This window comes from Raphanus sativus, chromosome 9 (genome assembly GCF_000801105.2).
Source record: "Raphanus sativus cultivar WK10039 chromosome 9, ASM80110v3, whole genome shotgun sequence".
Lineage (NCBI taxonomy): Eukaryota > Viridiplantae > Streptophyta > Magnoliopsida > Brassicales > Brassicaceae > Raphanus > Raphanus sativus.
In genome coordinates this window covers 31,397,681-31,656,518 of record NC_079519.1, presented here as the reverse complement: position 1 = coordinate 31,656,518, position 258,838 = coordinate 31,397,681, and the positions used below count along the sequence as shown (strand labels likewise).

Here is a 258,838-nt window from a genome sequence, read left to right as displayed (position 1 = left end):
TCCCACTTGTCCCAAGACAGTGACGACGCTTCTTCTTTCCATCAAAAAGTATCTGTAACAATCTCAACATCAGCATCATCACCACTTTCAATGCCTTTGCCAGGCCATCTCTTTGATTAGCTTCCCTCCTGTGTGTGAGAGAGAGAGGAGCGAAACGAAACGATGAAACACAGTATAATCAAAGCATTCGAGCGAATCAGAAGGGTTATCAGTTAGGTGTTAGAACCGAGTTCGGTCGAAACTAGTAAAGAGAAGACGAAGAACTCGTCTGTGGGTTTAACAAAGACGTTTTATAGATGAAGTTATCAGGACCAGGTTACAGTGGGAATGTAAAGAAGAAGACAAGACGGAGCTCGAAGAGCTGGCTGGAAAACAATACAAGATAACGGATAGAGATGAGAGAAAACCCTAGATCTAGCCGTCTTGTGAGTGTGTAAAAGTGTCGATCCCCTCTCTCTAGCACCTCCTCCTTCCTTTTATAGATGACTCTGCCAGTTCGCCCTAGGATTCGCTGTCCCGTATGGGCTTTAGTCGATAGGTCGGTTAAATGGGCCGTTGCCCTTTGGTCGCCAGGTCGACTAGAAGTCCTCTTAGTGGGCTGTCTTTTAGGCCTGTCTTCTGTGGATCGACAGGTGATGTGTCATCGTTCGCCGGGCCTTTGGAGGGATACAATCTCCCCTCTACAGTAAGTCCCCCCAGTTCGTCTGTAGTTAACGATAGCATTACTCTGACGGACTGTTTGTAAGAGAGGTTTTGGTGAATCGATGATCATTTGCCTGTCCGGTGTCTCGGTACTGCCCCGTATGCGGGCATTTGGTCGCTGACTTCAGAGCTGACTATAGGCAGACTTACTCGGGGGTTTTGTCGCGATGTCCCCCACGAGGCCTTCAAAAGGCGGTTTTACTCGCGTGTTTTGGGGCTTGGTTTGTCGCGGCGTCCCAGTAAGGCCTCCGAAAGTGAATTTAATCGCGTGTTGCGGGCTTGGTTTGTCGCGGCGTCCTAGCAAGGCCCCGAAAAGTAAATTTACTCGCTGGCTTGCTTGGTTGGTCGCGGTTTTGGTTTGATTCGTCGTGATGCTCCTGCGGGTCCCCGAGTGCGAGTTTACTCGCTGGTACGTCGTTTTGCCGTGAGGGACAGCACTCGCGTTTATCCAACGCTAGCGATCATAAGTAAGTAGACGAAAGATCCATCTGTCGCGGGGTTTATGAGAGACCTTCAGAGATGATTTTACTCGCAGGTATGTCTGTTTGGTCGCGAAGAGCAGCGAGACACTTCAGCAGCCGGATTCGGAGCTTGCGCAAAGGCAAAGCCGTAGTGAATCGGTAGCAGGCTATGTTATCTGGCGCGACTCGCGAGCTTGGTTCCACACATCGTGTTATGCCTCTGTGATTCCGAATCAAATTTTACTCGCTTCCTTTTCCTCCTTCAGTCGCGTTGTCTCCCTGCTGTTTCGAAGCGCGGTTTTACTCGCTGATGATACGCGTTAACCCGCGTGGTGCTTGGAGGCTTCTGTCTGCTTTAGACGCGAATTTACTCGCCGCTTTCTCTCTCTTCCTTTGTCGAAACGGCTGGTTTATACCGGTTTGGTTCCGGTTTGACCAGTTCCCCAATCCTTGTCCTAATTCCGGTCTGATCGGTTCTTAATCTCCGGTTCGATTTGTTAATCAAACCTTTGCGAGTCGAGAAAAGGGGGATTGCGGGCCTAATTAAAGCCCATTTAGGCCTTGTTAGACCTAATGATGGCACTTTGGGAACCGTGCTCCTTCCTTTGCTATAAATAGGTGGCTTTGCTTCACTTTCGTCATTCTTCTCTGCAGTCTCAGGTATCCTTCTTTGCTCTCCCTTCTCTCTAGATTTTCGATTGTTTCTCTCTCTAAGTCCTGTTGGTAAGGCTTGTCGTCTGCGAATCGCTATGCCATCGGGGAGGCGATTGTCACGAGAAGAAAAGGGAAAGGCGGTTGCGGGTTCTGCTGCTCCGGTTGAGGTTAGGGCGCCGACGAACGCGGCTTCGGAAAGGGATCCGCCGGTTGTTGATTCGCAGAGGGGAGATGAAGCTGAGAAAGACGCGGGTTCTTCTCGCGAAGGCGATGGGAACGAGGAGCTTGAAGCGCAGGCACGATCTTATAGGGTTCCGATGAAGCGACTCAGAAGAGAGAGTGTGGAGCCTCCGGAATACAGGCCTACGCGCTATCATTCTGGCGACCGTTTCGAAGTGCTCCCGGGTATTCCTCGAGACACTTTACGCGATCCTGGGATCGAGGGTTATCGCTGGAGAAACGTGTTTCCGAGTTACTCTACTCATAGCAGCGTGAAACATCTATTGAAGAGTTGCGGTGCTGTCGGAGTTACCTATCTTGTTCCGTCTGTTAGGCAAAGGCCTTGGTCGCCACCTGTAGGGTTCCAATGCGTCTACGAGTCTTATTTCGGCGTGGATACGAAACTGTGGTTTCCTATTCCTCGCTTGATCACGGAATACGTTCGTCGTCGGGGCGTGGCGATTACCCAGTTCTTGAACGGATCGTTTAGGATTGCTGTCGCCTTAATGGTTATGGCTACTGCGGCGGACATCCCGATGAGCGTGAGGACTTTCGAGGAGCTGACCTTCCTGAGACCGATGCCTCACGGTTTGCATTCGATAAAGATGCGACCATCTTACAACGTTCTTACCGGTTACCCGAACAAGACGAAAGACTGGCAACGATACTACTTCTACATTAAGTCGGACGAGCACGCGTTTGATGAGCCGCCGAGAGATGACTTCCCGGTCCTTTGGGATCGTGAAATCGGTAGATCGTAGTTATCCTCGAGTTTCTTGATTTCTGAAGTATTAACCCGTTGACTTTCTTTTATGTTTTTTGCAGTTCGCCATCCGAATACGATCGCATATCCGGAGAACTTCTTTGAACACGCTCAAGCCATTGCAACGCTTAGTCATCGTCGGTGGCCTGATCTTAGTGCCGATTGGATACGTCGCTGTCAGGATCGCGTAGCGAGAGGTACTCGGTCTTCCTCCTTCCTCATTGATTAATCACAACTTTCCTGTCCTGATGATTTGCCTTATTATTACTCTTATGGTTACAGAGGTTTGGCGGTCCAGGTTGCCTTGCGTGATTATTCCCGGGAAAAAGCGTTTGTCGTTGTTTACGAGGAAGCAGCAAAAGCTAGTCAATAAGGCGAAAAAGATGAGGCAGACTCCTGACTTAAGCGCTATCCTGAAGGGGCAGTTAAAATCGCTCAGTAAGAAGAAATCTGTTTCCGCAGCTGAGAGTGAATCGGCGGGAGCGGTGCGCGGTGATCCTCCTCCGGTCGTGATTCCGGGCGGAAACGAAGATAACTCCGCAGTTACTGGGACCGAAACGAAAGAAGAGGGGAAAAGTAGTCCCCTTAAGGATCAGCAGGAATCCACTCTCCCTGAAGATGAGCCTCTCGAGGCGCCCGAAGATGCAATGCAGCAGAAGTCAAAGAAAAAGAAGGGGAAGAAGAGATCCCGCGAAGCTTCTTCCAAAAAGGAGACCGAAGACTCGAACGCAAGTCGCGAAGATCTTGTTGAATCTTCTGCGAAGGACCCCTTGGAAGAGCGACCAAAGAAACTGAAGAAGCAGCGGACTGAGGTTGAACAGAGCTCCTCTCGCGGAGAGGATCTTCCAGTTGAAGAAGTTACTCCCGACGACCCTGCAGACAACTTTGTTCGCGACGAGAGAGAGAATCAGGGGTTTACCCCCGCATCTGACTCTTCTATCTTAAAGCAAAAGAAGGTTCCTGGAAAGAAAGCCGTCGTTTCGCGAAGTGCTCCTGCTCTGAGCGAAGGCGCTGTTGGAGACTCCGCTACTACCAAGGGACTCCAGATGAACTTTCCCGATTTAGTGAGCTTCTCATACAACGAGAACACTCTCTTGATCTCCAACCCGGTAAAATGCGCTGAATTGACTCGGCAAGTGAGGGGAGGCCCTGTTGCTCTTCCACCGGTGGAAAATCTCCTTTTCAAAGATGAGTACATAGAGGCTGCTCATGCTAGAAAACTGGTAACTCTTTTATCAAAGTCTATTTCGGTTTGTTACTTCGGTTTCCTTCGTTACTTAAGTTGTTTTTCCTCTTGTTTCCACATTACAGAGCGATGGGATTATGAACCGCATGGTGGAGAGGTATGAGACTGAGCTGAGGCGAACTCAGGCGCAGTTGGGTGTCGCCGAAAATTCGGCTCGCGTTGCGGAAGCAGAGGTTGCTCGCGTCCGCAGGATGCATGAGGTCGCGGCAGCCAAAGCCGCTGAGGATAAACGGGTCCTTCGTGTGAAATTCGACGATTTGAAGACGAAGTTGCTGAATTCCCGATCTGCTGTCAAAATTCTTACTCGCGAGAAGGCTTCGTTGGAGATAGAGAAGGAAGGTCTGGTGAAAGAGCGGGATGCTGTAGTTAATAAGCTTATCTCGGAAAGGAAGAGGCTTAGGGATTCTCGAGTGTATGAGGTAACTCTCGAAAGAGCTAGGGTCGAGACGGCGATGACTGTGAAGGCTAATCGTCGCTTCGATAACATTCGGGATTACTCCGTTCGTCGCGATAATTTCGAAATGGCACATAACCTGTTTGGGCAGGCGTCTGGAACACGAAAATGCCTTGAGCTAGCGATAGAGGAAGGCTATGATGTTGCTGAGGAGCTACTCGGTATGTTCAAGACGCAAGAGGAGTTGTACGAGGTGGAGAAAGATAAGCTCATGGTTGGAGATATCCCCGAGGAGGACCTTAGACTCTCCCCACTTGTCTTACCTTCTCCATTCGTGAATGAAGAGATCCTCGCGGGAGTCGACAAGTACGGAACAAACGACAACTTTCTCGATCCGGGAAATTTGTCGAGGATGCAGTCGCCCGATGACTCCTTTGACACCATGGCGAAGAAACTGAATGAGGGCTCCAAGGTTGTGGATCAGGAGCCGGTTGAGAAGAAGATCGATGACGAGGCCGAAGATAGCGGGAAGGATGGAGGAAACACGGGTCTTCCGGGAAGCCGGTGGTGACGACACTGCCTTCAGCTGTCGAGGATCGGGAGGATCCGGCGAACTAGATCGCCATGTTGTTGTAGAATTAATACTTAGTAGTTTTTTTATCTGCCTTGGGACTCTTTTCCTTTTTGAAGTCTTGCAGGGCCTTTGTTGTTGTGTTGTTCCAGTTCTTTGCTTGTCACTTTAACGGATATCCAGTTATGAATGCCTTTTCTTTTTATCGAACTCGGACTGAACCGGATAACAATATTCTCTTTTTTTTTATTGGTGCCTTGGGCTCTTTTGCTTTGCTATTTTATCTGCTGATTTTGCTCGCCAAGTCGCCGACTTCACGGCTCCCAAAAGCAGGTTTGCTCGTTGGTTCGGCTCGTGGGGTCGCGACATGTTTGCGGACAACTCTGATCGTTGGCTTTGCTTGGACGACTCTAATCGTTGGTTCGGCTCGCTGGTTTTGCTTGCCGAGTCGCGATGTTCTCCCCCCCACGCTGGCGTTGTCTCAACTTCTTGTCGCTCTCCCGTTTCTGACTTAGCGTCTTCATCAAATCTCGCATTATAGCCTATTTTGCCTCAGTGGTCTTCAGAACTTCTGGAATGAACGGGTTACTCGCGGCGTGTTGTTGTTGGCTATTGTGACCCGCGTATTTTGTGATTGCAGGTTCGCGGGAAGTGGCAGTAGGGCGAATCTCTTTGTCGCTCGTTGAAGAACATTCAGCGGCTAAGTCACCCATGTACCAGAAGGTGGTTCTGGTCGCTGGCTTTTAGCTGCTCCAAAATCAATTTTAGTCGCCGGCTTAGTTTACCAGATCGCGACATTTCTCCCCTCCTTCTAGCGCCACCGGGCTTTTTGTTTCGAGTCGCGGTGAGTGGCATCGAGGCGCGCATCTGCGGACCCTTTTTCCGCGTCGTGAGACACAAGTATATTTATTATTTATTTTTTTTTTTTTTGGTTTTGTTATAGCTGCACCGGTTAAGGCTGCCTACGTACCTGTAAAAAGGATCAAGCCATCCGTAGTTCGTTTGGGGTCGAGTAAGAGTGACGCAGAGGGTGCACTTACTCGATGTGTATTGGTTATAGCTGCACCGGTTAAGGCTGCCTACGTATCTCCAAAGAGAATCAAGCCATTCGTAGTTCGTTGGAGTCGAGTAAGAGTGACGCGGAGGGTGCACTTACTCGGCTCTCTTTTTTTTTTTTTTTTTTTTTTTTTTTTTACAATAGGGCAGGAGTGGCTCGTGAAGCGCACTTGCACGATTGTTTGGTAAACGAAGCGTGTTCGTCGCCTGCTGGATCGCAACGGAGCTAGGCGGAATAACGCTTAAGATGCATGGAATTCCATGCGCGAGGGACAGCTTCACCGGTTGATGTCTCGAGACGGTAAACCCCAGGTTTGATTACTTGTGTGATTCTGTATGGCCCCTCCCAATTAGTTCCAAGCTTGCCGGCCTTCCACTCCTTAGTATTCTCAAAGACTTTTCGAAGGACGAGATCACCTTGTTCAAGAGGGCGCGACTTGACCTTTTTGTTATAGTAGCGCTCAATCTGATGTTGGTAATTCTGGATTCGGAGTAGGGCTTGATCGCGGTGTTCTTCGATCGCGTCAAGTGCGTCGAGGAGCATACTTTGATTGAGCTCAGCGTGCTGAGGCATTCGTGATCTTCGGAGGCTGGTTACATTAACTTCGGCGGGAGCCATCGCTTCAACGCCGTAGGCCATGGAGAATGGGGTGCACTTAGTCGCGGAACGAGGCGTGGTGCGGTGAGACCAAAGGACACCGTCTAGCTCGTCGGCCCAGCAGCCTTTTTTCAAGTCTAGACGTTTTTTTAAGCCGTCGATGATCGTACGGTTGGACGACTCTGCCTGGCCGTTACTCTGCGGGTACCGCGGCGTTGCGGTGTTCAAACGGATTCTCCATTTGTCGCAGAAATCACGAAACTGATGCGAGATGAACTGTGACCCGTTGTCTGTCACAATCTCGTAAGGAAGACCGTGACGACAAAGGATATTGCGCCAGACAAACTTCTGAACTTCCTTGTCGGTGATGTTAGCGAAGGCTTCCGCTTCGATCCATTTGGTGAAGTAATCAGTCAGGACAAGGACGAAACGCTTTCCTCGTGAATTCGGCATGGGTCCGATGATGTCCATTGCCCAACGCATAAACGGATATGGTGCCGTAAGAGTGCGCAATTGCTCGGTGGGGCAGTGGATCGTGGGTGCGTGTCTTTGGCATTTATCACAGCGTTTGGCGTAGGATTCGCAGTCTGTGTTTAGAGTAGGCCAGTAGAAGCCTTGACTTCGGACTTTAAGTGCTAGGGCTCGTCCTCCAGAGTGATTGCCTGCCGCGCCTTCGTGATTTTCAGCCATGACTAGCCGCGTTTCATCGCCTGATATGCATTTCAGGAGGACCTTGTTGGCGTTCCAACGGTGTAGTTCGCCGTCGATGACGACGTAATGGGCACTGCGTGCTTTCAGTCTTCGCGCTAGCCACTTATCATCTGGGAGGGTGCCGTGTGCTAAATAGTTGATCAGATCGGTACGCCAGTCGGGGATTTCGTCTGATGAGGAATCGATGTCCATTTCGGCCGCAACAGCTACTGCAGAGACAGAGGAGGTACTCGCACCTTGTGCCGTGATGCTGGGGTTTTCGATCCGATGAATGGGAATTGTCCGCTTGATCTGATCGTGGAGCTTGCTCCCAAGGGCTGCCAGAGCATCAGCGCAGACGTTCTCTCCTCTGGGGACTTTGGTGAGTTCGAAAAATTCGAAGTCTTTCGTGAGGTCCTGAACAAGCTTGAGGTAGGCGTCCATTCTTGCATTATGAGCATCGTACTCGCCGTTGTACTGACTGGCGACGAGCTGGGAGTCGCAGTAAGCACTGAGGCGTTTGGCTCTGACGGCTTTGGCGAGGCGTAACCCTGCAAGTAGGGACTCGTACTCAGCCTCGTTGTTGGAAGCGGGAAAGCCGAAGCTAAAAGACTGTCTTATCAGTTCGCCGGTTGGGGATTGGAGCTGAACGCCGGCGCCAGACCCTTTATTGGTCGAGGAGCCGTCGACATGCAGGATCCAATTGCGAGACGACACGGCAAGATCCTGCTCGAGTTCGGGTGTGAGTTCGATCAGGAAGTCAGCGAGGACCTGGGACTTGGCTGCTGTCCGGTTCTTGTATATGATGTCGTGCTCGCTGAGCTCCATTGCCCACTTTGTTAGTCGCCGAGAGTGGTTGGCGTTCTGCATGACTGTTCGGAGGGGTTGATTGGAGAGAACTTCAACCGTGTGAGACTGAAAATACGGGCGGAGTTTTCTCGCTGAATGTACCACCGCAAGCGCCATTTTCTCGAGTGTGGGATAGCGGGTTTCGGCTTCTGTCATGCGCTTGCTCGTGTAGAAGATCGGTTTCTGTTCCCCCCGATCTTCGCGTATGAGGACGCTGCTGACGGCGATAGGCGTGACGGCGATATAGAGGGTGAGAATGTCACCCGCTTCCGGTTTCGAGAGGACAGGAGGGGTAGTCAAATATTGCTTCAGCTGGCCAAAGGCTTCCTCACACTTGTCGTCCCAAATGAATCGTTTGTTTCCCCGCAACAGTTCGAAGAAAGGAAGGCACTTGTCGGTAGATCGCGAGATGAACCTGTTGAGCGCTGCTATGCGGCCGGTGAGACGTTGCACTTCTCGGCTGTTCTTGGGGCTTGGGAGATCGAGGATCGCCGATATCTGTTTAGGATTAGCCTCAATTCCTCTCTGGGTGACGATGTATCCGAGAAACTCGCCGGACATAACGCCGAACGTGCATTTAGCCGGGTTCAGTTTCATACCGTACTCGTTGAGCGTTGTGAAGCAGTCTTTGAGGTGCGAGAGATGATCCTCGGCTCGGAGCGACTTGACTAGCATGTCGTCGATGTAGACTTCCATAGTGGAGCCCAGTTTGTCGGCGAACATGCGGTTGACAAGGCGTTGGTAGGTGGCTCCCGCGTTTTTAAGCCCGAAGGGCATTACCTTGTAGCAGTATGTACCTCTGTCTGTTATGAACGCCGTCTTCTCGCGGTCATCAGGATGCATCATTATCTGGTTGTACCCGGAAAATGCGTCCATGAACGTCAATAGGGCGTTACCAGCAGTCGACTCGACCAAACGGTCGATGTGTGGGAGAGGAAAACTGTCTTTTGGACAAGCCTTGTTCAGATCAGTAAAATCGACGCAGACTCGCCACTTTCCGTTCTTCTTTTTGACGACGACGGGATTAGCAAGCCAGTCGGGGTATTTGACTTCCATGATGGAGTCGGCGGCGAGTAAGCGGTCCACCTCGTCGTTAACTGCCTTTGATCGTTCAGGTCCTAGCTTTCGGCGCTTCTGGCGGATAGGCTTAAAGGTCGGATCAACGTTGAGCTCATGGGAGGTGATTGCTGGGTCGATCCCTTTCATATCGGAAGTAGTCCAGGCGAAGGTAGAGACGTTCTGGCGGAGAAACTCGGCGAGTTGCTGCTGCATATCGTCCGGTAGGGATGCGCCGATGCGGATCACCTTGCTAGGATCGGTATCATCGATCGGTATCTCTAGCACCTCTTCTTGCTGGGGAAACACCTTCTGCAGAGGGTGTGCAACGGTGTTGACATGCGACGTCTGTCGCTGTAACTTTATAGTCGCGATTAATAGATCTCTAGCAGCCTGCTGATCGCCTCGTAGTGTTCGGATCTTTCCGTCTTCTCCCGGAAACTTCACGCATTGGTGGTAAGTTGATGGGATTGCTCGCATTGAATGCAGCCAAGGGGTGCCGAGGATCGCGTTGTAGGGGGCTTTAGAATCGACGACCGAGAACTTAACGGTCCGGGTCGTGCCACATACGTACACTGGAAGGCGAATGGTGCCGATCAGGGCTTCGGATGAGCCGTTGAAACCTGTGAGGGAGCGGGACGATGGCTTCATACTTCCAGTGTCGACGCCCATCTTGTCGAGTGTGGCTCGGAAGATCAAATCGACCGAGCTGCCGGTGTCGACGAGAATTTTGGTGACTTGGCAATCACCGATTCCGAGTTCGACGAGGAGAGGGTCGTTATGCGGCATGTGGATGCCGAGGGCGTCGTCGGGCGAGAAGGTGATTTGATGATCGTTCTCGGGTTTTGTCGGCCATTTACGCGAGGATGTTGCCTGACGACGGTAGTCTTTGATGGACCTGACGGAGTCACCGCAGGGCGGGGATCCACCCATGATGACGTTGATGACGTTGTCTTTGTCTTGGTTGGAGTTCGGAGTTCTCGAAGCTTCGAGCTTTTGTCGGAGATCGGAGTACAGAGGACGATCGAGCTGACTTCGCAAATCTGGTTTCCTAGAATTGAGCTTTTCTCGCAAGTCTACAGGGCGGGGCTTCATGGGACTTGGGTTGTTCAACCGGCGAGTCTTGGAGGAGTTGATCCTCTCGCGCAGATCAGGGGTGTGATCGACCGTGACTGCTGCTGCTTTCTCCTTTCGCTTGAGGACGTTCCGTAAGTCGCTCGATGATGGGCGGCTTAGCTGAGTGCGCAGGTCTTGAGGAGAAACTTGTTCAGGCTCGTCGACCGAAGATCCCAGTTGCGTTAAGACGACGTTGATACGTCTTCTCGCTCTTGAGGGTTCGTGATCGCCAGTGTGCTTGGGGGACCTTCTGAAAACAGTCTCGACGCGGCGCCGGTTTCTTGGTGATTCCTCGTCGCTGGACGAGTTCCCCTTTTCCGGTGATGCTGGAGTTGCTTCTTCAGGTGTTGCTCGCCTCTCTTGCTGAGGAGCTTTACCTTGCGACTTGCTAGTTTTTCTATCCTTGTTCTTGCTCCAGCTCGTAGGTCCCCGGGCCCTAGGTTTCGGAGGTTCGATTTCGAGTTTCCCGTTCGCGACAGAAGTGAGAAATTGTTCGAAGAGCGTTTTACATTCTCTGGTGTCATGCGACTTAGCGTTGTGGTAGTCGCACCATTTCTCGGCTCCCGGAGGCCGAGAACTAACTGCTGCGGAGGAATCCGGCGGTTTTCCGTCGGTTTCGCGGTTGTAGACGTTCCAGCCTTTCTCTCGCACGACAGTTGTTGACGCTGGGGAGCCCTCTTCGTCGACAGCATAGACGAAATTCCTCTTTTGAGTTGCTTTATCGCCTGACGAGTGCTGTCGCGGTTCATGTCGACTATCCGCGTTTTTTACGACGGCTTTGTCGGACGCCGCGGCTTTAGATGCGTTCAGCTTGCCAATAAGGGCTTTCGTATCCTCTTCCATGCGGATAAAGTTGTGAGAACGGGCTATGGCGTCGGAAAGAGACGTTGTAGGGTTCCTGTAGAGGTCATCACGGAAAACGGAGTGGACATACAACGTGTTCTTAAGCGCAGCGACCGCGACGCTGTCCGGCAAGACGACCTTCGAAACTATGGCCTTGAACTTTTCCATGAAGCTGCGCAAGCTTTGGTCTTTTCCTTGGGTAAGGTTGAATAGATCGGATACTGTCGCGTCTTCCTGAGTGAACATGATGTAGTTCTTGAGGAAGGCGGACGACAGGTCGTGAAAGTCTTTGATAGAGTTCTCGGCGAGGCCGGTGAACCAAGTAAGAGCTGGCCCTTTCAAGCTTTCAACGAAAAGTTGACAGTAGCCGGCATCACGTTCTTCGTCGGAGAAATTCGCGCGGCGTACGGCGATGTTGAAAGACGTGATGTGAGTCGTTGGGTCAGTCAAGCCTTCGTACGTCGGCAATCGGAGCTTCTCGATGTGTCGTAGTCTGACGCCGGTTATCGCGGGTGAGAACGGTGTTCGGAGGGTGTTCGCCAGAACGCGCTCTATCTGCGGGGCAGAGGTGGTGACGCAGTGTATCTTGGAGTTGATGTCCAGGAGCGACTGTTTGAGCGCTGCAACTTCGCGAACCATCTGTAGATCTGGGTTCGTAGGGGTGAAAGGCGCGGCGTCTGGGTTGAGAGTGCTGGGAGGAGCGCCTTGGTTCGTCGGGTTAGCAGCTATGTCGCTGGCAAACAGTTGTCTGCGAATGGTATCAGTGGCTGCGTCTGGAGCGCCGGCGAGAGGAGCGAGCAGCGCGGCGATTGCGGCGATTTGCTCGGTAGCTGCCTTTTGAGCGGCGTCTTGTCGGGCGAAACGCTCCATGATGGTATCGACAAAAGCAGGGGCTATCGGGATAGCCGTGACAGGGGTTGGGTTCGGCGCGTCGTGTTCGTCGCCGGAAGTGGAACCTTCGGGGTTCTGACTCATCTTTGCTAACGTTACTTTGCTAGCCCCACGGTGGGCGCCAACTGTTAGAACCGAGTTCGGTCGAAACTAGTAAAGAGAAGACGAAGAACTCGTCTGTGGGTTTAACAAAGACGTTTTATAGATGAAGTTATCAGGACCAGGTTACAGTGGGAATGTAAAGAAGAAGACAAGACGGAGCTCGAAGAGCTGGCTGGAAAACAATACAAGATAACGGATAGAGATGAGAGAAAACCCTAGATCTAGCCGTCTTGTGAGTGTGTAAAAGTGTCGATCCCCTCTCTCTAGCACCTCCTCCTTCCTTTTATAGATGACTCTGCCAGTTCGCCCTAGGATTCGCTGTCCCGTATGGGCTTTAGTCGATAGGTCGGTTAAATGGGCCGTTGCCCTTTGGTCGCCAGGTCGACTAGAAGTCCTCTTAGTGGGCTGTCTTTTAGGCCTGTCTTCTGTGGATCGACAGGTGATGTGTCATCGTTCGCCGGGCCTTTGGAGGGATACAATCTCCCCTCTACATTAGGGTTCATCAAACAAACGCACGCAAAACAAAGAGCCTCGGAGAGAGCTAATTAACGAAACTACTAGAAGCTTTTCGAATCTTCGATTACTACGAGTCAAAAAAAAGTCCAAGTCATCGGGGGAGATTGTGAAACTCTAGTTTCGATTCTTCTAAAGGGAAAGAGCGTGTTACCGGAAGGGATAGATAGGGATCGCGCGAAGACCTAATTGGAAGCGATTTCGATCTCGTCGTCATGATCTCTTCTCATCAGTGTCTCTCGCTTCTTCCCCCCCCCCCCCCCTGGGAATTTCGAAATTGAATATCGTCTAATGATGATGAACAGTGTGCGTTTGTGTGTATTATCTAGATTTTATAGGTGTTGAAAAGGAGAAGCGTAGTGAGGAAGATGGGGTTTTTTTTAAATTGTCAGCGTTGGACGTTAAAAAAAAAAAAAAAAAACTGTCAGCGTTGGGAAATGTTAATGAGCCTAACTTAAATTTAATTCAATTTATGCCAAAGTTTTGATTGGAATCCCACACTTCCGGACGTAGAAGTATTAATGAACCATTAGTCAAACCATTTGATTAAGAGAATTTCACACTTGCTAATCATTTATGTTTTCAATTACCGGTTTGAAACTTTAATATACAAGAAAATTAAAAAAAAAAGTATTTATAGAATAGCAAACTATCCCTGAAATTTTAGTCCATTTTTTTATTGGTTTAGGTCTCATCCACAGAATTTAGATATCCATAATCTTAAAAATTAAATCAAATACTAATGTTTAATATTTACTAAAAACCTAATAAATCACAAATACTCAAAACTTTATATTTATTTTGAAATATAAAGAATTGTGTATAATTTTTTTAATCTACTGTATAGAGTGGATTGGATATGCAGTTAAAATGCATATGTTATGCACTAAATAGCTGAATAGTGAGTAATGGCAATACTGTTGATGCGAACGGAGCTTAGTAAATCAAAAATCCGATTAAAAAGATTTGTGTATTTTACTATGGTATGTTAGTGCTAACTGCTAAGAATATCATTACTACCCCAAGAGCCGAGCCTTTGTAGCCTACTACATTCTCCTTTCTCCCCTCGGTAAACTTAGTGTGCCATTCTATCCTAGAATTATGAATTATCTAGGCTTGTGAAGACATCCTCCTGATTTGGGATTGAGTCTCAGATATTTGAGCATAACATCATATGTATCCTGACTTCGGCTTTTCTCTCATTGTCTTTTATCCCTTTATAGTTATCTCAATATTATGCTTTTGTCTGATTGTGTCCTAAAACACATCCACACATAGAGAGAGAGAGAGAGAGAGAGAGAGAGAGAGAGAGAGAGGAGAGAGAGAGAGAGAGAGAGAGAGAGAGAGAGAGAGAGAGAGAGAGAGAGAGAGAGAGAGAGAGAGAGAGAGAGCGACATTGATGGATTCAAATGCATGCAGATCTTGTGAAGAAACTAACAAGTTTATCAACCGCGGCCTGCATTCATGGCGTTTGTGTGTTCTGTCCTAAGTAAAAGCGTGATTACATTCATCTGCTCCCTAAAGAGTGACTTTTGTCATCAACAACAGGAAGACATGAAGACCAATGTCTCAATATATCCTTAACTCTGCGATACAGAAAATCAAGAATTTTGATAACCTTCAAATTTTGTTGTTTTGTCATTCACTAGAATAATCCTATCCTATTCCCATTTTTAAAATTTATCTATACAAAATAATATTTTTATTTATAAGTGTAAAAGGTGACTTTCCATTAATAGAGTTTCTAAACATTTGATTGTATAGTCCTTATAGAATTAGGATTTGCATAAGTCGGTAAGATAATGATTAAAGTATATTTAGATAAACAAAGATTAGATTAGAGTTGTTTATTATTTGTAACCTGTACATATATATATTTAGAGTGAGAGATAAGCCGATACAACACTATCAAGAGTCCAAAGCTCTTTCTTGCTTTACACGATCTCCACGGAAGATGCAGAACCATAACTCCTCTATGGATGAGATCTCTTCTCTGCCCCCTAATAACCCTTCTTCCAACGGAAGGAGATCAAGAGGTTCGTAGCTTTTCTTTCTTTTGCTTCTATTGCTAGTTATAGAAGCTTCAATACTTTTGCTTGTAATGATATTGTTATATATACAAAGTGTGTGTGGTTGTTTTCTTGGATAACTGTAAGAGTTAATGAGATAGATTGGATTAAACAGGAAGCTCCCATAGTAACGAGGGGGAGACAAGTCAGCCTACTGATGCTGGTTTCCAGATGGAAGACTCTTCTCCAACTCCAAGGATTATATCTCGAGAGGAATGCTTTACTAGTGCAGGTTATCAGCTTCTGAGTGGCCGTATGTAATCTAAACTTAGCCTTTAATCTAAACTTCCTTTACATCGATTTACCTTTTCTTTATCTGGTGAATGGATTTAACACTAGCGTGTTTGATAAGCTAATTAAGTACATACTAGAATTCATCCCTGGTCGTGTAATAAAGGAAGTTTCGATTTATGATCCTTGCAAAGTTCTAGTTTCATCCTTTGTTCTAGTAGTTGCTATGTGTGTCACATATTCAAGCACTTTATTATTATGATTGTAGGTTGGGCAGCTGCATTGCATCTATACAATGACCCTTCTGTTGATGTGTCTGGTGAGTTTAAGACTCTTTGAGATTATAGATTTTTTTGATGATTAAATTGCTTGAATCTTTCTGATTGTCTTGTATATGATCAAATAGTTTCTTCCAAGAAGTATATGATATAATTAACTATGTTCTAACTGTTAAGCTAGATGTGCTTCACATTTAAAACCAATTGGTGAATTAGTGGAGTGACCCATTACCGATGTGGGACAATTATATGTCTAATACGCCCCCTCGAGATGATGGCTCTTTGAGCGTCAATCTCGGAATGTTCGGGCAAGAATCGATGGGCCAACTTTGGGCCAGATCGATGTGGATCGGGTTGGACTGCAAGGATCAGGCTCTGATACCATGTTAAGCTAGATGGGCTTCACACTTAAAATCAATTGGTGATTAGTGGAGTGACCCATCCACCTTATATATTACTAAGGATCCCTTCCAACTACCGACGTGGGACAATATATGTCTAATACTAACTTTTCAGAAAGACCAGTGATGTATCGTGATGATGATGTGTCGAGCGAAACTAAACCATTACAGATAGAGGTTTCATCCAAGCAAGACATTACCTCCACCAAAGTTACCAAGTGATTACAGAACCGAGCTCTGTCATGGATTGGCTGATTCAAAGGTCGTCAAGCTCTAACCTGGTGCAGCATCCACGTCCATCACATACTGAACTTTGTCGTTTTGTGTTGGATTTTTGTATATTGGGCTTTCTGTGGTTCTTCCTCTCCTTCATTTGTTTTTTTTATTTGCTAGTGGTGGCTACAAGCACCCAAGAGGGTAACATTTTCCCCGTTCCACATCCACAAATCAATGAGTAGACCAAATCTTTGATTGAATTATTATATAAAGTAGATACACAAGAAATGCCTCTACATTTCTAGTTAATCTGTGGTCAGAGGATATAGGACCTGATAAGTAAAGTTTTTATTTTTATTACCGGTATTACTGTATAGTTATGTGTACTTTTGTTTCAAAGCTTATGCATCCATGCGCTCGAGTATATGACGAGCTTCTTCCTCTGTGGCAGGAACAACGCTCCGAAGCTTAAACCCATTGTTTCTAGCCTTTACCTCTGGCCGCACAGTGAACTTGAAATAGAATGTATTCGAAACCTACATCATATCCCATCAAAGATACACTCAATTAAAACTTATTGAGCTTCAAACTTTGATATGGTTAAGGATTTTACCTCGCTGGAACGAATCTCCGGGCTAGTAACATGAGCAACAACTTCGATATTGATGAGCGGACAATCCAGCTTATCCAGCTGAGTGTAAAGCACACACGATTTGAAACGTAAGAAGTCCCCAACGTCCACCTGTCATTGCAAAGTCCCATTAGTTATTAATATTATACACAGTAAGGAGAGAGAGTAATAAACAAGAAGTGAGTTCGGGTACAGACTGGTCTGAGAAAATCAACGTGATCGACTTCTAAGAAGTAAGGCACAAGACCCGCGAACGTATAAGCTGTAGAGAAGGCCAGCTCAAACGCTCTGTGCATCAGAAACCCTCCAAAGATCCTCCCGTGGATGTTCCTCTGCTGCGGCTGGCATATCAGCGAGTTCTCGAGACGTGTGTCTTTCAGGAGGATGCTGTTTCTGTCCGCGAGCGCTGGCATGTCGGAGAAGATCCTCCCTTCGGCTAACAGAGCCCCCAGCTTGTTGTTATACTCCCCGTGATCGAGATCCTTCCTCTCGCCTCCTCGTTTCTTCTTCCTCAAGTTGTTCCTAGCTTCGGCTTCCTCGAAGAGAAGCTTCTCGAGCTCGGTCTCTGGAGAGAGGCGGTTGATGGGAGCGGCTTTACCGGTTTTGGAGTCACGCGCCACGAAGATGAAGTTGGCTGTTAGCGCAACCGAATCTGGAGAAGCAGCTTCAGCATCTTCCGAAACCAAAGCAAAGTGTTGTTGTGAGTTTCAGGACATGCTTTGTAAGTTTTGAGTTTGTAAAAGTACACATACCGAGTTCAGATTGCATAACTTCGAGTTGAATCTCGATGGATGAGCGGCCAACCCAAATGACAGAAGCAACAATCTTGAGATCGATGTCGACACTAATGGGCTTCTTCAAAACAATCTTATCAACAGAAGCTGTGACCAGCAAGAGTGGCCTCGTTGTGCTATCGTCATCAGAACAGTGCTGAAACCACAACGTTAACACACACACAAAAAAAAAATATATATATATATATATTCAGATTCTTGTATAATAAAGATAGCAACTTGGATCACCACAAACAAAATCGCTAAGACCCTGTTTGTTTTGCGTGTTGCAGCAACATGCGACTAAATGTTGTAAATTTTAGTATTTTCGGTAGCTATCGAAGTGAAATACTTTGTATCTAATACCTTAGGTCCTCTCAAAATAATAGTTCTTTGAGCGTCAAAGTGTCTAATACTTATAATATGCTCGGACAAGGAATGATATACCAAATTTGAACCAGATCGATGTGGATCGTATTCTGATAACATGTTAAACTAGATAGGCCTCTCACCTAAAACCAATTGTTTATAAAAAGATTGGCCACTATGTGAAATATTTTGTGTCTAATAATTTACAAGATTAGTCAGACGACAGCAAAACAAACAACAACCTATCAATTGCGAGATGACTTGCGATCTACAACCCGATCCTGAGATTAATCAATCGCTCAACAATGTGCAACAGGTCTCGCAAGTAGTAGGTCTCGCAACATGTTACATGTCCTAACCCAAACTAAGACAATGTGATATGAAACAGAACCTAATCAACCAAACAGATAAAAACAAACAAACCAACATTGAATAAAAAAAAAATAAAAAATTGCGATCAGGAGCAAGCAATATACCTACCTTGACGGAGATAGTACCGGCCAAAGCGTCGAGATCTTCGAGCAAGATCCCGATGCGGACCTCGTTCCAGGGATCTCTGTACTGCTCGCGGAGGATGAAATCGGTGGAGAAAGGGTAGAAGATGGTGGTTCGGCTGTGGGAGGGAGTCCTGGTGAGAAGCTCGCTCTGAGGAGGCGCGTCTTTGGGTGGATCGAGGAGAGACTCGAAGATCTTGGACCTCGCTTCCCATAGAGCGATGGTGACGGGAGAGTGGTACATACCAGGCCAGAGACTCAGGGGCTTACGGGTTGTGTCTGAGGACGGTGGTGGTGTTACGTCGAAGGGTGAGGCGAAGGTGGAGACGACGGGGATGCATTTCGGTGAACTCGACTTCATTTTTTTTGTTTCTGGAATTTATAGAAGAAAAGTAAATGGAAATTGGATTTTGAAGAAGGAGAAGCTTTCTCGATTGCTGAATCAGAAGAAGGGTATTGGTTGATTTGCTCCCTTGACTTTGGAGCTTCTTCTTCTTCCTTCCTGCTTTCGTGTTTTATAAGCTTTAAACTTGAAAGAGAGAGAGTTTCATCTAAACACATTTCTTTTGCTTTTACCTTTCTTTTTTCACTCAACCTTTTATTAATTAGTTAGTTAGTTAGACTCGTGCATATAGCTGGGTTTGCGGATCAACCCATACCGTTTGATCCGTCAATCTGCGGATCGATTATGTTTTCTGATTCAAAACTTCTACTTGCTTGATCTGCAAAAAAAAATTCAAATATCCGCATCCATCCGTTCAGTTTTTTGGATAATTCGCAGGACCCACTGATAACATAAATTTTAATAAAATAATTATTTTAGTTATATTTTAATCATATATTAATTATTTTTGTAATAATATAATTAAAATCATATATTTATAATTAAATTATATAATTTTCCATTATTTTATATCTTTGACGAATTTTTTTTTTTGATTTTTTTTTTTCAGATTAACGGGTATCCGCGGTTCAAATTCGGCCAACCTGCATTCATCCCGCTTAAAATTGATTTGACTCGCATCCATATCCGTATGTTAAATTTTCCGAATTAGCGGACTCTCCCCCGACCCGACCCGCTGCAGATCAAACGAGGTCAATGTATTTTAAACCTGGATTAACCGGATCAAATCAATATTAATCGAACCACAACGAAGCTGTCATAAAATGAACCGAAAATTTATGGAGTAAGTGAGTGGTAACAAAGATAAACCAATACCTGAATCTAAGACACCATAGTTTTAAACTTTAAACACACCTAGTTGTAGAAAACATGAGTTCTCTTGCTCTTGATAAAATCAGACAATTTAAAAAAAAAAATATTTTTGACTGACTTTCCAAGATCAATGATAATATTCTGTTTTTGTTGGACTCAAGCTGCCCCAATCTTACTGGGCTTTCGATCAGTTTTACAAGCAATACTTTTGTGATAATCTTGCACTACATGCTGCTCATTGGACGGTTGCCATTAGGCCCATAACCTTCCAAGTGAGTCACTTAACAAATGCCTATCTGGACTAGTTTTCAAAGCAAAGCTTCTTTTGTAGCAGCTGACAGAAAACCTTTATGTCTATAGTGATCACACCCAAACATTTGGCTACTATATGTGTATATAATGATCTGGTCAGAAATCCTTAGACCCAACAACGCAACTATGACAGTGTAAACAAACAAACATTAAACACCATGAAGAATCCTACATATTATATAACCTACTCTTCCACCTAATATTTTTTCTACTTATTTTTTTTCTTAGCTCAATTGTAAGATTCATTGGCTGTTTTGTGTCCATTGACGAGACGGTTCTGTAATGAGGTGCGTTAGTGTTTTAGCTTACTGTGTTTCTTCTGTAGGTGTTCACGTGGAGAAAGTCCTTGGTTACTTGGAAAATGAAAAAAAGAAAAACACAGACAACATATATATCTCGTTCTAGGGATTCCAACAGACTAGATACATACAAGGGTACACTATCACACGTTGCAGACATCAGCCTTTAATGTCTCGTTTGAAACTATAAGCTCTAAATTTAGTACTATCTATTTTTAAAAAAGATTTAGACCATAAAATATAAATTTATTTTCAAAAAACTTCCAGTGTCTTCTTTTTAGATTCAGGCAATGTTCCACCGCTCCAGTTGCTCATGCTATTAGATGGCATTGCGTTTTTTGAGCTTCGTTTTGTTGGTCAACACATTAATATATAAAGTCTTGTTAGGTTTTGAGCTATTATTCATGCCTGTGATGGTTAATTTAAAGTTTCAATATTTGATTAAAATTTCTGAACAGCTCGAATGATTCTTTGAATTTATATGCTCACACGACGAATGTTACATCATTTCAACGTTAAAGATCACTTGTGAAAAAACTCTGGTTTGATTTGATTTTTGTATCAATGGAAGCAATGTCGCTGGTTCGGACAGCATTGATCGCTCTTTTTCTAATCACTTTTCTGCAAAATACTGCGGCTCAAAAAAGACCGCAAAGTATTGTTAAGCCTCGTGGTGCGGTTGCAGCTGACGATGGACGGTGTTCTGGGATCGGGATGAGTGTTCTTCAACAAGGAGGAAACGCTATTGATGCGTCGGTGGCTGCTGCTCTCTGTTTGGGCGTTGTGAGTCCAGCCTCTAGCGGAATAGGAGGTGGAGCATTTACTGTGGTTAAGATAGCTGGCGGGGAGGCTATTGCTTATGATTCTAGAGAAACAGCTCCTCTCGCCGCCACTGAGGTAATATCGTTTTATGAATTATAGACAATGTTAATGTGGGTGATAGCCTCTTATTATCATTATTTTGAACTCGCTTTGCAGCTCAAATAGCGGTTTGTAACATATCTCTTAAGCATTATTTGCCAAGTGATTTTAACACATGTCAACACCACAATCTATCTAGCAAAAAATGATGACATGGCTTATGATTAACTGTGACATGTAAAATCACATTTTATTCGAAATATTATTTATTTTTATATTTCAAAAATAGAATATTTAATCATAATATTACGAAACAAGATTATTTGCTTCTTTTGCATATCTACATATTTTAGAACTACTGTTTATTTTTATTTCTTAATAATTATATAACTTTATATCAAATTTATATTAATTTAATACAAGTTTATTTAAGATTGTAATTTTAAATATATACATATTTATTTTTAAATTTAATTTAAAATAAACAAAATTATTTATTATATCTTAATTTTTTGTTCAATTAAAATATTAATAAAACTAATAAAGTTTAGTAAATAATAAATTTATTTTAAATATAATTTAAAATTTATATTACTACACATGGTGGAAGAAAACAACTAGTATTCTTTTAAATACGCCGTTAATGCTATTTTCAGGTAAAAGTTTTCTTAAACCTTTTGTCTAATAAACAATTGTTTTGAATGGAGTCTTCAATGGCGGTTTCTTAAAATCTCTTCCTCTTGAATAAGCGTTTTGAACGCCATTTTCAGTTTAAATAGTGTCTTTTGATGTCTAAAATGTATGAAATCGTTTCTTAACATCTCTTTCCTCTAATAAAAATATGCCACTAAACGCTCTTTTGAACTTAATTAGATAGAGTTTTACTAGACGTTTATGAACCTAGACAATCTTGGTTATATGGAATAATGCAATATGGTTGCTTATTGTTTCGTCACATCCTCATTTTGGACACATACATATTAAGGTTAGATTTTCATTGACGTTTTAGAATAATAGATCACATTTTTTGGTTGTTTTCTTGTGATGTAGGGTATGTATGGAAGCAATCCTGATCTAAAGAAGAAAGGAGCCTTATCATCAGGCGTTCCAGGGGAACTCGCGGGTCTATACACAGCTTGGAAACAACACGGAAAGCTCCCATGGAAGCAGTTAGTGACTCCAGCAGAGAAACTTGCAGAAGGTGGATTTAAGATTTCAAAGTATCTCTACATGCAGCTGAACGCGACAAGAGCAGATGTCTTGGCAGACAAAGGTCTCTCTGAGCTATTTGTTTCTAATGGACAATTCAAGAAACCAGGTACCATTATCCATAACAGAAAATTGGCTTTTACACTCAAGCAAATAGCTGAGAATGGTCCAAAAGCGTTTTACAATGGCACGGTGGGTGTTAACCTAGCTAGCGATATTAGTAAAGCTGGAGGGATAATAACTTTGAAAGATCTGCAAAGTTATAGAGTTAAGGTTAGAAAACCGTTGTCCGCAAACATTCTTGGATACGAACTACTCGGTATGCCTCCTCCTTCATCCGGTGGCACTGCAATGATGCTTGTAAGTCTCATTTTATAGTGAATTAATTTTCTACATTTTATCAAACCAGGGTTTTTTTTTGCAGTGTTCTAAAAATAGGCATAGCCGATAAATAAAACAATCTTAAAAAAAAATTGGCCTAGACATTTTACAAAATCGGTCTCCCAGACCGGCTAATGATTAATAAGTCTCTTCAAGAGCCAAACTACCGCTTAGCAGCAACTTGAACATTTGTTTCTTGTGCTGCAGGTTTTGAACATTCTTTCTCAATACGGGATTCCATCAGGTGTTTCAGGCTCTCTCGGTGTTCATAGACTAATCGAAGCTTTGAAACACACTTTCGCGGTTAGGATGAACCTTGCTGATCCAGATTTTGTAGACGTTACTAAGGTTGTTTCAGATATGCTGTCTCCAGAATTTGCAAAAGACTTGAAGACGAAGATAAACGATGACAAAACCTTTGATCCAAAATATTATGGCGGCATGTAAGTTTTTTCATACCTTAAACCCGTGCGATGGTTTCTTCGTTTGTTTCTTGATTTATTAATATTGTTTTCTCCAATTCGTAGGTGGAATCAAATCAACCATCATGGAACATGCCATTTATCGGTCATCGATAGCGAGAGGAACGCTGTTTCGATGACTACTACAATAAACAATTACTTTGGGGCAGTGATTCTATCTCCAAGCACTGGAATCATTCTAAACAACCAAATGGATGATTTCACGGTCCCAGCAAAGTCCAGGGGTGACCTAAATGTGCCGCCTCCGGCACCAGCTAGCTTCATCAGACCCGGGAAACGACCATTGTCCTCAATGTCACCCACCATTGTACTCAAGGTTTAGAAAAAGAAAAAAAGAACATGTAACTTGTTTTACACGGAACTCTTAGTTAGGCTCCAGACGATAAGTTTCCATGCGCTTTGTTTACGTAGGACGGTAAAGTGAAAGCTTCGGTGGGTGCTAGCGGTGGAGCGAACATCATCGCCGCGACCACAGAAGTTTTGTTGAATCATTTTTTCCTCAACATGGATCCTCTTTCTTCTGTTTTGGCTCCAAGAATCTACCACCAGGTCTTTTGCTTCTCTTTTTCTTTTTTTCCTTATACCCCAAGAATAATCTTTCTTGTTATTGGTCTATAACTAAGAAAATGTTTTTTTTTTTGTAATTCCATTGTGCAGCTGATACCAAACAGTGTTTCGTTTGAGAATTTGACGACAGTGTTCGGTGATCATTTCGAGATACCTAAAGAGACAAGAGTTGTGTTGGAAAAGAAAGGTCATGTTGTAACGCCAATGACCGGAGCGACGATTGTTCAGTTCATAGTTCAAGAATCCGATGGAAATGCCGGCGGAATGAGTAAGCTTGTGGCAGTTAGTGATCCAAGGAAAGGAGGGTTCCCCTCTGGATATTGAGTTTGTTTATTTAGTTTTCCTGCCATTGTTAATTTATTGACGAATAAAATAAAAATAAATTTTGTATTGTTTTTTTTCTCTTTCTTTTTGCAATAAATGTTTAGCCAGATAGATATATTTCTACAATCTTAATATGGGGAATATTGGAATTTGAGGTTCCATTAAACGACCAACCTTAATGCTCATGTACGTGGGTGGGGGGGGGGGGGGGGGGGGGGGGGGGGGTTTGTGACGTGGGAGCTACATATAAGTTAAGTTCATTTCATACATAGCTAGATCACAAAGCCGATATCATATTAAACTTTGTGGTCTACCATGAAAAAAAATGACAATACGATTCGATCTACCTTGAGAATATTTCTTTGTGATGTAACATCTCGAGTGATGTCTATGAAAAAAGATACATGAATACTTTTTTGTATCTGTGATTAGTCAGACGAATTTAATGTCAAAAGCATACGAGACGAATTATAGAGCTAAGAATAATTGGAAGATTACAAATTAATCAAGTGCGTTGGTTGTGATGGACGGCAGCTAGAGTAGCATCGCTTTTTATTGTGTTGCCTTTGTCAATAGAATGAGTGAGAGCAGTGAGAGTCATGTCATGTATACGTCCTAACTTTTCGACATTTCAACATTGTAAAGGCAGACTGCAGAAAGAACTTGAGTGTGGTGGCGAACATGATAAAGTTTCGAGAGCCGAAAGCTTATTAAGATTCTTAAGTATTAGGTGCAGCCTTCAGTTCAAGAACATGTACAATGGAAAGATCAAAGAGGAGGAGGAATTGTTAACTATAGTCTTGCAATCAATTTGGTAAATTGTAACCAAGAAGTTTCATATATATTAACTAATAGGGTTTTGATGTTGACCAAGTTTGATCATAAGAGATGGTTTTACTTTTGAGATGAGATGATTTTGTATCTTTTGACTTATTCCCCCCATCCATGTATGTAGTAGGTACTTGTTGAATAGGAATTTTCTATTATACGAATAGTTTGTAATATATTCTTCTTATTTGAATATATATATAATTCTACAGAGGGAAAACAAAACACGGTATGGGGCTGGGTTGAATCGGTTATATATAAATTACAAATTTGTAAAAAGAGATAAAGTATACGTGCGTTTCTTCCCTCGCTATTGCAAACTTCTTTTTGTATCAAAATTCTAATGAAGAGGTTTTGGATTCAAAACGCATTTCTTCCTCTGCTTCTCTTCATTTGTTTGGCTTCATCTCAAAACGGCGACGTTTATGAAGGCTCTGAATCCGATCATACACGGGTTAGGATCCGGGTCGGGTTGGTTTTGGATATGGGTTCTCTGGAGGGAAAAACGGTGGGAAGCTCTGTTACAACGGCGCTTTCGGATTTCTACGCCGTTAACAGTGATTACAAAACAAGAGTCTCTCTCTCGATCAGAAACTCTCACGGAGAGCCTCTCCTGGCTCTCGCTTCTGGTAAGTGTTAACAAACTCCATTCTTCTTCTTCCTTTGTTTCCGTTCGTTCACTCAACTCGCACAATCTTTGTGTCCTCTCACAGCTGTAGATCTGCTGCAATCCGAAGGAGTGGAGGCGATCGTCACCGGCGGGAGGTCGTTGCTGGAGACGAAGCTTGTGGCGGAGATCGGGGAGAAAGCTAGGGTTCCTGTGATCTCAATCAACTCTCCGATCTCGCCGTCGCTGAGCAGATACATCCACTTGATCCAAGCCGCGCATGATTCTTCCTCCGAGGCGAAGGGGATAAGAGCTTTCATCCATGAGTACGATTGGAAGAGTGTTGCTCTTGTTTACGAGGATGATGACGACGATGACTGGAGAGAGAGTATGCAACTTCTCGTGGATCATTTTGATGAGAACGGCGTTGGTGTGGAATCCAAGGTTGGTTTAACAGTGTTGTATTCAACCGAGGAAATGGTTATGGATCGGTTAGGGAAGATGAAGGAGTTGGGGACGAGTGTGTTCGTTGTGCACATGTCTGAGGTTATTGCTACTCGTCTCTTCACATGCGCTGAGAGATTGGGGATGATGGGTGAAGGTTTCGCTTGGATCCTCACTGCTAAAACCATGAGCAGTCTCCATGGGAAAGAGGCAATGGAAGGTGTGGTTGGTTTCAAGACGTACATTCCAATGTCAAGAGAGCTTCAGAACTTCACTTTGAGACTGAGGAAATCACTAGGGAATGAAGAAGATGTTCAGTTGAGCTTGAGCATCTCTAGTGTATGGGCTCATGATGTAGCTTGGGCACTGGCGAGATCAGCGGAGATGGTGAATGCTTCGTCAACTCTCCTCGAGGCTATCACAGAGTGTAGGTTCAAGGGGTTGAGTGGTGACTTCCAAGTGAAGGATAAGATGTTCTTGTCACACAAGTTTGAGATTGTGAATTTGTTGGAATCAGGTGAGAGGAGAATAGGGTTCTGGAGTTCTAATGGTGGTTTCAGCAGTAGAAGACATCATAACAAGCTGGAAGAGACCATAATCTGGCCTGGCGGGTCTGCTCAAGCTCCGAGAGGGCGGGTTCTAGGAGAAATCAAAAGGAGAAAGCTGAGGGTTTTGGTTACATCTAGCAATAGATTCCCAAAACTGATTGAGGTGGAGACTGATTCAGCAACAAACATTACAACTGTGAAAGGGTTCTGTATAGAAGTCTTCCGGGCTGCCATTGCACCTTTCAACTGTGATTTGGAGTTCATACCTTGGCGCAATGGGAGTGACTACGACGAACTTGCATATAGACTTTCTATTCAGGTACTACTAACCATGGCTCAGTTTATGAGAGATTACAAGTTTGACTGTTTTCAACACTGATTTTTGTATTGAATCCCACACAGAAAGACAAATATGATGCAGCGGTGGGAGATATTACAATCACTGCCAATAGATCAATGTATGTTGATTTTACAATGCCATTCACCGAGATGGGTCTTGGAATAGTAGCACCAAAGGAGAGTAGTATGTGGGTGTTCTTACAGCCTCTAACACGAGACCTTTGGATAACAAGTGCAGCTTTCTTTGTCTTGACGGGCTTTATAGTTTGGTTGATAGAAAGACCTGATAACAAGGAGTTCCAAGGTTCTTGGCCGAAACAGATCGGAGTTATTTTTTGGTTTGGTTTCTCTACCCTTGTTTACGCGCATAGTAAGTACTCTTAACCTTTTTTCACACGTCTTATATTATGCTAAAAGAGAATGTAGTGATGCTTTAACTTAGCTTTTCACCTTTTTCTTCTGTCAGGGGAGAAACTACAACACAACTTATCAAGATTTGTAGTTACAGTATGGGTGTTTGCAGTGCTCATATTGACTACAAGCTATACTGCAACTTTGACATCAATGATGACGGTGCAACAGATACGATTCAACTCTAATGAAGATTCTGTGGGGCATCTTTCCGGCTCCCTCATTGCAAATATGTCCCTAACCAATTCCAGATTCCAACCAACAAACACCAAGGGTCTCAATTCTTCTAGAGAATATGCTCAAGCCTTGTTGGACAATTCCGTCTCATTTATTGTCGATGAGTTGCCATACCTCAAAATCCTCCTTGGAGAGAATCCTGCAAAGTTTGCCATGGTCAAGGCACATTATAACACCATTGGTTTCGGCTTTGTACGTTATCCCTCAACATTTTGTGCTTTACTCTCTTCATCTTCTTTATTAACTTACTGACAACAAAGATACGTTTTCAGATGTTTCAGAAGGGAGACGAACTGGTGCCTCTTGTGTCTAGGGAAATCTTGTGCCTAAGGGCGACCGATAAAATAACTGAGATGGAGAAAAGATGGTTTGAGAATCCACTTCCATACACAGCAGATGATACATCAAATCCTTTAACTCTTTACATGTTCCGCGGATTGTTTATGATCACTGGAGTTTCTTCAGCTTTGGCTCTTGCACTACTTCTCGTTCTCTGGCTCCGAGACAATTTGGACGATCTGATGAATTCAGCCAACATATTCCTCTCGCGACGACTTGCACATTTTGGGATCTTCTTCGCGAGAACTATCCATCCCTACCCCCTTGATGACGAGAATGCCGTTCAGATGGCTCAACGTGTAACTGAAGATAAGAACTGATTCAAAGATAGCAATATGATCATTACCATATATGTAAATGCAATTTTTTTAATGCAAGTGAAGTAGATGCACTTGTTTTTTGTTGTTGTTGTACCTGAGTCCTATAGCTTACACAATTGTTGTGACTTGTTACTAATTTGACCTTGAGCCTCACTGAACAAGCTTTGCCATTCTTCTTCCTCAAGTGGTCCATCAAATCTGAATCTCTGATATGACAGCTTGGAACCGAGCAGCATTGCCAGTGAGACTAGGACAGCTTCAGAGACCTCTAAAAATGGCTGAGTGTGGGTTTAGAAATCTCTAAGAAGGATTAGGGTATACTTATAGTTATAAGCCATGTTCGTTCGGTGAACGCAGCGTCAACCACTCGCGACCAGAAAAGTGTAAAAGAAGTTAATTGACAGCTCAGCAACCAATCAAATTAGAGAGTTAGAAGGTGAAATCATGTACGCCAGCGACGCCTCAACGGATGAGCGGGAGACGCTGTTATTTGCAGCGGCAAGAAAAAAATGGAAAAGACGAGTAATGACAGACGCCGGCGACAATTATATAACAACAGACAGTTAAAATTTCTCCCATTTGTTCGTTAATTTTTGGTCGCAACTTGTGACGCTGCGTCAGAAGAACGAACATGGCAATAGAGCTTGTATGGAGGATTTCTTGGCTAGTTTTCAGACCAAAGTTTCTGTTGTCAGCTGAGAGTAGAGCTGGGTTCGCGGATCAATCTGTCCCGCTTGATCCCTTAACCCAGTGGGTCAACTTCTTTTTTAATTTAAAACTAGATTATGACAAAAGGGCGAGTATATCTTTTGTTTTAATTTAATTTTCATATTTATGTTTTTGTGATATATTTGTATTTTTCTTTGTAATTATATTTGTGTATAAATTTTAATCAAAATATATTCTATTAAATAATAGCGATTTAAAAATAGATTCAGTATATTGTCGGTCGACCCGTCAACCCGCGGGTTTTAATTTTGTTTTGGTCAAAAAATATGACTCGCACAACCTGCAAACAAATAATTTGTACCGATAATTGTCCCATTTAATTTTGCGGTTATCTGCGGGTTATAAAATTTTTTTAAAATAATTATTTAATTTAATTATTATAAAATTATAAAATATATATATTTATAATAAAATTTATATATTTTAAAAAGTTTAAATTGTTTTTTAAATTACCATAGTTTTAAAAAAAGTGTTTACATTTTTTTTTAAATACTTTTCAGGTCGGGGGTACCCGTAATCCAAAATCTACTAACCCGCACCTACCCCGAATAAAAAACTCATAACCCGCATTCGTAAATCGATTTTTTCAAATAGTTAAACCAAATTTATGATCTGTCCTTAAAATGATGGATATAACTTTTGTTTTATATTTTTTAAGAAATATAATTTTTATAAAATCCATGCTGTAACCAATTATATCTATGAATATTTAATTTTTTTCTCACATTTATGAACCTATAAAATAATAGTTGGACACAACCTCATATCAACTGATCATACTTGTATTTTAATATAACAGATTTCTAAACAATTATTAATTAAATAAATATAGTTATTTGTTTTTCACTAACTGAGATATAATAACCCCTAACTTTTAATAGTAATAACATAACATCAATCAGATTAATTATATTGATTAAATGAATTGTTTGATTATTCATAGGACACTTATGTAAGGATCGTAGGAGCACCGTATTTAAGGAACAATTATAGCTGTTAAAAAAAGAGCGATTGTAGTTAATCCAACAAATAATATATGTCCACTAACCAAAATATATGTACACGAAAGTCAATTAGTGTAATATTATTAGATAAGAGTGGACTGTTAGATTAAGTGTTATAGTAGGAGCGGAAGGTTAGATAGGAGCGGTTAGATTAAGTATGAATAGTTAAAAAATTTAGAAGTGGACACAACTTTTATTAATAAAGTACACTTCAACTTTAATAGTATTGATTCTAATTCGCATAATCCACAAAAGAAATTAGTATACCACACTTGTCCCGTTGAGATTTGTTGGATAATCCATGTGATCCGTGGATAATATTAAATTTAATAAAATAATTATTTATTATATTTTAATTTACTTTTAAGAAAATACTATAAATTATATATTTTAGTTAAAAGTATATAATTTGTAAATGGTTTATGTCTTTTAACAAAAAAAAGTTACAAATTATTTTACTTTATTTTTTATTTTGCAAGTTTTTTTTTTTTTTTGTAAACCAATTATTTTGCAAGTTGACAGATATATGCGACTAATATGACCGATCCGCGCCTGCCTTCCAGCATGTTGAAGTTTTTAATCGGTCAATCTGCATCCACCCGCGACAGTTTAAACGGGGACAGAACCTGCAGATAATAACTCATAACTCAAATTCACAGTCCTAGCTGAGAGGAGTTAGATTCATTCATGTTATGGTCTACACAGTTTAACGGCTACATCAAATGATCACAACCATACATTTGGCTACTATATATGTAACGATCTGCTCAAAAAGCTTTAGTGTAAAAGACATTAAACACCATGAAGAATCTGATGTAGATAGATATTTGGAAATATTCCAAATATCTTATCATTGATTTTTTTATTATTTTAGATAATTATCTTTATTGTTTTAGGAGTTTTATGGTTTTCTTATATATAGCCGTCTAGGCTTAATTTTGTATTCAGTTTATGAGTTTTTGATTGATTAATAAAATTGAGAGTTTTCTCTTTGTTGTTCCTTGTTTTCGGTAGATCATTGGTGATCTCAACGAATTTAAGAAGACATTGATCTTAGGCATTCTTAGACTAAATAAGATCTTTGTGATTATCCTAGTTTTCCGGGTATTCTAAGAATCAACGGATCTCTAGTTCTATTCTTAAGTCTTCCGCTACATCAGTTGGTATCAGAGCCGTGTTTCTTTGGTTTTTCAATCAAAGACGATTCTGGATGTCATGGAAAATTTATTAAAGAAGGCGTGTTCCTGAGAAGCATGGAGATAGTGGAGGTTTTGTCTTCTTGTACTAATGAGCACGTGGAGGAAAACTTTCAATTCATTGTGATGTATTTAGCTGCGGTTGATTTGAAAATTAAGATGATGATGCCAATGAATTATGTTCTTTTATTTGAAGAATATTATTTATGGAAAAGACGTAAAAAGTTAACAGTTCTCGTCAAGATTTCAAGTCCGGAAAGTTTTGAATTGGAAGATCATGGTTAAGATTCGAGGACGAATCTCTCCAACCCGGAGAGAATGATGTAGATAGATATTTGGAAATATTCCAAATATCTTATCATTGATTTTTTTATTATTTTAGATAATTATCTTTATTGTTTTAGGAGTTTTATGGTTTTCTTATATATAGCCGTCTAGGCTTAATTTTGTATTCAGTTTATGAGTTTTTGATTGATTAATAAAATTGAGAGTTTTCTCTTTGTTGTTCCTTGTTTTCGGTAGATCATTGGTGATCTCAACGAATTTAAGAAGACATTGATCTTAGGCATTCTTAGACTAAATAAGATCTTTGTGATTATCCTAGTTTTCCGGGTATTCTAAGAATCAACGGATCTCTAGTTCTATTCTTAAGTCTTCCGCTACATCAGAATCCTAGATATTATACAACCTACTCTTTAAGACCCATCCACACCAACACCACAAAACAAAACTTACTCTAATTAGTATTAATAAGATCCTAAACATCTTTTTAGTTTGATTCTAGGTTGTTTCTCCAAGCAGCTAGCAAAAATAGTCTCATCTTAGATCAATTCATTCATTTCTCATGGAAGTTATGCAGTTCTTGCTAGGATAAAAAAAACTCATTGGACCGTCTTATAAGCCAATGATTGCCTTGCTGAAGTTTGCTGTCTAAAGGATGTTGACCAAGTCTGATCATAAGAGATGGTTTACTTTTGAGATGAGACGACTTCATAATTTATCCTCTACTTCTAGATCTTATATCTTTGACTAATTCCCCTCTGTATAGGTACTTGTTGAATAATTCTTCCTGACCAAAAGTTTATACCACGTTACATAACAAGTCAGGTTTATACGTCAAATACTGAAAGTACCAAAAGAAAATACATTAGTTTCTTTATAAAAAGCCTTGACAAATGTTGTGTGTGTGTGTTCTTGGTCGTTGATAAAATTTCAGTTGACAATTTCTTTGAACTAAAAAGTCCTCATTTCCCTTGCTCTTTTTTATTTGACTAAATTAATGTGACAAAAGAGTAGCCAATGTCGGAAACTCACCCTGAGTTTCCTTTCGTAATTGTAATCCAGATAAATAACTCTCTCTCTCTCTCTCTTTCCCACCCATGTCAATGCTGATTAAACCGTTGACTGATATGTTATATAATATATACTCCTAAAATCATACGGTCCTTTTAGCAAAAAAAAAAAAAAAATCATACGGTCCAATGGAGAATCTGAAACAAATGTTTTGTATTGTATTCTTCCTTGTACAGAGGAAAAACATAACACGGCAATGGGTTGCGTAGAATTGGTTATATAAATTAAAGATTAACTAGAATTATAAAAAAGTAGATAACGTGTGTCTTTTCCTTTGTATTTGGAAACTCTTTTTAAATGTCTGTGATTCAAAAACCAATACCGGTAGTATCGTTTCTTCTTGCTCTGCTTCTCTTCATTATTTGTTTTGCTTCAAGTCAAAACGATGACGTTTACGAAGGCTCCGAATCCGATCATAAACGCGTTCAAATCCGGGTCGGGTTGGTTTTGGATTCGGGCTCCGTGGAGGGAAAAATGGTGGGAAGGTCTGTTACAACGGCGCTATCCGATTTCTACGCGGTTAACAGTGACTACAAAACAAGAGTCTCTCTCTCAATCGGAAACTCTCACGGAGAGCCTCTCCTCGCTCTCGCTTCCGGTAACATACTTCTCCTTCTTCATTCTCCTACGCCTCCTCCTGTTTCACTCACAATCTATGTGTACACAGCTGTAGATCTGCTGCAATCCGAAGGAGTGGAGGCGATCGTCACCGGCGGGAGGTCGTTGCTGGAGACGAAGCTTGTGGCGGAGATCGGGGAGAAAGCTAGGGTTCCTGTGATCTCAATCAACTCTCCGATCTCACCGTCGTTGAGCAGATACAGTTATTTGATCCAAGCGACGCATGATTCTTCCTCCGAGGCGAAGGGGATAAGAGCTTTCATCCATGAGTACGATTGGAAGAGTGTTGCTCTTGTTTACGAGGATGATGACGACGATGACTGGAGAGAGAGTATGCAACTTCTCGTGGATCATTTTGATGAGAACGGTGTTGGTGTTCAATCAAAGGCTGGTTTTACAGTGTATTCAACGGAGGAAATGGTTATGGAACGGTTAGGGAAGATTAGAGATTTGGGGACGAGTGTGTTTGTTGTACACGTGTCTGAGCTTGTTGCTACTCGTCATCTCTTCACATGTGCTGAGAAGCTGGGGATGATGGGTGAAGGTTTCGCTTGGATCCTCACTTCCAGAACCATGAGCAGCTTTCATGAGAGTAGTACTAGAGGAACAGCGGCAATGGAAGGTGTGGTTGGCTTCAAGCCATACGTTCCAATGTCAAGAGAGCTTCAGAACTTTACAAGGAGATGGAGAAAATCACTAGGCAATGAAGAAGATGTTCGGCTGAGCTTGAGCATTTCTAGTGTATGGGCTCATGATGTAGCTTGGACGCTGGCGAGAGCAGCGGAAGTTGCGAGGAGGACGGAGAATGCATCATCAACTCTCCTTGAGGCTATCACTGAGTGTAGGTTCAAGGGTTTGAGTGGTGACTTCCAAGTGAAGGATAAGATGTTCTTGTCAGACAAGTTTGAGATTGTGAATCTGTTGGAATCAGGTGAGAGAAGAATAGGGTTCTGGAGTTCTAATGGTAGTTTCAGCAGTAGAAGACATCATAACAAGCTGGAGACCATAATCTGGCCTGGTGGGTCTGCTCAAGCTCCGAGAGGACGGGTTCTAGGAGAAATCAAAAGAAGAAAGCTGAGGGTTTTGGTTACATCTAGCAATAGATTCCCAAAACTGATGAATGTTGAGACTGATTCAGCAACAAATGTTACCACTGCCGAAGGGTTCTGTGTAGAAGTCTTCCGGGCCGCCATTGCACCTTTCAACTATGAACTTGAGTTCATCCCTTGGCGCAACGGAAGTAACTACAACAAACTTGCATATGCACTTTATAGTCAGGTACTACTTAACCATGGCTCAGTTTATGATTACTAAGTATCTATCCATGTTGAGTGTGTGTGGAAACTGAATCATTTCTGTGTTGCATCCCACAGAAAGACAAGTATGATGCAGCGGTGGGAGATATTACAATCACTGCCAATAGATCAACGTATGTTGATTTTACGATGCCATTCACTGAGATGGGCCTTGGAACTGTGGCAACAAAGGAGACAAGTATGTGGGTGTTCTTCCATCCTTTAAAAAGAGACCTTTGGATAACAAGTGCAGCTTTCTTTGTCTTGGCCGGTACTATAGTTTGGTTGATAGAAAGACATGATAACAAGGAGTTTCAGGGTTCTTGGCCGAAACAGATCGGAGTTATATTCTGGTTTGGCTTCTCTACCCTTGTTTATGCCCATAGTAAGTAGTGCTCTACCTTTTTTTCACATGTCTTATATGCTTTTACTTAGTTTCTCACCTTCTGCTGCTTACTATTTATGACAGGGGAGAAACTACAGCACAACTTATCAAGATTTGTAGTTACAGTTTGGGTGTTTGCAGTGCTCATATTAACTACAAGTTACACCGCAACTTTGACATCAATGATGACGGTGCAACAGATTCGATTCAACTCTAATAAAGATTTCGTGGGGCATCTTTCCGGCTCCCTCATTGCAAATATGGCCCTAACCAGTCCCAGGTTCCGACCAACGAACACCAAGGGTCTCAATACTTCTACAGATTATGCTCAAGCCTTGTTGAACCATACTGTCTCGTTTATTGTCGATGAGTTGCCATACCTCAAAGTCCTCCTTGGAGAGAATCTTGGGAAGTTTCTCATGGTCAAGGCACAATGTAACACCAATGGTTTTGGCTTTGTACGTATCCCTTATCATCCATCAGTTTCCTTACTCTTCATCTTCTTTATTAACTTACTGACAACAAAGATACGTTTTCAGATGTTTCAGAAGGGCGACGAACTGGTGCCTCTTGTGTCTAGGGAAATATTTAACCTGAGGACTAGCGATAGACTGATCGAGATGGAGAAAAGATGGTTTGAGAATCAACTTCCCTACACAGCAGATGATACATCAAATCCTATAACTCTTTACAGGTTCCGCGGATTGTTTATGATCACCGGAGTTTCTTTCGCTTTCGCTCTTGTGGTGCTTCTCATTCTCTGGCTCCGAGACAAATGGGAAGTTCTGATGAGTTCAGTCAACATATTCCTCTCGCAACGACTTGTACATTTCAGGATCCTCTTCGCAAGAACTATCCATCCCAACACCCCTGACGACGTCAATGGCGAGAATGCGGTGCAAATGGCTCAACGTAACTGAAAATAGGAACTGATTCAAGCATAGCCAATATATATTCATTTACCATTTATGCATCTTTAATACAAGTTTAGTAGATGCTCATGTTTTTTTATGTGGGAGTCTCTCTATGGCTTACACAATTGCTAGCGATGATGTTAGTTTGACCTGGAGCCAAACTTGCCCCTTCTTCCTCGAGAGGTCCTTTCGAATATGATATGATTTTTGAATCAAACAGGGTTACACTTCCTAGACCAACAAGCCTTGTTCTTAAATTGTGTAGATGTAATATATTTTCCCACTCTGATGTGGCGAGTGTCTTTCTAATTGTTTGGTTCTTATATTCTAATTGGGCTTTTTAGATTGGGCTAACAAAAGCAATCAGCCCATAACCATTTTCTGGATTAAAGAATAGATAACAAACAAACCCTAAAGATCTCTACCCTTCAACTGCCAATATAAGACACTCCTCTTTCTCTTCTTTAACAACGCCTCTCATATCTCCCTCCTTTAGCTTAATCAGTTTTGTTTTCTGAGTTTTCTCTACTGAGTTATTCCATTAAAGCAAGTTCAGCTTCTTTGGTTGGATCCAAGACTACCATGATCCAGTCAATTTATAAAAATACAACCTTGCGAGATAGAAATCGGCAGTATCACTCGCCTGGATCTGATACTCATGATTATCCTGGCCCTTAATCTACTGGCAAATTTTAGCATCTTGTGTTATTACATAACTTCTTCTTTTTTTGTCGGAGAAAAGCAAGTTCAGCTTCTTTGGTTGGGTCCAAGACTATCATGATCCAGTCAATTTATAAAAATACAACCTTGCGAAATATAAATCGGCAGTATCACTCGCTTGGATCTGATAACACTTCATGATTATCCAGGCCCTTAATCTACTGGCAAATCTATTTTCTCTTTCTGAGCTTTGTTCATGTCTTTTTGCAAACGCACTCTGTCCCAAGACCATTAATTCCATGTTTTGGTGCAATTTCTTCGTTTGCTAAATTGAGTGTCCACCAATTAAACTCGTCCTCGGAATCTTTTCAATGATTCCCTACATGGGCACATGGTTGGCTTACATGATATAACTCATTGTCTCCATACAAATATTTCACAGGAACAAGCAATGAATGGTATTCTAAGTCATTTAGACACGAAGACTGATTGTTAATGGAAGTTTTTTTAAAACACTCATCGCCTTTGTTTACAGAAAGTTATTTAAATTATAGATTTTGAGTTTCCATCATAACAAATGAAATACATTTATATATTGTTGATGCAAAAATCTACAATAAATAAATTAAGAATGTCCTTCATCACCGGTCCAATTCGACTTGTCTTTAGGACCCGTTGGACCCTCTTCACCAAGTATCTCAACAGGAATCTTGCTGGTAAGTTTATAGAAACTCTTCCGTAAAAACCACGGCAAAATCTTAGCGAAACCTTGAAGAGACTTCTCAATGTCATAACTTACTTGAGGTCCCCATTTCCTCAAATAGTTAACCCACGGTGGCTCGACCACGCCCGAGAGACCTGCAATCACTTCATACCCCAAACCACAGTCCAACACCTTGTCACTTCTTTCCATGTCGTTTCTGATTCCGTTATTGCCGTCGCCTTGCAACACAAGTCCAGGTTTTGAAAACATTGCGTGACCGTGAAGCGACGAGTATACCACTGGTTTGTTTTCACCGTCCACGTACTCTAGATCACACGCCTCCACCAACGTTCCTTTACTGTGCTCAGCAAAGTAAACGCGCCATAACATGCCGTTGAAGTTGCTGATACGTAGAGTAACGTGCTCCCAGTCTCCTATATGTTCGCCTATGTCCCCTAAAGGTAGTTTCTTGATGAATAGAAACTTGAGGTTGGCATTGCCGTTGAAAGGGCAGAATATCCATACGACAATGTCGGTGTAAGTCCCTCCAAACATTGGTTTGATGTGTAGATACACTTTCGTGCTACTCAAGTCTCCTCTCTTAACCTTTTCTTTTAGGGTTTTATCGACCGGGTAGTCTAACCAGTACAAGTCATCATTAGAACCGCCTTGTGGAAGATTTGTACCGTTCGGTTGTATTGGGACAGGGTTTGATTCGTTTCCTTTCTGGTACAACAATGCACCGTTGGTGAAGAACCAATCAACCGAGGAAGGAAGAAAATCTTCTTCTGGATGGAAGTACACCAAAGGAGAATAGGTTTGAAACAAAACCCTAGTTTGAGCTTCGCTTGGCATGCAAGACATGTTAAGTTTTGTGTTTTTTAAGGAGAATAAAGGAGGAAGAGGAGTAGAACTTAGTCCTTGGAAACTGAATGTTCCTGTGTACACACCTGTTGCTTGTGTTCCTCTGATGATTGGTCTCAAATTAAAAACACTAACTCCTTCTATCCCCCATAACAGCGCATCAGCTTCACTCTGTTCCGTAAACTCGGATCGAACACAACTTGTGTACTCTTGTGTTAGAAGAGGCTTTTGAGGATCAGCTGTGACAAACATTCCAACCGCTTGGTATCCATCGAGACATACCGGCTGCCAAACATAGGCAGGCCAGTCTTGTTTGATATTCAAGGATGTAGTGTTTCCAACTTCAATGAAATCTTCTGGTGGTCTTAAATTACTTATTGAAGATACGCTTCTTGCGACAAGAATCGAACCAAAACGCTTCTGGTTGTTTGGTTGTGCATAGAAGCCTAGTTTGAAGAAGTTGCGAGGAATATTATTTGTAAGTTCAAAGATGCTGAATCCCATGTTGTCTCGTCCTCCTTCATATGTACTCCATACTCTTTGTGCTGTTGAAATGTTGATGGGGACTTGAGCAACCTCTAGACCTCCCAAGTCTATTATCCCTTTGCCAAAACCTCCCTCATCGGGAAGAATAGTAGGCAAAGGACCGGGAAATGTAAAGACTGTTTCCACAGGTAGACCATCAGTCTGAGATTCCGCCCATGAGAACTGGTTAACAAACAGGAAAAGAACAAAAACTAGAAGTTTGAAGTATGTATCGTTGTACATTTCGATTGTATGTGTATGTGTGAGTGTGTTTCATATATTTCATTCTCTGCATGTATATAAGTACAATTTTATGTCAGAAAAGGATAAAGATAAAACCATTGATGACGTCGAATTACAGGTATGCAGATACACAATGAATGTAATATATATATATATATATTAAAACTGATAGGTCTTCTTTCAAATGTATTCGATATTGTTAGAAAAAAATCCTCTATTTTTGGGATCTATAAAGAAACATGACCAAACGTTTACGTCCATGCATTTATAATATACAAAGATTCTAGTTGGTTTTAGAAGAGACTGAGATTTGTTGCTTAATAACTCGATGTATCAGAATTTTAAATCCTATTAAATAATGAATTGTAATAGGATTTAATAAAAAAAACTAAAAATATATACCCACATGATGATAATGATTTCTATTTTCTTAAGATTTTGGTTTTAATAGCACTAACTCAATTTTTTTGTTTTAAGTTTATTTATTATTTGAATCAATATTCATTGTTTTAGTGAACAACATGCATATTATACTTATAATTAACATTTAGCCAAAATTGGCGCTATCTAGGTTATTTAAATCTTATTAGTCATTTTTGTTTAATTTTGTAATCACAAAAATAACTAAATATCTTATATATGTAACCACAAAAGTAAATAATTAAATAAACAAAGATGCTTATAGTTCCGTATGCTATTCTAATATTAAAAAAATACTATCGGGAATTTTCAAAAATTTCACTTTCAAGGTATCATTATTCATCTTTACCACCACTAAAGACACATTTTCAATAATACATTATTTATTAAAATGGTAAATACTCTTATATCTTTGTTTTTATATATTTTTCAAAATTCTAATCCCAAATTCTAATTCCTAAACCTCCAATTCTAAACCCTAAACCCAAAATCTTCAACTCTAAACCCTAAACCCTAAACTATATACCATAAATTCAATATCCTAAACCCTAAACCCTAAAATCTAAACTATAAACCCTAAATCCTTAACTCTAACCCTAAATCTTAAACTCTAAACCCTAAACTATATACCTTAAACCCTAAAACATCAAATCTAAACCCTAAATCCTAAACCTTTAAATCTAGACCCTTCATTAAAAGTACTGGTAAAAGTGGTTAGTGTAAACATGAAAAGTGGTACTATGAAAATGGTATTTTTGGCAATTTCTCAAAAACTAATCGCGTACTTTTATTGTGTTATTTTATTTTTATTTTAAATTGATGTCATTTAGTTATCTAGATTTATATCTAAAAACTTGGAATATCTTATCTTAGAATTAAATCTCATCAAATTATATTCAAACCCCTGAAATTTTATACACTTTATACCAACGCTTTTTAAATGTGTGTCAAAAAAATTTTTACATTGAGACGACAGAATAATTATGTTTCAAGTGCCATTAGTTTGATCTATTGACGATTGTATGGATAGTTTTTAGATTTTGATTCTTAATTTTTGGCTTTAAAATTTTAAGTTTTGATTTTTAGTTTTCTGATTTTGATTTTGCAGTACATTTTAGTTTTTGGAAAAACATATAAATGGTGATTTTGTTTTTAGCTTTTAGTTTTTTTCTTAAATTAGTAAAATATTTGTTTTAAATTTTTAATTTTTCTGTAGTTTTAGTTTCTAAAAAACTTCAGATGATGATTTCTTAGTTTTTAGTTTTCCTATATTTTTAAATTTGAAATAAAAATTAAAAATAAATATATTTTTACTAATACTTAAATATTACTTACAGTGAAAACAACAAATAACACAAAATATTACCACTTAAAATACATTTATTTATGTAATAAATTATTTTAAAATAAAATAATGCAATTTAAAAGAGAAAATAATGCAAACTAAATAGATTAACCAGAAATATACATAACACAATACATAATTCATGCAGTTCAGAAAGACAATACATTATTAAAATTTAAACAAAATTAAAATAGTTATATTTTAAAATCTTCTATAATTCAAATATTGTAATAAATATCAATAGTTAGATTTTCAAATTACTATATAATTTCACACATATTAAACAGTATACAAGTGACAGTTAGTTTATTATTCAAACATACTAAATCAAATTTAAATATATTTTTAGAATTTGGGGAAATTGAATAAAATTATAAATACATTTTAAATTGTAAATTTAAAATTTTATTATCTTTTTGGTTTTTTAAAAATTTATTAATGATTTTTTGGTCTGTTATTTTTATTAAAATTAACTTATAAGTTCATTTCTTGTTTCTAAAACAAAATTAAAATTAAAATAATATACCACTTAATTTAGTAGAAAGTACCAATAGTGAGAAAATGATTCTTACTAAACGTTATTTGTGTATAGTATTTATCTTCTTTATTTTTTTCTTATATAAAAGCCTAAATATAATTATTTTAGAAAAAAATGAACAACCAACGTGAGTTTAGAAAAACAATGAGAATTTGGTTTTTGGTTTTTATGTTAAGAAATCAGTTATTCCCAAAAACTAGTTTCCCTACATTTTAGGGAAACCATTTTTCAAAATCTTGATTGCAATTGGATGCAAAATAGTTTTTGGAAAAACAAAAACCAAAAACTAATCTAAAAACCCAAAACAATCAGTCTGAACTAATAACTCAAATCACACTTCAAATATACGAGCATGTTGTAGTTATGGTATTTTGATATATTATTTTGCTAATAATACAAATGTATATTTAAAACTTTGGATATATTATTTTACAAGTTAAGTTCAAGTTAGATCAGACATTTCAGATATTTTATCCACCCTATACCAACGCTTTTTAAGCTGTGCATAATTTTTTTATTTTTAGACTAAGACTTCACAAAAAAAAAATTGTTTCAAGTGCGGGTTTTTTTTTTTGAACAAAGTGCGGTTATAGTTTAATTTCAACCTTAATTTAAACGACCCTAAAATATACGACCATATGGTGCAGTTATGGTGTTTCAATTGCCCAACATGCTATTGTATCTGACAATTTAAGCATTTCTTTATTGACAATTATTTTTAAACACACACTTGGGAAGAAAATTACAAAAAAATGAAGCGAGTATTCTAAGAACAATAATCAAATAACAAACACAATCACAAGAGAATGTCAACCATCAAGTTCATTTGACTTTCTCATGGCTTTGTTTGAAAGTCACCGCACGAAGCATTGACCAAACCCAAAGAACAGCTAAATCCAAAAGCAGATCTCCCAACGTCAAACTCCAACAAAGTGTTCTCCATCTGATGCATTCCGATCACAACCGCATGCGCCGCCGCATCTCCTCCGTTGAGGAAAGCCAAGCAAGCCACGTCATCGCTGACTTTCGTCATCGAGTTTGCGGTAACAACTTTCCAAATCTTCCCATCAGCAAACTTCAGATCGATCCGAGGCACTTGGAAACGTCCCGTTGACTTAAAACAAAACTCCAAGGGTGTTGTGCTATTGACACGTGGAATATCCGACGTGGCTTTTGAAAATGCTTTAGTAAAGACTTTGTATATATCGCTACGTAACGTAGTGAAAGGGGTTACGCTGCTAAGAGTCACGCCTCCGTCACCCTTGCCGTCGAAATCAAAAGCGTTTTGTGCAAGCAAGATCTTTTCTCCGTTGACGGAAATACCCTTGAGCCCCAAGAAATAATTGTTGAGTCTTCTAGGGTTCTTGATCAGTTGGGTGTACGTGAGCATGGATCTTGCATCAGTGTTTCCGAGCTTGTACGGACCTCCACCAAAGAAAATAGCACCTTTGTTCGTATCAGAAGGCAGACACAACGCGAACTTCTTCTCGAGCCCGAGCCTTGGTGGAGTTAGCTGGTTCCATGCGGCGAGGGCCGTGGGTGCAAGCCCCGCGAGGCCCAAAACACCAGGAGGGAAGTCTATGAGAAACGGCTTGGGGATACAAAGGTACTTCACGTTGTTAAGCGTGAGCGAGGGAGATCTAGGGTTTAGAGAAGACATGGAAAAATCTCCATAGGTGTATTGGTTTGAGCTACATAGACGTTGGAACGGCTCAAAGGCTGTTGCTTGGCAAGCACATCTTCCATTGATGATTGTGTTTTGAGTAGGAGGACACTGGTGAGGGCTGACTCTACGAGTGAGAGCACAGGTGGAGGAGCCGCATGGGATGATGGGACGAGGAAGACCATCATTGCAGCTGCGAACGAGGTAGGGACCGGCGATATGGATGAAATATTCTTCGTTTGTGTTGAGTGTGAAAGTAAAGATAGGTAAGATGGCGTTCTTGGTCACGCTTGACACTAGAGTATTTTTGGATGGATAATAATGAGCCGAGACGTGACTATAAGCTGAAAACAAAAGGAGGCAGAGGAGAAGACACTTATCCATGAGAGTTTTTGTTTTTCAATTTCTGGAAAGTGTAAGGTTTAGAGATATGGATATGCCTTGAAGACGAAAAAGAAGTATATATAGGGAATTAGGGTTGACATTTTGGATTTATAGATGTTACACACGCTAATATGTAGGAAGATGTCAACTCAACGGTACGGTTATGCAACTACAACTAGATATATAAAAAGGTACCGTTATGCAACTACAACTAGATATATAAAAAGGTTTTAATGCCTGGATGCAAGACTATAACCAATTAACCAACCTTATATGTATATGAATTTGAATGCTAAATTAAAAATAATAATTGATGATATGGTCACCATGAAAGAAAACCATATAGAACTATACACTTGTGCTTCTTTTTGTGATAATAATTTCATGGTAGAGTAACCAAAAATAATTATCAATAGTTTAGGTACGGTCCTACGGAACGTGGTATTTGATAATATAAACGAGCAAATAACTTAAAAGTTCAACGGATTATATAATTTGAAAGTCTAATAGTTTTCTCATCAATGTTTAGTTCACCTACACGTTATCTAGTATGTGGATATATTGCATGTATTGTGTAGGCTGTGGCCTCTTGTCAATTTGATACTCTTAAAGAGTGGTGTATATATATAAACAGAAATTAATTAAAGTGGCTTGCTTAAACATAGCAAACTATAATCGGTTGGCTGTATAATGAAAACTGCTTTGAAAGTTAGGTTGTATAATGAAAGACTTGTTTGAAAGTTTAGCAGGATATGAAAACCATATGCTCACTTTTTTCGTCAAAATCGAATGACATACATTTGGCATATATTTGCCAAAAGGGTGGTTTACATGTTGTTGAGAAATTTTAGAGCTTAGTGCATGTACAATGCTTGAGAAAAGTCTGGTTGGGTATCGTAAACTCAACGGTATCGTAAACTCACCAAGTCTTTCCTTGACACAGTTCCCAATGCTCAACCGTTGGGCCATTCCTGGCCGTGCTTCCCACCTGAAACCATCGTCGTCTTCCTCCGGTGAAGCTCTGCTTCCTCTTCCAACCCCTCCCGACCCTCCTGACCCGAATCCTGGCCTTTCCTAAACCCTCTTCCCTCCTCTTTCCTCCACCCCCCCCCCAAACTCTCCAAATCTGCATCTCGTAGATCTCCCGTCCTTCCTCCCCAACTACTGATACTATAATGTTTCAAGCTTCTCCTCAGAATGCGGTTTCACCCTCTGTTGAGACATTGTGTCAAGTTCAATCCCAAACTGTTTCTGAATCTGAATCTACTATTCCTGCTACAGGAAACCCTAACTTTCACCATGTGCTCCCTGCATCAAAAACTACCTCTTTTATTGGAGAAGTTGTCTCAAACCAATTCAAAACCTTACCGCTCAGTTCAAATTCACCTATCCTTACTAATCCAGCCCTAAGTACTAGTCCTACCCTCAACTCTGTCCAGCTACCTCCTCTAAACTCTCCCTTGAACCTAGCATCTACCCCTGTTCCTCCTTCTCCTGCCTGTCCTCCCACTGTGAAACCTGCGTCTGTCCCTTATCCTCATAACAACCCTACACTTGCTGAAAAACTCAGAGTTAAAGGCGATAAAACGCTATCACGTTTAGCTCCAGTTCAGATATCCAACTCTGGTCGTTCCCGTGTATTAATCCCGGACTCTGTGTTCCAAAAGGGAGCTGAACTGCATAGAGACTTCATAATCTGCTACTTCAATGGGAGACCTCCACCATTCAACCAAATCCAGAGCGTTCTGAATCATATGTGGGGCAAAGGTAGAAGGCTTGAAATCCACAACAATCCCCTACAAAGATCAGCTATTGTCAGAATTCCTAGTGACTACTTGAGGGAAAAAATTCTGGACAAAAACATATGGTATGTTGGGGATTCAATGTTTCATACCGCCCAATGGACCTCAATTCATTCTGCTTCCACGCCGCCTCTTAGCTCCATCAAGATATGGGCACACTTCACGGGTATCCCCTTGGACTTGAGGCACAAACAAGGTTTGAGTCTGGTGGGAGGTCTTGTAGGTGACCCAAAGGAAACCGATGACTTCACACTGAAATTAGTGAGCCTAACTTTGTCTCACATAAAGGTGGAGGTCGATCTTACAGCTCCTGTTCCAAAGGTGGTTGAATTTGAAAGAGAGAGTGGTGAGGTGGTGGAAGTGCAGGTTGATTATCCTTGGCTCCCTCCTACATGCTCGCATTGCAAGGAGTTAGGTCATGTAGTCAGAAACTGTCTTACGTTCACTCCTCCTGCACCTGCTACACAGAAAACAAGGATACAAAAGAATTCAGAAGTGGCTACTCCTAAAAAGGCTCCTCCTAAGGCTACAAAAAACTTGCAGTATGTAGCTGTGAAGAGAAACTTAGCTTCTGCTTCTCCTTCCTCTTCCTTGCCGCCTGCTCAATCTCTTGATACTCCTTCCTTACCTCCTCCCTCGCATTCTGTTTCTTTACCCTCCAGCCCCCGAAACTCCCTAAATCCCACTAAAAATCCTCCCCCTCCTCAAATCTCTTCTGACCTATTAAACCACCAGAGTCCTTCTGACAAGCCTAAAAAACCCTCTCTTAAGCGCTGCCGTTCCTCTCCTACCTTATCTTCCCCTTCCCAAACTAAAGTAATTTATCAAGCTTCTCACCCCCCACCTATTTCTCTGTTCCCTGAAATCGGCACTCTGCGCTATCTCGCCAATTCCCCTTTTGTTCCTCCACCTTCAAATAACCCTTTTTCACCTTTGCTTTTGTCTGATTCTCTCCAGGATGCTGGGGATCCCCCCTATCTTCCTGATGAGTGCGAAACTCTTTTTTTGGAACATCCGAGGTTTAAATGATCCGGACAAACATCGGCCTTTTGCGGATTGGTTTAAAAGCCACAAACCCATTTTTGGAGCTATTTTAGAATCACATATCAAGGAACTCTCTCTTGCCCAGTTAATGTTGTCTATCTGTAGAGGTTGGCAGTATGCATCGAATCACGCTTCTGATGCTGACGGCCGTATTATCCTAATCTGGAAGGATCCAGTGAAGGTGCAGCTGATATCTCAATCACGCCAAATGCTCACTTGTGTAGTATCCCTCCCTCAATGTCCTCCCATTACCTACACCGCCATCTATGCTTCCAACTTAAGTGATGAAAGAAATGAGTTATGGGTAGAGCTGCTCAATCTCCACACCACTCTAGCCCTAGACTCTTCACCGTGGATGATTGCTGGAGACTTTAACCAGATCTTGCATAGCTATGAACACTCTTCTTTCAATCACAACAAATCTTCAAGGATGTACCAATTCAGGGATTGCTTACTTCAGATGGGTGTATTTGACCTCAGATTTCAAGGCCATCTCCATACCTGGTCAAATAAAAGGCCCATCTCCCCTGTCACTAAAAAGCTTGATAGATTCCTGGTCAACAGTGAAGTCTTAACCCTTTTCCCCCACGCCTCCTCTACCTTCCTCCCCCCTGTCCCTTCAGATCATACCCCCTGCCTAACCGACCTAGCCTTCCATCTTCCTAAAGCCGGAACTCAACCCTTTAAATTCCTAAACTACCTAACTAAACACCTGGGCTTCATCGAGGTTGTTAGCGAAGCATGGTTTCAGGCTGGAAGTCTTGCAGGAAACCTGACGTCTTTGTGTTGGAAACTGAAAAATATAAAGAGAAGTTTAAAGCAACTAAACAGTGAAAATTACTCCAATATTCAACTGAGGGTTCGAGAGACTTACAATTTGTTACAACTTGTGCAAGTACATGCTCTATCGGACCCATCGCAACAATCGTTTGAAGAGGAGCACCTTCTGAATCAAAAATGGCAATTTCTGAGGCAACTAGAAGAGTGTTTTTTCAGACAGAAGTCAAGGATTACCTGGCTCAGGGAGGGGGATCTAAACACAACTTATTTCCACAGAGTTTGCATTGCTAGGCCAGCTACAATGCCATTCGCTCCTTCCTGCTCGTAACTGGTGTTATTCTCACTGACCCTCTTGAGATGAGTGCACATGCCATTGCTCACTTCCAAGCTGTCTTAGGACCAGCTCTTCTTCCCATCTATGTGTACTCGCCTACCTAATGGTTCCGTAACCTGTCACCTTTCACCTGTAGCCAACAACATAAGGAGAAGATTTTGTTAATGCCAACAACGGAGGAGATCTCCAAGATAATGTTCTCACTTAATCCCAGTAAAGCGCCAGGACCTGATGGTCTGTCCTCAGCTTTTTACAAGGCTACTTGGTCGTTGCTGGGTCTAGAATGTGTTACTGCTATTCAGGATTTTTTCAACTCAGGTTTCCTCCCTAAGACTGCCAACTCTACAATCCTTTCTCTAGTTCCTAAATTCCCGGGAGCAACGAGGATCTCAGAGTATAGACCTATCTCATGCCTAAACACTATCTACAAGGTTATCTCAAGGTTGTTGGTGCGGAGACTAAAACCGATCCTGCAGGAACTGATACTCCCTAATCAAACAGCGTTTGTGGAGGGACGACTGCTTGTTGAGAATACTGTTCTAGCTAGTGAGCTTGTAAATGGATATCATAAGAATAGAGGTCGAAGATAATCACCATCAAAGTCTATATTGCGAAGGCATTTGACACCCTCTCTTGGGATTTCTTGTTCTCTGCTTTGGAAAGTTACGCACTGCCTGAACCTTTCCTCCGCCTCCTTCGAGCTTGTGTCTGCACAACATCATTTACGATTGGTTACAATGGAACTGTAAATGGGTTTTTTAAGGGAAAGCGTGGCTTAAGACAGGGTGACCCATTATCTCCCTATCTTTTTGTCATCGCAATGAATTGCCTTTCAATGATGTTGGATAAAGAAGCTAGGAATGGGAACCTCACTTACCATCGTCACTGCCAGCAGACAAAACTGACTCATCTTTCATTCGCAGATGACTTGCTCATCTTTATTGATGGTTCCCTTCAATCTGTGCAGAGAGTACTCCAAATTCTTCATGATTTTGAAACTCGGTCTGGTATAGCTGTGAGTCTCCAAAAATCGAGCTTCTTCGCTTCGGGTCTATCAGAGCAGGAAGTTTCTTCAATCCAGGCCTCTACGGGCATGCCTTGTGGTACTCTCCCCATGCGCTACTTAGGCGTTCCCCTGTGCACAAAGAAGCTAAATCTCGTAAACTGTGAACCCCTGATTCATCAGATCAAGGCTCGCTTCTCTTCTTGGTCGGCGAAGGCACTCTCGTTTGCTGGTAGATTGTTGTTGATAAAAACGTGTATAGCAGGAGTATCCACTTTTTGGTGCTCCAGTTTCATCCTTCCTAAATCCTGTATAAACCGCATCAACTCTTTATGTGGTTTATTTCTATGGAATGGAAAGAGTGAGGGTCATCAATCAGCAAAGGTGGCGTGGGATAAAGTTATACTTACTAAAGATCAAGGAGGCTTGGGAGTGAGAGACTTGCATACATGGAATCTGGCGTGCATCCTTAAACTAGTATGGATGCTATTCTTTCGTCCTTCTTTTGTTTGGGTCTGCTGGTTCAAAGAGGTGATTTTAAATGGTGACCTTAGCAATTATTGGACAGTCAAGACTAATGCTAGCTACTCTTGGTTAGTAAATAAAATGATAAAGGCAAGGTCTCTGCTTTACCCTCTTCTCAAGAAGCGTATAGGAAATGGGGAAGCCACAAACTTCTGGCATGACAACTGGTCTCTTTTCGGGAACCTCTCAACCTGGCTTACTGGTACCACCTCTCGTTTAGGGATCCCCTCTTCTGCAACCTTAGCTTCTCTGTTCCATGAAGGAAGTTGGAGATTGCCCCCTGCAAGAACAGACAATCAACTCGCACTTCAAATACACTTAACAACGGTCAACTTATCAGATCTGGAGGATACCTACGATTGGGAGATCAACGGAAAAACGGCGACAAAATACAGCACTGGCGATGTCTACACTTATCTCAAGGGTCCAACTCCGCTTGTCCCTTGGGCTAAGATCGTTTGGAACTCGCAAGGTATACCTAGGCACAGCTTCTTAACCTGGTTGGTGATCCTCGATCGCTGCCCTACAAAAAACAGACTGATCAGTTGGGGTATGGCAATTGATTTTCGTTGTCTCCTCTGCAATTCTGATGATGAATCTAGGAATCACTTTTACTTTGAGTGTCCTTACAGTGGAGCGCTCTGGAGAAGAATAGCAGCAAGATGTCAACTACAATTCTCGCCTTCTTGGGACTCCATCATCGACCACCTCCAAACACTGGCGCAGAGAAAGGAAGCGCGTCGACTGTCTCTCTTAGCATTCCAAACGACCATCTATTGGATTTGGCATGAGCGAAACGCCAGACTCCACTCTCACACCTTCCGATCTCAAGACTCCCTCTACCTAGATATCGACAGGCAAATTAGGAACCGAATCACAACTATCAGATCGGTGAATCCTCGATTATCTACGGCGATGATGCAGCTCTGGTTTGCGTGAAACCATTGTTTGTATCAAAAGTGATCATACGGCAACTTCAAATGTCACTACTGCTGGGCTTCTACTATCTCTCTAACTGGGCTTTGAGTTCTATTCTTATGTGGTTTCTTAAATCTATTACTGGGTCTTGCCTAACTTAAACTAGCCTTTGGGTTTGTAATGTTTTCTTCTTTTTATGTCTTTAATATGAGTGCCTTTTTACAAAAAAAAAAAAAAAAAAAAAGTCTGGTTGAAAAGCATTATTTCAATAAATTTGTTTTGAAAACTAACGTACTTGGTTTTAAAACGTTGTTGTATTTTCGTCACAGTGTTTTCTAATATAACGGGGTTGGGAAATATATACACATATATATTGGTCATCTATTGACGGGTAATTTTAAAAACATTTTTCTACCTCCACTACCTTCTAAATAATATACACAACTGCAGAGAGTGGGTTTTATTATAGTATATCCTCTAATTGAAATAATATTCATGCATAATATTACATTACTTTGATTTTCTTAAGATACGTAAACGTCATTGTGTACGGGCCGCCTTGTGGTTACCTCATTTGGTATGTTTGATTTTACTTTCAACAAAACTAGATGCAGAACCATTCAATGTGGGGGGATTAAGTAATTTTTTTTCTTTGTTTGAATTGGGAATATATCAAACTGTAGTTTATATTAAAAAAAATACTAACATTGAAATTTTAGTTTGCAAAGAGGACTATTTTTCAGAATTTCTATGAAACTTGTGGAGAAGTACACAACTACATAAACTGATTAAAAATGGTAAATATACTTCACATTTTTACCAAACAAAAAAAAAATGCTCAAGAGGATTCGATTTCTCAATCCCTTGGTAACTAAACGTAGCTGCTTCTATTTCCTCAGCAACGACTTCCTTTAACCCAAACGCTGAAATATCTACCTATATCATGGTCTCCCACCATGTCCTATACCATTTCCGCTGTTCCTAGAGGTCTTAACGATTTCAAGAAACCAGAAATCACTATCGAGTTCTTGAGAAAGGTTTTAAAACATTAGAATGAGCCCTGCCACTGATAGTACACCTCCTTAATGGCCAGCTGCCTGCAAGAACAGGTTTTGATAGACTTCTTCGGTGAAACATTTCGAGACTGACGTATTCAAAAAAATAAAAAAGACATTTCGAGACTGACTAAGAGAACTACTTCGAGACAAAACAATCTTTTCGAGAGACACACGCACATGCAGGTGAAAGAAAGATTAGAGTATCGTACGAAACTATCGTTGTTTGGATCCATTTGTCAGAATAAGCTTTCTCCTCTCTCTCAGAAAACGAGCATCTGCAATCACGCGCCTCCAGGATTAGCTAGGTACTAAATCTCTAACCAAAGCATTAGAGGCGTCGCGCTTGCTTCCCACGCGCAGTTTTCGAGCGTGTTGTATTCCTGCAACACACTTCCCATGTGACAACGGTCCACTAATTTCCAGCGTCCAGGCCCAATCATCCTTCAGACCAGACAGATCATAAATGTACACCCTCACATTCCACACAGTGTCTCATATACACGTGGCGAAATTTCATTGGACGATCTGTTTTACACAATAATTCTGATCTACTTACTCTGTTTTAAGCTGCCCATCAAATGTCTTCTTCTCCACCGTTTAAACCCTAATCTTTTTAACAAGATCAGGATAACAAAAGGGATGCATAGTCTTCTTCACCTTCTTCTCATCGCCACCGTTACGATCTCGATCCCTGTTGTTTTCGCCGAGAATGATTCGATATACGACGTCCTTCGAGCACACGCCTTACCGATGGGGCTATTACCAAAGGGCGTAGAGGAGTTCGACGTCGACGTGAAGACCGGACAGTTCTCGGTTTGGTTAAACCGATCTTGCAAGGCCAAGTACGAGAGCGAGATACATTACGAAGCCAACATCACGGGGACGATAGGCTACGGAAGCATCGGTGGTCTATCGGGTATATCGGCGCAGGATCTCTTCCTGTGGTTTCCGGTTAAAGGGATCCGCGTGGACATACCTAGCTCCGGCGTTATATACTTCGATGTCGGAGTTGTTCGCAAGCGGTACTCCATGTCTTTGTTCGAGACTCCGAAAGATTGTGTTGCTGTTGAGAAGGAAGCTGAGTTGTTTCGTGGGGATAATAAGGTATGGACTTTGATTTTACCGAGTCTGAATCTTGGCTGGAACTTGTCGGCATTGTAATAGGTTAATGTAATAGATTCGTGGAACTTGCTTGACATGTCTGTAATCTTGATCTTGTTTTACTAATGTTTTTATATCCTAATAATTGAAAAGAAAGAAAAAAACTAATGTGTATATCCATGATTTTTGTGTGCAGATTCAGTCATCTATGTTGCAATTCTATGAAGTAGATCAAAGTGTTGGAAGAGGCATTGTGTAGCCAAAAAGAGTCGATGGCTGTTGTAATGAAGATGTGTTTACATTATACAAGTTGGAAACTTTTAGCTGCTCATGGATTTTTTGAAGACACACACACACCTTCCATTTGAGGTCAGATACTCCTTTCTTCCCAAGTTGCTTTCATCACTCTGTTTGAAATGAAAATGAGAGAGAGTCATGTGAGCAAGTTAGATGGGAAGAACAAGTGTTGGTGGGTTTTGTTTGAGATGTCCAGATTCATCACAGGTGACTGAATGTTTTTGTGAATTTTTGCTTTTATGTTTTGCACTGTCATGCATCTCTATTCTCCCTGTAATATAATATACTTATAATCTATTGTATGATATGCATGTCCATTTTGTAATCATATTCTTTTATCCCAATAAGATTTTGTATAGTTTGCAATACATTTGTTTTCGAATATCATCCATTTGTTTACATTTTGTTTCAAGAGTGATTAGCTGGGAACTGGCACACTCAATTGTTGAATGTGAACACTGTGTTGTGCAAATGAACATATACAACCAGGTATCAAACACTTCTATAATACCAATATTGTTTTTTTTCCACCCAAAGAAAGCACAAGGGAATACGTTATAGCATCATGAATAAAATTTTGAAGTAAATATATAACTTCACCATGGAACAGAACATAAAGTTATTCTAAAGAAGAATCCGAGGTAGAATCGTCGAGTAGACTTCCATTGTGGCTATCGGGAGATCCGGTAGGCTTAATAAGATGAAGAGGTTCTTTGAGAGTCCAGTGCATTATACTCGCCGTCAATGTCAGAATCATCTTCTGATTCACCTGTTGTACATCATACACATGAGATATTTTGATATTGTTGTTAAGCGATTACACTATTAGTGAAAAAGAGAGGCTTCAACGTACCTCAGTTATGTCTTCGGGGAGTAAAAATATGGAGCAACCCATCTTCCTGGCTATGCTAATCACGTAAGTGGCATTCATCTTCTTCTCTTCATCTGTATATAGCAAGTGTCCCTATTAAAACAAGTATACTCAAACACGCATAAACATATAAACACTAGCAGTTAATTACCAGTTGCTCCGTTTGTAACAAGACTCCAGTTTACGGCTCTTGGCTGCACTGAGCTCAACAGCTCCAGGAAGAATATACCATCGGACAAGCTCTTGTCCTGTCATATTCAGACATCCTTTGTCACTGACACGAGTTGTCAAGTAAGATATAGGCACCTTCACTAACAAGGTAGGAGTACTTACCCTGAAACTGTACATACGGGTTTGACTTCCGTTCTTTCTCACTTTAGCATTTGCCCACTCCAATATATCAACGTCTGTTATTTCTTTGCCGTTGGAATGGGATCTCAAGTTCTTAAGGAGTTGCAGGATGTTGTATCTCATCAATTGCCATAAGTATGCTGCAAGAGTTTTATTTATTTATTAATGTTCAACATTCATCAAACACAATCATAGGATTGGGAAATGTACCTAGTATGAGTTTCTTGTTCCCTTGAACAATGTCGTTACCAGCAATGTTAACCAAAGAGAACTTGAGCTGCTTCCCTAGTTTCACAACCTGATTACAGTTTTCTACTTTCTTGAATGGCAATTTTATCGGAGGCTTGCTTGCTATTTTCCAATTAACAAGTCCTGGAGACACCTTTTCTAGTGTCTGCAACAGTATCCACCTGTTGCCAAAAACCATAACTCAGTGTTAAATATACATTCATGATCTATTTATAACACTTCTTATACTCAATGTTAGAAATGCTAACCCATCTCTTAGATCCTCAAAGACGTTGTTTATGTAGACAGAACTATCAAAGCTGTTAATCCAAAACCGGAAGGCTTTTTCTTCTCTTGATATCTGAGTGTCATCAGGCAGAAAAGATATCTGTTTCGTTTTGGTGGAAAGCCCGTTCCTGCCAAAAAGAAAAACATGTGTTTCTCATTTGTTAAACTTCACAGAAGAGTCAGAGTGTGGATATACTAAAAGGTTCTCTATGAGTTAAACTAAGTGTTTCTTTCACCTGTGCTGGAAGATATGTGCTACAAAGGCAAGATTAAGATTCGGGGAACCTTCAACAATATCTTTTGCGGTCAAGTATCTCCTGCACCCCATTCTGTCTGCATGTTCGAGAACATTTTTGGCTCTCTCAAATGGGTTCTTGGCTGCTAACTTTGAAGGATTCTTGTGCTCTGGTGCTAGGACGTTTAATAGATTAGTGTAAGCTTCAGCATCCTGCAGAAACCCATATCATAAGCCATGTGCATCTTACTATACAAGACTCTATGGAGCACTTACTAGGAAAAAGATTATATAAACCAACCAACTGGAGAACTTATATAACTTGATATTATTGGATACCTTTACATCAGAGGAGAAGTTTGTGACGGTTTTCTTATATTCAGTTTTTCTTAACTGAAAGTTCATCCATCTCAGTAAGATCTTATCAGGTGGTAAGCTCATCAACTCTTCCACATCCTGTTGATCCCAAAAGAAAGGAACAAAGTCATTAATTATAAAGAAGATGTTTGTTTTAGACAAGAGAACAACGAGAAGTATTTACCTTGCTATCATCAACCAACTCCACCAGCTGTGGAGTTTTCTTCAAGTTTAGATCTGCTAGCAATTGTATCTAAACATCACAGTCACAATAAAGATTAATCACACATCGTCTTATCAAAAAAACAAGCAAGCAGTAGCAAGCATTATAAACTCACCTTGATGATTTGAGAAATCACACCGAGCACAAGATGACGCTGAAACAGAGGAAAAAATAGTGTTAAAAGCCATAACCATTACAGAAAATGTGAAGGATACTGATAGTTACTGTTTCACATACCCTTCCTTCAATGATATCTTGAGTTCCTATATTAACAACAGTACACCCAATGGCCTTGGCAGAGTTAAGACAAAGCGTGTGGTTTTCGTTTCTCTCCCATGGATTAAGCATACTCTTAGTGTTGATAGCTCTTTCATCAATCGTCCCAGGAACCGCCACATTAATAAGTTTACTACGACCACATCAAAGATAAAACCAAAACCATTTATACCATCAAGAAAACATAACATGAAGCATAGAATCTAAGTAAGGAGGAGGTAAAGCCTTACCAAAGTAAAACACCATCTTTCACCACTTCGAATAGATCGTTAGAGGAAGGGTCGATAGGGAGGTACTTGTTTAGGAACTCATCTCCAGAGAGGTAGTTATTGATGTGAGCGACGTAAGAAGACTTCTCAGAGTCGCTGATGGTGTGCAACAAAGTGGTTGTAGCTGCCTTGAGAAACGCAGACGAGTTCTTCGCTCCGCTTCCGATTATAGCGTTCACATGCGCTTGAAGGTTCAAATAAATCTGCAAAGTTTAGGCGGCAAAATCGGTTATAAACGAAACGATTTTTTCTAATAAAAATCGGTCTAATCCGCGCCTAGGCATCGGCTAATAAATCGATTATACGCGAAAATAAATCTTTTTAAAATGATTTTTCTCACAGTTATCGTCTAACGATTTTAAGAACATTGACATGAGTATAAATCTTCCAACACAGAAGATCTGTGATACTGACCCTCAAGTAAAACTCGAAATCGACTTCATCGTTGGGGTTTGGATGGAAGCTTTGGATCAAAGACGCTCTTTCCTCAGTGGTGAGATTCTGATCTCCCACCACCTTTGATCTCCCCATCCTTGAGGCGAGGTCTGACACCGTGAGCTTCCCGCTCTCCCTCCTCATGCTCGTGAACTGTTAACAGAGTTTGATAGAAAAATCAGATCGAAAATCAATGAGAAATCAAAGAGTTCTCGTGATGATGATGATGATGATCCAGTGGATCGGAGATATAACGTACGTGAGATTTCAAACTCCGGAGCTCCACTTGCGTGAATTGGTTATGTAGCCATGGATCCGATACCAGGATCCCGACGAAACCTGACATTTCTCTACTTTTTCAGAGGTAATCCCGATACCGTTCTCTCCTCTGAAACTTTGAAACGGAGAAGGAGAAGAAGTAGAGAAGCTAAAGCAGAGCTGGCAGTGGGAAGGGAAGAGAAAAAGAAATTCAAAATTGTGACGAAATTGCCCTTTTGAGCTTTTTGCGTTTTAAAAAAATTTCGCAATCACCTTTTTATTTTGTGTGGGCGAGGAACTGTGACCTGTGAGGGGCCCATCTCACTTGCGCTTGGTGGGGGTGGGCTCATATTGTCGTCTGAGACTATGGTTATACCCTTACGTCTGGATACTCCTCGTGACTCTTCTGAGGGTAAACTTGGGAATTGCGAAATTTACGCCTAGTTACTAGTTGGAACCAAATGTAACGGTCGTTTTGAGTAATTTGTTATTCACCCTCTAAAGGAGGATTCAAACTAGTTCATTAAATTCAAACTTATTTGACTTTAATTTTTTTGTGGCATTATTAGGAGTTCAAACAAATTGTTTTGGCTGTGATTGGTAATTATTAGAATAACTGAAAAGCAATTGAAAATAGATAAATTAAGAAGAGATTCATAAATTAAATTAAATTAAATAATAAAAAGCAAAATTGAATTAAATAATATTTTTTTCTTCTCACATACCAGAAAACAAATAAGTTTACTCTTCGTTAATTGTAATAAGCAAAATATAACTAAAATTTTGAAGGGTAACAGATGAAACCACAACAGTGATAAAAATTTATAAATATATGTATCTACAATTTCTTTTATTATTAAAACCACATCACATTTGTTCTACAAGCTACCATTCAAAGCATAAAACACTTTTTAATTATTTTGTTATTAGCTGAATCAAAGTAAATATCATTTTTTCTACTCAAATTAACTTGTAGTACGAGAAATGCTGCACAAACTTCATTTAATTTTTCTTTTAAATATGTTTTTACATCTGGAAGAATGCAAAAAAAGGCATTTAATTCAACTCATGAGAAAATCCACATATCTATAAGTTGCTGAGCAAAGTGGACGATGCCAGAAATGCATTAGTTATGGTAGTTCTTTTAGGTAGTTAAAGTCTGAAAAGATCAGATTTATGTAGCGAGACATAGGTGGTCTGATGCTACCCCAACCTACCAATAATTGTATATAAAACCATATTTATAAGATAACGTGTATGTTATAAATAGGCATGGAGAAACTGTTTGATTGCAATGGTGTACTATAAAGCTACACCTAAAGGAAGATTAGGAAATAAAGCATGTGCCAGACATAGTGAATGGGAAATAAAGATACATTTTGTAATAATTGAGCCAATATCAAGCAATCCTTGCCTGCCGGCAAAAAAAAAAAAATCAAGCAATCCTTGCCATGCTTTGTTGCTTTCTCACTTCAAGAAAATTATATTATAGTGATGAACGATTATATCTTACCTTGAATAAGGGTTAGATAGATTACAAGTTATAAAATGAATACATGACTTTTCATCTTATCAGTTGATCAATTAAACTAGAATCCATTACGTGAAAATTTACATGGCATCATTAAAATGATCATTCAACTCAACCTCTAATAAGAATGATAAAACACCATTATGTCATTTGGACCCCATCCATGCTTCTTTCACATGGTTGCTCACCTCTGAAGATTTTCATAATTGAAACTTGATTTTGTGCATCAAAAGTATATTATAGTAACCAATCTTTTATTATTTGATAAGTTCTTTGGTATCAATTTATAAATTATAACATCATAAGTTCTCGTAAGCCGTCTTAGCTCAGTGGTAGAGCGCGTGACTTTTAATCCCGTGGCCGTGGGTTCGATCCCCACAGACGGCGATAATATTTTTTTTTCTTATTTTTCCCGAAAATTATCATTTATACTTATCCTCGTCGTCTTCGTCTTCCACACTTCATCGTATCTCCTTCTCCCCTTGCTTAAACCCAGAACCTCAAAGCATGTTACAATCTCTTCACCTTCGTTTTCACTCCTCCCCGACACCTCCAAGAAGAGAGTCTCTGACTCCATCAATTACCTCTTCACTTACTTTCTCCTTTTGCTCGTTCCGACCAAACAAAACCCAGAAACCGAACCGGCGGCTAGTTCAATTCTGCGCCCCTTACGAGGTTGGAGGCGGATACACCGACGAGGAGCTTTTCGAAAGATACGGAACCCATCAGAGTAAAACCAACGCCGACGACAAGCTTGACGCATCTGAGTACGAGGCGTTGCTTAAAGGAGGCGAACAAGTAACCTCAGTTCTCGAAGAGATGATAACCCTCGTAAGCTTTGCGTTTCTCTCCTCGTTTTTTTTCTTAAGCTTGGCATTTCGTCGAACAACTTAGCGGCGTGTAGGTTTTGACATGTGAAAGTGCCACCACTTGTGTGTGTGTGTGTGTGTGTGTAGCTGCAAGATATGAAGATGAATGAAGCATCTGAGAACGTTGCTGTGGAATTGGCTGCGCAAGGAGTTATAGGGAAAAGAGTTGATGAAATGGAGTCTGGGTTCATGATGGCTCTTGATTACATGATTCAACTCGCTGACAGAGACCAAGACGATAAAGTAAAATCCTTTTTTGTGTGTGTTTTGTGAACTCAGATTGCATTGTAATGTTAAAAGCAATTAACTTTTTTTGTTTTTTTTTGAGTTCAGAGGAAGGCTTTGTTAGAGGTCGTCAAGGAGACTGTCTTATCTCATCTCACTAAAAAATGTCCTCCTCATGTGAGTAACAGTTGATCTTCTTTTGTTTACAAGACTTTCCAATAGCTTCTTCATTCATTGACTGTTTGGTGTGCTTATATTCAGGTACAAGTGATTGGTCTACTCTGTAGAACACCTAAAAAAGAGAGTAGACAAGAGCTGCTGCGTAGGGTGGCTGCAGGTGGTGGGGCTTTTGAAGGCAAGGACGGTACTAAGCTTCATTTACCCGGAGCTAATCTGAATGACATAGCTAATCAAGCTGATGATTTGCTAGAGGTAGATAAAACATTTGTATTTCGAGATCACGCAATGTGAACAAAGTCTGAGGAAATATTTGCAGACTATGGAGACAAGGCCGGCTGTTCCTGATCGGAAACTACTAGCGAGGCTTGTTTTGATCAGAGAGGAAGCGAGGAACATGATGGGAGGTGGTATACTTGATGAGAGAAATGACCGTGGTTTCTCCACTCTGCCTGAATCAGAGGTTTGTGAGATGAAACACTACTATTATTATGTCACGTTGAGATACAATTTGACTTGTTGTTTTATTATCATTTAAATAAACCAGGTGAATTTCTTAACCAAATTGGTAGCTCTGAAACCTGGAAAGACAGTGCAGCAAATGATCAAGAATGTCATGCAAGGGAAAGATGAAGGTGCAGATGATCTTAGCAATGAGGAGGATGGTTCTGGCCAAGGAAGAAGACAAAGTGGATTAAACGGAAGGGTAAGTATGATCACACCCAACACATTTTCTGTTAAAAGATAAGATCTTTGAGTAGGTACTAAACCAAAGATTAAAACTTGGCCTACTTGAATCCTATACAGGGAAGCTTTACAGGGAAAAAACCATTACCTGTAAGGCCAGGAATGTTTCTAGAGACTGTCACAAAGGTGTGTTGGTCGATTAGCTTTGTCCAATAAAAGATGATTAGGGATAAGAAATATTGACCATTTTTGTGTGATGTTTTAAATTCAATCTCGATAGGTAATGGGAAGCATATACTCGGGTAATTCATCCGGTATCACGGCACAACATCTAGAATGGGTGAGTTCCTTAAAAACAACCACCAAATATGTTGCATACAGTGTCTCTCTTTACTTTTTCTTTTTGCGTTCACTAGAGCTTCTAAATTTGTATTGTTCAGGTACACGAGAAAACTCTCCAAGTTCTTGAAGAAATTGCGTATTAACTTGTATCTTCATTGTTACCAAACCAACAAGGAAAGTAGATGTTGTGTCCTCCATAGATGTTGTTCACTATATAATAATTGTAACTTGGTTGGTTGATATGACGAATGTTGAGCACATCTCATAAATTTGGTATCCATCATCAGCCCTAACAATCATTAACAATGCACATCCATCAAATCTGAAAACTTTAGTTAGCTAGTTAGAGTATCTACATTGGCTCCTAAAAATCCATATGAAAACTTTTCAAGAAATTTTGACATGAGTAGCAAACTTATGAAAATTTTAATTTGAAAAATTCATGTGAAAGTTTTTTTCATTTGGAAGATACAGTCCACGTGAAAGTTTTTCAATTGGAAGATATTGATATGATTCTCAAGCTTTTGAATATTTTTGTGACAAACTTTTTTATAAAAATTTCAATGCAGATGGACTTGAAAGAATAAGAATGATTGATAGTTAGCCTGGAAGAAAAGTATCTGATTCCCAGGCTCCCAGCCAAAATAAACTTTAGTAGTTGATTTTTAACTAAACATATTCTTAAGCGGTTTAATTGAGGAGACACGTGGAGGACACACAATAGCCTTGTAGTATTAAATGAAGGATAATAGGGGTATACGGTCGTAAATAAGTGAAAAAGTAAGGGTGACAAAATCTAACGGACGTGAGAGCAATTTGTTATAGAATCCTCGTCAGGTGAACGAAACGATTCCGTTTCTCCGCTTCCAAAAAGAAATATCTACACTACACACCACAAACAAACAACAGACTTCTCTTCACACGCCATTTGCATTCTTCTCTCTCTCTCTCTCTCTCTCTCTCTCTCTCTCTCTCTCTCTCTAACCAACGAATCTCTCTCTCTCTCTAAAACAATGGCTCAGGAAGACGTCGCTGCTGCTGCTGCTGCTACTAACGGTGCTACTACCGTGGTGGAGAAGGTGAAGTCAGTTACCTTCACGGCGTACAAGCCTCAGCTGATCGTGGAAGCACAGAAGGTCGGCGACGCTGTTGCTTTCTACAAGGCGGTGTTTGACGCTGTGGAGACTGGACGCTCTCTCTACCCTAAGCGTAAGGCTGACCAAGAGCTCCCTCACCTCGTCTCTTCCGAGCTCAAGCTCGCCGGAACAACCGTCGTCGTTTCTGACGTCTCCGTTAACTCTGGTTCTGAGTAAGCTCTCTCTCTTAGGGTTTAGTCGCTGGATCTCCGTGTTATCTCGGTTTGTTAGGGTTTTAGCTCGTTTAGAGTTTGATTTCGTCTCAGATCTGGAGATAAGATAAGAGAAGTCTCTGAGCATATATTGTGTTTATTTGTTGTTACATTGAACAGTGTGAAGACGGGGACTATGCCTGCGATCCTCGAGACTGATGACGTGGAAGCTGCGGTTGCGAAGGCCGTTGCCGCTGGAGCTGTCAAGGTGGAGGAGGAGGAGGTTGGAGTCAAGGGGAAGGTGACGGATCCGTTCGGTTTCACGTGGATCTTTGTTTCTCCGGCGAAGGAGAGTGATGAGAAGGAAGATAACAAAGAGGTCTAACTGTCAACCGTCGGATCTGATCTCATTCGTCGGTTTCTGAAAAAAACTTTTTTAATATTATCCTATGCTTTTTATTTAGTTTGTCTTTTGTTGGAATCTCCGGTATGAGTAAACCGGATTGATTAGGCTAATGACTTTTGTTTGAATTTCACCCCTTTTGACATAAACTTGGTGAAAGAAATAACGAAAAATCTCGGATGTTTTAGTGTTTTGTTTATTATGCTTAGTCTTTTTAAACTATTTTCTGTCATTTTGATGGTTGTGTTGAGGGAGTCGTCTCTTTGAAATTTAAAATGAATGGTTCAATGGTTGGATACATAGATTAGATAAGAAGCTGTGAAAGAAACAAGTGGATAGAATTTGTGATTATTATTTAATCAATCTTTCGTTTGGTGTCAGTCTATTGAAAATTGTGTCAAACCTTAAGCCTCTGGGTTTGTGCTTTTTTGGTTCTCTCTTTCTTTTTGGGAAATTGCCATTATGCAGTCATCCTCTGTCCACACAAATCTTTGAATGGGGCTTTGGGCCTTGTGAAGTTTTCAATTTGATACCAACACGCAAAAGAAATCATTATTGTTCATCATTAATTTTAAAAAATTAACACACGATTTTAGACAAGAAAATAAAGCTGATGTAACCTTATTACCTTAACAAGTTGGGACGTTGGCTAGGCGACATTTTGCTGGGGAGTCCAACAGCGAGTTGGGATCAATACCGAAAGAACCGAGCCATGGAGAGAGAGTTCTTGACGCCAGAAAGACAACTGTATTTAGCAGCAGAGCTGCGATGGGCTTGTTGTACTATCTTGGTCAGTGGTCACCACTGGTTTGCACTCATTTAACTCTGCCTTGGTCATGCCATCAAAATGTCGACAAACGTTCAATGTTGAAAAATGTTGCCAACTAAACTTATATGTATTTAATTATGAAAATGCAAGTTATCCAACCAAAGGAAAACATAACTAAATAAAGAGAATAAGCTTATATAAGAATCAAAACCGACTTTATCTAACTAAACCAGATCTTTTAGTTTAACTGCCTTAATACAGTTGACAAAAAAAACTGCCTTAATACAAACATTTATATCATTGATAAAAGGCTATCCCGTTGATATATGTTTTTAGGTTTAACTGCTTTTTCAATTTTAAAGGCTGCAATATGCAGTGCAATTGCATTATGCTGGTATGAACACTTGCAGTAATTTTGACCTAACCCCACATAGACCCCACCTGTCCTCTGTCAAACAAAACTAGTGATAAACTGGTTCAAGGTAGACATAAAAAAAAACTAGTGGACAAAACTAGTGATAAACTAGTTCAAAAATTTTGATCAAAAAAAAAAACTGGTTCAAAAAAAAGTACACATAAATTGTTATTCGTTTCGATTCGATCCCAAAAAATTGGATATTCATAACTTTACGAATCAAAACAAATACTAAAATTTAATATCCATAAAAGACTGAGCAAACCACAAATACTCATATTTTATAAAAATTAAATATTAAATCTGATCCATAATATATATGCATAACATGTATATATAAAATTAATTATAATTGCGGTATCTCTATATAAGATTTTAGTATTTTTCAGTAATTTAGTTATTTGGTTATTAAATTTCTAAAAGTATGTTGTTTTAAAATATTTTGTAATGAAATATTACTATTTCATATTATTTTTTTTTTTCTTTAAGTTTTTCAAAAATATTGTTTATTACTTTTTTTTTCATCAAACATACAGACTCATATTGACTTTGTACACCAAACTGGTAGCTCGGCATCCATGTGGATGACAAAAGACGATTGTTGTCTGGCACTGCGTGCTAAACGATCCGCCTTTGAATTTGCCGTCCTTGGTACATGAATGAGCTGTGAGCTATGGAAACTACTTTGTAAGCTCTTGATATCCTCCAGATAACTTGCGAACGCCGGCCAATCTTCTGGTTCCGAAACCATCTTCACCAACTAAGAACAATCCGTTGCAAATGTAACCTGAAACTAGCGTAAATTCCTCATACATTCCATTGCCCAAATCAATGCTTCCACCTCCGAGTGAAGGGGAGATATACTTGCCCGAACATTTCGTGCCCCCATTAATCCCTCATACCTTTCCAGAGTACTGTACCATCCTTGTCCCGAGAAAGAGTCTTTATCCTTCCACGAACCATCGGTGAAGCACCATCTCCCTGAAATTGAAGAAGGCTGATATGCTTGCGGTGGTATAGGATGTCAGATAGTTATTGTTTATTACTTTTTATCAGATCGAATCAGATATCCAGTTACAAATTAATTTTTCAAATATCAGTAATATCTAATATCTAAAATATTACGGATCAAATCGAATCGAAAAATATTTATAAATGCAGAATGATACAAATCATAAATATCCTTAAAATTCTAGATATTTGATCTATGTCCACCCCTAAAACTATTAAAGTTTAATGACATTTGAATTGTGACAATGTTGGTTTCACACTGCACAGAGCTCGAAGTTTCATAACAGAGGTTAATGTTGGATGTGGCCCCTTCTTCCTAAAGCTCATTTATTCACTCTTTTGTCTTTAAAAGCATTTTCAAGGGTTCGTTCTATTTTCTATTCTAAAATAGAGTAACTCTATAATAGAGATGAACTTTGCTCCAATGGTACTCTATTTTAGAGTAGAATATAGAGTGATGAACAAAAAAAAACAACTTACTCTATATTTGGAGTAAACATATTTTTCACTCTATTATAGAGTGAGAAATAGAGTACCATTAAAACATTTTTTACTCTAAACTCTATTTTAGTGTGAAAAGTTTGAGCACATAAAACTTGTTAATTTAATAACTCTTTTTTTTGGTCAAAAATAACTTTTTTTCAAAGTGAAAGTAAGTTATTTTTTTGTTTGTTTGTCAACCATGAATATAAAATGTTTTATATAAAAACAAAGTTTAAATCTTACAAAGCTAAGGGATAAAACATTTGAAAGATTAAAAACTTTGACCAAAAAAAGATTAAAAAGTAAAGACAAACTTCAGAACACACTGTATAAAAGGAAATAAGAAAACAAAAAAGAAACAGTAGAATTTTGTTAAAATGTAAAAGAAAGGAAGAATACAAGAGTAGCTAAGCCAACGTCTTCTTTTCACTTACCCTACTGAATTTTAAAATCTTTTTCTATGTGCTTAGACACACACAGTCTTTCTACTCCTATCTCCTACAAGTAGACTTTCAGACAACTTTGTCTCTGCTGAGTAATGAAAGAAACCCATCTGCCCATTTAATAGTCTCTCTCTCTCTCTCTCTCTCTCTCTCTCTCTCTCTCTCTCTCAATTACTTGAAGCAAAGATCTAACATCATCAATCTTGTTAGCCACAACAGCCATGGACTACGTAAGCTCCTTTCTCTTTCTTATTCTTCGTCTTTAGTGTGTACAAAGTTTAACCGTTTCTTATTCCACCAGGAATACGGTGGAGGAGAGTACTGCAGGAGAGGAGACGTGCCAGCGTTTGGAAGCTGGAACTGGGACGACGCCGTTCCATTCACTCAATGCTTCGAGACAGCATCCACTCAACAACCTGCTATTCTCCACTACGCTCCTTACCCTCAAGATCGCGATCTTTACCTCGAAAGTGATCTATACGATAGCCACCACCACCTTGTCTCACCCGCGGTGGTCCTTCTCCCTCGACGCAGGGTACTTCTTTCATTACCTCCCACATATAACACCTCCCCTTGACACCGTGAACTAATATGTTCCCGGGAAATGTTTTTTTTTGTTTCAGTCTAAGGTGGGCCAGGAGCCAAAGAGAGCCACCTCGAAGGAGCAACACAGCTTCAAGAACGAGGCGACGAGCTGTCCAACACCGTTGGAGAAGCGGAGGATGGCGGCACCGAAGCCAGTGGACGAAGACTTGTACAAGGTGTCCCCTCAACTCCTCTCCCTCAAATCAACAAAGGTAGAAACTATTTTTCTCAGTGCATCACTTGTTTTATCTTAATTCCGCTTTAATTATAGGTTTAAAGATTGATTTTGAAAATGTTATAACTCGAAAATGCAGAAGAAAGGAGGTGGGTTTGGGTGCATTCCAAGGTGTTTTTTGCCAACAAGCATGAGAGACTGATTCAGGGGACACTTTCTTTTCCTTTTTGTTGTTGGTTATTTATAATAGTATTAAAAACGCATGCTTGTGAAATTATGTATGTATTTTTAAATCATGCGTGGTTTAAAAGAAGAGATGGATTCCAAAAGATAGGATAAGCTAATTTAGTAGTAGCTTTGGGAAAAGCTAACCATATTGTATTATATAAATTAGTTAATGAAGACTTATTTTGAAACTTCTTTATGTTTTCGAAAGTATGGTCTAAATTTGTAATGTGTTAGTAGTGTAACTGTTGGATTTGGTGAGAATAATTTACGGATGGGAAAGAAAAGGAGTTAAAGACTGAGGAGGGAGGGGAATGTTGAATACTGTAGTAGCCTAGCTTCATGCCTTCATCTACGGATAGATTGACTTACGGCAGAGTTACTACCTTTTTCCTTTATGTGATTTGAAAAAGAGTGGACTAAGAAGCCAGATAACAGATACTCATTTCGTTTCAATTTAATTGTCTTTGTAAAAAAAAAGAATATGTTTTAAAATAAATATTATTTTATAATTACAATAAAAAATCATTAATAAAATTCTCCATATTACTTTTCTATTTGTTAAAATATAATTAGAAATATAAATAGTTGTTTTTTATTTTAAAAATCATTAATAAATTTTTCCATATTACTTTTCTATATTCCTAGAACTACAATTAAAATGAAATGGAAAAAGTATAAATGATTGGCAGGACAAATAGTTATGGAATTTATGGTAGATTCTTAGTACTATTTATGGAACTCAGTATACAACAGTGAAATTTTAAAAATACTTTACAAATTTTAAGTGATAACTAAAATTTGTCTTACATATTAATTAACTAGCAACACTTTATTTTCTGGATTATACAAGTATATTCTGGCCTGAACTCGAACCTTAGTAGATTCATCGTATTGAATTCCTCCCTTAAGTTAATCATCATTAGTCCACAAACGCCGATCAAACCCATATACTACGAATTACTTGAAAATAAAATTGATATCTACCCTAGCTAATATGGTATGCTATCCCTTCGTTCTTTTTGTTTTTCCACAGCACACTTTTAATACCAACGTTGTCTAAATCTCCTCGATTTCTTTTTTACTTTCACTGTGGTATACTGAATTTCTGATGGTACATATTTTGGATTTCTGTTGATATACCTTGTAGAAGATATACTAATAATATCAAATTTTCATTCATTTCATTGTAGAGAAACCCTTTATCTAAAAATTATTCATTTTCCATCAAATTTTTTCCTTTGTATTTTTCTCCTGATTTGTCATTAACTTGTATACACTGTACTATGCCTTTCATAAAAACAGCCCCATTATAATTAGGTAACCAAATGTTTTTGATTTTGTTTTGGACAGCATAACCAGTAAACCAGATGGCATCTTATAACGTTAATTAAGTCAACCATAGATGTTAGGCTTCACTCTAAAGGATCTACGACAACCGTCTCTTTCTCCTTACGTTACAAATATTAAAATCCAGGTTACAAAAAAATCTAAACTTTGAAATTCCTTGTGAAATTTTCTCGTCTTTTTTACTATCTTTTAGAAAAACAAAAGAAAATACACGTCCAAATAAAGAGAAAAGTAGTTGAATTATGGCTACCAGATGTTGTTTAAAGCTTTAGAAATAGACCCACACTTTAAAATTAGGGAAAAAGAAGGCGTTAAAATGTTGCACATAAAGGTCTAGAGCACGTTTAAAAAGACATCATGTCACAGTGCCACTAGCTTTTGGTTAAATTAGTTTATACTTTTCTACTTTGTTGTGGGGATAGGATGTTTACATTAATTTCTAATGCAACGGAGAAAAAAAAACTCCCAAAATTGTTTCTTAAATTCACAACTGAACCAAATCTATTTATCTACATTGCATGCACACATATAGTCCCACTATTAAAATTTTTACATGACTATCAATGATTTGTACGCATGATAGGAATCTAGAACAAATACAACTTTGTAAGTTTGCAACTTAATTGCTTACATGCGAAAGAAGAAACAAAAGGAAAAATCTTTATTTTATTGTGAACAGTACGTTGCACACATATGTACCAACACTTGTACCGGTTTTAGCCGGACCATCAAGAGGGAAGTAAAACGGATAAAGCTCGTACTGGACATAGCAACTACTATACAAAACACGACATCCCTTCTTGTTATGGCAAGCCGTCAATCCGTCATGAAGCTCCCGACCGCAGCTGCAAAACAATGAGCGCAATCTAATGCGCTTAAGTCCCTAGTGCACTGAACCAAACCGTTTAATGTCACAAACGGTGCCAGCTATGTCTTAGCTTTACCGAATTCATTATCGAACGTTTTGGGGTCAGTTTCAGTTACGTTAGCAAAGTTGTAGTATATAAGACCAGCACCCCTGTCGAGCTTCCCTATGAAGTTCTTTTGGCTGTAACGTAAGAAGCAGAAGTCGTATAAGATTCCTGAGTCAGATTGGTTTGGACAGATTTCACGGATTTTCTTGGCAGCGTCTTGGTGCAGCTGGAGCAATCGGTCTTGCTGATGTCTCCTCTGCATTGAGCAAGGCCGTAGATATTGTCTTTCTTGTTGTAACTTGAGGAAGTTGTGGTCGTGAAGCCTTGTGAAGGAGTCTTTGAGACGAGCGTCAGCGAAGAGAGAGTCGATGTTCTTGGAAACTTGGCTGCTTTTTGAGATGTTTGAGTTTTTGTTGCAGAGGTTCCATATAGAATCAGCTGCTCTGAAGCTACATACAAGGGCCAATACAAGCAGACATTTGACAATGAATGTCTTCATTTTCTTGATAAGCTACTTTGTCTTTTGAATCATTAGTAACACAAGAGCTAGAGTTTGATTTTATAGTGAAAATAGTTGAATAAACCAAAACGTTATCTACTCTAGAACGTGATTATCGTTAGAAGTGGGTCAAAACGCAGATTATTAAGTAGAGACACTATTGTTTTGTACAAAAAATCATAGACCGGTGAAGCCTATATAGCAGCCAAATACTTGTGACCCCAATCAGAGTAGTATATATGTATTTGGTCAACTTGTGAGCTCACTGGACATTGTTATATTATTACTTCTTAGTAACAAAATCTTAATAGCTGGAAGATTCCAAGATAGCATGCCGTCACGTGTGTGGGTCAATGTGAATGCAGCAGAAAGTGTTAGTCAAACGTCAACGTTAAAACAATATTGACCACTTCTCTCTTTAATTCCTTATAAATAATTTATAATTCATTATACATCCTCCAGTAAAAAAGCTTCTAATTTGGTCCTTAAGCACCTAAATAGAGCAAATAAACACCCAATTTTATCCATCGATCTATATAGATCTAACTAGTAGGGTATTAATAAACCAAGCAGTTGCATGTTTACATAAGAAATCTCATCATGTCAAAGACAATCTCATCATGTCAAAGACTCACACATGCATATATAACAACAATACAAAGGCTTAATTTCATGGGGCTCGAGAGGGCACAGAGGAGTCACATTGATACCCAACATAATCATGGGTTGTATACTTTTATTAGATACATTCATAAATCACTATCATGATTTTACTACATTCTCTTTTTTTTGGTTGTTCAAAATCTTACTACATTCAGTTGTATTCCATGGGTTTAAAAACAAATATTCTGAAAAAAATAGTTTCACAAAGATTTTTTTTTACTTTTTATGTAATATTATAAGTAAAATAATAACAAATTATAAGCTATGAAAATAATTATAGTTATTAAAACTTTAACATTATTTATGGACAATTCTTTCAAATGACATTTTTAAATTGTTGTCAGAATATAGATCTAAAAAATAAATGACCAAAATAATCGCTTTTTTTTTTTTTTACTTTTTGAAATTTGAAACTAAATCCCAAAACTCTAAACCCTAAATTTATGTTAGTTAACTTTTAAGATATAAATACATATTTTACCTTTTAGTAAAACTTTTTTTGGTTATTTTCTTCTTTAAAAACTATTTTATGAAAATAAAGTGAAAAAGATATCTAAGGAAGTTTTTCTTGTTTTATATTAAAAATAAATTTATTTATTTATTTATTTAATTGGATAATTAATAAAAATTAATATAACAAATCTGGTTAAAATAATGACAAATTTTTAAAATAGTATATATTTAATCTCAATTTAAATATTTGAAGTAAAAACACTAACATATACTAATAAGTATTTGTAAGATAATTATATCTGCAAGTGCAGACGTAACATCTACTTTCTTACAAAAATGCATAAATTATTATTTATACTTCAATGATAATAGTAATTGTTAAAAAATGTGAATGGTGCTGCTAATCATATTATTAATTAGTATTGTTAATGTAGAAAACATTATTATGGGATTTATAACTGAATTGGCTTATGAACAAAACGAGAAGACAGAGTCAATCACATGGATGGTTGTGGATAAAACAAAAACACCACTCTCCATAGTCCATACACCATCCTCTCAATCTTTCTTCATCCTCACTGTTTGTTTGCTATCGAAGAATCGTTTCTGTTCTAGTTTCAATGGAAGCTAGAAGGCTCGGGATCCTCTGTTCCCACCTCAACCCATCTTCTCCGTACACGACGCGAGACTCCATTCTCAGGGCTTCCGATTGCACCTCAGGTTCAACCAGCGACGAGAAAGTCGACTCATCCAATCTCCAAAACGACTGCGTTTTCTGCAAGATTGTCCGTGGCGAGTCTCCGTCTCTAAAGGTCTAAACTTTAACTTCCTCTGTTCCTTGCACAGAACAGAACAGAACATAAACTAACTAATCTCTTTTTTCCTTTTCTTGACGCAGTTGTACGAGGATGACATGTGCTTGTGTATTTTGGATACGAGCCCACTTATCCATGGGTAATAAAAATCTCATTCTCTCTTAATGTGCTGTGATTCTATGTAGTAAGACCAGTGTTCAAAAAATCGGTTTAGGCAGCCCCATAAATGAAATGATTGTTCAAGACATTCAAAAAATCAGTCTATGCGGCCCCGCCTAATTAATAATTCCGTATAAAGCATTTAGTTTAACGTTTAGCGATTTTTTGAACATTGATTAAAGCTCCCTTCAATACTTAGTGTGGTTCGGTTTTTGATCTTTGGTTAGTGGATTGGATTGTTAACATGTTTTGCTAGCTTTGTTGTTGTTCTTGAATTCTAATTGCTATCAACTTTTTTTTTTTATAATCTGGTCATTCTCAGGCACTCTCTTATCATTCCAAAGTTACATTATCCAACCTTAGAGCAAACTCCTCTCTCAGTAAGTTGCTCTTCCTACCATGAGTGGTTGCTAGTTCCATTTGTTTCTCTTCCTGATGCCTTCCTGTTTGAATTTTTTTTTATTGTATTGAAATGTATGTATACTGCGCGTATAAGATTTTAATTATAGGTCTCCTCCAAGGAGCATTCAGGTAGTTGCTGCCATGTGTTCCAAAGTGCCTCTCATCAGTAATGCCATTGTTAAAGCTACAGACAGTGGTATGTTTCTCTCCATATTTCTCAAAAACATCGCATTACAGCATCCATCTCTGGTGACATAGTGATCTGTTTTGCAAATGTAATAAGACTTTCAACGGTTTTTTACCACTTGTTGTCATCTTCTTTTAAGTAATCTTCCTATTGTTTCTGCAATCTTTGAACATTTTAAGGTAGACTCATCACTGAACCAAGATTCTAACTCTCATCAGATTCATTTAACTTACTTGTTAACAACGGAGCAGCAGCTGGGCAAGTCATATTTCACGTAAGCACATACTGACTTGTCTGTTTCTCTTGAAATCTCTGAGGAGGGAAGTTTTTGTTAACAGTTCTCTTTCTTTATGCATTCTTTTCAGACGCACATTCACATAATCCCACGTAAGGAACGTGACTGTTTATGGGCTTCCGAGGTACAAAACAAGATCAAGAACATTACATTTTGAAAGGTTTATGAAAGTTGTTTGATTTGGTGGGGTTTTTTTTTAATATAACAAAGCTTGCGGAGACACACGATGAAACTGGACAAGGAAGCAACTCAACTGGCGTTGCGTATTCGAGAACAGTTGTGTAGTGTTCCCAAAGAACAGATGGTTCAGCCTTCATCTTAAGTCCCTTTTCAAGAGACCCATTGTATAAACACTTTTGCCAACCAAGGGGTATATTCTGTATAGTTCATATTCAGAGGGCTTTTTTTTTGTATTTCTAAATAACAATTTAATTCATATTTGTATCTTTGTTTTCGGAATACTCCAAAGCAAAAAACAAAAAAAAGACTAGTTTCAGTGAGCCATCCAAATCTAACCTCTGACACTATCTTATTTACATAAAAAAGTAGGAAACTTCCTGCACTAACAAGCACATGATTTTTTATAATCTATCATGGGATGTGGTATCACTTGATGTTCAGGGAAAAAAAAAGTAAAATAAAAGGGATGTGGTTTCAGGAGAGAAGCGAGACAAGGGAAACAAACTCATGAGTGACCCTGCCCTTTGACCTAGTGTTGATAACGAAATGCTCTGGGTATTTCCTCAGTAGCATCAGCAGTCCGTACCACGCTTTACCCTTTGCCTCTGGAACTGCCCAGTTCTCAGGTGTTAGGTATCTCCTTACACGACTGTGATGCCATATGTTCCCATAATTCTCCAGCATCTGTCACAGATATAGACACAGTTATGATGATGCATCCCCACAATGGGATATTCCAGACTATTGCAACCACATAAAATTTAACAAAATGTAAGAACAAAATAAAACACTAAGGCACAAATATGTTTGGGTTCTAACGAATTAATGCAAATCTGAGAAACTGATACTAGTTTTTTGTTTTCAATATTCTCCCGACTGAAAACGTTTCTTGTGATGAAAGAATATATATAAGCTTATTAAAACACTAGCCCAAAGATATAAATCCCAAAGAAAGAAGAGATGATGGATATTAGACTAACCACAGAATGAAGCTTCTCCATAGCCATGTACTCTCCTGGACCACACGAATCAGAAAGCACAGTGGCAACAGATGACACAACATCTTTTTCCTCGAGCTGCAAAACTTGCTGATCATCCGCTTCCCTATCCGCCCTTGTTCTTCCCTCTCCCTTCCTCTCTACAAACATTAAGTTGATACAGTTCTCCCAAATTAAAAAAAAGAAGAAAAAAGATGTTACCACAGGGTCTGAATCAACTCCCACTAATCCCAATATAAAGTCTTCCATCAAAACAAGAAATATATACATAACTCCAAACGCCTGGAACTATAAATCATGGGTTCAAAGTAGAACAAAAATGTTTGTATCAAAAGAGGAAACTTCTCTTAGAATCAGCGATGCAACCTAACAATAAACCAAAACATAAACCGCACACCACCCATTCTTAAGTGGTGACTACTCAAACAACGATCTATTCAAAAACAAGCAATGTTGAGTTCAAATGATCCACACCAAGGTTCTAAAAATCGGCCTAGACTACACCTAGGTCTTAATCAATAAATCTCATATGAAACAGTCTAATTACAACTTAAGCCATATTTTTGAACATTGATCCCACACTAATGACCAACTCAATGACACTCCAAAACTCTTTCAAGCAAAATGCTCAAAACCTATATCAATCATCGCAAACAAGAGATCAAAGCTAAAAGATTAGTTACCATATCCATCTCTCCTTGAGCTCTTCCCACTCCTCCTCATATCATCATCACCATCATCATCATCATCATCATCATCATCATCATCATCATCATACTCTTCTTCAAAGTAGTCTCTTCCCCGCCCACCTCTCTTCCCAGGCCCAGGCCCGTACTGATGGTAGTAAGCCCCAACCGGCCCAGCAACAACCCCCCTAGGCCCACCAAGGATGCTCCTCACAGGCAACAGGAAGTAAAACTCCTTATCACCGATCTGAAGCAGATCCTGCGAATCCAGCTTGACCGCAGGGTTCCCGGGGAGATGGAGGACGCCTTCGACGAGGCACCCGTTCTTCCCGAGTACCTCGAGCGCGAACCTGCGGCGCGCGAAGTCGTAGAAGATCCGCGCGTGGTTCCGGGAGATGTTCATCCCGCCGCCGAGAGAGGAGAGGTCGACGTCCACGGTTGATTTCTTCGAGTTGCGGCCGAGGATGATCGAGTAGGTCTGCATGTAGTATTCGAAATCTTCGCCCTGGAGCTTCGCGAATCCGACCTCCGCGTCGCTGCTCTCGATGGATGTCGTCGTCGCCATGAGAGGAGTTTGATTTGAATTTTGGTTTTGGCGATGGCTTTGAAATTGAATTTGATCGTGGTTTTGGGGAGAGGGAGGAGGAGATGTGTGTTTGGATGGGAGGATTGGTTGATTCGAGGTTTAGATAGGAAGGAGCGAATTTTGGAGTTAATGCGGTTTGACTTTTCTAATCCGGTTCGGTTCTTGGATCCAAATCCAAGATAGTGTATGTGAATTACTGAAATTATTTAAATTTGATTCTTTAAATTTGAAAACAATACTTTTAAAATTTTCAATAAATTTTGTAGTAGTATATTTAATTTTAAATATATGTTTTATATGTATATACTCTTTCAACACATACTGTACCTACTTTTTTATTTTTATTTTTATTTTTATTTTTCCAAATCTAATTTTTATTATATTCTTTGGGGTTCAACATTAAGTGTATTTATTTCTGATTCAGCCAATAGATTGTTGATCCAAAAAGAACTGATAGATCGTAAGTAAATGTGGAAATGATATGTTCATGCTCTACTCTTATTGTTGGTTGAGACACCACAAAATTGAAGATTAATACGTTTCAAATAGGATCTGGTTGGTGATGATGTGAGCAAGGTGGAGAGGCACAAGCTCCACTCTCGACTTCGATGTACACACGAAGACCACTCAGGCAACAGATAACCAACACTTCAACCAAGACTGATGGATGAAAACGTGAACACCATATTGTGGCTGTCCCTTTCATCCAGGATGGCTTGGTCATTTTCCTCTCAAAGCTGGCCTCATCAAACACAAACCCATGCCTGTATCTCAGACTACAGGTGGTACCAGTGTTGATGCATCCAACTGTGTTTCCTTAAGAACAATGATGCATACTAGCTCGAGGTATCCTTAAGAAACGAATAAATAAAACCGAACTTGAAACCCCTGTCTATTAGCTTCTGTAATATCTTCTGCTACCATTGCACTCTAGTTCCAATCCAATACAAGATATTCTAATAAACTCCACGTCTAGACACCACGCAGATACTTAACGCATATATCAGTATGCAGAAGGGGAATTGGCATACACATAATAAGATCAGGATGCACCATGTTAGATGAGATTCAGTATCAAATTTTTGTTTCCATATATATATTTTTCATCTGTAACAGAGACAGAGGCATCGACTTGAGGTTTGCAGAGACACTAAATTACATAAGACAACAACTAGTAAACCAAGAGTTAACCTCGGAATTTGACATTACCACTAAATGGTAGGGCCTTCTTAAACAATGAAGTTTGTTTCTTCAAACTAAAACGCCAGTTCCTCGAAGTCCTCGCGAATTTGAGGATAGAGTCAGACAAACCATTAGACCTGTGACAAACCATTGTCCTGTTTATTTAATCAAATCTAAGCCATTTACATAATCATCAGATGAAAGAAAAAAATCATTAGTAAGCCTTACAAGGTGGCTGGTACTGTCGATGTACCAATCATCTGGTGGTTGGAAGGAATACTCGAATCAGCTCTTTCGCAGTCACTTTTTTCCTACAAGTAGGGCACTTGTTTTGGCGAGATATCGCCATCTTTATACATGCCTTGCAGAAGATGTGGCCGCATTTGGTTGACATCTCCTCAGTAAACGGGCACATACAAATTGGGCAAGAGAATTTTGGCTCCTCTGGTGGAGGAGGTGGAGCCTTTGAGCTAGACAAGGTGTCAACAGGGACATGCTCACAGTCGATGACAGGTTGATTAGGAGGAACCCTCCTCCGTTTGTTGCTCATGTCGACAGAAAATCTAGTCGTACCACCTGCGTTTTACCAGTCCAAGTAAGAAACAAACACAAAAGAGTATACACAAAATCCTAACAAGCTCATATCACTCCAACAAAAAGATAAACTCACCCGACTCTACATCAACCATCAAACGCCTCCGACGTGTACCTGTTGATTTACTTCTAGCCTGATACCAAAAAAATAAAAACAAAACCGTTTAAAGCCTACATCCATCAGTGCAAAAGATAAGAGGGAGCATACACACTTCAGCAAAAGCAATTGCGGATGATTCAACAACATCATCTTCGATAGCATCTACATCAATCGTGGTGGGAGCAGGGTGAGAAGGCGCCACAGACTCCCTTTGAAGATCACAACTAGGTGTAGTCAAAATGGGAGATGATGCTCTGACAGAAGCAGCAGAGGTGCCTTCAACATCACTGGGTGCCACGTTAAGATCAATCAACGCTTTCCTCCGTCTGATCCCTCGGGTTGATCTCCACCCCTGCTGTGTGTTCATCTTTTAAAAATCAGAGAGTTTCCAACCTCTTGTACCTGTAAGTGTCATCAGCCACACACAATCTGATTAACTCCTCAGCGTAATGTATTGAAAGTTAAAAACAAAACGGAAAAAGAAAACAGATCTTCAGCGATTTCAGATTCAAAAGAATTCAAATTTATCGAGGTTGAATTAAAATCAACGATAATTCGAAAATCGAGAATCAGCATCATCCGTGATCAATAACAACAAACGATTGGTGGAGATAGGTACCTGAAGGGAACTCTTCGATTCGAGGGTTCGAGGTGCTCACCGTGAGGCGAATCGAATTTTTGCTCGGGGGAGATCGTTGGAGAGGATTATTAGGAAAGCAATCTCTTTTTTTTTTTGGGTGTAATTAGGGTTTTTTTGAATGTTGCAGAAAACACCAAAGGGAAGGTGAAGAAACGGAAACGAAGGAACGCGGTCTTTGTATCAATGCTGTTTCGACACGTGTCGAGGAAAGAAGATGTTTGTGGTCTGGTCTTGTGAGGGGCCCACAACTTAAGAAACGGCATGGTTTTTGTTTTTTTTTTGTACGTTAAAGATAACGCACGCACTTCGTGGTGTTTTTTTGTCGCTGTTTCTTTGGAGGAGTGAAAGTATCAAAGTTGAGACCCACTGTAGATGCTGGAAGAGCCCATTGGGCTAATGTTTTCTACTTTATTTGACCCATTTTCTTTACGAGAAGTAAATTTCTGTCCGTGTTTACTTCTTTAACCATGGACTTTCTAGGTAAAGTCATTATTCCGGTTTGCAATCAACGTAACGTACTTAGCTTCAAGCATTACCAATTTACCATGCATGATGCAAATCATATAACACAATACAATAGAGACGAAATTGTAGTGTTATCAATCGAAATAAAAAGATATGAACACAAAAGAGTACGTAACAGCAAATGGAAAATTATGCAGAAGCAAACAACAAACAATGAATTTGATGAAAAGAAGAAACAAATTATCTTCACTCTTCACTTGCGTCACTTTCGGCCCCATGGAGGGAAGCAGCAATTCTGCACATCACATTTACGATGAACGTGATGTTAGATTGCCCAATATTTTACTTATGATGATGAACATTGAGGTTTTCTTTTTTTTTTTGGTCAAGAAAAAAGGTATACAGCCAAGGAATTATAAGCTAGCTTGTCATGTCACTAGCCAATTGTCTATCATGTAAAATTAATAATTATAAATGAAAAGTATATATACTTCTTTTTTGACTGAAGATTATGATATATACTTTTGATGCATGGCGGTAGTACTCTTTAATCAAAGCTTGCATAATTACTCAAATAATTGTATGACAATATAGCAATAAATAAACGAATATAAATACCTTGGGACTAGAAGGTAGCGGTTGGTGATGTTGGTCGTTGAGTGGTCGACTCGGGGTGGTATGAGCAGATCCACTGTAAGACCTCATATTCCCACTTTGCCTCTTGTCTTCCTTCACTTTGTCAAAGATGAGTGTGTAACTCTGATTCTCCGAACCCGATCCTGGAAACGGCGGAATTGCGACCTTGGGGGGAAATGAAATTTATTTAGCTATATATTGATGAATTGTGACTTGTACCAAACATGGTAAAAAATGATTTCATGTTGGAAGTGTTCTAAACACTGCCATCACAAATTATTTATTCAAAAATATATTATCATCATATCTAAAGAAATAATAACATAGTTTTCAAAAAATAATAATTCTATTTATAAATGTTAAGTTTTTATTTTGAAATTATATGCCATAAATTCAAAAGTGAATTAAAATCTAAATTTGTAGACTATATATATATATATATATATATTGGAAAAGAAACATTTTGAACTTTTAGAACGAGAGCCGTGTTCGACCGGCTAAAAGCTGTTGTTCGAGATGAAACATTCTCGGTATATTAATAAAAGTGAACGTACCCTTTCATTGCTACGACCTCTAAGATTACGTATCGGCGTAGATTGCACCCTTGGAGGTTCATGTTGCGGCCGTCTCTTTGTTTCCTGTGGATTTCCATGTGACCTACCTCCACCACCATATGATTGATGGTTGTACGTTTCTGCTGGGGGAGGAGCTCTGACTCTGTTGTTTCTTTCATTGTGTGCAGGAGACGGTCTGAACTCGGCTTCTTCTCTGCTACTGAATCTTTCGTGTCTCGGTCTTACATTGTGGTTCGGTGGTTGGTCATATCTATGATTTGGAGTTTGTGCAGGATTTGGATTCATATTTGGATGCTCGTTGGGATTAGACATGTTTGGATTTTGCTTCGTCCTACTGGCTTTATCGAACATCACCGTGAATGCAACATCCTCCTGCTTCCAGTCTCCGAATTTGGGCACGTGTGGACGATTCTATAGTCACACAAGGAACCAAAAGAAAGGTCTTAGAAGACTTTTTTTTTTTGGAGCAATGATCTTAGAAGACTAGCATGTAAATTGCAAGCAAGAGACATGAATCTAAGGCACAAGAACCATATATCTCTATGGATGCTAATCATAATCCCATCAAACATATTGATACTAGCTAGGAAAATAAAATAAGAATTGTGACGATCATATACACATACAAAACGTTTTAAAATTAATCTGAAAATTCTTGTAGTCATGCATGTAGATTCTAGAAAACTTCAGATCTTAAACATGAAACATGTCAAAGTATGCAGATCTAGGAAAAGAAATAAAAACTCTAGTAACCTAGATCAAAAGACATATTTGATAATAACTATCTATTCACACAAAGTAAAACACACAGAAAGATATAAGACCCCGTTGACTTACTGCTGCCATGTTCTTAAAACTCTAGCAGCCAGAAATGAAGAACTTCTTCTATGGCTCCGAACCAAATAAAAATTATCTTGAGAGAGAGAGAGATGCATAAATATAGGAGACGTGTATACACGAAGGTGTTGACTATAAATAAACGTTGATTTGTATTTCTTGTGATTGAATAAAACAAAGACGACCTCTTCTACGTTGACTTAACCTGCATTGTATTTTGACGAATGATTGATGAATATGTCTTACATACGACGTGCTTCACGCGTGTTTAGGTACATGTCCAACATCCGACAATCTTCCCAAATGGTCGATGCTCACCAACTCCAAAGACGGCGCCGCGCAAATTGGCTTTGGTTTATATTATACTAGAAGAACAAAATATTGTTTACTAAATACAAGAAACTATGTAATAATCCGTGCTTTGCACGGAATGAACTTATTGATTTTATTATCTTTTTAATAGGTATGAGTATTCAGATATCCGTCGTTTTCTTCGGATACGGGTTTCTCAGGTTTGAAAATTAAGTCTCGTCTGGATATTACAAAATTTTGAGTCGGGTTCGAGTCGAGTCCTTCCGGATTCGAGTCGAGTCCTTCCGGATTCGAGTGGGTTCGGTTTTGATGTAAAAAAATCTTAAAATAACTGAATAACTAATATATCTGAAACTGGTTCATACTCAAATTACCCATATTACTCGATTCGGTTCGGGTATTTTGTATCCAAACTACCCAAATATACCAAAAAACTAAAATTACTCATTGGACACAGTTTTTGAATATTTCTATACGAACTATCATATTTTATCTGAAATTACACAAAATAATTAATATATTTAATATATAATTTTGATTTTAATTTTTAAAGTAGTTATACATATAATTATAAACAATATTTTTAAATATATATTTACATTTCGGAAATCTTCGGATATTCATTCGGTTCTCGTTTTGGATCGGGTTGAGTACCGGTTCTTCGGATACATCAGTTTAGGAACCATTCGGTTATTTACCCCGTGTGTGATCGAGTTTGGGACCCTGAATTTCGGTTCGGTTTCGGCTCGGTTCGTCAGTCCCGGATATTTTGCCCAGCCCTACTTTTTAAGATAAAAAACATTATGTATGTTTAATCTGGATATTCGTTCCGTATTACATTATTTTTTAACCTCCTAAAATATAAATACCATTCTAAAATCCATATTTATTTTGTTTTTTTCGGTTGAAGTGATCGAGGTTTTTAATTTTTCGGTGATAAACCTAAAACTATTATATTTGTTTGGTTTCATGTTATATGAATTTTAAACAGTTCTTATGTAGAACCAATGTTTTCATTTTTAAGTTTCTAAATGCTTGTAAAATCAAATAAAATCTAAATAATAGTTTAAGAAAAAGGACATCTAATATTATTTGTATTGTTTGTACAAACAATGCTGGTGATATTTTAAGATTTTGTATTTTATATAAGATAATCTATTATTATTTTTGTTGTTTGAACTTAGACATAATATAAAAAGTTGTATATTTATACTCATAGAAATTGGTTTTTATTGAATTTAATAATGTAAATTTTGATTAGTGTTAATGTGAGTACCCGCATAGCATGTTTCCCATGTTTTCTCGATCTGATCTTGCATCAGGTCCTTCATGTGATCTTATGATCATCTAAAATGGTAAACAAAACACATTAAATTTAAATAATCACATACGAAAATATCATTCGAAGTTAACCACTTACCTTTAATTTCGATTGTTTTAGAAAACTCTCGGTGCAATCAGCTCCCCAAAGAAATCCCTTGTAATCACTTTCGTTCAGACCATCAGCCATCCATGGACACGACCATAAAACATGGTTTAGAGTTATATTCCCATCATCATCATCATCATCATCATCATCATTCTCACCAATCTGTCTCTTCCTCTCAATCTTGTCAAGTTCCTCTAAAGAACCCAACAGTAAAGTGTTATCTTCATAGACCCGAAAAGAGCTTTGAAAGAGACCTCCATGAGTTGCGTAGATGCTATCTTATATCACAGTTGCCAAAAGTAACATTTTGAAACAATCTATACATTTGGAGTATAGCATTAGACCCTACTCATCACCGTATCTGCCACATGTCTCTTTTCAAGAAACCAAGTTAGATATGAAACTTTTAATTTCTAAAACATTCTCACTCAAGCATTTTATTTGATGCAAATCTAATGATTTTTTAAAAAAATGTTATTATTCAGTAGTTGTACAAAGAGAATTTTAAATAATTTCAATTCACTATTACAAATGTTAAAAATGTATGAACCAAAAGAGCTTATTGAAAAAAATAGAATGCAAACACATTAAATTGTTTCGAGTGTAGTTAAAAAACTTAGTGTGTGAACGCATTAAATGTTAAATGATCGTGAAGGCAACACGTTAACAAATTCAAAAAATAAAGTGTGAATGCATTAATTACGAATGCATCTCTTTTAATATATTGGGAATGTAAAATTCTCGAAAAATTAATTAAAGCCTTGACCAGGTGAAGATGGGGAAAGGTCCAGCCACTATGAAAACCATGTCTGTTATCCCCTTGTCCAATCTCATGAGCATCGTTAATTAAGATTCAGAACAAGGGTGCAAAGTTGAGACAGTGTCTCCGTTGGATCAGGTCCTTGGATTGGGAAAACTCACTTCTATGAAGCTGCTTCTTTGAGGTCAGTGTTTGTTTATTTTTCTCTTTGCTTCTAAGCAGAACCATAAGGCTTTGTTAGTGATCATTTCAGTTGATTAATGCTTTAGTTTAGCTCCGGGCTTGTAGATTTCGTTTTCAGCTATGGTATTTCTGAACAAAAGTTGATATCTTCGCTGGACGTTTTGCTGATAATTTAGATGTTGAAAATCAAAAGAAAATGTAACCAGGAACAAAGTGGCAATTAACCTAGTGGAGGTTTAAAAAAGTATTTCTAGCAAACGCCGACTGTGGGGATCGAACCCACGGCCACGGGATTAAAAGTCACGCGCTCTACCACTGAGCTAAGTCGGCTGCTGTTCATTCTGGCTTTATTTTTATACTAGACGAAATTAGAAGACGAATAGCTAAGCTTAACGTGCTATCAACTGTGTCGAGCTTGAGTCATCATCCCGCTCGACACAGTTGATAGCACGTAGTGCTGGGTTTGCGGGTCGACTCATTTTTTCGATTTAAAAATTCGACTCGCTTGACCCGCATCTAAAAAATGTAAGACCCGCCCCGCATAAATTAGCGGGTAACCCGCGGGATTCGCGGATAATATAAAAAATAATAAAAATAATTATTTTATTAATATTTTTTAAAAAACAATATAAATAATATATTTTAATTAAATTTTAAAAAATATTCGTAACTATTATTATTTTTTTGTAAAAAAACATAATTTTTATTTTAAAAAATAATATTTTAAAAAGATTTTTTTTTTTAATTTTGCGGGTTGACGGATACCCGCAGTTTAAATTCGGTCGACCCGCACCCGCACCTGCACCCGCGAACAATTTTTTCAAATCATTCGACCCGCACCCGCCCTGCAGCGGGTCAAACGGAACGGAGCCCGCGGATAATGAATCAAATTCCCAGCTCTAGTCATTGTCCCCATTGCTTTCTACTAGATGGTTCATCAAGAGAAGTAATATCCAAAGCTCAAAACGCTTAATTTCTTTCCTCATTCCATATCAGTGCTTTTCTCAGTTTACAACTATTTTAATCTCAAAACTCTTACCTACTTTTGAGAAACATATGAGGAAGAAAAGGGACTATGAAAAAGACAAGCGCATAATCTTTTCTGACAATCATTCACACCCTACGCTTGAAGCAAAACCTATCCACGTGTAGATCCCAACGCAAGAAGTATCTTCTTCCTCAGACCCTGGAAGCATAAAACGAACACACCTTGTAAAGACAGAGCATAGGCGTTTGTCAAAGAGTGGTGATGAATGCATATTATCTTATCACTCGTGAATCGATTGAGCCAGAGCAAGGCAAGCTAAAATTAAGCATGGTGGAAAGAAAAAAAACACGTGGCAGCTTATTATGAATTTTACCATTGGTATGAGAAGAGCTTTGAGGTCATCATCTGTCATATGCATAAGAGCATCCATATCAACCTGGAAAAAGACAATAAGAAAGAGAATGCAGAAACTTTATTTTAAGTAAATCCATTTTCCTATCATCTTTTTTTTTTTATGATCCACAGTAGTGTATAGCTTACCAACAAAAGAAAAATCCAAAATACTTTGTGTTAATCAAACATAATAAGAGCGGGAAGAGATAATAATAGTTTAGTTGTTTATATGTGTGTGTTAATCGAACATAACATTTCAGGCCAAACAAAATTGATAAGTCTCTTATGGATTAGTAACCGCAGATTGCAACAAACTAACTTTAATGATTTTTGGTAACAGGATGTTGCCATTATTGAACATAAATACTTATATTATACAGAAAGCATATTCCCTAATCCCTTAGTTACTTTAATTTCATCAAAGTTTGCAGCTTTTGATTCGATTCAAAACTTGCTACATAAACAGATCTTGTTTCTTTCTTGCATTACATGCATAAACTATGATGAGCTATCTGTGTCCCGTGATACATTTGTCACAAAACTCAACTCAAAACATTATAGAGGATGGACCAAACCCCTCCGTGCTGATGCAGCATTGCGTCGATTTGATATCCATCCTTAAGCTCCATCTAACAACACACAGTATAAAACAATATCATTTTTATGAATGAATTAAGTCTATATATATATCTATAATATATGATAACAATCTAGGTAACATACCTCATCAGGTGTTTTATCCTCACATATGTTCGAGCCTTCCTCGGATAAGAAAACATATGTTCTCCACTCCGCACCTCTCGCATCATTGTACCGTTCCATCACTTTACGCATCTTTTCGTTCCTTCTCATCCAAAACACTCTATGTTCCTCCTCGTCCTATACATCCACGTTACATACATATGTGTATATAATATAGTCTCGTGTGTTAAACTCGATGATGTAAAGATCCAACATACCTGACCCTTCACACTCACAGTTACATGAGTCGACGAGCTCGAGGCAGAGGAGGTAACACCAGTTGTGAGGAGGGTATGTTCCATTTCCATGAGCCTTTCGCGGAGCTCAGCTAGCGTTATCGGGATGTCACGACCGTTAACCATCTCAACGACATCTCAATATTTATCTCCAAGACCATCTGTGATGATGTCTAGAAGATCTTCATGGTCCACCGGTGAACCGAGAATGACATCCACAGACTGTAAATCATTCTGTCTTGTCTTTTCCATGAAGCAAAGAGAGGATTTGGTTCCTCTGCGCCGTTGATGATGACGGTGGGTGATGGTGTCTTCAGAGTCCATGGCGTTGAAAACCATTGCGGTTTTAGCAGAGGATGGTGCCGTGAGTGTTGACATAGGAGAGGAAGAATCTAGTTTAGTGGCCAGGGAGAAGGGAATGAGAGAGCAGAGAGAACACAATTAGAGTAAATGTACAATAAATATTTATACAGGTGAGGTGAGAAAGAGAGAGGTCATAACTAGGGAAAATCCAAAATAAAGAACATACACAATTCTCAATATACTCAAACACCACATTCAATCCAGTAACTCAATCTGACTGATAAGATCACTCCACTAGGGATAGGTTGGCGCTGCTGTACTATACAGCAAACTGATGCACTCAACAGCACGAGGGATGAAAAGACTAGACACACCAAAGCACTCTGCAAACTAGTGAATGAAGATGAAAATACTATATACACACCGGTCCATGTATATTTAATTGTAGTCAGGAACGTATCAATTAAAAGATTTTGATCATTTAATGCTACATTTCTAAGGTGAGTAACATGTCAACATAAAAGATTTGTTTCTAATATTTATTGCTAGGAAGAAGATCCAAATCAGCACCTTAAAAAGCCACTAACTAACAAGAACTTGCAAGTCAACCAATTTAATCCTAGTCTTGCGGGGTACAATTGCCATGCTGCAGCAATTTCTACAGCTGTGGACACTGGAGAAAATTGTAGAAGACAAGATCATTGGTCCAGCTTCTGGTCTCATTCTGATCTTGGGCTGCGTATCTTGAAAACAACAGTACATGGACCTTTCCTTATTTAATTTAGGCCCAGACTTTTTAAATTTTATTTAAGGCCCACAAAAAATATTTTTATATTTTTTCAGCTCACATAATATTCGTTTTAAAATCTTACCTTTTTGTTAGGGAACTAGATTTCATGATTACCTACCATTTTAGACACTTTCGCTAAAACGTTACTACTATTATTTAAAACATTTGTCCATATATGAGTAATATAGTCAAATGAAATCAGCTGAAAAATGTGACTGTACACAATTGGATAATGATTTTTTTAATTATTTAATTATTTAATACAAAATGCATTGAAGGGGGGATTGAAGGATACGTCGATATCGTCATTAATTCACTATTAGTCATCACTGACTATTGACTGAGAATCTGACTTAATTTTAAATCTCTTCTTTTAATGGATTTAGTTAAAGTTGGACAGTAAAAAAATTAACGTGGCAGTTAACAGAGAGTTAACACTGGAGACGACGGAGAACACAGAAGAGTGAAATTAATAAATCTGAAAAGTGATTAGTATTAATGAGAAAAAAAATCGCGAGAAAAGAGGAAGCACGACCGTATATTAGAGAAACAAGGAAGCGTGCTTCGCAATGGACTTTTATCTCTCTCTCCTCCTAATAAATACTGACCAGTGTCTTCCTTGAGAAGAGAAATAAAGTCGCCTCTTTTTTTTTTGTTTGTTCTGTGGAAGGTAGCAAGCAGAGAGCACTATAAGCACATATCTCGAGAGAGTACACAAAAGAGGTCAGTGACTGAAATTAACTGCTCTGAAATATAGTACCCATTTCTATGCTCTCTCTGCGTCTTCCCATACCCTCCCGTGCATGTTATATTGATTTCACTTTTTTATTTTATTTTATTTTCTGGGCAACGGCTAGTTAGTTCTTCAGACAAGCTCGATGGATTACGGAGAAGATGGGTAAAGATTCTCTCTTTTCGTTTTTGCTGCTTTTGTTTTATCTCGATTTCGGTGCTTTTTTGATTGGTTTATGTGCTGAATGATTTGATTATTACTGTAATATATAGAGAGAATCAAAGTGGTCTGATATGAATGGGTTTCTACTGTAATCGCCATGTTGTGGTGGTTTCTGGCTCAATGCCTGGGTTTTGGGGGTTTGATTCATTCCTGGGTCAGTTTATGTTTCCATCAAGTTCTCGTCTTTTAGGACTTTTTTGGTTTTAGCATTTTTAACAATGCTCCCAAAGTTTTCTAAAGTCTCCTCCTTTTTTTCTTGTAATGTTGCTCTATGTTTGGTTTTCTTAGATCATTAAACTACCCACATTGCTCTCAGTATCCACGATGCTATGTTGTGTAGTATGTATGTACTATGGGTTTGATGATCATGTGACTGATGCCTAAAATTTTTGGCAGTGGCTCTTCGTGGGATTGGCAAATGAAGAACTATGATCACCAACCACAGTCTACTTTCCGTAAGTTCTTGCCATTATTTTTAGTCTTTCTTACATCATTGTGACATATATATGACTTAAGTCGTTCATCTAAATTATTACAGCTGATGATGTGATCATGACTGAAGTCACGTTAAACCAAGAAGACCACTCTTACATGTTTGATGATGAATCCACCCCTGTTAAGGCCTGTACCGAGCTCGGTTATCATGTCACAACAGGTTTGTGCTTTGTTTTTGATTTCAGATGTCTAATTTAGTGATGGTTTCTAATATGTAATGAGTTTGGGCTTTCATCAGATGAAACGATTAAGAAGCTGGAAGTGCAAAGTGAGACACGCTCTGCTGTAAAGAGGCGTCGGATGTTACATTTCGATGACCAGCAGCCTATGGAAACATCCCTGTTCAGCTCTGAGTGTTTCTCTTCAATCCTTAAATCAAGCGTGAGTTACACAACAAAACCAATATCTCATGTCTTTAGTTATGCAACTAAGATGCAAACCTCTATATGGTTCTAAATACTAACTTTGATGTTTCTTCTATGGATGTTCAGGCTAGAGAGGAAGCATATGGTGATCTTTTACCCGAAGGATCTCAGCTTATACAAGGGTTTTCAGGTTTGAGCTCTTATTAAAATTTTCCCAACTCTCAATTTGTGGCCAATGCGTTCTCCACTAAACAAAACATTGTCTCTTTTTTTTTTCAGAGGATGCTTCTGCCTCAAGCTTAGAGGGTCTTGATCTGTATGCAGAGGAGTGGTACACTGATTGCTTAAATGATCCTGAGACTCCAACCCTACCTGATGACTTGTATGTTTGTTTCCATCTTTCTTTTAAGTTTAGTCTCTCCTATTAAGATTCAGTAACTGATTACTATTGCTGTTCTTTGTTTCTTAGAAGCTTGGGTTCCCCTGAGGTCCAAATAGATGTTTCAGGTCAGACTCTTCTTTAACTTCCTCTCTCTCTGTGCTTTACTTCTCTAAAATCCATGTGTTGTTTGGTGCAGAGTACTTAAACGTGCCACCAGAAACAGAAACCAGGGAAGTTAGGAGGCCAGTGACTCGATCCTCTCCAAATGTTATCTTTAAAGGTAATAATAACTAAACGTTGTGAGTTTATACATGCGTCTCTCAGTCATACACCCATTATTAATGAAAAGTGGGTGGGAATAGCAGGTAGGAAATCATTTGCAAGGCCGGTTCCAAAGCTACCATCTTCCATCATTTACCCATTTGCATTCATCAAACCGTGTGGGGTTCATGGAGACATGACTCTCAAGGACATCAACCAGAAAATCCAAACTCCAGCAGCAAAACCAAAGGAAGACAAATCAGAGCCTCCAGTGATCCAAACTTCAGCCTTCTCAGGGAAACCAGTTGTTGGGAAGACTAAAATCCGCACAGAAGGAGGCAAAGGAAGTATCACAATCATGAGGACGAGAGGCTAAAGCTCTGAAGTTACGTTAAAGAAAATCTAAACTTTTTTGCCTTATTCTCAGAGGGCCCTTCACCTAGTTCCAGTTACAGTCAAGAAGGAGGGGTCTTTAAGCAAAGTACAGCGGCTAATATTATGAATCAAGTTCTTGTTTTCATTTTGGTATCTGTTGAAAGGATCTGTGAAGCCACAATGTGGTTAGGATATTTTTTGGTTTGTATAAAAAGTCTCTTGTTCTTAATGTAGTTGGGAAACTCTTAATATCCAAAACTTTGTTCATGTCTCTGAACTCTCTGACCTCTTCAACCTTGTGCATACAAATTCCTCATTTAATATTTGAATATCTGTCATGTGAAACCCGCTTTGTGTGACACAGGGCTCACGTGATATCAATCATACCATCAATAAATATCAATTCACAGGGCTCAAGTGTGTATTCAGCATTATGATCCTCTCTTAGCGTGTTGTCCCTTTTTTCAGTAGTTAAGTAAGAAATAAATTGGAACTCGAGAAAGATAATATCAGGACAAAATCTCATACAACACCCTAAGTAATAAAGTATGATGGGTCGGTTCAAAAACATGAGAAGACAGAAGACAACTAGTGATGATGATGATGATGAATCTTCTCTCAGTACTTAACTGGTGCAAGAATTTCGAGCTGTGCACCGAGCTTCTCTTCGGCAACCTTCTCAGCCTTGGCTCTAAGTTTGTTAAGTTGTTTCTTTCTCTCGTAAACCACTTGAGATCTCTCCTTCCTCTTCGTCTCCAGCTCCTGTTTCATTCCCACATTTATATTAAATCAAAACACCAATCAATTAATTAAGCTAAGAGAATGTTTCCTTCTGTCTATTACTTCATTCATTGTGAACACAACCACACAAATTCTATTGCAAGAGATTGGAGAAAGAAGGAAACGCATACCTTGATGGTGTCATAGTGGTTCCACCCGACTTCAGAAGAAAGGCGACCCAACAAGCAGTACTTGTGACCAGCTTGAAGCCTCAACACCCTGAAGCGAAGAAAGAATGATTATTTACACAGTAGAAAAATTTGTGAAAATAGAAAAGGGAAGAAGAGAAGAGAGTAAAAAAAAAGGACAGACTTGAGGGCATCGGGGATAACCATCCTCTTGACCTTGTCATATGGTGGAGGCACACCTTCGAAAACCTTCATCCGGGCAAGTGCCGCAGCTCCACGCTTCGTTTTGTGTGGAATCATACTGCATTAAATCAAACCACACAGATACTTTCACTCAGCTAATAAAAAATCACTTCGAAAATAAAATAAAAAATTCACACAAACATCATACAAACCACACAGAAACATCCACTAAGCTCAAACCACTTCAAAAACCAAAACTTTTCACACAAGCAACCCTTCCATATAACATCATACAGCCACCAAAACACTTCCATTTAGTTAAAATCACTTCAAAAAACGAAACTTTCAATCATCTAAACCCTCTTTCAAAGACCGAAACTTTCACAAAAACTAACACTTTCCACATTACGTTCATCTAACAAGTGACGTATCCACATTGAAGTAAAATGCAACACCATAGATTTGATATAAACGAACCCGCGAACAGTGCGCCAGAAGATTTTGGAGGGAGCACGGAAGTGAATGGGCCCGTGCGAAGGCTTGGTGTTCATACGCTTGCGGAGGAACCTCATGTACTTCATTTTCTGGCGGACGAGTCCGCCTGAGAGGCAAATCTCCTCGCACCGCACGATCACGACCTTCTGCCCGTTCAGCAGCTCCTTGGCGACGATCGACGCCAGTCGCCCCAGCATGTGGTGCCGCGCGTCCACGACCACGCGCTTCGAGCATATGCCTGATCCCGACACCATTTTTGTTGAGCTTTCCTGTCTGTGTGTCAAGCAAGCGCGGCTGGTCGTGATGATAGCCTATACGAAATTATACACGAGGAGTCAACTAGGGCTTTGGGGTGTTTTCGTCTTTTTGTATAATGGGCCGAGTAATTAATTCATGTGCTCTCACCCCAGTGAGTGCTTAAAGGCCCATTAGTGATTGTCGGGTTAACTAGAAGACCCGTCTCACACGAGACTGACTTCGTGTCGAGGAACTTCAACTTAAACAACACTTGGCTTGAGAGGGTAGGTAGGAATTGGATTATAAGCTATGGATTTACTATAACTCATCACCAACATTTTGTACTATGATAAGCTAAAGAGGGAAGTTAATTAATTATTAACTTAATCACTTCACCAGACAAAAAAAAAGTAGTAGGTGAAAGGGCCCATATAACAGATTCCATTTCTTCCTTCGTACCTTTCGAGATTTGATTTTTTTTTGTTTTCATCGGAGGAGAATGGGCGGAGACGGCAAAGTTTACACCTTGGCTGAGGTTTCACAGCACACTACCGCCAAGGATTGCTGGATCGTCATCGATGGCAAGGTTCCTACTTACTCCCTTCTTTCTTTCTATCACTCTCTGTTTTTGACTTTGGATTCATGATCTGGAGTATTATCACTAGCTGCCTGTAACGTTAGATCTGATCTATGTTTGTTTTGCTAGCTAGCTCGCTCGCTCTAAATCACTGATCATTAGGATTCGTGAAATTGAATGTAACTGTTGATTCTTTTTAAATATTTTTATTGTTGGTACTACTACTATGTATAGGTTTATGATGTGACAAAGTTCTTGGACGACCATCCTGGTGGTGACGAGGTCATCTTGACTTCTACAGGTAACACACATAGATCATCACTAGATTCTAAACTCTTCTTGCACATCTTTCTTGGTTTTGTTAGTTCATGAGAACACCAACTTGGGCACATTCACTACACAAACAAAACATGTTTTTTTTTTTTTTTTTGTTTAGGGAAAGACGCGACGGATGATTTTGAGGATGTGGGACACAGTTCGACTGCTAAAGCTATGCTTGATGAGTACTATGTGGGTGATATTGATACAGCCACTGTCCCAGCCAAAACCAAGTTCGTTCCTCCTTCTCCTCCTAAGCAAACCGAGTCTAACCAGAACCAGAGCTCGGATTTCGTCGTTAAGATCCTTCAGTTCCTCGTTCCTCTTCTCATCTTAGGCTTGGCTCTCGGTATCCGTTCTTACACCAAGACTCCTTCTTCTTCTTGAGGACTCTCTATTGGGGATAGGTCTTTGAGTGTTTTGCCCATTTATCTTATCTGCCTGTCTTGTAAGACTTCAGATATTATATTCTTGTTCAGTCAAGTGGATCTGTTTATGTCTGAGAAGACCTTTTTGATTTGAAAATCAGCTACATTGTTGTCTTATATCATATTATCATTTGCACAAGTTATCTCCACCATCTTTGAATCTGTTCTGAAAGACTGTTTTAATGGAGAGCTTGATCCTCTTGAAGAACTATGCACAAAGAAACTAAGTTTCCCCATTTTCTTTGAGAAACTTGCTCATGAATTTGCGTGTGAATGAGTCCTCTGCATATCTCTCTTCCTACATATATGCCCTTTCTCTAGATCCTCAAGTCTCTCATTCTCAACCTAGCTAACTCGAGTTTCAGTTCCCTGTTTTCTCCAACCTTGAGAAGCTTGAAGCTATCTGCTCGGCGCATGCTTTTGAGGCAATGGCGTCAATGCATCTAGTTATGATATTGAGTCCATCTGCAAGAGGGAGAAGATTCTCGGATTGTTTCAAGACTTCTACATACATCTCAAAGATTCTTGCATACAATGCTTTCAAGATACTCTTCTGTTCTTGAAGCCAAGTTGTCTTTGGAATATTCTTCTGTCATCTCAAGGTAACCAGAGACGCAAAAGAGCACTGCAACGTTTGATAAAATTTTGGGTCTAATTTTTTGTCTTTCAAGGGAATTTTGGGTCTAATTTCATAAAACAAATGTGTTATAAAATACAGAATTACAGATGCAGAGTGCACAAAAAAAATATACAGACGCAGACACCAAACAAGAACAAAATGTTTTCTTTTGTTTGCATTTACAAATATAAAAAATGTTTCTTTAAACATTAAGTCGTTAGAATGTTTTATTAATGTAAATATATGCATGGGTAAATGAAAATACACAATCAGTCCCATGTTCTAAACAAAAAAAACATCCAAATTCTAATCATAAAATATTAAATTGTATAAACATATATAATAGTTTTACCAAAAAAAAAGAATGATAGTAATAAGAATGTAGAGGGTCCTCTTTGTGAAATACAATAAATATTTGGGGTTAGAAGGAGAATGAAAGGAAGACAATAGACATGGAATGAAAGTGAGATCCTTGATGAACGCATTATCTGTCTGTTTGGACGCGCTTTGATTGCTTCCTGCATCTAACGCTTTGATTGTCATTATTGTTGTCTGGTCTCCTCTCCAATAGAAATAAAAGTTTTTGTGGGCTAACAACCATAACATACAAGGGAAACAAGCATCCTATGCAACAAATATTTTGATATTTTATATATTTGTATATATTTGAATTCATCCCTAGACATCTCAGTCGGACCACCCTTATTCTTAAAGCTCAGAGTTTGGCCCATACATTTTAATTCATCTAATGCATTATTCTAGTTTTATTGGTGCAACGAAAGTAAAGAAACGAAAGAGTTTGGAGTTGTTACCAAGAGTCTAAAGCAGTTTGATTGATCTCATAAAAGAGTTTTAAGAAGGCTGCTCAAAAGAGACATCCAAAGTTGCATTGATAGATCGGTTATCATCACACACACACACACACACACACACACACACACACACACACACACACACACACATATGAAGTCACTCTTACAATATGAAAAATCTTCTTTCAAATCTTTTCATTATTAATATGAAAAATCTTGTTTGAAAAAAAATGAAAAATCTTTTCAGTATTAGTATGATATTTATAGTTTAGCAAAAAAAAAAGAGTTGGAAAATGCTACTTGAGCAGATTATACGATCCTTGGCTCACATTGAGTCATTGACGACATGCATATGTGTTATGGAGTACGGACTATGTGTGTTTTCAGAAGGAAGAAGCAAGAGAGCGAACGAGAGTTTGAAAAGAAGGAACAAAAAGTCAAAAAGCCTTTCGTAGTCAGTGGTCCTTCTTTTGGCATTTATCTTGTACCAAATAGTACTAAATTATCAAACAAAACATTGGACAAGCTGAATACATATACTCCCAAGTGTGCATCGGTTAAAGAGATGACATAAGCAAATCTAAGTTTCCCAAAACATGATTCGTAACAGTCAGCGAACCCGTGATCAAACAACTAGGGAAATCGGCCGATTTCTACATCAACAAGGGTCCGCGGTCCCGATCAGTACATCAACTCTACACCTGTGCTAAAACATACATCAACTCTTATTTTTTTCAAATTTCATACATAAACTCAAACTTTTAGGTTATTTCATACATTGACCAGCTTACCGTTAGTCAAATTATAACGGAGCCTGATGTGGATTTAACGGGTGATTATGTGGATTTACAGGTTTATTACGTGGATATTAGGATTAAAATTAGACCAAGTTTAACACTGAACGGCGTCGTTTTGTGCTCTAATAAACGACGTCGTTTCTTTTTTTTCAGAGACAAAGCTCATCTTTCTCGTTTACGTCGCGATAGCCAGAGAAGAACAAAACTTTGAGAGACAGAGAGAGGAAGATACGAGACTGAGAAAGAAAATCCCTAATGTCTAGCTCATCTAACCCTAATTCCTCGTATGCTACAGGTAAATACAATCAATTTTGTCTCAAATCAAGTTTTGGGTGTATATTTAGGTTGTTTAATTTTGTAATAATTGAGCAGCGATGAGTGCAAATTCGAGTCGCCGTAGGGCTGAAAGGCAAAGGGGGTTTCCGACGATTTGTAGGAAGTGTGGAGAAGAGGCTGAGATTTTTACATCTAAAAAATTGAAAAATCCAGAAAGACTTTTCCATGGTTGTCCTAATAGTAGTGAAGAGGTAAGAAACTGGAGTTTGTTTTATATTTTTGTGTATGTTCTAAGACAAATCGATTTGATTGTCTTTGGTTTAACTAGAGTGGATAAATGTTTCTGTAGGATAAGAACCATTTGTTTAAATGGACTGATGAATCTGCTGTTGAGGAAATTCATGATATCAAGAGCTTGTTTGATGAAAAAATCGGTCACTTGGAGCTTCAGTCTCTAGTGTCTTCACATATTGTGCAGCCTCACACATCTTTTGGAAGTTTAAACCACCATCAAACAACACCTTCAAATCTGAGAATTCTTCGAAAGGAAACTTGTACCACACTCGCTGCCCATACATATCAACAAACCCTGCCGAGATTATCCCACCAAAAAGACACTGAGGAGTGGTTTCAAGATGATGAACTTTTCCACCAACATAGCTTAGAATTCCTTCTAAATTTTCAAACTTCCCGTCGTAGTATATCATAAACGTGATATCATTATCCCCACTGAAAAAAAAATTACAAAGCATCAGTTAAAGAAAAAAAAATTGATAATATATTCATTGACACATTTCATCGAACACCTTGTGTCCACTCGAGTTTCTTCTTCTACTTTCTAACAAATCCACAATTTACATGTACCCATCATACAATTAACCTATTACAACACTAGAATACTCTTCTGTCACCCCTAATCGATTTATTTTACAAAACAGAAACCCATTAATTTTCTCAAATAATAGGTTTGGATTTACCTCATTCCAACAATTCTCTCTTATATGTGTTTTCAGCTCTTCTGAATCGTCTTTTTAACCCTTAGCTTTGCAATTCTTCTTCCCAGTTTCGTTTCTCCCTTTCTCTCTTTCTCTCAGACTCTGTTTTTTTTACTTTCTGTCGCGACTTCAACGACAAAGATAGTCTTGTTTCTTAATTACCAAAATGACACTGTTTAATTAAAGATCAATATGACGTCGTTTTGCTTAAACTGTGTATTATTATCCACGTAATAAACCTGTAAATCCACATAATCACCCGTTAAATCCACATCAGGCTCCGTTATAATTTGACTAACGGCAAGCTGGTCAATGTATGAAATAACCTAAAAGTTTGAGTTTATGTATGAAATTTGAAAAAAATAAGAGTTGATGTATGTTTTAGCACAGATGTAGAGTTGATGTACTGATCGGGACTGCGGACCCTTGTTGATGTAGGAATTGGCCGATTTCCCCAAACAACTACCCCATGTGTGTGTGTACATCACCATACGTGCATGTATTTATGCAGGTATCTATGTTAACTTTTGGTGCACTCACTTTCAATCCCATTCACTTTTTTTCACTTCAAGTGATTAAAGTAACACAAAGAACAATGATTGGTTTCGAGATAAGATTTAACAGTCTCATCACATGGTTCTGCCCAATTTTCGAGAGACGTTTAAAAAGTTAAAACAACAGAGGATCTTCTCAAATGAACATTGTAATATATTTGTTGTCTAATGTTTTGTCTGTTTCTTTCGTTTTTCATAATTCAAACTATGATATTAATAACTTATATTAAAATAATATTAATACAAATAATTAATATATATACCTTAGACTATTCATTCACACACAAACACATTCACGTGCTGTAGTGTAAATCATACGTCAGAATCATGTCATTAGAAAGAGTGGAGGGACCAATCTGTGTAGTTGAATGAAGAGCATATATTTTAGATTTCAGAGCAAGGACTCAGCTACCAAATCCACACGTGAACCCTCCTATGGGTTTCTTGTGCCATTTAAAGTCTACATCTGAATCATTTGCTTTACACTATATGCCAAAGCCTCAAACATGCTTATACACATTCCCATCAATCATCATCACCAATATACGCATAGCTTTGAATAAAAAGACTTAACAGAAAGAGATGAGCAAACAAAATCACTAAGCATCTAAATTCCTCAAAAGAGATTAGTACAAATGGTGTGAGGTTCATGTCCCTAAACTACTTTCCAACCTTTTCTCTAACCACATTATTACTTTTAAGATTACACACCGTTAAAATCATTACATTCTTACTTCACACCATATCACTATAGCTTGCTTCCTTTTTGAAACTTCATGGACTGACTTCTACCCACTCGTAGCGTCCAGTGAGAGGAGTATCATTCACAATATCGAAGTTGTACCTGAAGATTTTTATTTTTGCAAACACATGAGTGTTCATCCTCTAGTAATGCAGCAAAACAAAACAACCCAATTAAAAAAAAAGCATCCTTACTTCTCCATGAATAGCCTCTGCTGTTGCTGCTCTGCATAGGCAAAGAACTCCTCCAGTTCACCAATGTTTGGGACCGTGCTATCTCTGGTTGGTGTACGCATCGACCTTGTGCTAGACCCTGGTGTAACAATGATCTCCAGATCCTCAACAAAGTTACAAGGCGTGCTTTCCCTTGTGCTGAAAAAATTAGAAAAAAAAAATCAATCAACATTTCACAGAATAAAAGAGGATTGATTTAAGTAAGAAAACAAAAATTAGACTTTGCTGAAGGTATATGGTCCCATTCGGATTACACAATATGCAATAAATAACAAAGAGAAGGAAAACACACATTGTCCTCTACTGAGAGAATCCTACAAAAGTATTCCCCATGTTTGCAAAAAACCCCACTAGGTCCCATGAACATGACACCACACTACAGTACTTGCACCACACTTATGAGGAAAGTGTCGATTTTTTCTCATATGATCTTACATATTAAAAGCTTCTGACATTTATACAACAACCACTTTTGTAAAAACATAAACCATGTGTTAAAAAAACTACAGTGGAATGTGAATGTTCAAAGGACCAATATTTCAGAATTATACCCCTAAACCCTTTATGCAGATCACTTCCAAATGTCATTAGCCCCCATTAACGAGAGGACTCAAACTAATAAGCACAAAAGAGGTTCAAAAATTTCACCAACTTAGCAAAAGCTGAGCCAAAATGATTATGTTATTATGACACATCAACGTTCATAATTCACAAATTAAGTAAAATCTGAGACAAATTGGTTTATATATTATGACACATGAATATATAAAAAGAAAAATAGATCTGTTACAGTGATAACCTCTGCAGTGAGGTACACATGGGACAGACAACAATAACTCTGAAAGATCTAATCTTTACACTAAAAGAAACCGATGGTGAGTAGTAATCACAACATCAGTACATCAGAACAGAGTAAAGCCGTAAACAAAACCAAACCAAGCATGAGATATTAAAAAAAAAAAAGACATAAACTTTTAGTTGTACTAAAGCTAACAAAGTTTCAGACAAGCCTAACACTCTTCAGTCTCAATCATTTGCACTAAACTGGAACTCAAACTGACATGTTTGTTCATAAGACAGAAGAAAGGAAGTAACTTTCATCGAATTGGAATAAAGAAGAGGAAAGCTAGGGCACAAGAAAGACCGAACCTTTGTCTAGTCTCAAACTCAGGACTGTTCTCTCCACAAAAACATTCGTCTCCGTTGCAGCTCTGGGCTGCAGAAACAGAACCCGAACCGGCTGCGTTAACCGAGTCAGTCTTCGAATCAGACTCTTTAATTCCGGATTTATGATGTCTCGGCGGCAGCTTCGGTTCGGACAGCGAAGGGGGTTTCTCGAGACGGCGGCTACGGAGCTGAAGATAGCAAGAAGACTCGGGGGCGGAGGAATTAAGCCTATTCAAGGCTAGGGTTTTAGCCGCAGCTCTGGTGCGAACACCCAAAGATGTTGCTTCAGTGGCTTCCATATCGCCGGTAATCTTTGACTTCTTCATGTATTTCCCCATCTTCGGACACTCGAGAGAGGCGGAGCTAGGTCGGAAGCGGGAAAGAGAGAATGGGAGGGAAAGTCTTTCAAGGAGGGAAGAGAGAACAATGGAGAAGCTTTTTCGAGTTTTTTGTGGGGGTTAAATATTTAAAAGAAAATGAGAAAAAGGTTTTTTTTTTTTTACACAAATTGGATTAATATTATAAAGGGTCAAGCCCAGTAAACGGCTGAAGCCTGATTACAACAAAAAGTTACAAAAAGTCCAACTAATACGGGCTAAAAACAGAAACAAGCAATATAAACCCAAGGCTAACAACTCGAAACCGGACGACCCAGCCGAATCGCTGAATCAAGGATGCTGACTCGATACGTGGAGAGATCTTTACCGATTCTATGGCACGCGTCCGAATCGCTTCGACTTGACCGCTTCCGTCGCATCGCCGCCGGAGCAACACCAACGATATCGTCGTTCGCCGGAGCTTTGAAACCGACAAGCTTCCAGCGAATCCATCATCGTTCTTTACCGCCGTGTTTTCACGCCGGGGAGTTCACTCGCACTTTGAGATCTCCGCTGCTTTGCACTATATCAAACCCATTGACACGCGACTCGAGAACCCTAGCTCACTTTCCTCGAAAGTCGTCACCATACCGTAGATCTACTTCTTCTACCGCGGTGACCCAAATCCCCTTCCTTCCTTAAGGAGCCTCCATCAGATCCGGGAGCTCATCTTGAAAGGAAGCAATTTTCCCCCACACATAGATCCATCGAACCAAAAAGAAAAGAAAAGGAAAAGAGGTAAAAATATCTTAATAATACTGTCGCCGCCTTCAACAAGACTAGACAATGCGGAAGTTAGAATCGGCCGTTCCCTTTTAACTGAAAGGAGCCACGCCGGCGAAACGAACCGAACGCTCACCGCGAGAAAGATGCGACGCCGAGAGCAAAAACCGAGCACCCACCGCGAGGAAGATACAACGCCGGAATCAGACGTAAAACAGTTTGCGGGAGACTGAATTGCTTTTTAAAAACCAAAGCCGGACCGACGGTGGCTGAGAAAGCCCACACCGTCGACCGAATTTAACGGTCACCGGACTTGTCGCTCTTTCTCTTTCTCTCTTTCTCTCTCAAGTGGACTTATCGATCTGATGAGAAAAAGGTTTCACCTTTTTGTTTTATTTTTTTATTAAATTTAAAGACTTTTTGATTGTTGTATTTTTCTTACGAATATCCTCAAGTACAACATATTTTATACTGTTTTATATTTTTGTCAACACAAAACTTATCTACATCATGGTTCTAATTGGTAAGATTACTTAGTCTAGTAATGTTATATGCTTAATCCAGAATGGCACCAATATCGTTTACACATGACTACATTTTTACACATGTACGCAATCTTGTATATTCATCGAATCCTTGAAGATCAAACACTCGCACAATTTCAAAAACAAATCCAGAAGGTGAAAAGCAAACAAAATGAAGAGACTAGTCAAAGCATAATGAGATCATATGATTTGTTAATACATCGATTTGTTATCTTTATTATTATTATTTGAGAATTTAATTTTTATGTGTCTTATTCTCTATAATTTTATGATGAACTGTTAATTTTAATAATACTATTATTTAAAATGATTTATTAATTAATTTATATTTATATTTTTATTTGAGAAATGAAAATTTTTGTCATATTTGGAAAGTGAATTTGTTTAAAACTATATATTAATTAATTAATATTTATATTATCATGAAATTTAAAATAATTAATAAATATATAAATTAATTAATAAACTCTAATGGTAACATTATACTTATGTTTATCTTATATTCAATTGATGTTATTTATTTTCTATAACTTTAAGGTTAGTTATTGGTTTTAATAATACAATTGTTTAAATTGCATCAATGTAATTAAGTAGTAAACTAGTTAATCATTGTATATATTGATGTTAAATATTTTATATATTTTGATATTAAATAAATTATATATAATGTATGCAATATAAATTTTATAATTATGTTAAATATTTATATATATTTGATTTTAAACAATTATATTCCTAACTAAATTATTTATACATGAAAAAAATTAAATAATTATTTTTATCTTGAAATCACAAACATTATCACATCTACCCTCTCGTACCACCAGAAGCACCACCGGAGGGAGGACCGAGCTGGAACTCTAAGTTCAGGCCAGGAGGTTCACTTTGGCGTCTCTTTTTGGTTTCTTTAGGTTGGCCAGGTCCCTTTCCTGGTCCCGTTCCTGGACCCTCTTTCTTTTTACTTACCGTTGCAGGTACTTGAAGAGGATGGTCAGTAAAACATTCATGTGCCAACAAGTTGTTTTAGGTGATAACCGAGTCAAATAACTGTAAATAATGATTTCCAAGATCTACAACATTGCAAGTTCTATGTGCATATGAAACATATCCTCTTTAAATCAAATTACGAAGTCTAAATAAAATATAAATCTAAGTATTAGATTTAATAAAATTGCATGTTCTTGCCTCAAAAACTAGCTCTACTGATCATAGTTTTTGACTCAGAATGACCTCAAACAATCTTAAATCAAACTCAAACTAGGACTAGTGTTTTGTATATGAAGAATTGACTAAATTACTATATATCTTTAGTTAAATTGTGTGAGAATAGTACATTTAATTTGATAAGCAACAGTAAAGAAATATATATTTTAAAAAATTAATGTAAATTTATTGTAAATGACGGCAAATGTAAAAAAAAAATTGTATATGAAATTTGATCACATGATTTATTGATTGTAATATCAAACTTATTGATGCAGTGTGGATGCCTTTCCATTTTTTTTTTTACTTTGGCTTTGGTTTTACTTTTATTTTAATTATCATTTAGTTTCTGTAAACACTAATATTATTATTAGTTAATAGATCATGATTAAGACTTATGGATAAATGATTAGGTTCTAATCCTTAAGGACTTAGAACTTTATTATGAACTAGGGTAGGCCCGCCCTACGGGCGGGATATACTTTACTTTTGATCTAAGTTTTTATTTTCTTTATGATTTTGTGGTTTGTATTTTAGGTTCGCATTTACATGAGATGTGTACGATAATAATTTTCGTCTTTTAGAAAATTTTAAGTGAGAAAAGATTATATGTGATAAGATATGTTTTGTTTTATTACAATAGTTGTTTATGTTGTCCAAGAAACAATAGTTGTCTTTATATTTAAGAGATGTGACATTGAAATGATGTGGGGACTTCAAATGATCTTTTAGTTATTTCTTTTTACGAAAATCAGATCCTATGTTCGGTGTGTTATTTGTGGTTTTCTTTTTGTAATTTGAGTTTAGAAGAATTGGATTGTGAGTATTTTTTGTATATATTTATAAGAGTAGTTACTTTTTATGTCGAAATCATAGTCTTTCGACATGCTATCAAAGTGGAAACGGTGATTATTTGAAGTTGCATCTATTATTAAAAGTAGAATGTTTATTGAATGCAAAGAAGGTCGTAAAGCAAAGCTAATCAAAATAAAAAAACATTGAAACATGAAAATGTGAAAACTGAGTAATGGTCGATGAGAGACACTTGTTAGTCACCGTAAAACCAATTCCAAGAAGCCCCATCTGTTTATAGTAATAACAATCACTACATTGATTTTCTGAATTGTTGAGATGGCACTTTCTTGGTGGAAGTATAAAGATCATATTAGTTCCATGACACTTTCTTTTTCAATATAGAGACATCGTGTAAGAAATGTTAGGTTGGTATTGAGATATACTATTTTATTAATTTAAGTTGTTGCTTAGTTAGTTTGTTGTAAGTACTTTTTGTTTTGAATTTTTGTTGTTATGGCATCACCATGATTGAGTTGTTATGTCACTTGAAGCTGAATAATTTGTATCCAACAACTAATGTATATGACTCTTTTTAGGTTCTCGCCAGCCGTAAGGCTTTTACGTAATTTTCCTAAAATAAAATTTCATCTTTGGTGAGAAATTGGCAATCCAAACATTAGTCATCCAGTTGGGTTGGAAATGATGTTCCTCGGGTGAGAATGTTGTTCTTGATGTTCATCGGTCTCATTTCTTAAGTTTATATTGGTGCTATTCGGTTTTGGTAAAATAAGCTGTATTGTTTGTTAGGAACAAATATGAGCATCTCTGAACCATTTATTACTTGATCTTAAATTTTAAGCATATGATTTCAGATTCTGGGGGGAAAAGATTCATAATGGTTTATATGTTCTATTCGAACTATATTCAATGTTTTTTGTTACAAAAACAGAGAGAATTATTTTTTCTAAAAAAACTAACATGTTTAAAAAAAACCTGAAATACATACTTTTTAGATTTCCTTTATCGAAGTGCTAAAATTTTTAAATGGTTTTCAGAGATGTTAATCCTATTTATAGCAAAAAAATATGTATTTGTTATGCACATTTCTGTATATTTTTATTAGTCAAAAATTGTAGTAAATAAATCTTTATTTTTAATCATTTTAGTTTTTATTTTTAATTTCTATTTGTATAGGTTAAGAAAATATTTACAACCAAATAAATGGAAGTATAATCTCTTATAAGATTTCAACATGACATTAGAATCTACATTTTGATACACCAACACTTATTGATCAATTAGCATCGTTAATTTTCTGTTCTTAGCACAAATTTATTGTTTTATTTTTTTATTGCTTGTTTTTTCTACTATTTTTGAACTCTTAGTTTTGATTATGTACAAATTCTTGGTTGTGGTTTTCCAAAAATTTGTTTTAAATTTCCCTTATCTTGTATTTTGACACCATAAGAAGGCAGAAAGTTGAATAAGATGCACAATATTTTTTTAAAAACATTGGCCTGCTTGGTTAGATTCAACGTGAAAAAGCAATATCATAAATATTCTTTTTTTTTATTTTTTTTGGTTTTATGAGTTTTTCCTATGTATTATTGAAATTTATTTATTTGGGTTATATTGTGCATTTTTATATTTTATGTATTTCAAATTATTTTTTATTTTTATCCTTTATCTGTTAGTAATTTTTATTTTTATAAGTGTTCTTTTTTAATTGTGTTTTATCCATCATTTTTCCTTATTAATTTCTAAGAACTTCAGCTTGGTGTCTAAAAATAGAAAAGGTTACGTAAGATTCACTCCTTTTTTTATTTTTTGTTGTCTTTGGTTTGATAAACATAAAAGCAATATAATAAATATTTTTACATTTTTGGTTATATGAGTTTTTCTTGTGTATTATTGAAAGTTATTTATTTGGTTTATATTGTGCATTTTTATTATATTATGTATTTTGAATTATTTTATTTTTATTTTTATCGTTTATCTGTTGGTAATTTTTATTTTTCTATGTGTTGTTAATAGATTTGATCTAAATAATAAAAAGATTAAGTTCAAAAAAAAAAAAAAGATGATAATGTAGTTTATTTTTCAAATTTTTAAAGTTACTATGAAGTATCAAATCGCCGGATAGCTTCTTAATGAAGTGGTAACATGAAAAGCAAGAGTCGGAGTATATTTTATGTTCGTTGCCCAAAAAAAAAAGTATATTTTATGTTCATAGATTTCTGTAGCATTATTGTGTCAAAATGTAAGGAATCTCCGTGATCTCCACGCAATCCAGATGAAACCACTGCAAGAGTTTTAGATGCTGCAACGACTGAAGGAAAAGGCTCTGCAGCTTTGGCCTGAAAACTAATGAACAAAACTTTATTAGACAAACAACGAACCATCTTATGTAGAATCTACAATTCAAGTTGGTTACTCACAGAGTCCATGAGCATCTACACAAGTGTCACACTGTCACTGCATTAGTGAAGAAATGCTAGGAGATCTGGTTGCTTCCACTCAAAGGTTGTGGTTCTTTCCTCCATGACTACTTAATCTTGGGAATGCATTCTCATAGCTTTTTAGACTGACAACGTCTAGGCATCCATCTGTTTTGATCCACATAGGCTCATATGTTTTTGTGTAAGCCTAAGCAATTCTTCCATAGCGGGCACAGACTCACAGCAATGTTGGTCATCAGAAACTTATCCATGTCTGAGATAACCACGTTTGGTAAAGACAGTAAACTTGAGACAGCCATTGAAGAACAACTTCCTTGGAGAAGATCAAAATCAAGCAAAGGAACACTGTGGAGTAACTCTAATGGAGAAATCTGCATCTGGTTTAGTAGTGGTGGGGGATGAGAAAGTGGCCTCCCCATGAATTTAGCTGCAATGCTGAAACCCTCTCGAGCTGCCATGAAAAATAGATTGTGGAAGACTGGAAGTTTAATTTATAAGATCAATCACAATGCATAAAAGAGGTTTCAAAAAAGAAAAAGCTAGAACCTTTTCTCTAAGCATTTTTTATTCGAAGCTTCTGTTCATCAAAGTAAGAGTCTTCATGAACAGGAGCATCACCATAGGTGGGGAATATGGTGTTTGAAAGCTTCTTGAATGCACAATTATGAACTCTATAGTGTTGTGCCTGCAAGAAGAGAAGATCGAGAAGAAAAATTAAGGACTCCTCTTTTTGTTTTTTTTTTTTTTGGAGAAGAGACGAAGCCAGAAAGAGAGAAAGTAAAAAGTTGGAAACCTTTTTCTGTGTTCTTCGGTTCTGAAACCAAAACTTATCTGTCTTGGAGCTAAACCCAATTCTCTGCTAAAATGCATCCTCTGTTTGGATGTTGTCATTCATTGAAAGCTCTGCGAACAAAACCATAAGAGAACAAAAAGATAGAGCTCGAGAAAACAATTGAGTAGAGAAAAAGAGAGAATACGATTCAAGCCGTTAGATCTGGTGAGGTGTGTGGTAGTGGAAACACTTCTTCTTCATTGTCGTCTTGTCCAACATTGGTGAGCCCAACTCCTCTTAACATTCGGACCTTCCAAGTTCCAAAGGGAGCCGTACTGGGAGGATTGATTGAAGGATCTTCAATGGGCATCTTAATTATATCGATGAACTTTGGGAATGATGAGAATAAGAAGCATTAAACTGAAAATAAGTTTTTAGTGTTATCACAATTTGAGAGAATGATGTTCAGGTTTACCTTTTTATAGATTGAGATCCAACGCCTAGAAGAGAGATAAGTCCATGGAGTTAAGAAGCTGGTTAAATGCTATAACTCAATGAATTCAGTAACGTGTAAGAGGAGAAGAACGTGAAACGATGCAATCAAACCTTCATGTATATTATACATGACGATTCGTATCACTCGACATCCCAAAACTCCATTGTTGGTGTATATCAGGAGCTCGATGATGAAAATAAATACTATTCTTGGACTTTGACGAAGAAGATATCAGGCTCTCTTCATTCGGGCTGGATACACGTTGACAAAACTAAATAACAAAATGAAAGCCCATAATTATTTAGGATAAGCCCATTTAAATTGTTAACAAACGAAACGTAACAGCGTAATTGTATCAAGAGAAAGACACATGGCAGCTTTCCCTTGCACTATTTTCTTACGTGGCAAGAGGAGAAGAGAATTAAGGTCTACTTTATATATATAGATAGATATAAATAGTGAATTCTTGTATTTGTAATACTAATAGAGATTTTTTCATTGATTTATAATATAAGAGCTTTTGTTTTTTTTTTAATTCATTATTTTTGGCTAGAATACCGGTGTTTTCAATGAATTTAAGAAGATATTGATCTTATATATTCAAAAACTAAATATATTTAATTACTATTTTGACTACAGTACTAATTAACAAGTACAATATATTGATATTTGGAATCCATTTACAACTGCTCCTTATTTTTCTTTGAAATGAATCCAGTCACTTACAAATAATATGCTATTTTTAACAATCTTGACCATCTCTATTGTTAATTTGCCATAATGTAAATATTTAATATTTAATGTACTAGATTAAAGAGTACGATTAATTGAATGACCCATTTTATGTATGCTAAAATAATACTCTCTCTGTTTTTAATTATAAATAGCTTTAGCATGAAAAAATTTGAGTCACAATATAAATAGTTTACATATTTCAATGCAACTGATCATTTAAATAAAGTTAAGTTTTTTATAATTGGTTGAATTAATTGATTAAATGATATATTTTTTTTTAAAATAGCTTTTTTAAATATTTGTGGGTTTTAAACAAAATTACTTACAATTGGAAATGGATGGAGTATGTGTTTTGTGCCCAAAAATATAAAAAGAAGAATAAATTTACAAAGTAAAATAGCAAATGGCTGTAGTTATAAGACCTTAGCCGTTTTTCAGCCTTATGTTCAGGTCCATAGTTGTAACTTTAAGGGATTAATGATGGCAATGAGGTTTCATCTCTGAATAGAGTTTGCATGAAAGAACTTACTTATCTAATTTGCAGAATACAAAAAAAAAAGAACACTCTTTGCAGAGAAAAAAAAACAATCAGAAGCACCAGGGACAATGACAATGTTGTTGAAGCAATGTGACTTACCAAAATAAGAATCATGGAAAAGGCACCGAAAATGAGGCTGACAGTAATTTTTTTTTATAATCCTAGTTAAGAGATGTCACTTCCACACGGAGAGATTTGTCAAATACCTGTGAAGATCAGTCCCACGGATCTACCGATTAAGGTGACAAGAAAGAAACATATGACGCTACTCACATTATTCAACACCACTCTCTGATGATTGGCATTTAAATGTCTAATAACTCCACAAGCAGATTGAAGTAGTACATACCTCATTTAGCATTTTGACCAGCAAAGGAGTACACGCCTGCACATCATGAGATAGATTCAGGAGTTCATTTCAAATCTGGTGTTCACATAATTAAGTAAACAAAATAGAAAACAGTTTTGCAGTCGCTAAACAAACTCTTAGCTACACGAATCACTCCAGCCATACACGTAAGGAAAACACTAACCATCAGGAGAACTTGGTCACCAATAAGGACCAAACCATAACCAGAAACAGCATCAAAACCTGCAAGAAATGCCAAGCAAATACACTTAAAAGAAGACTCACCCCCGAGAAACAAATCCTCCAAGATTCAACGAAGTAGAAACATAACGTCTGCAAACATTTCCTGATGGTTTCCTTGTTGATGTTGCAACTTTCCAAAAGGCTTCTTACAAAAAAAAAAAGGCTGAGACTTTTCAAAAACTTATCAAGAAAAACAGAGTAGCTCTGTAGTTATAGCTACAAGAAAAGAGAAAAATGATCAAACCTTTGGGAATTGGAAGCCTTATGACCTCGGTTATACGTAGTTGAATGCACGATGATGGAGACACAACATGTCCAACTAGGGATACTCTATGCAACACTGAGCTTGTTTATATCACGTCCCACATCGGATTTTCAGTTATTTTCTTTTGGTTATATAAATAGTTAGCATGGAGTATAGACACGTGTTCGTAGAAAGGAGAGATGGTTGGCATCTCCTCTGACAGAGACGGGATTTGACCTTCGGGTCTTGAACACATCCGGTTAAGGCTCTCCACCTTCGGGTGGATCTAACCCAATTTTTTGGGCTTTTTTAATTGGGCCTCTTCTTCCTCAATTTTTTCTTTTTGTCAACTCTTCTTCCTCAATTTAATTGATCTATCCTTCCTCTTTTTTTTTTTGGTTTCTTGCAAGGAGCTTGTCAAAGTGCTTGAATGATTTTGCTACCACGATTCACCTTATTTGCTGGTTAGGATTTTTCTTGTGTTCTTGCATAAAGATGTGATTCCTTACTTGGGAATCAATGCTGAATTTCTGACGAGTAACACTAGTTATGATCTACCCAAAAACATTGATGGGTTATTACTAGTAATTTTTTTTGTGTCGGTGTAGTGAAAATCTATATAATTTGCAAAAAATAATTTCTCCATGTTATGATTATATAACTACCTAGCTTCTCATTGTTTTTGAGAAACCCATCAATGCTTTTTTTTTGTATAAATCACAAGTGGTGTAGTAGTATATCAATGTATATTTAGGGTATGAGCATTGAAGAGGTTCACACGCGTCCCAATTTAAAAAAAAATATTATAATATACTATAACAATGAACTCGTTTCGCTCTATCCCTTCCGCATAAACCCGTTTCATAACTGTGTAGCGGGTCCCATGCCACGTGGCGGCCCATTATAAATCAGTTTTTTTTTTAAGAAAAAGATCAAACGAAAAAAAAAACTAAATTTGTGAATTCCAACCGGGATCATGGTCTTATGTTCCAGGCTCTCCAAGTTTACACACATGAACAGACATGCCTACAAAAGTAAAAAGTGATTCCTCTGTATGATTAAGATGTGTTTTAAAAAAAACTAAATTAAACGTTGTTTTAATCTCATTTTATAATGGAATGAACCCAAACCCTACACATCCACCAGCGCCAGCCATCAAGAAATTACGAGTGACCCCCACCCACAGGACTTTATTATTGTCGTATATACATAGTTAAGAGAACATAGTGCTTATTATCCAATCAATCACACCTACGAACGGGAAAGCTATATACATACTTAGCAAACTAATTGGTTTCTAAACGACGAGATCTGTTCAAAAATTGGTAGTCTCTTAGGCTTTAAACTAGTGGCTGTCCTCTCTTCAAACCCAAGAACAAAGTCATCGTCCAACATGTTTCCCAAGAAATCCTCCATCTCAGCATCTCGCCCACGTGGCAGTGAAGCCTCTAGCTCACTCAGTAGCTCAACAGCCCGTTGCCTTGTTTTACAATCATCCGAACCCGAAACCCTAGATTCGAGAACATCGTCAAGAACCAATCTTCCCTCCTCAAACCTGCCTTGTTTGATAAGGCACATCGCGAGGTTGCAAGATTTGTTAGCGTCTGGCTCCACGATTTGGGCTTTTCTGTATACAGCTTCTGCCGACAAGTACTTGGCTTGTTGCATATATGCCCACCCTAAGTTCCCCTTTATATTTATCCAAATTAAAATCGATCAGTCCACCGTGAAAAAAGAAACATAACATAAATTAGCTTAGTCACTAATCATAGCTGGAGCATAAATTACCAGTAATCTTGAGATTTCTTGTTGAACGGTCACTTGGAACTTTTTGCCGTGTGATCTAGCGGTCTTGGTTGGTTTACCATTGAAAGCTTCTCCTTGATAGATCTGTTTTAGTTTCCTCTTCAACAATTCAACTTGCTCCTCCATCCTCCCGCATTTCTACTCATTATAAGAAATCATGTCATGTGAGTTGCTATAATAACATATTCTTTTGATGATTAGTTCATAGTGTATATCATCTCATGTGAGTTTTATGACGATAACATATGTGTTGATTCATAGCCTAGATTCACTAGACGATATAATAGCATGTAATATTAGAGTGCAAGTAAATAAACGTATGGTTATAGTAAGACCTTGTACAAGTCGATCAGGACATTGTCGAGTGAATCTTGAGAGTTCTTGGAACAACGAGGACGAAATGATTTGATAGCTTCGATAGCTTCTTCGGAACGGTCAAGTTGTTTCATTACAACAGCCATGTCCTTGAGAGCACTATCTACTCGGTCTCCTGTGTTAATGGCTTTCCAAAACCACACTATTGCCATCTCCGGGTTCTTCTCTATCAACTGCAAACCAACAATATTACATACTCTTTAGTGTTATTAATTAATAATCTGAATTCATTCTTCCATCCGAATATACATTAATGTATATGAGCAAGCAGTGTGATGATGATGAGTTTGAAAATATGTACCTGAGCATGTTTGGCTTTGACATATGGAGTATCTCCACAAGGAACTTTGTGAATGACATGAAACAATTCATTGTCTTTCATCATATTGCTCCTTGTTGAGTTGATGTTATTGTTCTTCATTTTATTCAAGCTTCTCTCCATCTCTTTCTCTCCCTAAATATTTAAGTATACAGATGTCTTTAGGCAGGCTGGGAGAGACAACCTCTGAACTATATTTTATAGTGCGTACGTTTGTAACTATAACAAATGAACTAAGACTTTATTTCGTCTCCGTTCATGGGACCTGCCACGACGCATGGAGACTTCTTGCATTTTTGTGTCAGAGCAAAACGTGTCTTTTTACCATTGCGATTGTCTTTTTTTTTTCTCTTCCTTTTTGGTGTCTTTTATTGATTTATTGATTTATATTATGTTGGATTTCAAAAACTCTTTATTTTATTTTATTTTTGAAAAGGAACTCTTTATTTTTGTTGCTCATACATAGCTTTCACGGTGTACCAAAAAAATAATTTTGCTGTTCTTATCCCTACCAATCCTGACTACTCAGTGAAATAGCTAAACTTATCGATTCACCTTAGACACTGCCTTTTGCGTTTGCATGTTGTCGCGCTTCCTTCCAATAACTTGCAGGGGCATTTTGTTTTACAACAATTATTCTTTTCTCACATTTTCACAAAATAGCTTTTTCTTTCTCAACCGTTTACAAAAAGATAATACAGAATTACTGTTTGAAGTTTCATGTGTGTGTTGTAAGTTGTAACAATGCATATGTTACTACATATCAGTATATTTTTTCTATTAGAAATTGACCGATTCTAATAGTACTATCTACAATATACTTGTAAGATTAAATATAGATATGCGCATATTAAGTTTCTCAGTTTCAAAGTGTTTTATGTTTTTTTTTTTTTTTTTTTTTTTGACAACAATGAATTACTCTAACGTGATTCCACCGATTCGGAAAGCCAGACCGGAGGTATCGAATCGACATATAACATAGCTGATGGTGAGCTCCTTGCCCCATGAGCAAGCTTGTCCGCCACAAGCTTGTCCGCCATTGTATTTTGCGCCCTTGGAATATGTCGGATCTTGAAATTAGGGAAGAAAGTCTTACTTCGGCGAAATTCCTCCATGTGCGTAGTAAATGCTGGCCATTCTTCGGGTAAGGACACCATCGTCACCAATTGAGAACAATCCGTAGCAAAAACCACATCTGAAAACTGTAGGGTCTTCATGCACTCCATTGCCCAAATCAGCGCTTCACATTATGCATGTAAAGGAGATAGGCTACGTCGGAGATTCATTGCCCCCATCATCTTGTCCTCTGAATCTATCTGTCGGCAGTACCACCCTTGTCCAGTAAACACATCTTGTTCCTTCCAAGATCCATCGACAAAGCATACCCTGGTTGATCCCAAAGTTTGCCAATCGGTGAGTGACTGAACATTTCCATTAGGAGCCGATACCAATAATTGTGCCTCCGTCCATAGTGTTTCCTCTTGATCCGCTATCCGCAGTATCTCCTGGGGATTCTCATTCCTATTTGTATATATCTTATCATTCCTGTTCTTCCAAATATACCACAGAATCCAAGGAAAATAGTTTGAATTCACCTCTTTCGGTAGCCTCCAAAATAAGTAATCCAGACTTGTAAAATTTGATGTTGAGGGAAAAACTCCCGGGGGAGACGGGATCCTTGATAAAGCCCATGTTTGTAAGGCTGGTGGGCATTCAAAGAGTACATGGTGCACTGTTTCTTCCTCAGCTCCACAAATGTTGCATCGAAGATCACATTCAATACCACGTGTCTTTAAATTTTTGAACACTGGTAATGTTCCAGATAATACTTGCCAAATAAAATGCCGCAATTTTGGCGAGCAATTTAGTTTCCAGGAGAAAGCCAGTAAAGGTTTTATATTTGGTCCGAAAGGTATAATCCTAGGCTCCCTATCCGGGTATATGGTTTCTGTTCGAAATCCTGATTTCACCGAATATTTCCCCGATTCTGTAAACGCCCAGCCATATGTATCTGGCCGTTGATTTCGGCTAAGTGCCATACCTCTGATGATTTTAACATCGTCCGGATGTATGTATGCATTGAGCAGGTTTTCATTCCAAGACCTGTCAATTGGATTGATGAGATCCGCCACCGTTAAAGATGGATTTAAAAATTGAACAAGATTTTTTTGTTGTGCTGATCTCGGGCGAGGAGCAGGAATCCAGGGGTCATTCCAGACGGAAATCGATTGCCCGGTTCCAACTCTTTTGATTAGCCCTTTTTTAACCAGAGATCTAGCTGAACAGATACTTCTCCACCCATAAGATGAAGAATAAGATCTGTGTTCATCCAATGGATGGGTGTTTCGGAAATACCGTCCTTTAAACACCTTTGAGAATAAACAATCTGGCTTATCTATTAGTCGCCATAACTGTTTTGCCAATAAAGCCGTATTTACATCTTGAAGATCTCTGAAACTCATACCACCCTCATCTTTATGTGTACACATTTTGTCCCATGAGAACCAATGTATACCTTTTTTGTTACCGCTTCCCCCCCACCAGAAGTGCGCTGTTGTGCTCGTTAGTTTTTTTGTAACCCCTTTGGGGAGTCTGAAGCAGGACATAACATGTGTTTGCATCGCCGAAGACACTGATTTAATCAAAACCTCTTTACCGCCTCTTGTAAGGAACCGAACAGTCCAGCTATTAACCTTCTTATTGACATTTTCATTTAAAAATCCAAATATCTGAATTTTTGCCCCGCCAAGACTCTCGGGGATTCCCAGATAATTTCCCATACCACCTAAAGTGGAGATTCCTAATAAGTCATGGATAACTACTCTGGTCTCTTCTGTAACCTTATGACCAAACTGGATTGATGATTTCAGAAAATTAATTTGTTGACCTGATGCCCTCTCATATTCTTTTAGGAGTTTAAGAATTACTCCACACTCCTGCGATGTCGCCTTACAAAAGAATAAACTATCGTCCGCAAAAAGTAGATGCGAAATTGCTGGGCTAGCCCTGGCTACCTTTAAACCCGTTAACCGCTTTTCCCTCTCTTCCTTTTTAATGTTCGCAATCAGAGCTTCAGTACATAAAATAAATAAATACGGTGATAAAGGATCCCCTTGGCGTAATCCTCGTTCTGGGATTATATGCCCCTTAGGTTGTCCATTAAGTAAAACCTTGTAACTGACCGATGAAATACACTGCATCATCAGCATGACCCATCCCGCCGAGAATCCCATTTTCAATAGAATCCGCTGGAGGAAACTCCACTCCACTCGATCATATGCCTTACTCATATCCGTCTTGATTCCTAGAAATTTCCCCTGGCATGATTTATTAGTTCGTAACCCATGGAACATTTCCTGCGCAATGAGAATATTATCCGATATCAACCTCCCAGAAACAAAAGCCGATTGTGTTTCCGAAATCAGATTGGGTAGTATTACTTTGAGTCGCTGACATAACACCTTCGAGATAATCTTATATCCGACGTTACACAAGCTGATAGGTCTAAGTTCAGTCATTCTGTTAGGTCTCGCCGTCTTTGGAATGAGACAAATATTTGTCAAATTCAATCGATCATCAAATACCCCAGTTCTCAAAAACTCATTTACCATATGAACCATATCACCCTTAATTACTGACCAGGATTGTTGATAGAACAATGCTGTCATTCCATCTGGTCCCGGAGCCTTCTCCGGGTGCATCATAAACAGTGCTGCCTTTACTTCTTCTTCGGTAGCCCTAGCTAGCAATCTATTATTCTGAGCTTCTGTAACCGAAGTCGGTACCTCCTCCAGAAAACTCTCAATCCCTGATGGAGAAGAGGTGTGAAATAATTCATTAAAGTATGTAACAGCCACTCTCTCTACATCCTCCTCCGAATTAACCCACGTGCCATCCTCTTTGTGTAACCCAGTTATCCGATTTTGGATTCTCCGTTGTTTTGTCAATGCATGGTAGAATTCTGTGTTTCTATCCCCGCAAGTGCGCCATTTAACTCTACTTTTTTGCTCCCAGTATTCCTCTTCGTCTCTATAGGCTTCTTTTAGCTTTCTAGAGACCTCCAATACCTCTTCATTCGTCTTAGTAAAGTCGTTTTGGATATCCTCAAGTGCTTTTTGTAAAGTATTTATCTTTTCCTTCCCATATGGAGGGTTGTTTTTCCGCCATACTAATATCTCATGTCTACACCAGTGTACCCTATCCACAATTCCAGCCTTATCATTTACACGTTTAGATTGCCAGCCCCTAGAAATTGATTCCATTAGCCCCTCTTCACCTATCCACCTCTTGTCAAAGCGGAAGGAACCTCTGAGTTTAATCACTCTATCCTCAACCGTCGCCACAATCGGTCTATGATCCGATCCAAACATGCCCAAATATTCGACGTGTGAATATGGAAACATATTGTGCCAGTCGTTGTTGCCAAGGGCTCGATCCAACCGACACTTCACATTATGTCCTTTTCTCCTCCCACTCCATGATAAGGTATTCCCAAGGCTAGGAAATTCCATTAAACCACAGTTATCGATCATATTATTAAAACCTAGAAAAGTATCTGCATGCCGTAGCGTTCCGCCTTCCTTCTCATGATTACCTCTAATCTCATTTAGATCTCCAATAATAAACCATGGATCGGTTCTCGATATACCAATCCTCGTTAATCTTTCCCATACTGGTTCCCGTAAGTTTTGATTTGGTTCCCCATAAACAAACGATAAAAAGATCCGTTTTCCTTTATGTTCCGTTTCCACATCAATGATCCGGTTAGTTGATGATATAATAGTCACTTTAAAACTAGAGTCATAGTATAGTGCCAAACCACCACTTCTCCCTATAGGGTCAACTGTGTGAAGGTGACTAAATCCAAAATGAAACTGAAATGATTGAACAAAATCAAAATTTTGTTTTGTTTCCGACAAGCACATAAACCTTGGTTTGTGTTTATAATATATTTTCCGCAAATAACTAATAGTCCACTTACTCCCAAGACCTTGACAATTCCAACTTAAAATCTTCATCTAAATACCAAATTATTAATGGACTGGTCCTCTCTTCCCCGAGAAAGCCTAAACGACCACCACTCCCAAATTATAATCACCATAGGTCCTAGAAAATTATAAATATTTTTACCCCAAAATAGCCGACTTAGAGTAAAGAGGGCAATATAATCAAATGTGAACAGCTCAGTGCTCATCTTAGTAAAAGGGCACGTCCCTAAAGCGAGAGAGACGTCACTTCTCCTATAATTTGGAGATACCATTTTCCAAATAATTAAAGAGAGAATATCTTGGTCCCATGTTAAATGTATCAGGACACGCCACCATATCATCCAACCAGTTGAGTACCAGAAACAATTTATGGTAGTTTTTATGGCACCCTTGCCTTCTCTGTTGTTGCTATTCCTCCGGGAACACACAAACTCCAGTCTTCCCCGCCTCTTCTTCTCTAACAATAGCCACCACCACGACCTCTTCTCGTGTCCAATTCTCTCCAGTTCTCCCATAATATTTCCTTCAGTGACAAGTGCCAAAGCATTAACCCCTTCAGACCAATGTCTCCTATCAACTCCCATAATCCTTAATTGAGAAATTCCACTAAACTCTTGCGACAGATATATAAGGCCATACCAAGACCTCATCTCATGTCCAATTCTTTCCCTTTCTCCCATTAAATGTCCATCAGTAACAAGTGCCAGAGCATGAACATCTTCAAACCAATACCTCCTTCCAAATTCCATAATCCATAAATATAAATTCCTAGATCTAAATACAGCTGTCCACATACAAATATGCTGCATTAAGATCCCACAATGAAACCAAGAAACCACAGTATTATTAAACCGAGAGCTGTTAACTAACAGCAAAGAAACATACAAGAAACCATTGGACATCCCAACTTTGCCTACAACAATGATGGAACCAGAAACAGAAAAAATAGGCCAATGGAAACCAAAAACAAAGCAACCGGATTTCATAACTGAATCCCACATTATTAAAACAGAAAAAACAGGTTCACCAAAGTGTTTTATGTAACTGATACATGTATAATCTTTTTATATAATTAATGTTAGCTAAATTTGAGTCATAATTAAGTTTAACTAACATTTTAAAGATTTTGTGTAATTGTTTCCATCATTTCAATATTTAGTTTGCTTTCTGTAATATATTCTGATTTTGTTAACATACAACCTAAATTTTACCATCATTTAAATATCAGAAATAGTTTTGGATTTATGCTTTTCGCTGTTTAGTTTAGGTACTGACATTACATTTTCTTAGCTAAATCACAATTCATGTTCCAAATTAGAAAGAATTAATTAATACGTTAATGTACACTCTTATTTCTAACTGTTTTTACGATATACCATTTAAAAGATGTCAAAGGATACTTCAATAGGCATATATATCACAGTATAAGCTGATTCGATACCAAGTGGTGCATGACAAATTCAATCATCACTTCAAACTATAGAATTTTTCCCCAAAAATAATTATCTAAATTCAGTGATCTATCGTCATTTTTAACATCCCTTATATATTAAAAGAGAAGCATTGTCATTTAATGCGTTCACACTATATTAGACACGTGTCAGCTCCATATTCATTTCAATTTAAGTATAATGATGTGTCGGCTTCACAATTATTTGACAATTAATGCGTTCACATTCAAAAATTTTAACTCCATCCAAGATAATTTCTAAAAAAAATTTAATCATCTTATTTTTGTTTCTGCATTTTTAACCTTTGTATTAGTAAATTGAAATTCTCTCCGTACAGCTACTGAATAATATCATATTTGAAAAAAAAAATTACAAAATCATTAAGATTCACATCAACTAGAATATTAAAATAAGAATATTTTTGAAATTGAAAGTTTCATATGTTGCCGAACTTAGCTATGGTTAAGACTTCTGTACACGAATACAATAAATATTTATAATTGGTTATGAATTAAAAACTGAGGTAAGAAACACTATACACACACAAAGTCAGATCTTTAATTCAGCCAATATTATTTTAGGGATCTTTAATTTATGTAAATTTAAATATTTAGTTTTATGTTATTCAATTTTTTATGTTATTCAATTTTTTATGTTTTATATTATTATATTTCAAACTTTTAGGATTTAAGTATATTTGAATTTTGTTAAGAAAATACATAATTAAAATTGATATTCAAACTCGAATCCAAACCGAACCGCAATAATTCAAACCAAATCTAAATTAAAATTTGTAAATATCCGAATACAATTTAAATTTCTAACTCTAAAAATCTGAAATCCGAATAGATCAACTGAAAAGATATATGAATGTACATCCCTAGAAAAGCTATACAGCAAATTCTTTAACATACAAAAAATAATCTAATAAACTATTTCATTCCGCACTGTAGCGCGGATTATTACCTAGTTTAAATCAATATTAGTGGATAAGTTAAATACCTAAGTGGTTACCACATCAATAATGAGGTATATATAGAAATAATATAATCATAGTCACCCAGGTGCACACAAAAAAAGGTGCGCAAAAAAAAAAGCAATCATAGTCACCCCAGACGTTGTGTTGTAAGGCAGCCCCAATGAATCTAGACTACGCCTGAGGCAGTATTCAGTAAAATGCGCTCATCACTGCACTGATGACATGGGACCATGAACGTACAATAAGGCAACACAATTTTGGATTTTGTGAAATATGACTAGAGAGTAAGGCAAAATTTAACCCTTCACTCCGCAAAATGCAACAAATGTAATCAGTTACTGTCAAAGGAGTTATATTGTAGGTTTTTAGCAGAGCTAAATGATACTTTTGCTTTTTTTCTTCTTCTTGTTAATGGATTATATATAAATTCTCAAAACATTGACACAGTTAGAGACCTAATAATAATACTACGGAGTTGAGACGTATCTATTAGTCAATTCTATCCGAGAGTGGATGAGATCACATGACTCTGGACGGTTTTTCAGCAAGATTCAAGATTATTTGGTTGGGTATGGTCTATTCGAGTTCTCTGCATACTTAGCTTTTAGCTAACTTTATCTTTTTAATTATTAAGAAACACTGATTCATTCGTAGTATGTGGATGCTTGTATTTTTATATTTACAGTTTGTTCGATTCCTTCGAAACATTCTTTTCACTTTTTAGTTTGATCAATTCGATGATATAAATTTGGACGAAACATTCCTCTTAACCCTCAAATTTTCGATGTTTAATACATATATATATAGATCATTCGACATTCAAATTACTAACTAAAGCATATATATATCCTCCGGAACCATCAGACCCCAGACAGTCTTCTTCTCCTCCACAGACAGTCTTCTCCTCCTCCACGTCGCTGCTGTACAAATTCTCGCCTGCTCCTTTTCACGATCTGCTGCTGCTAAAGGAACTATCTGCTTCAGATTCACTTTTTCTCACCACAGGCTCTGCTGTTACTCTGTCGGGAACCTGATGAGGATGATGCTCAGAACTGTGAGGTCTCGTTTCTTTGTTCTTCATCTCCAAACACTCTCGATAAAGAACACCCTGTTTGAGCACGGAGCTTCATCTCTAAACCTAGCCTCAAGGGCTTTGTCTATAGCTGTGCAAGATATGGAGGTTGAAGGGAGTCATCGGGTTCAAGAAGATATCGACTACAAGCTACTCTCTTTCCAGTTACAGACAAATCAAAGTCTTGAGGACTGGCTTCTGATTGTCAGAGTATTGGGAGTTAGGCGTTTTGTCGATGCTCACTTCTTACCCATGTACTTTATATGTTATGCTCGACCAGATCTGATTGTCAAGGAATCTCAAGAAGCAGTTCCCTTCTCCTATTATCACTGGCTCCTCTACCATGGCGACAAACCAGAATGGCCTGACTCGTTCCATTACCCAACAATGAGAAGTCTCGAGGACTGGATTTCCGATACTGTTATACTGGTAGTGGAACGCTTCATGGATCCAGCTTCAGCCAGTCGCTGTAGTTTTGAGGACTTCCGGCTTACCACTCGACCCTTTCCTCTGATAGTTTCAGTTTCAAATAAATTTTGGAAATCAGAGAAATCATTAGTTCCAGCCGTCTCACAGCTCCACCACCCCCGGAATCCATCTTCATCAACTAGCTCTTTTTCAAGACAATGCTCAATATCATTTCCAACCCTGAGGTGTCTAAAGCTAGAATCATCAAGTCCTCCAAAATTATTCTTTGCGAGTAATTTTAGTCAAACTTCCTCTCGACAGGGCCGAGAGAGATCTTTCTCCATCTCCTCCTTTTCAAAGGAGAGAATCCTTCCATCACAATCCTTCAATTCAAGCGTTGTCACCAATAGTTCAAAAGTGTTATACTAAAAGGTTCCAACAACCTCCTCCTTAGCTAGGGAGAGACCACTTCATCTTCCTTCCCGTTAAGGAAGAGATTACTTTTGTCTTTCTTCTTTCCGAGAAAAAGACTATTTCCAACTACAGCCTCCTTTGTGGCATCGTCTCTTACTGCGGAAACTTTGGTGTTGCGAAATGCCATGATCTCTGCTCGTCAGTGTGGGATTAACGCTCTCTTGATCGCCTCAGACTCTCAGATGAGAGAAAGACATTCAGAGATCGCTGTTCTTCTTAACGACATCAACCTTCTATCTGCTCTATTTACTGCTGTTGATTTCAAGTTTATCCTTAGACTAGCTATTTTAGATATGGCCTCGTGGTCAACCAAGCTCTCTGTTTTACTGTACTAAACCTAAGTTATGAATTGAATTGATTTACAAAAAAAAAGCATATATATATATATATATATATATCCAGTTTTTATACCTTGATAGTTTCATGCCCCAACATTTCGTTCAAAAAAAAAGAAAAAAAAATTCGTTTATATATATATATCCAGTTTGTATACCTTGATAGTTTCATGCCCCAACATTTCGTTCACAAAAAAAGAAAAAAAAATTCGTTCAACACAATAATAGAGAAAGTTCGTCGGAGTATTGTACATGCTTATGTTACATAAGACTTTCCAATATAAAACTGTATTTTCTCAGAATTAAGTAACTTCATAATATAACTAGGAGAGGCCCGCCCTACGGGCGGGATTTTATATTTTTTCAAAGTAGTTTCAATATTTACAGGATTGTATTTATCTTTGGTTCGAACCAGTTTTCACATGATCTTTTTTGCAATTTGTGTAACTGTAAACCAAAAAAAAATAGCTAAATTTAAATTTGTGCAGCAAAAAATATCTACATGCATCTCTAATCTATATATATGTATATATAGAAGGTTTTATATGAGAAATGACTTACAAAAATAATATTCTTGATTTATGGTTTATATAGAAAAATAAGTGACTTGGGTTAATTATGCAAAAAAAAAACATTACCACAATTTTAAGAAATCAAAAGCTAATCAAAATTAATCAAAATTATTATGAAGATGATCTTTTCACAAATTGTTTATTACTATTGATACATTGATCTAGGAAGGCTTCTTGTATGCATACAGCAACCACATCATAAATATATTTTTTAATATTTTCTGGATGCTCTCTCGAATGGGTTCACCGATCATGTACAGGGGAATAAGCAGCCATACACATGAATTATACTAATTCAGATTGAGCTCATTTATGGAAAATTTTGGTTTATAAACGTAACTTCATTTTATTTTGCTTATGTATCAGTTGTTAATTGTGATATTCCTTCATTTATTCTACTCTCTCTAAAGTTAAGCTTGGTAACCACAAAAAAATGTGATATTTCTTTTTTTGGTCGGAATTTGATCAAACGTAAAAAAAAATATATTGGAAATGGATTTTTTACTTTTGTTCTTATAGTTTTTTAATATATTTTAATATATATATATATATATAAATAGATTATATTTTTCCTTAAAGTATCATTTGTTGACTAAATTTTCACAAAAACTCAAGTTATATGATGTATATTCACTTATTTTCTATATTTTATTTATGATATTTTGTTAATTTTTTTTAAGCTGATGTTTGTAAAATTACTGTTCTGATTATTTATTAATTTTTATTGTGGTTTTCATCATATTTTTTGTTAATGTTTCTTGTTCTGAGCTTAGTGGAAACAAATTTAGATTCATTTTTTTCCATTGGCTTAGGTTTGATGTAATATCAAAAAACCATTATCGTAAATGAATTTTCTGCTTCTATATCTTATTGATTTCTCTATTTTTCTGATGTAATTTTTAAATTATATCTATGTTAGTTTTAACTAATGTTATCTGTTGACTAAACTTTTCACTAATTTCAAATTATATCATGTATTTCCCTTAAAATTATTTTGTCATATTTCTGTATCGTGTTATGTTTATGTATTTGTTCATATAACCAGCTTGAGTTATAACTGACGTTTTCTTGCATTGAATGACATTAGATGCGTTCATTTGGATACAACAAAGTTGGATAAAAAGCTTCTCAAAGTGGAATCACCTATCGGCTCCGAAAGTGCAGTTTTGTATATATTAATAACTAATTTATCCTATTATTGTTAAGATTTGTATAATATTATTTATGTCGGTCATTCTTATAGTAATATTTTTACACATCTTTCTTTGGGAGAAAAACATATCCTTCTTCTGACCAATTGTTTTTTCCTTTTACCAATCATCATATTTCAGCTTTGATTATTCTGCAGAACTTCTGCTATATACATATATCATTAAAGCACATAATAATAGCAATATTTTGAATAAAGTTTATCATTAAACCTTTTTATAACCTGTTGAAACAAAAAATAATTTTTTTATAACCTACAAATTTCTTTATTTTATTCTTCTGCGCTTAAAAACTTGTGATGAACACTGGTCCTCCCATAGGCTTGTTCTGTAGTGCAAAATCCTTTCATAATCATTGACACTGGAGACACCAGTAACCAGTTGTGGCATCTCAAAAACCAGATATGGGTAAACCATTGATGTTACTGATGTGGATGGTGATATTGAACTCATTGCCCATCTGAGGTTGTAATAAAAACATTTGGAGGAACTATTATTTCAGTCACTACATACGTCTGCAATTGTGATTTCAGAGTAGGGTGCTTACTATTATATTATTGGTCTCTACTCTCGCCATGTTTCTGAAAAGCTCGTCAGATCTTTTTGACGAGGTGTCAAAGCAACATCGACATTCCTCGATGAGAAACTGCTTCGTATGTTTTTCTCATGACTGTTAATTCAGGATAAATAAGACAAATGAATCAAAAAATTCAACTAAGCATGAGATTAAACAAAAAAAACTATATAGAACCTCTCAACGGTGAACTAACTATTAAATCCACTAAAATCCACTAAAATGGCATGAATTCTAAGCAAACATGTGAAGCCTACCTCAATTCTGGTGAGAGATATTCCATTTAGTTATCTTAACGTCAGTGGACTCAGTAAGCTGCTTGATCTGCCTCATAGCAACCTACTTTCCATTAGGATCTTCTTGATACATCAACCAATAACAGTTTTTAAGAAGCAACAGAGTTAGTGTTATTAGTGAAAAATATTTTCTGTTGGGATTTCATGTGATCACAAAATTTAAAAAAAAATCATTTTCATACAAAAGGCTGATAACTTGGGCTGATATCAAACTTCCTCGTTCCTAAGCCATTGCAATAACACAATATCATCATCCTCTTCGTCACTGTCTCCTTCTCCCTCAGTTAATATCACATCAGGCCTCACACACTCGCTCCAACAAATGCCCTACGGCTTTCACATCCACACCGTCATCACCGTTACCGTCCACATCTTAATTTCCGTCTCCAAAATCTTTTTGATCGCGGTTTATCCTCTATCCTTCTCCAGAATTCTGAGCAATCGCCAGCACCGTCTCATTCGTTCGCTTTATTCCCGGAGCAATCGCCAGCACCGACCGGAGACCACTTGTGGATCCAAGGAGGGGATGATTTTAGGGTTCCGGTGATCCAATCGAGGGTTGTTATGGCTCCAATCGTTGATGCTACGCTCGATCGTACAGATCAAACTAAACAGAATGGATGAGAATTTACCTATTACAATGGCTAAAACGGAGAGGCGTTCAAAAGGATGATTCTCAAGGGATGAATCCTCAGGTTTTTATAGATAGAGATACACCGTCTTGGAAGAGAGATAAGAATTGAATGAGTGATTGAGACGGTAAAACCTTCGAGAAGAAGAAGCGCAAACGATGAACAGCGGCTTCACGTCTCCAAAGCGAAGGCAACTAAAGGGCCAAGATTATCTTAGTTTCTCAGCCCATAACACGCGAAATACACAGAAGACAGTCGAAGCCCAAACCAGAGAAAATGAAGACAAGTGTCGCGACCACAAAAGGTGAATTAGTGACATGGCATCCTATGTGGACACCCCAGAAGAGATGAAAAGCTTCTTTTATATAAATAGATTGAATTTTATTAAATCATTTTAGAATGGAAAGTGAAACAATAAATAAAAATGGATACATCCATTTATAAAAAATCTATTTTTAATCTATTTTAGAACATAAAATATAGTAGTGTTAGAATTCTTTTTACTCTAAATTTTATTTGGAATGAAAAATAAAGCCATGTTGGAGATGCTTCTAGTTTTTTTTTTCTCACAGATGCTTCTAGTTAGCAGTAGCATATGTAGTAGGTACATTTTATGTAGTAATCAAAGGGTTTTTTTTTACATATATTCTTATTTTTACATTAATTTATTTTTGTCACATTACTTTATTTAATACTCGGTGGTAGATGCTGAAGTTCGATACATTTTAATTAGATGAAAGGTATAATATACAAGTTTTAAAGCTGAAAGTCCGTCTTGCAAAAAAAAAAATAGTTTGAGGGTTTTCTTGCAAAGTCCTCGAAAGCAAAAGCACTACTGAACTACGATTGTCGTCGACTAAAAAAGTACCCTAAAAGTCGAAACGCTTCTTCAATTTTGCCGCAGTTCTCATCGTAGTGGCGAGCAACAATCCCACTCGCAGATTCTTCCATCAGGTATCTCTACTCTTCTTCCTTCAACATCTCTCTACTCTCTTCTGTCTTTTACACGGCAGATCATTGGGATCTGAAAACTTGGTCTCTGTTTCTTGCGTGCAGAGCTAATAGACAGGTGCATAGGGTCGAAGTGATAATGAAAGGAGACAAGGAGCTCGTGGGGGTTCTCAAAGGCTTTGACGTTTACGTCAACATGGTCCTTGAGGATGTCACCGAGTAGTAAGTCTCCTCGTTTTCCTATTATGTCGCTCCTCCTGGTTTTTCTCGATCGGTTTAGATTTAGGATGACATTATGTGTGTATTTAGACCTGATCATATGCGTGTGGTTTAGTGATTTACTAATGCTTTAGGACCTTGCTACTTGCTTTGGAGATATGTACATGTACTTACTCATAGATTCGGGCCTGTAACATTTTACCTGATTAAATATAACCAGCGTGCAGTGAGATTACAGCAGAAGGAAGCCCAACACCGACCATGGCAATATCAATAATATACTAGAATGTATGCTAAATGGGTCGAGACAGGTCCTTAAATATAAAGCCCAGTGACTTAGTACCATTTTGGCTGGCGAATGAGAAGTAGCCAACTAAGTGGAGACAAGATGCTGCAAGGGGAAGTGGGCGGTGCTTCCAGTCAGTACCCATCATCAGTCTTTCTTTATGACTACCCATTGCTTCTCAAGTTATGGAGCATCCATCCTTTTTTCCTACACCAATTTGGCATCACTTTCCCAAACCTTGTCTAAGAGATCAACATCTGATTTGTTAATATGTTTCTCAATCCAAACTAATCTTATGATTCTTATATAATCCCAAATGTAAATACAAATTTCAAAGTAAGTTCATTAAAGACATGGTCAACATTAACAAAAGAGAAAGTTCTGATTAGGCCAATAGCAAATATGAGTTCCATTAAAGCAAAAAAAAAAAGATATTCTAATATCAAGACAGAAGAAAAAGAAGTTCCATTCCCCAATTCAAAAGTCTCTTTCTTGCTCACCAATCATTCTCCTTCTCATCAACATGCACCACTTTCACTCATTCTTTTATCTCTCTTTACCTCTGACTCTCTCTTATCTCCTCTGTTCCCAAGCCCATACTTGTAAAAGAACCTGCTCCCAAAGTTGGCTCTGCACAACTCTCAATAGTAACAGCACTAATGAATCCACTCACAGTTTCAGATTCTTCACATTTTCCAACGCTTCTCAAACACCATCTTAACTTGGCTTCTCTTCTACTTCTCATCTTCTCCCTCACCCTGTATATAAATAGTCATATATACACTTCTCAGTTAGTCATATTGGCTCTCCAAGTTGTTTTGTGCACTTATTGGAAGCTAATCTTATGTTTACTCTCTTTTGGTGTGTATAGAAAACATAGAATGGAAGAAGATCATCAGCATCAAGTAGAAGAGGAGGAGGAAGAAGAGATCATGCCATCCCAAGAAGCCAACAAGACAGACGAAGACACATCTTCATCTAGACTACTGTTTCCATGCCTCTTCTGCTATAGAAAGTTCCATAGTTCTCAAGCCCTAGGAGGCCACCAGAATGCTCACAAGAAGGAGAGAACCGCTGCTAGAAGAGCCAAAAGAGCTTACGATTTTATCAACAACAATGACTTGCTTCACACGTTACCTGTCTTTTTATCCTCCCCATCTCCGCACCCCTTGACAATCTTAAGCTACCCTTCTTCTACGTCCGTTGCATGCTTTCCAGCTTCTCATACAGACCTTCCAATCTTCAAATCCAACGGTGCTCATGTCGTGTTGGCGTCATCCCACCAAGGTAGAGATAGCAAAGAAGGGTATCTTGGTCAAAAATGTGTTCAAATTTTGGATCATAACGGTAACGTGGTGAATAGTGAGAACGGTCAAAACCAGTGTCTTGATCTCTCCCTCCATTTGTAATCTTAGGGTTTGTTGTTACATCAGTGGGAAAAGATCCGATGTTCCCACACGTGAATCTTCTACGTATATGTCTCTTTCATGCATGAGGATCGTCCTATCGTGGACATAATCCGAAGATTTATAGTATCCTGATGCTTTTGTTATGGTTATAATGCCCCGATAAGCTAATCTGCACTATGTAGAAGATAATACTTTCAAGCTGCCAAAAGATAATAAAAAAACCATCCTCATGTGGATACTAGACTTCGTTGTTTTTGCTGGGGTTTCCTTTTTTCCTTTTAGACGATAATAATTTTATCCAGTAAATGCTACTGAATGAAGAAAGGAGAATCAAGAATATGATGTTACAAAAAAAAAATGGAAAAGAACACTCACACATGACATTTATCTGTTGTTGGCCGAACTCATTATTGTTTTCATAATATCACAGAACACCTATGCATATTGCAAAAATTATTTTACTTAATTAATGTTTGTCAGTCTGGAAGCCTAATCACTGTCCATTGCCCAACATGTGGAAAATAATGAACCGACTGAATTGTGTGTCTAGTTCTGAAAAATAAATATTATTGGATTTTGTTTATTTAAATTATTTTCTTTAAAATTATACATGAAAGTTATTAGATATATAATAGTAGATACTGTTTGTCCCCCAAGAAAACAGTAGATAGTATTATGCTTCTGAGTTTATATTTATTTATACTATTATTTAGACAATGACTTTTCTGAATTATCACGTTAAAAATAGAATAGTTAAAATTATTTTGAATTATAATTAGATTTATTAATATATAATTAACCATAAATTAAAATGAATTTATTGATTTAATAATTTTCATTATTACAAAATATTTTAAGCACATTAGCATTTTAAAGTTATCTTACATGATAAAAAGTATTTATGTTGTGCAATTTTTTTATATATAAAATATTGTTTAATTTGTTATTAAATATTTTGAACTCATGAAAAATAATTTGTTATAGTGGTCTTTGAATTAATTAATAACATTTATTTATAACTATTTATAAAACTTTTATGTTAATGTCTCACGGACGAAATATCTAGTTATAATAAAAATATAGATACAAATTAAAAAGAAACTAATTAGGAGAAAACACATAAAATCATTGCTTTGAGTTCGTTTCTCTTCTTTATTATTTTTCTCTATTTATTTCATTACTAAATTGTGAGAAATATTTTAGCCGTTGATCATCCCTTTATTTAAATCAATTTTCTTTACATCCTTAAAACTTTTTCTTTCTTGGCACCAACATGTAGCTGTCATGGCGGTGAGAGACTGTGGAAACCGTGGCAGAAGATGACTAGGAGGTCATAGACTTTTCAACTAAAAGAATTCTTCATCATTTGCTTCTGTATTTTCACCTCTAATCTAAGTATATTTTTTTGGTTAAATATTTTAATTATGTTTTAGTTTCTCATAATAAGCTTTTGCTTAATTCTCTATCTTTGAAAAGCTTGTATGCTTGTCCATTTTAGTAGAAACCGTTTTTATTATAAACCATTATGTAGCCTAGCTGTATATATATGTACAGTTATAGTAAACAGTGGCCGAATCTTATTGTTTTCTTATAAAATACAGTAGGAAAATATATATGCAAACGATGATGATTGGGTGTTTAAGGTAATACACGAAGTTTGATTGGGTTTGTAATCTGCCACGTTGAGCTAATCACCGGCGTGTTTTCCGGACATTCGCCGCTGACGAGAAGATATCTATATACATGTGTTATGTTAAACAATAACGTGGAGACTTTTATGAGACGAACGTGTCGGAATGAACAGCCGCCCGGCACATGATATACCTGGCCTACCGCACGTGATAGAAAGAGGGATGCCAGTGAGAAAATTAAATAGCAAGGAGATGAAAATTGGAAAGTAGAAAAAGCTCGGTTTGTTTTGTTATTTGGTTATTAAAACTTTGGATATGATTACTGATTAGGCAATATAATTACAAACAGAGAAGTGGTTCATCTATGATTATTAGTTGAACCTTGAACTTGAACGTAATACTAACTGATCAAAGAAAACAAATCCCAATGAAAAATAGTACCCCCAACTTTGTCCATCTTTCCCAGAATAGAAGTATACATTTTGGTTGATACTAAACTTTATATCATGTGAAACGTATATTGTTTTTAGTAAGTACAACGTATGAAAAATGTAAAAAAATTACAATTATAACATCAATTAACCTTAGAATTCCCACTTTGATTAACAGTTTGTACAACCTATCCTTCTGATTGTATAATTTGTCTCTTATCACATCACGTACATTATGAATTGTGTAAAATAACTATACAATTATGGTAAAATATTAATTTCATTATGCGGCCATTTTGAGTTATGGGTCTTAACAGAACTATAACAAAATCAATTTAATGAAGTTGTATAACTTTTTTGTAAAAAATAATTATTAGGTCAAACATTATTCTAGTAGAATATGACACGGCCATTTTCTCCTATAAAACAACTCCTCCCACTAGAGCCTTTCTTAAACTCTTTTCATCTTTCTCCTTCCTTCTTCTTGGAACACAATAGGCCGACAATAGCCTCTGCATCAGACAGAGACAAAAAAACATCACAGAGCAGAGGAAGAACGATGGGTATCACCCAAGTAGTTGTCCTCTTCGCTTCTGCATTATTCCTATCATCAATGCTCTTCACTGGCGTCGATTCCATCAGGTATCATATGATTAATTGTTATTATATCGAAATTTTCTTAGCTCAGTTTGGGGTTAACTGTTTTATGTGATCTGGTTCAAAGAATGTAGCATTGAATCTCCAGCAGCAACTCAAAATTTTGTGGTAGAACAAGACAACTCTTTTTCTTTTAGTTACTGATCTGCATAACTTAATTTTGCAATCTCAAAATTCTTGTAGTTCAGGATATTTCTATCGACCATGTACAGATCCGTGTCTCAAACACCAATGTTTTATTACTAACAATGCAACAATTCAATTTGTATACTAGTAATTAATGAATTAGCGAGGCTTAGTATATTGTTTTTATAATTGAGTTGTTTCATGTTGTGTTAGAGATAGTAAACGTAATTCTGTTGTAAATGAATGAATTAATTGGTTTCAGGTCTAATGAAACATGGCATGAACATGCAGTTGAGAATCCAGACGAAGTAGCTGCCATGGTGGACATGTGAGTTTTTCTGTTGCTTCAAAAAAACTATATACAGTTGGCCGTGTTTCAGCTTTATTAGCGTACTAGTAGTTATAAAGTCTGTTTGCTGATTAAATAGGAGGTTCGGATCTGTTTCTTCAATAGCAGTTATGTACTTATTAGTAAAACAATAAACTATACTTAACCTACACGTTTGGTTGGATAAATTCATGTTGATTTTCTATTGGAATTAATTAAGAAAAAAATCAGAAAACTGGTAAGTTGTATTTATGTGGAGCAGAGTACTCACATGGATTTTCTGTAAGAACTTTACTGAGTCGGTTCAGAGTTCTGGCGGTGGGCAAAAACCAAACATCATGTACTGATGTACATGGATGGTGCTCATTTAGTTATAGATCTGGATGAGATTTTCTCATTAAATGCAATGCCACCACGTCGTATAGTTGAATCATTGAAATAAAACAAGAAAAATATAAGTAATAAATATTATTGCTTGCGAAAAATCTTATGGAATTATTAGATACATTGGTCCAAAAGAACACGTGTAATGTTTTTTGTTTTGGAGAAAAGCCTGTGTAAATGTTCCAACAAACACCTAACCTTTAGTAATAGTGAACTGCGACCACCCCATGATGCATATGCCTCGTGTGTATGTTCTTTGAATTATTTCCATTTGTAACAATACTATACAGAATTGGTCCAAAGAAAAACAATACTATACAGAAGCAGTTACGTGAAACTTATTACATAATCACGGTCTTTAACATAAGCAAATATAGAACTCTAATATATTAAAAATAAATTTTATTCAATTTTTACTCAATCTTAAAAGATATTGCAAATTGCAATTAATTAAGCTAATAACCCACGGTATTTTGAAGTACAAAGTCAAAACCATATTCGATCGTTAGTTACACCTTCATTTCTCAAATATTTTAGCCATTATGTTTTCTTTTGCTTCTAGAAATTAATATGATTCGCCATGTTTTTTTTTTTTTAACTCAACGACAACTTTTCATTAGCCAAAAGTGAATACAGGATTACAACCTCAAAAGATTTTAAACCCAACATACAACCGATGAGATCTAGTATCGCCTAGGAACACGGAGTCGAAACTGGAATGGATCCTAAACTACCCAATCTAATTCATCGGTGTATTTTTAACCACAATGAATCGAATCCATCCCACGACCCGAGATGAACCGATTCTTAACCCCTAAAATAGACCAAATGAGATGACAACAATGAAACCCAAAAGCAACTGAAAACAAAACCAGACCAGAAAATAAGACCCACTACATTGGGCTTCTAAAGATCAGATTTCAGGACAGGCCCAATGTCTCTTCACCTTCCGGTGCGCATCTGGTCAGAGTCGGTCACCGTCGGGGCACTGTTCACTCCTTAGCCAAACCCGGGAGAATCCCGTAATGAAAGCGGGAGAATCCCGTAGTGAAAAGCGGGTCTGACAACGTCGCCATGGCCGACGTTGTTACACCTTCATTTCTCAAATATTTTAGCCATTATGTTTTGTTTTGCTTCTAGAAATTAATATGATTCGTCATTATAGCATAATAATGTCTCCACCGACGTATTAAATGGCCCACTCAAATTGGTTTGATCTCGGTTAATCACGTCAAATTAATTTACCCAAACAATTAATTCGGTTCGACTAAACCGGTTTCGATGTTTTCAGGAGCATCCGCAACAGCACAGAGCGGAGGCGACTAGGCTACTTCTCCTGCTCCACCGGAAACCCCATCGACGACTGCTGGCGCTGCGACCCTAGATGGAAACTCCGGCGAAAACGCCTCGCCGACTGCTCGATCGGCTTCGGCCGCAACGCGATCGGCGGCCGCGACGGCCGTTACTACGTCGTCTCCGATCCCGGCGACGACGACCCGGTCAACCCCCACCCCGGCACGCTCCGCCACGCCGTGATCCAGGACGAGCCGCTCTGGATCGTCTTCAAGCGCGACATGGTCATCGTCCTCAAGGAGGAGCTGATCATGAACAGCTTCAAGACCATCGACGGCCGCGGCGCCAACGTCCACATCGCCGGCGGCGCGTGCGTCACGATCCAGTACGTGACGAACATCATCATCCACGGCGTGAACATCCACGACTGTAAGCCGACGGGCAACGCGATGGTGAGGAGCTCTCCGTCGCACTACGGGTGGAGGACGATGGCTGATGGAGACGGGATCTCGATCTTCGGGTCGAGTCATATTTGGATTGATCACAACTCGCTCTCGAGTTGTGCTGATGGGCTTATCGATGCGGTGATGTCTTCAACGGCTATTACTATCTCCAACAACTACTTCACTCATCACAATGAGGTACGGTTCTAGTAATACAACAAAAAAAACGGTTTGGTCTGAAATTTTTGAATAATTTAAGATAATTCAAACAAAATATCAGATAATTCATGTTTTAAGATAAAAAATATCAAAGCAATTCAAATTGTTCAAGATGTTCAATTTAGATAATTTCATATAATTCAGATAGAAATATTCTGATAATTCATTTTTGAATATTTTAGTTTTAACGATATATATTATTTTAAAATTAATTATAACTAATATATTTAGGTATATATAAATCGTATTATGGATATTCATATACGCAATTGGTTCTAGTTTCTAGTTTTTTTTTGGATTCAGATAAAAAGTTTCAGTTTTTTTTTTGATTGTTTGGGTTTTGGATAACCTAATTTAGGGCTATGGTAGTGATGACAAAGGAACTTGGTTGACAGGTTATGTTATTGGGGCATAGTGATACATACACAAGGGACAAAGTGATGCAAGTTACTATTGCTTACAACCATTTTGGTGAGGGTCTTATCCAGAGGATGCCAAGGTACATACTTTGATAGGTTTTAGGATCTTACCTCTCAGCTAGATTCGTCTCATTGGGTAGCTTGTTAGATTCGGAAGGTTAAAGTATGAACCTTTTTTTTCGATTCCAGGTGTAGACATGGATATTTCCATGTAGTTAACAATGACTACACGCACTGGGAAATGTATGCAATCGGTGGCAGTGCGAGTCCCACCATCAACAGCCAGGGGAATAGATATCTTGCTCCAACAAACCGGTTTGCTAAAGAGGTGCTTGCTTAATCATCAAAAGCTTACAGACTTTGCACTCTTAAAAGATCAGCTCCACTTAAAGGACCAATCTTTATTAATGTCTTAAAAATGATGATGGGTAGCCAGATAGAACCAGTCTAGTAATATGGAAATGGCTTTGCTTCCAATCAGAAACACAAGTTATCATTGTGGTTTCGTATACGGTTTTGCTGATAGGATCTATTTTATGTGGGCAGGTGACAAAGAGAGACTATGCAGGGGAGTGGCAATGGAAGCACTGGAACTGGAGATCAGAAGGAGACCTTTTCCTAAACGGTGCTTTCTTCACACGTTCTGGATCAGGACTTGGAGCCAGCTACGCTAGAGCTTCAAGTTTAGCAGCCAAATCATCATCCCTTGTTGGCGTCATCACCTCCAATGCCGGTGCTCTTAATTGCAGAGGTGGTCGGCGGTGTTAATACTTACTAATTAATCTTATTTTGGGGTTCTTTGCATTTATACATGGCAATAGCACTATTGAAATGTCTGAGGCTTGATTTAAAAAAAGCTGCCTCAACTGTATTATAAAAGTTGTATGCTTATATTCTTGTTGTACCACCCTCTTGTATTTGATTTATGTATCTATAAAAGGCAAGCAAATTTGGAACTCTTCCTTTACTATATCATCTTTATCTATGACACCATAAACTTGAAGTTCACCAGTTCATTGGCCTTACAAGTACTTAACAAGACATAGCAGTTATTTGTGGAATGTTGCGACATTTATATATTGTAATGAATAATGTTAGTGACGTCCTCATCGGCTGGACAAGGTCTGGCATTTTATTATTAGAGCTAAGCTTAGCTAGTAGCCTTTATTAGGCTAAGTCTGGTACATGTTGGTTGGGCATGACTAAGCCCGACCAGACGATAGAGATCACAAACCGGAATTAAAAAACGGGTGAAGCAGACTAGCCTCATTTGGTTGACGAAAACATCCCTAACAATGATTGATAGGTGTAGGGTATCGTCTCGATGGCAATAAGAGCGGATGTGAAGGTGGTGAAACCACGTGAGAGGAGACAAGAAGCACATGAGAGTGAATTAAAGAAAGGGCCTTGATATCATTGTCAATGTCATGTTATGTCGTTGATTAGATAGGTTTGGCCAATGGCTTGCTATTAAAATATTTATTTTACCAAACGATTTTCCCAACATGTCACACTACCTTAACTAATTTAATTTGTTTTTCAGCAATGTAATTTTTAGACCGTTCGAATATCTTGGTATTCAGGTTCGATAAATCTGGCAAGAAAATACATAAATCTGTTCATTTCGAATTTTGTTAGCAAAGCCTGCAGCTCAACAAGTGTCTCAAAGAAGACCACTCTCAGTCAGCTCAGAACACGAGCGAAGAATTGGGCTTGAACACACTTAACCCATTGCGCAAATATTTTCAAGGATTTGCATCAGTTCTAGCTGTGTCTAAGGAAAGTGTAGTAATTAGAGTTATTGACTTATGACCAAAAAACGCATTTATCATGGTCAATAACGAAACATGGAAATGAATATTTTAGTCAACAAATAATATTCAGAATTGTAATGGTCAAGGTATTTAAAACTTACTCACTCTGTTTTTAATAGATAACGTTCTCGAGATATTTTTTGCTTTAAATTATATGTAGTTTTCAAATTTTAGTGTAAAATTTATTGATTTTATGTTATGTAGTCTTTTATATTCCGTAGTTTGTTTTTCTATTGATTAAATTATGGTTATTAGATAGTTAATCAATATGCTCACAATTCTGAAACGTCAAATAAGATATCATTTATTAAAAACGGACTAAGTAAGTTTTAAATGTCTTGACGTTTTATTTGATGTCAAGTAAGAATACACAGTATTAATACAAATGACAATTATTAATACATTTTTACTACCACGGTATTGTTTGATTCTGAGGTAGTATATAAGACAGATTATTTGACGGAAGAAAAACAGATCATACATACATACATCATAAGAAAGACTAAAAACTTATAAACACTCTCATCATGTCTAAACAATTTGTTTCTTGTTTTGTGGTTCTGATGGTTCTATTTTCAGATAATTTGTATTTGTTTATTATATAATCATCTGTATTCGGTGTTGATATAAAAACAGTTGTATATAAATTGTATAAATTTATTTACGATTTGGCTGCAGTGTTACTGGTCGTTCCTAAAACCGAGGCTCAAAAGAGATGCGCAAAAGAACTTATGCCAGGAACACAATGTTTGTTAGCAAATTGTAGGGAAGTGTGTTTAAACACGTTAAAAGGGTTCGGAACTTGCATTGAAAAGCCAGCAGGCTCTGATAAATATACCTGTAATTGTGTTTACAATTGTTGAACACAATGATTTCTACAACAATCTACGATATAAAACTATATTTTAAAATTTAATATACTTTTCTACGAATAACCCCATCTATAATTTTACGTATAACTTAAATGATCAGTTAATTATGTGTGCATGACAATGCTCACTATAAAAGATTCACATATAATTATTGTTAACGCAAATAAATAACAACTAGATTTTGACCCGTGCTTCGAAAGCGCGGGTATTATTTTTCACTAATATGAAATATATTATTTGTTTGTAATTATTAAATGTATTTATCTTAGTAAAACTTTCTTTATAATAAATTTGACACATATAGTGTCTTTGGTAAACTATGTGTTTCTCTCAATTTGTTTTATTTCCTCTCCAATCAACATATTTATTTGGCTTGTTGTTAAAATAAATGATTATAGACTTTGATCCGCGCGCTTGCGCAGATGTATATTTTGAAAAATATATTAATATTTGTTTTTTGAAAAATATATTAATATTTGTTTTTCATGTAATTATTAGAGTTTGACAAAATGAATCTGAGAAACATGATCGATATTGATCCGAACATATAATACCAAACCCGAACATAAATTGATTTAATATTCAAAATTTTCAACGTTTTGTTATTTAGAGAACCGAATCTGATCCGAATCGAAGTATTCGGATATCCTAATTTATCTAAAATAGATTTATATACTTAAATATATTAATTATTTTTAGATTTAGCGTATATAAAAAATCAAGAATGATACTCTTAAATTGGTTTAAATACATGAAAATATATATAGATAGTCAAAGTAAATATCTGAAATAGTTAAAGTATACTCAAATCACCAAAAATACTTCAAATAATTATTTATTCCGTATCCAAAATTTTAAATCAAGCCAATTAATATGTTAAGCTTAGTATTCTTACATATGTTATTCAAATTTATAGGTAATATATTATTTTATTTATAGATTTTGAGAAATTTAAAATATATCTATCTTATTTAAAAATAATTTAAATGGGTTATCCAAACTCGAACCAAACCTGCAAAGATCCAAATCGAACTCAAACCAAAATTTAGAAAATCCTAATAGGGCTGAAATCTTTGACCCCGAAAACTCGAAACACAAACCGATCAGAACCAAACCAGTATGGGTACCCGAAAACCCATCCTTAGTCATTATTATATATTGTATATTATCATCATATAATTAATCGTATTTTATATGTACCATCATATAAGTAATCATATAATTAATAGTATTTTATATGTATCATCATATAAATAATTACACATATTATATTTTTAAAACTTAATATGAAATATAAAAAACCATAATTTGAGTTGGTATTTCAAATTGGGTTTTGAATTGTATTTTTATTATATATATTGCCAATATTTTTTTTTATAATGGGCTTAATAACATAAGTCTATTACTTTTTTTGCTTAATATTACTATCCTTGTTTTCAAAAAAAAATAATTTTTCTTTTAAAAGACTACAATCCGTGTTTCCAAACACTCCAAATTTTTTTAATAGTTATATTCAAATCTCCAAACACTTCGATTTTGTACTTGAGTTTTAATAAGATATATATAAAAAACCATAATTTGAGTTGATATTTCAAATTGGGTTTTGAATTGTATTTTTCTTATATATATTGCCAATATTTTTTTTAATGGGTTTAATAACACAAGTCCATTACTTTTTTTGCTTAATATTACTATCCTTGTTTCCAAACAAAATTAATTTTTCTTTAAAAGACTACAATCCATGTTTCCAAACACTCCAAATTTTTTTAATAGTCATATTCAAATCTCCAAACACTTCGATTTTGTACTTGAGTTTTAATAAGATAGATATAAAAAACCATAATTTGAGTTGGTATTTCAAATTAGGTTTTGAATTGTATTTTTCTTATATATATTGACAATATTTTTTATAATGGGCTTAATAACACAAGTCCATTAGTTTTTTGCTTAATATTACTATCTTTGTTTCGAAACAAAATTATTTTTTTTTTTAAAGACTACAATCCATGTTTCCAAACACTCCAAAATTTTTTAATTGTCATATTCAAATCTCCAAACACTTCGATTTTGTACTTGAGTTTTAATAAGTTAGATGTACTTCAGTTTTAATAATATAAATTTTTTAATCTTTTTTTAAAATGCTATATATGTTTACAAACAATATAGAAGTATAGTGATATTCTTGTTTCCAAACAAATCTAAAATGTACTTCAGTTTTAATAATATAGATACATCCTGATCGGCCACGAATAAAATGTTAAGGTAGAAACAATTTCATTCATATATTAGTGAAATTAAAATATATTAATCGTATTGTAACCGTACCCATGTTTTTTTTAAACACGGTGAGGTGTGGTTATATTTGAAGGTGAAAGATATAGTTATACTTGACGGCCACAATTTTTTGACATATAATTAAGGATAGTTTAAACATATTGTTTTGCAGTTTAATGGGCCATGATTTTTTGATTAATAACTTAAGTGAAAGTTATATTTGCTTCCAAACACATTTCATTAAGAATCTTATCCTTGTATCCAAACATCTCCATTTTGTACTACAACTTTAATAATATAGATGTGGCATTTTGCTCAGGAAAGAGTATTCCGTCTTCTTGTTTACTTTTGAAGGTTTACTTGCTTGAAGTTCAATCAATATTCTCAAAACCGATTCCTTCTGACCAAAATTGTATGAGCATGACATTGTCCAAGTAAGAGTTGCAGCTTAAACATAAAAGATAAATCATATGCAAAGATAAGTTTTTGCCCCTAAGCCATTTCACATTTCTCTTATTATTTGGAAGATGTGCTTAAAATTTTAATGCTATTTAGAATGAAACGGGCTTAAACTTGGTTCTGAACATTCAGAGAGACAGATTGAGCCAGTGATGCTATTGTTCATTGAAGCCCAATATCCTGATTTCACATGGTAAAAGCCATCCTGGTCCATAAATACAACATATTACAGTACAAAAAAATGCAACTATATCTTCTTAAAAAATCTTCAGACTGAACTAAAGTAATACTTTGATTTAAAATCCATTAATATTCAAAACCTGGACATTAGTATATTCACACAGTAATAGACGCGGTTTACTTCAAACGAGGAAGAATCTTAAACGCTCGGCTCAAGTCTCGAAAACAAACCAACTCACAATCCTGACTCATTTGAGGAAAACTATGCAAAACCACATGCTCTTTTTCTATCTTAATCTTGTAAATTTTTTTGAGTATTTCAATTTCCGATTTTTGTATTGTATTCTAAAACTTTTGTTCACTCAGCAAATTACATTAAGGTAATAAAACTATTACTGTCATTTTATACACTAACATTTTTCTTATGAATAAAAAAAATGCTAAAACATGATTTCTAAAACATATATAAATACATTATTTTCCAAAGAGCTAAAACTAACAACGGTTAGTTTAATCTATGGACTATTGCGTCATTAGACAGTTGTCTCAGCTGACAGATTTTAAAGAAAAAGTTAATGACAGTAATTGATTATTCAGCTTAAAAAAAACAGAACCTCGAGGTAAAAGAAAAAGACAGACTTTAATAGAAAATATTTTAGCAAAAAAAAAGAAAAAAAAAGAAAAAGACAGAGCATATGAAGTTCATTACTTCTCTAAAGTGGAAGCTCCCTTAAACCCTACGCCAAAGAGAGAGAGAGAGAAAGAGAAAGAGAGACTCAAAATCGATGCAGAACCGAGACGACTGGTCTTGGATTTGAGAGCCCAAAGAGAAAACAAATCTTGTCTCAACAAATGCCGATTCCAAGAAAGGTCTTAACAATTACGTTCTTCTCTCTGTTTCTACCTTTCTTCATCTCCTCGGCCTCTGCATCAAGCAATGAAGTCGCAGCGTTGGTTTCTTGGCTTCACAGCTCGAACTCTCCGCCACCGACAGCGTTTTCCAGCTGGAACCCTACTGATTCAGACCCATGTCACTGGCCTTACATCACTTGCTCATCTTCAGACAAACTCGTTACAGAGATCAATGTTGTCTCTCTTCAGCTAGCTTTACCTTTCCCTCCAAACATCTCTACCTTAACCTCACTTCAGAAACTCGTTATCTCCAACACCAATCTCACCGGGAGTATACCCTCCGACATCGGAGACTGTTCTCAGCTCACAGTTATCGACTTAAGCTCAAACAGTCTCGTTGGTGGGATACCTTCGACTCTAGGGAAGCTCAAGAACCTTCAAGAACTCATCTTAAACTCCAATGGCCTCACCGGAAAGATCCCACCTGAACTCGGAGGTTGCGTGTCCCTCAAGAATCTCGATATTTTCGACAACTTCTTATCAGGGACCCTCCCCTCTGAGCTCGGGAAGATCTCTACTCTCGAGAGCCTAAGAGCCGGAGGAAACTCAGAGATTTCAGGGAAGATCCCGGCGGAGATCGGTAACTGTGGGAACCTGACGGTTCTAGGGCTCGCCGCCACGAAAATATCAGGTAACTTGCCTGTCACGTTAGGTCAACTAAGCAAGCTCGAAACCATATCAGTTTATTCAACAATGCTCTCAGGAGAGATCCCTAAAGAGCTTGGGAACTGCTCTGAGCTTATCAATATGTTTTTATACGACAATGACTTGTCAGGCACGCTTCCACAAGAGTTAGGTCAGCTTCAAAACCTAGAGAAGATGCTTCTATGGCAGAATGATCTTCATGGTCCTATCCCTGAAGAGATTGGTTTCATCAAAAGCTTAAACGCTATTGATCTATCTATGAACTCTTTCTCAGGAACCATACCTAAGTCTTTTGGTAACTTGTCTAATCTCCAAGAGCTTATGCTTAGCAGCAACAACATCACAGGGTCGATACCTTCTGTGCTAAGCAACTGCACAAAGCTTGTTCAGTTGCAAGTTGACGCCAATCAGATATCCGGTTTGATACCGCCGGAGATTGGATTACTCAAGGAGCTCAACATCTTCTTAGGATGGCAGAACAAGCTAGAAGGGAATATTCCGACAGAACTAGCGGGTTGTCAGAATCTTCAAGCTCTTGACTTGTCTCAGAATCTTCTCACTGGTTCTTTACCTCCTGGTTTGTTCCAGCTTCGTAATCTGACCAAGCTCTTGCTTATATCTAACGCCATCTCCGGTGTTATCCCACCGGAGATCGGAAGCTGCACTTCCCTTGTCAGATTAAGGCTTGTCAACAACAGGATCACCGGTGAAATCCCTAAAGAAATAGGTTTACTTCAGAACCTTAGCTTCCTAGACTTGTCTGAGAACAGTCTCTCCGGTCCAGTTCCTTGGGGGATAAGCAACTGCAGACAGCTACAAATGCTAAACTTGAGCAACAACACTCTTAGAGGTTCTCTCCCTCTCTCTTTATCTTCTTTAACAAAGCTTCAGGTACTTGATGTCTCTTCAAATGACTTGACTGGCAAGCTTCCTGATAGTCTTGGTCAGCTCGTTTCGCTTAACCGGCTCATTCTTAGTAAGAACTCCTTCAACGGAGAGATCCCTCCGTCTCTAGGTCACTGCATGAATCTTCAGCTTCTTGATCTCAGCAGTAACAACATCTCTGGAACCATACCAGAGGAACTCTTTGACATTCAAGATCTAGACATTGCCTTAAACTTGAGCTGGAACTCATTAGATGGCTCTATCCCGGACAGGATCTCAGCGCTTAACCGGTTATCCGTGCTGGACATTTCTCACAACATGCTTTCAGGGGACCTATTTGCGTTGTCCGGTCTAGAAAACTTGGTTTCTCTGAACATCTCCCACAACAGATTCTCTGGTTATCTTCCAGACAGTAAGGTTTTCAGACAGCTAATAGCAGAAGAGATGGAAGGAAACTCTGGACTCTGTTCCAAAGGTCTCAGGTCTTGTTTTGTCAGCAACAGTACACTGTTAAACACACAGAACGGTGGAGATTTTGTGCACTCACAGAGACTCAAGATAGCCATTGGATTGCTTATCAGCGTGACGGTTGTTCTAGCAGTATTAGGCGTGTTAGCGGTTTTAAGGGCAAGGCGAATAATTCAGGACGGTAACGATTCAGAGAAGGGAGAGAACCTATGGACATGGCAGTTCACACCTTTCCAGAAACTCAACTTCACGGTGGAACATGTACTCAAGTGTTTGGTAGAGGGAAATGTTATAGGGAAAGGCTGCTCTGGAGTAGTGTACAAAGCAGAAATGCCTAACCAAGAAGTCATAGCAGTGAAAAAGCTCTGGCCAGTGACAGTGGCGGTTACTAAGGCATCAGGAGGTCGAGACTCATTCTCAGCTGAAGTCAAGACACTTGGGTCGATCAGACACAAGAATATAGTCAGGTTCTTGGGGTGTTGTTGGAACAAGAGCACTAGACTTCTTATGTATGATTATATGTCGAATGGGAGTTTAGGGAGCTTGCTTCACGAGAGGAGTGGTGAATGTGGTTTAGGATGGGAGGTTAGGTACAAGATTATACTTGGTGCAGCTCAGGGTCTGGCTTACTTGCATCATGATTGTGTTCCTCCCATTGTTCATAGAGACATCAAGGCTAATAATATTCTCATTGGCCCTGATTTTGAGCCTTACATTGGAGATTTTGGTCTTGCTAAGCTTGTTGATGATGGCGACTTCGCTCGTTCTTCCAAAACCATTGCTGGTTCATATGGTTACATAGCTCCAGGTACTTTCCAAATTTCTGTTTTGATACTAATTAGCTGAGTTGAAAATCATTATTGTCATGCTTATTAGTAGTCTAATACTCATTTTGTTTTTAAAATATGCATGTTTTAGAGTTTTCACATTAAAAATATCAATGTTTTTAAAATATGCATGTTGTAAAGTTTTCAAACTAAAAATATAATTCATGATTATAAATGTATTATTTTATGTAAGTATATATTTTTCATAATTTTAAACATATAAATTTAGTAAATACAATTAATTTTTAAAGTTTACAACATTGTTTATTCTAAGTTTTTTCTAAAACAAATGGAATAGTATTTTATACGATAAAAGTATTAAATTTTTAATACATTTGTATTAAAAATAGTATTTATCTGGTTGAAACTTTTCAGATTATATGTCCATTTCTAGTTACTAGCAAACATATATCAATCGGACATAATAGATTTGTATGACTATTATACTATGCAGAATATGGATATTCAATGAAGATAACAGAGAAGAGCGATGTGTATAGCTACGGAGTCGTGGTCCTAGAGGTACTAACGGGGAAGCAACCGATCGATCCAACAATACAAGACGGACTTCACATAGTAGACTGGGTCAAGAAGATCAGAGATATACAAGTGATCGACCAGGGACTAAAAGAGAGGCCAGAGTCGGAAGTAGAAGAAGTGATGCAAACGCTAGGAGTTGCACTTCTATGCGTTAACCCGATACCTGAAGACAGGCCTACAATGAAAGATGTGGCCGCTATGCTCAGTGAGATACGTCAAGAAAGAGAGGAACCGATGAAAGCTGTTGGGAATAATGGTTGTTCGGGAAGTTGTAATAACAACGGAGGAGAAGGGAGAGATGGGTCTTTGTCTTCTTCTGCTATGCATCAAACAGCTAAGTATTTGAGAAGTAGTAGCACGAGTTTCTCGGCGTCTTCTTTGCTATACTCTTCGTCTTCTTCTACTTCTAATGCTAGACCAAATCAGAAATAGATTGTTAATTAATTAAGTTTCTTAGGGAACAAGTTCTCTTCTAAAGTTATCTATGTGAGGTTGTCATAAACTCTTGTCTTTTCAAAACCAAGGAAATATAAACGGAGCAATAATCTCGAATTTACTTTATTAATGTTTTTATTATGAAACTATGATTTTGAAGATATTACATAAACGTTTACTTTATTAGTGTTTAAATGAGAACTTAATTAATATTTATTTCAAAAGATAAAAGACCATTAACCGAGACTCCGAGAGTTAACAAACTAATGAACTATATATCAAGTAGAAGGGCTAATTAAGGGTTCGGGGGGCAGGGGGGTGGGGGTGGAGGTGGGGAGGGGAATTGGTTGCAACAACACGTTAATCCTTGACAGTAGCCTTGAGGAAACCCTAAGTTACCGCAGAGTGTACTGCAGACTGGTTCAACTCCGGGTTGACATACCCCTGGACAAACAGAGTCAGCATGTATCCCTGATCTAGCTTCTGATCCTGTAAATATTGTATGTTCACAACCAAAAAAACATATATTATCATCAATATTATAAACCCTCTAAACTCTATAATTAAAAAACTTTACATGAGCAAGAACGTTCTTTTATGTTCTTCCAAAATTTGAAACTTAGGTACTACAACATCGTGGACATGTCCTGATAATTATAGACACTACAAACAAATTGGGCTAGTTGACTGACCTGTTATTAAGAACATGGCAATGATAGAAACTACAATGACATTACATGTAAATCTCTGAATACCCATTTTTTTGTTTTTCTTACTTATAACTTGTTTCTGTGATATCTGTAATATCTTGTGAATTATGGAGGTTTTTGGAGTAGTTCTAGAAATTTGAAGCTCCATATATAGTACCAATTCGGAAATCTTAATCGTGCATGTATATAATTATGAGAGGTCTGATTCAAATCTATCAGAAATGATTTAGTAAATAATTTTATTAAAGCAAAAAATAAATTAGTATCCACAAATTTAATATTTCGGTATTGTAAAATCTTCATACTTCAGTTTAAACTAGGAATATTTTCTTCAAAGATCTGTTTTAATGTTAGTCAAGTATTATTAGTGACACTTTTTGCCTTTTGTTTTGTTTAGTGACAAATTTTAAAAATTGAATATCAATTTTAGCATGTATTTAAATCCTCAGATAATTTATAGAGGGCTTGATATATAATATACATTAGATTAAATGTTATATAGAAGCAAATAATTTATCTTATTAAAACAGAAACATTACAACTTCTTCTAGGTGGATTTTAAAGTTGGACATCCACATATTAATGCTAAACTAACTTACCTATTATTAAACGTGACTTTTTGTAACCTTATTTTACTTTAATGATTCTAATTAAATAATCCGATATTAATTAATGATCAGATTTATAACAACCATCATTATTGTTTTCCCTAACGTGTTTCGTTGTTTCCTTATTATTATATGATTTAAATAACCCTACATTTAAGCAATCTATATCTTTTTCTATTTTATTAAATCATTTCTTAAATCTCTTTTACTTTCCTTAAAAATTCCAATGATATTAATTTAGGCAAATCAGTTTACCATTGCTTTCAAACGAAAAATAATTTCTAAAAATATAAGATGCTTATAATAACAGAAATGTAATGAATATCTTTTCAAAAATAAATGTTCTTTGTTACTGTGGAGGTTTATATTAATAATATGGTGATATACATAACTCAAATATATGTATTTCCATGTTCGGCTACCTTTAATACATAACATAATTAAAATAAAGAAATAATTGATTTACATTAGTAAACCTGCGTATACGAAAATACAGAACTTTATGTATATTTTTATATAAATAATAGTCTAATAAAAATTAAATATAATAAATGTGGAAGAGTATAAAATATAAACTATTAAAATTCCATATTAAACGGTTATTTTATTCAATAAATTCAAAAAACATAGACTATTATTCGTACAATATAATATTTTTTTACAAAAAATAAAAATTAATATCTGCACAGATGTGCGGATCAAGCTTTCTTTATATAATACAGAATTATTTTGTATATAATCTATCATTGTTTAACTTAGTTGATTTATATATTTCGTATGTAATCTATCATTGTTCATTTTAAACTTTCTTTATATATTACAAAATATTTTCCACACATTTTATTGTTATTACAAACACACAAAAAAACTCAATATATTACAAATAACTATTACAAAATAATCTTATAAACGAAAAAATTAAAAAATGAAATAAACACCCGCCCTCATGGTCTAGTTTAGTATTAAAACTTCTGACCAAGATGTCTGTATAACTATCCAAATAACATTAGAAGTATTTGTTATGGAAGATCTATTCTGTATATATACACAGCAAACATCAATATTTTTAGAAAGTATTTGGATATAATAAAAAGGAGAAATGTAAATAAGCTAATATATCTATTTTTATATTTCCTCCGTATTATTTTTACGGGTTTTTTAAGGTTTTTGCACAAATATTAAAAAATATTTTTTTATGCATTAGCATTAAATTAAACTAGTTAAATTAATAAAAAAAATTTGTAGTATTTTTTGATTGGTCAAAAATTTCAGAAAACAATAAATTGTATCTAGAATTATGAGAACATCAATTATTATGAAACAAAATAAAAATCTTTAAACACCAATTAAAGAAGGGAGTATTTAATTCGTAAGAAATGAAAAAAAGATCTTGTCAAATTCAACAATTGTATTATCAAATAGTGGAAAAAGATCCATAGTATTTTTCCTTATTTTGAGAAACATGTTCTGGAATATGATAGCTTGGATTCGCTACACAGTTAGACAATCTCACTCTACGTATCGGCTACGCTTCCTAGAAACTTTCAAAACTGCCGACATATAATTCCCACAATAACCAATGATCATATGATATGTGTTTAACACACCCGTGTATAGGGCCAAGCCTATAGGAAACGCTAGAGAAAGAAAGATGTAAAAAATGTGAAAAAGAGTGTAAAATCTCTACCAAGAAATTGATTCCAACCAGTCGGAGGTAAACTCATATGCCACAAAGGTAACGGCACCAGCAGGAGCAGCTTTCACAGTTGATGGCACAATGCCTTTGTACAGACCGTGCCACCCTTCTGACATCAGAATCTGTTTAAGACCGTCTAACATGTTTCTGTATGCACGTTGCTCCAGCCGAGCTCCATATCTCGGATGTCTCTGTAAACCTTCAATCTGAAAACGCTTTTTAACCACATCAAGAGGATGGCAGACGAGTTTGGCGCTAGTTCCTGCCCCAAGCCCACAAACAAAAAGCTGAAAGCTAGAGACGTTTGTGTCCACGTTTATTGGATCTTTGGAGGATAACATGTATCTGTTCCAGTCCTGGTGAAAACATCAAATGAACTGATTGTCACCAAACATGAAAAAACATATACATGTTTTGAAGAAAAGATAGTTCCGTGATCTTTACCATCATCCAACGTTTAAACATATCATAGGTGCCAAACTGCAGGCCAGCGTAAGGCACAATTTCAACAAGTGTTGGTGTTAGTCCATTATACAATCCTCTTACACCTCGAGATTGGAAAATATCGACAAATGCAGACCTCATTGTTGGATACACCTGTAGACAGGTTTCATATATGGTTTAGTACAATGCAGCTTAAACTATATTAAAATGGCTTCTACATATGTCAAAGCAAACAAAACCTTAGGCTCCCCTTGTGAGGCTAGTATTGTCCTAAGAAGATCAAAAGGATAGGAACCTAGTGTAGCAGCACATCCTGCTAAAGCTCCACTGACAAAGGATAGATAAGGACTCAAATGTATATGATCCTCTGCAATTCCAAAAAAAAAAAAGATTACAACAAAGCTAACAATTAACAATTATCATAAGAAACAAACATTCAACAAAAAAAGACAATCTAAAGAATGTTACCTGTTTTAGTAGAGCCAGATGCAAAAGATTTCAACTTATGTAGAACTGTAAACTGAATTGAAGTATATGGCATGACCATAAGCAAAGCTGGCACATTCCCACGCCAAAAACCCTGAGAGAAAAAAAAAAAAAAATCAAAACAGAGACCTGAAAAAAGGTTTTAAGAGATTGAAAGTGTTCAAAGAGACAGACCCGGAAACCTTCTTCTCTAAAAATGTCTTTAGTTGCCTGAACCATTCCAGTATACTTGGACGCTCCAGACAAGTTTCCCCGGACCACAGACCATGAAGTTGTCGGTTCTAGTTGAACCTGAAACCCACAACATTAAGTTTCTTCTTCAGTCATCTCTAAACAAAGCTAATCACTTTCTTCCTAAGCTAAAGCAAATAAAAAGCAAATATTTTATTAATGGCGATGAAAGGGGAGAGAGAGATACCTGAAACCTAATCTTAATGACGTCAAGGGGAGAAGTAACGGTGCGAGAGACAGCACCGGAGATAGCACCGGCGGAAGCATCAATTAGTGCACGTTTAATCTGGCGAGGATCATCAACCGCCGTCGTGTTGTGGCTCATTTTTATTTTTTTTTGTTGGCTAGGGTTTCTTCTTCGTTTCTACAAGCTAAATTAAATAAAAAGAAAGTATCCAATAACCCTCTAATCAATTCACAGCAACAAAGAAGGAAGATATGAATAGATTAGACCAAAACATAAAAATGGAAACTTTTCGAAATTTACCAGATAACGCGAAGGAGGAGCAGAAGCAACATTGATGATGATCTTATCTTATAGGGTAAATGATTTGACTTGAAAGATATTAAAAAAGCTGAGAGATTTCTTTGCGATATTTTTAGCATACCAACTCAAGAGCACATCACATCCCACTTCTGTTACAGAACTTGCTCTGTTTCGTGCTTTGTCGGTTTAATGAAAAAAAAATATATATTTTTGAACTTTCTTTCAATGGTTGCTGCTCTTCTGACTTGTCTTGTTAGCTTCTTTTCCGACGGTTTATGGAAAACAGGTGACTGACCATAGAAGTAGCAAAGGGAATCATTCGACGACCAAAAATGTAAATGATTGTGGTGAAGTGTGCTTTATTCTAAACATAGATCAGTGCTTTCTTTATCCACTTTTTTTAACGAATCAGAGGTCAGAGGTCAGAGTTATGGCAAACGTCTATATAGTATTTTGAGTTCCCAAAAGGTGGTCCCAACTCCCATCATGTGATATTCGCCTCTTTTTCTATATATTTATATTTCTTTCTTATAACTCAAAATACTAAACAAACTTGTTAAAAGATGCCAAATATTATATTTGGTAATTACAAGAGGATGGTGTAGTGGCTGGCGAACCTGGCAGTTTTTGTGGTCACATTTTAAATTTCAAATTCTCCCATGGCAGTTTCAGTATTTAGTTAAAAAAAATTCAAATTCTCGCATGGCAAACGCAAACTATAATAGAAAAAGATAAATCGTTGCAAACAAAAAAAATCATTATAAAACTTCAAAAGCAGTGTTTGTTCATGTGACAAAATTAACCGAATCAGTTGAGACAAACTTTTCTAGTTGTGTCCAGAGTCCAGACCTAATTGTCAGTCTTTTGCAGTTATGAGAAACGCAATGCATGCTTCACGGTTTAAGCCATCCCTAGACGTTAATCGTTGCTGGTCTTCCCCTTTGAAGACAGCATGTCAATCCGCATGTATCATATTAAAAACAATAAATATAAAGTAGATACATGCATTTTTTTTTTTTACATTCAGTTTACTAAGAAATGACATTTATAAGGCGGTGGTGGTCATTGACAAACCAGTTCAAAAAATAACTAAATAAAGAACATCTTGCGAGACATGCCAAATTGTTCAAACTAGTTGACTTGTACAGTCGACAACATGTTTGAACACAAATTTACATAAACATCTTTGGGTTATAACGCCTTTCTTTGATAGAAAAAGTTATAGAGATATATTTTGCTTACAATTTGAAACTTAGTTTTAAACTTTTCTTTCGAAACTTAGTTATATACAAGTATACTACAAATCGATTCAAGTTCATTGAAAACTGTCATGTTCTGTGAATGTGATCATAATGTTTAATACCGTATGGACCAAGCCCAATGTGAGCCTTTACACTTGGCGCCAAATCCCACCCAAGTCATATCTTTCTATATGCCGCTCGGTTCAGCTTGACAGCATCTGAAACTGAAACCTTCAGAAGGCAGAGCGATCTTAAACGCGAGGAAGGTATGGAAAATAGGGAAGGGACGACGTCCCGGTACTGTTCCGCCTGAAAAGGATAAGAAGCTGCTGCGTGATACCTCGCGCAGGCGACCGACAAGCCCGATTTAAGAGATGTTTGATTAAGGTTATTATATACTTTTAATGTATTTTCATATAGTATATCTCTGTAAAACGCGATTGAGAAAATTTCGGCTTTTGTTATTCATTGATTTTGATTCTTAATTACAGAAAAAGTCATCACTTGCTACTACCAATTCCACCATGCCCTGTCTGGAAGCTCCTTTGGTGGTGAAGGCTATTTACTTTACTAGTATTGAGAAATTTAATGATCCACCAGACTCTCCCGATCTCATAGGCCTTTTAGGACCATAGAAACTTAGGCCCAAGTAGTTTCTCCCGCTATTGCAAACAATCGATTCAGCAATAGTTGACATGGATTGGGCCACAACGAAGCTAAAGAATTTGTGTGGTTTCACACTAGAACATCCATCTTAACCATGTTGCTGAGCCTAGAGACAGAGGCACAGAAGACAGAACAATAAAAATTAGTGTGAACGAGAATTATTTAACAGAAGAGTCCGGAGTTGCTTCAGAGAAAATCGTGTCCCCTCGCAATGCTGGTTCCGGATCAACACATGACTTATATTCTGATAGCAGCAGAAGATAACATTGAAGAAGAAGTAGAAGAAAGAAGTGGGTGGCTTTAGCGTCCTAAAAAGAAGTAAAGGAAGAATTAGGTTGTGGAGGATGAAGATTCTGAAACATTTGGGTTCTAAGTAGAAGTTGCAAGCTCAGAGAAGGAACATAAGGCATCATAATAATAGCTCCCAGGTTCCTTGAACTGCAAGTCTTCGTGGCATGTCAGCTCACTCACATGTCTAGGTCTAATGCTTATTGGCAAATTCTTTTTTTTTTGCCAACTCTTATGGACGCAACACTGTCGATTAACTCTTGAGTAATACTATAATCAAAAACCATTTTACTTCCCATTGCATTATCTAAATGGGAAAAATGGTAGAATGTGCATTGAGAATAAGAATAATGGGTTATAGTGAACACACGGCGTAGTCAATTTCTTTTAAAATCCACTTTCGTTAAATAAAATAACACATCCTTATCCGATTGATCATGAGATCTGGGAAGTTTTAGTGAGATTATAATAATTAAACTCAAATTCACAATTCCCCAAAAATAGTCCATTTTATTTTGGAAAAAAATTTCCTAGCTACACGACGTTTACACTAATATGGTAAAAACCATCCGATGTATTAGAATGTATCAATAACTACACGAAGTTTATGTTAATACATGCCACATGTACAAAGTTTATATTAATATAGTGCCAACATCACAGTCGGGTTAGATTGATCTAAATTTAAGTTAATGAGGTCAATCCGTAATTTATTAAACTTAATAAATTTAATGATTTTTTTTAAAAATGATTTATTAAGATTAATAAAACTAATTGATTTTATTAATGAACTTAATAAACTTAATAATTTATTGAATTTAATAAATAAATTAAAATTAATAATTTACTAATTTTATACATTTAATAAATTTGTTAAACTTATTAAAACTATTACACTTATTAAACTTAAAACTAATAAAACCAATAAATTTATATATTTTAATAAGTTATTAAGTTTATTAAGTTAAGTTTTAAAATTTTATTAAGTTCAATAAATCATCAAGTTTATTATGTTTCTAAATTTATTAATTTTAATAAATTCATGAAGTTTAATTAATTTATTATGTTTAATAAATTATTAAGGTTATTATTTTATTAAGTTTAATAAATTTATTAAGTTTAATAAATTTATTAAGTTTATTAAGATTATTAATTTGATTAAGTTTTATAAATTATTAATTTTATTATTTTAAAAAATTATTATGTTTATTAAATTTATTTAATTTAATAAATTATTAATTTTATTAATTTATTTAAGTTTAATATTTTTATTAATATGTTTAGTAAGTTTAATCATTTTAATAATTAAATTTATATATTTAATTTTCATAAATTATAAAGTTTATTAATTTTATTAATAGGTGTAATAAGTTTAATAATTTTATTAAGATTTATAAATTTATTAAATTTGTTAAGTTTAGTAATTTATTAATTTTAATTAATTTATTAAATTTAATAAATCATTAAGTTTAGGAATTTCTTAAGTTTATTAAGTTCATTAATAAAATCAATTAGGTTTATTAATCTTAATAAATCAGTTTTTGAAAAATATTAAATTTATTAAACTTAATAAATTATGGATTGACCCCATTAACTTAAATTTAGATCAATTTAACCCGATTGTGATGTTAGCACCATATTAACATAAACTTCGTACATGTAGTATGTATTAACATAAACTTCGTGTAGTTATTGACACATTCTAATACATCAGATGGTTTCCACCATATTAGTATAAACGTCGTGTAGCTAGAAAACTTTTTTCCTTTTATTTTTAAAATGCATCTCAAGATTCTCAACTAGTAGACTAGTAGTATATACGTGTATGAGTTCATCAGGTTCTTAGTTTCTTACAGGCTGTATAGCTAGTTTTTGGTAGTAATTAAAATGTCAGACATGCAATAAGAACCATTGTTAATAAGTGAGCCAGGTGTTCTCTTATGGGAAAAGTTGTAGTTCTACTGCATTAATTTAAGAGCATTGGGTGTGTTTCAACTAAATTAAAGACGAGATTCTCTAGTCCTTTGCATTAGACTAAGAAAAAAAAAGGCTGATCACAAAACTACACGAAATCATTATGAAAAGTGAGAGAGACAGGTAAGGGACCTCACTGGTCACTTTAGAGTCGGATCATATGAATATGGACCGCACTGTCTCTTCACAGTCGGATCCTATGAATATGGACGTCTACTCAATTGCATTTCATGGGACATATTTTACAAAATGACAAGGTAAATTGTTAAATTTAATTTGGCCCACATTATTCCACAATAATTCTTTTTTTTAACTAAGAATCTAGTGAATGAGTGACAATACTGAAGAGATTTTTTAATAGTGGAAAGTTTCTTCTTTATCTGCAAATTTATATGGAAATATTAATTGATCTCTTGCTTTATATATTTTCTAATATTTCTTAAGCCTTTTTTGCTTTTCTTATGCTCTTAATTTAAATTTCAATGATCAGTAATTATCCTCCCATTTGATACAGTTGGAGAAAAGATTGCATAAACTTTCGGTGATAGTAGTAATTTTACAAAATGTACGTTCTGACACGAAAATCAGAAATATATTATCATCATTATGGAAAATATCGAGTTGACCGAAAGGTATAACCGTATAACACATGCTAATGTTGTGTGGTATTTTATTTTAGAGACTCTACGAAACGATGCTTTTCCTTTATGAAAAAAACAAAGTAACATAAAGTAAGTTAGTAAAATGTTTTTATTCTGTAAAGAACGAATATTAACACACTATAGCCTCGTTGAAATCCTAAAGTATAAAATTCCAACATTCTTTAATTGTAAATTAAATACTCTTCAAATAAACTTTTGTCGGTTAAAGAGTGTTAAGATTCCCCCATACATTGTAGCATTCGCATGAAACTAAGATTATACTTTTCTTTGTCGTGGATTAGATCAACGTAGTCTATCACTATTTACTAACAGTATTACAAAATATATTTCCTCTCATCTTCTTTTTTTTCTTTTGGGGCAGCCTCTCATCTTCTTTAAAGTTAAATAGTAAATCTCTTAGGAATAAAGTTGCATGGACTATCCTACTCTAAGTAAGAGTTCCATCAAGCATCAAATGGATAATGACAATGCGTTGATAATGTAAAAGGTCAGCTTCAACAAAAAGAAAAGAACTTAAATTAAAATACTGTTCGGAACCTACTAAACAATAAAACTAGGGTCTCCCATAGATACGCAAACTGAATACCCAAAACACCCTTTAGGTTTTACATCTCATTAAAAAAACGACAAAAATTAGCTTAAGGGTGAAAACGTCAAATCACAAGTTTGCAATGCTCTCTCTCTCTATGTTTCAGAAAGTGAAACCGCCTGCTCGGTTTCTCGGATCCCGACGGTGAGGGTGATGACCGCCTGAAGACGTCGTCGTTTCAACAGCCGTAAACGAACAGTTCTCTCTTCTCAAGTTTTCTTCTTCTTCTTCTTCGTCCATGATCATCTGCTTCGATCTACACTCCACGCTACAGAACGCTCTATCGCCTCTGAAACATTCAAAACAAAACATTCAAGACAAAAGAAAAACAGATCGTGTAATAAAAAAGTCTAGATTGTTTTTTTTATTAGTTTTAAATGTTGGACTTACTTATACATGTAGATATCTTTCGCTGGAAGAAGTTTCTTTCTGCAGAGAAAACAATGTTCCAGAAACCCATAACTCAGACAACAATTCTCACGGCGGAGATCGGAGGAGACGGCGGTGGTGACCATGACGGCGGATTTGTTAACGACTTGATGCGGTTTAGGAGTACTGTAGCCGTCGGTGAGAGTGTTGTTGTTGTTAGTCGACTCCAATATAATACTTAGTCCCACCATTATTATTATCTAACCTACTTTTAAAACTTCTGAGATTTTCAGATGTTAATGGCGAAAGAAAAAAGGAGAAGTTTTGGAAGATGAAAATGCAAAATGTATTTTTTTTTTAATGGCATTAGAGGATGGATAGGTGGGACCTGCGAGTGTACTACGCAAGGACGATTGATTTGATATCTTTTGCTTTATACCCGCCACGTGTATCCTCTCTTCTCATTACGGGTGTAACCCTTTTTGTTACAAGAAAAGATATAGGGAGTAGTAGTAGATTTCTGTAAAGCTCTTTCTTTGAAATTTCGACTCTTTTTTTGGATACATACGTTTATCTCTATCTTATAATGTGGAAAGACAGTTTGATGATAAACATCATATAGATCATCATAATTGTTGTTGTGGATATTTTACTTAAGTTCATAATTCTCAATGAATTGTGTATGTACTTGTTATATTTAAAATCTGTTAATCAGATAAAAGAAGAAATCCAAACAATAAACAGTTGAAAATGTTTTAACATTCTACTGGTGTTACGTTTTATAAGGTGCTTGCTCACACTTACTGTTTGAATTTAAGAGAATAAGAGCTGCGTCCTTCTAGTTTTATACTTACCCAGGGACAGCAATTTAATGAAACAAAAGGCTGATAATATGAAGTGGGTCAGAATTTTTATTTGGTCAATATAGTTAAAGCCTATGAGCAGGTTTTTCATTAAAGGCCCAAGCCTTGATTTACTTCAATCACTTGATTTATATTTTTTTGTTTCATCTGCTTTGCATTTTCTTTTATTTAAGCATCTGACTGCTGAAGTTTTGTATTTGGTACAATACATCTTGGAACATAGAAAGAAAATACAACTTGAGAATTTAGTTGTGGAAATTCTTTTGCTAAGAAATCTGTCGCGGTATTGAAATTTACAGCATCTGTTTTCATGGGTTTTTATCACTATTTTTGTATCACCTTCGCAGACAATATTCTTATATCCCAGCGTATCGAAACATGGTGCATTGCTTCGAGAGTTTCAGAAGATTTTGTAAGATCGGCTTCAAACATTGTTGCATTCTCCTCTCTCACTCTGTCCAGCTTTTGCATTAATTAAAAGGTTGTGTTGAGTATAATTTTTTTTTCTTGAACCATTTTTAAAATTATTTTTTTTGGAGAAACAAAAACAACTTTTATTCTGTACGCTTACAACTTAACATGATTTTCTGTTTCAAATTATGCTGTCTTCTCATATTGTGGTGGGGTTGTTGGTTTTAAATTCAAGCAAAGGATGGTTGTGAAAAGATCACTCTTATTGTTGACGATTAGACTACTAAACATTATGACGCTAAACAAACACATCAACATAATTTAAATTTCAGGTGGACATCCTTACAAACATGATTCTGGTGAATTTGATCCTCTAATTTGGGATTTTAATATCAGTGTGGACTTTCAATTCATTATCTCGTTTATTTTTGTGAAGTACAACAAATTGGAATTCCTTTTAACAATTGCACCCAAGAAAAAAACAAATTGGAATACCATTAATTTTCGTTACACTAAATTAAATAGAATTATAGTATCTTAAGTGTATGTAGTTGTCGAAGGTCTGCATTGGCTTCGTGCTCTCCTCCATCAGAGATTTACATGAATCTTAGGTAGACTTGTAGGCTGGTTCAACTCCTTGGTTTGTCAGTCTATGGAGATCTTTTCTACCCTCCGTTAAGGATGGTTGTATCAACGGCGCCTATTGGTGTCTTACATTTAAATTTCTACTTTGCCTATTGTATAGTCCTTTACTCTAGTTTAGTTTTGAACACATTTCTGCTCCTCTCAATTTGGAGTTGTAGTTACATTTGACCTTAATAAAACTAGTGTTAAAAAAGTTGAATAGAATTATAGAAAATGCGGCATTTCATGGTCGGTCTAACTCTTTTTTTTTCGAGCAACAGTCGGTCTAACTCTATAAACAGATAGAAATAAGATTTTATTTTTTTGGTAAAAATGTTACAAATAGTGAGCTTTTTTACCTATCATCTACATGTCTTTTAATTTTTCTTTTTCAAGTTCGATCTCATTAGATGTTATTTTAAAATACCCAGAGTAGTTTAGAAGTTTATAATTATGTCTGAACATGTGGATTAATTGCAACTTTACATGCATGGTTGCCAATTATCTGAGAGATTAGAGCCCAACTGCTGTCGTTTAGTTTACACAAATTGCCTTTACTTTTCTATTTCATTCGTTTTATCCTAATTATTTTTTCCTGACGACTGATAAAATTTATTTTTTTGTTAGGGTTATTAACTTATCAGTGACGTTTTCGCTCCTTCGTCTCGTTTATTCATCTCCCGTTATAAATTTTAATTTATCTATACTATTATTTACGAAGTGATTTGGCTTACTTGTCATGTTCTCCATGATTTTAGCTATTTTGCTTATTTGTCATATTTTTATTAAGTTTAAGCTAAATTATCATTGATGTATTATTTATTTTGAGCTGAGTCACTAAATCATTATTATTTATGAAGTGATTTTTCTTACTTATCATGTTCTCCATGATTTTAGTTAATTTTGCTTATTTGTCATATTTTTATTAAGTTTAAGCTAAATTATCATTGATGTATTATTTGTTTTGAGCTGAGTCACTAAATCATTAATTTAAAATAATAGCCTTGATGAATATTCTATATAAATAAAAACGAATTTATTTTATTAATATTAAATTTATATGTTATATTAGCTTTTCTTATTTGTCATATTTTTATTAGCTTTTAGACTTTTAGATAAATTATTAATTTATTCTTAGTTTCTAACTATTCACTAATTTATTTTAATGATATAAAGTTTACATGTTATATGCTATATTAAATAATTGATTACAAAAAAATATTTTAGAATTATCAAAAAAAAGAAATTCTTCTATATATATTCTTTTTTTGTGCCTATCTGAAAACAATATTTTTATTATAAAAGTTAAAAAAATTAAAATACAAAACAATTTATTATTAAATATTAGTCAACCAAAAAATATAAATATATTTTCTAAACTATCTCTAAGATATGGGTGTTTTAAAAAAACTTAACACAATAATAAGTATATATTTTGATTAAAAGTATTTGACATATATAAATATTTTGATGTTTGATTTAACCATTTAAAAACATAAATAATAATTTATTATGATGGTTTTAGATTAATAAGACATAAACTAATAAGTATTTATAAGAAATTTATGTCTGCATGTGCGGGCAAAACACCTAGTTAATAAGTAAACTGAAGAAAATAATGTAAGTATGTTCAGTTCAAGTAATAGTAATGAAATTACGGAAAATGTCTAAAATCCGGATCCTAACGTTTGGCATTTTTATTTGCCATTTCAAGATTTTCCATCAATTGTTAGTTATGGACCTCTGGTGAATGAAATCAACCCAAAATTGGTTAAACTATATAAACTGGTAAGCCATAAGGTGGGCAATAGCAGACATAATAATATATTTAATTATAGTCTTTTTCTCAAATGGCAATAATCATAGCATTAAGAGCCTAAAGCACATTTATAAATGTCGGATATGTGATAATAGCAGAAATGGGGCTTAAGTGCTATATCTAGAGAAATGCCTAACTATGAGTACGGTTCCATTTGAAGGATATTAATATTATTATCCATCAACATTCACCAAATCTCAAACATTTTGTTTCCAAACTAAATCTCAAGCTTTGACTATTATTTTGGCATCACATACATCTTCATGCTTTCAAATTGTGTGTCATCATGCAAAGTTAGCTAAAATGGACACGAAGTCTATTTGTTGAAATTTTTTAAAATTTCGTCAAATAAAGAACCGGTCACACTTAAACGTATGGTTTTATTTATAATTTATCTTACTATACTTGGACATAAAATGGTTGTACAAACACTTACAAATCATTCCTCTGGTGTAAAAAGAACTAATCGCAAACTACTATAGTGATTAATATGTGAATGTGAATTATGCAGAAAAGTCTTTTGCTTTGATTTCAATTAAATTAAGTGGGACTACGGATGCAACAAAAGTAGAACTGGTAGATATATTAAACTTAAATGTCGGGGAAAGAACATGGTCGTGATTTTCCGATTCATCAAACTGATACTAATAGGAACAAACTTTAAGAGAATGTTCTTGAAGTGAATTCGTACATGTGGGAAACTAATTCGCATAACATGTTAAGGAAACAAAAAATATAAATCATATAAATACAAAGAATTCACTTTCACCATATCATTCACATAACAGTTATAGAAAACAGTTTATACAAATTATTTTATGTTTGTATTTCAGATGATTTAAACAGATTTTCAGTTTTATGGTTAGAAAAAAAAAGATTTTCAGTTTGATCCCCATCCTCTTAGCATATTAAAATAACAGATACACTTATGCATTATATTAAAATGAGATAATAACAACCATCTTAATATGTACACAAATGTTATTCATTATTGAACACACTGAGTGAGTCAAAGTTTCATACTCTCCAAAATTCAAAATGTATGCCTGAAACACAAATCCGACCCCCCCATAGGACGCCATCAGTGTTCATATTAGTATTATGTTTTTAATATATACTATGACAAAGAGGAGAATGTATCTACCATTGACGTAATGATCGTAACACATTTCTGTAACTAAATTTGATAAATACTTTCCATGTGATATTTCGGCACGGCATATATATGAGTGGTATTTTAGTGGTGAAGACTAACTTGGGATACAGCGTGAATCTGTATATTCTAAGTTCAATACCAGTTGGAAACAAAGGTGATATTATTTCGCCAGATTGAGATCGGATTTCGTACCAAACAATTTATATGGTAGTTTAACAATATACACAAACTAGCTCCTAACATTAATAAAGAAAAATACTCGACTCGGGTTAATCAGCGTGGTAACCATTCTATTATATATCAATTAATGCGTTCCTCTCATAATTGACATCCGATAAGGTCTATAAAAAATATATTATATCATTGATAATACATTTTCATTAAACTCATAATAGTCTTGAATAGAACACTTTTATAGAATTCTATAATTTAGAATACGTAATTTATTCAATTAATTATCAGTAATCATATTACAGAAAACAGAATTAGAATTAATAGTGAACATGAGCTACGTGATCCAACAATTAAAGTGGAACAGTGGAAAGCGATTGGTAATATTTTGTTTTTTTGTAACTGAAGCGATTGGTAATATATATGAGCAAGGAAGCAACGGATGGCTTCCTACTGGAGATCATGAAGGAGTGGACAAAGCTTATATCACAAACTCAACGATGCATAAACACATCTAGGTTAGGCATATGTCTATGCATGTGTTACGTGTAGATTGATAGACACCGAGACCAACGGTGGAGATGGAAGTAAGAGGAATAGGCACGTGCGGGAAAAGCAAAAGAAGAGAAGAAGTGTATATCAGCGAGGAAAGGATAGTTGATATGTTTACTTTGTACTGGGAACATCACGACTCTGTCTCTAGCTATATGTACTTATTCTTCACTACTTGTGTTTGTTTTTTCTTTCATTTAGTTTTCCCACGATTTACACAACTTTCTTGTGCTCGTATTTATGATCCAGTCGTTATTTACACATATTTTTTTGTTTGAAAATTATTTACAACACACGCACATAAGTACAATACCTATACATGTGTATGTATCGTCTAAAGGCATACATGATGCATGTGTGTGAAAACTGAAAACCGATGTTTGTTTTTTGTTACAGTGAATATCGGTGTTGAAGTGTGTTCTTTTTTTGGTTAAAGAGAAGTGTATTCATTACATCGGCCAAATAGTGTCCCTTTTCTCTTTGATAAATTGTCGTCCAAGTGCCAAATAGCGTTTTATCGGTATATACTGGAAATAGGACTTTCAAATTCATGGAAATGATATGCAAATCTGACTGAATAAAAAGAAAAAATATAAATCTCTATTATAGAGAAAGAAATAGAGATGAGTTGGAGTAATTTGACCTCTAAATGTTATTATAGAAATAAAAATAACAATGGGTTGGAAATGCTCTTAGACGTAGCATATTTGTATATAATTTTGAATAAGAAAAATAGAAAACTGGATATTTGTATTACCTCTTCAAAGTTTCACAATCTTAATGTTTTAGATGATATAAATTGATTTAACAACTTGGTAAATAATTTTAAGAAATGATATGTATTTTATTTATTTTGCTAAATGATTAATATCATTAAAATGAAAAAGATCCGAATTTACAAAGCTATTCTTAATTTCTTTTATTACCCTGTAAAAAGGCTTAAAATTTAAAAAGATAAAGTAAATTAAACTGTCAAGAATAAAACCACTAACAGTATTCTAGATTCCACTGAAATTTATTACTGAATAATATCATAGGTAATAAAAATAAGGGCCAAATATATCACAAACTCAGTATTTCTTTTTTTGAAAATTTGGTCAACAAAATTCTCTTATATCTTATGAAAACCTCACAAATGGGGGCTATATATTTCAAATTGTTGACAAATAATAATAATAATATATATAACAAATTATTAATTGTCATGATGATTATTTTCCACGTAAGCAGAGACATGATGTAAAATGTCATTAATTCTAACTTATAAAGACTGGAGTGGGAATAAGAAGAAAAGGGCAAAGAAAAAAGAGAAAGGGAAGGTATACATAATTTTCAAGTCGATCTAGGTTGATAACTACAGTGAGAGGGAGACAACACATTGCACTATACCTAATTAAAACTAGTTTCATTTTCTAGACTGATGGACAAATCATATCAATTTCTACTTATATCTTTAGTTTGAGTTCCACAAATATCTTTACCAATGAATATGGAAATCAAACGTCGGTGTTAGTTATATGCAACCATAAATATTAAATTTCAAATCTCAAGACTATGTCTAGTTTCAAAAGAAAACCATAAAAAATGATTTCCTCTTCTAAAATAGTTTACTTTTCATCACGAATCAAACAAAATGCATTTCTCTGTTCTTTTCTATAAGAATGCATACTCGGTTAATAAAACAAAGTGATGCTAGGTTACTCTCGTCTGCAGATTCAAACCAAAGAGACGTTTACGTTATTTGATGATACCATCTTCTTGATTAATTCATAATATTGTTGAATATTCTAAAGATTAGTGTATCTTTATATATAAAGTAGGCTTTTTTATCTCCTTGGGGGGAAAAATGCCATGTGGCATTCTCTTTTTAACTATTAAAATATTTTCTCAACTTATATTTATGGGTTTTAATTGGTGTTAATTGTGAAAGACATTGAATTTTAAACTTTCTTTCATAAATGTCCACGAGTTTATAACAGTGTTTTGAATCCGATCCGGATCCGCGGATGAACCGGTAGATTTGGTGACCAAATGTAAATCTGATTTTTTTTTACAGCAAAATTTAATTCATATTAATCGGAATTAGGTTATGTAAAAAATCCAAAATTTAAGAACCAAAGAAAAAATATTTGATGGAATTGTAGTATTTTATAAAACTATTATTTTGATGTTTAAAAAACATTTTAAAATATTAAATTTAGTTTTTATATATTTATTTTCATTGCTAATATATTATTATATAATAAATTTAATTCATATTAACCAGCGGTTGATCATTTGACCCAACGACCCGATAAATCGTCTGGTTTAGTATCCGAATCAAATTTCAAAACATTGCTTCACAGAGTTTCTTAGAATTTGATGTTGACGATGGAGAATAGGACTTCTACGATTCTCTTTCTTTAACACAATCGACGTACCCGTTCATGAATCCAGAAATTCCACTCATCCCACTCATCCCACTCTCTTATATTGAATACTTATTTAATTCATGCTTCCTTAGCTTCATTACCTATGTATAGACGGTGTGAGAGCTCGGGTGGAAATCCCTTTAGTTTTTCCATTTCAGATCATGTCGAAGTCTCAGTTTCATTGTTCAGAGTTAAAGACAAGCCGGTATAGAGATGTTGTTAAGACTAGGATACAACAATTTTGGCAAGCCTGAAATGTTAAGAAAGAGGCAAGCTGTTGGGGTTGATATGTTGTTTGCTTGATGGAAAGGTAAGAAGATTTGGTGAAATGTTCCACTCCGGTTAAAATAGAATTTGTCCATTAAATAGAGGAGTTTACCAAACATTTATATTTTTTAGCTAAAAAAATATATTTAAATTTATCAAGATTCGTTGATATTTGCAAATAAAGGTAGACAAATAAGAATTTCGTTAACAGACGGATATAATCTTCCATTATAACAAAATTAATATAAAAATAAATTTATATTTCTTATTTTAAAATACATATTTTTAGAGGCCTTCAAACTAAAATAACACATACAACTCGCACCTCCATATTTAAAAAATAAACGTGGTAATCTGAAAAGTATATATTAATACTCATCAATTAGTTTACCAAAAATTGATACTTCACCCTTACTTTTTTTATAAAATTTATAAAATATGAAACTTATTCTATCTTTCTATTCTTTGAACTACATATATTAGTACAAGTTTAATAGTTCATAAGTACTCTAATAATTAATAATATAAGTATGTTCTCTAAATAAAATGTCAACTTTGCTTTATTTCTAACTAAATTAACTTTGTTACGACTATCAGCTTTTTTTCTATTTTTATTAAATCAATTAGTAACAGCCACTTATGTTATTTCTCTTTGAACTAAAACAAAGTTAGATACTACGTTCGTTACCAACTATCAAAAATATTAGAAAATATCATTTTCTTTTAACATATTTTCATTTTCATATTTTTAACATATTTTCTTTACTAAAATTATATAATAAATTATAAATTCATGTAAGAATAAAACATACAGACCCGGCGCGTAGCACCGGAAAACCACTAGTATATATATATATATATGGGATATTTCTAATTATGAGGATACTTGTAGAAGATTTGAAGATTAGATAAAGAGAGGATCATATAATCGAACTTCGTATTAAGTTGATCAGCATGTTGTGAAGAAATTTGATTTAATTTGAGTTTTTGTTCTAGTTATTCTCTGTTGTTTTAAGTTGCTATGTACCTATCTTTCGTTTGTTTATGAGACACTTCTGTGCGAAAAAAATCAGATTCGGATATACATCAGTGTTCAAGAAAATCTCATTAAAATGGGTGATTTTATTTAATTCCGTTTGTATATATTTTCCTCAAAATATAACTTAAGTCTGTATCTATATCTATTATACTTGTACTGATTAAAATTCTTACAATGTCCACACTCCACACAAAGAAAATGGAAAACAAATAATGAAATAAATATTTACGAAAGCCCCACCATGCCAAACTAGGAATCAACTCAACCAAGTTACTAAAGAAAAACTCTATAAAAGGTCTTCTTCTTTTCATATTTTAAAACCTCTCAATTCAATCAAAACAAACTCTAACAATGGTGGCCGAAGAAGATTCACGTCTCATAAATCTCCAACACAAGTACAAGCAGACAATGCCTGAGGTATTTTATTTTATCTAAAATATTATTCTCGGTATACTTCTTTGTCAGTCTTTCAGATATCTCTCATATAATTTAATTATATTATTTCAAATTTATTATTTAAAAAGGTTGTGGAGGAGATGAAGAAAATTTGGGACATAAGTTTCCCGGCAGCTGCCATGAGCATACTAAACTACCTAAAGAACATGACATCGGTCGTGTGCATGGGCCGACTAGGTAGCCTCGAGCTCGCCGGAGGAGCCTTAGCCGTTGGATTCACCAACATAACCGGTTACTCTGTTCTCTCCGGTTTAGCAACCGGTATGGAACCACTTTGTGGTCAAGCCATCGGCTCTAAAAACCCTTTACTCGCTTCCTTGACCCTCAAGCGAACCATCTTTCTCCTCCTCTTAGCTTCTCTTCCCATCTCTCTCCTCTGGTTGAACCTCCAACCTCTAATGCTAATGCTCCGCCAACAACAAGACATCACACGAGTGGCTTCTCTCTATTGCTCCTCCTCTTTGCCTGATCTTATAGCTAATAGCTTCCTATATCCTTTACGTATCTACCTACGTTGTAAAGGCAACACGTGGCCTTTAATGTGGTGCACGTTAGTCTCCGTCCTCCTACATCTCGCCATCACAGCTTTCTTCACGTTTTACATCTCTCTCGGCGTCGCTGGAGTCGCGGTATCATCTTTTCTCACCAACTTCATCTCCTTGTCGCTTCTCCTTTGCTACATATACTTGGAAGAACATAACAACGACAAAGCCAGTCTTAATACGCCGTTGGTCCTCATGTCTGGTTCTAGTGACTTTGGTAATGATGAGGTGTGGTCAACGCTGGTCAAACTCGCGGTCCCGAGCTGTATAGCGGTTTGTTTGGAGTGGTGGTGGTACGAGTTCATGACGGTCCTCGCCGGATATCTCCCGGAGCCAAAGGTGGCGCTAGCAGCGGCTGCCATCGTGATCCAGACAACGTCGCTGATGTATACAATCCCGACGGCGCTCTCCGCCGCAGTTTCCACGAGGGTGAGCAACGAGTTGGGAGCAGGACGGCCGGAGAAGGCAAAAACGGCGGCGGCTGTAGCCATCGGAGCCGCCGTAGCCGTTTCAGTGTTCGGGCTTGTGGGGACTACCATGGGGAGAAAGGCTTGGGGGAGAGTTTTCACGGCGGACGGAGCTGTCCTCGAGCTGACGGCGGCGGTTCTTCCGGTGATAGGAGCTTGTGAGCTTGCCAACTGTCCTCAGACCACAAGCTGTGGTATCCTACGTGGTAGTGCGAGGCCACGTGTAGGAGCCAAGATTAACTTCTATGCCTTTTATGTTGTTGGAGCACCAATGGCTGTTGTTTTAGCCTTTATGTGGGGCTTAGACTTCATGGGCCTATGCTATGGGTTACTTGCGGCCCAGGTTGTTTGTGCATTCTCCATTTTGACCGTTGTCTATAAGACAGATTGGAACAACGAGTCCTTGAAGGCTCATGATTTGGTGGGCAAAAACGTCATCTTAGCTGATGTTGATCAAGTTATTGTCAAATGGGATGAAGGTCTACACTAACAGAATATTCAGTTGTTGTTCATACTATCTATCTCTATTTCTGTTTCATTGATTTCTTTTTGTTTCTAAAACTTTCCACATATATATTAAAACACATCTACATGATACATGTATAGACACACGAGTGTCTTTATTAGACAAAGTTATTTTACCACTCATTCAATGTTATTTCCCAGAGATTTATAGTTTATTAGGTGTTTTAAATCATGATATTTGTGCAGCGAACTCAGAAGTTTGCTACTTCTCAGTTTGACGCTTCAAATAAAATGGGCTTAAAGAGAAATAAGCAACTATATAGTTCAGAGGATGTATGCGAAGATTAGTTTAGGTTTTCTGATAGCTTATCGTATTGTTGTTAATTATAGAAAATATTTCTTCTTTAAAAACTACATCTGAATAAATGTACTTTATCAATTGGGAATGAACTAATAATGAAACTGGTTTATTAGATTATCAATTGTGTTTCTCTTTAAAATGAATCTTGTGCTCACCTGTTAAATGAGATTGTTAGATGAGAATTTACACGTTGGAGTACCTTCAAATGAAAGTTTCAAAGATATGTAAGAAGGAGAAAACAATCACAAATTGAATTGAAATTTTGATTAGAAGTTTGGTTTTTCCATTCATCATATTCAAACATCGAGTAAAATGACTTGGCTCCAACTCCACCTCTATGCATGAGCTTAATCCAAGTAAAAATAATTAGGGAGGGCAGTTGTTAACACTTGTTTGTCTACTATGTCAATCACACTACACAATAATATAAGAAAAAGTTCAATTACCTTAACAAAAGGTGTCCTAAATTCAATTAGGAAAGGGGGATTGAACTTTAACAACTGAGGCCAGTTATGGTGAAGGAAATTGATCAAAAGCCCCTTGATATGGTCACCATCCTCATCTTGATCCGTCATGATCATGACATGTTTATATCTCAGTGAATCGGTTGTAGTGTAGCTCTTCCCCTCCTCCAAACCGATAATGGTTTTTATGTTCTGAAGTTCTCTATTTTTGTTGATCATATCATTGCTTTCTTTCTACACATTTAGTAATTTTCTGTAAGTTTTTATTTCTACTCCTCCAAATCAGAGAGCTCGGTCATCTAAATATCAAGGAAGAATCAAAAGTTTTTAATTTAATGTGATAGATAGTTATTTTCAAACGTGGAGTTTGTGTGTTGTAAAAAGAGATGTTTGCAGACAAACTTACAACAAAGTGTGTTGTACTATTAATGTACAATATTTCTCTAGAGCTTCCGCATCATGCAATTTCTCAATTAGTTTTTAAAGAAAAATCACATAATTTTTTTTGTATTGGCATTCACTAACATTTCAAATCATAAAGTTTTTTATTAAACTTTTTAAATTAGCTTTTGTAACATAAAAACCTTTCAATCTCACTTACGTATTTATAAAATTGAAACTGTGATATGTTAACCTGTAAATAAGGTGAAATGTCAGTTTTTTAATTTTATATTTATTTAATTAATAATAGCAATTAATAAGAAATAAAATAGGAAACATAAATAAAAATTAGAAAAACTACAGAAAAAAATTCTTAAAAAAAAAGAATGTTTTCATATTTTTTAAAGATTCAATTTTTGCAAAGAATTTTTTTTTTTTTTTTAAATTACATGAAGCTCTGATTTTTTCCAAAAAATATATAATTTTGAGGATATCTACATTAACAATAACACTTTTCGTCATATCACGATCAAGAATAATTTTTTTCGTCTTAACACCAATGAGATGGTGTTAGAAAATGTCAGAATTTGTCACTGTTTTAAACATATCAACATATCACCATTTAGAACATGTCAAAATTAAACGATTTAAAAATTATCAAATGTTACTTTAATGGTTATATGAAGAAAAGTGTTACTATAAATGGTCGTATCTTTAAAATTATTCTTTTAAAAGAAAATTTTAGAGCTTTTAAACAAAATTTTAGAATATAAAAATAAAAATTCTTATTTTATATGATTTTTTAAAATGGCAGTTTCTAACATATGGATGATAATGGTTATGACTCGATCTTGAGATGTAACAAAAATGTTATTCTTAATCGTGATATGAAAAAAATGTTATTGTTAGTGGTGATCATCGGGTGGTGATATGTTCAAATTATTTTTTTTTGAATTTTTACTGTTTTATATGATTTTAAAAAATAAAACTAAAAATTGTTAATATTTTTGCTAAACTTGTATATAAAATGGAAAAATAGATTTTTTGAAATTTTCTATGTTTTTCTAAGTTTTATTTATGTTTTCTATTTTATCTCTTATTTATTACTTTTATTAATTAAATAAATAATTAAAATAGTTTTTGAAGAAAAATTGACACGTCACTTTATTTAAAAGTCAACATGTCTGTCACATTTCTACTTGGTGGACAAATAAGTCAAATTGAAAGTTTTTTTGATACAAAAACCAACTTGAAAGTTTACTATGCTAGTTAGATAATTTCATAGTTTAGAGTGTATGCCACTTTGAAAGTTTTATGCCATTTTTTGCCTAAAAATATACTTAGACAGATCCGCTTCAGTAACTATATGCCTACAAACATGTAACCCTTACAACATCATCCAAGCCACTATGCGTACTGAGAACTTTATGTCCATATAAAACCCTTAAAATAGATAATATTTCGGGTTGAGGGTGAGATTCCCAATACTTCCGGGTTCGAATCCCCGCAGCTGCAAACACCTTTAAGTGGCCACATGGATATGAGTCCATTGCTTATGACTCATTTGAATATCCGAGAGATGATCTATCCGTGGGTTGCACCTTCCATCCGGGGGTTAGGCTTGGTTTCATTAGTGGCTCGGGTTTAACTCTTTTTTAGATAATATTTCGGTGACATGAAGCGTAAGCTTCTTTGACTTCCTTCCACGTAATCATTCTATATACATTTATGTGTCTTTATTGGAAAAGGAGAGAATATAAACTTTTCGGAAACAAAAATTGCTGAAGATTTTGCATTATTGTGTAGTGGGTGGATGGATCATGGATTGCATGATGAGGATTTTAATGAATGCGATTGGCAATGACCATGACGTGAATGTATATTAGGTACGTGAGTGTATATAGAGTTACCGAACCACATGGAAAACAAGAACTAATTGGCCGGAACACATGTGCAAGCATGTGCATGTGTACCCATACCAAAGTAGGCATCATATAGTGTCCTTGTGGCTTCTCGATTCTGTTCTTCACCTTAATAATCTTTCACAACAACTAAAGCTTTAAGTTCTTATTCGACTTGCAGAATCTTTAAATGGAAATATACTATTATCATTTTGTTTTAGTTAAATCCAAACTAAAGTTCATGTACAAGTTGGTAGGGGAAATAAACGGGGTCCGTCTGTCTGATCAAAGCGAAATTAATACAGTTAGTCTGTTGGAGCGGTAAACACACATAAATATCACATTCCCATATTTTTTAAGACGACTTAAGATAATATAAGTTGAATATCATCATGAAGATATATAAAATTGTGTGATAGAAGAACAAATTGAAAAAAAAAAAACCAATGTTTAAAACTAGACTAAAGGCACTTCTTCAAATATTAGATGAGAAGTTGAGAACGTTAATTAATTAAGATGCAATGATAACTTTGATTAAGTGTAAATATTTTTACCGAAAAAGAAGAGAAGAAAAGGTAAATGTAAATGTATTAGCGAACAATCTACTTGGGTGTAGTGGACAAAACACAAAAGGAGATGGGTGTAAATGTATTAGCGGACAATCTACTTGGGTGTCACTGACACATCATGTTTTGTTTGTTGTAATGTAAACAATTACTTAAGTGCTGCTCCTACGATCCTGGTCACCGTGACATAGGTTTTGATAATTTGAAGGTTTAAACAAAATAAAATGTGCGATCTTCAAATTATATTTTACTTGTTAAAAATGTGAAATGGTGCAGAAGTTATTCCTTCTACAGTTCTACCCGTAGATGCATATGAATATGAATAGAGGTTAAGATGAGTTTTGTCTGACTCAAAACAAAACAATGAAAAATTGGCAGAATTGGCTAAATACATATGCTTCAACCCTAGCATAGAAGCTCGCAGAGTGTGATCTTCGTAACGGTGTGTGCATGATTCATACAATTGACATACTGTATGCTGTCACAATCCAATAAATTAATGTTTTCACGAATGTAAAAGACCACAAGTCGGTCAAAACAAGCGTGTGCTTCAATGACGTTTATTAATTATTAAGTTTTGCATTCAAATGCTTACAAGAAAAGAACATGACCTAACCATGTACGAGAGAGAATCCAAATAACCCACGAGAAGGAAAACATTATATCAGCAGTCTTGCAAGTTGTAATTTTGTAAGGGCCCATTAAACCGTAGGGCCCATTAAACCGTTTACTTTTAAAAGAAACAGCCCATAACGTCCAACTATGTTTTAACCTAACGAGTTGTTGTCGTTGTCGGAACACAGACAAGAGGAAAGAAAAAAAAACTCAATCCTAAAGCGAGATTTGGCGTCAATGTCGTCCAGGGAGAAAAGGAGGAAGAGGAAGAGGGAGCCGTCGCCGACGCCACCTGTTTCCAGAAGAAGTTGGTACGCTTTGGCTAGAGCCGTCCCTGTTACCAGTTCTCCGGAATCTCCTCCTGCGCGCTTTACTAGTCTGGAGGCAGTTGGCTCTAATATCTACAGCATCGCCACGCCCCGATCCCTTAACGCCTTCCCTAGATTCTCGATACTTGATTGCATGTCTCATACGTGGGTCCAGGAGGCTCCAGCTTTGCGGGTTGAACTCCATTCGTTTTCCGCCAGCGTCGTTGATCACAAGATATACGTAGCAGGTCACGATTACCGTTTGAATGATAACTCTTTCCAGGTGTTCAAATGGTATGATACCGAGAGAAGAAGTTGGAGAGATTTACAGGGTTTGGCAGGACTACCTAAGATCACAGCAACTAGTCGTCGTTATAGAGGAGGAAAGGTTTATTAGATTGGGTGATTACGGTGGAAACATGGTTGTTTTTTGGGGTCATGTTAGTGCTTGCCCTAGCTATTATTATGAGGAGATTTATCAGATGGAGGTTTGGTGTGCAGAGATTTCGCTTGAAAGGCGGAGGAGGGGCAACACTAGTGAGATTTGGGGGAAAGTTTGAGTGGTTCGATCAACTGCTTAAAACCCGCACATGTCATCGGGTTGACAAGGTTCTTTCTACTACTCTCTGATCAAGATACACGCGCCTCTTCTTTTCGCGCGCGTGCGTTATTGGACTCTGTGGTCAAATGTACTTTTGTTAAGCTTATTTATTCGAATCTACTTTCTCAAAGCTTATTTTGTGTCCAAAACTTAAAATATTAATAAACAGCTTCTTTGAAGAAGCACAGGCTTTGATTCAATGAATGGATATATCATTGATGTACCCTCACATGATTTGGATTAGGACACAGTTTCACCAGACTTGACAAAAAATTTGGGTTAAGACACAGATTTGATATTGTTGTTAAAAGATTGATACGTGTTTTTGTCAATTGTATTCTTTAGTCGCTCCTTTTTTTTGTATGCCTATATATATATATATATATATATATATATATATATATATATATAAAAGTGTTTCTATACCAAAAGAACTAGAATAAGAATCGGGAATTCGGCCAAACAAAACCTCAACTTTGCACGAATTGCCAAAACAAACATGAATTTTTGGGCTGGCCAAAAAAAACACTAAACTTTTATTGACTTTCTAATTAATTAACAATGTTTTCGTTGACTTGACAATTTAGCACGCTGTCAGTTAACTTAACATACGTCGTTTATTGTTGGCGTTAAAGTAAAACGACGTCGTTTCAAATGAGATGAAACGACGTCGTTTTATATGATTTGAAAAATAAAAACAAGTAGCCCCCTGGATTTGAACACATGTTGGACAGGACATATGACAAGGTATTTTACCACTGGGCTAGTGGAACTTTCAATGTACTTACTAACATATTTAATGTTATTTGGTACTCTTTGAATATAAAATTTTTTTCTAAAAACTTAAAAATATCTTTAAAATTTCAAAAATTTGAAAAAGAAATATTTTTATAAAATTAATTTTGAAATTAAAATGAAAAAAATTCTTAAAAAATAAAAATCTTTAAAATTCAATATCTAGCTTAAAAATCGAAATTTAAGAAAAAAAAATTTATTTTATAAAAAAAATAAATTTTGATTTTTTAAGCTGGATATTGAATTTTTTAATTTTAATTTTTTTAAGAAAACAAATTATTTTCTCATTTTAATTTCAAAATTAATTTTATAAAAATATTCCTTTTTCAATTTTAAAATTTTAAAGATATTTTTAGGTTTTTAGAAAAAAAAATTATATTGAATGAGTACCAAATAAAATTAAATATGTTATTAAATACATTGAAAGTGCCACTAGCCCAGTGGTAAAACACCTTGTCATATGTCCTACCCAACCTGAGTTCGAATCCAGGAGACTACTTGTTTTTATTTTTCATCTCATTTGAAACGACGTCGTTTTACTTTAACGACAACAATAAACGATGTATGTTAAGTTAACTGACGGCGTTTAAGTTAACTGACGGCGTGCTAAATTGGCAAGTCAACGAAAACATTGTTAATTAGAAAGTCAATGAAAGTTTAGTGTTTTTTTGGTCAATCCAAAAGTTCATGTTTGTTTTGGCAATTCGTGTAAAGTTGAGGTTTTGTTTGGCCGAATTCCCAATAAGAATCTCCTCTCTCTTTGAACAAAAAAAAAAAAGAATCTCCTCTCTCTCTCTCTTGTCGTTCTTGAGAGTTGTTCAATACACACTGTTTTTGATAAAACTTAGAAAAAGTTGTTAAGCAGAAACATTCAAAGGTGAAACAATCTCTTTATTTTATTCCTTTGGGGATATCCATCTTATCTTTTCCTATCTTTCTCGCCGCTGGTACTTCCCGGCGATCTCGTCCTCTTCCCTTTAGAACTCATCAAACTCCCCTCTGGTTCTCTTACATTTTGCCCCTCCAAAGGTTGTGAAGCTGAACTACGATTCTCGGTTACTTCTCTGAGCTTTTGGAGTTCTCTTTTCCAGACACCTTCAGGAGTTGAGGTTTTAACTTTTACATTTTTTTTTTGTTTTACCTTTTTTTTCCCTAGCTTCTTGTAAGGCCCGAAGAGTTTCTTGATGGCAGGTTGAAAATGGAAGATCCAATAGGAAGCTATGATCTTCCAATTCTCTCCCGATTGTTTGATATTTTTCTTTCACCTCCTCATAAAGCTCGGCATAACTCCTCCTCTCTCTCTCTGTCAAATCTGAATTCTCCATTCATAAACATCTGTCACCAAAGCGACTCTGCATTCGAGCCTATCAAACTCTGCATTCAGCTTCTCCAGCATAAGTTTCTGTAAAAAAAAAAAAGAAAACAACATTATAACTAGTTTAATAAACAAGAAAAAAAAAAATTACCGCCTGGGCTCTGCTTTCTTTCCTCCTTCATCGTTTAAGCTGACAGTGAATGCATAATCATCGTCCTCCTCGGGAAACAGTATCCTTGCTTCCGGAGAAAGCTTAGTGCCAAGGTATCTTGGATGTGCAGCATCTTTTCCACCCTACAATGTCCACGAGCTTAGATCAACAAGGAGATGAATAACTTGCTCTATTAGCTAGCTATACATACCGCATTCCGTGTACCAGATTGCCCAGGGATTCAAGTAATGGCATGTTGTTACTACCAACATGATCCTGCCCCATCTTAATGATTGTACTGTTGAGGCTTTTGTCACTGTGCTCTGATACAGACTGGCAGCAGTATGGTCTAGCGTGTTTTTTTTTTCTTGTATGTTGTAAAACGATTTTAAGAAAGTGATTTGAGTGATAGAGCGAAAGGTTTTGTGTTTAAAAAATGGAGAGCGGAAAAGCTGGAATATTGGAGAATGAGAGGGACAGAAAAGGAAAGATGAGAAGAAAGCGAGGGAGAAGCTGGTGCACGAGCAGGGTTCATTATGCATCGAGCCTTAAGAAATTGAGAAGAAGATTACGGAGGCCCTGCTTGACTCCATTCCATTCCTCTCTAAAAGAGACCACTCTCTTCTTCAAATAGAGAGAAGTCAAAGACGTTTTTAGCCTTTTTTGCATTTGGTAGATAAGTTCAAAGATTGGTCTTGTAACCTCTTTTTGTGATAGTGATACAATTTGATTGCTGAACTGAATGCACAGCTTGGCTTATATTATCAAATCTTTAACTAGTTTTTTTTTTAGTCTTGATTAGGAAAAAAGTACACGTCTAATTACTTGAATATGCACATTAAGGTTCCTCAACTACATTCGATTACAACATACATACACTCATTAGCTAAGAGGCTTTGCTAACACACATAAAGACCAGTCTCTTGTTTCACCATTACCAGTGAGAGAGATTAGAGCTTGTCTTCAAGCATGCATGGTTGACCACACCAAGTCCCGCACAAACTCACTCTTTCTTGCCTTGTCTTGATCTTCTTCATTTGAAAGTGATAACCTTTGAGGGGTGTCCTTAGGCGAGACAGAGTCTCCTTCTGTGACAAGTTTATTAGCCGGAGGAGGAGGAGGAGGACGAAACATAAAAGATGAGAGCAAAGGATCAGAAGAATCTATATTGGATGAGGGAATGAAAGTGGAAGATCCTCCAACTCCATGAGACTGTATGTTTCCTTCCCTAAGCTCTTTTCTAAGTGTAAGATAGTTTGAGCTGTATCCACCACCTCTACGCAACCTTCTCCTTCGCTGTTGCACGTTAACTCTCAACACATCAAGGAGTACCAACCAAAACGACTCTAGCAGTGATGGTACGAAAAAGAAGAAGAACAAAACAAAACACAAAAAAGGATATCTTGAAAACGTTGGCGTGTTGTGTTGTTATGTGGCCAACGATGTCCAAGCCCACCTTCTTTGAGCAGACAGGACAAACCTAAGTCAGAAGACAATTACAAAAACCATTTGAGCACTCTGTTCTTACATCAAAGATAACACATAAGAGGGGAACCTAAGTTACTAATGGTGGGTGATAATAACGGAGCTCAATGCTCACTTAATTAAGCTAGGTAAAGCGTTAAAAAGGTAAACTTTCTATTTCAGGAAAGTTTCAGACACAAACCCTAATCAACATAAGTGTGAAGATGATTTACCCCGTTCTTGGCCTCAACAGGATGGTCTTCATCAATGTGGCAACAAAGGCCAACCATATCGAACTCATCTGCACAGAAGGGACAGATAAACTCTGCTTTGGCATCTTCTTCCAAACACAAATCTGCCACCATTGTTAAAATAGGAAAAAAAGAAAGAAGGTGACTTTACATATATATAAGACTAAATTCATGCACTTTTAGTTAAGCCAAAACAGAATAAAACCTGATCGAGAAGGGTAATTGATCAACGAATTAGACTCCATTTTTGTTTAAAAAAATAAAAATAAAGAAATTGAAGATAGATTAGCTAACCCTAGAAGAATGAGTGGAAGAAAGAGCTGTGAGATGAGATAACTCGTGGGTGGATTCGGTTTTGCTCGTATTTACAGTGTTTGACCAAACACTAACAAGTGGCTTTGTTGTGTTTCAGTTCCACACATGTGCCTTTTGTGGCTCGTGTGTGCCTTTTTTATCCAAGTTTTTTTTTTGGTATACCTTTTTATCCAATTTGTGTATATTAGTTTCTCTTTTATTTTTGGCAAATGTGTAAATTAGTTTCTCTATAATTACAGAAACGATAGAGGCTATCATGAATAAGGGGAAAGTGCATACTTACAAAATTAATAATTCTAAGTTTCTAACTGCTTAATAATAAAAATCTGATTAAACTAGTGTTTCACCTTAGTTGTGTCGTGTGCCATTTTCTTCACTTTTTCCCTCTCGTTTCTGTGTCACGGATTATTAATTTTGTACCATTAGTTCTAAAACCTCAAAATCATTTTAGTTTGTTTGGCCCAGGTTAACAAAAAAAAGTTTGGCCCATAACATGGCCGCATTTAACGCAACACTACACTTGTTGAGTTGGTCTAATTTTCGAGCCAGTACAGAAAATCTAACTTCGAGGGCCTCTTGATATTTACTGAGTTGAGCAATTCGTAGTAACAAGAATACAGTGGTTATCTAACCGAAAAAAGGAATCTACTTATATATGTTTTATACAACGGTTGAGCTAGCTTGGACTGGCCGTGTGAGAATATCTGTGATGTATCTCCTGATTTCAGGTATTATTTTCTTGATAAACATGGGAAACCTGCGTTACAGAAAGAATAAAATAAACATGATTTCAGTTTATAAAAAGGACCAAAGCTAAAATTTCCATTAAAAAAGTAATAATGATTTTGATGGCATACAATATTTCAGAGCTGAGCTTAGTGTAATGCTCAAGAACGAAGAGAGTGCATGCTCTTCTTAAGGCTGAAGCGTTAAATGTATCAGCTAAGTCATACATTATCGGTATGTTATCCACACAGATGTCCTGCACCAACATTCCATTTAGTTTTAAATAGAGACAAGAAATCGCTCTCTCTGTCTTGAAAAATAATAAGAAAACTTCTTTTTCTTTTACCTGTGCGATTGTGTTCTCACAAAGGCGTTTGAGGCCTTCGATAAGATACTGATCAGCTGCTACAAGCAGATGTTGAGCCAAATGTTTTGTGATGCTAATTCTTCCTGTGTATATGAATCTGCACATTTTGTGTGTTTCATGCTTAAGATTCTCTTAACTTATTTTATGGTAATATTTCAAGTGTTTGATATTACAGAGAACCTTACCTCATCATAAGCTCAAACACTTCCCAACTTATATTTGGAATCTCCACGTTTTGGGCGTTGCGTTCCTAAAAATGATTCTCAAGTTAGTTGATTGATATTATCTATATGATGAAATAGACACTCGCAAATCATTAATTCAGAAAGCTTTACCTTGTAAAGGCCATCAAACATTGCACGAAATATATCAGAGGAAGCTACCAAGCAAATCTTGTGAGCATAGAATTCTTTCCCTAATATATACCATGGAAACAAACACTCAATTAGAATCCGCAGGTAGAATTAAGAGAAACAAAGATGAGATTTATTTGTTATACCATCGATTAAGAATGTGACATCTGACAGAGTAGGGTTGTTCACAAACTCCTCGCCCAGAAACACCTTCAGTATTACAATCAATAACAAGTCAAGACCACATCCACATATCACAAGTAGTTTTATACTTCGAGAAAGAAAAAAAAGAAATGAAGTTTTATTACTCGTTGGGTGGGTGAGGAAGGAGCTGAGTCCTCTGGCGCAAAGGAAGTAGCTTTTCTAGCTAATTCAAATAAAGCTCTTGAACTATATTTCTGCTGTTTCATGCCTGACAAGTATAGAAGCTCCAACAAAAATTCTACTCCTGCATTAGTAATACGGATATTGATCAGAAACAGTAAACCCAACAAAAACATATATAAATTCTGAAAAATTAGACTATTACCATTGTTATCAATGAAAATTAATTTTCCATCTTTAGGGTCACAAAGATGTGCAAGAGCCAAAGCAATTCGCAATTGTATAGTCTTCTCAGTGTTTCTCATCAGATATAATAATTGGTTCAGTACCTGAAAGAAGGGTTTGGCATTAGAGGACTAAAACCAAGGCTATACGTAACTAACAACCAGAAGGTCTAACGGAAATAGGTACTCACAGGTCCGTGAATCTTGTTCTCTAGCCTCTTCAATGTCCTCACCACACAATCCCTAGTCGGCTGCAGATAGAAGAATATAAATCAGAATTTGGAAATGTTATAGATTGGTTTTGCAAATATAAGCAGTCACAAAGCATACTTGAACGGTGAAGTTGTCATCTTGAAGCCTTTGAATACCTCCAGCCTTAATGAAATCTGCTATATTTTCCTGTTTACAAAAAAAACTTGTTTAGGTACTCATGGTATGTATAGTTACTATAAGACATAGCTGTATTCAAAATTATTATTGTGAACTTAGTTTACCTCGTTATCCGCAAGGCCATACAAAGCAAAAGCAGCGTTGTGTTGCACAGATCCAGTTTTCACATCAAGAAGATTTAGAAGTGAGATGATGCCTCCTCTTTGTCCAATGCCAGCTTGATTGTGTGTGTCCTGCAACATTTTAAACATTGAGAATATACCGGCGTATTAAGATATGTACCAAGCAAAACTAGAATTGTAACTTTTTGTTCTTATCAAACAAGGTCTGGTGTAACAATCATCCATAGAGAACCAGATTCCAGAAGCAACAAAAACATTCACATGCCAATTCAAAAAACATAAGTACCTGAGCCAAACGACCAAGAGCAAAAGCTGACATTTCCATGACCTGCTCATCTGATGACTGAAGCATCTTAATCAATGGTGTAATGGCACCTCTCTGGGCAATGTGTACCTGCATTATCATTTTGCCAGCTATGTTTAATATGTTCTCTCTAGTTTGCATCCATCTTTTACTGCAGCATGAGATGCAAGAGACTAGCTCATACCTTGCAATCTGAATCAGGCGAAGCAAATTGACCTATTAGTAATGCTGCTTCTCTCTGAGTCTCTAAACAAGTGGAGCTGTGGCAGATAGCAAAACGAACCAAACATTTTACAAAATTTCAGAAGGAAATATCTATTTGAGCAGAAGTAGAAAAATAAGCATACCTAAGTAAACGAATCACTGGTTGTAAGGCACCAGCACGGATAACCTCTTTCTTGATGTCAGGAGATGAGTGGACAAGATTTCCAATCGCCCCAATCTGAAAAAAAAAAATCCATAGTATATTAGTAGGAACACAGCGAAACAACTGCAGGCCATCTAAAGCAAAAGGTAAGAACTTACCGCTTCGCCATGCATGGAAGGATCTTCTGAGTGAAGCATCAATACAAGCGTTGGCAAAGCATTCAACTCCACAATCTACATACACAGTTGCTTTTTAATATTAATAATCATGCCTCCTCATAAGCTTTAAAACAAAAGAAAGCATCATCATCATATCGAAACATACTTGGTTCTTGTTCTCATCGTTCCTAAATGAAACTGTACGCAAGGCCCCTGCAGCAGCCCTCTGTACTTTAACATCCGGAAAATTCAAAAGCTCAACGAGTGGTGGAATGCCACCTTCAACCCTGAAAAAAAGGAAGTTTTGCCAAAAGGTGTAAGAATAGGCAAGACAACCAAGAGCAATAGACAGTAAAAAATAGTATCACCTTATATTAGTCTTAATCCTTGGATTGTCATGAGCAATATTAGTGATGATATCAGCTGCTCTCCTAATAACGGCGTTAGCTTCCATGCACCCAAGACAAATCCCTCGCCTCTTCAACAACTTCACAGTGGGGACTATGGCACCAGCATCTACAATGAGCTGCTGATAACCAGGCTAATGTAACAGATAAAAAAGCTAAAATTAGTAAAACAATATTATATCACATTTCACAACTTCTCATCCACCAGAGTTTGAAAGATTGGGAGTTACCTGAATAGCAGCAATAAGTGCAAGGGAAACAGCACAGTGTTTCTCTAGCTTATGATAGCACGATTTAGGAACGTTTGAATTGATCGCAGCCGGTGATTCTAGATGTCTAACCAAAGCAGGGATAACTCCATTCTCCACCATCATCTCCACGTTTTCATCTATACCAAGCAAACAGATACAGAATCTAAAAACTAATTCCCAATTATCACATCTAGAAATTTAAAAAATCGATTGAAATTCGAAATCCGCATCGATTCAATCAGATCTAATCTAACAAACGACTGAGAAAATTCAACATAATCACGGAGGAGTCTCGAGGACAGATGTGTTATACCGATTTTAGCGAGAGAGGAGATAGCAGCAGCAGCAGCAGCTCGCTTAACAGCTTCGAGATCAGAATCTGTTGCATCATCTGAGAATCTGGAGTTTAAAACCTCGACGTGGCGGCGGATCGCGACGACGAGGAGATCTGCTTCTTCGTCTTCTTCGACTTGCGTGATCTGCATCACTATCGACGCCGCGTCTGTCTCCCCCCGGGACAGCTTTCGCTTCGAGTTCCTTCCGGCGAGGCGTGTTGTTCGCTGGCGCTTCTGTTGACTCTCCATCGCCTGGGGGGTAAGGGTAAGACGAGTGAGTATAAGATTCGACGGTGGATTTCAGTTGAAGGATTTTCATTTTTGGAGATCCGTTTGGTTTATAACACAGAGAACTTGGAGGAGGCGGTCTTTTGTGAAAACAAATTGTGTTTGGAGCCAAAAATACTCCCGCGAGAGGGAAATGTTTTTTTTTTTTTGTCAACATGATTTTCGTTAAGCCTGTATGGGCTAAATAAAAGGGTATATAATTTTATATGTGAGGCCCAAACAACAACTATATACAAGTTATGTTTGTATATCCAGTGCAATTTCTCATCTCTTTAATACAACTAAATATATTGGTTAGTATTTTTCTATGGATTTATAGCTTATTTTTGTACTTTATTCATTTTTAATTTTATAAATTGGTTTATTTATTTTTTTAAATATCTGTTTTTATTATATATTAATCTTTGATCATAATTTTGCAACAAATTTTTTATTGATTTCTATGACTGAAAAATTAATGAATTTACTTTTTGTTGGCCTTGATTTAGTAAAATATGAAAAAAAATCAAAATAGTAAATATATTTATACTTTTTGTTTTAATTGATTCTTTGACTTTTTATGCTATATTATTTATTTTACTGTTATTTTAATGAAAACATTTGCGTGGGAAATTAGTTAGTTATGGCTGTAACTGGAATATCAATTTCTGGAATAAAATTGTTTGGAATGAATCATTTCATTGAATTAATTGTTGTTTAAATCAATTCCACATATTCCATTTTTGGAATGAAACAAAAAAATAAATCTTTTGTAAAATTTATTATTTTTGTTCATGAGTTAAAACCTTCCTGAATCAATTCATTATTCCATTAAAAATGTTAGTTTTTGTTCCACTTCATTTATCATTCGAATTTTTTCTATTCCACAAAAATTCATTCCTATTATTCAGCATATTCCATAAAAAGAAAACCAGTTACGGTCTATGTATTTAATCGATAAGGAATAAAACAACAAAAGAGCGAGCGAGTCAAATGTTGTACTATTAAAAAAAAAAAAACTTAAAATCTACGATTTTCAAACACCGAAGCCACATTGAGTAAAAGAACAATTTTATTTTACAAAACAAACTAATCAATCAAGAAAAACCATATTATATAAATTCTACAAAGATCACAATTAAATTACCAACGCCACAACAAAAATCACCATACACAACAAAACCTTACTAGTATCAAACCCATTTCTTCTTCCACCACTTGCAAGTGGAAGCACATCAGGAAGCAAACATTCCTCACCGTTGAATATAACTTTCGCCGGAAACCCGTCACGCTCCGGCACATTAATCCCCGGCGTAAGTTTCTTACTGAACTGTATCACAGACTGCTGCTTACCAGGCACCCTGAGATTAATCTTCTTCGGATCTAACTCATCACGTTCAGCCACAAGATACTCCAAACCGGGAAGACCTTCCATGAAAATAGTGTTGTTAACACCTCCGTCCACACTCAAGAGACTCGCGTTGAACGAGTACGCTTTCTCGAATCCACGTATGGCTGGTTTCTTCATCTGAACCGCTAGAAACCAGTCGGGGAAATCGATTCCTCCCCAGTTGAAAATGGTGATCCTCGCCGTCCATCCACCTCTGTAGTCCGTCGCCACGTGCCAGTTTACAGAGACGCCGCAGTTGTCGCCGCACGGCATCGGATTAGGGATGGTTTTGTGTTTGAGTGCGTTCCACGCAACCGTAAGGGATGTTCTGTTCTCGAAAGGTACGAGAAGAGCGTCTGGAGGGATGAGTAACGCAGGGGTCTCGGCGCTGCAGGTGCGTCGCGTCTCCGAGACGCAACCGCAAGCGCACGTGTTACAAGGGATGATAGAGTCATTAAAGAAAGCTGAGAAGGAAACGCAGCATTTCGGTGTTTCCGTTTTGGCGTGTGTGATGTTGCATACTATTTGCCAGCTGGCGAAAGACGTTTTGTTGGTGGGCATACCGCTCGGATCCGGATACAAAGTCGGGCTGACCCGAACGGGTGGCCCGCATGAGTAATCCGGGTTGAGCGTCCCTTTGATCCTCCAGTTTTGTGGCGGGAAAAGCGCGGAACGGTTAAAATCAGGAGGCATTTTGGAGACTTGCATGGTAAAGATTGATGCTGATTTTGAAGGGTCCATGGTACGTGGTAAGATCGTACCATTTCTACAACAAGAAGGGATTTTACCTAGGACCGGGTCCTCTGCCTTGGTTGGAGGTAAGTCCACAATGATGGGCCGTCTCTCACACGTGAGAACGTCTGCGAAATCTAGTCCCGTGTAGATCTGGGCCTGTGGACCGAATACGCATTTTGTGGCGTCTACGACCGTTGGATACGCACCTTGCATTTTCTGTATGAACTCTTCTCGCATCCAGTCGAAACTTAGTTCCCAGTGGTCAAGCCGGCCTAGTGGGTTGTGGTTCTCCATCGTTACTTCGGCTAGGTAGTTCTGATCGTAGGACCGGATCACATCGTACATTATGGTCAAGTCTCCGGGTTGTCGTGGAAGGAACTTTTCGCTGATGGTTGTTGTGTTGACTTCAATGCTCGGGTCTCTCATGCAGCACGTTGATATCTCTCTTTTGCCTAATGAACCAATAAAACTTGTTGAATCAAATTTTACTGCATACTACCAAATTTTCTTTTATAAAACTAAAGGTCTCTAGATGACCAAATCGTTAAAAAAATAGGGTAAAGAAAAGTTAAATATTGTAAGTAAATGCCAAAAGACTAAAACAATGTATAAATCCGATAATTTTTTTTTGTTTTTTTAACAATAATATATGAACATTATGCGTGTAATCATCAATATAAACTTAAATGTAGCATAATGAACTGAAATTTTATTTTCTATTCTTTAATTTAAAAAAAAACAGAGTCACACATGATGTAAAAAAGGATTTTTTTGAGGAATAAATTTAACATCAATTAAAAAAAACTGAAAAAACAAATAATCTAAACCAAAAAAGTAGAAAACTTTTATAACTTTTTATGAATAAAAAACGGACCAAACAGCTGCGTGGGTTATGTCAAAACGAAATAAGAAGTAACAGAATATTATATTAATTTCAAAAATAAAACGTAAGAGAAAAATGGAATAAGTTGGAATTATTACTGAAAGGGGTAGGAGTAGGCTCAGGACATAGCCAACCATCGTTAACAAGCGATATGTTGGATGGCAATGGAACGTCAGGAGGAGTCACCATGAATTGAGTCCCTACGAGCTCAATGGTAGCGGTCATCTGTTTTAAGTCTCCGGCCGTTTGAATAGCCGTTTCGAGGTCAGAAACAGGATATCCAGCGAAGATGGTGCCGTTTCCTACGGGAGCAGGAAGGTCCGTTCCGTTGACGATGATCGCATTGGTGGCCGAAGTAAGGATCTCGTTATGCTGGAAACCAACGAACACTCGCCACTCTTTGAGCTCTTCGCGGCCGTTGTTGAGGACCGTTAGGACTGACTCAAACCTATACGGCTGATCGGCTGTGTCGTTTGGAGGGATCTGACGACCGAGAATGAATGTGTAGGAGAGGAATATTCCGTTGCAAAGTTCTTCTGGTGAAATCGGCGCCGGTGCCGGAGGGACTATCTCCGGAGGGAGCTGAGACAAGGATGGTGGTGTAGCGGTGAATAAGAGAAAAACTCCTAATAAGATCGGAAAGAGAAAACCCATTGTGCTCTCTCCAATGGTAAGCTTGATTCTCTTTGAGAAAGAAAATGTTTATTTGAAGGCAAATGGTGAAAGGTGTCTGTATCTTAGGTGATTATTGTATAACGTTGTAGGATACAAGGACGCACGTCGAGGTATGGTCTAAGTCTGGAACTCGTGCGAGGCACGTTGGTAGGTTGGTTTTGTAGAGAATAGTGTAGTCGTGGACGCAAATTAAAAATTACTATTAGGTTTCACAACATTAGCATGACTTGATCATTCCAACAATGTGCCAACATATTTCCAAGAAAATCTAAATACTATAGGCTAAGGATGTCCTCGGGCTAGTTAAATTTAACATACAATAATTGTTTCAATAGTTTTGTTTTGATAAATAATTTTAATAGTTTTGACGAATATAGAATACTGATAGTTTATCAATCAAATGTTGCTCCATTTCTATATAACTTGAAAAAAATGAAGCAGAAAGGATTTGAGCTATTTTAGTTCCTGGAAAACAGATGCAGAGAACATGATTTATCATAGGTGTCAAACCCAAACTTTTCTTGATCAGTGCCAGGGTCCGTCCTGTATAGCTCTCGGCAAAACCGCCCTTGTATAATTTCATTCGAACTCATAAAGAATGCAAGATTAAATATATTTTTTTTGTACTAAAGAATATATATAAGGTCTGAGGAAAAAGTGCCTATTTCAGACTGAACTTTCCGTGTCGTGCGCATTCCATCACGAACTCTACTACAGTGCGGATTTCATCATGAACTCATTAAAAATTTGAAATTCCTATACAAACTTTCAAAATCGTGCATAAATCAATGTTGACTATAACGGTGTTAGTCAACCGTCTTAATTTGGTGACTGGATTGTTGACATATCGATTTTGATGAAATGATGTCGTTTTAAGAAATTCTGTAAAATTAAAAAACCTGTGTTTTCCAGGGTTCGAACAATGGTCTGTAATTTAAACAAAAGACTCTTAACCACAGCACCACATCATATTCCTTGTACATAATTACAAACATTTTAATATATACATAAACAACTCACACGGATATTAGAAAGAAAAAAAGAATCAAGCAAGGTTCGAACTCGGGCAATGGTACATAACTCATTAATTCTTAAACCACTGGACTATCACGACATACTGCAATGCGATCCAAACAGAACTAAATATTAACAGTCTATCGTCTCTTATTCCTTTAATAAATCAAATTCTGTCCCGACAAATTTCATCTTTCTCCTACTCCAAAATTGTTTTCGAGGTTAAATGGGGATTAGGGTTTTCAGAACGAATCAAAGCTAAATTTCTGAGAAACAACCTTACCTTACAAGCTGAAGTCTCTGAGAAACAAGAATGAGGTACATTAGTTTATTTAAGGTTTAGTTGAATCCGATTAAAAATAAAAAATTGGTGTTTTTGAGTCTGTTTATGTATGTTACGTTTAGTTTGCTAAATTTCAATGTTTCTATATATGGAGAAGCTTTATAATTTCGATTTTATGTTTAGAAATTTTTGATTTATTATTAGCTGTTAAACACATTTTTTTGAAATCAACAGAATTTTTCGAAACGATGTATATATTAAAATGTTTGTAATTACGTACAAGGAATATAATGTGGTGCTGTGGTTAAAAGTCTTTTGTTTAAGTTATAGGCCATGGTTCGAACCTTATGAAACACGGGTTTTTAATTTTACAGAATTTCTTAAAACGACGTCGTTTCATCAAAATCGATATGTCAGCAATCTAGTCACCAAATTAAGACGGTTGACTAACACCGTTATAGTCAACATTGATTTATGCACGATTTTGAAAGTTCGTATAGAAATTTCAAATTTTTAATGAGTTCATGATGAAATCCGCACTGTATTAGAGTTCGTGATGGAATGCGCACGATACAGAAATTTCAGTCTGAAATAGGCATTTTTTCCTAAGGTCTGATTTAAAACTTGAACCAAACAATACCACCTCACCTAAGTTTTTTTTTTCCACCTCACCTTAGTTAACGTTCTCACAACTACATTAACCAATTAAAGTTATATCTCTGAGTTAGTTAACCCCTCACATGCTTCCGTTTGACCAATTCTAACAGCATCAGCATGTCTACAACATTATACCAATTAATCAATTATCATCCCCTAGAGGCCCAAACTCAGGCGTACACTCAACATACTAAACAAAGAAACCACAATAATTGCAGAGACAGACCATTGATCTTTGTCTCACTGCATCAATCATTTGCTTTTTGGTTAATTGCCACTACCTATACAAAAATATTTATTCTAGCCTCTTGTATTGGTGTAAACGTTATTATTTGGTTTAATGGGTTTGAGAACTATAGTCTACTATCTATACAATATATCTCTTAAATTTTATTATAATGGTATTCATATTTTTTAAAAATGTTCTGTAGGTTTTAGTGCTCAATTAATAAAGGCAAAAACGAATGTGATGTGTTTGTAAATGTCCCGTTCTCAGCCAAACAAAGGGGAAATGTACATATATTTATTTCGCTACATAAAGATACGTGTTGGAGTAAAGCTGGCTATAAGATTTTCTCGCATGTGTACTTCGAATTTCCAACGGTGCGATTCCACAGTTAATATATTCTGTTTAACGCCAATCAAATGTAAAATATTCCAGTTACAAAAAAAAATTGTGAAACATTATAAACTAGTACAATGATTAAACATATACAAATCCTGCTGGCCGCGAACTTAGCTGATTAATTTAGATATTGTTACAGTAACTAGATCCGAGGTCCGCGCTACGCGCGGAAAATGGTTGATGTTTAATTGACTCTATTTAATTGTTTTTTTGTGAACATTGTGTATTAAACGATGGGATCATTTAGGATTAATTTTTTTTTAAATTTTTTTTTTTAAAAGAATTTTACGATAATTTTTTTTTGAAATCTAAGTAAATGAAATTGTTGACACAGTTAATTTTTTTTAAGCAATGGTAGAAAGTAACATTTTTCATCTAAGAAGATATGATAGCATAATTTTTAATTATATTAATGAGGAAAACTGCAGCTTAGAAATCTATGTCACGGCATGCGGGACAACTTAGGTTATGGTGAAACCACTCGGCGATGCATAGATGATGATATATGTGGTTGCACCTCAGTGAGTTTACAACATCTGTCCCATTGAAGCTGTCATGGCAGATGGAGCACAATTCCCCAGCATACTCCGGAACGGGTTCCCTCACTGATGATCGTAGGTCGATCAAAGCTTCTTCGAGGTCTATCCTGTTGATCGCGTTAGGGTTAAAATCTCTTATGGATAGAACAGCACGGACATGTGTGCCTAGATATAAGCATCAAACATAAGTAGCCAATAACAATAATTCGTATTTAAATAAAAACTTACGCTTTTGAAAAACAACCTAAATAAGAATCGTACTAATAGACTAATTAAAAACATTGACTACTAAATTTCTCCCACAAACACAATTATATATCTATGAGCCTTTACCTTATTCTAAGCCAACCTAAAATATAATAATTTGAAGTTCGTATACCTGCATAATCGTTCATAAATGGGATCATAGCAGCGAACTTCTGACTGGTATATCCAATGATATCATCGGCAACTGGGAAGAAGATATCATGAAAGCTGAACATGTGCTCCATAAGATCAACCGTCTCATAAGTTATATGACCAGTAGTGGTTGTGGAGAACTTTATGGAAAAATTTATCTCAGTTTGACTGGTATTTTTCCTACTAATCTTGATGCTAAGCTTTCTATCTGGATCTCCATTCGCAGGCTCTGTCTCGGAGGAGAAGGAATAAGAAATATGTGGTCGGTCGTTCATAATGTTGAGCTAAATCGATAATCCTATATACGTATAAGGGATTATTCATTCTTATATAGTGCTACTGGCGAAGGTAAGATTAATGGATTTTCAGTTTTTTTCGTAACGTTTGTAAGTTACACTGTTGTTTTTATTATCTGGAGTTAATAAAATTGTTGTTATCACTCTTAAATACAGGTCTGAAAATTTGAATTGATTAATAAGAAAGACCTGAATAAGATAAGCAAAGAATATTTCCTGTTAGAGTAAGTTACATTTGTTAACCTTCTCCATAATCATATGTTAATGAAAATGGAACACGAAAATAATATCGACAGTATTACTATAACAGATGCTAATTTTTTTAAATCAGAATATTTTCTGTTAGAGGAGTGCTTTCCCAAATTATTTTTTTTCTTATGTCAAAATCTGCTTTTTTATTTTAAGATGAAGTGAGAGAAGAACATATAAACTCTAAGGTACAACACAACTAAGATTATAAAAAGAAACAAAACATAGTGTTTCTATTTATAAACAAAGAAGTGATTTCATTTGTAAATAGTTGTAACAGTTTCTCTCTAAGTTATCTCTGCAAGGAAATAATGAACCAAATAAGCCTAAGGTACAAAGAAGACTAAGATTATAAAAATTCGATCTTGGATAAATTCCAGTAAACAGAAAGTTTAACAACCAGAGAGTATAAAAAAAAACAGTTCAATGTTGCAAAGTTGATGGCCGAAAATGAAAAAAACAAAACATAGAGTATTGGTAACCACAGAACAACCGTTGACACATATCTTAGCCACATTTGACCCTCTTGTGCTCTTCCACATCAACAACATCACCAGACCTTTTAACCCTCTCACCATCAGACGCTTCATACACTGCGGATGAACCACTCTCAGCAATTCCCATGAGCTTGGTATCTGGTAGAGCCACAGTTTCTTCTAAATCACCTTCAAGCTCCGGATCTTCTACAGGAAGCACCTTTGTCACAGTCAAGGTCTGTGTCTTGCCAGTCAAGTTGTGCTCTGATATCTTCACAATGAACTTGCGAGACTGTCCAATGGTACTAAGCAGAGCTTGAGGAACCGGAACTAATTGATCAGTTCCCACATTCTCATTGGCCTAGCACACATTTAACATTTATCAGTAACATTTATAAATATATTGGGGAACACATAATGAAATAACAAAGTGAGATAGGTATGTATTTACCTCAAAATAACTCTCAACCAACTCAGAGGCTTTCTTTCCAGTCAGCTCTTGACCAGCATCGCCAAGGAGCACAAAGAAGACCTGGTTGGCATCGTCATACACAGATATCTTGGCTAGGTACCTGTATCAGGAGGAAATTATTACCGCAACACATTACTTCATCCCACTTCTAAATTGTCATACACATTTACTTACTGTGGAACACCAACAATATCACTTTTCCCACATTTTTTGCACATCAGTGAGGTAGCACCTTTGATTGCCTTGGTGTGGCATCCACCACAACCTATGTAATACCATGCTGAACCGTGCACAACATCACCAATGGTTGCCAAGCACTCAAACCAAGCAACCTGCATAATATTTGTAAAAGTAGTTGGGAAACTAATACTTTCACAACTGCTGCTAATCCATTGGTTATGAATTACCTTTGCATCGGCATGCTTCATATAGGAGAGGAGTTCACCTATGGTCACTGTTTCACGCTTAGTGACAACGGCTGCATCAACTCTATTAGCAACAGCTAGGTTCGAGTTCAACCTGAAAACAATGTGGAAAAATCAATCACAATCATGGGATTAAGAACGAACTACAATCTAACTGACAACCCTAACACATGTACGCTTACCAAGTGAGATAATCACGGGTTGCTTGAACATCGTTGTCAAGAAATACTCGCGATGAAGCCATAGTAGAGATACCTAAGGCACCTATAACAGAACCATTTGTATTAGACAGAGGCAAAACTATAATTAAAAATGAGATATAGAGTAATGTATATCTACAGTATTTGTCATTTCGGAACCTAATGAGTTTACTCTAATCTTAATTCCTCACAGAGGATTTCTATTCTATCATATGTAATAATCACCAATTCCAATCCAATGTAGACCTATCACGCAAAGCTAACCTATCCAGTTAAGATTCACTATCCAGACTAAGTAACTTCTCAAACGATATTTAACTATCCACACTAAGTAACTTCTCAAACGATATTTAAAAGGTTATATTACGAACCTCCAAAAGCCAATCGTTTCGGGTTCAAGGTGGTGACCAAAACAACTCTTGCAGCTCCTCCAGATGCTTTAAATTTCTCACCAAAGCTTAGGGCAGCCTCGTCCCACAGGTACAGCTTCATCACCGGACCACTGCAACACCCAAATCCCGTGTTATAAAAATGCCAAAATATGTTAGTAGAAGAAGGTATAGTTTTTACTTACTCATGTGTCTGAACATGAAGCTGAACTCGGCGAGTTAAAGCTATCTCGGTGACATCTACCACGAGACTGTCATTGAGAACCTGGCCATTCACAAGCTTCATATGGCCAATACAATCTGGAAAAGACATCAAAACTCAATACTTATATCATATACACCTAGCAATGAGACCTATATATAATTCTGATACAGAACATAATCCTAGCCACAGAACCTAATCCTAGCCAAACGGAAGAACTACTGTAAAGAAATTGAAACGGAACTCACCATATAGATCCCCTTTCAGGTCGCAGGCAGCCTCGAACTCAGCATATCCATGAAATCGAAAACGGTCGTCAGGGATACAAACAGAGTCGTCATCCAGATCAGTGAGGACAGAAGTCGTTGTGAAGGTGATGGTCACTTCTGGCTCGGCTACCCGATAAAGATTCTTGTTGTATGACCCGAAAAAGTTATAGAGCCTGTAAAGGCCACCAGGTTTCAGGTGTGGCAAATAGGTATCCATCTTCCCTGCTGGGATGAAGCCTTGGATAACCGTTCCCTATGAACAACATTGGAGAGATTGAATAAGATAAGCTAGACAGGAAAACTTTTTAAACTAAACTATAATAGTAAATATATAGTTAATCCGAAATGGAACAACAACCAAAACAGATCGATAAGTGTGAATTGATACAGTGTTCACAGTATCAGCAGCATAATTCAAAGTGTGAGCATTCAAACCAATATACTTAATTCAGGTTATACCTCTTCATCGATGAGAAGCATCTCGAGACCGAGCAGCAGCTTCGTCTTGATAGTTCGAGATTCCCAATAGTGGATCAACCGGAACCTCACTTCGCGTTCATGCGGTCCGAATTTGGCATGTCTGAAAGTTGTCACTTCTCCGCCGTTGGCGGTGACGACGGCCTTCCCTTTGTTGACAGATGAGATAGCGCCCTTGCCTTTAACGCCTAAAGAGGAACCGGACTTCGCGGTCTCACCGATCGACCCTGTAGATAAATATAAAAGTGGACATCAACAAAGAGAGCTAAACATACTGATGACATGTGTTTTAAAAATTCTCATCTTTGATGACAGAATATATCATTCATATTCAAAAGAAAACATGTTGATTTATTTAGCGGATGAGTGTAGCGGAAGGGAGGGAATATTGTTTGTGGCAATAGCCTAAAATGCACGATTATGCTGAAGAAAGAGCTTATAGAAAGCAGAGAAAAAGTTATTTCTATATAATTGTCCACTACATCGGCCAATGTATTGTGAGCTACGCTTGCAAAAAAAAAAAAGCAATGAAATCCAGAAACAAAGATCAACACCGCAGAAACACATCAACGGAACCGTAATATAGCTGCAATTAACCAGACGACCATCACCTTCACAACGACTATTATCAAACAATCTGTGTTTTAAAAATTCTCATCTTTGAGCTCATATTTAAGAAACAGACCGACAATTTAATAGTAATTTGAAAAGGTCAAACTCGAATTTTGTATCTAGCAATCAGACGGACAGTATATTCTTTTAATCATTGGAAGCAGAAGAGTATATATTTCTGTAAAGTGCTGTATTTTCATGCCTGATCAAAGATTTTTTTTATTTGTTGTTTTAGAACAAAACAGAAACTACTTTGCAAAGATAACTTGATGAAACATGCTGGTCGGATGATTTAAGAATTTTTTTTTCAAATGTACTCTACTCCTTTCACACAGACAAAAACGTAGTCATGTACAAAGATGCATCTAAATAAATATGAATAATAGTAAAGGTGATAGATTATAACAACTGTGCACTTGAGTAAGCCCAAAAAGAGATTTGAGAGCCGTATGCACAAACAGGCGGTTACGAAGAGAAAGAGAAATTGTGGCTCGAATTCTGTATCTAGCAATCAGACGGACAGTATAATAGTAATTTGAAAAGAAACAAACTCGTTTTTTAATTTGTTAATTAATCGGGGAGAATAATAATATTTTGAAAAAACAATCGTCACGAGTTATTACCAGTAGATTTCTTTGAGTTAGTTCGACCGATCGAGACACCGGTATTGCCGCCTGAGAGGACGGAAGAGTCACGGGGAGCGCCGATGAGCTTGGTCGTCCCGGGAAAGGAGTCGGTGGCCGCGCCTTTTGGTTTCTCCGATTTGGAAGCACCAGATACCATGGATTTGCCGTCGGAACTCATTGCTGTATGACTGAGAGAATTTACAACCGAGTTTGATCGAAACGAAACAGAGATTCTGTGTTTTATATAAAGAATGAAAAGGAGAAAGCCGAAGAGAATCCATAAATGGGAGTTAATGTTGAAACGAAGTGAGGGTTGTAATGAATGATCGTCGATCAGAGTGATGTTCAAACGGAACAGGGAAGGGGGAGAGCAAAGGTTTCACGATCGAGAGAGAAGATTGGGGATCGAAGAAAAAAGTTTCATGAAGCGATACGATCTATGCGGCGAGGTTTGAAGGATAAATGGACTTAATGGGCCATAAAAATATTGACAGACCAACCCAAAAAAAAAAAACTAAAGCCCAGTCGCAAACCAAAGCGAGAATGACATGGGTAAAAAATCTAACCCCATTGGCCGATTAAATCATCCGACGTGGACACTCTCCCTGGGCTTCTTATTTACCTTTTAATACTTGTTTGATTTGTATGACTATACTTGTATTAGTCTTAAAAAGACGACGGAAGTGGTTAATCAAAGAGTAATTGAAGCTCAACCGACAAATCGATCATTTGATCCAACATCATGCTTTTATTTTTTTGTCATCAATCTATTTTCTATTCTATTTTCAAATTTGTTTTTTAATTTGGAATAAATTATGGATTAGGGTTGAAGATGCTCTAATTGAGTGCAAACCACTAGAAAGTAAATCAATCATACAGTTGATAACGCATAGAAAGTAACAATTATTTATTTCTGAATATCGAGTAATAAAAATGTTAATTAACAACAAACTTTTCAATACAATTTTTCAAGAAAAGAGTTATACAGGTTCAAGAAAGTAAAAGCTAATCAATCATTTGATCCAACATCTGGTTTTCATGATCAATGATATCTAACACCTTCAAAGGACTATGGTAGATCTACCGATCTGCCCCCACTGTTCCGACTTGAACGTATTATCCGGTGAACTCCGACGATTTTACCGTTATACTAAACAGAGGAACATGGCGAAAAGAACAAAGAGAACAGAACTAGAACCCATAAACCGATCTGAACCGGAACCTGGCGGTGGCGTATGATAGTAGAACGGGAAATAAGGGACGATGGGGTTCGGCGGAGGCGGCGTAGGATAGTTTCCTGAATACGGCGGAGGATAGTAATAACCTTGGCCGCCGTCACCGTAAGGAGGAGGGTATTTGTCGCCACCGGACTGTGAAGGAGGAGGGTAATAGTAAGAGCTACCACCACCGGAGCTGGGAGGAGAAGGAGGCGGAGGACATGCGGTAGTGGTTGATGGTGACGGTGGTGGACGAGAAGGCGGCGGAGGGGGAGGATATGATGGGACTGGATTACAAGGATTGTCGCAGGAAGAACACATTGTACAGGAAACAACCTCGTCCTTTGATGTCACTGTCGAAGTCAGCGATAGTAGTAGAATGAGGACAAGTGTAGACAAACCATCTAACTGGTTTGCTTCCATTGTCAGAGATTTGGATTCAGATACTTGACTTTGAAGTCTGGAAATCTACATAGGTAAGAGAGAGAGTGAGAAAAAGAAAGAAAGAAAGAAGAGGCGCATTGAGAGGAGGAGTGTTCTTCTTTTTATCGAGGATTTGTTTTTCTAAATATATTTTCTTTTTCAGAGAAAAAGGTGCTTTAAAAAAAGATCTTTAGATCGTTATTTTGGGCTAGACCCTGACAGTGTATATTTGTATGTATACACGATTCAACAATGAACACATTTACATGTCCTTATTGGATTTCAATATTCAGTAACTCGTAAATATATATTATAACCATCAACCATTTCCTTTTTCTTAAATTTTCTTCTCGACTTTTCTCTTTACATTTGTTTGTGTGTTCTTAGTAGTGAAAATGACATATATATAAAAAATTTGAGTTTGGTAGGTGAATGTATAACAAAAAATTTATAAGGAGTAGTTTTATTAGGGTTTTACAACTCTGTTACATCTGTTTTATAACGGATTTACAACGAAATTAGTTAAGTTAAACGCACTGAATACATGCTTTCACCAAAAATATCCGTAACATGGTCCGTCGTAAATCATTATAATTTTACGAGGACTTTATGAAAAAAAATCTTTTTTCTCATATTTTCACCGTAAAGTTACAATGACTTTACGATAAATCATTTTTCTTGTAATTTTACAAATTTTTTTTATATACCAGAAGATATCTGGGCTTTCGGCCAAAATAATCCCCCATACCTCGGACCAGCCGGCGCTAATACTATTTCTAGTGTAAAGCATCCCTTTCAGTTCGAGTCGAATCTGAATGGTGTTAGTTACAATCGAAATTCTTTTATCTCCAAAACTATCTCGTTCTGAAAAAAAATTAAGTATTATTTTATGACGAAAGAAAATTTCATCGTAAATACGTTCTCGTAATTTTACAAGTATTTTACAAAATTTCATCCATGGAGATAGTATGAGGGTTTAGTATTAAAGTTATTTTTTGGAACTTAGAAGTCACACTATTTTAGTATTAATTTCACACTATTTTAGTGTAGTTTCAGCAGTAAATTTTTTTTTTATCTCCGACCACAACATCAAACTTAACACTAAAAGCAACTTTATAATATTATATATATATATATATATATATTTATTTATTTCTATTGTCATTTATCTAATTTTGTATTTTAATTATAAAATAAATGAAAACTGTTAGTATTTAAGTATTATGAATAGTGCCACATCAAATTTGGAGTGAAGTTATATTGTTATACCAAAATGGTGTAATTTTAATTGTTGAATTGGAAAAGATTTTTGTGTCAAAATCTCACTAAAATAGAGTTTTGGTGTTGGATTAGAGATGATCTAAAGAATATTGCCAGGTATCTAAGGGTTCAGACCCATATATTAACGTATTCTGCATGGTTTCAAATAAGATTAGAGCTTTTGTACTTATCAATCCATAATATTAGCAATGAAACATAAAAAAGAGCTAACACTTTAAATAACAATAAAACAGTGTAGAAAGTTAGATTAAACAATAACGTGCTTCAAACTGGTTTAAACTGGAGGCTATATTTATCCTAACATTTAGATCCACTCCAAACAAAACAATATACTCTACAATTATTAGATCGATGCTTTATCAGGTTAATAGACCTTCTCATATACGATCCACCTGCGGTATTTCTCCAAAATCTGAGAGATCCCAGAGATCATCACTTTGACAAGGTACATCACCTTGAAACTCCCAACCAAGCAACTCATCATCAATCCCAAATCCAATTTCTAAAGAATCGCATAGATCAACCCACCAATCTTTATCACCATTTTCATTTGAATTTGAACTAAGACCACTCCCCTCTCTTTCCTTTTCCACATTCATGTCATGGTCAACCTCTAGATTACCAAGCTTTCCATGTTCTTCCTCAAACAAACCCACACAACAACTACTGTTGTCCCCACTCTCACACACCTTGTTCTGATCAGAATCATCGTGATTTACTTCAACCACCGTCTCTTCGTTAGTACATTCCCAGACAAAACTACCCATGAGCCGCTCTATCTCACCATCCAACCACTCATAAGGCTCCAAAGACTTTCCTTCGAAATTACCATTGTGCCTTTCCTCACTGATATCACTCTCCAGCTCTTTCAGTTGTGGGGTACATTGCGAGGCCGTCAACCTTTGCTTGTGTTTCTTCATGGATGCCCTACTAGTTCTTCCTTTCTTCTTCTTGGCTCGCGAGGAAGAACAAGAAGACGAAGAAAAAGATCTATTCAGAACTAAGTCGGTGACGTTTAGACCGTGCTCATTTCTGCGGCCCGTGAATGCGTAGATTTTGCGGCTAAGATGTGAGTTCCAGTAGTTTTTAATTTCGTTGTCTGTTCTTCCAGGTAGATGTGTTGCAATAAGCGACCATCTATACACACAAAAAAAGTTAGTCAGAAAGCACAAACGTGAGAGTGATATATTATAAATTTAGACAAATCAATCTATATTATTAAAACATAAGTACACTTTGAAAATATCCATAAATTTTTGAAGTTATTTATATTAGAATGCTATTGAAATAATAAATTTAGTTCCCTTAATTATAGTTGTCTTTTCTAATTTGTAAATACTTTTTCTTAATTAGAATTTAAACAAATAAACACTGCAACAATAACTTAAAGTAGTTATTAAACATCAATATAGATCTGTTATATTCGTTCGTTTAGATTGAGGGGAGATATTGTTTTTAGATGGTTTGTTTATATTGAAGAGAGATGAAATCTTTACGTAAAAGACTTGAAAATACATATATTAATAAAATATTATTACTATCTTTTAAATATGAAATAAAATTTCAAATCATATGATATAAATATTGATTAAATAAAAATATAAAATTTTAGACTGGTTGTTATAATATAACAATAAAATCGGCGTTTTAAATGTTCACAAAAGTATTAAACCACAACAATCATCTATATTATTAAAAAAGAAGTACAAAAGAGAAATATCCCTTAATATACCACTTATTTACATTATATGTCAATGAGATATTTATTGAACTTATACATGACTTTTCCTAATTAAATAATAGATTTAAGCATTTAATGTTTTTTCTTAATTTAAATAATCTATTTTCTTAATCAAATCTTTACGAAAATAAACAACAACGCTAAATTATTTTATAGCAAATTTATTTTAATAGAAATTATAGTTCCAAATATGTTTATATATTTTATGTATTTATAAATTTATTTTATTTGGGATGCTAAGATTTTGGAATTGGAAAAAATTATGACCCACGTCTATATTATTTTAATTAAGAAATTTAAATTTTATATCAGAATATTTTATTAAGCTTTTAATTTTAATTTTTTTATAACTGCAAAAATTAATTTTCAATCTTGATTTATGTGTAAATATTACAAATTCATCATTTAATATAAAAACCTAAAAACAGAAAATAAATACCCGTCTCAAGGTCTAGTTAAATAATTATTCTGTCGGCTTTTCATTAACTCAAAACATTTTTTTCTTCACAGTATAATATATTTGTGTGGACATAATTCTTTTTAATAAGAGGTTGTACCGGTCTAACAAAAATTAATCTCTGATATCTGAACATTTTATCAGTTTACTTTGATTCGATTCACTTAGATTTGATCAGAATGATCCAAAAAATACGGATATCCATAAGTCTATGAAGAAAATCAAATACTAAAATTTATTATCCGTTAAAATTTATTTTTAATGTTACTTATAAAAATATTAAATTAAAAGAAAAGAATATAAATTCTGTATACAAAACTACAATTTTTCTAAAAACCTTATAAGAAAACATATTAATTTTTTAAAAATTATTAAAATATGAAGAAAATCAAATACTAAAATTTATTATCCGTTAAAATTTATTTTTAATGTTACTTATAAAAATATTAAATTAAAAGAAAAGAATATAAATTCTGTATACAAAACTACAATTTTTCTAAAAACATTTTTTATAAGAAAACATATTAATTTTTTAAAATTATTAAAACATATAGTTTCATTAGTTTTTACTTTATATTTTATTATGTAAAAGGTATTTCTAAAAGATAAATCAGTATTATTTTTTATATTTTTATATTGAATAAAGTAGATAAAATATCTTTAAATATCTGCCAATATTCGTAAATATAAAAAAAACTCTGGATATCAAAACAAATAAAAGAATCAGATATCTATGAACTACGAAGCAAATCACAAATACTAAAAAAATATGCTACTAGAGCATAATTTCAGTGCTTTTGATTGACATAAAGTGGTACACCTGATATATAGACTATGGATGGATTAATGAGATTTTTTATTGGAAAGAGGTTGGACCAGCTCCATTAGCGATATACCCAAAGAGTCACTTGCAAGTAAGGGGATTGGCCGACCCCACCAAAAAAATTTCAAATTTCATTGTAGTTATTAAAGTGTATACTAAAATAATCTCTCTTGAAATTAGTTTATAACTTTCTTATTTTTCAGTCTTTGTTCCTTTATTTTTTTTTTATTTTCAGTTATAATTTTAACTCCATCCAATTTTATTAGGTGTTTTAGCGACTAAAATTTTTCTTTTATCTGTGTCTTAAACCCGTTACAAATTAATAATTTATTTTTAATTATGTTGCTTTATTAAATTAGTATAATTTTCATTTACCAGATTGTGTCTTCAATCCGTTACAAACTGATTTATTTGTTTTTAATTAAGTTAATTTTATCAAATTAATATAATAATGTAATAAATATATGATGACAGTACAATAATGATCACAAGATCAGAACAGTACCTTTGATCACACTATTTTTCAAAAAAAAAAAATTGGAATAGTTGGATACCATATCCCTGTCTAACCATTTTCTATATGTTTTTAACAGCACCTCCATCGGCTTAGTATTTAAGATGGGGTCATTATCAAACAAAAATAATATTTTAGTAAGTTATATGTTTTAATGTTTACAAGAAAATTAAACTAGTCATATATTGACATGTGTTATCAAAGTATTTAGAGAGCATCTTAAAAGTTATAGTTTAAAAAACTTTTGTTATCTTTCTTGTAACTTTCTTGATTTTTTTTTCTTTGATTACTTAGATACTTAGTAAGTATCAATGGTTATGGCCGGAGGTGCTCTAAGTTTTTAAGTTGTCACACGAAATCCTGATTCACGTACAAACCCGTTATCTGTAAACTGTGAACGAGGTGATGTGAAATTAAATTGGTTTATCAGTTACCTATTGCCAAGAAGGGAATGCAACTTGACGATTGTCTCGTCTTCCTCGGCCGTAATATTTCCTCTTTTCAAGTCCATTCTCAAATAGTTTATCCACCTTAGTCTACAGCTCTTTCCACACCTCAACAATCCTTCAAATTTTGTAACTGTGGTTAGACCATGCATAATTTTAGAGAAGTTTTTTTTTATTAGTTAGAATTCACAATCAAATATACAAAATCACAATTCTTCTTGGTCAATATAGCTTTTATAGCAATGTGAACTTAGTCGTTTTTAGAATGCTGAAATTTAAACTCCCGCTGTATATTATATATGTGGATCAGATAAGAAAAAGGATAAAATTAATCTTGATATTTAGAAATAGACATACCAGCTTTCTTAGGCAAAGACCGCCAAGAACCTTCACCATTGATTTGAATATAGTTAGTGAGGGTCTCATCTTCCTCCGCGGTCCATCTCCCTCTCTTAAGTCCTATTTTCTCACAACACGGAGTCCTTCCCATCTCTTATGTATCTCTTCTCTCAGAAAACGAGAAAGGAGAAAGAACAACAAAAGAGTAAAGAAACACTTTTTGGACCCTTGAGTGAGCTCACGAGAGAAGGTGACGAGTGAATAGGAGAAACCATTCAGGAGATTAATATAGAGAGAGGGGACAAAGGGAAAAGAGAGATTTAAGGTTTGAAAACGACGTAGGATAGGTGAATAAATGAAACCACGTTGCTGATTAAAAGTTATGTATTGTGATGCTTCTAGAAAAAAAAGTTATGTATTGTGTCCATCAGTCCATCCTTCCAAACAATCGCACAATAGACACTTCACGTACATCTCCTTCTAATATTTGGCCGCTCTGTCCACCCTTTTCCGTGCCTTACAAAGTTACAAGATATTTATTTCTATGTATACTATTATACCTACATACGTACTTGCATATACATGTAAATGTAATGTAGGCATGTAGCTGTAGCCTAAACACATACGTACCTACTTGTATATGCACTTAATGAATGTGTCTTGAAGCGCAAAGTACAAATCTCCTCCCGAGATCTTTAATTAACTAAGCTAAATAATTTCAAGGGTACATTTAGGAAATTAGAGTATATACACTTTCTACTGAAGCACAAAGTAGAAATATAAGACGTGTACAGATTTAAATCAGAAATTGCTAGGACGAAGAACACTAATGCAACATGGAACAAAATATGAACAATCGTCAATGAAACGAACACGTCTAATGAATAGTAGAGTCGGCGGCAATGGCTATGTTAATATCAAGAAGTTTATGTGGAAGATCTTGGACCATATTCACAAATGGGCATGTATTGATTTGGGGTAGGCCATATATAATTGTTGTTGGTTTAATTGTTGAATAATAGTCATATATGGATCGGTTAATTCCGGTACCATTCGGAGTCCAGACGGTAAGTGGATTCCAACGACTTTCATGAGCTTTTGGTCCAATGTACTACTAATCGTGCGTCTTACGATCTTTTTTTTCTTCCATTAGTTTTTTCTTAGTAGCTCAGCTTACCTACTTGGAAACAAACGATAAAGGTGTGAAAGAAGGTATAAAAGACCATTAGGTGAATAGAATGTGTATATAAGGGTTAACTATTGAAAAAAAATATTTAACATTTTACCAAAAAAGAACCTATTGAAAAATGTCAGTAAATTAAAACAAACATTGAAATACAATGACCATAAAATTAAATTAAATCATACTTTCGGTCATGCGTGAGACCATCCACTTGTTCAATCATATTAAAATATACATAAAGTAGAAATAAATGTTCCTGTGAAAGATTGTATATACATATATGTATGGACCATGAGATGAATGAATATATAGATTCATATATTCTATATATATTATAATATAAACTGTAAACTTATAACAAAATATCTGCAAAATTCTAAACCATATATTAATTCAAAATTCAATTTTCACCCAATAAAATTCAGTGACTACAATTATTATTTTTTAGATATATAGTATATTATTATTTCATAAAAATAGATTGAAAATCTAAAAGCATCTCTTTTGAAATATTTTTTTACACCTGTTTTTTTTTTGAAATGCAGAGAATATTGAATGTAGAAAATGAATGGCAAAAAGATGACAATATAATATAATACGTGCCGGTCACGTAGACATCACGAGTCTCTTTAGGAACAACGAGCAAAAGCTTTGCCATTTAAGGCACTGTTCTAAATTCTTTTTGTCCTTTCTCTCTCACGAACAATCTATTAAATGTTCACCGATTTTCAGCTCATTAAAATATAATTGGTGTGTACATATTTACCGTTGTGCTAGATTATATGCATTCTTAATTAATTTAGAGATATTCCGGACCTCGGAAAATAATTTTCAGTGAAAGATGAAATTCACAGATAAATTCTTTTCATCGGTAGGTAAAAGAGCATTACAAAAAAAGATCTTTATGTATAAAATTGTGATAATCTGTAACAATAAAATATTAAATTCACATCTATACTATTAAAGCATGATCTTATTGAGTTTTTTACTAAAAATACCCTTTTGTTTACTAACATTGCATATTTCATCAAGGGCAATCAAGTAATATTAATAGCACATTTATATTGGATCATTTTTTGGATCCAGCCCACTGTCCACATCAGATCTCTCTTGAGCTATTTGAGCCGATTAAGAAATTAGATCCAATTCTTTTATTTTTCTCCAAGTTCAAATAATTTTTTTCAATCATTCTTAATATTTTGTTTAGTGAACAAAAATTAATTACTTAATTATTTTTTTCTTTTTAATATAATTTAAGCATTCATAAAAAAATTTGAGTTTTTCATTGAAAAATATAAATCTTTATTAAAAGTATATATTTTTTTATTAAAAAAATTAACCATATAATAAAATTAACTTATCATAGTTATACCAACTTAATTCATTAAAAATAAAGTTTAATTTTCTAAACATAAATATTCATTAGACGTAGACGTTCAAGTACTCATTCGGGTACGGAGCGGTTCTTTCGGCTATCGGGTTTTTAGGATTTTGAAATTAAACCTCATTCGGGTCTTATAAAATTTCGGGTCGGGTTCGAGTCGGATCTTTCGGAGTCCGGGTGGGTTCGGTTCTCATGCATAAAACCTGAAAAATAACCAAATAACCAAAGTATCTAAAACGGGTTCGGTTATTTGTACTCAAAGTAACCTAAGTATCTGATTCGGTTCAAATTTTTGTATCCAAATTACTCAAAAGTAACGAAAAGTAACCAAAAATATCCATTCTTTATAGTTTTTTGGGTAAACTTTTATCCAAACTATCATATTTTATCCAAAAATACTCAAAAGTACCGAAAATAACTACTATAGTTAACTTATAATATTAATTTAAAATATTAAAATATATAAATATAATTATAACATATATTTTTAGATATATATTCACATTATATCTTCGGGTACTCATTCAGTTCTCGGTTCGGATCAGGTTTGGGAACGGTTTGATATAGCAATTTAGAACTCATTCAGATATTTACCATGGGTCTGATCGGTTCGGGATCCTAATTTTCGTGTCGGTTTCGGGTTGGTTCGTCAGGTCCGGATATTGTGCTCAGACATATACTCATTTAAAATGAAACACGATAAAAAAAGATTAAAAAGTTTAAGTCTTTTATAAACAAAACAAATATATGAAAATATGACATTTACTAAATATTTGTCAATTTTAAAAAGATAAATAAATCCGTGCTTTGAAAGCACGGATCAAAATCTAGTATAAATTATTTCTAAAAGAGGTATAACAACTGAACTACTTGAAAAGAATCCTCTACTTTTTAGAAACATTTTTCGTCTTTTTATGGTGACTTTTTTATATACTTTTCCGAAACAGATTATCATGGTATTAGTATATGTATATACAGTAGCCGAGGTATCTTGTAACCAGGGGGGGTCACATGACGCACATGGATTCTTCTATGGAAAAAAAATACTTGTATATTTCATTTAAAATACAATGAATTTTGAACATTTAACTTATTTGACTCCTGTAAAATCCAGTTAATGTCAAATTGACCATAGTAAAAGAAAATGCTGCCTCTGCCACTGCGCATATAATTAACAAAAACTCACCATACATATTGTTAAAGTTCTTTTTATTTTGAACTAAATTGATTGAAATTGTTATACTCCACGGGTAAGGGTCCGTTGATATAAATAAAATGTATAAAGAGGTAAGTTGTTATAAAGGCCATGCAGGTCCATAAGGATCTTGCGATCGATCAATAAGGATCCTGCGATTCTCTCACCAACTTACTTAAATCTGACCTTTTGACATAAATACTCTTCGTTTTGCATATGAGCACTTGAGCAATCAATAACCCTACCTATTTCGTTCATCGGCATGTCCTGCATCTTACTATATCATATACACTCTCCGTACCTATAGCGAGCAGTACATTTTTTGTCTTAATAATGTTTTTAGTGACGAACAAAGGATATGACTAGTCTATATCATATACACTTGAACTCCGTACCTATAGCGAGCAGTACATTTTTTGTCCTAAAACAATGCATCAGCGTCCAACAAGGTGAAAACCACAGGCCGTAAAAGCAGATATGAGAACCGACAGACTATAGGGCGGTAGGGAAAGGAATGAATACCCTCGAAGATCAACCATGAACAAAAGTTCTTCAGGATATACAGTTGATGAGATCAGAATTCTATAAGACACCTTTACACATAAAGGCCAACTTGACCTATTGATTTTTTTTTTGACCTATTGACCTATTTGTTTCATTAATTGTATATCCCTCAAAACTAACATTTATGCGGATTTGTTAACATTCAAATTCATAAAGTATGGATTCATTTGGTTTACATTTTTATAAATAAATACAAATTAGTAAAAAGGTAAATACGTACACAAACAATTGCAGACAGAAAGAAAGTTTTGATAAATCCTCCTGAAAAAATCACAAATGAGAAAGTCCAAAAGGAAAAAAAAAATTAAGAAATTTGTTTTGTCAACTTCTTTTGAAAAAGTGGAAAGGGAAAAAATATGTATTCAACAAACTTCGATTCTTCAATGTTATACATCGTGGACCGTTTAATATGAATAAATACGTGTATAAGCTAGAAGAGAGTGAAAAAACAAACTAGGATATTTCCTAACAAAACTATTAACACGATTAGTTAAGACAATACCATTCACACGATTTACCGATGAAAAAGAGAGAAAATGTTGGTATAATCAGAATGGGCACGAAGCCCATCACGATCATGTGTAGTAGATGCAGGTATGGCACAAGCTGGAACTTTAACTCATTGCCAATCAATTGTACGTTAGCTCAAATCTACAATATGTGCTCAAAACTAATACAAACGAATATGCGTCCGAAAGAAATAGGGCATATTCTTTTACACACACACACACACACAAAACAAAAACCTAGAACCATTTATTTCTGTCGCTATTTTTGTTTGTGGAGTTGAACTACATTCATACTAATCTAACTAATACTTGAGTTAAGAGACAATGCATACACTTTCTTCTCAGTGTTTTTTTTCGAAAAAAAAAAACTTGCAAAGATCAAAAACGAGTGGCTGATCAAAGAGAGAAAGTAAAACCAACCACCATTTCAGAAGAGAGTACCAACTGACTTGTAAGACAAGGAACCACGCGAAACTAGCATAAAGAAGCTGGTTCCACGAGTCTGGGATTCCAGGTAGACACCAATGGCTACAATCTTGGAACATTCCAGTTGCAGGAGAACTTCCTCGTACCTCCACAGGCTGTCTGTACACCGAAGGGTGACCATCGGTTCGATACCAAGTCATTTTCGTTATATTCATGTAAAACACAGGCGTTTTCATATCCGAGATCACTGATTCCACCACTTTCATCATCCATGGATACCCTCCTGTGTACGTCTTGTTCTCTATCGGTCTTGTTTCTCCATCGCATTGCCCTCCTGCGTTCCACGCATCTTTTCTACAGTTTAAAAGCAAGATTGCTTGAGCTAAAATAAAACTCTTCACCACACTAAACCCTAAATAAAAGCAAGGTTGCTTGAGCTAAAATAAAACTCTTCCACACAATAATAAAACCATAAACACTAAACCATGTTTCATCCCCTTTTTCTGCAGTCAAACCCTAGTCAGAGATTGCTTGGTAACCAAGAAACCTAATGATACCTGAATTGTGAAGAGGAATAACCAACAAAGAGGACTCTGGTTCTGGTACTGTTGATATTGGAATCAACCCAATCAGCCCATGTATGAAGAGCTTTCGTGTAAGCGTCTTTGACTTCTAACTTCTCGTAAACTCGGTTTCCCTCCTTGAAATAATCTTTCCTGTAAATTCAAAATATGAATCAGAAGAACAGAAACAGAAGAAACTAGAAAGTTAGACTTGTGTTCATATACCCTTCATATGTTTTCTGGTGAGTCCACCAGTGACCAGTGTTGAACACAGTAATATCTGCGTTTTTGTATATCTTCTTGATCGATCCTTGGATCACGTCAAGCCTCAACGTCTCTTTTCTCTTCCCGTATCCATCTAAAACCTCTGATTCTTGAACGAGGAACGGTGATCTGATGAAATCTACAGAGCATTCAAAGTCCTTCACCAAAAAAAAAATCATAAACTTTATCAACTAAGTCAAACCAATAACAGGGAGCTAAGGTTTACTTACTTTGAATCTGAAACCGTAGAACCCTTCGTTATGTAGATTACTTTGTCTCCAAGAAACCCTAGAAACTCTGTTCTTGTCTTGAAGCAGTTGAACTTATCTTCAACGAGAGGACAGTAACCGGGAGAGTAAACCGGCTCGGTATCGTCGGAGACCCAGCTTCCGTCGAATATGTCGCAAGAAGTCAGTTCTCTGGTGGCGTGGTCTATCTTCTTGGACTCGTTCTTGACTCGGATTCTTCTCGGGGAAACAGAGTATAGCGTGGCTGTGTCTGAAGCAGCCTAAGTGGGAGAAGGTGAAGAGAAGAAGTTAGCGGCTGTGAGAAGACGAGAGGTGAAGCTCGAGACGATTAGTGAGGGAGATAAAACTGGAAGAAGGGAAGAGGAGAGGAGAAAGAGTGAAGCTAGAAAAATATGGTGTTTCGTGATGAGGAAGAGGTTCTTCAGATCCGCCATTGAAACGTCTCCTCTGTTTCTTTCTTTTCCTCTGTTTCTGAAGAAAGATTACATAACTCCATGCATAAAACAACCAGAGAAAAGATAGTGAGAAATATAAATACGGTATGCATCAGATTTGACATTCATTTCATTTTTCTTTAGTTTTCAACTTCTTAAACTTGCTCCTTTTATATCTTGGGAGCCATAATAAGTTCCAATATCTTTGGCAATTGGCACGAAATTAAAATTCAAGAAAAAACACAAATTCGAGAAGCGACCTTTGGTGCTTCTATATAGATTGAAAATTTTCTCTAGTAATTTCAGCTGTCTATTATATAAATAAGAGGGAGACACACTCACTTTTGACCCGAAAAAAGAGACAAAGACGCTGACTTTGTTAAGAGCTTCTTATTTGCTGCTTTCTTTTATATGCCTCTGTCAAAGTTGTGGTTGGACCAAAATGGTATGTTTAAGGTCACCGATATGCAAAGTATGTTTACCCATTGGGATTCTCCTCTTACCATACTCATCCACTACACCAAGATGCTTGCAAGCATCAACATCTACTTGAACAGTCCGTTTTGCACCTGCCGTGATATGTACTTTCTCAAACGCTATCAATTGTTTGTTCACATCCAGTCCTTTTATCCTGTTCCTTGGCGGCTCAGCAAAGACCAAAACTGTGTGTGTTCCGTCCACTTCACCAGTGTTTGATACTTCAACATGGATAGGCATTTTTGAAAATGTTTCACAGTTGGCATGAGACACTTTGATGGAGTTAGATGAGGAGTTGAAAATGGCAGAGTTGAGTTTGTAGGGTGAAACCAATAGTTGGGATGGTAGGCTTTGAGATAAACTGTGAAAGAAGGTAGTGTAACTTAAACCGAACCCAAATGGAAATACCACTGGACCTTTATAGAATCTGTAGGTCCTTCCTGGGTAATCTCCAGATGCTCTCATGGCCATTATCGTCATTGGCACTTTCGCCACGTAGTCTTGTTGATACCATGTCATTGGTAGTTTTCCTCCTATCATAAGATAACATAAAAAGTTAAACACTATTTAATATATAATTATGATTTTTTTATGCAAAAAATTATGATTTTTATATTGGATATGTGACTAAGCAAAACCAAAAACAATTTTTACTTTGGTTTATAAAAATAAAAAAATGTAACTAAATCAGGGACGTACCAGGATTAGTAGCACCAAAGATGATATCAGCGATGGCAGCTCCACCAGCTTGACCCGGATACCCAACCCATATAATAGCAGTGACACGTGGATTGTTCTTAGCAAAAGATACATCGATGGGTCCACCACTCATTAGGACTAGAATGACTGGACCTCTAGAGGCTTGAGCCACACGGGTCACAAGGTCTTGTTGGTAACCTGGTAAGAGTAGTCCGGTTCTATCTCTTGTCTCTGCCTCTATAGACTGGTCTAATCCCATCACAAGAACCGTTGCATCAGCTTCACGTGCCGCCATCTCTGCTGCACCAAACCCTTGGTTTCCTGCACAAGCCACGCCAGAACAACCAGCTTGATGAAGTGTCCTCACGTATCTTGAGATTCCTTGTAAAGGCGTTGTATAGGCGCAAGCTTTCCCTAACAAAAAAAATTTAATAACTAAAATTTAATATTGTGCAACTGATAATAATATAGCTTTAAAATGTAGTATCTAATCAACCTGCATAGTTTCCGATCATGGTCTCAGTGACATCAGAGTTAGGTCCGATCACGGCGACGGTACGGTGGCGCCTAGAAGAGAGCGGAAGAGAGCGGTCATCGTTTTTGAGAAGAACAATTCCTTGATGGGCTGCTTCAAGAGCTAAATGTTGATGGATTGGAGTACAAACATCTCTAGGCCCAAGATTAGCATAAGGCCCAAGATTACCATCAAACATACCAAGCCTCATTTGAACCGTTATAGTATTCACAAGTGCTAAATTAACATCGTTTTCTGTCAATAATCCTTTCTTCACAGCTCCTTCAGTGAAGACTGCCAGAAACGGCCCACAGTCCAAATCCAAACCTACAAAACGACACGATGTTTCTGGTGAAGAAGTCTGGTCGGGTTAGTGAAATATCAGCATCTGTTACAGATAGAGCTACATGACATATCTGTTAAATTTGGCCCCAAAAATATATATTGTTACCGGCCCTGAAACACATGTTTCATGGGTTTCTATTCAGACCCAACCTTGCCTTGTGGACTGAATTAAACATCAACGGTGGAAAAACAACTTACCAGCTTTAATCGAGGCAGCAGCAGCTTCTTCCGGAGTTGCCGTGTAGTGTTGTTGATTGAAGAAAACATCGACAGAGTCACAATCTGATACAATGTACCTGTATGCATTGATATTAAAATGATGTTTGATAAATGGTCAAATGAATACGAACCATTGACTATTGATCTTACCCATTGAGTTGCCACTGACCACGAATAGTGTTCTTTAGGAGATTTTCATCAGCACAAGTTGGCTTTCCATTGACTTGATTGTACGAACACATAATACTGGCAACATTTCCCTCGTAAACACAAGCTCTGAATGGTACATTGTATGTGTCCTCTAAATCTTGTTGGGTGACCTATATCATCATAAACTTATTTAATAACTAAACCTAATAACTTACCTATTAGCTATCTCTATCTGTATTAACAAAAGCATATAATATACCTCAAGTTGTACACATCATTTATGAGTTTTCTTTTAGATTATTATGTTTTGAGTTTTTTAGTTAGAGAAACGACTTTTTTTTTATTTTGGTATGATATTATTTCAAGTATATATTAATTTGGAAGAACAAGATAAAAGACAAGTAGGTTTGTCCTAGGTCCACATGACCAATAAGGATAAGATTCTGAATCAAATTCTCTCATGACACACTTGAATATAAAAAATTCTATCATGACCCCTTCCTTTTTAGTATTTATTTTTCATTTAAATTTAATTCAAAAAATATCTAAAATAACCAAAAAATCTAAGGACTTCAACATATTTACGGATCCATACCACTCATTCAAACCCAACCGGGCCAACCCATAGTCCGACCCATGCCCGACTAGTAACCCGACCTGAATCAATTATTAACCCTATTTTTTTTCTTCTTCTTCTTCCTTTTCTCTTCCTCCATAGATGTTTCTTTCTCCTTTAAATAAAATCAAAAAATTTCTTCAAATATTTACTTATTTTCTTTATCTTATCCAAATCCGGTTAACCCATACTCCTATTTAACCAATTATGTCTTATCTAAACTCAAATTTTATCTTTTTCGTATGATCTTCATGACAAAGAAAAATACAGAGTATTACTAGTACAACTAGTATGACTCCAACTAGTACAACTTGTACAACTCGAACTAGTACAACTTGTACAACTCGAACTAGTACAATTAGTACAACTCTAACTAGTACAACTAATGCAACTCAATTATATAACCAGTACAACTGAAACAAATATAATTAATACTAATACATTGAGTATAACTCGTATAACTGGTACAACTAAAACCTTTATACCTAGTACAATAATATGATAATATTTTGTTTTTACTTCAGCATAAGAATGATGTTAGAAAAGTGGATGATGTAGAACCAATGAGACATATTGATCTAACCTTTCCTGCTTGCATGTGTCAAAATACATGAATACTTAGTTTCAAAAATATTTGATATGAATAATGCTTTGTTTACAAGTTGTGCTAGTTATACTAGTTGTACTATTTCCGAGAAAATGCATCTTCATATTTTTTCTTCCGAAGCCGAAGATGGTACAACTGGCGTTCGAATATGATGCATAAGCATTCATGTTTGGCGTTTGTAATACGTAAATAATAATTTAAGTGGTACAACTGGTTTAAATACGATAGTAGTATTACTAATTTAGTTGTGATAGCAGTTGAGTTGTGTTGTTTTAACATTGGGTAGTAATCTAATTTGATTTTCAAATACATAAATCTATATTATTAAAATTGAAGTACATTTGGTACTGTTTGGAAACTTGGATAGTCGATTAAATGAAAAATGTTTGGAAACCTCGATAGCAGATTAAATACTTCTTTTTATTTGCACATTTAACCATTGTTTTTACACTAAATTAATTATTTCCTTTTGTATTTTCTTATTTACATATTCTGCCACTGCATTTAAAATTATTTTAAATTAATTAATTACAATTTCAAAACTTATCTAAACAAATCAATATTCATATATTGACCAAACAAAAAATTATTTTTTGGTGAAAATAAAACACAAACTGAATATATAGTATGTATTATATAAAAAAAATTTAGATATAATATTACATTATTTAGTTTAAAATGTATATAAAATTTCGAGGCTTCAATTTTCAAGAAAACAAAATATCATAAAATTAATAATAATTCACAGAAACTAATCCAAAAAATAATATTTTTATTATGTTGTTTCATTTTAAACTAAATTAACATAACCAACATGTTAATATATGAATATTAAAATTACATCAAATTTCATCAAATTATAAAACTTTTAATATAATATTATGTACAAATGAAAAATATTATCAAATATCTATATTAGAAAATAATATATTCTACTATATATGTAAATTATAAAACATTAAAAATATACATAAAACTTTTTTATAAAATCGGCGGTTTATGAGTTTACGCTGAACACAAGTCAAACCAGATATCCGCGCGGATTAATGTATGATTAGTGCAATTTCCTTTTTTTTAAAAAAAAATCTACACAAGTTATAAAATTATCGAAACAAACTGCACAAGTTATAAAATTTTAGATAGAATATTATGTACAAAAATACCTTTTGAAATAATTTAATAAAAAAATATTTTATTTTTTTCACAAATTAGATTGATCAAGACATCAAAACACCAGTTGAAATACGAATCTTTGTTTGGATATTGTGTTTGAATACAAGTTAAAGATTTTTAAATCCAAAAATTTTTTGTAAATCCACTAAAATAGTAGAACCAATAACCCACACCATTTGTTTTTTTCTCAATTTTTGACAAAGCTTTCTCATTTGATGAAGTCAATTCACTGGAGGATGCTGAGGCTCGAGGCCGAAGAGTTTGACAAAGCCTTCTCATTTGAAGAAGTCTCCTTTTGTTGAAAATCAATATATGTATTTCTGATTTAGTAGTTAACTTGTGTTTGTTATAGTGTTGTTCTTGTTTGAACTTGACATGTTTTTAATACTAATACAACCAGGTTAAATATGACAAAATAACTCTGACAGTACAATTGGTACAACTAAACAAAAGAGGGTATATATGTTTAAAAAGTGTTGCACATTTAAAACGTGGTAAACAACTAAAATGTAGTAAACTTATTAACATGTAGTTGTACAAGTATTTTAGTTGTACAATCGTATACATAGTTGTACCGAGTTTTGGGTTGTACAAGTTTGTACATAGTTGTATTTTAGTCCATAATTTGAAATTTGTAGTTGTACCAAATAGTAAAGAAATATACCTCAGTTGTACTACTTGTATATATTTACATACATAGAATCACATATGATGACATCATTAATTTTGCTAAAATATATCTGATGTATGTTTTTAAAAAATATAGTGAACAAACAAGTAAACGAACCTTTAAAGTATAAGGTAGATCATGGAAACTTATGTGATTGTGTAATAATTGCAAAAAAAAAATTAAAACTTCAAATAGTTAGTATAGACCATTTTAAAGACCTCCCAACTTGTCTAGTCTGAGTTTAGTTTCATATGGAAATCCAGATGAAATTTTAAATTTTATTAATGGAAGAAGTTGTACCAGTTGTATAAGTATTTCATGTCTGCTATCTATAAAGTAGTTTTACTAGTATTTCAATATATAGTTATGCTAGTTGTACAAGTATTATAACACAGAAATATGAATGTATGTTATATAAAATTTTATCAGTTGTACTAGTAATAATTGACAGAAACAACATATTACGAAGTTTGTCCATTACAAAGTTTAAAAGCACATAAATAGCATATAAAACACATAAGCAAGTTTTAAAACATGATAAACGACTGAAACATGATAAACCTATTATCATTTAGTTGTACCAGTATATTAGTTGTACAATCGTATACATAGTTGTACCGAGTTTTGGGTTGTACAAGTTTGTACACAGTTGTATTTTGGTAGAAATTTTGAAATATGTAGTAGTACCACATAGTAAATAAATAGACCTTAGTTGTACTACTTTTATATATTTATATACCTAAAATCACATACTATGAAATCATTAATTTTGTTAAGATATATTTGGTATATATTTTCCAAAAATTTAGTGAATAAACAAATAAACAAACCTTAAATATATAAGGTAGATCATGGAAACTTATGTGATTGTGTAATAATTATGGAAATTTTTGGTTAAACTTCAAATAATTGGCATGGATCATTCTAAGGACTTTTTAACTTGTCTATTCTGCAGTTATTTTCATGTGAAAATCCAAATGAAATTTTTAGAAATTTTAATTGAAGAAGTTGTACTAGTTGTATCAGTATTTTATATTTGGTATATATAAAAGAGTTATACTAGTTGTACTAATATTACAATATGATAGCTAAATTGAAAAATTTAGTTGCACCACATAAGAAGTAAATATACCTCAATTGTACTACTTATATATGTTAACATAACTGGTATCACATATTATTAAATCATTATTTAAAAATACATTTGGTGTATATTTTCCAAAAATATGGTGAACAAACAAATAAACAAATTGTTAAAGTATAAAATATATGATATTTAGAATTTAATGATTTTTACTATATTTTTCTTAATCATATTAGTGTTTTGAGTTGCAGTTAGGTGTTTAGATTGCATATATATATATATGTTTATTTGTGTGCATTAGGGGCTTGATTTCACTATTAAGAAGTTTGGGGCGAAAATCAAAGGTTGAATTTCACATTATTGAAGTCTATGGTCAAAAACAATGTTAACTAAAGACAAGGGATCACTCTGTAATTAATAGTAGGAGGTCTTGAATACAAGATTGAAAGATCTGGGGCTGATTTGAGGGATTTTTCCCTATTCCGAAAGGTTTGGGGTCAAAACGTAATTAACTGAAATGGTAAGGATAATATGTGCAAATACTCCAAAACCCACCATTGCTGCTCGTGGCTGAGCTCTCTGCAATTACGAGATCCGATGGCTACGACGGTGAAGTGTTGACGACGAATTGAGTTGGCTTTGGTTCGGTGGTTTTGGTTCAGATGAGACATAGATGAACGGCGTCGTTAGAGGAAGGCAGAGACGATGAAGCAAGGCGATGATGTGAAGGTTGAACGCGGCAGCGGAGCTGAACAGTACAGACGTAAATAGACGTTGATTCATGGTTAGGGTACTTGAGGTCGGTAGACGGAGAACGTAGATGACCAGCTCCGCCCGTCCGCCGGGTCTGAGGCGAGCCGTGAAGATACCGACGGCGAAAGTAGTTTTCTTTTTAATTATTTTTTTGTAGTTTTTTGTTTTAATTTTACTTTTTATTTATTTCATTAAGGTTATAAATATAAATTACATGTTATTGGGTCATAGAGAATTATTTAGGTTGTAAGAGAATAAGGATTATGGGTTATGTGTCATATGAGAATAATGTCCTAAGATTCTCCTCCACTATAACATAAGACTGCATATGCCACATCGCTCAAGTCACGCTGCCTATTGGCTTAGTTGGTATATAATGTTAAGCAAGTGTTTTATTTGTGTCTGGCTTTGATACGCATATATAATAGAAAGGAGAGAGTTTCATGATTAAAAAAAAAAAAGAAGATTGGGGACTTTATGGAAGGACTCCAATAAGAATGCTCTAAGGACATCTCGAACCTTACTCCATTTTTTTCTCCAAAATGGAGTAAAAAAAAATATGAAGTAAGGATTGCTCCAACTCAACTCTATATCTCACTCCATAATAGTGTTTACTCCATAAATGGAGTAATCTAATTTTTGTTTGTTCATCACTCCATAAATGGAGTAGGATTGAAGTATTTTTACTCAATTTTCACTGTTACTCCAGTTTGGAGAAAAAAATAGAATATTACATTGGAGATGCTCTAATGTCTGTGTTTCAAAAAGAAAAAAAAAAGAGATATATGATGTCTAAATACTAATTTGAAGAAGTTTGGCATTCTTTGACCAACCAAAAAAGGAAGAAGCATCAAGCACTTATTCCTAAATTCTTATCAATTCTAAAAATTGAAATTAAACATGCAGTCAAAACTTAAACAAGAAAACCCATGTATATAATTAGATGTACATAATACATATATACAAATGTGTATAAGATTTACCTTTGCGTTGAAATGGAAACGGTCGACGCCATTCCAGTTATCAAGATCATAAGCAGTGTAATGCTTGCAACATGCGGCGACTTTGAGGCGGTTACCGGCGCCGTCGCCCTGAAGTCCCCGGACGTAGCTGGCGGCGTATTTTCCGGCCACAAGAGGATCTTCTCCGGGAGTTTCCTGGCTACGGCCCCACCGTGGGTCTCTCAGTATATTCACATTTGGGCTCCAATACGTCAGACCGGCCACGCCTCCATTGTACATAGCTCTTGCCTCATCAGACACCACCTTTTATTTATTTTAAATCATGACAAGTCTTTAATATATTTATCCATACACCTTTGTTTTTATTGAAATAAAATAATTATTCTCCAATTCTTTTATATATATATATTTTTTTTGCTGGTTCTAGCTAGCTCGCCCAGCATCTTATTAATTACTAAATATCGCTGACAGTTGTAACATATATAGTCCGTACTTTTCACCCAAAAATATACTATTTAATATATAAAACCTTTACAATATCAAATTTCCGTTTTATACATGAAATATAAATATTGGCCTATATTTTTCTAGCCTACTTGTCTGACTTATTCGCTAGGCTCATGTCTTTAGTTAAATCTCTTTTAAAAAAATCATCTGAATTGTGCACTGACCGCTACGATGTTGATGTCAGTGTCATTTTTTTTTCACGTAAAGAACTCACAAAATTTAGAATTATAATTCTTCTTCTACGAAATAATTAGAATCCTCAGTTTTTCAAAATGTATATTCTTTACTTAGCATAATATTCCTAACTTGTTCTTACCCGTCCTATCTCTTCCCATAGAGACTGGTTGAAAGAAGCTGCGGTGGTGATGACCTGAGGGAAGCTGGTGGCACCAGGAAAGGCACCACCAAACTTAGCTCCAGGACCAACATCGGAAACGCCGTGGAGAGCCTCGGACCACCACTCATAGCCTCCAATACCGAGGCGTGGCACAGCGGCGGCATTGTTAACGAGGAGGCGGATCTTCTCCTGCAACGTGAGCCGTCCGATCAAGTCTTGAACCCTCGTGTGGACCGGTATATTGCCCTGACAGAACCGGAGTGTCCGGGTTAACCCATTTGCCGGGTCGCATGCAAACAGTGACCGAAGTGATTGTGATGAGTGAACCAAACATAAGAGAAATACGAGTGTAACTACGACTTTGTTGCCGATTAATAATGCTCTGTTATTACAAGACATCTTATATTTGTGTTTTGTATATGTGTGTGTTTATTATATGTAACATATGTGATGTTTGTTATTGTAGTTTTCATGGGAAAGAAAGCGAATGGGGTATTTATAGATAAGTACTTTTTCAGCCAAATTGATAACAAAAGATAAGAGACTCTTGTTGTGAACAAAGAATTAGATAAAGATTTAAAAAAATACAAGTTGAACAGGTTATACGGAAAAGAGATAATATATATATATATATATATATCTCGAAGTTTTTTGGGGGTAAAAATATATATTTTTAAATTAATATTTTGTTTTCCTTATTTTAATAAACGTGAATCTGTTTTTCCTTCTTTAAACATAATCATTTTCTCCATAATCACTTACCTTAATCTTTTTCAAAAAAAAAAAATGATCACTTACTTAAAATTACAGATGATGATAGAATTATAACTTCATCGTAACTTAAAGATATCACATCACATCCACTACAAAAGCTGTGTGATGTGGTAACATCCTTAAAGACAAATAAGTTATAAAGGATTGATGAAAAAAAAAAGTTATAAAGGATTTCAACGAAAATCTAAAATGTTGGTAGTCCAAAGAAACTAGGATGTAGATTTAAGCGCCTCACCAAATTCGGTCCTCACATATCTAGATTAACAAAAGTTGCAACACGGTAGATCCGTCGAAAGGCCACCGTTACACCACTATCACCTCGTGTTTGGTCACTTAAAATGTTCAAAGAATCAACAAATCTATAAATAAAACAAGAGACGAAAAAAGAAGAAAACTCTTTCTTTTAGCAAAAAAAAAAAAAAAAAAAAGAAAACTCTTTCACGGTGCTTGGCTATTACCATACACTAAACGATTTTTTTTTTAAATCTTCTTTATTTGCTCTATTCATAGTCAGATAAAATTTTATGAGAATTCTCATTAGGTTGAATTAGAAATAAAAAGAAAACATATTTTCTGGTAGCATGTAATATATTTGCTGCACAGGCTTGGGAACAAAAGCAACGCGAACAAGTTCATTGTCAGAAAAGATGAACAAAAAAATAAATAAAAAGAAGAATATCATAACATTATATGTATACAAAGAAAAACCTTATACATATGTGCATGAAAAATAAAAAAGTAAGATGAAACGTAAGACTAAAGCTGAGAGACAAAAAGAGAAGGTTGTCACGGGTGTCGACTCTCGACTCTCCACCAAATAATAGTCATTCAACATCCAGCCATGTTGCCCACACTTCTCTTTCCGAATTGTTATTGATCATTGCTCTCTTTTCTTAAATCTTTTTGTACATTTTTTATACATTCGTCAATAATTAAACGTTGACCCATGAACTTAAACTACGTTTGTTTTTGTTTCCTGGATAATATTATATACTCGTGGTCGTGGTCCAATTACCAACCAACTAGGTACTGCTGTTGTGATGAACACAATATAGCAACCTATTATTGTGAATACAGGATATGCAATTTTAAGAAGATAGGAACAATTTATTTTTATATATAGTATAGCATATATATATGATCTGATACGTAAATGGAGTCAAACAGTATTATACTTCTCCTTTTTTCTTATAAGATTGCACTTCTGATATTTATATATCATATTTTTGCTTCTGAACTATTTACCTAATTGAGACAAAACAACATATCGCACACGGTTGGTAAGGTTGAATCAAACAAAACCAGGTAAAAACGGAAAATGCTATGGGGAGAAAACAAAAAGATAATTATGTTCTAATAACAACTTCATAAAATAAATAATGAAAATATGAATCTAAATTAGGATTGGTCGAATGATTTTACAAGTGGTCTGAGCAACCAAAAAAGTCTCGCAGACACGTGATGGCCAACGAAAAACACTCTCGTGAGTCTTCATTTTACTTTGGTTATTACTTCTTTTCTCCCAGAAGTAGCTGTTAATATTTTTTCACTACTAGAAAACTGCCGGATTCTGAGGGAAATTCCGAGGGACTATGTGTCCGTCGGAATATTCCCACGAAATTCCGAGGAAATTCCGAGGAAACACAATTTTCGTGTTTCCTCGGAATTTCCTCGGAATTTTCCGAGGAAATTCCGACGGACTGGTAGATCCCTCGGAAATTTCCGAGGAAATTCCGAGGGATAATAGAGCCGTTGATTATTCCGAGGAAATTCCGACGGCAACGGCTAGTTGGTCGGAATTTCCTGGGAATGTCGTGGGAAATATCGGCAGATTTAATCTATAAATGCAAGCACCCCTCATCCTCTTCATTCACTACATATCTTCATCCTCTCTCATTCTATTTTGCACACACGAATCTGATTGAAAAAATCATGTCTTCTTATAATTATCATCGCTCTTGGATAGATCGACCTCATATGGATCCGAACACGAGATTGCTTACGCCAGAGTTCGAAAATGGTCTAAAGGAATTCATGGGGAAAGCTCTCAACCAACAAGAAGCTAAATCAGGTATGTTAAGATGTCCTTGTTCTACTTGTAAAAATAGGAAGGTTATAAAACAGTTAGATGTTTGGACTCATCTATATACTCGAGGGTTTACACGGAGTTACAAAATTTGGTATCATCATGGGGAAACTGATTATGAATATGGTAGTACTAGCGAACCTCAACCTGCGGTTAGGTTAGAAGAACCAATTAGAATGGACGTAGATTATGGTGTAGGTACTGAGCAGATGGTAAATGATCATTTTAGAGGGGAAGATTTACCCAATACACAAGCTAGGAGATTTTATGATATGTTGGATGCTGGAAAGCAACCTTTGTACGAAGGTTGCAGAGATGGTCATTCAGCTTTATCATCTGCAACAAGACTGATGAGCATTAAATCCGATTATAATTTGGCTGAAGACTGTGTGGATGCGATTGCTGATTTTGTAAAAGGTGTTCTACCTGAGGATAATGTTGCTCCTGGTTCATACTACGAGGTTCAGAAACTGGTAGCTGGTCTTGGTTTATCGTACCAGGTAATAGATGTATGCAGGGATAACTGCATGATTTATTGGAGGGCGGATGAGCAGCTGGATGCATGCAAATTTTGTGGAAAGGCTCGTTATAAAGATACGGGTGGAAGAGTTCCAGTGCCATATAAAAGGATGTGGTATTTGCCATTGACGGAAAGGTTGCAGAGGTTGTATCTGTCCGAACGCACAGCGCAACCAATGAGATGGCATGCGGAGCATTCAACGGATGGTGAGATTAGACATCCTTCAGATGCAAAAGCTTGGAAGCATTTTCAATCGACCTATCCAGAATTTGCGTATGAAAGAAGAAATGTCTACCTTGGATTATGTACGGATGGTTTCAGCCCATTTGGGAAGCATGGGAGACAATATTCTCTATGGCCAGTCATTCTCACACCATACAACTTACCGCCAAACTTGTGCTTGCGTCGAGAGTTTTTGTTTCTCTCCATTCTTGTTCCCGGACCAGAGCATCCTAGGAGATCACTTGATGTATTTCTACAGCCACTAATATATGAGTTGCAACAGCTATGGGGTCAAGGTGCTGAAACGTACGATGTTTCATGTAAAGAAAACTTCCAAATGCGGGCAGTACTTATGTGGACAATAAGTGATTTCCCAGCATATGGTATGTTATCTGGATGGACAACACATGGAAGGCTATCATGTCCATATTGTCAAGATAACACTGATGCTTTCCAACTAAAACATGGAAGGAAAACGTGTTGGTTTGACTGTCACAGGAGATTCCTACCACCAGATCATCCATATCGCAGGAGTAGGAATTTATTTACGAAGAACAAGAGGGTGTTTGATGATCCAACACCGGAAATCAGTGGGAGAGAAATGTTGACACAACTAAGAGATTTTGGTGCAGAAAGGACCCCAGACGTGGGTGGACATGTGCATTATCCGGTAGATGCTATTGGAGATCTACATAACTGGCACAAAAAGAGTATTTTCTGGGATCTGCCATACTGGAAGGATCATCTGCTGAGGCATAATTTAGATGTCATGCATATTGAGAAGAACTTTTTCGACAACCTGATGAACACGATCCTTAACGTTCAAGGTAAAACCAAGGATAATTTGAAGTCAAGACTGGATTTAGTCGATATATGTGCTCGTGAAGAACTTCATGTTGATGAGAATGGCAGGGCTCCTTTTCCCATATACCGACTTGATGCAGCGGCCAAAGATGCGTTCTTTGATTGGATTTCAAAGGATGTGGAATTTCCAGACGGTTATGCATCTAATTTGGGTAACTGTGTCGACAGAAGGGAAGGAAAGTTTACCGGCTTAAAGAGTCACGATTGCCATGTAATGATGCAGCGCCTCCTTCCGTTCGCCTTCAAGGAACTATTACCAAAGAATGTTTATGAAGCAGTTGCCGGGATAAGTGCTTTCTTCCGAGATTTATGCACGAGATCAGTTACTCCTGAATGTATTGAAAACTTGAAGACTAACATAGCCGTGATTAAGTGCAACCTTGAGAAGATATTTCCTCCTTCATTTTTTGATGTTATGGAGCATCTTGTTATTCACCTGCCAAGAGAATTGGAACTTGGTGGTCCTGTTCAGTATAGATGGATGTATCTGTATGAGCGGTATATGTTTCATCTAAAGAAAATGGTGAAAAATTTAAGTAGGGTAGAAGGTTCTATAGTGGCACAGTTTATCAGAGCAGAAACTTCAAACTTTGCGGAGCACTACTTTCCAGGAGAAGTGCAGACGAAAAGCAGAAAACCCGCTCGGCATGATGATAGAGGCGAAAGGGCAACATATTATGTTACGGTTCCAGACATCTTCACAGATGTTGGACGACTCAGCGGAAAACCAAAGAACCGTCAACTTACTGAAGAGGAGCACAGTCAATTGCAAATATATTTGCTCACCAACTGCGAAGATGTTTTTCAATACGAGAGGTACAAAATTTAAATATTATTTTTAATATTTATTTTAGCAAGTTCAAATTTTTATATTATCATAATATGTACAGGATTTTCATGGCGGAAAAGCGGTTCGAATATAGACACGCCACAGAGGAGGAACTAGAAGCACTGAAGATGAGAGAATTTGCTGGATGGATGCGTACTTATGTGAGTGCAGAAAATAAATTTTTATACTATTTACCAAATTTTTATACTAACATATGTTTTATTAATAGGTGTCTGATGGTATGGCCAGAGGTGAAACAATTAATGATTGGCTACGCGAGATGATTTGGGGCCCAAAGTATGTTGTGAAGTCATATCCGAGATTTGCTTCTCGGGGATATGCATTCACAACTTCTAAGAGGAGACATCAATTATTTTCAATATTTGCTTCATCATCATTCATACTTAATTAACAAATTTAAAAATGTTACAGGTTTGTTATATCAAATACCCCCGGGTTACGAACAGAGATGATCCATGGGTTACTGTTACAGCACTCAACCCGAGAAGCCGAGTTCAAGGAAGTTCTGAGTTGGAAGACCCACTCCAACCAAACACATCCGGCAACTTAAGTGCAGCAGGAGATGTAGCTGCAGTTGATCTTGTTATCGATTTCACCGATTTTGGAGACGAAGCCGTTGTTCACGTCGAAGATGAACCAGAGATTGGAGAGTTTCACCAAGATCCAGATTCAGATTCATCTGGTGGTGATGATGGTGACTCGGGTTCAGAGGATGAACCAGAGATTGGAGAGTAGTATAGTTTTTTTTTTTTTTTTTTTTTTTTTTCAGAATTCCGAGGAAATTCCGAGGATCTTGAGGGTTTCCTCGGAATTTCCTCGGAATTTTACCTTGTAAAATCAGATTTTAGGGATTTGATTTTAGGGTATAGATTCCTAGGAATTTCCTGGGAAAATTCCCAGGAAATTCCGACGGATATCAGCATTTCGTGGGAAATTCCTGGGAATTTTCCCAGGAAATTCCTAGGAATTCAGCATTTCGTCGGAATTTCCTGGGAATTTTCCCAGGAAATTCCTAGGGAATAAGGATTTAGAATCGAAAACACCAATTTACGGTTCCCAGAAGACTTACGTAAGCCTTAGTAAGTGTCTTCAATTGATTATGGGACAAGACATTGGTGTTGTACCAATTAATGGCCACTTTTCCGATTGTTGCACCGAGATCCCCAAACAGCAATGCAAGATAAACACTTATACACTTTAATGAACCTAAACGACAATACTTATACTCGATTCAATCATTTTGTAATTTGAATGTTTATTTGTCATGTACTATCAATATAAGTCTTGAGAAAACTGCCAAATTGTTCAAGGAACGGTCTAAAGTTTGTAAATCATTAATCCGAACCCCTAAACTATGGTTCCTCGGAATTTCCTGGGAATTTTCCCAGGAAATTCTGAGGAACCATAGGATTCCTAGGAATTTCCTGGGAAATTTCCCAGGAAATTCCGAGGAACCCATAATTCCGAGGGAATTCCGACGGAATTCCTGAATCCCTCGGAATTCCGTCGGAATTCTGGTAAACCGGTTCGTAAACCGAAAATTCCGACAGAATTCCGAGGGTTTCATTTTCCGTCGGAATTTTCGGGGTAAAACCAGATCTGCGGATCTTCTTCCCCATTTCTCTCTTTTCTCTCTTTTCCCTTGGCGATTTCCGGCTCCTCCTCCTCTCCCTTGGCGATTTCCGGCTCCTCCTCCTCTCCCTCTTGATATTCGGGCTCCCCCTCCACCCCCACTCCCCTAATCTCTCCCTCCTCCATGTAAGTTCTCTTCTCCCCCTCTCTTATTAGTTCTAGGTTAGATTTTAGGGAATTTTGTTAGATTTTAGGGAATTTGAGTAGATTAGGTTTTAATTAGAATTAGGGTTTGATTAGGTTTGATTAGGATTAGGGTTTTGATTAGGATTAGGGTTTTGATTAGGATTAGGGTTTTGATGTTAAGTTTTGATTAGATTTTAGGGTTTGATTAGGTTTTGATTTTAGATTTGATTAATTTTAGGGTTTCAATTTTTTAGTAATTATTTTGGCTACTTTATAATTTATAAAAATTTTATAAGTCATTTAATAATTATTTTAGTTAATTTCAAAATTTTTAAAAATTTAAAAAGTCATTTTATAATTATTTTAGCAAATTTCATAATTTATAAATAATTTTAAAAGTCATTTAAAAATTATTTTAGCAAATTTTATAATTTATAAATAATTTTAAAAGTCATTTAATATTTTTTTAGATATTTTGAAATTTATAAATAATTTATAAGTTATTTAATAATTCTTAAGACATTTTTTTAATTTATAAATCATTTTAGCTGTTTTTATAATTTATAAATATATATTTTAAAAAATAAATTTTATTAATTTTAATTCATTATTTTTAAAAAATTATAGGGATTCTAGTGACCAGAGTGCGAGGGCTCGATCTCGTCGGGCCCCACCGCGAGGCCGCGCTACTTCGACGACCCCTTCGGATTCTCGGGTTTCGTCTAGCCGGTCTCGGGGTTCGTCATCCTCATCGCAGAGCCCCCGTCCCGCTATGGTTCAGCATGCGGCTCCTTCTCCCGCTGCGGCCCCTCATCTTCCTCACGACTTCCCAGACATTCCCGAGCCTCATGTCGCTCCAGGAGTGATGACTGTTGCACAGCTGGTGCAACAGCCAGGTCGTGACCATCTCCCTTATCTCACTCTGTATCCTAGGGAACCCGGTCAGACTTGGTAAGTGAAAGTTTAATTTTCTTTATTTGAAAAATTAGATTCATTTTTAATAAGTTGTTTCCTATGTATTAGGTTCGACCGATCCCATAACGGGATCAGCGCTTGGATCAACAGGATGATGTATTCCGACCTCAAGAAGGGATACGCAACCTTCACAGTGATGCCGAGGGATGAGCAGGAGCTCTGGTTTCGTCAGTTTGCTGTAAGTATTCTAACTTTTAAAAATTTCTATTTTTTTCCTTTGAAATTTTATTTCTACTAATCAGGTTTTGTTTTTTCCAGCAAGAGTTCAACTGGCATCCGGATAACACGACGTTCATCCGCAACGCCTTCATCCACAAATGTATGGATTCATATTCCGGGCAAATATATGAATGGAAGCAGAAGTGGCTAGCGGATAAGGTATTTTCTTTTTTTTAACTTTATTAATATATTTTTTTAATTCTATTTAACTTTAAAAATTTTTTTTTCATTATAAGGTCCCAAAGTGGATCAACATGACCACTTGGGAGGAGTTGTGTGTCCATTGGGACAAGGACTCGACGAAGCAGGTCTCTAACACCAACTCCGCCAACCGCAAGAGCGATCGTGGCGGGAAGGGCATGTACAAGCACAATTTGGGTGCTCAGTCTATTCCCACTCTCGCAGACAAGATGGTAAGTTCAAACTCCTTTTCTTTTTAATTGTAAATTTTTAATTTTTCTGCTTTCTAATGTTTTTTTTGAATTTATGTGTTTTCCTAGGCGCAAGAAAATGAAGGTGAGCCCGTGGGTGATTTCCCTTTGTACAAGAGGATCCACACCAACAAGACCACGGGCCAGATTGATGACGGTCTTGCGCAGGAGGTTGTCTCCCTGGTGGACAGTATGACACAAGACGAGGAGGCCCGTCTCTCCCAGATCCAGGCCGATCTCGATCTTGACGCCACATCTACTGAGTCCACTGCCCTCTCTCAAGTCCGAATCAACGAGCTTCTTGAATCGGTAAGATATTTTGTAAATATCAATTTACTTATTAATTTTAAAATTTTTTTCTATGATTAAGATTTTAAATTTTCTTTTTCAGGCGATTCCAAAGAAGAAGGGACGTTTGGTCGGTTTGGGTCGTCGATCCAAATCGGTTCCTCCTACGTCTCAGGTGCCAGTTGATCCTACTCTGATGGATCAACTGAAGGATAAGGATGAACGCATCCGTCAGTTGGAGGAGAAGATGGCGGCTCAAGAGAGAGCTAGAGAGGCAGACAGGAGGCGGAGTGAGAAGATGATGGCGGCCTTCATGAGGCAATTCCCGGACCAGAACTTCGACGTCGACGAGGACGAGTAGTTCTAACTTTAATTTATGTTTTAAACTTTATTTTTATTTTCTGTTTTGTATGAATATTACTTTTGAACTATTTATATTATGTTTTTTATTTTAATTTTCAATTTAATAATTAATTTTCGAATTTAATAATTAATTTTCCAATTTAATTAATAAGAAATAAATTAATATTTATTTATTAATATAAATTATATTTTACGAAAATTCCGAGGAACGAAGGCCCTCGGAAATTTCCGAGGGAAGTGTTCCTCGGAATTTTCCGAGGGAGTCTTCCGTCGGAAAATTCCGAGGAATATTCCCTCGGAAAATTCCGAGGAACAATTTCCTCGGAATTTTCCGAGGGAATATCCCTCGGAATATTCCGAGGGAGAGTTCCTCGGAATTTTCCGACAGTGTTTTCCGAGGGACATTCCCTCGGAAAATTCCGAGGGATATTCCGACAATGGGATCACCGTAGGTGTTCCTCGGAATTCCCTCGGAAAAAGTCTCCGTCGGAATTTCGTCACAAATTTCCGAGGGAATTCCGACGACTTACGTTATTCCGACGATATTATTCCGACGGATCATTTCCTGGGTTTGTCGTCGGAATACGTGAATTCCGACGACATTCCGAGGATATCTTCCCTGGGAATCGAGCAGTTTTCTTGTAGTGTTTCGTCTATATGTACAAATCAGCAATTTGTTAATTTCACAGATATATATATATATAACTATTTTTGGAAAATAAAAATGCACCAAACATTATTCGAATATGACTCTCCACACCGTATATTAACTAGGTTTTAGTAAAAGAACAATACTTAGATTCACCTCAACCATTGAGGTGAATTTCTTAAATTCACCTCACTTCTATTAACCAATCAAATCGCCACGTAGGATTAATGACAAAAAATATTAAATACATTTTCTAAAAGCCAAAAAATCTTTTAAATGTCAATTTTAACAAAATTAATACCGTAAACTAAATTCTAAATCCAAACCATAACCCTAAACTTAAACTCTATACCCTAAATCCAAATCCTAAGCCCTAAACCCAAACCACATACTCTAAACTCTAAATTCTATACCCTAAAATAAAATTATATATCCTAAACCCAAACACTAAACCCAAACCATATACCCTAAAATCAAATTCTATACCCTAAAACCAAACTCTAAACCCTAAACACAAACCCTTGAGTTTAGAATTTACAGTTTAGATTTAAAATTTAACGTTTGATTTTAGGGTATAGAGTTTGGGTTTAGGGTTTAGGGTTTGAGTTTAGGGTATATGGTTTGGGTTTAGGGTTACAGTTTGGATTTAGGGTTTAGTTTACTGTATTAATTTTGTTAAAATTGACATCTAAAAGATTTTTTAACTTTTTTAAAATGTATTTAATATTTTTTATCATTAATCTTACGTGGAGATTTAATTGGTTAATAGAGGTGAGGTAAATTTAAGAAGTTCACCTAGGAGTGAATCTAAGTATTGTTCTTAGTAAAATCGTCGGTCTCCTTTGGGTCATTTACCAAACTTTCCAAATTGTGATGTCAAACGAAAAAAACCTTCCAGATTGTGAACTCCAATGAAATTATAGTTGATAAAAAAACTACGTATAAATCATTCAGCCAAAAAAAAAGAGAGACTACGTGTGTATATATATATGTTTTTCTTTTATGAAAACTACGTATATAAGTTTCTAGTTAACAAAATCCATTTAACGTAATGATGGATAAATAAAAATCCATAAAATATCATCTAAAGGGAATGCGCTAATGAATAATCAAATCATACCTCACGAGCTACGATAGTCGATGTAATGATTAAGCTCTCTTAAGTCTTAACAGAACACAAATAGTAACAAATAATATAGCAAATTCATATGTACAAAAATTTAAATCAATATTTAACATCAGTATTCGAAAAAGTGGTTTAGACAGTTGTCATATTTAACATCGACATACCATCATCTTAAATGGATTCAGACATCGATTATAAACAACCGACGATCAGTATCATTTAATTTTTCACTTTTAATGTTTGGTTTGTCTAATATATTAATTCTTATGTACAAAAATTAAATTCACAAGCTTTAATAGTTTAATTGAACTGTTTAACGATATGGAGAGTTTTTTTTTTTGACAAAAGGGCTAACGATATGGACAAACTATATGGAGCGGAGTATCACAGAGTCTAATTACATGATTTAAAAGTTTGGGTAACGTATGGATTATTTTACATGGAAGTCTCATGGAAGTATGTCTTTTCATTTTATTAATGTATATCTCTTCTTTATCGAAAATCTATTACCAAGTATTTTTAAACATATTTTCAGTTAGTACGAACTCGTACATAACGTAAAATTTTGGAAATAGACCGATCTATGAGACTATGACGTCGAAGAACTTTGGAATAAGGCCGTAAGCAATCAGATTTATACATTCGGGTGTTCAATCTAAAGTTGGTTTGCAATAAATTAATCTTTGCACAAACAAGCCATCCTATGACCAGCATGCCGCTAAAGTAAACGTACATTTGAACCAATATATAAAACAACATTAGGGTTCAAAATAAGTGGTTTTAAAATAAAAAATCTAGCAGATGATATATGGCGAACGTATGTTTAAAACAAACAAACAAACAATATGGTTCTTTTATTAAAATGAAAAATTTAAGTCTTATTCCCATAATCTTTCTTAGACCCGGAACTAAATGATCCAACTTTTTTTGCACTATATGCTAGATCACCAACTTTTTTGAATATAATCTTTCTCAAAATACTTGTACCGAAAAAATCTTTCTCAAAGCCCGATTTTTGAATTTCAGTACGAATAGAGTGATGCATATTACTGATTACAAGATATGCGACAAGCGATATACAACTCATTCTTATCAGTAAACAAACAATCGCATTAATGATGAATGAGTAATATCTCTAGACAAACATATACAAGTTGAAAGAAATTTATACGAAGATATATATCGATAACACTAAATAACGGAAAAGGGAAAAGCTATAGTTTTAGGATAAAAAGGATTGTGGTTTGTGGATTGCTCGGAAGCATTGCCAACTAACAATATCTGTCTTTGTGTCCTATTCATATGCTCGTATATGCATATATTTTTGAATGAATTTTAAATTTATTCGAAAGAAAATGAATGAATGCATACATTTTAGATAGGTGCTAATATCAGCTATTATATACAATTAACTAGTGGTATTCCGGCGCTACGCGCCGGGTTCATATGTTTATTCTCTAATGAGTTTAAGTTTTTTCTTAATTTATTTGATAGTGGTTAGTGATTTAATGTATTAATATTTTGTTTTAAATTTTTTTAGGTCTTAAAAAAATAGCATGAGTGGTTTGAGATTCAATAAAATAGAATAAATAGCTGATAGTTGCATCAAAGTAGATATAATTGATCTTAAAATATAAAGTAACGTCGATGTTCAAAAAAAAACATGTAAATGTATGTGTTTGTTTTGTGATTATCTTGTTTAAATGAAGATAACAATTTTGTCATTTTCTAAAAATAGTAACAATCCTCTCGTATTTTATCCATATCATGGATGTGGCAATCTGTTAGGGTGTTGTTCATTGTGGACGAATTGATTAAATACTTTGTCTTCAAAAATGATATTGATTTTATAAAATACTCATTATAAAGTACTCTCGTGTTTATTATGTTGCATTTTTTTGGTTTGTAATGTATATTGTAAACAAAGACTTAGACTTCTTTTTCCAGATTATTCCATTTAGTTTACCGTTACCATGGATTACATTGTTTTGTTGTTTATTAATAGTTTTTCAGTTTGTTATATATGTCTAGGATGGTGGATGGTGGTAATTGAACAATCAGACAGTTCTTTAGAGTCAACTTGATATATAGCATGCCTTTAGTCAAAAAAACTTGATATATAGTGCTTACTTGGCCGGCAAGGAAAGCATTATACAAATGTGCGTTGATAAGTGTGCCTAATATAGTTTAATCGGATAGTGCTTAGATTGCCGTACTGTTTTCCGTTTAGAAATGTAGTTTTGGGCTGTTAATCTTTGTCACAGAATTGTATGCGGTCGTTGTTGCGTCTGATCAACAAAACTGGCAAAAGTGGAGAAGGCTCAAACATTTTCTGGAATTTTTCTTGTGTTAAAAGCTTTTGACGAACTGAAGGTCGACTTTGGGTTCGAATTCAGGTGGACGACATTCACCCAGCTACGTTCTTATGTTTATATCTCCGATGATTAAAAAACGTTGTGTGCCGGGAAAGCTATTTCCTAAAGAGTAAATTTAACTTTGATGGAGTATGTTAGGAAGAGAATATAAGAATCTGGGAATATTGTGTTCTTGACTCACTTAGGTGTAGAAGTGTTTAATTTTAAGATAGCAAACCCCAAATATTTGCATAGACAGAGATCTAATAAGCCTTACAATTATTAAACTGGAAGCAAAAACTATGAAAATATGATAGATGACAACTGGGCTGAACGATAATTGAGAGCCACTATAACATCTACTCAAGATTGTTACACCTCATTGGCTTCTTAGTTGTAGGCTCTGGTGATGTCCCAACTGGATCAGCAGCGTTGCTCCCGCTCTCACTCAGATGTGGAGATGAAGAAGGTGACACCTTTCCCACAAGTCTTGATGATGACACTTTGTAGGGATAGACAAAGAACTGGACTCAGAATACGATCGCACATGCAGTAGAAAAAAGAGACAATGAAAAACGCTTGACTTGAGCGACAAAAATCTCCCATAATCTTTCTTTTCAAATCCATTGGCTCAAACTCCTACTGATCAACAACAACTTGCAAAACCTCGTCTTAGATAGGTTTAATTTCAACTCTTTCTACATCTTCTTCTTGTTGTAAAGCTTCATCTCAAAAATACTGTTTCGTTCTTAGTAATGGTGTTTGTTGTTGTAGATATCGCAGCTCGTGCTTGCTCCATCGAAAAGGATTTGCACCATTACTCTCAGTGGAAGCAGCTGGCTCTGTGAAGCGTTCTTGCTTGCGTCTACTGACAGTTTCTTACAGTCCAAGATTCTGTATAACTTCTTTCTCTTAGGCTTATCAATCTTCTGATGAACCTGAAAATAGAGAGGGTGTGAGATATCATATAACAGTTACCTAATGGGTGAGAAGTTGCTGCACGGGTTTTCAAAGAGAGATAACTTGGCATGTGCTTCTCTTAATTCTCATCCTTATCTGAGAAACCATAAAAGAAATCGGATTAGATCTGAATCGAAATGTAAAGCAATAGATCGAGAATCCACTTTCTCACCTATAAATCGGGCTTGAGTTGAAAAGTTGAAGAAAGGAAGTGCTGAGTTGAGGGAGCGAGTCAGTGAGACAACCCATCGAGGAAGCCATCCTCGTAGTTCCTGATTTCCTTATCGGTGAACGTCCAACTTCCAAATCAGCAAGAAGAAGGTGGGAAGTCTCCGTTGATGGATTAAGTGCAAAACAGAGAATATCTTTTCAGATTAGGTAGAGATGATGTTGTTCATCGCAGACATCAAACTTATTTATAAGTAGAGCTTTGCTCCGTTACCTTCAAGAAGATTGAAACGGATTGAATGCGAGGGAGTGGGATGAGTGGTGTGTGTGAATGATTGCAGCAACCGTTACACTTCCAAGCCTGTGTCATCTCAAAGGTTACGGTGTCTCTTTTCCTGGAAATCAGAAGTGGAGAAAACCTATCTTTATATATAAACTATGGGCCTGTATGCAAAATATTTTAAGAACCCAACAGATTAGTAAATTAGAACTACACGCCCAGATATAACATAAGAATTCAGCGTTAGATTATTAAAGATTAATAGGCAGACACGTGTTCTCGTTTGCCCCATTCTCTGTGATGACGTGGAGGGCTGAGCTTCCATATAAGTCAACTTTATATATAAAGACTAGGAGCGGCCCGCCCTGCGGACGGGATGATAATTTGAAAGTAATTTAAATAGTTATAATAGTATTTTATTTATTTTTATTTAATTTGTTTTTATGTCAAATTTTTTTATTCTATATTTATATGAATCATTATTTTATTAAATTGTTATTCTTTATTCAGTTTCATTCTCATTATAATCAATTAAAATTTTCTTTACAATTAGTAAGATTGTTTATTTGAAATTTTATTCTGTTTATAATTTGATGTTGTAGAACTATTGATTTATTTGTTTAATTTGAAGTTATCTAGTTTTATTCATTCTCTCACATTATTTTATATTGTGTGTTTTTATTTGACTATAGAACTTTATATTTTATTTTTACACAATTATGGATCTATGTTTATAAATGTGTATCTAATAATATGTATCTAATAATTAATAAATATATAATTTCAAAAAGAAACGGTCAGCTTTTGTGAGAAATTAACTGTCCAAACATCAGCCACCCATTTGGATTAGAAATGGTGTTCCTGTGTTGGGAATGGTGTTCTTGGTGCTCACCCGTGATACTCGATTTTGGTAGAAAAAGTTCTATTGTTTGTTAGGAACAAATATGAGCATATATTAACTATTTTTTTTGCTTGGTCTTAACTCTTAAGCATATAATTTTAGGTTTTAGAGAAAGAGATTCATAATGGTGTTTATGTTCTAGTCGCCAGTTTGATCAGAAAATATTAGTTACGAAGGTGTTTTTATTGTCAAAATTTTGAAGACATGTTAATAATTTTTTTTTTTGAAAAGACTCAAAATTTCATTTGAACTAAAATACAAAATATTGGATTTTCATTGCCAAGGTACTAAATCTTTTCCATTGTTTGCAGAAATTTTAATCCTAATTTATAGTGTAAACTATACATCATTATGCATATTTCTGTATACTTTTTAATTAGTAATAGCTTACTGGAAAGACATTTTCATTTTAAGTCATTTAAAAAAATATTTTATAGGTTCAAAAAATATACACAATCAAATAAATGAGAATATAGCCTCTTCTAAGATTTCATTTAATATTTAAGTTATTATTAACTATTTTTTTGTTTGGTCTTAACTCTTAAGCATATGATTTTAGGTTTTGGGGAAAGAGATTCATAATGGTGTTTATTTTCTAGCCGCCAGTTTGATCAGAAAATATTAGTTACGAAAATGTTTTTATTGTCAAAATTTTGAAGACATGTTGATAAAAATTGGTTTTTTTGAGAAGACTCAAAATTTCATTCGAACTAAAATACAAAATATTTGGATTTTCATTACCAGGATAGTAAATTTTTCATTGTTTGCAGATATTTTAATCCTAATTTATAGTGTAAACTATATATTATTATGCATATTTCTGTATACTTTTTAATTAGTAATAGCTTACTGGAAAGACATTTTCATTTAAATTCATTTTAAAAAAAATTATAGGTTAGAAAAATATATACAATCAAACAAATGAGAATATAGCCTCTTCTAAGATTTCATTAAACATTTAAATTATTATTGATCTTCATTTTTAGAAGCTTGATTATAAATTATGCGTAAACTGTTATATCTTTTCTTCATTTTTATTATCATTTCAGTTGAAATTGTTAGATATCCAGTCCCAAATTTCATTCTGAAAAATAAAATTTATAATAGGGTTATTGAAAATTTTATATTAAAACTTTTGTATTTAGATAGTATGAGTCCTTTGGTTTTTCTATTTTATTTTACTTTTATTAGCTATTTCATGTTTAAAAGAAATTTCAGAAAATAATTTTTTTTTTACATTTTCAATTTTATTTATTGATAAATTGTAAACTTCAAAAAGATATTTATTAAAAATTTATTAGTTAAAAAATTTGAGATATACTTAATTATAAAACTCATGAATTAGTAATTAATATCTTATACATTTTTAATATGTATGAAAATATTAAAACTTATATGTTGTAAAAATAACGGTTGTATATCTTTTTGACCTATGGGAGGATCCGAGGATCCCCTTTCACATGGGATTGTTATTCACTTTTAAGTTTATTGTTTTCGCAAGATTTTTATTCTTTTTAAGTTTATTGTTTGATGATTATTTCTTTATCGAAATAGTAGAGTAGTAATTTACTGTCACACAATTTCTTAGGGTTGTATTTATGTGAACACAGTCTTATTGTTTTATGAGGTCTGCCATTTTCTCAAAATGAGAGTTGAAATGGAGCTGTAAAAGTAATGTGTGTTTAATTAAGTGTTGTCTATTTGATTTATCTCGAAATCTCGTCATTTTTTCTTGTGTGGTTGTATACTGTCTTTGCATCTTATAAATTTAATTAACTATAATTAAATTTAGCTACATATATACGACGGAACAAAACCCATATTGATTAAACTATGAACTATGAAAGAAGCTACTCTATTGGCATTTTAGTGCACCGTATTCACTAACCAACCTTGTCATCCAGACCAGAGAGAGCAGTCATCACCTCCATATCTTGAAAGCTCAACGCAGGCCAAGCATCAGGTATAGCTCGAAAAAGAAAATATTCCTTGATTTCACCTGCAAATATGGCATTCTTTACTCTTTGGCTGGTCATGCTTTCTACTGCCCACAAAATAGTTATCATCTTGGCTTCATCCTCCAAATGACAACCAATGAACTTCCTCCTACTATGACAAAGCACCAGTCTATTTCACATCTCTGAGACCCCATGCCGCATCAACCATGGACTTCTCTTGCCACATTACACATAACCCATCCCTCCAGAGGGTCTCTCCATTGTTCTGTATAGAGTTCTTGTGATCCCACCTGAAATTTTAATTCTCCTCCTCTACTCTCTGAGACAAAAAAACACTCATCAGCATCACAAAAGTTTGTCTTTCCAGTAAAAAAAGAGAAATAAAAAGCTTTCCTTTTGTTCATATATTTGCATCTTCGCTTTGAAAACGGTGTCTTAGCTGTGTCTCTTTCCCAAATATTGTTTGCCAATCCAACGCTTTCTTGAAATCTGCAAGCATCCAAGAGCAGCGATTGAATAAACCTTAGACACAGCAGCAGCTTTACATGTCAAAATCACAGAAACATATCGAATCATATATCTTTGCTTCTTCGGTTACCCTTGAAAAATTAATGAAACCAGTTTGTAAATGAGATTTGATAGAATGTACCTGTTGCCACATAGTCAAGAGCCGCATAGTCGAATGTACCCATGATTTCTGTACTAAAATAGCTTGTTTCTCTCATGGGACCGTATTTTTCTAACACAGAGTCTGAAAACTTTCCATTTAGTTTATTGTCATGAAATAGAACCAAGTCAGTACCATTCTTAGTCCATTAAGACAATACTGAGAGTTCGAAAAGAGGGTTTACCAAGTCCAGCAAGATGTTCGAGGCCTTGATGTCTCAGTATATGACTTTAACCCGTAAGATCCTAAAGAGCGGCTTACACTGCACATCGTCCTCTTCAACACCGTTCAAACATAAGAACAAATAATCTCCTAAGAGTTTCAATAAAATCATGATTATGAACCCCATAACTGCAGAAACTTACCCTCGGTGGAACACTTGCCGAACTTCAAATCGGAGAAAAACACCGTCGAGTTAGCCATCAACCCGCGAATTAGTATAGAGAAGAGAGATGAGGAGACGATGATATCCAGAAGAGAATTACAAACATATTTATACCCGAAATGACAGAGCTTCACCGACGCAAACAACACATTAAATAGCTCATTGTGGGCGTCAGAGTTAATGAGATTAAACCCCAAGAACCATAAAGAAATCCGATTCAGTAACCGCGAAGAAACTCGAGCGTCATGTAGCCGTCGAATGTAGAAGAAAGAAGAAACACATGTCTTCACTTGTACGTTACCCTGGGCCGAAGACACAATCAGAATCTGAGCCCAATATCAAACAAACGTGCTGAGCCCAATATATTTAATCTAACGAACCTTTCACGATCTAAAGCCCAGAATATACTTTCATTTAACAAAGCGCTGCGCTTTACTCGTATGGACACGTGGAACGATGGTAGGAAGCGAATTAGTGACATGGACGACGACGTGGCATCACGGGAGGGATGAAAACAGTTCTTTATATATAAAGATGTGTTGATTAGCTCGCCAATGTACGTGATTTCAGTACTAGTAACTACACATTCCCTTTTTTTTTTGTAACTGACTACACATTCCCTTTTCCGGATTGTCTTTCACTCTATCCTCACAACTCATCTCAGTAATCATATTACTGTATGTATATAATGTATCAGTTTTTTTTTCTAATTAAAACTTGTAGAAAAATTGAACTATATCAAGATCATAGGATGCGTTATATTTTTATATAATGATTTTACCGATCGTTGTAGACTTTGATCTCTAGAAGGTACTGCCTTTTCCCACTTTAATTTCGATATTAGTAGGGCTATAATTTAACACACATTTTAGAAGAAAACGTTTAGAAGACAACAGATAAGGTCACGGCTGAGCTCGAGACGAGCCTACTGTGACAACAAGTCTAGAGTGCGGACAAAAAGTCTAAACATGAATACAAATTTAGAAAAAGTAAGAATGATATATCACATATAAATTATTTATAAACTAAGTGTTTTTACCATAGTCTTCTTACGAATAATTATTAATTTATATCCTATTAATTCAAAAATTAATATAATAAATAGTTATTTATATTTTAAAAAGTTTAAATCAAACATAAAAGAATATATATATATATATATATATATAGAAATTTTCATCAAAATATGTATGTTTATTATTATGATAAATTTTAAAAGCACTTATATTTTAAAAATATTTTAGAAAATATTTTATCCAAATATTTTGATTGAATAATATTTAAGCATAATTTTTTATATCTTAATGTTTATAATTAAAATATTATTTCCAGATAACAACTATATATATATATATAAGAATTATTTTATTTTTTAAAAATATAATTTTATTTTGATGATTTTATCATATTAGTTATAATCAATTAGCTAATATAACTTATAATACAATATTATTAATATACAATTATTTAGTTATATAATAAGCAAAAATACCTAAAATCATGAAAACATGATGCATAAACAAAATCACTTTTTGATTAATTAATATTAAGTATAAATTGTTTTATGTATTAATATTTTATAATTTAAAATAATATTTTCAGATAACAAAAAAATATCTATATAAGAGTCATCTTGCTTTTTTAAAATTATTTACAAAATAAAAATTAGTTCTAAGCTTGCTACCTTATTAAATAGAATCGACGGTTGAAGACATGACTGGGCTTTTAGAAACCGGGCTCCCCTAAAAGCTCATATGATCCCATCAATTATAAAAGGCCCATTGTATAAAGGGTAAAAGAAGAAGCCCTGTGAAGCCGTATTCATCTGAGGATTCTGATAAAGACGCAGCAGCATATAGAAAAAAGAAGAGCAAGAGAACAGCAACAATTAACGTCGTTGAATTTTTAGGAAACTCACACTATTTCTGTTTTCTTTTATCTCAGCCATTGTTGGCTTGGTGTTGTAAGACAATGATGAATTTGAGAATCTCGTTTAGTGTTCAGAGCTCAATAAGCTCTTGGAGAAGGTTGCAAATATCTACAAATGATGCATCTTTACATATGTAGTTCGACTACTACAGAATCTAAGCTCTCCTTCCTCAAAGACCTATCTATATATATGGAAACTCGTCTGCTTCACCTTGTGTTCATCTTGTTGAGTTCTATATCTTTGTATACTTTACGTGGTTTAATACACGACAAACCTTACATTGCGCTTCTTATGGTGTTCCATCTAAATGTGTAACTGAGTCTCTACCTAGAAAAATTGCTGATTAAGTGGTTTGTTTCTCACACCATTGCTAAAGATCTTGAATTTATCTCGGCACTTATGTAATCACTAATGACATTCACTTCTTATGAGTTACTCCGTAAACATGAACGTATATTAGACCTTTAAATTCAAGTTAGGGCTGGATTTTAGGTATTTGGATCAAGTGCGGGGGGACACGTGCAGTTTTGGGTAAATTGGTTTGGAGAAACTATACCTACATATAGGATCCAATAATGTTTCGGTTCGAATACAGATTATCTTCCAACCAGTTTGGGGTGGTTCGGATATGCATTTTTAAATCTGAAATATTTTATTTTATTTATTATTATTTTCATTATTTTCTTTGCTATAAATATATGATGTAAATGATATATATATATATATATATATATGAAAATAAATATATCATAGTTAACGTAGTCTAGCGGAAATGCATGTGTTACTTTACCTGTCTATCTTGGACTCCGCTCTCAAGAAGTATAGTTTTGTATTTTCTATTCATGAGTTTTGGTTTAAACCGGTATCCGATTGGATCCGTCGGGTAAATTGGGTGTCATAGTCCACGGGAGTGACGTAATTTCAAGTCTGATCTGGTTTGGTATTCAGTTCCGGGTAAAAAATTCCAACACTAGTTCAAGTCACCAACTTTAACTTTTTCTGCAATTTCTATTTTTGTTACACTTTTTTTTTTGTAGAAAATCATATAACTTTTAATGCGGTATAGTTTTGGTTAGGTGGATCAGTTCCAGAATATTATGTGTATATATAGTTAGCCTAACTAACTTGAGCGATATGCACAATGACATCAAATTCTGTTCTATCCTTTTATGGACGCTGATGATGTAATTTGCATCCATAATTTCCTATTATATAATGTAGAGTGGCTTGAGTTGGAGAGATTACGCAAGACTGGACAACGTTTCTTATCATTTTGGTAAAACATTATTTAATTTTTCTCTTCAAAATAGAGAATTTAATAACAGCATGAAATTAAAAATAAATCTGAGGAAATTTTTCTTTTGACACAAACATACCATTGGTAAGTTTCACTAATGCTTAATACATGTCAAAACAGTTTTGTAACATACTGACAGGAATTTATAGCGCTAATAATTTGGAAATGTATCCAGGATTCATGAATATTTGGCAGATCTGCATATTTCAGAGGATTTAAATTTGATCTTATTTTCTTTGATTTCAAGATTTATTAGTATAGATTTAATTTTTTTTTTTTTTTTGTAAATGGCATTCATATAGATAGAAATTGTTACGAATAACACAGGATAATATTGGGAAAAAGTACCAATAACAAAATGTAGATACGTAAGCGTCAAGCAACCTACTCTATTTGTCAGGTTTCATCAGTAGACTAGCCGATGTCGGACAACAATCAGTAGTGGACAATTGGACATGTTACGTATACAAAATTCTGACGAAACGATAATTTCTTAAAAATATATGACGAGTCGCATACTCATAAATAACTTTCAGTACACGTATGAAAGAGGACAAACAGAAGAGTAAACGATAATCGTGAAATGTGAATCAACCATGAAACTAAGTAACCAGAAAAAAATATCATCAACATATATATTTAAAAACAACAAAAATATGTGATAGTAAAACTGAGAAAGATATGTGCAAAGAGATGTGGAAGATATAAACGGAGTTGATTATTCAGGCTTTCTAAATAAGTGGTGTGATTCTGGCTGCTAAGTTACATAATCCATGGGAGTGAGAGTGACGTAAATTATGCACGTTTTTACTATAATAAATTTTTACTATTTTCGTGAGTTTTAGTCCCTGGTAAATCTCGTACTCGCTTAAACCATTCACTCTCTATATCTGTTATTCTCTCTTTTGATAATTATATTTTTTTCTTTTTGTCGTTGGTTAATTATATGTCCTTTTTGTCGTTGGTTATTAGTCTTGCATTTAGACGCACCTAGTTCTTCTTCTTCTTTTTTCCCCTTTGATTTGCAGTAATGCCTCCTTCCCATCATAGTTTATATGTAGAATATATTACAAGTTTCAGTTTTTTTTTTTTTGATAAATACAAGTCTATAATTTAGTAGCTAAGAAGAATGAAAACATTGAGAAAGGAAGCACAACATTGCCAAACAAAGAAAAACAATACTATCCAAAACTTAATTAACAAAAAAGAAACGTATGTCTTTTATCAATATGGTTATGGTTTGCAACTTGCGAAGAAAAAACTTGCATACAAAAGAGTAAAAAATCATAGTCAGCTAAAGCAAAAATGCGTGCATATCTGCTAGTTTTAAAGATGATGCAAACCAAAATTTTGAAGACCTAAAAAATCATAAACTAGTAAACCTACTAAGTGCATGTACATATTCAAAATGTTAGTTGGGAGAGTACGTTCGCATCTAAAGATATTCTATTTTATATGTGGTAAATACTAATATAAAGTAATCGGTGAGCGGATAAGGATGATGCATTTCGAACTATATAGTATTTTCATTCGAAAAAATAGGTTGGCTTACGAATATACCTGAGACCTCTTACTTTACATTCTTAATTTGCTTTCCATTTGAAAACCATTTGAGATAAGACACGCACAAAATCAAATGGAACATTACAGTATATGCTTTTAAGATTGATAATTTTCTTTATTAATAAAATTGTCAACCATTTTAAGCATTAAGAATCGTTGTCACTGATTCACGTGCTAACTCTTAAATACGAATGGTATTTTTAACGATATAGCTTACGTATGTTCTCTCTCGGGCCCGGCTCTTGGGCAGTGAACCAAGTGCATTTGCACTAGATCAATTTTGTTTTCTACAATTTTGTCATGTAGAGCTTAAGGCCGTTTCAAGAATTTTCAGGGTCCTATTTTTACAAATCATTTATATTGCTCTTATACAAATAAATTCTGCACACGGTCAAGTCTATTACTGATCCGGGCATGTTCTTTCTGATGGTTTTATCGTTCTTCAATGTTGATAATATTAAAATGATACATATAAATACAAGCATCCCAAGATTTTAGTTCATACAATCTAGTATCTAAGTTCTAACCAGTATTTATCATTTATGTTGTACCTTGGCCAATGATCTAGCCAATTATTTCATATAAAGTCTTAAATTACATAACTGAAATTGACTAAAATATATATAACTAAATAGAATAATAAGATTTTGCAAATACAGTACTATTTCACCGCATAATATTTGTACTTTTGCCATCTACGACACACACCCACTGACACGTACTGATACAGTTCCAAACCTTTCGTTAGAGTTCAGAGAATAGTCAAACGTGTTCCATTTTCATTGGAGTTGCATAAAACTAACTTAGTGTTAAATCTGGACAAGGATATGGAATGTTACAGAATCCAGTTCTCTTGGGTATATCTAAAGTTACCATACGACTTGCTGTGACAACTAAAAATGGTAATGACTGGTCTGCCCGATAAGGAACAACACGAACACATGATTAGCTGTTATATCCAAAAAAGTAAAGAACAAAATTGTTATGTTATTGACCAGAATCTCCTATAACCATTTCATGTTTTTTTTTTAAATAAAAAAAACTATTACCATTTCATGTTCTTACCTTTTATAGGATAATCTTTTGAAATGTAATAGAGAGACCTTTCGAGATTTTATATTTTTAATATATAGTATGAATCTATAAATACGGGCAACCTAAGAAGAACAACATCTCCACTTACCTTTTCGATCTTATCCTTATCTTCTTCCTTGTTCTATTTCGCTTCTGATCTCTCTCTAAAGTCTTCATACATCTTCTTGTTTAAGTTGTTAAGATCTTTGTCTGATAATTCTAGAGTTATTGCTATTTGACCAACGATAAATGTCAATGGACAGAGTCATGAAATGAGAAATCTCAACCAATTCTCGTTTCCTCGTTTATCATTCTGTATCCGTCGTGATTCTTCACTGGTTTTACGTATTTTCTTGAACAATTTTCTTCATTTCTTGTTTTTTTTTTCTCGCAAAGTGTTAGGACAAAAAAAAAGCATTAGGACAAAACATGGCAAACGCTGAGAAGACAAGTTCAGGTTCCGACATAGACGAGAAGAAGAGGAAACGCAAGTTGTCAAACCGCGAATCTGCTAGGAGATCGCGTCTCAAGAAACAGAAGATGATGGAAGACACGATCCACGAGATCTCGACTCTCGAGAGACGAATCAAAGAGTACAGCGAGAGATGCAAAGTGGCGAGACGGAGGCTTGACTCGGTCGAGTCGGAAAACGCGGCTTTGAGATCGGAGAAGACGTGGCTTTCAAGCTACGTGAGAGATTTAGAGAAAATGATTGATACGACGACTTCCTTAACGCTGACGCAGAGTGGCGGCGATGATCAGAACGCAAACGCGGATGGAGATTGTAGGCGTAGACCATGGCAGCAGTATGGTTGTGATTCTCTACAACCAGTTGCGTCCTTCAAGACATGAGCTTGGTGCGTTTAGTTCTCTACAACCAGTTGCGTCCTTCAAGAAATGAGCTTTGTGTGTTTAGTTTGTGATTTTGTGACCATTTTATGATTTGTATCTTTCATATTGAATTGTTTTCTCCTTCCTGGAGATACACAATTGTATGTGTGTTACAAAAAAAAAAAAGGAGATACACAATTGTTTTTACTTTATTCTTAACATCTTTTTGGGTACAAAAAACTGATTGGAAAACGCCGACTGTGGGGATCGAACCCACGGCCACGTGATTAAAAGTCACGCGCTCTACCACTGAGCTAAGTCGGCTATTGTTCGATGTTTAAATGGCTTTCTTCACTAACGTACATGAACTAAGGAGACATATTGATCGGGATCATGTTTGAGTTTGAATGACCTCCACAGGGAATATCGAATGTAGTTTCAATATAACTTGAGAAATAGCCCAGCTTTAATTTCTCTTGTTTCTCGAAACTTTTGTTGATAAAACTCGATAGGATTTGTAAACTACGTCCAAGCATTGCATGAATTGGTCCCAGAAAACTACAAGAACCCTTATCACATTGTCACATCGTTGCTCACTTTAGTCAAACTCAAACCAAAACAAACTTGTTCTCTGTTTTTACTTAGAGCAACTTCCTCGCATAGGTTCTCAGTAAAATATCTACGATACGTCGATACATATTAAAAAAGAAGTATGGAGAAGTTGAAATACATGACAAAACAATTTGAGATACCCCACAGAAACTTAATAGACACTTGTCCACTTCGTAGATAAATCTTTTTTTCTTGCTAAATTTTTGATAATTGTCTTTTAAAAAAATTAATAACTAGTAGATGTATATCAAAACAATAATACTGTTAGGCTTTAGGTAGTCATTGTGAATTTGATTAAAAAAAAAAGACACTCATTGTGAATATGTTATCGAAATAACAATATTTGGCAGATCTTTTTTGAACCTGGCTAATATAAACGAGGGTCGATAGTCGACACCTTACATATTGTAAAGGCACTACCGTATACTCAGCAGTATAATACACCTGTCACTGGTGGAATTGTATGTTGGATCTGCTGAGACTCGGCAAGAACATACATAATTAGTAATGGTTAACAAGCCCAGAGCAGAATGGTTATATACAATATCAACTGAAGAATTAAATTATAAAGTTGAACTGGCTCTGTTAAAATGTAACTATAAAATTGATTCTAGAGATAAAATCTTATCGGATAATGTATATATATACTCAAATGTATTCCAAATCAAAATAATACTATGTATTCTTGAAATTGAATCAAACGTTGCTGATTGCTCAAAAAAAAAAAAATCAAACGTTGCTGAGTCTTGAAGACAATAACACACCACCACCAGCAAGGTGGTAAGCCATATGCTTACTAAGAACGGCGACATTATAACGACCATCACGTGATTCAAAGTCTTGAATGACAAACCATACTGTATATGTTCTGTAATTAACAAATTAATTAAATTCATATTTACTGTTACTAATAAGACATTAAGAAGGAGATAAAATTCAATGTTTTATTTCTTCTTTTCAAACTTGTGAAAAATCAATGTTTGGGTAAGAAGGAAGTTGTGATCCAACTACCCACCAATAAGGCCACCACACGATCACATAAGAGAGAAAGAGAGAGAGAGAGAGAGAGAGAGACCATCTTCTTCTATATTAATGCTTCCTCTCTAACCCATTCCTCTCCTACCTCCTCCATTTATTAGTTTCCTCCTTCCCACTCACTCGACTCGGGTCGTGACCAGGTCTGTGTTCTCCTCTCTCCTAGCTTTTAGATCCTGATCAAAGTCCTTTGTCCTTTTGTGTCTAGATCTGTCTTGATTCCGATCTGATACCACAAAAGTTTCGATATTTACGAGGATAATGCGTAAAGTTCGAAACTTTCAATGTTTTTTTCATTTATAGATTCGTTGTCGGTTGTAGATTAGTTAATGTAGTAAACTAGCGTGAGATCTGATGTGTTTGGTGCGATCATTTGCTCTAACCAAACTCTGGATCTGACCATTGCTCTGTTTCATACTCTGTTTTGGTTACTCTGTTTCAGCTCTTTCGAAAATGGCAACGGGACAGCTGTTTTCTCGGACCACACAAGCTCTGTTCTACAACTACAAGCAGCTTCCTGTCCAACGAATGCTCGATTTCGACTTCCTCTGTGGTAAAAAAATCATCAGATCACACTGTCTCCCCTACATTGGTTTTGGTTTTGGATCAATGAGATCATTTTGCTTTTTTTTTTTTTTACAGGACGTGAAACCCCTTCTGTTGCTGGAATCATCAACCCTGGCTCTGAAGGGTTTCAGAAGCTCTTCTTCGGACAAGAGGAGATCGCTATCCCTGTTCACGCCGCGTAAGTAACATAACATCATCATATAGAACCCTGAGAGAAGCTTGCAAGTCTCTAACTTGCTTTTTTTTTTGTTTTATAACAGTATCGAGGCAGCTTGTGCTGCGCATCCAACCGCGGATGTATTCATCAACTTCGCATCTTTCAGGAGGTTTGTGTTGTGTTGTGTCATAAACTTTAAGCATTATTGTCTCTCTTTTTGTGTTTAGTTTTATTTTAATTTGGTTTCTCCTTTTATAGTGCTGCTGCTTCGTCCATGGCTGCTTTGAAGCAGCCAACTATCAAAGTTGTGGCTATTATAGCAGAAGGTGTTCCTGAATCAGACACCAAGCACCTGATTGCTTATGCTCGTGCTAACAACAAGGTGTGTGTGTGTGTTTGTGGTTTAATGATTTAGCTTCGTTATAAATATAAATCATCTGATACTGATTGGGTTTTTGTTGCAGGTTGTTATTGGACCGGCTACTGTTGGTGGTATTCAAGCTGGTGCCTTCAAGATTGGTGACACTGCAGGGACTATTGATAACATTATCCAGTGCAAGCTTTACAGACCTGGATCTGTTGGTTTTGTCTCCAAATCTGTATGTGCTGATCTTCTAAGCTCACTGTGATGGTTGAGAGTTTTGATTCATCACTCTTTTTCTTTTTTTTTTTCAGGGTGGAATGTCTAATGAAATGTACAATACTGTTGCTCGTGTCACTGATGGGATCTATGAAGGTGAGTTTTTCTAAATGAAATGACGTGTTAAGCTGAAGATTTACTAAGACGGTTTTGTTTTTTAATAGGGATTGCTATTGGTGGAGACGTGTTCCCTGGATCCACTTTGTCTGATCACATCCTGAGGTTTAACAACATCCCACAGGTACATATTATAATACCAATCTTCTAGTGTTTTAACATGTTGCTCGCTGGAACGCTTCTTCTTAATTTACAAGAGCTGTGTTGCAGATAAAAATGATGGTTGTGCTTGGAGAGCTTGGAGGAAGAGATGAGTACTCTCTTGTTGAGGCTTTGAAACAGGGGAAAGTGAATAAACCTGTTGTTGCTTGGGTCAGTGGGACTTGTGCACGTCTCTTCAAGTCTGAAGTGCAGTTTGGTCACGCGGTAAGTAGCATGAAATGAACTCTTTTCTGTTGTCCAAATCAAAATAGTTATTTGAACATGTTGATTGTGAATAGGGTGCTAAAAGTGGTGGCGAGATGGAGTCTGCACAAGCCAAGAATCAAGCTCTTATGGATGCTGGAGCCATTGTTCCCACTTCATTCGAAGCTCTCGAATCTGCAATCAAAGAGACTTTTGAGAAACTGGTCAGTTTCTCCCCTTCTAATGTCCTCGGCTAGCTTGCATCTGTTGGAATCTTATGTGTTCATTTTCAATTCTCTTGTTAAAAAGGTTGAAGAAGGAAAGGTCTCTCCAATAAAGGAAGTCACTCCTCCACAGATCCCCGAGGATCTCAGTTCTGCAATCAAGAGTGGGAAAGTCCGAGCTCCTACTCACATCATCTCCACCATTTCTGATGACAGAGGTACTGTTATGGATACTAAACCATAGGTTGTTTCACTAGATTCATATGTCTCTTTAAGCTGCTTTTCTGATACTTAAGACATTAATTTGGCAGGGGAGGAACCATGCTATGCTGGTGTTCCGATGTCTTCCATCATCGAACAAGGCTTAGGAGTTGGTGATGTCATTTCCCTTCTATGGTTCAAACGTAGCCTTCCTCGTTACTGTACAAAATTCATTGAGGTATCAGTGCTCTCAATCTCAATCTATCTCCCACATACAATTTGCGTAGTGAGATTAACTCTGTTCTCTGTCAAAAAAAAATTAGATGTGCATAATGCTGTGTGCTGATCATGGTCCATGCGTCTCGGGAGCTCACAACACCATTGTGACAGCAAGAGCAGGCAAAGACCTTGTCTCAAGTCTTGTCTCTGGTCAGTCAACATCTCTCTCTCACCTACATATCTTCTTAACCGTGGAACAATCTCTAAAGGCTGTAAAGCTTTTCAACAGGTTTATTAACCATTGGCCCTAGATTCGGTGGTGCCATTGATGACGCTGCTAGGTACTTCAAGGACGCTTGTGACAGGGTAAAAAGGCTCTTTTGCCACAAAAGACATAAGTTCTTGAATCTGATCTCTAACTAGTTGCTTGTTTCAGAACCTCACACCTTATGAGTTCGTTGAGGGAATGAAGAAGAAGGGAATCAGAGTCCCTGGGATTGGACACAGGTAAAAAGCCATCACTTACTTTTAATAAAGAAACAAAAAAGATCCTTACAGGTTCTCTTCTCTGAAACCTGTTTTCTTCTTGTTGATAGGATCAAGAGCAGAGACAACAGAGACAAGAGAGTGGAGCTGCTCCAGAAATTTGCTAGGTCTAACTTCCCATCAGTGAAGTACATGGAGTACGCAGTAACAGTGGAGAGCTACACGCTCTCAAAGGCCAACAACCTTGTACTCAACGTTGACGGAGCCATTGGGTCTCTCTTCTTGGACCTTCTAGCTGGAAGTGGGATGTTCACTAAGCAAGAGATCGATGAGATTGTTCAGATCGGTTACCTCAACGGTCTCTTTGTTCTTGCTCGTTCCATCGGTTTGATTGGGCACACATTTGATCAGAAGAGGTTGAAGCAGCCATTGTACCGTCACCCATGGGAAGATGTGTTGTACACCAAGTGAAAACTCATCTCATCTCAGCTTTGTTTTTCTTGTTAAATTCCTCCGATTAATTAGCTTTTGCATTCTTCTGAGAGATGTTACCAAAAATGCATATCTATGCTCTTCTGTTTCTTTTGTTGCGACTTGCGATGTTATGTTTACTTTCTTTTGCTTTTCATTTATCTAAACTTCTATCAATTGAGATATCACTTGTTCTTCTTACCTTATATATAGTTGGTAACTTGGTATTGTATGTAGTGGCTGGCCAGGAATGTTGTTATAACAATCTTCCATATGATTTTTGGTAGCTTTACCAGCCTTGTTGGATAGGGTTATTCGTCCATTGAATAAAAGAAATTAAAAGCTTATATTTATGCGATCTTGCTGGTTTAATGGGCTATTTAACCAAATCAAACTTTTCAATGGGCATGTATGCCCCTTTCCAAATCCTTTAGTTTGGGTTCTAACTTATATCAATCTCATTGGAGAAACGTTTTAAGGAATACAAATGAACTTTCTCCACAAGTTTCTCTTTTTAGCATTTTTATTATTGTTGATCATCTTACCGTCTAGTATAGTTCCGGTTGTAGTTATTTTGCCGTAAAACATAGTTTCGATTGTAATCACTTAAGCCTTTTGGGTCTTTGATAATATAATCAGTTACAAAAAAATATTTATATTCAGTAATATTTAATTAAAAACGTATTACTAATCCATGTTCTCTATTCATTACTCAGTGAAAACTTGAAGATGCATCAAATGAGTTGTTAATTATTATGCAGCTGATCATACTATAGTGCTCTGCGATGAGAGGTCGGTCCCAAACAGTTTACATTAAGAACACTAAACAATAGTATTTTACTCAAATGGAATTGGATGTTACTCCTTTTACTCGGATAGCTTAGCTAAAACATGTTTATTTGGTAGCAAAGTAAAACTATGGTTTTTGTTTTACTCTATAGATCTTACTAGATATTACTCCTCGTGTGTATGTAAGATAAAGCTTATATAATAACAAAACTTGATATTATGACTCATATGACTTGTGTATCTTATTCGTTTTTTTTGTTCGAATGGTTAGTTATTACCAACTATCAACTTGTAGTCCAATACCAACTCAAAGAATCTATAACCTCTCCTCTATTTATGGATATAGATGCGTCGACGTGATTCTTTATATCTAACACACATGTGGCTGTATTACAACCATGAATCATGAACCAACTTTTGATATTTAATGTTCTAATTTTTGAAGTGATTAGGTTTTTATTTTGCCTGTCTAAACTTGAACATTATATGAACGAAAACAAAACATCCAATCTTATCTTTATTAGGTTAAGAACTCCATCCAACCGGGCTTCGTAGCCTGGTGGTAATGGAACCTCGGCTGAGGTGCCCGCCACCCAGCTTCGAAACCCGGCCACAGCGATTTAACATCCTTACTGCTGGGGCGCTGGACCCCTTCGGGGGATATTTGGGAAAGTGGCTGCCCAGACACCAGAGATATCAAAAAAAAAAAAAACTCCGTCCAAGTTTCTATTTTCAGACACACATAACAACGATTTGTTTGGTGCAATGGTGCCATGCTTTTAAATTTCCCTTTGTACCAGCTACCTGGTTAATAATAATACATAAGGCCAAATATATACTTACATGTCTTGTTGATCACCAAGAAATTTATAAATTTGATTAGGATGGATGTGCTGAACTGTTGAAAGTCTCTAAAGCATCCGTGATTTGTCTTTTTATAATGTATGTATGTATGTAGATGAAAAAAATGTACGTATGCAGATTTTACGGTGAGTTTTTAAAGATGAAACAAGAAAGGTCATTGGTTGTGTTTTATTCAATTTATACCATGTAACTTTTAACCATTTCGGTTTATAACCAACAGGTTTGGATCAAAATTAATAATATTATTTTTTAAAAAGGAGAGAGTGATAAAGAGTTGACATTTGGAGCCAACAAGGGCTCGGATGCACACAGAGATCACGAGATTTTGATTATTTTAGGTGTATTCATTGTGTGAATCAAGCATGTTCGTTGTAGTGACAACGACGTTAACGTGCATATGAAAGCTAACCTCGATAATATTGCTGGGTCACCGATCGAGACTGAACAACATTAAGATCAATCGATATTAATCAAGTTTATAGAAACAACAAAGAAAGACCTAGAATATGTCCTACATATTTAGCTATGAGTATGTTATTTGCATTAATTAGTAAGTATATTTACTAGTAAAATTTATGTATATTCTTTTAATGAAAGTCCATCTTTTACTAGATAAAGTTAGCATGGTCTAAAAGTTCATAAACGGAAGTGGTAATGTAATGACATGAACAAGGAAAAGGAAAAAGTAACTTCACATCGATGATGATGGTACGGTCATGGAACCCATAATGAACCAAAGTCCAACCAATAGAAGACTTTAAATTGCGCTTACCAAAAAGATAACCTTTTCCTTGAGAAATTATGGAATGGGTTGCATGTAAAATAAATTGTGTGGGGTCTGTATTGATCGAGAGCAATTGCACTTGATGATGGCTCTTTCTTCTCATTCAAGACTATATTTTTGATGGCTCTTTCTTCTCATTCAAGATTATATTTTAACACTGGGAAAATTTGCATTGGAAACTCCTGATCTTTACAAATTATAACAAATTTTGGAATATAAAAAATAGAGTGAATTTTAAGTGTTAAAAGTTAAAACTACTTCTCATGATTTTTTTAATATCTTTTATTGTGTTCCATAATTTTTTTTTGCTTTAACAATTACTAATATATACACTCATTATGTTTCACAATATAACTAGTTTTATCTAAAACAAGTCAATTAAAAATGGTATACTTCATTTTTTTTTTATTATACATATTAAATATAATTAAACCAATAATCAAAACTTCACATTATATAATGAATATAAATTTACATTGAAACATGAAAACAACTTACATTTCAAATTTTAATTTTATTTTTAAAACAACTTATATTATAAATTAGATGAAGTATTATAAGCCTGAAAAAAAGCTGATAGTGAATATTGAATTTATTAAATTACAAAATTTTCAGGGTTAACAAAAATGTTTAGATAAATGGATAACACAGAAAAAACTTTATAAATTCTAATCGTATTATTAAAATCTGTATTCTTAATTTCAAAATTAAACTATTTTGATTCTCTTTATTTTATACGGAAATGAAATTTTAATTATCAAAAACTAGGCATTTCTCCTCTGGTAAAAAAAGAAGAAAAGGAAATGCCTAACAAATAAAATCGATTTCCATCTAATCTGGTATTGTTTCTTTATATGGTCTTCCAGAGTAAAAAACAAGATAAAACTGAATATACCAAACAAAGCAGCCAATTGTAACACAGCAGCCAAACAACTTAAAACCAAATCGAAATTTGATCATTTATCACCCCACTAATAGAAAAAGCTGCCTCCATAAATCTAAATATACATTTTAATTTTTTTTTTTTAATAGAAGAGTAATGTCTTAGAAAGCATAATAAGCGATCAAACATATAAAAATAAAAAAAATAACAACAAACCATCTATCTCGCCGTGATTCATCTCCTCCGATTCAACTCTCTCTCTCTCTCTCTCTCTTTCTTTCTCTTTGACTTCCAGATTCGATCTCCAGTCTCTCTCTAATGGAGACTCCACCAGCGGAGGAGCTTCTCAAGAAGATACGAGAGCTAGAGGAAAGCCAGGAGCATCTCAAGCGCGAGATGTCGAGGCTCAAGGTCTCTGCAGCCGCGGCCGAGGTTAAGCATCAGCATCGCTCGCATTCAATGTCTCCGCAGCGGAGGAGAAACAGTGGTGGTGATGGAGCTGGAGCTGCTGCTCCGAGATGGAGGAAGAGCGGGACGGCGTCGTTTCGCCACGCTTCCCCGCTGCGTAAGGAGAGCCACAGCCGCGGCGGAGGCGGCGAGGAGGAGGAGGGAAGAGGGAAGTTTACGGAGAAACAGTATTTGAATATTTTGCAGTCTATGGCGCAAGCTGTTCATGTCTTTGATCTCAACGGACATATCATCTTTTGGTGAGTGTACTGTACCACTTGGAAACAACTATGATGATGCTTTATGTAATGGAACCAGTCTTAAGTGTTCTGTCTGATTGTGGTTTAGGAGATATTTAAAGTTTGGTAGTGTTTGATGGAACTCGATGCTTATGTAATAGAAACTATCTAGTGTTCTGTCTATCTTGTGGATTTGATTCCTATAGTTTAGGAACTCTTGAAATTAGTTAGATTATTTTTATTTTTTTATTTTGGCTGAATTCGATTATTCTGTAATAGAAACAATCTTGCATCTGTCTGTCTTATGAGTCCCAGCTGATATTCAGATTCAAAAGCTCGATGCTTTATGTAATAGGAACAATCTAGTGTATGTCTATCTCATGATTGTGGGATTTGATTCCTATAGTTTGGGAACTCTTGAAGTAGTTAGACCAAGGTGGTTTGTTGCTGAACTCGATTTGTTTGTAATTTAGAAACAATCTAGTGTCTGAGACGATCTGATGTGTCAGGGGATGATTGTGGATTTGATTCCTATAGTTTTGAACTCTTTAAATTGGTTTAGACTATGGTTTTATTTGTATTATTTTTTTTTTTGCTGAACTCGATTCTCTTATAATAGATGTCTTCTCTTATGTGTCCCAACTGATATTCAGATTCAAAACTCGATGCTTTTGTGATAGAAACAATCTAGTATCCGTATGTCTCATAAGTCAGAACTGATATTCAGATTCAGAACTCTTATGCTTCTGTAATAGAAACAATCTAGTGTCTCTCTATCGTATGTCCTCTAACTGATATTCCGATTTAGAACTCGTTGCTTTTGTAATAGAACCAATCTAGTGTCTCTCTACCGTATGTGTCCTTATGACACCCAGATTCAGAACTCGTTGCTTTTGTAATAGAAACAGTCTAGTGTCTCTCTATCTCATGTGTCCTAAATGATTTTCAGATTCAGAACTCTTTGCTTCTGTAATAAAAACAATCCAAGGTGTATGTCTATCTCATGTGTCCGTACTGATGTTTAGATTCAAAATTCTATGGCATGGTTATTTCCAGGAACTCAATGGCGGAAAAGCTTTACGGTTTCTCAGCATCAGAAGCACTTGGGAAGGATCCGATTGATATTCTTGTGGATGACCAAGACGCTGCGGTTGCACAGAACATCACTCGGCGTTGCGGCTGCGGAGAGAGCTGGACTGGTGAGTTTCCTGTCAAGAACAAAGCAGGAGACAGGTTTTCGGTAGTGACTACAATGTCTCCTTTCTACGATGACGATGGCTCTCTTATTGGGATCATATGCATCACAAACGATGCTGCTCTTTTTCAAGACCCGAGAGCCTCTCAAGCTAAGACAAGAGGGCAAGAAGGGGAAACAAGCTTTAGCCGGGTTGCATCTAAGCTTGGTCTTGACTCTAAAGAGGCTGTTGTGTCGAAACTTGGGCTTGATTCTCAGCAGCCTATACAAGTCGCTATTAAATCCAAGATATCAGATTTGGTTAGTTTAATTAAACATTCTCATTTTTTTTTTTTTCTTATACCGTTGCGTCGTTTGAACAGTGTTGTTAAAACTACAGGCATCCAAGGTGGGGAACAAGGTCAGGTCAAAGATGCAAGCAGGTGATAACAGCGCTGCACACCATGAAGGTGGAAGTGGGGACAGTCATTATTCGGATCAAGGTTTCTTCGAAGCTGCTTTGTTTGAACGTAAGGAGGATGCAGGTGCTAGCAGCACAGCTAGGGGAGATTTTATCCAGTCTCCTTTTGGTGTGTTCTTGCGTAGCGATGACAAGTCTTCTTCAAAGCCTTTCAGAGACTCCAGCGATGAAAACGATGGAATCATCCGTAAGAGACTCGCCTCAAAAGCTGAAGAATGGATGGCAAAGAAAGGATTGTCGTGGCCGTGGAGAGGGAATGAGCAAGAAGGTTTGGAAGGAAGGCGTGGTCATTCGGTGTGGCCTTGGGTGCATAATGAACCGCAAAAAGAACAAGGTCATCAGAGTTATAGGGCTGTTAATAATGAGGCTGTGGGTGGGTCTTGGTCTTCCCCTGTTAATGTGAACAGCACAAGCAGTGCTAGCAGCTGTGGAAGTACTAGCAGCAGTGTCATGAACAAGGTTGATATGGATAGTGACTGCTTGGACTATGAAATCTTGTGGGAGGATTTGACAATTGGAGAACAAATTGGACAAGGTGATCTATCTTTCAAGACATTATACAGTTTATGTGGGTTTTAGTCTCTGTTCCGCTACTCTCTCTGATAATTTTCCTCTTTATGTGTTCAGGTTCGTGTGGAACTGTCTATCATGGTCTATGGTTTGGATCTGTACGTTCTTGTCTCCTGTTGATGATGTAGAATCTGCATTGTCGATTTTTCACAAGCTAGTTATGAACAACGTGTATCTTACTGAGAGTTGCTAATGTTACTGCAGGATGTTGCTGTAAAGGTGTTCTCCAAACAAGAATATTCAGAAGAGATCATAACATCTTTTAGACAAGAGGTATTATGTTTTCTATCACTTTTCTAAGCGTGTTTGGTAAAATATTAACTGATATTCAAAGTAGTTTGTTTATATCTATTAGTTTGAAGTAGATACGTTGTGCTTGCTTTATTATGATTTTGAAGTACTTGTGCTTTACTTGCTTTATTGTGAAGGTATCGTTGATGAAAAGACTTAGACATCCAAATGTTCTACTGTTTATGGGAGCTGTGACATCTCCCCAGCGTCTCTGTATCGTGACAGAGTTCCTTCCACGGTTTGGTCTCATCTCTTTAACTGAATACTAGACTTCTTTTTATGCTTTTTTTGAACTCCGAGACCAAAACGCTGACTCACTCTTAAATCGTTCAAAACAACGTTTGCAGTGGAAGTCTCTTCCGTTTGCTGCAGAGGAACACATCAAAACTGGATTGGAGACGACGTATCCATATGGCATTTGACATTGTGAGTATTTGTTAAATCTAGATCATTGATAGTTGTGCATATCGTTTTTTTAAACTCTTTGGTTTGGTCACCGTACATCTCATCCAACATGTTGCATATTTTATTTACACACTTATATCCCCACAGGCTCGTGGCATGAACTATCTTCACCATTGTAGTCCACCCATCATTCACCGCGATCTGAAGTCATCAAATCTATTGGTTGATCGAAACTGGACAGTGAAGGTATTGTTTCCATTGTTAAATCAAATAAGTATACATCATCATGGGTCAACTTTCATATGATTTTAGAGATCAAATGATTTCAGTGAATGAAACCGGACGTCTCCAATGGAATAATTTTATTTCATTTTATTTGTGACACGGTTTGAGAATATTAGTTTAGGTACAAAAATAATGGTGTAGGAGTATACCTATTGTGTCAGAAATGAGAAGTTGAGTGAGAAAACATAAAGCAAAATGTAAAGAGAGACTATTGATTCTAATTGCAGAAGTCGAAACTAGTAATGAACTTAAATATGGCTCTGTTTGCATCGTTAACATACCGTATCATCTCAAATAGGTTGCTGACTTTGGTCTCTCGCGTATCAAGCATGAGACATACCTCACTACGAAGACCGGAAGGGGAACGGTACTCAACATAGACTCTTACCAAAATGATTCGTTTTCTTTTCTTGTTGAAGTGAATTATTTAATGTTGAGTTTAGTTGCTTTTTTTACCTGTTCTGCAGCCTCAATGGATGGCACCAGAGGTTCTTCGAAATGAAGCTGCTGATGAAAAGTATATTCTCATTTTGTGATTGGTTAAGTTCTTTTGCTCATTGCCTTTCTTCTCTAACAATCCTTCTTCTCTTTAAACTCAGGTCTGACGTTTACAGCTTTGGAGTAGTACTATGGGAGCTTGTGACTGAGAAGATTCCGTGGGAAAATCTAAATGCTATGCAGGTATAATTCCCCCGTTTAGAAAAAAAAAAATCTAAAGAATCGTTTCCCAAACGACAATGAGAGTAGAAAATTTAAAGTTTAGCATTTTTTGTCTCTTAGTTCCTTGGTATAAGTATATACTCCGCATGCACATGTGAACCATATATAAAGAGATGTCTATTTAGAATACTTGCAGGTGATTGGAGCTGTGGGATTTATGAACCAGAGACTCGAAGTCCCAAAGGATGTTGATCCTCTGTGGATTTCTCTAATGGAAAGCTGCTGGCATAGGTACGTAATAAAACATTACACATTCGAAAAACTTTGTTAAGTTATGTTTTGGTTTTGATAGTGGTTGAATAGTTTAACTTTGATTGCCAAAACAGTTAGGTAATAGAGGTTCTAATGTTCTTTCACAGTTGTTATTGTATTTAGACTTGAAGCAGTAGTTAACGCAAGTTAGATATTTTGTGCAGTGAACCACAGTGCAGACCGACGTTCCAACAAGTTATGGAGAAACTAAGAGAGCTTCAAAGGAAATACACTATACAGTTTCAGGCAGCTCGTGCTGCATCGATAGACAACTCTTCCCTCAAGGAAAAATAAAACCCTTAAACCCCCAGAGCAGGATCTGATTCGCATTGAAGAAGAAGCTTAGCTACAGAAGAATGGTCAATGAAGAGAAAGCAGCAAGCAAGAAGAAGCTTTGGTAAAAGCTGCTAAGCTCCATCGATAATCTCTCTCTCATCACGAGAGGTAGATTCGTTTCAAATATGACATGTGCTTGCTTGCGAGCTGAACTAGATAGGATATATATAATTATGCATGAGGTAGACCAAGTTCTTTTTCCTTGAAAGAATAGATTGTACAGATAAAAAAAACGAGAATGAACCAAAAGATTTGGAGTAAATTTTGTTACATTTTATTGGATGATGCGCCTTTGTTATTGTTGTGTGTTTGTTATTGTTGTCATTCAACCTTAACTAAACGACTTGACTTGCATGTTTAGTGTATGGTCATGTAGTTTTATAATATAACTATATACGATTTGAATGTTTAATGTATTAGCTCATAATCATTAGGTAGATCACCAAAAGGCAGTCCATCATAAAGTGTTGAGCCATTCTTCTATAATATTAAAATGGATTAGATTTGCTATTCATTGTAGAAAGTGTTAATTTCAGGTTCAATGAAATAATATGAAAATAAAGATGAAATGTTTGTTATCATCATAGAAATGCATAGTATAAATGATTTTTGTACCTTTTTCATTGAAAGACTTTGAAACCAAGTCAAGTCTTATTATTTCTTTGACTGAAATGAAAAGCTTTATTTCATACTTCAATTGAAAAGCTTTATTTCATACTTCAAATGAAAAGCTTTATTACCTGGGTTTCTTTTAGAGTAAATCTACGATTATGTAAAGGGTTTAGAAGAATATTTGGTAAGTTGTTGATTAGAAATATGGAAATTATTATGTAATTTTTTAGTTAGATTAATTTTTTTGTTTGGTGATTTGTAGAAAGGTATAGAAGTGTGTTGGGAAAATATGTGATGAACATCACGATGACAATAATGGAAAAATATGTGGCTTACGGGTTCGAAAAAAGTTTTATTATAATTTTAGTTTCTCAGTAGTTTTCTTTCAACAAATACCATGTTAAAGCACTATTTTGATTGAATGTAGAGTTATATTTTAAACGAAAATGATTCTAATGAATACATCTAGGTTTTAATTTAATCTTTTTTGGATGGATTTCGATTTACAATACTTATAAATTTGTAAAAGGTTTAAGAAGGATTTGTTGTGAATCACACTTTGGAAGCTTCTTTCAAATGCTTTGGTATAACATTGCTAGGTGTTCTAGGTTAACTGAACTTTGATAAAGGTTCTGACTTTCTTTCACAAAAGTCTATTAATATGTTTTTGAAAGAAGATGTCGCAGTGGCTAATGTGAGTATGATCAGTTAAGATCATTTGTGCAGCAAACCACAGCGTAGACCGACCTTGGTAAAATATTAGTAGGTTTTATAGAATTGAACTTTGACAAAGGTTCTTATTTTTTTCACAAAAGTCGATTAATATATTTTTGTTGAAGAAGACGTGGCAGCAGCTAATGTGACTAAGTGAGTAAGATCAGTAAGATCATTTGTGCAGCAAACCACAGCAGAGTCAGACCTTCCAAGAACTTATGGAGAAATTAAGAGAGCTAGTTCAGTTTAAAAGAGAGGATATTGGGAAAGCAGTTTTTGTGGCTGCAGCAACTTTGTGCTCCTATAAACTTCTGATTCTTTTTGATACGTTTCTACAACAAGTTAATGAGAAAATGTATCATTGTAATATCTTTTTTTTTTTTAACAACATTGTAATATCTTCTAAATCACTTGATTATGTGGTTGTGAGGAAAAAAAAGGTATGTGACTAGCAGCATAAGTATCTAATGATGCTTATGGGTTAAAAGACAACGTGCGCGTGGCAGTGAAGGTGAGGCCCAATAATATTATGTAATTGCTTTTTTTGGTCAATTCTGTAAGAATGAAGTATTATGCGGGCCCCAAGGCGGTCTCTCGAATAACTTTCCGACTTCTCTCTAAAAAAAGCTCCGCCGGAAAATTTTGATTCCGGCCGACGGGTGGGCTCATACAGCCACCGTCAATCCGGCTTACGTTTTAGCTTTTCTTTTCGTTTTTTTCTTCTTTTCTGTTTAGATACTCTCGGTTCGGGTTTATTCCCGCTTTTGACTCCGGCGGCGTTCTTATCGAGGGAAGCTGTCCGGGTTTTGATTATGGCGTCGTCGACTCTCTTCTGGTGACGATGGCCGGCGGTAGGTGTTGTCTTATGGTGGAGGCGATGGAGACGGATGCGTTGTAGATGCATGCCGTGGAAGTGGTCTGGTGAAGCGTTGTATAGTTGCGGCGTTTTCACTCGGAGTCTAGACACCGATGAGACCCTTTACCTTCAATACAGTTGTTGGGGGTGGATTTTCGTCGGTAAGGTGGCGGAGATGTTGATTCTCCGATTAGGATTTGGTGTGATGCGGGGGGCGGTGACCGGAAGCTTTTTTGCCGGTTTCGACCCCGATTTGGTGACAAGGAGACGCGTGTCTCGATCTGTGGAAGAAGTGGACACGTGGACGGCTTACGCTTAGGCTTCAACGCGTGGATGGGATCAGACCGTCTAGTTTTTTAGTCTTGGGCTAAGCCCATGTGTGTGTTGCCTTTTATGTCGGGCTTTGACCTAGTTGTATGCGGGCCTTCATGGCCTTTTGTTTTTTCAGTTTGAGCTGGGTCCATGATATGGGCCTTGACCTTAATAAAATAATAATATAGACGAAAAAAAAGTATTATGCAAGTTTTGGTGCACTCAGCATAATAAAAAGATTCTACTGATGGAAAGAAGAAGATGCTTTCTTCGTGTGGGTCCATTAAACAGCGGCTGCAATTGCTCGCACATTTTCACCTTTTCGAGGTACCATCATCGTAGGACAAAAAAAATCAACTCTCTTCGAATCACGAGAGACTTTTGGAAATCAACTTTGCTTCCAAATTTGGTGATGTCATGCACTACGTACTTTCTCTTACAGAATCCAAACATTCAACTAATTTTCTCTGAACATTAATGTTATTTATTCGTATCCGTCTCTTTTTAAAAGACTCGTTATTTATTTGTTTCCCTATTTTTTAAGAAATCTTATATATATGGAAACTAGTCCAAATTTGAATATTTATGTCTATTTTCAAAATCTTTAGTCATAGTAATTTGTACAAAAGGTATCTATATATTATTACTCTACTATATTTATGGCTATATTATATATCAGCAATATAATATCTATGGCTAAAAATAAATTATAATATCGCTATACCCTGACTTCTACTATATTTATGACTATATTATATATGATATATAATATAATATCTTTGGCTACATGCCTACATTACATATAAATGTAATAATGTGGCTATACTATATTATATACTATAATACATTATATATTATGCCTACAGTATAATCTGGCTATATACTATAATAACTAAACAATCAAAAGAATAAAGAAAAAACGAAATAAATCTTTCAATGCAAGCTTTAGAGAAAGAGTCAAAGTCAAACTTATGCCTCCACATTCCAGCCTAGTCCCCTTATATAAACCCATACGCTCCCACACGTCTCTAACGCTCAAAGCTTCTTTCACAATCTCAAACGACAAGTTTCAAACGACAGAAAGAGAAGAGAGACCAGAGAGAGAGATGTGTCCTTCCGATAGGCTTGCCAGTTCCATAACCGCCGCGAACCTCGATTTCCGACCAGCGTTCGAGATCATCGACGCCGACCGCGACGGTAAGATCAGCAGAGACGATCTCCGAGCATTCTACGCCGGGATCCAGAGATCTTCTTCCGACAAGGTCGACGAAGACGAGATGACGATGATCGGGACGATGATATCAGTGGCGGACGCGAACAAGGACGGGTTCGTGGAGTTCGACGAGTTCGAGAAAGTTCTCGAAACGGCTCCGCATGGGTGCGGATCCGGTGACGGGCTGATGAGGGATGTGTTCAAGGTGATGGATAAGGACGGTGATGGGAGGTTGAGCTACGGTGATTTGAAGAGTTACATGGAGTCTGCTGGTTTGGCTGCTGACGATGATGAAATCAAGGCTATGATTAGATTGGGCGGTGGCGATTCGAACGGCGGCGTTTCTTACGACGGTTTGTTGAAGATTTTCGGGTGTTAGAAACTTAAACCTGTGTTTTTTTTTTCCACCACTCGTGTTTCGAGACTTTTGTCTGTAATTCAGTTTTGTCTGTTTGCAGGAGTGTTTGTGTCCATCCATATTTTTTGTCTTTATAAATTAAAAAAAAAACAAAAAAAAATTGTTGTAACAATTCGTATATTCTGTTATTTTGCGATTGAGGAGTATTAGCTGTCCATTAGCTATAAAGCTCACAAACATCCGCTTGAAATGCCAAAATATGTATGAAGTTTATATGGAAATTTTAAGATATTAAATTTTTAATGTAATTATTTATAGGCAAACTGTTGTTGTTCTTGCTTTGCTCGTCTAAATACATACGACCGGACCTTGTCACCCAGTTATTTGGGAACACATAGTTTTATCTAGCAGTAACACCTCTTTGTGAGAAAGTAAGAGTGTGCATGGATCAGTTCCTCGCCTACCTAACATCCTATGAGAATTGGGATCTGAAAGCGAGAATAAGAATGGCTAATTGTATAAGAAAAACTGACAATTAGCATCGGAGGCATCATTGCACCAAATTTCGGACTTGGTTGAATATCAACAGATCCAAACATGATTATCCCACTTAATACGAGCACTATCTATACCACTGTCAGCGAACATCACTAATTAATTAGTAGAAACTCCCGACAACAAGCTAATCAATTAAATAAAATCGAAAGTTCACACATGAATGTATAACATGAATTAATTGATGCATAAGACAGAATATTAGATAGATGATAACATGGATGTGTATTTATACCTTGATGGCGACTGAGGCAATGTGGTGGTAGTAGTAACATCATGAGGCGAAAACATTTTCTGTGGTTAAGAATCAAATCATTGAATAACAAAACCCTTATGTAATAACAAATTTCTGATCAATACAAAAGTAAACAACCTTTATCAATGATTGAGGAGCACCAAGGTTTTGTGTGGACTTCTTATCCATTATTATCAGTGGGTCTTCTTTCATCACGATTTACAAGCGAGGCCTTAAGCCCACCTTCAAAATCATCAAACGGTGTCGTTTAAGCTGCTTCTAGTTTGACAACGACGTCGTGTTGCCGATCCTTGATCCGTCGCTTGTTACACTCTCTCTCTCCTCCGTAGCCTTTGAAAAAACCCTAAATCCCCAAAAAGGAAACGGAGATCTCGATTCGATTCGATCCGATTGCAGATGTCGTCGTCTTCTCCGAGTGGTAGCGGTGGCGATTTAAGCGAGAGAAGAGGGATTCCCGCCGCGAAATTCATCCAAGATGTGGAGACTTATCTCTCACAGTCAGGCTTCGATTCGAACTCTGCTCTCGCCTTCCATCAAGAAAGGTTACTCCTTTCACACTTTCATTGATTGAGCTTTGTGCCCTTTAGTGATTGAGCTTATAGTGATTTGTTTTTTCACTCTGTTTAGGCTTCAGCAATATAAAGTTGTTGAAATGAAGCTTCTAGCCCAGCAAAGGGATCTTCAGGTATGCATGCTCTTCTCATTTTGTTCTTAACTCGTATATACTTAGTGGTGTGAATGTGATGTGTATGATGGTACTTGTTGTTTTCGAAGATTTTACACTTTATGATATCTTAACAGTGTTGATGAAATGGGCAGGCTAAGATCCCAGATATTGAGAAGTGCTTGGAGGTTGTTGCCACTTTGGAAGCAAGGAAGGGCACTGGTGAGGTTCGTTGTTTAATTTTTTGGAACAATCTCTCTTTCTACTAGTTATACTTAGATACCCTTTCTTTACTGGTTTTGTATAAATTGCTTGTCTGTTTCTACGTTTGATTTGGAGGTTGTGATCAGTGTCTTGCTACTGTTTTTGAAGTTGATGGTGACTGAATATTAATGTTACTTGAAGTTTTGAATCCAGGATACTGGCTTTTAGTTTCGTAAGGTTTGATTATTGGTTGGAAAGACAATAGGTTGCTGCTAAATCACCAATCCGTTTTCTTGTGCCTACGGGCCCTTTAGTTTGTGTCTTTAAGCCGTGTTTGATTGTGACAGTAGAACATGTTATGTCGCAGAACATAGTTTTAGCTTCACTGGAAGAATCAACTGAGACATCTTTAAGAGTTGTTTGATTGTTACAGCAGAACATAACTCTAGCTTCACTATCAACTGAGACATAGATAGATATGCACGAGATGTTTCAGCTTTTTATATGAAATCTTGCTTTGATGGACTGGCTTTCTGCTGATTCTTTTGCTCTTCATCATTTTTTTTTGTTCTCACATAGAATTCTTCTTACAATGCAGTCGCTTTTAGCCGACTTCGAAGTGTCTGAAGGAATATATTCACGGGCATGTATTGAGGACACAGACTCAGTCTGTTTGTGGTTGGGAGCAAATGTCATGCTGGAATATTCCTGTGAAGAAGTCCATTTCTCTAGAAACATATTCTCTTCCACGTTATAAGTTTCTTGCACCGGGGACCCTAGAATAAATTCTTATCATCTTTGTTTTATCAACAGGCTACAGCCCTTCTGAAAAACAATCTGGAAAATGCTAAAGCCAGCCTGGAGGTTCTTGTAACTGATCTACAGTTCTTGAGGGATCAAGTCACAGTTACTCAGGTACATTGATACTTGTATATTTTATCTCTTTTAAGTTTGAGTCGGCGTCTAATTTCTATAAGGTCTGGATTTATTTTTGTATAATTGTCAATGTAGGTTCAATAGAGATTGAGTTGAGAGTAGTTTATACTTTTGTGACTTGGATTTTTTTTTATGAATGGACAGGTAACTATAGCGCGCATTTATAACTATGATGTTCATCAAAGGAGGGTTAAACAAGTTACCCCTACTGCTGTTGCTGCTGCAGACTCATGAATCAGAGTTTCAAATTATAATCGTTAAATGGAGGTATTATGATATATTGCGCCGATAAAAAAAAAAAGATATATTGCAACACGGTTTGACCTAACCGGTTGTTTGTATCTCTGATTTTTGCTACACATATGAAGTTTTGTTTCTGCTATGAACATATGAATAGAACATTAGCATTGCGATCATCGTTTCTCGTGTTATTGGAGTTTTGAGACCTATTTGTATTTTATTTTTTTGAAACACGAGACCTATTTGTATGTTTTTACTTTTTACATTTAAGGATGTGATAACTATTTGCCAGAATCTACTGGTCTTGATCAACGTTCTACTTAACTTGCAAGTGTTAGTAATAAGATGTGTTTCTAGAAGTAAGGAAGTAAAACCAAAAGTAAGTTATGTCGCTTTTGTCGGAAAAGTTTTGGATTTTATATTTGTATTTGAAATATTTGATGTTTTAGATAGAAGTACATAATAAATATTTGATGTTTTGGTTTAGTGCAAAGATTAAGCAATTAACATTCTTCTAAAAAATACTGTAAAATTTTATTGGTTGAACAATTTATAATAAAGTAAAGTTAACTTAAAAATATTTTATATTTTAAAATAATATATTTAAAAAAAACATTATGTAATTTGAAATGGAAAGAGATTATGTATTTAATTTTTATTAATAAAATGACGGTCCACATAAACTAGTCTTTTTTTTAACACAACATAAACTAGTCTTTAATTTCTTTGTTGATGGTTAGGGCTTGAGTTGACCCTTAGAAATAATAATAGTCCACATTTCACTTCTTTTTTCATGTATGTTAGTTTCATTTCTTTGTACTTCCAAACATATATCCTTGTATATATCTTTCATCCGGAAACCACATCCTATGCCAATGAATACTACTCCCTCCGTTTCATAATACTTGATGTTTTAGAAGAATAATTTTATTTCAAATTAGTTGAAGTTTTGAGATTTTAAGGTTACTTTAACTTTATTGGAAACTGTTCAACCAATTAGATTTCACAGTCTTTTTTATTATTGGTTAATTGATTTTAAAATTATATCTTTAAAATATTTTTTATTAAAAAATACAATTTTCTTAATCTTTGTGCACTATAGTAAAACATCAAGTATTATGAAACGGAGGGAGTATTACACTAGCATCTATATTATATGGAGTATATTTAAAATTCGAGAAACCCTGTTGGTAATTGGTTACAAAAAAAAATAGTTTGGGACTTGGGAGTAAATGGTATTATTTTGTTTAATCGGTCCAAAAATTGATGTATTTCGGTTCTTAACGTTATCATATTTTGTTAATAAAATTTAGGTTATGTTGATAATGACATGTAATTGTGTAAATACATTTATAGGTCTCCCACAAAAGACAATTTTTTTGGTCTAACAACTTTCATTTATATATG

General features: G+C 36.2%; 45 protein-coding genes, 5 long non-coding RNA genes, 4 other non-coding genes and 2 pseudogenes across 70 annotated transcripts in view; 27 read left to right on the top strand and 29 right to left on the bottom strand.

The window, feature by feature from the left end:
- Positions 1-13,076, bottom strand: part of LOC108825563 (uncharacterized) — a 22,388-nt gene extending 9,312 nt beyond the window's left edge. Inside the window, exons 1-2 of one of the 2 annotated variants that reach the window (XM_056995050.1) lie at positions 13,003-13,076; positions 12,879-12,954 (exon numbers count right to left, since the gene is read on the bottom strand). In XM_056995050.1, coding sequence (XP_056851030.1) covers positions 12,879-12,941 — 63 coding nt within the window. In that variant the 5' untranslated portion in view covers positions 12,942-12,954; positions 13,003-13,076. Of the gene's footprint in view, positions 1-12,878 lie in introns of both variants that reach the window. The other variant, XM_056995051.1, reaches the window with a different exon arrangement.
- Positions 13,077-14,184: 1,108 nt separating this feature from the next.
- On the top strand, positions 14,185-16,020 carry LOC108828748 (uncharacterized). The gene is made up of 3 exons (XM_018602521.2): positions 14,185-14,760; positions 14,909-15,046; positions 15,293-16,020. Exons 1-3 carry the CDS (start codon positions 14,679-14,681, stop codon positions 15,361-15,363), a joined length of 291 nt encoding a protein of 96 aa, XP_018458023.1. The 5' UTR covers positions 14,185-14,678; the 3' UTR covers positions 15,364-16,020.
- Positions 16,021-16,154: 134 nt separating this feature from the next.
- LOC108828749 (acyl-coenzyme A thioesterase 2, chloroplastic) lies at positions 16,155-18,766 on the bottom strand. The gene is made up of 5 exons (XM_018602522.2): positions 18,173-18,766; positions 17,303-17,480; positions 16,748-17,223; positions 16,533-16,661; positions 16,155-16,455 (listed from the first exon to the last, which is right to left on the bottom strand). The coding sequence occupies exons 1-5, from the start codon at positions 18,545-18,547 to the stop codon at positions 16,321-16,323; spliced, it is 1,293 nt and encodes a 430-aa protein (XP_018458024.2). The 5' UTR covers positions 18,548-18,766; the 3' UTR covers positions 16,155-16,320.
- A 1,809-nt stretch (positions 18,767-20,575) lies between these two features.
- On the top strand, positions 20,576-23,875 carry LOC108825294 (glutathione hydrolase 1-like). Its single transcript, XM_056993978.1, has 6 exons — positions 20,576-20,910; positions 21,925-22,443; positions 22,672-22,907; positions 22,992-23,262; positions 23,358-23,495; positions 23,604-23,875. Exons 1-6 carry the CDS (start codon positions 20,578-20,580, stop codon positions 23,835-23,837), a joined length of 1,731 nt encoding a protein of 576 aa, XP_056849958.1. The 5' UTR covers positions 20,576-20,577; the 3' UTR covers positions 23,838-23,875.
- Positions 23,876-24,954: 1,079 nt separating this feature from the next.
- On the top strand, positions 24,955-27,978 carry LOC108835441 (glutamate receptor 1.3). Its single transcript, XM_018608694.2, has 5 exons — positions 24,955-25,294; positions 25,379-26,583; positions 26,667-26,973; positions 27,070-27,443; positions 27,524-27,978. The coding sequence occupies exons 1-5, from the start codon at positions 25,009-25,011 to the stop codon at positions 27,908-27,910; spliced, it is 2,559 nt and encodes an 852-aa protein (XP_018464196.2). The 5' UTR covers positions 24,955-25,008; the 3' UTR covers positions 27,911-27,978.
- A 4,387-nt stretch (positions 27,979-32,365) lies between these two features.
- On the top strand, positions 32,366-35,634 carry LOC108825295 (glutamate receptor 1.3). Its single transcript, XM_056994402.1, has 5 exons — positions 32,366-32,790; positions 32,860-34,088; positions 34,184-34,490; positions 34,575-34,948; positions 35,030-35,634. Exons 1-5 carry the CDS (start codon positions 32,490-32,492, stop codon positions 35,408-35,410), a joined length of 2,592 nt encoding a protein of 863 aa, XP_056850382.1. The 5' UTR covers positions 32,366-32,489; the 3' UTR covers positions 35,411-35,634.
- A 1,055-nt stretch (positions 35,635-36,689) lies between these two features.
- LOC108825296 (hypothetical protein At1g04090-like) lies at positions 36,690-38,405 on the bottom strand (the record flags this gene model as incomplete). Its single annotated transcript, XM_018598605.2, has 1 exon — positions 36,690-38,405. A coding segment is annotated over one exon (1,716 nt), but the record flags the coding sequence as incomplete, so codon positions are not given.
- Positions 38,406-41,378: 2,973 nt separating this feature from the next.
- LOC108826007 (probable aspartic proteinase GIP2) lies at positions 41,379-42,789 on the bottom strand. The gene has a single exon (XM_018599371.2). The coding sequence runs from the start codon at positions 42,747-42,749 to the stop codon at positions 41,538-41,540; it is 1,212 nt and encodes a 403-aa protein (XP_018454873.1). The 5' UTR covers positions 42,750-42,789; the 3' UTR covers positions 41,379-41,537.
- Positions 42,790-50,745: 7,956 nt separating this feature from the next.
- LOC108828100 (uncharacterized) lies at positions 50,746-51,998 on the top strand. Its single transcript, XM_018601666.2, has 2 exons — positions 50,746-51,317; positions 51,511-51,998. Exons 1-2 carry the CDS (start codon positions 50,853-50,855, stop codon positions 51,571-51,573), a joined length of 528 nt encoding a protein of 175 aa, XP_018457168.1. The 5' UTR covers positions 50,746-50,852; the 3' UTR covers positions 51,574-51,998.
- Positions 51,999-52,091: 93 nt separating this feature from the next.
- LOC108828099 (fimbrin-2) lies at positions 52,092-55,606 on the bottom strand. The gene is made up of 14 exons (XM_018601665.2): positions 55,404-55,606; positions 55,124-55,297; positions 54,671-54,912; positions 54,402-54,573; positions 54,280-54,318; positions 54,126-54,194; positions 53,924-54,040; positions 53,586-53,797; positions 53,331-53,477; positions 53,044-53,243; positions 52,816-52,973; positions 52,634-52,730; positions 52,465-52,556; positions 52,092-52,380 (listed from the first exon to the last, which is right to left on the bottom strand). Exons 1-14 carry the CDS (start codon positions 55,488-55,490, stop codon positions 52,231-52,233), a joined length of 1,956 nt encoding a protein of 651 aa, XP_018457167.1. The 5' UTR covers positions 55,491-55,606; the 3' UTR covers positions 52,092-52,230.
- Positions 55,607-57,248: 1,642 nt separating this feature from the next.
- TRNAK-UUU (transfer RNA lysine (anticodon UUU)) lies at positions 57,249-57,320 on the top strand. Its single transcript has one exon. It is a non-coding gene; the product is annotated as a tRNA-Lys (tRNA).
- A 51-nt stretch (positions 57,321-57,371) lies between these two features.
- On the top strand, positions 57,372-59,502 carry LOC108824127 (protein PEP-RELATED DEVELOPMENT ARRESTED 1, chloroplastic). Its single transcript, XM_018597492.2, has 9 exons — positions 57,372-57,764; positions 57,890-58,045; positions 58,136-58,204; positions 58,289-58,459; positions 58,524-58,667; positions 58,752-58,910; positions 59,012-59,077; positions 59,172-59,231; positions 59,332-59,502. The coding sequence occupies exons 1-9, from the start codon at positions 57,441-57,443 to the stop codon at positions 59,374-59,376; spliced, it is 1,194 nt and encodes a 397-aa protein (XP_018452994.1). The 5' UTR covers positions 57,372-57,440; the 3' UTR covers positions 59,377-59,502.
- A 629-nt stretch (positions 59,503-60,131) lies between these two features.
- Positions 60,132-61,156, top strand: LOC130500266 (uncharacterized protein At5g48480-like). Its single transcript, XM_056995066.1, has 2 exons — positions 60,132-60,542; positions 60,702-61,156. The coding sequence occupies exons 1-2, from the start codon at positions 60,247-60,249 to the stop codon at positions 60,904-60,906; spliced, it is 501 nt and encodes a 166-aa protein (XP_056851046.1). The 5' UTR covers positions 60,132-60,246; the 3' UTR covers positions 60,907-61,156.
- A 2,950-nt stretch (positions 61,157-64,106) lies between these two features.
- Positions 64,107-65,186, top strand: LOC108827061 (uncharacterized). The gene is made up of 4 exons (XM_018600409.2): positions 64,107-64,275; positions 64,347-64,580; positions 64,669-64,842; positions 64,945-65,186. The coding sequence occupies exons 1-4, from the start codon at positions 64,267-64,269 to the stop codon at positions 65,005-65,007; spliced, it is 480 nt and encodes a 159-aa protein (XP_018455911.1). The 5' UTR covers positions 64,107-64,266; the 3' UTR covers positions 65,008-65,186.
- Positions 65,187-67,041: 1,855 nt separating this feature from the next.
- LOC108825220 (cysteine-rich repeat secretory protein 55-like) lies at positions 67,042-67,793 on the bottom strand (annotated as a pseudogene).
- Positions 67,794-69,003: 1,210 nt separating this feature from the next.
- On the top strand, positions 69,004-71,271 carry LOC108826081 (adenylylsulfatase HINT3). 3 transcript variants are annotated; one of them, XM_056994422.1, is made up of 7 exons: positions 69,004-69,721; positions 69,808-69,863; positions 70,206-70,263; positions 70,415-70,481; positions 70,656-70,746; positions 70,838-70,891; positions 70,976-71,271. In XM_056994422.1, exons 1-6 carry the CDS (start codon positions 69,530-69,532, stop codon positions 70,851-70,853), a joined length of 480 nt encoding a protein of 159 aa, XP_056850402.1. In that variant the 5' UTR covers positions 69,004-69,529; the 3' UTR covers positions 70,854-70,891; positions 70,976-71,271. The 3 variants fall into 3 exon arrangements, with proteins under 3 accessions (XP_056850402.1, XP_056850400.1, XP_056850401.1); XM_056994420.1 differs by having other exon boundaries at positions 69,015-69,721; positions 70,691-70,746; XM_056994421.1 differs by lacking the exons at positions 69,808-69,863; positions 70,206-70,263 and having other exon boundaries at positions 69,041-69,721; positions 70,691-70,746.
- LOC108823708 (FHA domain-containing protein FHA2) lies at positions 71,245-73,370 on the bottom strand. The gene is made up of 3 exons (XM_018596977.2): positions 72,629-73,370; positions 71,928-72,085; positions 71,245-71,631 (listed from the first exon to the last, which is right to left on the bottom strand). The coding sequence occupies exons 1-3, from the start codon at positions 73,194-73,196 to the stop codon at positions 71,422-71,424; spliced, it is 936 nt and encodes a 311-aa protein (XP_018452479.1). The 5' UTR covers positions 73,197-73,370; the 3' UTR covers positions 71,245-71,421.
- Positions 73,371-74,284: 914 nt separating this feature from the next.
- LOC108824213 (uncharacterized) lies at positions 74,285-75,892 on the bottom strand. 2 transcript variants are annotated; one of them, XM_056994419.1, is made up of 5 exons: positions 75,713-75,892; positions 75,206-75,495; positions 75,070-75,127; positions 74,628-74,975; positions 74,285-74,554 (listed from the first exon to the last, which is right to left on the bottom strand). In XM_056994419.1, exons 2-4 carry the CDS (start codon positions 75,458-75,460, stop codon positions 74,656-74,658), a joined length of 633 nt encoding a protein of 210 aa, XP_056850399.1. In that variant the 5' UTR covers positions 75,461-75,495; positions 75,713-75,892; the 3' UTR covers positions 74,285-74,554; positions 74,628-74,655. The 2 variants fall into 2 exon arrangements, with proteins under 2 accessions (XP_056850399.1, XP_018453089.1); XM_018597587.2 differs by having other exon boundaries at positions 74,285-74,536; positions 75,713-75,890.
- Positions 75,893-76,292: 400 nt separating this feature from the next.
- On the bottom strand, positions 76,293-78,377 carry LOC108825981 (RPM1-interacting protein 4-like). The gene is made up of 4 exons (XM_018599342.2): positions 78,247-78,377; positions 77,389-77,820; positions 76,817-76,999; positions 76,293-76,493 (listed from the first exon to the last, which is right to left on the bottom strand). The coding sequence occupies exons 1-4, from the start codon at positions 78,253-78,255 to the stop codon at positions 76,461-76,463; spliced, it is 657 nt and encodes a 218-aa protein (XP_018454844.1). The 5' UTR covers positions 78,256-78,377; the 3' UTR covers positions 76,293-76,460.
- Positions 78,378-81,188: 2,811 nt separating this feature from the next.
- On the bottom strand, positions 81,189-81,260 carry TRNAK-UUU (transfer RNA lysine (anticodon UUU)). Its single transcript has one exon. It is a non-coding gene; the product is annotated as a tRNA-Lys (tRNA).
- A 1,403-nt stretch (positions 81,261-82,663) lies between these two features.
- LOC108826945 (putative small ubiquitin-related modifier 4) lies at positions 82,664-84,109 on the bottom strand. Its single transcript, XM_018600290.2, is given in 4 exon segments — positions 82,664-82,891; positions 82,893-82,940; positions 83,035-83,190; positions 83,271-84,109. Coding segments are annotated over 4 exon segments (381 nt in total). The 5' UTR covers positions 83,415-84,109; the 3' UTR covers positions 82,664-82,858.
- Positions 84,110-84,896: 787 nt separating this feature from the next.
- Positions 84,897-87,485, top strand: LOC108824291 (protein XRI1). Of its 6 annotated transcripts, none has more exons than XM_018597689.2 (10): positions 84,897-85,104; positions 85,239-85,279; positions 85,733-85,791; positions 85,875-85,991; positions 86,070-86,212; positions 86,323-86,386; positions 86,476-86,578; positions 86,669-86,703; positions 86,775-86,858; positions 86,941-87,485. In XM_018597689.2, exons 2-10 carry the CDS (start codon positions 85,260-85,262, stop codon positions 87,213-87,215), a joined length of 900 nt encoding a protein of 299 aa, XP_018453191.1. In that variant the 5' UTR covers positions 84,897-85,104; positions 85,239-85,259; the 3' UTR covers positions 87,216-87,485. The 6 variants fall into 6 exon arrangements, with proteins under 6 accessions (XP_018453191.1, XP_018453188.1, XP_018453187.1 ...); XM_018597686.2 differs by having other exon boundaries at positions 84,899-85,104; positions 85,243-85,279; positions 86,666-86,703; XM_018597685.2 differs by having other exon boundaries at positions 84,900-85,104; positions 86,666-86,703.
- Positions 87,486-87,690: 205 nt separating this feature from the next.
- LOC108828619 (60S ribosomal protein L13a-4) lies at positions 87,691-89,111 on the bottom strand. Its single transcript, XM_018602364.2, has 4 exons — positions 88,783-89,111; positions 88,307-88,423; positions 88,126-88,213; positions 87,691-87,976 (listed from the first exon to the last, which is right to left on the bottom strand). Exons 1-4 carry the CDS (start codon positions 89,052-89,054, stop codon positions 87,833-87,835), a joined length of 621 nt encoding a protein of 206 aa, XP_018457866.1. The 5' UTR covers positions 89,055-89,111; the 3' UTR covers positions 87,691-87,832.
- A 258-nt stretch (positions 89,112-89,369) lies between these two features.
- On the top strand, positions 89,370-90,499 carry LOC108828620 (cytochrome B5). Its single transcript, XM_018602365.2, has 3 exons — positions 89,370-89,623; positions 89,849-89,915; positions 90,051-90,499. Exons 1-3 carry the CDS (start codon positions 89,537-89,539, stop codon positions 90,317-90,319), a joined length of 423 nt encoding a protein of 140 aa, XP_018457867.1. The 5' UTR covers positions 89,370-89,536; the 3' UTR covers positions 90,320-90,499.
- A 2,254-nt stretch (positions 90,500-92,753) lies between these two features.
- On the top strand, positions 92,754-93,485 carry LOC130500232 (uncharacterized protein At4g04775-like). The gene is made up of 4 exons (XM_056994995.1): positions 92,754-92,883; positions 92,961-93,115; positions 93,214-93,298; positions 93,343-93,485. The coding sequence occupies exons 1-4, from the start codon at positions 92,844-92,846 to the stop codon at positions 93,483-93,485; spliced, it is 423 nt and encodes a 140-aa protein (XP_056850975.1). The 5' UTR covers positions 92,754-92,843.
- A 1,507-nt stretch (positions 93,486-94,992) lies between these two features.
- Positions 94,993-97,033, bottom strand: LOC108826054 (cyclin-dependent kinase inhibitor 3). The gene is made up of 3 exons (XM_018599427.2): positions 96,538-97,033; positions 95,350-95,526; positions 94,993-95,257 (listed from the first exon to the last, which is right to left on the bottom strand). Exons 1-3 carry the CDS (start codon positions 96,891-96,893, stop codon positions 95,188-95,190), a joined length of 603 nt encoding a protein of 200 aa, XP_018454929.1. The 5' UTR covers positions 96,894-97,033; the 3' UTR covers positions 94,993-95,187.
- Positions 97,034-102,320: 5,287 nt separating this feature from the next.
- Positions 102,321-104,153, bottom strand: LOC108824046 (uncharacterized). Of its 4 annotated transcripts, XR_008938420.1 has the most exons (6): positions 103,905-104,150; positions 103,635-103,817; positions 103,451-103,560; positions 103,204-103,342; positions 102,637-103,108; positions 102,321-102,562 (listed from the first exon to the last, which is right to left on the bottom strand). It is a non-coding gene; the product is annotated as an uncharacterized LOC108824046 (long non-coding RNA). The 4 variants fall into 4 exon arrangements; XR_001945145.2 differs by having other exon boundaries at positions 103,451-103,849; positions 103,905-104,153; XR_008938421.1 differs by having other exon boundaries at positions 103,451-103,764; positions 103,905-104,152.
- A 2,062-nt stretch (positions 104,154-106,215) lies between these two features.
- On the top strand, positions 106,216-106,336 carry LOC130500546 (U6atac minor spliceosomal RNA). The gene has a single exon (XR_008939167.1). It is a non-coding gene; the product is annotated as a U6atac minor spliceosomal RNA (small nuclear RNA).
- An 822-nt stretch (positions 106,337-107,158) lies between these two features.
- LOC108826217 (protein SULFUR DEFICIENCY-INDUCED 1) lies at positions 107,159-108,691 on the bottom strand. Its single transcript, XM_018599600.2, has 4 exons — positions 108,517-108,691; positions 108,176-108,388; positions 107,823-107,978; positions 107,159-107,723 (listed from the first exon to the last, which is right to left on the bottom strand). The coding sequence occupies exons 1-4, from the start codon at positions 108,655-108,657 to the stop codon at positions 107,313-107,315; spliced, it is 921 nt and encodes a 306-aa protein (XP_018455102.1). The 5' UTR covers positions 108,658-108,691; the 3' UTR covers positions 107,159-107,312.
- An 11,516-nt stretch (positions 108,692-120,207) lies between these two features.
- On the bottom strand, positions 120,208-121,722 carry LOC108820462 (uncharacterized). The gene is made up of 3 exons (XR_008939047.1): positions 120,853-121,722; positions 120,569-120,691; positions 120,208-120,481 (listed from the first exon to the last, which is right to left on the bottom strand). It is a non-coding gene; the product is annotated as an uncharacterized LOC108820462 (long non-coding RNA).
- Positions 121,723-122,197: 475 nt separating this feature from the next.
- LOC108828281 (protein LATE FLOWERING-like) lies at positions 122,198-124,884 on the top strand. Its single transcript, XM_056994328.1, has 4 exons — positions 122,198-122,477; positions 122,580-122,696; positions 122,914-123,739; positions 123,851-124,884. Exons 3-4 carry the CDS (start codon positions 123,639-123,641, stop codon positions 124,386-124,388), a joined length of 639 nt encoding a protein of 212 aa, XP_056850308.1. The 5' UTR covers positions 122,198-122,477; positions 122,580-122,696; positions 122,914-123,638; the 3' UTR covers positions 124,389-124,884.
- A 2,008-nt stretch (positions 124,885-126,892) lies between these two features.
- Positions 126,893-131,277, top strand: LOC108828277 (probable pectate lyase 20). The gene is made up of 6 exons (XM_018601912.2): positions 126,893-127,092; positions 127,496-127,561; positions 129,237-129,879; positions 130,296-130,399; positions 130,509-130,647; positions 130,866-131,277. The coding sequence occupies exons 1-6, from the start codon at positions 127,010-127,012 to the stop codon at positions 131,085-131,087; spliced, it is 1,257 nt and encodes a 418-aa protein (XP_018457414.1). The 5' UTR covers positions 126,893-127,009; the 3' UTR covers positions 131,088-131,277.
- A 4,613-nt stretch (positions 131,278-135,890) lies between these two features.
- Positions 135,891-140,751, top strand: LOC108825223 (LRR receptor-like serine/threonine-protein kinase RGI2). The gene is made up of 3 exons (XM_056994994.1): positions 135,891-135,931; positions 136,638-139,636; positions 140,110-140,751. Exons 1-3 carry the CDS (start codon positions 135,891-135,893, stop codon positions 140,625-140,627), a joined length of 3,558 nt encoding a protein of 1,185 aa, XP_056850974.1. The 3' UTR covers positions 140,628-140,751.
- Positions 140,752-143,344: 2,593 nt separating this feature from the next.
- LOC108825919 (mitochondrial thiamine diphosphate carrier 2) lies at positions 143,345-145,648 on the bottom strand. Of its 2 annotated transcripts, none has more exons than XM_056995332.1 (7): positions 145,293-145,648; positions 144,993-145,176; positions 144,749-144,865; positions 144,557-144,668; positions 144,307-144,455; positions 144,089-144,241; positions 143,345-144,000 (listed from the first exon to the last, which is right to left on the bottom strand). In XM_056995332.1, exons 2-7 carry the CDS (start codon positions 145,128-145,130, stop codon positions 143,632-143,634), a joined length of 1,038 nt encoding a protein of 345 aa, XP_056851312.1. In that variant the 5' UTR covers positions 145,131-145,176; positions 145,293-145,648; the 3' UTR covers positions 143,345-143,631. The 2 variants fall into 2 exon arrangements, with proteins under 2 accessions (XP_056851312.1, XP_018454781.1); XM_018599279.2 differs by having other exon boundaries at positions 144,328-144,455; positions 145,293-145,635.
- A 4,974-nt stretch (positions 145,649-150,622) lies between these two features.
- On the bottom strand, positions 150,623-151,401 carry LOC108826057 (FCS-Like Zinc finger 15-like). The gene is made up of 2 exons (XM_018599431.2): positions 151,103-151,401; positions 150,623-151,001 (listed from the first exon to the last, which is right to left on the bottom strand). The coding sequence occupies exons 1-2, from the start codon at positions 151,330-151,332 to the stop codon at positions 150,815-150,817; spliced, it is 417 nt and encodes a 138-aa protein (XP_018454933.1). The 5' UTR covers positions 151,333-151,401; the 3' UTR covers positions 150,623-150,814.
- Positions 151,402-160,678: 9,277 nt separating this feature from the next.
- Positions 160,679-162,468, top strand: LOC108826184 (protein DETOXIFICATION 55-like). Its single transcript, XM_018599568.2, has 2 exons — positions 160,679-160,811; positions 160,919-162,468. The coding sequence occupies exons 1-2, from the start codon at positions 160,746-160,748 to the stop codon at positions 162,347-162,349; spliced, it is 1,497 nt and encodes a 498-aa protein (XP_018455070.1). The 5' UTR covers positions 160,679-160,745; the 3' UTR covers positions 162,350-162,468.
- A 4,105-nt stretch (positions 162,469-166,573) lies between these two features.
- On the top strand, positions 166,574-167,721 carry LOC108827093 (F-box/kelch-repeat protein At5g51250). The gene is given in 3 exon segments (XM_018600442.2): positions 166,574-167,305; positions 167,307-167,477; positions 167,479-167,721. Coding segments are annotated over 3 exon segments (699 nt in total). The 5' UTR covers positions 166,574-166,849; the 3' UTR covers positions 167,551-167,721.
- A 1,321-nt stretch (positions 167,722-169,042) lies between these two features.
- Positions 169,043-170,193, top strand: LOC130500261 (uncharacterized). Its single transcript, XR_008938875.1, has 2 exons — positions 169,043-169,425; positions 169,508-170,193. It is a non-coding gene; the product is annotated as an uncharacterized LOC130500261 (long non-coding RNA).
- A 427-nt stretch (positions 170,194-170,620) lies between these two features.
- On the bottom strand, positions 170,621-171,859 carry LOC108825720 (protein DEHYDRATION-INDUCED 19 homolog 7-like). The gene is given in 5 exon segments (XM_018599067.2): positions 170,621-170,756; positions 170,758-171,123; positions 171,125-171,262; positions 171,480-171,601; positions 171,703-171,859. Coding segments are annotated over 5 exon segments (690 nt in total). The 5' UTR covers positions 171,743-171,859; the 3' UTR covers positions 170,621-170,732.
- A 506-nt stretch (positions 171,860-172,365) lies between these two features.
- On the bottom strand, positions 172,366-176,469 carry LOC108826451 (ARMADILLO BTB ARABIDOPSIS PROTEIN 1). Its single transcript, XM_018599834.2, has 19 exons — positions 176,119-176,469; positions 175,785-175,942; positions 175,516-175,688; positions 175,314-175,434; positions 175,148-175,222; positions 174,970-175,064; positions 174,807-174,882; positions 174,605-174,712; positions 174,301-174,429; positions 174,137-174,205; positions 173,998-174,057; positions 173,788-173,911; positions 173,567-173,706; positions 173,405-173,468; positions 173,241-173,320; positions 173,091-173,155; positions 172,885-173,002; positions 172,670-172,794; positions 172,366-172,569 (listed from the first exon to the last, which is right to left on the bottom strand). Exons 1-19 carry the CDS (start codon positions 176,387-176,389, stop codon positions 172,473-172,475), a joined length of 2,148 nt encoding a protein of 715 aa, XP_018455336.1. The 5' UTR covers positions 176,390-176,469; the 3' UTR covers positions 172,366-172,472.
- A 962-nt stretch (positions 176,470-177,431) lies between these two features.
- On the bottom strand, positions 177,432-180,656 carry LOC108826389 (COBRA-like protein 9). The gene is made up of 2 exons (XM_018599775.2): positions 179,514-180,656; positions 177,432-178,984 (listed from the first exon to the last, which is right to left on the bottom strand). Exons 1-2 carry the CDS (start codon positions 180,067-180,069, stop codon positions 177,546-177,548), a joined length of 1,995 nt encoding a protein of 664 aa, XP_018455277.1. The 5' UTR covers positions 180,070-180,656; the 3' UTR covers positions 177,432-177,545.
- Positions 180,657-184,501: 3,845 nt separating this feature from the next.
- LOC108826353 (uncharacterized) lies at positions 184,502-188,735 on the bottom strand. Its single transcript, XM_018599742.2, has 10 exons — positions 188,298-188,735; positions 187,045-187,289; positions 186,565-186,838; positions 186,300-186,414; positions 186,097-186,227; positions 185,708-185,789; positions 185,508-185,619; positions 185,275-185,432; positions 185,080-185,200; positions 184,502-184,989 (listed from the first exon to the last, which is right to left on the bottom strand). The coding sequence occupies exons 1-10, from the start codon at positions 188,476-188,478 to the stop codon at positions 184,660-184,662; spliced, it is 1,749 nt and encodes a 582-aa protein (XP_018455244.1). The 5' UTR covers positions 188,479-188,735; the 3' UTR covers positions 184,502-184,659.
- Positions 188,736-189,183: 448 nt separating this feature from the next.
- LOC108824277 (uncharacterized) lies at positions 189,184-190,080 on the bottom strand. The gene has a single exon (XM_018597669.2). The coding sequence runs from the start codon at positions 189,938-189,940 to the stop codon at positions 189,446-189,448; it is 495 nt and encodes a 164-aa protein (XP_018453171.1). The 5' UTR covers positions 189,941-190,080; the 3' UTR covers positions 189,184-189,445.
- Positions 190,081-191,398: 1,318 nt separating this feature from the next.
- On the bottom strand, positions 191,399-195,791 carry LOC108825977 (transcription factor MYB111-like). 2 transcript variants are annotated; one of them, XM_018599339.2, is made up of 3 exons: positions 195,560-195,785; positions 195,191-195,335; positions 191,399-192,358 (listed from the first exon to the last, which is right to left on the bottom strand). In XM_018599339.2, the coding sequence occupies exons 1-3, from the start codon at positions 195,690-195,692 to the stop codon at positions 191,599-191,601; spliced, it is 1,038 nt and encodes a 345-aa protein (XP_018454841.1). In that variant the 5' UTR covers positions 195,693-195,785; the 3' UTR covers positions 191,399-191,598. The 2 variants fall into 2 exon arrangements, with proteins under 2 accessions (XP_018454841.1, XP_018454842.1); XM_018599340.2 differs by having other exon boundaries at positions 191,403-192,358; positions 195,191-195,320; positions 195,560-195,791.
- Positions 195,792-200,597: 4,806 nt separating this feature from the next.
- LOC108825224 (protein trichome birefringence-like 4) lies at positions 200,598-202,349 on the bottom strand (annotated as a pseudogene).
- A 73-nt stretch (positions 202,350-202,422) lies between these two features.
- LOC108827079 (beta-D-xylosidase 1-like) lies at positions 202,423-211,904 on the bottom strand. Its single transcript, XM_056994004.1, has 7 exons — positions 211,404-211,904; positions 210,602-210,883; positions 204,716-204,885; positions 204,545-204,642; positions 203,984-204,328; positions 203,488-203,901; positions 202,423-203,321 (listed from the first exon to the last, which is right to left on the bottom strand). The coding sequence occupies exons 1-7, from the start codon at positions 211,821-211,823 to the stop codon at positions 202,732-202,734; spliced, it is 2,319 nt and encodes a 772-aa protein (XP_056849984.1). The 5' UTR covers positions 211,824-211,904; the 3' UTR covers positions 202,423-202,731.
- Positions 211,905-214,175: 2,271 nt separating this feature from the next.
- Positions 214,176-217,475, top strand: LOC130500231 (uncharacterized). The gene is made up of 5 exons (XM_056994993.1): positions 214,176-214,269; positions 215,251-216,706; positions 216,781-216,880; positions 216,949-217,104; positions 217,152-217,475. Exons 1-5 carry the CDS (start codon positions 214,176-214,178, stop codon positions 217,473-217,475), a joined length of 2,130 nt encoding a protein of 709 aa, XP_056850973.1.
- A 681-nt stretch (positions 217,476-218,156) lies between these two features.
- Positions 218,157-220,901, top strand: LOC130499389 (uncharacterized). The gene is made up of 7 exons (XM_056993373.1): positions 218,157-218,498; positions 219,126-219,449; positions 219,522-219,651; positions 219,732-219,851; positions 219,929-220,105; positions 220,193-220,432; positions 220,515-220,901. Coding segments are annotated over exons 1-7 (1,251 nt in total). The 5' UTR covers positions 218,157-218,496; the 3' UTR covers positions 220,773-220,901.
- Positions 220,902-225,108: 4,207 nt separating this feature from the next.
- On the bottom strand, positions 225,109-226,490 carry LOC108826203 (uncharacterized). Of its 2 annotated transcripts, XR_001945382.2 has the most exons (3): positions 226,306-226,478; positions 226,036-226,228; positions 225,109-225,959 (listed from the first exon to the last, which is right to left on the bottom strand). It is a non-coding gene; the product is annotated as an uncharacterized LOC108826203 (long non-coding RNA). The 2 variants fall into 2 exon arrangements; XR_001945381.2 differs by having other exon boundaries at positions 226,036-226,490.
- Positions 226,491-228,974: 2,484 nt separating this feature from the next.
- Positions 228,975-230,671, bottom strand: LOC108825926 (uncharacterized). Its single transcript, XR_001945318.2, has 5 exons — positions 230,603-230,671; positions 230,203-230,524; positions 230,022-230,113; positions 229,820-229,928; positions 228,975-229,659 (listed from the first exon to the last, which is right to left on the bottom strand). It is a non-coding gene; the product is annotated as an uncharacterized LOC108825926 (long non-coding RNA).
- Positions 230,672-236,178: 5,507 nt separating this feature from the next.
- On the top strand, positions 236,179-237,129 carry LOC108825955 (basic leucine zipper 1). Its single transcript, XM_018599321.2, has one exon. The coding sequence runs from the start codon at positions 236,516-236,518 to the stop codon at positions 236,936-236,938; it is 423 nt and encodes a 140-aa protein (XP_018454823.1). The 5' UTR covers positions 236,179-236,515; the 3' UTR covers positions 236,939-237,129.
- A 40-nt stretch (positions 237,130-237,169) lies between these two features.
- On the bottom strand, positions 237,170-237,241 carry TRNAK-UUU (transfer RNA lysine (anticodon UUU)). The gene has a single exon. It is a non-coding gene; the product is annotated as a tRNA-Lys (tRNA).
- A 1,305-nt stretch (positions 237,242-238,546) lies between these two features.
- Positions 238,547-242,192, top strand: LOC108828230 (ATP-citrate synthase beta chain protein 2). Its single transcript, XM_018601848.2, has 16 exons — positions 238,547-238,707; positions 239,007-239,117; positions 239,207-239,309; positions 239,392-239,457; positions 239,547-239,670; positions 239,753-239,887; positions 239,964-240,024; positions 240,093-240,169; positions 240,256-240,411; positions 240,486-240,614; positions 240,700-240,832; positions 240,926-241,053; positions 241,139-241,244; positions 241,324-241,400; positions 241,471-241,541; positions 241,631-242,192. Exons 2-16 carry the CDS (start codon positions 239,018-239,020, stop codon positions 241,989-241,991), a joined length of 1,827 nt encoding a protein of 608 aa, XP_018457350.1. The 5' UTR covers positions 238,547-238,707; positions 239,007-239,017; the 3' UTR covers positions 241,992-242,192.
- A 3,299-nt stretch (positions 242,193-245,491) lies between these two features.
- Positions 245,492-250,788, top strand: LOC108828738 (uncharacterized). 2 transcript variants are annotated; one of them, XR_001945819.2, is made up of 13 exons: positions 245,492-246,018; positions 247,054-247,492; positions 247,572-248,187; positions 248,280-248,320; positions 248,427-248,495; positions 248,651-248,751; positions 248,861-248,939; positions 249,066-249,164; positions 249,502-249,570; positions 249,671-249,720; positions 249,803-249,884; positions 250,049-250,154; positions 250,340-250,372. XR_001945819.2 is itself a non-coding variant. In XM_018602507.2 (13 exons), the coding sequence occupies exons 1-13, from the start codon at positions 245,630-245,632 to the stop codon at positions 250,467-250,469; spliced, it is 2,259 nt and encodes a 752-aa protein (XP_018458009.1). In that variant the 5' UTR covers positions 245,497-245,629; the 3' UTR covers positions 250,470-250,788. The 2 variants fall into 2 exon arrangements, 1 of the variants encoding a protein (XP_018458009.1); XM_018602507.2 differs by having other exon boundaries at positions 245,497-246,018; positions 250,060-250,154; positions 250,340-250,788.
- A 3,221-nt stretch (positions 250,789-254,009) lies between these two features.
- LOC108824237 (calcium-binding protein CP1) lies at positions 254,010-254,776 on the top strand. The gene has a single exon (XM_018597611.2). The coding sequence runs from the start codon at positions 254,112-254,114 to the stop codon at positions 254,595-254,597; it is 486 nt and encodes a 161-aa protein (XP_018453113.2). The 5' UTR covers positions 254,010-254,111; the 3' UTR covers positions 254,598-254,776.
- A 925-nt stretch (positions 254,777-255,701) lies between these two features.
- On the top strand, positions 255,702-257,472 carry LOC108825611 (prefoldin subunit 3). Its single transcript, XM_018598935.2, has 6 exons — positions 255,702-255,929; positions 256,015-256,072; positions 256,207-256,278; positions 256,854-256,973; positions 257,069-257,170; positions 257,336-257,472. Exons 1-6 carry the CDS (start codon positions 255,784-255,786, stop codon positions 257,423-257,425), a joined length of 588 nt encoding a protein of 195 aa, XP_018454437.2. The 5' UTR covers positions 255,702-255,783; the 3' UTR covers positions 257,426-257,472.
- The last annotated feature ends 1,366 nt before the right edge of the window (positions 257,473-258,838 follow it).

What these genes read in the sequence shown, in the direction of transcription:
- LOC130500232 (XM_056994995.1), top strand. Translation starts at nt 92,844, where the DNA reads ATGTCTAGCTCATCTAACCCTAATTCCTCGTATGCTACAG. An exon ending in GTCCTAATAGTAGTGAAGAG is followed by an intron (nt 93,116 to 93,213) that starts GTAAGAAACTGG and finishes ATGTTTCTGTAG; the next exon opens with GATAAGAACCATTTGTTTAA. An exon ending in CTTGTTTGATGAAAAAATCG is followed by an intron (nt 93,299 to 93,342) that starts GTCACTTGGAGC and finishes CATATTGTGCAG; the next exon opens with CCTCACACATCTTTTGGAAG.
- LOC108827061 (XM_018600409.2), top strand. An exon ending in TCCTTCTCCCTCGACGCAGG is followed by an intron (nt 64,581 to 64,668) that starts GTACTTCTTTCA and finishes TTTTTGTTTCAG; the next exon opens with TCTAAGGTGGGCCAGGAGCC. An exon ending in TCTCCCTCAAATCAACAAAG is followed by an intron (nt 64,843 to 64,944) that starts GTAGAAACTATT and finishes TCGAAAATGCAG; the next exon opens with AAGAAAGGAGGTGGGTTTGG.
- LOC108835441 (XM_018608694.2), top strand. Translation starts at nt 25,009, where the DNA reads ATGAAGAGGTTTTGGATTCAAAACGCATTTCTTCCTCTGCTTCTCTTC. An exon ending in TACCCTTGTTTACGCGCATA is followed by an intron (nt 26,974 to 27,069) that starts GTAAGTACTCTT and finishes TTCTTCTGTCAG; the next exon opens with GGGAGAAACTACAACACAAC. An exon ending in ACACCATTGGTTTCGGCTTT is followed by an intron (nt 27,444 to 27,523) that starts GTACGTTATCCC and finishes ATACGTTTTCAG; the next exon opens with ATGTTTCAGAAGGGAGACGA.
- LOC108824277 (XM_018597669.2), bottom strand. Translation starts at nt 189,940, where the DNA reads ATGGAAGCAAACCAGTTAGATGGTTTGTCTACACTTGTCCTCATTCTA.
- LOC108828100 (XM_018601666.2), top strand. Translation starts at nt 50,853, where the DNA reads ATGCATAGTCTTCTTCACCTTCTTCTCATCGCCACCGTTACGATCTCG. An exon ending in TGTTTCGTGGGGATAATAAG is followed by an intron (nt 51,318 to 51,510) that starts GTATGGACTTTG and finishes TTTTGTGTGCAG; the next exon opens with ATTCAGTCATCTATGTTGCA.
- LOC108826007 (XM_018599371.2), bottom strand. Translation starts at nt 42,749, where the DNA reads ATGGATAAGTGTCTTCTCCTCTGCCTCCTTTTGTTTTCAGCTTATAGT.
- LOC108826389 (XM_018599775.2), bottom strand. Translation starts at nt 180,069, where the DNA reads ATGGGTTTTCTCTTTCCGATCTTATTAGGAGTTTTTCTCTTATTCACC. An exon ending in GCCTACTCCTACCCCTTTCA is followed by an intron (nt 178,985 to 179,513) that starts GTAATAATTCCA and finishes TTGGTTCATTAG; the next exon opens with GCAAAAGAGAGATATCAACG.
- LOC108825611 (XM_018598935.2), top strand. Translation starts at nt 255,784, where the DNA reads ATGTCGTCGTCTTCTCCGAGTGGTAGCGGTGGCGATTTAAGCGAGAGA. An exon ending in CCCAGCAAAGGGATCTTCAG is followed by an intron (nt 256,073 to 256,206) that starts GTATGCATGCTC and finishes TGAAATGGGCAG; the next exon opens with GCTAAGATCCCAGATATTGA. An exon ending in TGGAATATTCCTGTGAAGAA is followed by an intron (nt 256,974 to 257,068) that starts GTCCATTTCTCT and finishes TTTTATCAACAG; the next exon opens with GCTACAGCCCTTCTGAAAAA.
- LOC108826451 (XM_018599834.2), bottom strand. Translation starts at nt 176,389, where the DNA reads ATGGAGAGTCAACAGAAGCGCCAGCGAACAACACGCCTCGCCGGAAGG. An exon ending in CCAGTGATTCGTTTACTTAG is followed by an intron (nt 174,883 to 174,969) that starts GTATGCTTATTT and finishes TATCTGCCACAG; the next exon opens with CTCCACTTGTTTAGAGACTC. An exon ending in AGAACAAGATTCACGGACCT is followed by an intron (nt 173,912 to 173,997) that starts GTGAGTACCTAT and finishes CCCTTCTTTCAG; the next exon opens with GTACTGAACCAATTATTATA.
- LOC108828230 (XM_018601848.2), top strand. Translation starts at nt 239,018, where the DNA reads ATGGCAACGGGACAGCTGTTTTCTCGGACCACACAAGCTCTGTTCTAC. An exon ending in ATGCTCGTGCTAACAACAAG is followed by an intron (nt 239,671 to 239,752) that starts GTGTGTGTGTGT and finishes TTTTTGTTGCAG; the next exon opens with GTTGTTATTGGACCGGCTAC. An exon ending in TCAAGGACGCTTGTGACAGG is followed by an intron (nt 241,401 to 241,470) that starts GTAAAAAGGCTC and finishes TGCTTGTTTCAG; the next exon opens with AACCTCACACCTTATGAGTT.
- LOC108826081 (XM_056994420.1), top strand. Translation starts at nt 69,530, where the DNA reads ATGGAAGCTAGAAGGCTCGGGATCCTCTGTTCCCACCTCAACCCATCT. An exon ending in GCGAGTCTCCGTCTCTAAAG is followed by an intron (nt 69,722 to 69,807) that starts GTCTAAACTTTA and finishes TTCTTGACGCAG; the next exon opens with TTGTACGAGGATGACATGTG. An exon ending in ACTGTTTATGGGCTTCCGAG is followed by an intron (nt 70,892 to 70,975) that starts GTACAAAACAAG and finishes TTAATATAACAA; the next exon opens with AGCTTGCGGAGACACACGAT.
- LOC108824127 (XM_018597492.2), top strand. Translation starts at nt 57,441, where the DNA reads ATGTTACAATCTCTTCACCTTCGTTTTCACTCCTCCCCGACACCTCCA. An exon ending in TCGAAGAGATGATAACCCTC is followed by an intron (nt 57,765 to 57,889) that starts GTAAGCTTTGCG and finishes GTGTGTGTGTAG; the next exon opens with CTGCAAGATATGAAGATGAA. An exon ending in TTCTAGAGACTGTCACAAAG is followed by an intron (nt 59,078 to 59,171) that starts GTGTGTTGGTCG and finishes CAATCTCGATAG; the next exon opens with GTAATGGGAAGCATATACTC.
- LOC130500266 (XM_056995066.1), top strand. Translation starts at nt 60,247, where the DNA reads ATGGCTCAGGAAGACGTCGCTGCTGCTGCTGCTGCTACTAACGGTGCT. An exon ending in TCCGTTAACTCTGGTTCTGA is followed by an intron (nt 60,543 to 60,701) that starts GTAAGCTCTCTC and finishes TACATTGAACAG; the next exon opens with TGTGAAGACGGGGACTATGC.
- LOC108828099 (XM_018601665.2), bottom strand. Translation starts at nt 55,490, where the DNA reads ATGTCAGGTTTCGTCGGGATCCTGGTATCGGATCCATGGCTACATAAC. An exon ending in ATTTCGAGTTTTACTTGAGG is followed by an intron (nt 54,913 to 55,123) that starts GTCAGTATCACA and finishes TAAACTTTGCAG; the next exon opens with ATTTATTTGAACCTTCAAGC. An exon ending in TGTTACAAACGGAGCAACTG is followed by an intron (nt 52,557 to 52,633) that starts GTAATTAACTGC and finishes TGCTATATACAG; the next exon opens with ATGAAGAGAAGAAGATGAAT.
- LOC108828749 (XM_018602522.2), bottom strand. Translation starts at nt 18,547, where the DNA reads ATGAAGTCGAGTTCACCGAAATGCATCCCCGTCGTCTCCACCTTCGCC. An exon ending in CCGGTACTATCTCCGTCAAG is followed by an intron (nt 17,481 to 18,172) that starts GTAGGTATATTG and finishes TTGTGGTTTCAG; the next exon opens with CACTGTTCTGATGACGATAG. An exon ending in CGGAGATTCGTTCCAGCGAG is followed by an intron (nt 16,456 to 16,532) that starts GTAAAATCCTTA and finishes GATATGATGTAG; the next exon opens with GTTTCGAATACATTCTATTT.
- LOC130499389 (XM_056993373.1), top strand. An exon ending in CCACTCTCGCAGACAAGATG is followed by an intron (nt 220,106 to 220,192) that starts GTAAGTTCAAAC and finishes GTGTTTTCCTAG; the next exon opens with GCGCAAGAAAATGAAGGTGA. An exon ending in TCAACGAGCTTCTTGAATCG is followed by an intron (nt 220,433 to 220,514) that starts GTAAGATATTTT and finishes TTTCTTTTTCAG; the next exon opens with GCGATTCCAAAGAAGAAGGG.
- LOC108828620 (XM_018602365.2), top strand. Translation starts at nt 89,537, where the DNA reads ATGGGCGGAGACGGCAAAGTTTACACCTTGGCTGAGGTTTCACAGCAC. An exon ending in GGATCGTCATCGATGGCAAG is followed by an intron (nt 89,624 to 89,848) that starts GTTCCTACTTAC and finishes TACTATGTATAG; the next exon opens with GTTTATGATGTGACAAAGTT. An exon ending in GGTCATCTTGACTTCTACAG is followed by an intron (nt 89,916 to 90,050) that starts GTAACACACATA and finishes TTTTTTGTTTAG; the next exon opens with GGAAAGACGCGACGGATGAT.
- LOC108825955 (XM_018599321.2), top strand. Translation starts at nt 236,516, where the DNA reads ATGGCAAACGCTGAGAAGACAAGTTCAGGTTCCGACATAGACGAGAAG.
- LOC108826054 (XM_018599427.2), bottom strand. Translation starts at nt 96,893, where the DNA reads ATGGGGAAATACATGAAGAAGTCAAAGATTACCGGCGATATGGAAGCC. An exon ending in GAGTTTGAGACTAGACAAAG is followed by an intron (nt 95,527 to 96,537) that starts GTTCGGTCTTTC and finishes TAATTTTTTCAG; the next exon opens with CACAAGGGAAAGCACGCCTT. An exon ending in CAGAGGCTATTCATGGAGAA is followed by an intron (nt 95,258 to 95,349) that starts GTAAGGATGCTT and finishes AAAAATCTTCAG; the next exon opens with GTACAACTTCGATATTGTGA.
- LOC108824291 (XM_018597686.2), top strand. Translation starts at nt 85,260, where the DNA reads ATGGATTACGGAGAAGATGG. An exon ending in CTTCAATCCTTAAATCAAGC is followed by an intron (nt 86,213 to 86,322) that starts GTGAGTTACACA and finishes ATGGATGTTCAG; the next exon opens with GCTAGAGAGGAAGCATATGG. An exon ending in GCTTATACAAGGGTTTTCAG is followed by an intron (nt 86,387 to 86,475) that starts GTTTGAGCTCTT and finishes TTTTTTTTTCAG; the next exon opens with AGGATGCTTCTGCCTCAAGC.
- LOC108823708 (XM_018596977.2), bottom strand. Translation starts at nt 73,196, where the DNA reads ATGGCGACGACGACATCCATCGAGAGCAGCGACGCGGAGGTCGGATTC. An exon ending in CTCAAGGAGAGATGGATATG is followed by an intron (nt 72,086 to 72,628) that starts GTAACTAATCTT and finishes TAATGTTTGTAG; the next exon opens with AGAGGAAGGGAGAGGGAAGA. An exon ending in TGGAGAAGCTTCATTCTGTG is followed by an intron (nt 71,632 to 71,927) that starts GTTAGTCTAATA and finishes TATCTGTGACAG; the next exon opens with ATGCTGGAGAATTATGGGAA.
- LOC108825981 (XM_018599342.2), bottom strand. An exon ending in GAGGTCGTAGCAATGAAAGG is followed by an intron (nt 77,000 to 77,388) that starts GTACGTTCACTT and finishes TTTCCCCCCAAG; the next exon opens with GTCGCAATTCCGCCGTTTCC. An exon ending in CGCTACCTTCTAGTCCCAAG is followed by an intron (nt 76,494 to 76,816) that starts GTATTTATATTC and finishes TGTGATGTGCAG; the next exon opens with AATTGCTGCTTCCCTCCATG.
- LOC108828277 (XM_018601912.2), top strand. Translation starts at nt 127,010, where the DNA reads ATGGGTATCACCCAAGTAGTTGTCCTCTTCGCTTCTGCATTATTCCTA. An exon ending in GTAGCTGCCATGGTGGACAT is followed by an intron (nt 127,562 to 129,236) that starts GTGAGTTTTTCT and finishes CGATGTTTTCAG; the next exon opens with GAGCATCCGCAACAGCACAG. An exon ending in ACTTCACTCATCACAATGAG is followed by an intron (nt 129,880 to 130,295) that starts GTACGGTTCTAG and finishes CTTGGTTGACAG; the next exon opens with GTTATGTTATTGGGGCATAG.
- LOC108826184 (XM_018599568.2), top strand. Translation starts at nt 160,746, where the DNA reads ATGGTGGCCGAAGAAGATTCACGTCTCATAAATCTCCAACACAAGTAC. An exon ending in ACAAGCAGACAATGCCTGAG is followed by an intron (nt 160,812 to 160,918) that starts GTATTTTATTTT and finishes TTATTTAAAAAG; the next exon opens with GTTGTGGAGGAGATGAAGAA.
- LOC130500231 (XM_056994993.1), top strand. Translation starts at nt 214,176, where the DNA reads ATGGATCCGAACACGAGATTGCTTACGCCAGAGTTCGAAAATGGTCTA. An exon ending in CTGGATGGATGCGTACTTAT is followed by an intron (nt 216,881 to 216,948) that starts GTGAGTGCAGAA and finishes TTTTATTAATAG; the next exon opens with GTGTCTGATGGTATGGCCAG. An exon ending in ATCAATTATTTTCAATATTT is followed by an intron (nt 217,105 to 217,151) that starts GCTTCATCATCA and finishes AAAATGTTACAG; the next exon opens with GTTTGTTATATCAAATACCC.
- LOC108826217 (XM_018599600.2), bottom strand. Translation starts at nt 108,657, where the DNA reads ATGGAGAGAAGCTTGAATAAAATGAAGAACAATAACATCAACTCAACA. An exon ending in TCCTGATCGACTTGTACAAG is followed by an intron (nt 107,979 to 108,175) that starts GTCTTACTATAA and finishes TATAATGAGTAG; the next exon opens with AAATGCGGGAGGATGGAGGA. An exon ending in AAGAAATCTCAAGATTACTG is followed by an intron (nt 107,724 to 107,822) that starts GTAATTTATGCT and finishes ATAAATATAAAG; the next exon opens with GGGAACTTAGGGTGGGCATA.
- LOC108825294 (XM_056993978.1), top strand. Translation starts at nt 20,578, where the DNA reads ATGGAAGCAATGTCGCTGGTTCGGACAGCATTGATCGCTCTTTTTCTA. An exon ending in CTCCTCTCGCCGCCACTGAG is followed by an intron (nt 20,911 to 21,924) that starts GTAATATCGTTT and finishes CTTGTGATGTAG; the next exon opens with GGTATGTATGGAAGCAATCC. An exon ending in CCAAAATATTATGGCGGCAT is followed by an intron (nt 22,908 to 22,991) that starts GTAAGTTTTTTC and finishes TCCAATTCGTAG; the next exon opens with GTGGAATCAAATCAACCATC.
- LOC108825223 (XM_056994994.1), top strand. Translation starts at nt 135,891, where the DNA reads ATGCTATTGTTCATTGAAGCCCAATATCCTGATTTCACATG. An exon ending in CAATATCCTGATTTCACATG is followed by an intron (nt 135,932 to 136,637) that starts GTAAAAGCCATC and finishes ACTTCTCTAAAG; the next exon opens with TGGAAGCTCCCTTAAACCCT. An exon ending in ATATGGTTACATAGCTCCAG is followed by an intron (nt 139,637 to 140,109) that starts GTACTTTCCAAA and finishes TATACTATGCAG; the next exon opens with AATATGGATATTCAATGAAG.
- LOC108827079 (XM_056994004.1), bottom strand. Translation starts at nt 211,823, where the DNA reads ATGTCTTGTAATAACAGAGCATTATTAATCGGCAACAAAGTCGTAGTT. An exon ending in GGTCAGTGGCAACTCAATGG is followed by an intron (nt 204,643 to 204,715) that starts GTAAGATCAATA and finishes CAATGCATACAG; the next exon opens with GTACATTGTATCAGATTGTG. An exon ending in CATGATCGGAAACTATGCAG is followed by an intron (nt 203,902 to 203,983) that starts GTTGATTAGATA and finishes TTTTTTTGTTAG; the next exon opens with GGAAAGCTTGCGCCTATACA.
- LOC108825295 (XM_056994402.1), top strand. Translation starts at nt 32,490, where the DNA reads ATGTCTGTGATTCAAAAACCAATACCGGTAGTATCGTTTCTTCTTGCT. An exon ending in CATATGCACTTTATAGTCAG is followed by an intron (nt 34,089 to 34,183) that starts GTACTACTTAAC and finishes TGCATCCCACAG; the next exon opens with AAAGACAAGTATGATGCAGC. An exon ending in ACACCAATGGTTTTGGCTTT is followed by an intron (nt 34,949 to 35,029) that starts GTACGTATCCCT and finishes ATACGTTTTCAG; the next exon opens with ATGTTTCAGAAGGGCGACGA.
- LOC108826057 (XM_018599431.2), bottom strand. Translation starts at nt 151,332, where the DNA reads ATGGTGGGACTAAGTATTATATTGGAGTCGACTAACAACAACAACACT. An exon ending in AAAGATATCTACATGTATAA is followed by an intron (nt 151,002 to 151,102) that starts GTAAGTCCAACA and finishes TGAATGTTTCAG; the next exon opens with AGGCGATAGAGCGTTCTGTA.
- LOC108828619 (XM_018602364.2), bottom strand. Translation starts at nt 89,054, where the DNA reads ATGGTGTCGGGATCAGGCATATGCTCGAAGCGCGTGGTCGTGGACGCG. An exon ending in TTCTGGCGCACTGTTCGCGG is followed by an intron (nt 88,424 to 88,782) that starts GTTCGTTTATAT and finishes GATTTAATGCAG; the next exon opens with TATGATTCCACACAAAACGA. An exon ending in GTTATCCCCGATGCCCTCAA is followed by an intron (nt 88,214 to 88,306) that starts GTCTGTCCTTTT and finishes TCTTCGCTTCAG; the next exon opens with GGTGTTGAGGCTTCAAGCTG.
- LOC108826353 (XM_018599742.2), bottom strand. Translation starts at nt 188,478, where the DNA reads ATGAGTTCCGACGGCAAATCCATGGTATCTGGTGCTTCCAAATCGGAG. An exon ending in CTTCATGTTCAGACACATGA is followed by an intron (nt 186,228 to 186,299) that starts GTAAGTAAAAAC and finishes TGGGTGTTGCAG; the next exon opens with TGGTCCGGTGATGAAGCTGT. An exon ending in TGAAGCATGCCGATGCAAAG is followed by an intron (nt 185,433 to 185,507) that starts GTAATTCATAAC and finishes AATATTATGCAG; the next exon opens with GTTGCTTGGTTTGAGTGCTT.
- LOC108828738 (XM_018602507.2), top strand. Translation starts at nt 245,630, where the DNA reads ATGGAGACTCCACCAGCGGAGGAGCTTCTCAAGAAGATACGAGAGCTA. An exon ending in GTGACAGAGTTCCTTCCACG is followed by an intron (nt 248,752 to 248,860) that starts GTTTGGTCTCAT and finishes CAACGTTTGCAG; the next exon opens with TGGAAGTCTCTTCCGTTTGC. An exon ending in TCCATATGGCATTTGACATT is followed by an intron (nt 248,940 to 249,065) that starts GTGAGTATTTGT and finishes ATATCCCCACAG; the next exon opens with GCTCGTGGCATGAACTATCT.
- LOC108825977 (XM_018599339.2), bottom strand. Translation starts at nt 195,692, where the DNA reads ATGGGAAGGACTCCGTGTTGTGAGAAAATAGGACTTAAGAGAGGGAGA. An exon ending in GTCTTTGCCTAAGAAAGCTG is followed by an intron (nt 195,336 to 195,559) that starts GTATGTCTATTT and finishes GTCTAACCACAG; the next exon opens with TTACAAAATTTGAAGGATTG. An exon ending in CATTCCCTTCTTGGCAATAG is followed by an intron (nt 192,359 to 195,190) that starts GTAACTGATAAA and finishes TTGTGTGTATAG; the next exon opens with ATGGTCGCTTATTGCAACAC.
- LOC108828748 (XM_018602521.2), top strand. Translation starts at nt 14,679, where the DNA reads ATGCAGAACCATAACTCCTCTATGGATGAGATCTCTTCTCTGCCCCCT. An exon ending in CAACGGAAGGAGATCAAGAG is followed by an intron (nt 14,761 to 14,908) that starts GTTCGTAGCTTT and finishes TGGATTAAACAG; the next exon opens with GAAGCTCCCATAGTAACGAG. An exon ending in TTATCAGCTTCTGAGTGGCC is followed by an intron (nt 15,047 to 15,292) that starts GTATGTAATCTA and finishes TTATGATTGTAG; the next exon opens with GTTGGGCAGCTGCATTGCAT.
- LOC108824213 (XM_056994419.1), bottom strand. Translation starts at nt 75,460, where the DNA reads ATGAACACACAGCAGGGGTGGAGATCAACCCGAGGGATCAGACGGAGG. An exon ending in CCGCAATTGCTTTTGCTGAA is followed by an intron (nt 75,128 to 75,205) that starts GTGTGTATGCTC and finishes TTTTGGTATCAG; the next exon opens with GCTAGAAGTAAATCAACAGG. An exon ending in GATGGTTGATGTAGAGTCGG is followed by an intron (nt 74,976 to 75,069) that starts GTGAGTTTATCT and finishes GGTAAAACGCAG; the next exon opens with GTGGTACGACTAGATTTTCT.
- LOC108825919 (XM_056995332.1), bottom strand. Translation starts at nt 145,130, where the DNA reads ATGAGCCACAACACGACGGCGGTTGATGATCCTCGCCAGATTAAACGT. An exon ending in TTTTGTTTGCTTTGACATAT is followed by an intron (nt 144,242 to 144,306) that starts GTAGAAGCCATT and finishes ACCTGTCTACAG; the next exon opens with GTGTATCCAACAATGAGGTC. An exon ending in TGTTTAAACGTTGGATGATG is followed by an intron (nt 144,001 to 144,088) that starts GTAAAGATCACG and finishes TGTTTTCACCAG; the next exon opens with GACTGGAACAGATACATGTT.
- LOC108828281 (XM_056994328.1), top strand. Translation starts at nt 123,639, where the DNA reads ATGAATCCACTCACAGTTTCAGATTCTTCACATTTTCCAACGCTTCTC. An exon ending in CTCATCTTCTCCCTCACCCT is followed by an intron (nt 123,740 to 123,850) that starts GTATATAAATAG and finishes TGGTGTGTATAG; the next exon opens with AAAACATAGAATGGAAGAAG.
- LOC108824237 (XM_018597611.2), top strand. Translation starts at nt 254,112, where the DNA reads ATGTGTCCTTCCGATAGGCTTGCCAGTTCCATAACCGCCGCGAACCTC.